General features: G+C 40.2%; 8 protein-coding genes and 2 long non-coding RNA genes across 12 annotated transcripts; 7 read left to right on the forward strand and 3 right to left on the reverse strand.

The window, feature by feature from the left end:
- Nucleotides 1–3,587: 3,587 nt before the first annotated feature.
- Nucleotides 3,588–7,736, forward strand: LOC124280919. The gene is made up of 3 exons (XR_006899796.1): nt 3,588–3,786; nt 6,072–6,169; nt 7,629–7,736. It is a non-coding gene; the product is annotated as an uncharacterized LOC124280919 (long non-coding RNA).
- A 10,777-nt stretch (nt 7,737–18,513) lies between these two features.
- On the forward strand, nt 18,514–20,911 carry LOC124280856. The gene is made up of 3 exons (XR_006899788.1): nt 18,514–18,642; nt 19,848–19,949; nt 20,852–20,911. It is a non-coding gene; the product is annotated as an uncharacterized LOC124280856 (long non-coding RNA).
- Nucleotides 20,912–35,692: 14,781 nt separating this feature from the next.
- LOC124280838 (mucin-5AC-like) lies at nt 35,693–72,559 on the forward strand. 3 transcript variants are annotated; one of them, XM_046716838.1, is made up of 23 exons: nt 35,693–35,754; nt 39,526–39,567; nt 39,930–40,005; nt 40,587–40,775; nt 46,801–46,872; nt 47,315–47,452; nt 48,173–48,510; nt 49,897–50,023; nt 51,896–52,078; nt 52,411–52,569; nt 53,427–53,808; nt 54,893–55,219; nt 56,725–56,858; nt 58,449–58,518; nt 59,816–60,081; nt 61,103–61,330; nt 61,645–61,876; nt 63,306–63,410; nt 65,071–65,201; nt 66,486–66,728; nt 68,483–68,684; nt 69,261–69,368; nt 70,336–72,559. In XM_046716838.1, the coding sequence occupies exons 5-16, from the start codon at nt 46,828–46,830 to the stop codon at nt 61,232–61,234; spliced, it is 2,301 nt and encodes a 766-aa protein (XP_046572794.1). In that variant the 5' UTR covers nt 35,693–35,754; nt 39,526–39,567; nt 39,930–40,005; nt 40,587–40,775; nt 46,801–46,827; the 3' UTR covers nt 61,235–61,330; nt 61,645–61,876; nt 63,306–63,410; nt 65,071–65,201; nt 66,486–66,728; nt 68,483–68,684; nt 69,261–69,368; nt 70,336–72,559. The 3 variants fall into 3 exon arrangements, with proteins under 3 accessions (XP_046572794.1, XP_046572778.1, XP_046572786.1); XM_046716822.1 differs by having other exon boundaries at nt 54,893–55,218; nt 56,721–56,858; XM_046716830.1 differs by having other exon boundaries at nt 54,893–55,218; nt 56,721–56,858; nt 66,486–66,713.
- A 3,884-nt stretch (nt 72,560–76,443) lies between these two features.
- Nucleotides 76,444–84,073, forward strand: LOC124280862 (SNARE-associated protein Snapin-like). The gene is made up of 4 exons (XM_046716856.1): nt 76,444–76,602; nt 79,038–79,084; nt 80,415–80,533; nt 83,076–84,073. Exons 1-4 carry the CDS (start codon nt 76,460–76,462, stop codon nt 83,166–83,168), a joined length of 402 nt encoding a protein of 133 aa, XP_046572812.1. The 5' UTR covers nt 76,444–76,459; the 3' UTR covers nt 83,169–84,073.
- An 8,169-nt stretch (nt 84,074–92,242) lies between these two features.
- LOC124280873 (neural proliferation differentiation and control protein 1-like) lies at nt 92,243–165,436 on the reverse strand. Its single transcript, XM_046716866.1, has 7 exons — nt 165,248–165,436; nt 132,170–132,214; nt 131,078–131,296; nt 129,485–129,551; nt 100,876–101,040; nt 95,773–95,872; nt 92,243–94,839 (listed from the first exon to the last, which is right to left on the reverse strand). Exons 1-7 carry the CDS (start codon nt 165,333–165,335, stop codon nt 94,747–94,749), a joined length of 777 nt encoding a protein of 258 aa, XP_046572822.1. The 5' UTR covers nt 165,336–165,436; the 3' UTR covers nt 92,243–94,746.
- Nucleotides 165,437–170,616: 5,180 nt separating this feature from the next.
- On the forward strand, nt 170,617–203,197 carry LOC124280881. Its single transcript, XM_046716874.1, is given in 9 exon segments — nt 170,617–170,709; nt 171,796–171,955; nt 194,018–194,200; nt 195,455–195,567; nt 196,373–196,474; nt 196,477–196,590; nt 196,945–197,092; nt 197,452–197,533; nt 198,428–203,197. Coding segments are annotated over 9 exon segments (2,547 nt in total). The 5' UTR covers nt 170,617–170,679; the 3' UTR covers nt 200,043–203,197.
- A 6,579-nt stretch (nt 203,198–209,776) lies between these two features.
- LOC124280896 (putative protein TPRXL) lies at nt 209,777–210,971 on the forward strand. The gene is given in 2 exon segments (XM_046716881.1): nt 209,777–209,938; nt 210,855–210,971. Coding segments are annotated over 2 exon segments (279 nt in total).
- A 42,493-nt stretch (nt 210,972–253,464) lies between these two features.
- LOC124280927 (piggyBac transposable element-derived protein 3-like) lies at nt 253,465–255,418 on the reverse strand. The gene is made up of 3 exons (XM_046716923.1): nt 255,052–255,418; nt 254,669–254,850; nt 253,465–254,388 (listed from the first exon to the last, which is right to left on the reverse strand). Exons 1-3 carry the CDS (start codon nt 255,318–255,320, stop codon nt 254,054–254,056), a joined length of 786 nt encoding a protein of 261 aa, XP_046572879.1. The 5' UTR covers nt 255,321–255,418; the 3' UTR covers nt 253,465–254,053.
- Nucleotides 255,419–263,247: 7,829 nt separating this feature from the next.
- LOC124280904 lies at nt 263,248–264,590 on the forward strand. The gene is made up of 3 exons (XM_046716893.1): nt 263,248–263,525; nt 263,868–264,101; nt 264,404–264,590. Exons 1-3 carry the CDS (start codon nt 263,248–263,250, stop codon nt 264,588–264,590), a joined length of 699 nt encoding a protein of 232 aa, XP_046572849.1.
- A 946-nt stretch (nt 264,591–265,536) lies between these two features.
- On the reverse strand, nt 265,537–268,667 carry LOC124280913 (the record flags this gene model as incomplete). The annotated part of the gene is made up of 5 exons (XM_046716905.1): nt 268,565–268,667; nt 268,190–268,476; nt 267,772–267,929; nt 266,696–266,811; nt 265,537–265,637 (listed from the first exon to the last, which is right to left on the reverse strand). Coding segments are annotated over exons 1-5 (729 nt in total), but the record flags the coding sequence as incomplete, so codon positions are not given.
- Nucleotides 268,668–273,645: the final 4,978 nt, after the last annotated feature.

A 273,645-nucleotide genomic window follows, 5' to 3' on the forward strand; every position in this document is an offset into this window, starting at 1 on the left:
TAGATTTGGATTTCTGACTAAGATTTATTTTTACATTTCCATGGCAACAGATTTTACTTTGACTTAAATTGGTGGTAGTGCCCTTTCCGGAGCAGAACTTAAAAACCTTTCAATACTCTAATTCCACTCTGAGGGTATTCAAGAACCTAATAACATAAATGAAGAGTACCACTCTATTTCTGTAGCCGCATTACTGAGGTACATCAACCCGTTGAAGCAGTCTGTTGTTGATACAAGCATGTTAGTATATGCATAGTTTACATATGTATGTTTTCGATATATCAATGTGAAGAACAATGTAACATTTGACATAGTCATAACCTAGTTGACATATATATGAATAATATTTTACCATTACGGGGGATACTGATGACTGTGTCTTCATGTTTAGTTTGTATTGTCACAAAACCAACTGAAGCGTCATACAATCAACGCCCTTGCCCCAGCCACTGAATAAGAAATGATAATATTTGTGGTTTGCGTGTCCGAATCGTGCACGGGCTGAAACCGAAACCTCTCTTTCTTTCACTGTCGTATCAATGTAACGTTTTGGTGAACTACAAATCGGATTTGAGACCCCTGAAGAACCGGGTTAGAATTGATCTTCAGTAACCCATGCTTGTCGTAAGAGGCGATTAACTGGATCGGGTGGTCAGGCTCCCTGACTTAGTTGCCACACGTCATCGGTTCCCAATTGATCGATGCTCCGCGTACACCTGGCTGTCCCTTTCTCTGCACTCCTCCCTCGTACCAAATAGTGAACTGTGTAAATATTTCAATGATAGTTTTATTTTTACGACATAAATTCTGCCCCAAAAAAACTCACAGAGTTGGTCTGATGTTTTGTTATGATCAGCGTTTCATTGAGTATTATATGTTTATCAGTTTTCGAGTTAGATCGCAGTTCATCGGTCCGCTTTTGAGCCAAACGGACCATAGGCAAAACTGTGGATAACAAGCGAACATATAATGTATGAAGGCCTGTATTTTTCTGCTGCAACTTTTGTGTCCTCAGAATGCCATTTTATCTTGTACTTTTAATTTAATGGAAATGTAGTTCAGTTCAGACAAGGAAAAAACAAATTTATTATAATCAGATGTTAGTTCTTGCTGTGGCTAAACATTTAACGGTTTAGAACATCACTTTGATGAGCCTGAGGGAAGACCTATGAGACTTTAACAACACTGCACGATTTCAGTCACCGGAATGTATGGTCTGCACCCTATTGCGAGTCGAAGGAGGCAAGTTGTAAGTCTGTGTTAGACACTGGACCTTGTGAGCCGATCAGATGTCACTTTTTAAGATTCAGACATTTTGATGACTAATGGAGTGGCTCGAGCGTTTGTCGTCACACCAAGACCAAGGATGAAAAGCATGAAGCCCATTTGTGTTGCCTTGCCATGGTGTTTGTGAGTTCTTACATTATCTCACTGTTGGGGGTAGAGGATTTAAAACTTTCAACTCGATCCAGTGGTTTCAAAATGTCCTTTAATCACAAGTTACAAGCTTTTCTTATGACACTTCTTCTAAATTCAATCCACACAATGAAAAAATAACAGTACCTAAACACTAACTTAACAGTGACTAGACAATGACTGGATAGGGGCTGGACAGTGGCTGGACAGGTTGAAAAACTGTATGTCCTCTAAGCCCACAACACACAATCCTATAACACTTTCTTAGAAACTTAAAAACATGTCTTACTTCTTCAGTATCTTAAAGCTCTCTGCCTCTCTCTGGGGCGGTGGGGTAGCCTAGTGGGTAAAGCGTTGGCTCGTCACGCCGAAGACCCGGGTTCGATTCCCCACATGGGTACAATGTGTGAAGCCCATTTCTGGTGTCCCCCGCCGTGATGTTGCTTCAGTCCTGGAATATTGCTAACAGCGGCGTAAAACCAAACTCACTCACTCACTCTGCCTCTTTCTCACACTCTTCCGTTCCACATGTGTCTCTTAAATTCTTTGTCGGTCACTTATCGTTGTTGATCAGGTCAGAACCCATAGGACCCCACAAATACAATTAGTCTATAAGTCTTAGTTACAATGGTATATCACAGCTCGGACATCTGCTGGCAGCAGGGGCTGGCAGATTCTTATGTCTCAACTAATATATATATACTAAGTAATCACATGCAGCCTCTCACACACAAACCCTAACAAAGTTACAAATATAATATTTTGTATGTACAACAAATGCCTAAATTCGGCTCTAACAATGTTGCTCAGTCACTCCCAGGCTAGGCAATATTTCCCCAACAGAATGTAAATTCGCACTATACATCCAACCTGAAGGACAAATGCATCCAACAAGACACGTGGACGTTGGCAGTGGCCAAATTTTGTTTATGACGCAATCTGTGCTTTCCAAACTTATTGGGACAGCCTGTTGATTATCGTGCCTCGGCCAGCCAGGCCCCACGTGGGTACAATGTGTGAAGCCCATTTCTGGTGTCCCCGCCGTGACATTGCTGGAATATTGCTAAAAGCGGCGTAAAACTAAACTCACTCACTCACCCAGCCAGGTCAGTGGAAGAAAGCATAAACTGCGATCCAGGTATATGATTATCACTTATCAAGGGTATCCGATTTTTTTATCTATTGTTGCATGACATATACTACAGTACCATTCCTTACCATAGCTTCGTTTTGGCCCGAAGCGACTGGAATGACCCTAGTAGTTATGTACAGTCATCGTCACAAGAACTAAAATCTCGTTGATTAATTAAGGAAGACAGCTGTATGTGTGATGATATTTATAAAGTGAAAATATGCCATTCCGATGAAAATTAATATTACAGTAACGGTGAAAAATGCAAAGAGTGCTTTCAAGATGCATTTTCTTACCTTAAAACATTATAATCGAGTTTAGATCGCATGGTCTGCCCCGATTGAATTTATGGTGTGAATTCCCGAACTCCTAGCGATATACATGCAGGATTCATTAACCGGGTTTGACTAAGTTATTCTATATATTACTCCCCGTGGCATTTTAGTGGTTCATATCAGAGCGAATATTAATATGAAATATCAGCCCTACTGAGAAACTCCATTGAAAGCGCCCCATTGTTCAGATGAGGTATACAGTAATGTAATAGTTTGTGACGTCATGAACAAATCTCAATGAAGTGCTGACGTCATATGGCATAATTGGACGAATCAGCATTTAGAATCGCCACGTTATTAAAGTGATCGCCTCTCTCAAATTCATGAACGGTACCTTAATGGAACTTTGGTGGACTGGTATGTTTTCACTTCATAAGTATCAGCACACATGCAGCTATGTTCGTTAATCATCTCGATGTTTCCTGGCTGATGTTGCATGGTGTGACGCGAGACTAACGCTTAGTCTGTGAATATACATAATTTTGATGCTAACAAATAAACCCATTTTAATTGAAAAGGAGCCCCAGTGAGATGTGGAATTCCTGAACCTGAGGAAATGTGGACTTGCTTCATCTTGGGCTTTAGCACTGCAGGGAGGGCTAGGCAGTAGGGAAAATAATGTGGTTCAGGGACTGTGAGACAGACTACATTGCAGGGAGGGCTAGGCAGTAGGGAAAATAATGTAGTTCAGGGATTGTGAGACAGATAAAGTGTGACACCACCATACGTGATATTACGAGACGAGCCGAAGGTCTTGTGCAGTTTACAGAAAGGGACGAGTGGGGACGAATGCTAAACGACTTGCACGTGAACTTTAACCTTTGACCCAGATACGCGGAGCCGTGAAAGTCATTGCTCAATCCTGCAGTTTCACTCCTCAAAGATGACAACACGCTTTTCAAGGTAACTATCTTGTATGCAGCAACAAACTATTTGCATGTCGATGTATATACATCAGATTTCACCTATATCATATTATGACTAGCACGATCAACAACGTTGAATGTTGTTGGGGGTGAGCCGGACATTGCCTTACCGTAATATTTCCATTGAAGGTGCGGATTTGTTTTGTGTTGATATTTTTTCTTGTGTCGTGCCGCGGTAGACAAATAATCAAGTCCGGACCACACAATCTAGTGACAGAAATAAACACCCCTTGGAAGCGGGTACGCAGGCGGATTATTAAAAGAAACGACCCGCCTAATAATGCGAAATATGGATATATTTTGTAAAAGGTAGACACCTATTTCCTCACAGGGTTGTGCTCTCAGATTTCCAACGTAATATTTAATGATTACTCGCGTAAAATATATTTTTTCAACTTTTAAAAAAAAATTTGCAAATTGAAGCGAGGGAAGCTTCTCTCTTGAGCAGCTTAATTTGCGCTAGTTTGCCCGTACCTCAATAAACAGGTCCGAGGACTTGGTTGATGCCATTTGATGGATGTTCTTGATATCAATCACTGGATTGCCTGGCCAAGATTATTTACAGGCCGCCGTCACACAGCAGATAAATGTTGCTGAGGGCGGCGTTAAACACAAAACACAAAATCTAAAAAGTCACAAGTCTTTAAAAGTAAAACCCACATAGTGGTTAACTCCAGGGACTGTATTTTTATTGCGGGCGTGGTCACGCTTAGAAACGTAGTTCATGTCTTTCTAACGCTGAGCCACAATAACGTAGTTCATCAACAGCAGCAGCAGCATAGTCGTCGTCATCCTCATCATCATCATTATGATCATCATCATTATCATCTGACAGATGTTTTGAAAGAAGAATTGCAACTGATAGCTGAATTATAAATGACTTTCCTGCCTAGCCAAATGCCCAGGGTACTTAAATATGCTGAAATGTTGCCTAAGGATTTGTGATAACCTTTTCATTTTACAGGATATGAACTTCTTTTCCATATTATTTTATATACAGATTAAATGCTTTCTTTATTGACAAAATTGAACCGGACCTTTCTCAAGGGAAGCGAATACTTGTAATATTCTTTCAAAAGACCACAATATAGGCTCAATGGGGCAGCCCAGTGGTAAAGCGTGGCTCATCACTCATGAGAATCCCCAATACGGGTACAATGTTGAAGCCCATTTCTGGTGTATCATGTCGGCGTAAAACCTTGTCAGAGTATCAATATATGTGGAATATCATGTCGTCTTGTTTAATACAGTCGCCCAAATCCACTTTTTACAGAACTTTAAAATCTTTTTCCATACAGAGCAATACCTCGACGATATTAATCTTAGAAAATTCCACGTTTTATTATCCAGCTTTAGATGCTCTTCACATGATCTTATGATCGAGAAGGGCAGATATTATAATATACCAAGAGAATACAGATTGTGCAAAGTTTGATGAATTCCACTTTTGCTGTTATGTCCTTGAAGACTGATTTAAGGAGTTCCAATATTTACGGCACATTACTATTCATGTCCTTCCATGTTTATACTGATTTTATAATGGACAAAATATACACCTTATATGTATACTTGTATGTATATCCACCATGCTTTTGAACATAGAAAATAACGTTTGCAAACATTGTGATTGTATGCCATTATTGTTCACATACTCCCTACTATAGGCCTGTGGCCTCTTCAGTAATGGAATAAAGAGAGTTGAGTGTAATTGCCTCATTTCAGAGAAAGGACCCATATCCATGTTGCAATGGTGTGTGTGTGTGTGTGTGTATGTGTTTGTGTGTGTGTGTGTGATAAGCGATGACTTTGTTCTGATGGGTTATAGGGTAATTTTGGGCACGGTCCAGGGGAGATTGGTCTTTACCAATTATGATAATGTATCGACGAGAGTTACATCCCTTGAGATGATCGATCCGTTTCGGGGATTTGACAAACATTATTTGTTTCGTGGTATGAAATGTGTACATTTATTATTCAATTCAAATTCTTTATTACAGAAGTGTAGGCCATCGGCCCATAACTTCATAGGTTACATTTATTGGCAAAACATTTTTATGATTCCTGTATTCAATGTAATGTATCATTCATAGGAATTTTTTTCTGGAAGTTATTTTGGCCTAGGCCCATAATGATTGTTGCATGAATGATACCACTTAATAATAATGTTTAGCTGTTTTATCCAGTCACATTTGTTTATCTGATCGAATAACCAAAGTTAATATTGTCGTACAGGGTGTGAGTTAAATATCCTCTATATTTCAGAATCATTAAACAGCTTGGATATGAGAGAATACTACGCGCGCCCAACTCAGGACGAGTTATCGTTCCTGGCTTGCCTTACTCAGCTTTTGACGCGCAATGTGAGTCAGTATGTCTGTCGTATGGACTGGAACGAATATATGAGTGTGAGCAATAGAAGGAAGAATGTGCTTAAAGTAGGATGCACTCTATATAGTACTTGTTAACATTTTACAAACGTAATGAAATGTGAAAAGTTAGCTTGCCTGCATTCAGAATTTCAAACTGACATGCCATGAGGTTACTCTTAAACCATACTCTTAAACCGTACTCAGTGACCCTGGTCAAATATCGAGTAACCACAGTGAGTGAGTGAGTGAGTTGAGTTTTACTCCGCACTCAGCAATATTCCAGCTATATGGTGGCAGTCTGTAAATAATCGAGTCTGGACCAGACAATCCATTGATCAACAGCATGAGCATCGATCTGCGTAATTGAGAAGAGTAACCTAAGACATATAAAATATTAATACATTGTGTTGATAATCTGAGCGTTCGTTCATTGGCTACTGAAGGACGATGGGGTAGCCTAGTGGTTAAAGCGAAGACCCAGGTTCGATTCCCCATATGGGCATAGTGCGTGCCGCTCATTTCTGGTGACCCCCGTCAGGATATTGCTGGAATATTGCTAAAAGCGGCGTAAAATTAAAACCCACTTCCTCATTAGGTAGTGAAGTGGATAGAGCGTTTGCCTGTTTAGGGTTAGGTTGATCGTTCGATCCCCGGCCGCATCATAACAAAATACGTCAAAAGATGGTACTTGTTCTTACCGTGTCTGGCGCTCGGCATCACGGAATAAAACAAGGTCTGGTTGGTTCTAGGTCTAGGTTCTAGGACCGCTTCATGGGGAGGTTTCGTTTATGTAATCGTTTAGTTATGAGGTGCAATCTGAACCTCCTGTGCATCAACTTCTGTAATTCCTAGTGCCTGTACCCATGTAGATCCGGGTTAGAATTGATCTTCAGTAACCCGTGCTTGTCGTAAGAGGCGACTAACGGGATCGGGTAGTCAGGCTCGCTGACTTGGTTGACACATGTCATCGGTTCCCAAATGCACAGGTCGATGCTCATGCTGTTGATCACTGGATTGTTTGGTCCAGACTCGATTATTTACAGACCGCAACCATATAGCTGGAATATTGCTGAGTGCGGCGTAAAACTCACTCACTCACCAAGTGCCTGTTACGTTGTTCCAGAAATACCCGTTAGCAATACTCCCTGGTGCACATTCAAGACGCTTTTTAATGATCCCCTTACCTGTCTGCATAAATCACGCGCGCACGCACACACGTACTTGCATGTCGCCATCATAAGTACAAACACATTGGATTAATCCCATTTTACCATCAACCATCTATCTGGATCGATAGGGTAGCATTAGAATAGCCCGCTTCTTATCACGACCAAAACCTGAGTTCGATTCCCCTTCACGTGAGCATACGCGCGCGCAGCCAGTTTCTGGCATTGAATGTTTGAAGCCAGCATAAACCAGCATGTTCAACTCACACAACCTCTCTGTTTAGCCTACCCGAAGCCTTGCTGATGAGCGTGGTTAATCTAATGGACTCACGCAGATCTGTCTCTTTACGGCTGAAGTTGATGGCGGAGACTCACCTACTGGCTTACAAGATCCTGCAGGCCATCAGTCATTTTTCACTGCGGCGTAAGTACCCTTTCAACGATAAATTGTAATGATAAGTCTGTCGTCAGTTCTCTGTAACCACCCACATCAGCAACGCTCTAGCAGCAGCATACGTCATGGAAACGGAGCTGAAGGCGGGTGAAAATCTGGGTTGACACTGTTAAGAAATCAAATAACCCTAGTGGATACCCACTTCTCGAAAGCCGATTAAGATTCTCCCCCAACAGATGGATAGGATGCTACGCACCGTATGAAGGAGAGACCACAATGAGGTTCCATCGTTTTGAGAAACCATCTGACCAACCGTGTAAGTTGCTGTCAGAAGTACCAAACAGCGATACGTGGACGCAACTTCCATCTTTAATTTTTCAAATTATTTCAGAAATATTGTGATGTGCATTTGGTTAAAGTGGGAGAAACGCCAGACCAACTTGGGCTCCCATTTAACTGACATTGACCGTTATTCCAAATCTGCTTTCTGGTACCGGAAAGAACGTAACGATGGCGGATGACCTTGAACTGGATATATGTAGAACACGAAAAGCACCGGACAGTTTGTGGTATAGACGCCGTTATAATGGGGATATATACCACAGTGTATCGCTGGAGCTATACAAGGCAAAGCATAGCTCTCTGAAGCCTTGCAGTATATAGTTTGATTTATCAGAATCAACTGTTAATAACATTACATGTGTTGTGAATAAGTTTGTATTTCACGTAAAATATACTATGCAATCGAGAAACGGGATCTGAATCTGGCCAGTTGGCTAATGTTTGGGTAACAGAACAGTCCTAGGTACAACATATAGCATTAGCCAGATGCAAACACGAACTTTCACTTTGATCCATTAAGGTTAGAATTGATTCTTTCAGTAACTTATGTTGTCGTAAGAGTGACATACCGGATCGGGTCATCATCAATCATCGCACATAATCGTATGGCAACTGCACAGTGAACGATGCATTCATCTGTTTATCACCGGATTGATCAGTCCAGATTTTGATATTTGCCAACCGCCGCCATAGCTGAATAATATTGTGAAATGCGGCGTTAAACAACAAACAAACACATCTCGACCAGACAGACAACAGATCGGGCGTTTAATATTGCCACGACATCGCGTTGTTGCCGTGTTACGCCTGGCTGATTGTTGGGACTGTCGTCGCCCCAGCAGCAGCATCTTCAAGTATAATCGTGCCGATATAGAACGTACAGCCAATATTCTTAGCAATATATATACATGCTTGCAGTATACAATTTCATATATCAATGAATAACATACCCAAGGTTATCAGCCATTAAGGCGCGTACAGGATGCGTGATACAGCATTTTGATCGATTAAAGTAACAATGTCAAGATACATAAAGAATATGAATATGTATTTAGTATCTGTAAGACTCGCCACAAGTTTGGTAATGTTTCTTTTCATGGAGGTACACCCCGCGAGCAGAGATTCATATATACTTCCTGATTTTGTATTTTCAATAAACCAAATGAAGCGTCATAAAATCAACGTCCTTTGTCCCAGCCACCGAATATAAAAAGTTATAATAATGTTTTTTTCTTTCGTAGAAGGCGTCACGCTGGAACCGCCGAAACCCTATTTCCTTCACACGTATGGGTGTGTAACGTTTTGCAGAAGCCACAAATCGGATCAAAGAGAGACCCTGAAGATAATAGGGTTAGCTATCTCTTCACCTTCACCCATGCGTTGTCGTCAGAGGCGACTAACACTATCGGGTGGTCAGGCTCGCTGAGTAGGTTTTTCGCCGGCTATTACGTCATCGTATCCCAGTTGGCGATCGATGATCAGCGCCGTTGATCACTGGATTGTCTGGTCCACGATCATTTTTTACAGACTGCCGCCATATATTGGACTATTGCTGAGTGCTATGTAAAACAAAACCATTCACTCACTCACTCACACAATGGATCTGAACCCGCACCGCCGGAACGTCACGATCTGAGAGGTGGGTCATTTTAATCAAGCGCGACACTGTTATAAAAAAAAAGAATTAATACAAGAAATCGATGTGGACCGACTGAGTGTGTTGATGTCTCCTGTTAATTTAATTTGAAAATATCCAAGCGATTTTACGAAGAAATTCTCCTCCTCTTATTTCACATTGACACGCAACATGTGCTGTCAGAGTCCATAGCTGTTTAACCGCCATAAACATACACACACAATGCATGAGCCTTGAGTCCAGAATCTTCTGTCCCATCGGTATTGCATCACACAAAAGCGGGTATAACAAAAGCGGGTATATACACGACAAAAAGTTTAGTTTCTGTTGCTGACTTAGATTCTTTGTTCAGACTGTTCATTATAGAAACAAACAAATTGACAACAATAGATCCCATAACCACATACACATAGTAAAACAACGTAACATTATACTTCCCCTTGCATACCGTGATTTACCAATTTACCCGTCGTGTTTACTTCTGCTTGGTTCGCCTTCTTCAGTCGCCTGTCACGATAAACAGGAGATTTCTCTAAAGCGCCTCTTCAGAACATTGAACCATAACCGGTTATTCATATCCTCCGGTACAGGTGATGTATTGATGAGGTTACCATGGCTAATACGATGCTGCGGCACGATACGACAGCACTGTGTCCTTTCCTTCAAGGCAAGGGGCCCGACGCGATATGATACAAAACGCTGGTCATGTTAAGAACCTAAGGGAGAGACCTCATCTGGGGGTACCTGCAGGTAATGAGAATACCTCCTCTTTAATTATACAGTAAAAGTAACATATTCGCATTACCGCTTTTCGACCAGGTAAGTTGCACTGTTTCGTCTATGCCTGTATGTCTAAAAGATAAATAAATAATCTCCCTTCTGAGAGAAGTTTTGATATATGCGGGTAGATATTGCGGAGGAAGGAGAGAAGTTCGATCGCACACAGAGCCGCATTAACATTTCGAGTATGTCCACAAGGCGAGGTCACCAAAATGTAAACAAATATTGGCTTAAATACATATGACGACTAGATAGGGGCGTCTCATCTCATGCGTTGTTGTTTACCTATAAATCGTAAAACTTATGTCGCGGTCAATTGTACAACGCTAAAACCGTGTCCCTACAAGCTGACACGCCATGGGGACGCTCAGAGACGCTTGGGAGACCCTCTTACGCTGGTAAATGAGAGAAGAGAGCATCATGGAGGTTGCTGAGGTAAAACGGATGAAGATAAGACAGATTTGTAATACAGAATTATCATCATCGAGGTTTGACGGGTTCAACTCCACGAGTCGGCATCATCTCGAGCCAGCGACATGAAGGAGGATCCGCGTGGAAAACGGTTCAATACCGAAATACAGGTAGGTTATTGGTTATTGATTAGCACCGATTTGTTATCGATTAGCGCGATATGTTACCATGATTGTGTGGATGTTAGCCCGTCACCGAAAGCCGACAGGGATTAACCAGAGTGTTTGATCATCTTTCAATATAGCATAGAAGGTAGGGCAGCAGCAGCTAACACTGCCGCTGCTACATCACGTACTACCACTACCACTACCACTACTACTACTACGGTACGCACTACTACTACTACTACTACGCACTTTACTAATACGAACACGACACGTACTACTAGACCGCCTCCGTGGTGGTGGAAAGCGTCCGCCCGGAGGAGCGGTACGGCAAGGATCCCCGACCACGTCATACCAAAAGACGTTAGTGGCGGTACTTGTTGGTCCTGGCCTGGCGCTTGCAGCATTAATGGGTACAACAAGGACTGGTTTCCACTCTCGAGCAGTATAATGCGTCTGAGTCGAGGGTATTCGTGCTCGAGGCCGCGGCATGGTATCTCGTGAGGGCGAAGCACCATAAAACCAGCTTCAGTCTGAAGCAGTAAGCACCTACACATACACAGGCACACAGTGAAGTCGCCGTCATATGAAATATTCTCAAGCACGACGTTGGAACCATCAATTTCACCACACAAATTCACTACTGACTATGACCTTGCTCCGAAGACCTCGTCATGAATAAGCCTGCCAGCATCTTAGTTGCTTCTGAATGCACGTACATGGTATAGCTAAGCCCATGCATATCACATGTATAGTATAATTTATCCTTCCAAAGAGGCTAGAATGAATCTAAATGTCGATGTTTATGAAAATGTTGAACAGAAATTATCATTTAAACTATTAATTATTACCTTAGAGACTTGTGCAAGTCTATTACTACCGCACAGCCAATAATACTACTAGTGTGGTCGCTGGAAAGATGGGGACAGGCACACAAATTTGTACGATAACAAGAAATACTTATTTATAAAAGATGGCTATCATGCGAACGAGGTGTTGATCGAGAGACGGTGTTATTCTAGCAATACAAGCCCTGTGCAAGCAGATGTAGCAGAGTGAGTTGTGTTTTACGTGCCGCTTTTGCAATATTCCAGCAATATCAAGTAACAAATCTGTTTGCAGGCAGAAGGCAGGGTAGTAGTAGAAACAGACCAGAAATTGCTGGGATGAAGTATAGAAGCAGCAAAGCAACAGCATTACATCAGCTAAAGCAGTAGTGTGGCTTCCAGCAATTGTATGTGTGTAGCGTTGTAGAAGGCATGCTCAGAAGCTTTGCAGGGGCATACTAGAAGCCTTTGTAGAGCGTTATACTAGAAGCCTTGTAGAAGGGCATACCGAAGCCCTTGCGGTATTGGGTGCATACCAGGAAGCCTTTACATGCATACTACTAGAAGCCTTGTAGAAGGGGCATACTAGAGTCTTTGTAGCAGGGGCATTTTCAGAAGCTTGTAGTAGGGCATACTAGAAGCATACGATGTAGAATGTTCCACAATAAACACACACACACACATTTATAACTGAACAAAACCATGGTATGATAGAACCATCCTCTGAAAACACGACAATCTAAATGAACCCAGTAACGCTGAGCTATGGTGGGATAATCAACGCTTAGTTTCTGAATACCACAAAACATTCACAATAATATAAGGTTAAGAAAATACAAACACATACTTAGTGAGTGAGTATATGATTTTACGCTTTAGCAATATTGCGCAACATCATATGGGGACGCTGCCAGAAATGGATTCACAAGTGTTGGTGTACCCATGTGGAGGAATCGAACTGGTCTTCGACGACGAGAGAGCGAATGCTTTAAATTCACGAGGCTACCCCACCGTCCCAGAGATTTTATATAGGTAGTAGTAGTAGTTGTAGTGGTAGTGCGGTAGTGCGGTAGGTAGTAGCAGTACAGTGGTAGTAGTGGCAGTAGTAGTAGCAGTAGCAGTAGTAGTAGTAGTAGTGAAAAGAACCCTGCGAGCTCAGAGACGCTGCCAAACCAAGGACATCTAGAATGCATCTTCTATATAGCTATTGTTTGCAGAAAGGCTTGTATGAAGGGAAAATAATGTAGCTCAGGGTATGTAAGATGACCACAAATCATTACACTTTCCAAGCTATATGTAAAATAGAACTAAACTCCAAAATGCATCACAACAAACCAAATTTAAACAGGACCGACCAGTGTGAAACGGTAGTAACGATCGTCTATCTTTACCCAAGACTGTCGCGTCAATATATTTCTAAAACGTGGTCCGTTAGAACAAATACTCCCCCATTCACGTGGACGTTATTCAATGAGTCAATACAAGGTATCAACTGACATCGACAAGCAGGCCATTTCTTCTATCACCTGCAACCACAATGCGATTATCGACAGCAAAAATTGAAAACTTAACACGATCATACATCCACACAGTGACACGGCGAACGGAAACATACGCAATCAATCATCAGGTCATCACGACGCTGCCCCGGGGAATATTAGCCCTGAGAGATTAGAGATGTTCATAATGACATTTACTTTTGCATGCATGAGTGGAGTACCAGTTGTTAATGATTGCATTTTCTCCTGACATTATACTGAGTGGTTATCTCTAGGCTGCCTTCAGCAGACTCCAACATATTACGCTGGTTAGGTGGGTATTGCAGAGAATTTTCATATTGTAATATAGTACGATGCCGCGCTATATATTGCGATATGTATTGCAATATATTGCAAGGATTATTTTTTAACAAAAACCATTTATAATCAAGTTATCGCTTTATCGGTACAAAACGAACACACAAAATCACTCATGCTTGATTAGGTCATTTGTAATAGGAAACTTTAATCATGACAAAATAAACAAAATAATGTAAGGCAACAAATGTCACCAGGAACAGGGCAATTAACAATAAAAACGGAAATATCCCAAGATTTTCGAGTGTTACTAAGTTTCGATGCATGTCAAAATATCGTTTTCGATCACAAACATAATGCGTATCGTTTTCATGTCTGAAACCGGTGTAAATACCGGTAAACCGGTTATCATTGGCAGCCCTAACGCTGGTTATATATAAGCAATCTATATCTTTGATTCGAACCTGCGAACCCGGGCTACCCCGCCTGCACAATACACACACATTATGTCAACATGAGTGATCTCGATACAATTCTTGGAACAGGTTACATTTGGAAATCATTCGTCTTTACTCTTCCGATTGTCCTGTGTTCCAGATATCAGTGTATTAATATTGTCTGTCAAAATGGCAGACCCTGAAACAATGTGCAGGCCCCGTGGTTGTTCGCTATCGCTACACCGAAGGTCACTTCACATGGGCAGGATGTGTGAACACCTCTTTCTGGTGTCTTGGATATTGGCTTTTCGAAATTTCCTTCACTCACCGGTAGAAAACAGAGAATGGCGATCAAATTTCCACATGTCATTCAATAGTACCAAGGTACAGTTTCTTCGGTATCTGAAAAACAAATGAAGCGCTAATTCACAGTATGTCTGTTATATTGTAACGTCTAAATACCTTTCAGGCAACACGGCAGCTTAACTTGAGCTGTCCTTCAACTCCGGGCAATTGTTGTGTTATTTCCTCTTAGATGCCCCATGTGCAGTACACTGTACATACAACGTTCAGTACGTAAAATAATAAACATGTTCATAAACATAGGGACCCGCTGTGAGAGATCCAGATATCCGGTATTCAGCAACCCATAAGATCGGTGAGCTCGCGGACATTTGCTGACATTTCATTCGTAAAGGAATCCGTTATAATTTTGAGAGGGGAGGTGGTTAAACCCCTGAACCCTTCATTCGCGCCAACGCAAAAATTACATTTTTCAATGTGGTCTTAAGCTCTTCAGGGTGGGGGTGTTGAACCCCTGAGACCCCCACTTCATAATTCTGGATCCGCCATCATTGTATCCTGTTGCGCAAGGTGATCGATGTTCATGTTGTTGATACTGGATTTCTGGTCCGACTAGAACATATTTACAGATCCATAGCGCCGGAATATTGCTGAGTATTCGGCGTTAAACAAACACACACACAACAACATTCGCATATGACGTTGTTTAACCATCATCACGTACGCAGGTATGCAAGATACCAACCTGTTGGATGAAACGCTTTTAAATATTATTTTCGATTCATCTTTAAATGAATTGTCCTCCCTCGCAGATACGTGCGCGCGTTACAATAAGCCGGAGGCGTGTACCACTTGCGATTGCGGGATAGGCCAGTGCCGTGACGTCACCACAAACTGTAATACGTTTACATGCTGATACAGAAGAGCAGAGCGAATTGCTTCACGCCGCATGAGTACCTTCTTGCAGCCATTCGAGGCGAATAGGGAAAGAAAGAATTGGTTTGACTGTTCAGACCGATCATGTTCTTATCGACATGATATACAGTAGGGGCGATGGGCCTATTAAAGCGCTCACTTACGCCGAAGACCCGTTAGACTTCACATATGTGTAGCCCATTTCTGCGTCCCCACGATATTGCTGGAATATTGCTAAAAGCGGCGTAAACCAAATTCAGTCAGTCAGTCGGCGCGGTGGTTGAGCAAAGTCATAAACGTAGTTTACTGCAGTACTAGTGACTGTGAACATATTACAGCTAACACCGCTCTATAGTAATACCATATAGCGGCAGAAACCATTTCAGAATCGGTGGGTATTCGATTACCCAACCTCGCCACCACTACCCCATCACGAGAGACCCCAAGACCTGAGAGAGAGAGCTAACTGGATCTGCAGCTGAAAGTGGCGACGGGATCTGAACATGTCATCGTGGTCCACAACGCCTTTATCGCGTTCATGATATTATTAATCATCGATTGTATATTCGAGTGAATGATGAGTACGGCGTTAAACAACATACATTGAAGCCCAATAAGAAGGTCTGTAAGGTTTGTTATTATTGCCTGCAGTTGTATCGTCCATTATGGCCACAGAGAAATTGTATACATAAATAACGGGTCAACGCTGTCGAATGTTGAGTGTGGAGAGAGGGGGCTTATTGTCTGGGACATCCATCTCATCACCGTCACAAGTATTACTTTCACTTCGTTAAGGCCACGTGTCTGTAAAATGGTGTGTTCATCAGACAGTTTGATTGCTCGGACACCTGGTGTATACAAACAGTTATAATCTCCATGACGGGATGCTGGGGAATTCACAGTTACCGCGTCGCCACACGCGTAACAAAACGGTGTGAATTACCACGTTCTTCTACAATGACAAACATATTTGTCAATAGAATGGGTTTTACATATTTGGATATGCTATACGACTGTAATTGAGGTGTGAGAGGTGAGGAAAATGGGTTTAACGTCGTGCTTGAGGAATATATCATGACGACGTGGGATGCGTGTGTAGACACGTGCGTATGTTTGTACCAGCGCCCAGACTTAAGCTGGTTTATATGCTAGCTCACCGAGACTACATGCCGAGAAGCACACAGCGAGAATACCCCACTCAGAGACACATTATAACACCGACTCGAGCCAACCAATAGTCCTTGCTATATTAAAAATTCCATTAATACCGAGCGTCAGACATGACCAACAAGTACCATACATTTTAACGCTCCAGAGACAGAGGGTCGGGATTGAACCCGCAAATCAAGGATTTAACCATCACACCACGGAGGCGGTCTGTTTGTATTAGACCATCAAGCCAAATACACAGGAGTCATTAAGAAAGTGGTCAAATGTCAGCACACACATGGGCAAGGTAGCTAGCTTAGCCACACAGCAGCTCTTTCACTCTTTCAGTGAGAGTGAGTGAGCGACGTCAGCTTTAGCAATATTCCAGCAATATGGGGACACCAAAATGGCTATTTCACGCATTTACCTATATTTGGGGAATCGAACCCGACCTTTCGGCGCGTGACGAGAGATGAAGGGTTTAACTACTACTAGGCTAATTCCACCGTCTCCAGTGTTCCATAAGTCGAAGTGGAAACTACAGAGTGGATTAATAGGACTTTGTATGCTGGCAAATAAGTCTCTGGAGTGAGTGTTCGAGTACTAGAATCATTCTGTATATCGCTGAGAAAGTGTCGTTACACAAGACTGCGTACTCTAACTCTGACACTGGTACAGTTTGGTACATCATTGCGATGTTGCTGCAGTGCATTATTGTTGAAAGGAATAAACATATTTACCAGTCTGCGGGACATAAAGGAGACAGACACACAACATCTTTTAGTATAGAGGAATTGATAGTTACCTTTTCATCTATATATCTGGGGCATCAACATTACCTCCTTAGCAGGAATTGATAGTTACCTTTTCATCTATCTGGGGATCAACACTAAGTGGCCATATTTGTTGTCGTAAACGACAGTTGATGCAATACCGACACGCAGACCCATTTAAAGCACGTTTACGCTTCGTAGCGCAACCGCAACCCACCATAAACCAACCAGTCTGCCAGGCTGGGCCAACTGCCATTGATTTTCTTCATGATATCATCACTTGTGAATCTGAATATGCCCCGCCGCATTCAGGACTAAGCGATGATGGCCACCAGAAGTGCGTTCCACACATATGCTAATAGCGCGAGGTAAATGAACCATTCTCAAGTTTGACGAGCCAAGCCCTGATAATGTTTATAGCCTAACTGATGTCTCAACTAAGTTTGTTTATAACCCCATTTACCAATCCAAATCTATTTATTATTCTATTTGCAGAACGATAATACAATCCTATGTCTTCACGGTTTCCATGCGTAATGACGTCCTCTACTTCAACAAGACTGCTGATAAGATTGGATGGTAGGTAGCTTAACCGATAGAAACATCATGTGAGTGTTACCACGAGATCTGCGTGTGAGAGAGTGAATCGAGTTTTACGCCGACGCGCTTCTTTAACAACAACATTTAAATATCGCGGCGTAGACAGCAGTGGGTCCGAAAATTTACGGGGAATCGAACCCGGGTTCGCGTGATGGGCGAAGCTGCAGGACTGATCACCGACTGTTCGGTTCAGACCTCGATTATTTTACAGACCGCCATATTGCTGGAATATTGCTGGAGTGCGGCGTTGGTCAACAAACCAACTGAATAGGTATTCCCATGGGAAGCAGGAAACAACAAGTACTGAATCTACCAATCGTCCTGGTATGACGAAACCGAGATCGAAGTGCCAACATTACCTCTCTCTCTGGCACTAACACGGCCACGGGCTGAGATATCCCGCAAGGAGCTGGAATAGCCAATTGTAAACAAGCCTGTTCTAATTATTGACCAATATTCATGATGAGAAATGCTTGTTATTTGAAAAAACGCTTTTACAGTAAACTACGGTGTTAGAAATGAAACCCAGCATTATGTTTTTGACGTTGTTGATGTCACGCCGTAATCACGCCCTGGTGTTAATTAGGAATACGTGATCTGAACTTGTGAATGATGTGGCACTCATGTTGACGATGTTGCAGGAGTGTGAGGCGACGCTGAAGAAGCAGAGATGTCGTGGGCGCGTCTAACGGCGGGTATCGTCAAGGCCTTGCTGTACAACCGGCGAATCTTACACGTAATTATGCAACATCCCAGGAGTAGACCAACACGGTGCGTGCCACACCATGTAGGCGCAAAATAACGACGGGCGAACAGGAAGAAGTCAGTTCTCAATGTTCTCAAGATTTTAAACTTCAGCAACTACGTTGACAATACATCGCAGCAACTCTTAAACTCCTAAACACTTTTATACACTTCAATATCATACGTTGAAAACACAATAACGGATAATAACATTACATTTTGAAACATAGGTATTTGCTTCAAACATACTTTGTGACTCTTCTTGCAGAATTAATAAACTTTGGAGGCCGTTTAGATTAACCTTCGAAAGAATGCTACATTTCTCAGGCGAAAAACACATAAAACTTCGCAACATCCACATTAAAACTTCGTGCGTTTTAAAGAGTTTTAACGAAATGGTCCCGTAGACCTTCACAGTAGTTACTGTCTTAAGCACAAAACGGTGACACACACACATTACATGCGATTATATGCGTGGGGAATCATATTTCTTTAATGATAGATACCTTTAAGATACAGTTTCAATCGTATAATGATCACAGAAAGGGTTCTGTCGCTTTCATTTCCTGTCAGGAATTCGATTGACAATCCATGCGTACACAAAGAAAAAATTACGAAATTATTGTTTCAAAGGTAAGGAAATCCCAGTACAGTGGGCGACTATTAACTTTTTTGTATAAGAACGTAATGCATCGCTCCTCCTCTTGTGAAAACATCTTCCTGCCAAAAGTTCAGCTTGAACAATCTTCCGATTCGAACAACAACAGCTTAACCCCACAGAGGAACCCGGTTTTTAATGTGTGATTTAAGCCGCCGGACTTGCGTGTTCAGTTGTGAATACGTTTGATTGGTTGTTGATTAAAAGCTCGTTGTGGCGTCAGATCCGAAATAATGCTGTTGAGTGGTGCATATATTATCGCAGTTGGGAGTGATTCATCGAACGGCAAGGAAACCATAGAGAGTAAAACCCGGACTCATACAGGTTTGATGAGAGAGAGACAAGGCTTTGCCACAATCGCACCCGTTTAGTCTTCCATACAGGCCCTGAAACAAATTAATAAACACAGCCCTTGGCAAGTCATTATTATCGCAGTTTCATAGTAGACAGATCAAGGTCTGCCCCTTATTTTAAGATAATTTGTGGGACTGGCTTTTCTGTGTATGTTCATTTCAATAAAACAACAAGTATTAAACACACACAACACATACCCATGACAGTGTACCCAGGTTAGATGCTATGGATGTCTGTACGTGTTTGATCAATAGCCAGGGATTCAAGAGAGAGGCTTCGCTGCAGGAGATCGTCCTCCAACATGCAGGCTGTTGCCAGAAAGGTGTGAGCCCAAGTAATACACAATAAAAATGTGGTATTTATTTGTAGTTATTGCTAAGGCATTAACGCATCTAGTAGGTAGGTGGAATTCCCCTTCAAATTCGAGGCAATTCAAATATCAATTAGAACGCCATCATGGATAAACTTAAGGGTGACCACAAAGTTCTTCAGTAAAACCGGATAAGAGAGGGCAAGGAAAGCAGATCTAGACTATCAGTTGTTCGACAATTGCTTTGGAAGCGCTACTGGTGGCGGAGGGTAGATGGTATTGACGTCATTGTGTTCTGTACCTTACAGAAAAGCGTAACTTCAACATAACGCATGACAAGCAGTCAAAAGCGGTCAACAATAGTTGTGTTTTACGTGTATATTAATTGAGAAGCGTTTTCCTATCTAAGTGTATTTATAAATGAAAGTGACTGTATGTGCACTTTACTCAAACTATTTTTGTGGATTTAACATTGCCATACCATTGCGATTCATCTGGTCGCAACTCCCACCACGCAATCATGTTACAGTTAAATGCTCCAGAGAATGTTTGCATTATATAATTCGCCCTTCCAGAGACCACATGTGTCTTTGATTCGTCGTAGAACAAGAGGCCATGATTCTGTTGGATGGCAAGCCATCATGGAAACTTGTTTAGTCTGACCGACGATCGAGTTTGGTTTTACGCCGCTATTCCAGCAATATCACGGCGGGGGACACCAGAAATGGCTTCACCATTGTACCCACATGTGGGGATTCGAACCTCGGCCGGCGTGCGTGAGAGCTAACGCTTTAACGGTAATCCACTAGACTACCCTTCTGCAACGCCTTCAATTATTTTACTGAATCAACTCTTATATGGGCATTGCGTTACCTTCCAATACACACATATCACCTTGTCCAAATTATTTCCAGATCGATTTAGTAAAGCATTTCAGCGGTCCATCCATGTAAAGTCCCTGGACGAAAACGAAGGCTAGAAAGGACTAGACCTCCGTTATGCTCTTCTGAGAGATGCGGAAGAGCAGAGAGAATTCGAGGAGCAATGCTGTCGCCATTTACACATCATCACCAAGAACGGCACTGTAGAGAATTCAGGCGTGGGTCAACCGGCGAATGAGGATCGAAACACTCCATTCCATATTTCACACTACATCATAGCTTCATTTACCCATATATAGTATTTTTTATACCTCTATTTAGTAATATAGCCTTTGAAAGAAGTTTGAAGTCAGTTCCAGAGGCTTTATTGTCCAGTTAGTTCAGTGTCTAAATCTGACTTCATTCATACACTCAACATTTTACATAAGAATCTTTACCTTTGACCTCGGTGACATTCTTGTCCTCAGTAAATGCTGAATGGCATAGATTAAATATCTTCCAATTTTGGCCATGGACCTTGTTTGTATATTTTTGTTGTCAAATGGATGCCAGACGTGATACAGAATCAAGAAATGATTGGGGCTTACTTTTTACAGTTTCAGGGCGGCTGTGTTACAAGTCAGTCATTCTTACATTTGATTTTGGGATTCCGGGACTCAAAGTGACATATGTATTGGAATTGCAGCACACCCACCGACAATTAATGCCCACTTCATAGATATACACACCCAGATCATCCATAGAGACTAGCTACCTTGAATCAGGGAGCGGGATGGACTGTAGTATGGCCTTCATTAACATAATGAAGCAGTTTACGGTTTGCATACTGTAATATAGCCTGTTGATTGATATTAAAACATGCTAAAACCCATGTTGTTTTGTTTGATGAGGTGAGTTAGTATGGTTTTATGCTGTTTTACTGACTGACTGAGATTGGTTTTACGCCGCTTCGTAGCGCAATATTACAAACTATCACGGTGGGGACACCAGAAATGGGCTTCATACAGCGCGTACCCATGTGATTCGAATCCGGTCTCGGCGTGACGAGCCAACGCTTGCAGGTAACCACACTCTCCCACCGCCCCTTCGGCGTGACGACAATGCTTTAACCACTCAGGCTACCACCTCCCACTGCCCCTTCGGCGTGACGAGCTGTGACCACTAGAAGGTTTCACCGCCTTCGGCGACGACAACGCTTAACCACCAGGCTACCTCCTCATCACCGCCCTCGGTAGCTGGCGTGACGACGAGAGCCAACGCCTAACCACACCAGGCTACCCCACCGCCCCATGCGCGCCTTTCTAGGATTAGTTGGTTGCTTTAATGTGTTTCGTCTGTCAATGATCGGAGTCTGGATCAGACAATCCAGTGATCAACATCATGAACATCATCACCCATAGAGCTACTTGGGATAGGACGATATGTGTCAGCGAGGCCACAACCACCCGATCTCGTTAAGGTCGCCTCTCTACGAGCAGTTATTGCCAAGAAGACCAGATTTCTAACCCGGATCTTTCACGGTAGCCGCTTTACTAATATTCCCACAAACGTAACTGCAGGGAGACAATAGAAATGGGCTCCACTCCATATTGTGTAACTCCATGTGGCAAGAACCGGTTCTGGACAAAAGCTTCCGGTCACATTTATGTTCAAGGACTGGCGCGATAATATTCAATATATGGAATGGACATCGACTTGGTCAACAAGTTAGCAAAACTGCAGCCATCGTGCAACAGAATATCTGTGTTATTAATTAAAATCACAGAAGAGGACAATGATACTAGGTAATCCAATTCACCGAGGGACCCCAAGGATTTATTAGAACTGGGTGTGAGGGTTTGGTAATATTCACCGCTCTGGCAAAATTCACAACAATATGGGGACTAGAATTGGCTTCACATTGAACCCATGAGGGAAATAAACCTGCTGCTTGACAACGCTTTAACCACACAGGGTTCAACGCTTCAAGGACCGAAGGCTACAACCCATGATAATAACGTCTTGTTGAGGTGCTACTTGTTTCACCGCACTCACCAACATTCCAGAAGCTATATATGGTGACGGCGCCACGCGGAAGACCAGGTTCGAATCCCTCTGCTGGGTACAATGTGTGTGAAGCTCCATTTCTGGTGTGTCCCCACCGTGATGTTGGAATATTTAAAAGCGGCATACAAACCTATAACCTGTAGTCAGTCAGTTCATATGGTGACGGTGGTCTGACACAGACCAGACAACTAGCGATCAACATCAATGAGCATCGATATGATGACCTTTTTCATGAAGGGTGTGTGTGGCAGCTCCATAGTAACAAAAATTACTACGTGAAGAGCTTTATTTACTTCCAGTGGCATAGTCAGATGATTATTATTTCTGAATTTGGTAAAGGCTAGAAGATTCTGCACTATAACCTCCTGAGCCTGCAACCAGCACCGATTCCACACACCGTTTAGAGACAACAACAGCCTGTCAACTTCTCCCCAATGGGCCACACAGGGAATAGCTACAGTCATTGAAGGAGAAACCGTAGATGCATGTGTGTGCATTGAAGCCTGCAGAATGATAGTTGCATCTGTTTCAGTGGCCCATAAACCATATCCAACGGTGAGCAGCATGGTTTTACTCCACTTTAGCAATATTCCAGCAATATCATGGTGGTGGTGGGGCATCAGAACTGGGATTCACACATTAAATCCATGTGGGAAATCGAACTCCGGCTCCTCCCATAACAAGTGTGAATGCTTTAACCACTAGGCTATCCCATACCCCATCCAATCTGAACAATAGAGTGGACGTCTACTTCATTTGTAGAGAACTCCCAATCAGGACTTGTTATGAGACACAGTGTGGGAGACAGGTAATTAACAAAGAAAACACACCATACCCCCGTCTGAGAATGGGATTAACTCCAAGCTAATTTCTGATTTCCAACTGAATCTTGTGGAAGTCTTATGAAACTTTATAAGATACAAATTGATTACATTCTCAGGTAAATTTAAAATAGAACCCTTGTGTGTGTGTAACTTCGTGATCATTTGAAAGAGAACACTTACTTACTTCAGATTTCCACCAAACCAAGGCAAGATATAGTTTAAAAAAGAGACTTCTCAAACTTCATAATACACACACAAATGTAATTACATATTCTTCGAATAAAATATTTAATGAACTATTTCTTCAAAAATAGAACCTGATAATTCCATTTCACACACTACTCATCAATGACTCCTGTAATTTCTTCAACCGGGCTGGTCCTACCTTCATTGTAGGGATGTGGAAACACCTATGTGCATCACTGAACTATTAATTAATGTGTCTCACAACTGGGAAAGTTCTCACAAATGGGAGAGACACCGAGGGACACACAAGGCTTCCAGTAATCGTTAACGACACATGCACTTATCAATTTAGTCACCTATATTTTAACCCTAACAGAACAATGCACACTAACAAATTCATGGACTGGCTCCAACCAAATCCAGTCTGAACAGAGTGGGGACAGTTTACATGTAATCAAGTTAACTACGCACTTAACTTGGCTAACGCCTGTTGGGACCTATTAAAATCTTGCAGCCCCAAGCAATCAATGCACACTATCATACCCACCATATATAGTGACCGCCCATAGGAACCAAACTAATCTGAACAATAGAGGGGACAGTTTACGTGTAATCGTTGTCCATATAACTTAATAGTCACCTCTAGTCACCCGTTGGGGACCTAGTTGTTATAACCCTAAGTCTCGCTAACAATAACACCGTACACCCATATATGGACTCAGAACCAACCAACAATAGAGTGGGGATTACCTAATAGTAATCAAGCCACTTGGGTCAATTCGTCACCTGTTGGGGACCTATTGTAACCCTAAGTCTCAACAATGCACACTACCGGTACCTATATATATATATATGGACTGCCCCAGAACCAACCACAATCTGAACACAGTAGAGGGACAGTTTCCGGAATCAAGTTAACCCATTATTATTCTAACTTGGTCAATTCTCCTATCACCTGTTGTGACCTATTATAACCCTGTAAGTCTCACAACAATGCACACTACCGGTACCCATATGGACTGCCTAAACCAACCAATCGAACAATAGAGTGGGACAGTTTCCACATGTGTAATCAAGTTAACGTCCATGCACTTAATCTCTGGTCAATTTAGAATACCTGTTGTGGGACCTACGGGAACCTAAGTTCAATGCACTACACACACTACTGGGTACCACATATGGATCAGCCCAGAACCAACCAATCTGAACAATAGAGTGGGACAGTTTCCATGTAATCGTTTCAATCCATATGCACTTAATCCTAGTCAATTCAGTCACCTGTTAGGGGACCTATATTTAACCCTAAGTCTACAACAAAATGCATGTTCTGTTCGGCACCTATATATGGACTTCCCAGAACCAACTGTAAATCTGAACAATAGAAGTGGGACAGTTTCCATGTAATCAAGTTAACGACATGCACTTAACTTGGTCAATTCCAGTCACCTGTTGGGGACCTATTTTAACCCTAAGTCTCAACAATGCACACTTACCGGTACCCATATGGACTGCCCAGAACCAACCCAGTCAGTTGTTAAACATAAACACAACAAAAACTCAGTTTAATATGAAATGACATGAACATTTATTCCAGGTATTTGGGACAAATGCAAAACAGGTCAACTTCAACCCAACGAAGCAAAGATCTACTTCCGAAATAATAGAGTGTTTTCATTCTTCAATATCATTGATGCATCGTGAAAGGGCAACCTTCACCCAGGTATCCATAACAGTGAATCCACATAAGACATCGCTCTGATATGAACAATTATGGAGGCGCCACGCCAGATTTGTAGTTTACAAAGCCTTTATCCAATTATTATGTACGTCTAAGCTTCTTCCCACTTCATGTCATAAAATAGCAATGCACTATATACACAGTTTGGTAGAAGATTGGAGCTGCAGAAGCTTTCGAAAAAGCTATTATGAAAAACTGAAACTGAAGAGCATTCATCTTTTGGGCCAGCCAAAGGTTTCTTTGTCCTTCCAACGGTTTTCACACCGAAAGATATATTAATTATATTTCATCCTTGTAAACATGGCATATATATGACAAGTTCAAACCTAAAGTATAATTATTTTCACAAGATGAAATATATAACACTATTGTTCAAGATATGACCATGACTTTTCACAGACCATTCCAGGTCCTTCACTGCGTCTCAAACATCATGAGAGAGAGAAATTAAAAAAGAAGTTAATCCATACAAATAATATCTTGGACATCAATGTACAACTTCTAAATGCCACTGACACATTTCATACTCTAGAACATATATATATATATATGACAAAGTTCATAACTAAAATATATAATTATTTTCACAATATGATACAATTATATGGTAAATTAGTTCTTCACATAACGACATATGACTTAATTTCACACACCCAAATGATTCACCCCCAGGGATACAAAACAATATTTATTGGTTCCTATATAACACGTAGCTTCTTCTACTGTACAGACATTGGTTTCAAACCTATTACAAATACCCACAATTATGTTCACACCTGCAAACATATTCAGGCAGTAATTTCACGACATCATGCATACGAAGCATGCCCATCACACATATGCATGAGCAAGCATAGTTTTACCCCACTATTAACTGAAAATCTACCTTCAGGTGAATGAGAGAGATTAGCTACGCATTAACACATTACAACAACATAGCTGGTGTACACACCAAAAATGGGCTAAACACATTGTACCCATGTGGGAATCAATCCCAGGTTCACAGTGCGTGACAAGCAAATGCTCTGCAACCACACGAGGCTACACTGCACCACTCAGAGATTAGACCAAGGCAAACTCATACAGCAGGAAAAGATGCTGACAGTACATGAATGTGTGTTTCCTTTGTTTAGTGTCCACAGGACACTGTTTTGTCTACATATCTCCTTGAAACTGCAATATATACCACCTGGCAAACGAAACCTGCCGATTCACAACTGCACTTTGCAGACCATGCAACGCCACACAATCGGGTTAGAATCCCAATAAGTACAATGTGTGAAGCCCATTTCCGCACTGTCGATATTGCTGGAATATTGCTTAAAGCTGCTGCAAATCAAACTCACTCACCCCCAAGATACAATACTCAACTTGACCCACTTAACAAACCGTAGAAAAATTTTTCATCATCATTTACAGACACAACAGAGTGAGAGCAGGTGACGCTTACACCACTTTTAGCAATATCTAAATGTCGCGCAGGGGACACCACACAGAAATGGGTTTCTCATTAATAATACTGTACTCATGTGGGAATCGAACCCAGGTGTTGATGAAACTTTACCCAATTAGCTACCCAACCGTAATACTCACAAAAATAAAATGTTAACACAGCAACTCTGTTATCATCATCATTGTCGTAGAAAAAATAAAACCGTAATCAGCCTAGAAACAGATTTCTTCTCTGATACTCTTCAGCCATCATCTGCAAACTGAAAATTACATAAAGAAGATATTCATTTTCTTAACACTCCAGCATCTCTCACGTCAAGGTTTTCTGTTGATTCGAATCACTTTCCCAGATTCATATATTCATTGATCACTTGGGTTTCTATATATATATTTATTTTGAAAACATGAATAAACAAAACAATGTCACACTCAAGAGTAGGCAGAATTGGTTTCAACGCGTGTTTTCCAATTTGGCTTGAGTAATCTATGTCTGTCATTACAATATAATTTGCAGCAACCAGATGGGAGACAAAAATATGACATCTTTGCACACACGACATAATATTGATATATCTACCCATAATGAATAAGGGAATATATGAAAGTATATGAACTTATATTATTCCAGGATTTCACCCACAGTGCAATACATATCTTGTGACGGTAAACTCCGAAAGGAAAACTTCTACTTTCATGTGTTCCTTTATATTTGTTTCCATGAGTATAGGTCCATGACAATAACAGAGCCTGTCCTGATGAATTTGCTATTCATTATTGGGTAGAAATTTATGACTTGCAGAAAATGTAAACTACCACACAGAAAGAACATGAAATAAATACTTTACCAATCAATACATTAATATTCACTATTTCATAACCCCAACTTAAAATACTGGCATCTTTGCTGGTAGGTGTATATTTTGAGCAATGGTCAAGCCACCCAGTCAACCAGTTTACAATATGAGTGCGAGTAAAGACAGCCTCCCCAATATCACTGTGGTAATACACAAAAACTGTACCCATGCTGGGGAACGAATCAAACCCAGACCATAGCAGGGAAACACATTAACATGAAGAATCTCCTACTGACACAGTTTTTCCAATAACGACGAGACATACAGAATGTAAACTTCTACAGTACATGTCTTCTGGGTGCAGTGCCTCTTGTTCTATGCAAAAATAGGCGAGCTTGATGCATATCATCAAGAGAGACGTTGTTCATGGTGAAGCTGCCTGTCTCACGAACCAGCTTTACATGTTTGTTAGAGATTTTGCTTGTAGACTCATAGCAGTAACTGCAGCAAACATTTCATACCATATATAGACATTTATATTCACAAGAACGACCCAGCATAAAATCTTTGTATATATATATTTTGTAATTTTCTTTTTATTCATGATTGAAACTTAAAAAAAATATGTGGGAAGGAACCTGAATTAACCGCCTATTATTATTATATACAGTGGTAAATGTTCGTTAATCTAAGACATCAATTAAATGAGGAAGAATAAACAACTGCTATATGTTCTCTTCAAGCAATGTCATTCTGACCTTACATCATCACAAGATTCAAAAGCTGTCAACAACATCATCCAAACAACATCCAGGTGATAGATGTGACATCTTTTATGAACTTGAATTTCAACAATTCCATAGGTAATTGTTAGTAGTTTTACAATTCTTCAGTTCAGTTCTGAACTTTACAAGTCTCTGACCCCACCATGGGGCAACTGCGGATGGTCCAAGTTAAAATTGGTTCCAACAACCTGTGACTGACGAGAGAGGCCATTAGTAAGGGATTGGGTGGTCGCTCGACTTGGTTGATGCATGTCACATATCCCACCAATATGTGTAGATCGATGTTCTCTGCCAAGTATCATCATCACTGAGTGACTACATGGTTATATACAATATTCCAACAATCGCGGGGACACTGTTCGACTTCACACATTGTGTAACGGGAACCTAACCGAAATCTTTGGTGTGACAAGCCGACGCTTTAATCATTAGGCTACCCCAACTTCCTTTCGGGATCACTGATCGTCTGGTCCGGCCACTCATTTATTTTCATAACCCTGTCATACTGCTGAATATGGCTTAAGCATCGTGACATCCCAATACATCATGGTCATGCTGATCTGGTCCAGACTCAATTCATTTACAGACAGCCACCACATATATAGCAGCAGGAATAATAGTGGAGTTGACATTACAACAAACAAACATTGTGTACAAGACACATTTTTTCTCTGTCCTCCAAGGTTCCCCGCGGCAGCATTGACAGCCTGAAACAGAAACAAAGTGAGTAGCCGGACACCAAAGCACTGGCATCAATAATGGAAATCTCCCAAGAAGGCTACAGAAATAAGAAAACACACCAATCAGCCATGAACCGCGGACAGTCATTTTCCGCGTTTCATAGAGATTCTTAGTTGTGATTTCTTTTGTAAGTACTATACAACTGTCATAGTAAAGTATCCCATGATTACTCCCCCATTGTTCATACACATGATCACCAATGCGGTGTGACCCTGTGTGTGCCATCCACCTGTATGATTAACCTGAAGGAGTAAGTAACAAACGCTTCAACATGCCATTCACGCTTTATTAATAGAATAATAACAACCTTTTGTGTTCAGGTCATGACTATACTTTTAACTGACTGAAAGGCCAGTGTACTTCTAGGTCACTCAAGAGTCATGTGCTATCAGAGTAGTCTGGTTAGATTGCACAACATGTTGTAATGATAATAAAAACAATTTCTACTTCATTCTTTGCATGGCCGTGGGATCTAATATTGAAAGTTTGTCGTGGAGACACTCTACAGCAGAGACATCTTTTCTTTCTAATTCTGTTTGATGGACTGACAGAAAAGAGCACATTCAGCATAGCTCTGTGGGAAGTCAAGACCCCATGGCATTTACATGTCGCCTAATCTATCAAAGCATGGGTAACATCAGTCTATTAAGAGCGCCACATATCTGTGTGTAAGATCTCTACGGGCTCAGCATGGGCTCATATTAATTTTAATATTTGAAGAGCTCACATTCGATCTGAAGGTTTTCACAAAAAGAAATGAAAAATTATAACAGTAAAGATTGTTTGAGTAAATCGGGAAATTTTTGAGCTAGTTTATATCGCATTTCATTTTCTGACTGATTTTCATCTAAATGTCCTAAGATGATTTTAATATGATGATGTAAAGAAGAATGTCCTATCAACAACAGTAAAGTCAATGTCCCCAAAACATTTGTCACCAGCAAAATCACCGTATTGGTGTTCATTGTAGGTCATATCAACATAAGAAAATAACTCTTAGAGCCCTACTATGTTCGTGTTCGCTTATGTACACTACATACAAAATGAATTGATGACATCCTTACCATGACAGCGTCCTCACATGGTTAACCTACTTGGCCGGGCAGAAGCGTAACTAGTCATTTCATTCTGAAGAATAGTGAATCTAACTTAGAGCTATTTTTCAAAAACAGACACTGTCCCTCTGTCCATATTGTATTCTCACAAACAGTATTATTCATGTAATTTGGCTAACCATATAATCGAAATATTAGAGAATGAAACACAGGCTTTCTAACGTGTACAGTGAACACTCTCTATAATTGACTTTGTAAATAAAAATGTCTATTACCATTAAAAATTGGATGTTTAACCTTGAACTGAACGCAACACTGTCATATGGTTTGAAACAGAAACAACAAACTGATCAACGTAAACAACAAGACGTAGCTCTTCACCATCATTTTTTTAGGATACATGTTCTTCGTCTTCGTTTCTTCCTAGCTGTCCCTGTGCTTCTTAATGGTTACGACTTCCCTCAAAGTCACACGCTGTGGCCATTCAATAAAATATAATTGAAAAGTGCCTAGATAGGGTAAAGTTTCAGGGAGCTCTTGTTGCTCTGTGCCGCAATATGATGAATGCAATATCTGCCGGAAGTTGATGTGATGAAAGTTACTTGTTCTTTAACAGAATATGTTACTGACTATTATTCAAACCACTAGCTATCCTGCCGATAAATTACCATTCATTATAAAACCTATAATTGTTAACAAATGGTAATAGGTGCGACCGGATATGGGTAGAATTCGTGTATCCACACAGTGTTGTTCTAGAAAGAAGTAGACGCATTCATCGCAGCAATGTGAGAGTTTATATATATATTTCTGCTCTCATACGGCTGTCCATTATTCTACAGAGAAAGAGAAACTACGGAGAAATTCATGATTTGGGGTGTGTTTGGTAATATTATGTAATTTCAACTATATCCATGCTAGAGTTTGTTAGCTGTTCCATGGAAATTGAGATACATGATCCGGAGTTGCTGGTTTTCACCAGACTCAGGCTGGGCACAAAGCAAATTCCAAAATAGAAGGAAACACAGCGGCATGTTGAACTAGTATGTTTGTTATTTAAATCACAAGTACACAACATTGAATTGATATTCCATCGCATGTTGATCCATTTATTGGACAGTCTCAATGTTCATATACTCAAGGTGTTCTAGTGGAGTGCAGAATGAAGGCTTTATGTTTGTCACTTATGTTCTTTCTGATCACCAGTTTTACGTCATGTCCCCAGATCGAAATGCTAGCGGTGTTGGTTTAAAGAGGAGGGTGGGTATTAACCTTCATCTCCCTTTATTATTAACCTAGGTATGTGTGAGTTTATTAGGTCAACAAGGCGTAACACCCCTAGTATCCTCTTCAACTAATTCACCACATTGTGGCACCAGACCATATAAAGGATTTGGTACCTATGACCAATCCAAATAAGATATTTTCATATGTATCATTACAGAAATCACACGGAGAATACAGCACCATAACGCCCTTCCGCGATCTATATCTCTCGTCACGAGGTCATTAAGACGGGCTAAGTAGCCTAATGAGCAAAGCTGCTAATTGCCACGAAGACGGTTCAATCCCCACACACAATGCCCATTTCTGGTGTCCCCACGGATGTTGCTGGAATATTGCTAAAAGCTGCCAGAAATCACCAGTCAGTCATCAACACAATATTATCACAACCTGTCGATGGTAATCTACTGGATTGTTAGGCTCGACAGCTAACCGACTATCCACACTGCTGCAATGTGCAATTTATCGAAGTCATTCCTTAGACGCCACGGAAATGAACGGAAAGAGTCGACACAGACACCATTACGGCGTTACGGATATGACTTGGTGTTCGTGATTTTAATCTTGATAATCACCGTCGAATGGATATAAGCACACACTCACCCCATTTAAAATCTGCAAGATAACGCGGACTCATTTATATGCCTCCAAACTGAAAAGGCTGTTGACGCTGGCAACAGATCGTGATTTCACGGCAGCATGCATGAATGACGCGCTTTATATAAAAAAAATCGGGTGATTTTGTGACAGAAAAGGTGATGTGGGAACATCAAGGATAATGATCGTGACTAACTTAACGAGAGGGACACATGAGCATGTGTAGTGACGGCACGAGGGTGAAGCAATACCAATTATTACTGAACAAAATTATGTTGCAGAAAGAGGCTTGAGGGAAATTCCAGGCCACTTCCATTAGACCAGTGTAAATTTCTACATTAAACCATTTCATATAGTGTACGGGTGGCATTTTCGACGCTTTTTGGTTTCCTCCTCTGCTTTTTGTGTGAAAAAAGGTATTAAAATGCAAAAGGAAAACAACAAATGGTAATTCACGTGATTGCTACAATCGGCCAACTATATTGGATTAGTCCCTAACCTCCTGCCTTCCTCCTAAGCCCTAACCTCCCTTGAAAATAATAACAGAAGGCCGACCAACCGCAGTAAAAAGAAACAACAAATGGTACTCACATATTAACCGACATCACTATTGGATTTAGGTCCTCAACCCTAACGACCTAACCTGAAATTTAATAGATAGAATGCATTGACCGAACTGACACACACAAACATGACTGACGTCCAGGTAATGTATTTTAACAATTTCGCGTAAAAATACCAATAAAAACGCTTCTATGTAATGGCAAATGACTGAACTAAAAATAAATGTATGTCGTCACATTGGGTAAATCAGCAGAATTCACAGTTACGAATTATTATTATTATTACAACCCTTCGTAATACCAATATTAATATGTGACAAACAAATATACTTTGCCCATGTGTCACTGTGGTAATTCCTGCAGTGCTGGGGAGCACCGATTTTAAGTGGTAAACATGGTAAATGAATCATAATACTGATGGTTTGGAAACAGGGTCCCATGCGCACCGCATCGCCACCATAAGTAACGCCATAAATTGGCACATGGGGGATACCAGGTCAGCTCAATACAAGACCAAGCACCATTCTCCTCAGGCACAAAAGCGCAGATACCATATTTCTGCGTAACCTGCAGTGATATTATATGCTGAATTAAAAGCAGCGCAGAAACTGAACACACTATATGGTTCGAACCCACAGATGGAAAGTGGAGAAGAGCTCTGAGACCATTTCATGCATTTAATACGAAAAGCAGCAGCAGGTATCGCTATTGCTGATCACGTTTTGCATTGTAACTACAGCCACTGTGGGGCACACACCATTTCTGTTATAAAGATATAGAGAGATGGGCTGTCTTTCTTCCGCCATAGTGCATATACCATTTTACAGTGTTCAACAGCGCCTGACCCCGACAACCGCAGACGCAGCGTCTGATAGAGTTCAACGCTGGCCAGTGCGTCTGACTTCATATATTTTACCAATGATGACTGGACTGAAGTTAAGAGTATATGTGACAGCGTGGACACTGGTTGCTTGTATAAATCTTATATGTTTGTTAATAACACCAATTAGCAGGCGAAATGTTAACCTGACATGCTTAATTTTATTCAATGAATCTTCAATGGTCAGACACAGTTGAAGCCAGGACCCAATACATACTTTGAAACACCATTCGCGGAACACTGGTTTTAAGAAGTCGTCAACTGGTATGATCATCAAATCATTTCAGAGCATATATCCTTACCCGCGAATGAATGCTATGAGGCTATTATTTCCTGAATTTGTCCTTTTACAATCATTACGTCAATCATTGTTTAGCCCATCTTTGTTGTCTTATTATTACTTCGCTGTTCCCGCATATGCGCCGCCGGCGTTTCATCATATCCGCCAGCGTTACGACATCAACCTTCCTCGGTACTTCTGGAATGCCATCTGACTCCGATAATATACTGAACATCATTGAAAATGCACCAGGTGTAAAATTGTCCATATTATCAAGGTGAAAGGCTCCATGCTCATCCTTATACGCCGACCAATTCGACCGGACAGACACTGTGTGTGTAATGATGCATACGTCGGGCCAGCAGGCATTTTCAGTAAAGGTTACATCATCATATGGTGTGGTGTAAGCTCTACTACGCCTTCATCTAACAATAATGCTGACGCCGACGTGGTGCAAGGTGAAGTATATGCCGATGAGAGTGGTTCAGATATTGCAGACCATTGCAGGTGGAAGTCATGGTCCGGGGTGGAATAAACAAATCACATGTGAGTGCGTTTGTTCGTCACGCGAGTTATCGTCGCGGAGTACCTCTTTCTTCAGAATCACACTTCAATCACCGAGTATTAATACTTTTCAACAGAACAAAGACGTGGCACAATACAAGACTTTCCATGCAGCATTCGCCCAGCAAATCCAGGCATACTGGCCAGTCGCCAGGATGTATCCCCATGGAGCACTTAGGGACAAAATTGGTCAAAGCCCTTGGCGGCGACATGTAAAACATCCGAACTGAGGCTGCACTACGAAGTGGAATGCCATCTCAAGAACTCTATTCGACGCTTTACGACCAATGAGATCGCGAACTGCATTGTGCTGGCAATGAAGTGTACATTTATATTGACTCCTTTTTGATTTGACCTCATCGTTTGATCCTTTCTGATCACTGTGAACATTTCAGAATGAGCCGCTCTTTCTGTTGTTGTTTTGTCAGTCTGTTATTATCCATCAAAAATATCAATTCCTTGCCACATGCTTTTAATAATCTGAACTTCTCTTTATAAGTGGTGCGCTTTCAATGATGTTCGCTTATATATTAAAAGAAAGTGTGTTTTTTCACCTAAAACCAAGTATCATTGCATCTGGACAAAAGAAGTTGTTCATCCATAAAAGTTTGTCCAGCGTTCGATCTTACCAACTTCTAAATATGCCACTAAAGGAGCTCACATGTCCCAGCGCCTGGCCCAGCTGTGAATGGGTACCTCCTCAGAAGATGAGAAAGTCAATAACCGGGTGCAATCGGCTAAGAGTTGTATTCCCGGGAGTTAAGATTGATACGAGTGTGCGCCGTTGAGACATCCGGAAAATAAGGTCACTGAGCATGTATGTACTAGATGATACAGGTGTGCTTTATAAATTTTGGCACACACAATGAATTTGCGCCGCACTTCTATTTTTTTGCACGACTGAATAAAATAGGCTTTCAGATACCATTGTTTTTTTTCCTCGCACCCACAGATATCGTCAGTCTGATAAAGCCTTCCATATGATGGCCTTCTCTCTCTCTGAATATACATTACTGATATGTATATTTATAAAAATATGTAAAGATTGCAAAATCATCTGTTATTTTGTTACTGATTTTCAGACACCAGATACCAAGATGATGATGACAGAGTTTGGACGGCAGTAGAACTACAGTCTCCCGAAACTGTGTAAGTGGGGGACCAAGTGTAAACTGACTTCATTTCTCCACACACAATGAAGATTTCAATCTCATTTGACCAAATGTTTACTCTGGTATTATTTGTCCATTCTTAAGATCTGACTCCATGGGTAAATTTCATCATTAATGTCTATTTTTACTTACTTGACCTACAGACTTTGCTTATCTCTCTTTCCCTTTCGAATGGTAGTGGAACACTTGATGAATTCCTGAAGGCGACATATATATATATACACACTCACCCATGAGTTAACACATTCTCCCTTTACTTCTTCTTTCCGTAAAATACACGGTGATCTGCCTTATTTCTATCACTCTTCTCCTTCTTTTCGCCAAGCTGGTTTCGGGAAGGGAAAGGGAGATAAGGCAAAGATCATGAGAGTCAGATAAGTATAAAATTAAAAATTACATTTTTGTACAAGGTCCCAAGCTCCAGGTCCTAAAAGGTTATGGATCGAATGGTCATACCTGTAGACACTTGGTATTACGTAGGTCTTGAGATTATCGATATTGATTCCTGCTGGAAATTTCAATCATGATCGCTTTTGATTATTATTGTTTACCGCTTCCTCACACAGTGCTGGAATAGAGCCAAGTGTGGCGCTACACTGATGTGACATTTAATAGCTGAAACATGCATGAGTAAGGCATCATGAAATCGCCATCTTATACCCGCTCATATCACTAACCTTTTCTAGCTTAAACTTTATAGACAAGCGTTAACCTTAAAGAACAAATAAACTTTGTTTTGTACCTTTAACTATTACACATGAAAATTTGTGGTTAGTCTTATGCGAACACCAAATTCATTCTGTTAAAAAATCCTTGTAGGTTAATTAATCGAAACATTAAAAAATTGCCAAAGAGTTGCTTCACTTCACCTTGCCAGCCAACGGAAACCACAGACAGGTTACTGCACTCTGTCGCCAGAGCACCCGCAGTGACGCCATATGAGTAAAGGATTTTCAGTTATTTATATATGTGTAGGAAGCTTCCCGGCCATTTTGATGATGACATCAACGAGCTATTATGCCGACCGCTACATTGTCGCCACTGTTCGGCGGGTCGGCAATGGGTACCATGCATTACTTCGCTACAATGGGTTATGGCGTTTCTAAGTGCTAAGCGAGCTGCTTATGGAAGCCTCACACATATCTTACTTGTGTTCTGATCACTCAAGCACGGAAGGTTAAAGAATCAAAACTACTTACTAGTTGTATTAAAATATGCGTATACATTGATAATCATGAAAGATTTTCTTCAAATACAACTTTGTAACATAATCCATTTTTTCCCGGAAGGAAGAATGAAGGCTAAATAAATGATGCTGTAAAATAGCAGCTGCCATTGACTTCCAACTGCTTCCAAGAGAGAAATTGTTATGTTATAAGCCAGAGCTAATAGGCATTCGTTGGAGTGGGATTTTAGGCACCACGGATCAAGTAGGCTTATCGCCATCATTTTCTAATTGCCAATCTTTTGAGCTTTCGGTGGAGAAATTGTTATAACTATAAGCTAAGCAACCGCAAAACTTGGCCATATCAAATACATTTTTACATTATTTGTTTAGTTCTTGATTTTCTAACTCCTCGGTGAAACAAACCTAAAACCCCGCATTTATACTCCAGACTGTGGGATGTGCCACCATTTTTGAAAATCGTGAAGTCACGGGCTAAAAAGTCTGTTTGAATTAATGAGATTATAGTTTGTTTTCATCAAGTTAGAAAATCAAAACTACTTTCTACTCGCAGAGTTAAATATGTATTTAAATCATGACCAAAAGGATTTTGCATGACACAACTTATAACATTAATGATTTCCTCCACGAAGCTTTGGTAGGTGGGATCGGCGACAATACAAAAGCAGATAAATTTCTTTGCTACATTCATTACGGTTATCGCCCACTCACCAGTATGTAGATACCTAGTCAATGTACGTCTTTATATTTGGTCTTATAATCCTAATTAGTTTATTATCATACTTGTATGCATTTTGAAACTAAATAAAACAGCAGACGATCTGTTGATACTCATAGTGAATTTATAACAGGACTGTAATATCTAGACATTTTATAGTTTGCCAATGTGAATGATAATTCGCACACATGCCCTAGTGTATGCTGTCTGTCTCATTACACTTCACGGCGAAAACAATGATTCTGTTGAATGCTACGACAAATGAATAAAAACAAAGTGCAAATATTAAAATTAAAACAGATTAAAGTTGTAGGAACAATTTCAGGCTATTACCTTGTTCGAGGAATGTATCCATCAATATCCACAAAAACAAGTGATATGCCATTCATATGCAGCTGTTCCAAGTGATGTATCTTTTAACAGTCTAATATACGAAAAGTGATATATCGTTTCAGGTATTTCACATTGGTGTATAGTCTCATTGGTCACCCAAGATAGTATACCTGGCAACTACTAATTGCATAATGCCGCCATTCTTTACAAAAAAGTAATTTAGTTAGCCAATAATGAGCAATCAATCAATGTATTGGCGGTTAATCCTTTGAAAGAAGGACGTTGTTTTTACGCAGACACAGACACGACAGAGTGTATTCAGTATAGATTAGTAAATCTACATACATAAACACTAACTTTTGACAAATCCGCTGTGTAAGATAAAAGTAATTAATCAATCAGCGTGTTATCGGTTAATCCTTTGATCGATGTTTATAATGTTGAGTATTTACTCCAGACACAAGAAATGCCAAATGGGAACCTTTGTTGGGTAATCTAAGTGGTGTTACCACTAATTAAACCTGTTATAATTTCATTAACTGACCATCAAGTGAATGATGACAAATAACATGTGCAGGTTTATACCACCTAACACGGGTTACAACAAGGGAGTATTAATTGCTGTATTGCGTGCAATTTTAATTGCATGTGAAAACGATTTAAGTTAATTAAAGATCGACATGAGTAGTTTTAATGATGGGGTTTCATTTATATCAATGCCAGTTAGTGTACTAATGTTGGGAATTGGTTAAAATCTCATAATTGATGATTGGTTCTTACAACTGATCAATCATCGAAAATAATTGGTTAGCGTCATTTATCAAATTTTCCTCCTTGTGTTGTTAATGCACCAAAAAGAAGAAAAACCATGTATTTTTTTGTAAATTGCACAAAATGCATTTGCAACTTTCACATCCTTAAAGGATGACTAGTCTGTTAGGACCATCAATTTCCTATCATGACTAGGAACGAGCATTTAGCACTTATGAAATGTAACAGACAAAACCAACCTTGTGAAATATATTCTTATTACAAACAAGTGTTGTATAACTTCCTAAATTGTTTGTGTTCGATTAAGAGAAACATGATCAATTGCTTGGTCGTTTAGTCATTGCGACCAATCTTCGATTATTTCAATTAATCGGACCACCACTAATTTGAACCCCCTAGAGTATATGTGATCTTCAAGGTAACCTTGGTCAGCCTAACATCGACAGGATACTTCGAGGCAGCACGAACCCTACAAGAACTCAACAATGTTCATTGTAGTTTATTTAAAAATTGTCAGCTGAAATCATGAGAAATAATGCTTGCTGTAAATAATATTTGCAAATTGCAATCCAGAACACCCTGAAGATGGATGTTTGTGACAGTGACTGGACTGTGGAGACTAGGTTCATCTAGTTTTTGACCCATCTGATGTGAACTAGTCACTTTGATACCGTTTCTATGGCCATGAGAGAAATATGTGTTGACATGCTATCATGGTGTATCCTGCTTGCTTTTCAGATTACAGTACGAGAATTCAAAGAAAGGATCGCAAATTCAATTGTAAGCAGAATTATTCAGTTTAGATTGGGATTTAGATTCAGTGTGGGGATTTTCATCATCTCAATTTTGTATGGTGTATTTTTCTCTGTATATTCCAGAAACTATGTATATATTTCACTGAAAATGTTCAAATAACCTCAAGAAATTGTTATAAATGGAAAACATTGATTAGTGACAAGTTGATGATAACTGTATTTATTCACAGATGAAAGGAATGAATTTAATATCAAATAGCATGAACATTGCTCATGATTGCAATCACTTGATGGTCAGGTCCAGACTTGAGCATTCAGATGCTGCTGTTATACAGCTTGGCTACATCAAACAGTGATACAAATATTCAGTGCTTGTTGTCTCTTCAGAACATTCCAGCGGACACACAGAGGCTGATCTTCCATGGGAAAGTTATGCAAGATGACAAGATGCTCAAAGACTACGGTGAGAATTAGCTTCTGTGTACTATCTAATAAACTGACTGACTGAGTTTGGTTTTACGCCGCTTTTAGCAATATTCCAGCAACATCATGGCAGGGGACACCAGAAATGGGCTTCACACATTGTACCCATGTGGGGATTCGAACCCGGGTCTTCGGTGTGACGAGCCAACACTTTAACCATTAGGCTAGCCCACCGCCCTACTATCTACTAAAATCATTTTAGCAATCATCACAGAAAGTGCAGAACTGATATTTCCTGTTATTTGGAAAGACTAGAGCAAAATGGGTCCCAAATACTTTACTTCATTTGCGAATCTTTACTACCTTCAGCGTAAAACAACATTCAGTTACCCTATTGCCTTACCCTTAGTTTTGTTTGTTTAATACAATGACATGTCACAAAGTCAGTAAGCCTGAGAAAACTGATCCCGTCAGTTTCTTCTTCCAATAAGCATGGGTTGGTGAAGACCAATTCTAACCCAGATCTAATGGTGCAAGAATATGGTCAGAATCTTTAGCCATAATGTCACAAGAATAGGAATCAAATCAACTTGGAGTAATCAACATTTTTCAAATTGTCAGATGTACATGGCAAGGTAATCCATGTGGTCCAACGAAAGCTCCCCTCGCAAGAACAACCGCTTCAAGCACTTCAAGCTCCACAACAACTACAGGGGCCACGGGCAGGAGGAACAGGGCCAGGAGGGACGAGTGTACTTGTAGGATCATTCACCTGTGCCCTCTGAGGTCCTTGACCCCAACCAGGTTCAGGGTACAGCAGTTATCAGCAAAGCTTTTGTTAGATGTATCTTGTAGTCTCTGTCTAATCTTTCAGTCAACGAGGTTGAATGTCTGTTAGCATCCTTTTCAGGTTTACGAGTATATGGATATATAAACCTCTATTTTCACATGTCTTGAGTAGTTGTTATGCCTTTTTACATCAGTATGTGTTGACTGAAATCTTTCATAATTGGGGAATACAGTTGATCCAGCAGTCTTAAGTTGCTGCAGTTTGTTGAGCAGATGCTTCCCTTGGGCACACTAGAATCCTGTAATTGGGACTTGTAACTGTAGTTTCTGGGTTTGTCCACTCTACACCTTTGCTCATTTAATCAAAATTGAACTATTAATACCCGCATCACACAGGTGTCCTCGCACATTTAGCTGACACACCTTACTGTAAAATCTCTTGAAGAGTACATGCTGTAATTGATTGTTGTTATTCATTGAAGACCATATTTTCAAACTTTTCCTATCTCACGGTATGCACTTCTCTCTCTTGGTTCGACACTGAGTGGAACGATCTAAACTTTTTTCCCTAGGCCTCTCTTGTCCATCGGCCCAAGCACTCCATGCTACCCTCATTATAAGACAGCTTCCTAGCTCTCATGCAAAGCATGCACCACTAGCTGCCCACGTGACTATCTCCGAATCATCATTCTCTTTCTTGTCGCACACGAGTGTGGACGTATTTTACTTTGCTCAACATTTTCAACTTAGTCTACAACATGGGGAAAGTTGACCAGCCAAAATAAGAGGAAAAAATGCTCCTGGTGTAATAAAGTGTTCTCGGCAAGTAATCCACATGGGTTGACTGTATAGGACTGTGTAAATGGGACTCTTGTTGCGATAAATGCAAGGATCTTACCTTTGAGGCGTTTGGTGACTACACTCAGGCTTGCACTCGTTGTGTTGCTGACAGGGCTCGTTATGCCGCTTCACTTGACAGACCCAGTCCCTCCAAGAAAGGAAAGTTTAAGCGTCCTACTTTGTCTGCTCGGCGGTCACAGTCCCCTCACTCGAATGAAGAGGATTTCATGAGAGCGTCGTCAGATTTTTACTTATCGGAAGACATTCAGCATTTGTTGGACTCTCAACATTCCAGCCCGAGTCCTTCGTCTTCGACCACGTCCTGGTTAGTGGTTGTCGAGACTGCTACCACCCCTCAGGATACCTCTACACAGTGGGACCTTTGAACTATGCTCTCTGTCTCTCGTTCACCGGACCAGTTATCTCGGCAACCTGGCTTATCTGTTTCAGACAAGAATCAGCTGATCTCTACACCTGACTGCGCAAAGCGCATGCGCAGAAGCCGTTCTCGCTCTCATCGTTCATCCAGTAGTGAGAGGAACCATTCTACCTCGCCTCTCAATGCCTGTCAGTGGTTACTTTGCTGTCTCCTTCCCATTTGGTGAAAAGAAGTGTGTCTTGCATCCCTCTACCTTTATCTTCTGCTTCGCCGAAGCCTGCCAGATCGAATCACAGTTCGTCGGATCACGCTTCGCCTGTCCGCTCCCTTCCACCTTGACTTTCGGCGGACTGTCCACCTTCCCCAGAACTAGACCGGCTCTCTACGAAACAACTTTCGCCGAACCGGTCTTCATCGAAACACCAGTCTAAGAGTCAGCTTCTCCGGATCGATCGCCTGCTAAACAGATTTCACCTAATCGGACTTCGTCGAAACAATGTTTGCCGAAACGGAAGACTTCACCAAAACAGCATGTGGTGAATAGACTTTCGCCGAAACGGCCTTGTTCCAAGCGGTATTCAGCGGAATGCATCTCTCCGGATTTTCTGAGTACTTCCCCGAACTCTGTTGGATCCTACAGTCACGCCTCCTCAGCACAGACGCGGCTTTCACCGAGTCGTCTGGATCAGTCTCCTATTATTATTCGGATTTGTTCACCAGATTGACCTGATAGGTCTACTTCACCGCCGAGACGCCACTCTTTGACTTGTTCGCATTCAACTTAGCACACGCCTCCCTCTGCTTCGTTGAGATCGGTTCTTCGTTCCAAGTCACCTCCTCGGAATTCGTCTTCCAACCAGTGACTTGTCGAAACCATGGCACGACTGGGAACTCCCGCCTCCAGCAATCCCCATTAACGACTCTCCAGTGGGCAGGAGACTGGGGAAGTTGGCTCCCAACTGGACCATACTAAATGATCCTTTCGTGACCGACCTCCTCGCCACAGGCTATCACCTTCCTGTCATCGGACGCCCGCCGCTGACAGTGCATCCGGTACACCGCAGCTACCCGGCGGACCAGGTCCAGGTTCTTCACTCCACCATAGGTACACTCATAGAGAAATGTGCAGTCCAGTCTCTCGGTCCGGCGCCCAGCACTCTGGGATTCTATTCCCCCATTTTTCTGGTTCCCAAGAAAAATTCGGCAAAACTAAGACTCATTTTCAACGTGAAACCTTTCAATGCCCACTATATCCAGCGCCCACCTCACTTCTGGATGGTATCTATTGTCTTGCTTCGCACCATCCTTAAGAAAGGGGATTTTCTTGTCAGCCTAGACCTTCAAGATGCTTATCTTCATGTGCCCATTCTTTTGGATTCGTGGAAATTCCTCCGATTTGTATTCCCATTATCAATGGAATTTCCACGGCCTCGTGGCTATTTACCAGAATCACCAAGCCAATCACCAGGTTTCTTCATTTCCACGGGGTCGTGTTCGAAAGTTACAGAGACCACAGCATTCAGGCACAGAGAGACCCAGTCGTTCTTCTACGTCAGTTGGAGTTCAGCACGAAACTACTCTGGCAACTAGGTTGGTTGTTATACGCTGCGAAGTCGGAACTAACACCGACCCAGACCCTTCAATTTATCAGGGCAACTTTCGACACGCACCAGGGCCTGATTTTCGTCCCCCAAGACAGGTGGCTGAAGATTCAACGGCTAGTTCCGTCAGCACTGTCACAGGCCAGGACGTCACAAGAACAGGACAGTGACAGGACAAGACAGGACAGGACAGGAACTTTTGGGCCTCTTGACATTGGCACAGGCATTGGCACGGCGGGGACAACTGCGTCCGTTGCAGCGTTTCCTGCGTCCGTATCTCGTCTCAGAGAATCAGTTGATTCGCCCTCCAACCCTTACGTCCTTTTCTTCAGTGGTGGCTTGTCGAACAGAACGTTTGTGCCGTTCATTCCAACGAACAACTTTTTGTCTCACTCAGAAAGCCGGGCTGTGGTCGTCTGCAGAACGGGACTTGCACATCAATGAACTTGAGTTCTTGGCGGTTCTTCTCACTATTCGACAGAACTTCCGGGGTCCTCCCTGCTGATTCAGACAGACAACTCCACGGTTGTCTTGTACATCAACCATCTCGGGTCGACGGGTTCGGCGAACCTTCTTCAGATGTCGTTTCAGTTCTTCCATCTGATCGACTCCAACGTCATGGATGCTCAAGCCAGACACATTCCCGGAGTCAGGAATGTCATCCCAGATGCGCTGTCCCGCTCCGATCGGCCATCTCCCACGGAGTGGCAATTGAACCCACAGATCTTTCGGGAACTGGTCTTCCCGTTATCAAGGCCCCAAGTCGACCTATTCGCCACACGGTTCAACCATCAACACCCGCAGTTTGTCTCGCCAATACCAGACCAGCTAGTGTGGGATCTCGATGCTCTGGCAATTTTGTGGGAGGGACTCAACGCTAACGCCTTTCCTCCTCCGGCCCTTCTACCCAGAGTCATCCAGAAACTCCGAGCGACCAGGCAGATTCTACTGGTCTACTAGGTCGCGCCTTACTGGCCAGTCAGGAGTTGGTTTGTCGATCGCGCACAGCTCACAGACCTAAATCCAGTTCCTCTTCCCGATCGGGACGACCTGCTGTTACACCCTCACTGAGATCAGCGTCATGTATCCCTTCACACCCTGTCTCTGCACGTTTGCGCGCATCTGCAGAAGTCCTTAATCGCCAAGGGGTATTCACAGAGAGTGGCTATGGCCATCACTTTTGCTCATCGGACTTTCACCCACTCACTTTATGATGAGAAGTGGAAATGTTTTGAGAGATATGCACTTCCAGAGGCATTACATCTCCTGTTTCTACTTCGCCTCAAATCGTCGCTGAGTTTCTTTTTAGCATTTGCAGTCGTCTAAGAAGCTCAAGGGTTCCACTTTGGCCACTTACCTTGCTGCAATCAACTCGGTCCTGGCTAGCACCACAGGCTCTAAGGTCTCCACGGTTCCTGAGCTTCAGTATTTGCTCCGGGTCCTTCAAGTTGACCGATCAGTCTAAGAAGTTTAGACCTCCTGCTTGGGATTTATCTGCGGTGCTGCATCATTTGGCCTCCTCAGACTATGAACCCCTAGCTCAGAAGGACTTTGAGAAGATCTCCTTCAAGACCTACTTCCTTGTGGCCTTGGCTACAGCTGCTCGGATTTCTGAACTCCACGCTTTGGACGTTAACAGAGTCCAGTTTGAATGGAAGAAGCATGGCAAAGTCTTCCTCGGTCTCCATTGGGATTTTGTAGCGAAGAATCAGTTGCCGGGACAACCCGATCATACTTTTACCATCCCACCGATGTCCACGATCCTTGGGTCGCATGACAATGAAGACCTGCAGCTTTGCCCTGTTAGGGCTTTGAAGCTTTTTCTTGCTGCTTCTAAAGATCGCCACCTCTTCATTCAATTGTCCTCAACATCCATGAGACACGGGTGTTAGCGTTTACAATGGCTCTGCATATTAACTGCTCTGTCCATGCCATTATTGAAGGTTGCTTCTGGCGATCCGACTCGGTCTTCTCCTCGCACTACCTTCGAGACCTCTCAGTCAAGGATGTCCAAGGCCTGCACCACTTTGGACCCCTTGTGCTTGCACAACAGCTGTCTACGGCCCACCAACACAGATAGGGAACAGTCCCTCGCGGTTGCTGCTTCCCTGTATTTTCTTGAATATAAGTCTGAACTTGCTGTCTGCCTTATGTTTTGATTGCTTATGGGTTAGAACTACTTCACTTAGTTTGATACTAAGACACGGAGATACTACCACCTCGGTGGTTGGACGAATCTGGAGCTCGATTCTGTTTCCTGACCTCTACTTTTCGAAGCAATTACGTCGGTGAAGTGGGTCACTCCCGAATTCCAGTCGATTTCGTTGCGTTCCGACTCCGAGTTGCCGGGCACATTCTTTGACTAAGCTTATGCAAAGGAGTGAGGATCATTTTGATGCTGTTCCGGAACTGAATGTTAAAACTTGGAGTTCCCGAGTTGTGCTTCACTTTCACCCGCCCCTGGTCGGTGTCTTTTGGGGGTCTTCTCGAAGCAGGGGCTGGCCCGATTATTGTCAACCGACTTTAATTTACCGGGGTACCTTGAAAATCGTGGCAAAGTGACATCCTTTCTCGCTGAGCTGCGTCTTTTCTTCGGAGGTTGCGGCCGAACACCACATCGCTCGGGAGCACCCATCTCCCTGGGAGACGTTGTGCTTAGTAAGCCAAGGAGTTCAAGAGAACTCTTCACAAGCATAGGAGTTGCGCTAGCCATAACAGGCCTCCCTTGTGCATCGCTATCTACGGTCGTTTCCAGTCAACACAGTTCCTGCTGTTCGCACTGTCAAGACACAGGGTATCTGCTGTCCGACCGTGGGATAAGTGCATACCGTGAGATAGGATAAGTTTCAAAATTTGAAAATTTTAATATAAATTGTATCTTTATATACTTATCCTATCTCATGCGACGGATTCCCGCCCATCCTCCCCACTATGCAGATTCTCCACGATGGATATTATCCAGTGGCTCCAAGAATGAGAATGATGATTCGGAGATAGTCACGTGGGCAGCTAGTGGTGCATGTCGCATGCTTTGCATGAGAGCTAGGAAGCTGTCTTATAATGAGGTGTGCATTGAGTGCTTGGGCGGATGGACAAGAGAGGCCTAGGGAAAAAAGTTTACATCGTTCCACTCAGTGTCGAATCAAGAAAGAGAAGTGCATACCGTGAGATAGGATAAGTATATAAATATACAATTTATATTAAAATTTTCATGTTTGCTTTACAGAACATAGTTCAACAAGCCATTTCTGGGATGGGAGACAACTGGAGAAATGCTCGTGTGTCAACAAGAGCTTCGGTGAGTTGGACGTTTTTATGTCTTACAATCAGAGATTAACTTTTGCTGAAGATCTTAATAGTAGGACTGGGGTTACCAAAGTTACCTGAAAATAATTTTCACTACCCGGGTCCTGAATAAACTGTTAGGGATTCTGGATCAAGAGTAGGTACCAAGTACCCTTTGACTGTCTACTCAGACAGTTCTTGCATCTTTGGTAGCCAGATCTCAGGGAACAGTGATGTGTGAAGCCCTTTTTCTGGTGTCACTAGCTGTGATATTGCTGGAATATAGCTAAAAGTGGTGTAAAACCATGCTCACTCACTCACTCTTGGAACAGCGAGAGGTTCACACAAAAACAATGCTAATTGAATCTTATGCTACTTATATCATGACACAAGTAATGTCAAGGCGTATTGTGACACATCTTTAGTTTATGTTACACAAAATGTTTTGGTTTCAGACTGATGGCTCCTCCCTCGATGTCCACATCAACCTTGGACAAGTACCAGCCTCTGCCCTAGCCAATGGGGCCCAGTTGAGGATGACCCAGGCCAGACAGATGCTGGACATCGCTAGAGAGGCAGTCAACAAACTAGAGGTGAGTGGGAACTTAGTCATGATAATAATGATCATAGTGGTGGGTAGTTCTGGATTGATTGATCCAATAATCAATCTAGCTTGCATCAGTAATTATCGATGGGCTTGGGATGTCCTTGATGTATTGATTTACTCAGCTCTGGTTATCGATCTGCATATTGTGACTGATAACCACCACTAGTTATGCAGGGGTGGAAATAACTTTAAAATTGCTATTGTACTCCGGTACAGTGGCACATGTAAAATCACTTGCCCTGATCATTTTTCCACTATCCTGGCCGTTTCTTGTTGATTTTTTAAATAAACAACATTGTTAACATTGGAAAGTCAACTGGACACCGGTACAGCGGGATATACAAATTTGCAATGGGTTATTTCCACCCCTGTTATGGGTATGATACTACTTTGAAACACTGTAACTCCATGCCTTGTGGGCAGTATAAATCACATTTGATGAAATGACTGGGTCTTTAGTTATGATTTAAAGACAATAAATGTCGGGGCTCATCTAAGATGTAGGCTTAGAGAATGACATAACACTGCTGCAGAATGCTGAAAAGATCGGGCACCAAAGACCTTCAACTTTCAGAACTTGGTAAATAGTTCAATAATTGTTTTTTACTGGACACTAAGAACCAGTAATTGTGTAATCAGCAGCTGACTGAGAGAAATGGGCCAACTGTACAAAAGTCAACTGTACAAACCCTTGTATTGATTACAGACTCCCCCTAGCGAACAACAAGCTGAAAACATGGAAGGCCAAGACGAAAATCAAAATCGTGAGCAACCACAAACAACCAGTGATTCCAATGAAGAATCTGATATGGACACATCTTCTCCCAGTGGCGCATCAGCTGACACAGCGAGCCAATCAGAAGCAAAGGAAAAGAGACCAGCAACCAACAGCCAATCACAAGGCAGAGATGATGCAGCAACCAGCAGCCAATCACAAGCCAGGGAAGATACACCAGCAGCCGACAGCCAATCAGAAGCCAGGGCAGGTGCACCAGCAGCTGACAGTTCATCTAATCAAGCCAATGGGCAACAGAGGAGAGATAGGTAAGTTTGGAGTCAGATGATTCTCTGTTCATCCCGAAATAGGACACAACCTGTTTATTTGTGATAATCCTTTAATAAATCCTTATGTGTGATCAGTGTTACGTGGTATTCATACCCATGGAGATCCAGGTTAGAATTGATCTTCAGTAATCCATGCTTGTCGTAAGAGGCGACTACCGGGATCAGGTGGACATGCTCGCTGACTTGGTTGACAAATGTCATCGTATCCTAACTGCATAGATCGATGCTGTTGATCACTGGTTTGTCTGGTCCAGACTCGACTATTTACAGACCACCGTCATGTAGCTGGAATATTGCTGAGTGCGGCCTTAAACAACAAACCAAACCCAAACCAAGTATTCATGAAATGACTTCAAACTTATTATCTGTTGTTTGTTTAAAGGGTCAAGAAATAAATGCACAGTTACACATAACACATTCTTGCAATGAAAAAGTACTTTAATTCATCAATGGTTTAAATCCTGGTTCAAACCGATTGTTTCAAGGTTTGTCAGCACCTTACCCCTCCTCATGTATTTATAGTACCTAAACATATAGAACCTGCATCACTTGAGGCTTTCCTCCACATACAGGGGCTGTGAAATAGCCTAGTGGTTAAGGTGTTCGCTCATAATGCGGAAAACCCAGGTTCAATTCCCCACATGTGTATAATGTTTGAGCCTAATTCTGGTGAAACCGCCTCCGTGGTGTAGTGGTTAGAGCGTCCGCCCGGAGAGCGGAAGGTCGCAGGTTCAATCCCCGACCGCGTCATACCAAAAGACGTTAAAATATGGTACTTGTTGGTCCCTGCCTGGTGCTTGGCATTAATGGGTACAACAAGGACTGGTTGGATCGGAGTCAGTATAATGTGTCTGAGTGGGGTACTCATGTTTCACTGCGGCATGGTATCTCAGTGGGCTAGCACTATAAAACCAGCTTCAGTCTGGTCTAGTACAAGCAGCCACACATACACATACACACGCATGCACGTCGTCATATGAGCGAAATATTCTCAAGCACAACGATAAACCCAATTTCACCTCACCTAATTCTGGTGTCCCTACCCTGATATTACTGGAATACTCACTCACTCACTCACTCACTCACTCACTCACTCACTCACTCACTCACTCACTCACTCACTCACTCACTCACTCACTCACTCACTCACTCACTCACTCACTCACTCACTCACTCACCCACAGACCCACAGACCCACCCATGTAAATGGAATACAGCTCTAAGCATCGTCAGACTCGCTTTCTCACTTTTATTCAAACAAGTATGTTGTCTAAAGCTAACTGGATCTAATTTTGGATTTTGGGAAAACAAACCAATAATCATAATAAAATAAACAAACCTTACTGTAGAGATTTGTCTTTTCAGTGAGGCTCCCAGGTTGACGTCGATGTCGGAGTTGCTGGGTGATGTGATGGAGCTGCACGGCCGCCTCCAGCCCCATGTAGCCCGATCACGCGACATTATGGCTGAGGATATGGAACTACAGAATGATGTAAGTTGTGACATTTCATCCTGTATATCTCAAGGCTTGCATTTCAGTAACCCTACTCTAACCCATGGATCCTTTCATGTGGTTTTTGCAATGACAAATTGCCTGCATTTTGATTTCTGTTTTTTTTTTCTAATTTAAATGGCTACTCTGCAAGGTTATAATGTACCAATCAGAATGCAGGTTACATACCAGCCTCAGTGTTGAGTTGACCTGTGAAGATCCGGGGTAGAATAGGTCTTCAGCAAGCCATGCTTGCCACAAAAGGCGACTATGCTTGTCGTAAGAGGCGACTAACAGGATCGGGTGGTCAGGCTCGCTGACTTTGTTTACACATGTCATCGGTTCCCAGTTGCGCAGATCAATGCTCATGCTGTTGATCACTGGATTGTCTGGTCCAGACTCGATTATTTACAGACCACCGCCATATAGCTGGAATATTGCTGAGTGCGGCGTAAAACTTAACTCACTCACTCAGTGTTGAGTTGGGGTAATACCAACATGACAGCCAGTCCCCTTGATCAAGTTAACAAGAGTGTTGCCGAAAAAACTGTCTATTTGAGGTAAAAGAGGTCCTCATGTCCATTTAAACTGGGGCCACACTCAATTTTTAGTTGCCTCTATTACACTTACTCTTAATTAAGAGTTTGATTGGTTATTAAAATGGTCATAAGAGCCTTGAGCATGTATCAGTGGGTGGAAAATGGCGCACTAAAAATATCCATTATTATTATTATTATTATAAGTATAACAAATATGGCAGTGATATTTTTGGAAATGATAGATATGAATAGATGTCATGTCTGGTGGTGCTGTGACTGTACTGTTGTTTTTGTGGGATTTTATTTGCTTCTGTATGTGTTAAGCATGTACATGTCACATCCTTGATCTTTGTGAAGATCATGGGGGCATGTTATAGGCATATACATGCAGATACTTCTGTGCAGAGTTGCCTCCCTTAAACACTAAGGTCAGCTGACCTTTGGTTTGTATCCATGCCCTGTGATACCATACCCATGATCCTTTGTAGACAGACAGTTGTCTATGACCTGGTTCAAGGCAAGAGAGCATGGAAATACTGTTCAGAGCAGAAGGGCTCGATTTAAAGAAATGAAACCTTCTTGCACCCAGTGTAACCTTGGGTAGAAGCTTGTTGCACCAGACAAAAACAGATTGCTCCTGCTGCTCAATATGGAATTATGTATAATACTTGAGCTTTAGTATTGATCATTCTGAAAATCATTATAACCAAAAAATTCTGGGTCCTTTGAGATCATTTTATCTTATATCATGAAATGTCATGACATGAAGAGTAACATTCATTTAATCACTGTACGTGTAGTTCTCGGAGTCAAGCCAGTCCCTCAACATTTTGTTTCTCACTCTCCGTGGTATAGTGGTTAGAGCATCCGCCCGGAGAGCAGAAGGTCGCAGGTTCGATCCCCGACCGCGTCATACCATGAGACGTTAAAATATGGTACTTTTTGGTCCCTGCCTGGCGCTCGGCATTAATGGGTACAACAAGGACTGGTCGGCTCGGAGTCAGTATAATGTGTCTGAGTGGGGTAGTCATGCTTCGCTGCGGCGTGGTATCTCAGTGGGCTAGCACTATAAAACCAGCTTCAGTCTGGGCTAGTACAAGCAGCCGCACATACACATACACACGCATGCACGTCGTCATATGAGTGTAATATTTTCAAGCACGACATTAAACCCAATTTCACCTCACCTAGTTTCTCAGCTGAAGTGTGTATTCTTTTAACATCAAAATATTAACATGCACCAGGTTCAAGTTGGTATGTGTGCCGGTTCTAAATACTTATATTGGTCCCTGTAGCAGTGTTAAATGGTTGTCTGGTACCATGTGTGTTTCAGCAAGTACAGGAGCCCCAGCGGATGTTCAACCTGGTTTCGGAAGCTCTTCATGCTATCAGCCACACCTATCACAACCTTAGTGACCTGATGGTTGACATGGCAACACCCCCTGCTCGACGTATGTACACAGCGCCCACTCAACCTCTGATGCCAGGAATTCCCCATCAGGGTATTCCAGTCAGGGTAAGTATTTACATCTCACCACCCAATACAGCTGGAGACCCGTGAAGATCTGGGTTAGAATTGATACTCAGTAACCCATGTTTGTCGTAAGAGCTTCGAGTGGTCAGGCTTGGTTGACACATGTCATTGTATCCGAATTGCGTAGATCGATGCTTATGCTGTTGATCACTGGATTGTCTGGTCCAGACTCAATATAGTTGGAATATTGCCGGAATATTGCCGAGTGCGGTGTTAAACAACAAACAAAGCAAATTCCTGAAGTTGTGGTCCATTTGGTGTAATACATGTTCCCAAATATGGGCTTTATTCACATATAATATTTCACTATGTAGGCTCAGTTCAGTGTGGGTTCTCCACGCCTGGTGAGACGAACAGTGACAACAACACAGCCTCGACCAGAGGCATCAGCGCCACAGGACGGAGCTACAACCACGGCAGGAGCAACATCTGCAACAGCAACATCTACAACAACAACAACATCACAACCCAATGTAAGTTGTTTCTTTGTTTTCACCATTGTGCATATGTTGGTAAAGTGGTCTTCAGGAACAGGTAATGATATTGATAATTATCCCCAGCAACAACGAGGTTGTGGGGGATATAGAAACGAGTTCCTTCCATCCATCCGTCAGTGCGTGCGTTCGTCCGTGCGTCCGTCACACTTTCTCCAAAGCTTATCTCCTAAACTATTGGTGACAGCTTAACCAAACTTGGTACACATGTCAACCATAATCCCTAGATGTGCCTTTTGGGGGTTAGACCCAGATGGAAACATGATTTATGCTGTGGTCATGAGGATGTCATCTTGTCCGGAGCAGATATACCAAACTATACATGCTAGCTTCATCAGACCTGGTACATATGTCAAGCATGATCCCTAGATGTGCCTTTTGGGGTTTAGACTCAGATATGAATTTTACTTTTTGCATTTCCATGGAAACATGACTTAGGCTGCGACTATGAGAATGTCATCTTGTTGCATTTCCATGGCAACAAGTTAGGCTTCAACTGAATTTGGTGGTAGTGCTCCCCTCTGGAGCAGATCTTAAAAGCTTTCAATACTCTCCTTCCACTTTGCTGTATACACTCCAAAACATTTCACATAATCATAACTAGTAGACATAGTCATAAAGAGTATTTTGACGTTGAGGGGGATATTGATGACTTTGTCTTCTTGTTAACATGCAAGACTATTGATGATGACACAAACAGATGCATATAGATAAATCCTATTTTTAAAAGAACAGGAATTCCAAATTGAAATAGGTCCACACAAGGCAACCGCATGCTCCCATTTTCAGATAGTTTGTAAATTATAGTGATTGGATTATGACATTGTCTCCTGCAGGTGCCCCCTGGGTCTACTGGGTCCATTGGTCCCCTACCCCCAGGCTTCCTGTCCGGCACAGCCAACAACCCATACGTCTACGTGGAGGTGGGGCCCGACTCGGTCACTGTCAACAGCATCTCCACCCAGATCATTGGCAACGAGAGCAGCAGTAATGGAGACAGACAAAGAGCTAACGGCACCACAGGGACCACTTCTACCAGCTCCTCAAGCTCCTCAAGCTCCTCCAGTAGTGCAACAACAACAACGTCGACGACGTCATCAGGTGGTGCCACACCCTCTGCCCCACCCCCTCCAATCCCTGGTCTGACCGGAATGAACATCCCTGGGCTACCTCCAGACATGATGCAGAACATAATATCATCTGTGCTGCATCAACATGGTAGGGAACCTGTTTGTGTGAAATATTTATGATTTTACTCTAAAATCAACTTCCCTTCTCTAAATCATCAAGACTCAGTATCACTGAAAATGTCTTCTGCTAGCAAGTAAACAAAGAGGGGAAGTAAACAAAGGGGGGTAACTCTTCACAAACTAAGGAAAAAGGATTAACAGAGTTGTCTCTCTTGAATGAAACCAAGCACTTGATAGCTGGTCAAGGTTGTTTATACTAGAAATCCAATTAAACATATTCCTAAAATTCTCAATAATTTCTGGTCATACTATATATACCCTCTCTTTCCTCATATAACCCGTAAAGATCCGGGTTAGAATTGATCTTCAGTAACCCATGCTTGTAAGAGGTGGCTAACAGGATCGGGTGGTCAGGCTCGCTGACTTGTTTGACACACGTCGTTGTATCCCATTTGTGTAGATCGATGCACATGCCATTAAAAACTTCATTGTCTCGTCCCGACGGTTAAAGTGTTCGCTCATCGCGCCGAAGACCCGAGTCCTATTCCCCACATGGGTACAATGTGTGAAGACCATTTCTGGTGTCCTCCGCTGCCATATCTGGAATATTGCTGAGTGCGGCGTAAAACTAAACTCACTCGTGGTTTATCAAACTGACATGGAAGGGTTTATGATATTGATCAGTAAGGGTCATTCTAAATTTGGTTACTGAGTGGCTTCAAACAGGCTAGGTTTAAATTGGTTATTGTGTAGTTTTTAATGAGGATTTTTTTTAAGTAGGATATCGAGTGGCTCTATAATTGGCTAATGAAGGGATTTTTCGGTAAGTGCCTAATTGGCCTTGTTGATATCATTTTTAATATTTTATTCAGCTATTTCTTTGTAATCCAGACCTTAATGGCAGCTTCACTCTTTTACAAGTGGTGTGAGTTGTCATATCATGACCGAGACCTGTTTAATACAGTGATAATTAAACTTCAGACAAGGAGTGCAGAGTTGCCTCCCTAGGCTATGCCAGGTACTGCTGGTATTAGGCTAGTACAAGAAGAGAATAACTATAACTAAAACACTTTGAAATCTGTGTAAAAGACAATCACTCACTCACTCACCAGGTCACCGCCAAGGCCAACCAGTGCAGATTAACGTAGTGCCAGTCCCTATGTCCAGTCTTGGTGGACAGATGCCCGGTGGCATCAACATCACCCGCGTCCTCAACCCCGCTGCTATGTCTGCAACAACAACACCGACAGCTCCCAACCCAGCAGCTCCAGCTTCATCAACATCACAGTCGTCCACAGCAACCACGACTGCTTCTAGTTCTGCAGCTACAAATGCATCCACGTCGGCTACTACTACACCGTCTGGAACTGCTTCAGCTACTTCAGCAGGAGCATCATCAACTGCACAGGCATCAGCTACAGCATCAACGACGACAACAGGTAGGAACTTCCTACGACAGTTGAAACACTATTTTTTAATAAAATATTTATGGAAAATTTATTCATATATAGTGGATGCTGTCTACACCGGCACTTGTCGGGACTCAAGAAATAATCCGGTTTAGACAGCGTGCCGGATTGTAGAGCTGACATGGTTACCTACGACTTGCAACTGAACCAGTCTTGTCTCCCTCATATACATAGAGAATACTACACGAGGTCTCATTACATACAAATTATATGAAACGAGTGTCCTTCCTATGGTATCTGACCGTCGCTTTCGCTCGGTCAGATACCATAGGAAGGTCACGAGTTTCGTATAATTCGTATGTAATGAGACCGAGTGTGGTATTATATTTATTACCCACGTCTTACATGCATTAAATTGACAAAATAGCGTATTTTTGATATTTTTATGGTTTCAAACCGAAACCGGTTTCATAAAGAGGTTGCGGAAGAGTTTTGTACTGTAGTACAATATTTTCATGATGTCACACTGTAATGATGTCACTGCCTTAGTAACCGACGTCACGATGCCTGTCAGTTGTCATCATTGCATTCGTGCAGCCTCCTACAGTAAACTACTACGTAGCACCTCGTTTCTTGGTTTGTAGTTGCTTCATTCGGCTAACATCACTGGTGGAAACATTGCGTTTATGTTTTTCGACGGATATAATGTCTCAGTTCGACTCATAATTAAACAGCGACACGGCAACGTTCGCAATGTTTACATTCCCACAATGCATTTAAGTTGTAGAATGAATGAATTCATGTGTTTTTTTAAGAATGAAAAAATAGCAAGTCAGAATGTGACCTAATTGAGAGGTCATCGGTTATCCAATCAAATCGTTAGAATCTCAGGTCAAGTTGTTACGGCACAGGTCAACGCGATACGACACTCGTGTGACGTACGAGATTAGTATGCAACTACCCATACGTTGACCACGTGGGTAATAAATTGTTGTATCACATGGTTCTCTCAATTACTACACACATTTACAGTAATATGTGTCAACTCACTAATTCCATATACCCATACTGCACTAAGATTAAATTGTCTTTGTGGCAACCATGTAGTTTCAACACAGGATTAATTGGTGACAATACACATTCGTCCGCTACACGCCAGATTGAACAGCGCTGATTACTGTATATACACATATCCGGGTGACTCATTTCATGCTGAGATCCAGAATTGACAGCTGCCGTATTGCAGAGCTTTTAAATGATGAAAATGTACTAGCCACAGACGGGACTGAAATTTTATGCTGGTGTAGACGACTTGCGGATTGGACAGCTGCCGTTTTTCACAGATGTACATATTTATATAGAATTAGGTTTTTAAGTTTGCAAGTGTGAATGTCGAAATGCATATGAATCAGGTGAATACGCCACTTTGTTGTCTGTTGTTTCATGGTCCTTGAGGGTGTGGATAGGACCTCATGCTCTGGCCATTTGGTTAAGAGAAAGAATAGTCAACTTATAATGCTGATATTTGCTTACAGGAGTGCCCGGTCCACGCCTCATCCCTCCTATGATGCTGGATGGTGTCCCCAGGCCGGTTGACCCATACCTTCCCTGTAACTCCCACCATTTCCTGGCCCAGAGAACCCGCAACATGGCAACACAGACCAGCCAGGTGAGCTTCAGCAAGTCTATAACTCCATGTTCAATGTAGACAGCCCTAGTGGATATTCCAGGTTAGATGCAGGGGTGGAAATAACTTTAAAATTGCTAGTGTACTCCCGAACAGTGGCACATGTAAAATCACTTGCCCTGATAATTTTCCCACTATACCGGCCGTTTTCTTGTTGATTTTTTAAAATAAACAACATAATTAACATTGGAAAGTCAACTGGACACCGTACAGTGTGATAAATAAATTTGCTTCCCCGACAGAAAAACACTGGACTCGGACGTCTGGCAATGGGTTATTTCACCCTGTAGCATCAGATCCTGGTCAACACATGAAGATCCGGTTAGAATTGGTCTTCAGCAACCTATTCTTGTCTTTAGAGACGACAAGGGTTATTGGGTGGTCAGACTCACTGACTTGGTTGACACATGTCTTCGTATCCCAGTTGCGTAGATCAATGCTCAAGCTGTTAATCACTGAATTGTGTGGTCTAGACTTTACAGACGGATGGAATATTGCTCAATGCAGCATTTAACAGCAAACAAACAAAACCAGATCCTGGTCTAGAGTTGGCTCTAGTCGTTAGGTGCAGTGTCTTGCTTGATAGCATATCTTCACACCCACAGTTTGGATTGATGCTGACAATATTGACCACTAGTGTTGGGAATTGGTTAAAATCTCATAATTGATGATTGGTTCATTACAACCGATCAATCATCGAAAATACTTGGTTCGCATCATTTATCAGATTTTCCTGGTTATGTTTGTTTGCACAAAAGCATAAAGAAAAAACATGTAGTTCTTTGGGGGTTTTTGCAAATTGCTCAACTTTAAAAGATGACTAGTATGTTAGGAACATAAATCTTTTGGGGGTCTTTAAGATAAATTCAATCATGACTTGGACGAACTTGTAGTGCTCATGAAATGTAACAGACAAAACCAACCGTGTGAAAGCCAACAAGTGTTCCAGAATTGTTTGTGTTCGATCATGAGAAAACATGATCGATTGCTTGGTCGTTTAGTCTCTGCAACCACTCTTCGATTATTTCAATTAATCGGACCACCACTATTGACCACTGCATTGTCTGGTCCAGACCAGATTAATTATGGTTTAAGGTTTAAAGGAACAAATGACGTTGACATGCTAAACAAATGTTGCCCACCACCACCACCACAAACAAAATTATGAAGACAAAAGGTTTTGCCTTTGACTTTTTCAGAATCTTGTGTTCATGTCTTCTTTCCAAAGTGGTGAAAAGAAACTTTGTGATAGGTGTCACTGGATAATGGTTTGGTATTTTTGTTCGTGAATTACTAAGCTTAAATATGAAAAACCTACCTACAGTTTAGAAGCATAACTAGGGTTTAGAAAACCAATAATGTAGAAGATGGTTTTCTGTCACCATTTGCTAGAGTTCTGTGATTGTAGGTTTGAATCTCATAGTCATCCTGATTATAATTCCAGGTTTGTCTGCCCCATAACTTTGTCATAGGTTTAGTTCAGCAGGCCAATCATAGAGAGCTTTTCAGAAATGTTCATGACTGTAGCTGACATTTTAAGTAAAAAAGTCTCTTTTATTTTCTTTGTTTCAGGGCCCAGAGAATGCATTATCTGATATGGTGTCCAACCTAATGAATGGACTTCTAGGAAATGTTCCTCATGGTAAGGGATCATCCTTCCTGCTTTACTCATAATGATGCTGACTAGAGTTGGTCTTCAGTAACCCATGCTTGTCAGAAAAGGCGACTAGTGGGAGGTGGTTAAGCTCATTGTCTTGATAGATGCATGTTAACGTATCCCAGTTGCATAGATCAGTTGCATGATGTTAGCTGCTGTTATGTCTGGTCGAGGCTGTATTACAGACTGCCATCATATAGCTGGAGGGGTGGTGACGTAGCCTAGTGATTCAAGCGTTAGCTCGAATATTACTAAAAGCGACCTTATGTTAAACTCTCACTCACTCACTCACTCACTCACTCACTCACTCACTCACCATCACTCACTCACTCACTCACTCACTCACACATATACTAATAGCTGGACTATTTGCAAGTGCGGCTGATAAATGTCATCATATTTACAGCCTGCCATGATAAAGCTGGATTATTTCTGACTGCAGAGTTAAAAACAAATAGACATTCCTGTTATAACTCTGTGGGAATTACAGGTAAGAATGGTTTCTCAGCAGCCTCTTCTATTTGCAAGTGGCAAGGATGGTCAGACTTGGTCAGGGTAGGTTGACATTTAATACAAGTCACCCTGAGCATGGCAAAGCAGACCACCCAGGTGAGCTCTGGCAGGCCTCAATGCTGACATGGGGCATGGGGTAGCCCGATGTGTACCATGTGTGAAGCCAATTTCTGGTGTTCTCCCGCCATAATATTCCTGGAATATTGCTAAAAGCGATGTAAAACCATACTCACTCACTCATCACTCACTCACTCACTCACTCACTCACTCACTCACTCACTCACTCACTCACTCACTCACTCACTCACTCACTCACTCACTCACTCTCCACTCAAGACAACCCCTCCCAAGTGGTCAGGTTTGTTGACTTGGTTGTTAGCATGTGAGGACATTGATTGCTTCACAGTACCAATCACTAGATTATCTGGTCAAGACTCGGTTATTTACAGGCTAACAACCCGTGAAAGTCCAGTTTAGAAGGAACCTTCAGTAACCCATGCTTGTTGTAAGAGGCGACTAACGGGATCGGGTGGTCAGGCTCACTGGCTTGGTTGACACATGTCATCATATCCCAATTGCGCGTAAATCGATGCTCATGCTGTTGATCACTGGATGGTCTGGTCCACTCGATCATTTCCAGACCGCCGCCATATGGCTGGAATATTGCTAAACTCACTCACTACAGGCTAACATTGTGGCGTTAAGTACTTCATGTGTATAATCTATTAATCCTATTTATTACTTACATTATGTTTCCTTATTGTTGCAGGTCCCCCACGATCAGCCCCAGCCTCAGTCGCCCCTGGGGGTCCCACCTCAACACACCCTGCCCATGGAGCCGCATCAAGCCGAGCCACTACCCACACGACCTTCTCCCAACCTGGCCCCATCCCTGCCAACCCCTTTGCCTCCCTCCTGCAGGGCACTTTTGGCCCCATGCTGGGACCCCGTGCACCAGCGCCCCCTACTGACAATCCAGGGAGTGCACCGGTGCCACCAATGATGCAGATGCTTCGAGACATGCTGCAGTCAGCAGTAAGTTCACTTACAAACTTGTTGCACCACTACAACTAGTGATGGAACTATTAATCAAATAGTTGGTCAATCAATTGATCTTGCTTGCATCAGTGATGAACTTAGGAGACTGATTGATATTCATCAAAAAAATGAAACATCAAATTGAACTTTAGAAAGTATGTCTCTTATTGTTATGTTTTGTTAATCAAAACATAATCAACTGATGCGTCTCCTGACTCGTAAAACTGCAATGTTACCAACATACTTGTGTGTGTCTCAACAGGAAGTATCCTCAGTGTCTTGTTCTTAGAATTTATCAGTGTGTGTTTCTTAGAATTCCCATCTGTGTTTGATGGAAAGAAATGGCCATTTAGCTTCTGCTTGTGATAGGTATGTGGTTAGATTTAAAAACAATGTGCATGGATAGTTTTTTGCGAAAACAGCCCCCTACAAAGAAATTTTTGTGTGTTTATATTATAAGTTATCACATCGTGTCTTGGGAAATATGGGCTTTTATCAGTCCCTCAGGACGATGTGATAACGCATTTATCTAGCCGAATGTTTTTACTAAATCAAAAGAAAACAATACGCATCGAATCAACTTGTTGACAACAGCTGATCGATTGACCTCAATGCAGCGCACGCTACTAAAGGCTTTACGATGCATGCTTTTCTCACTTCGCTATGGTCACCGCAGGCGTGGCGGGATAATATGACTTTTGTACTCCCTGCTCATGGATCGTGACGGGTGTACATGGTATTTTATCAGAGTCACGTGAACCAATCAAAACTCGACATTCTTACATGAGGCTGGATAATCAGTTTTGTTAATATAGATGTGACCAAGTGGTTGAAAATGTTTGTTGACAAGGTTTCTGTTCACCACATTGGTAATAATGTAGACACCCTATTCTTGGTCTGATCTATTGTAGAAATATACTCAATCAGTTTCTCTATGAGTGACCTAAAACATTCTGCAGTGACATAAATGGAAACGCTTTCTCCATTTTGTGAACCCTCCATTTGATCCTTCTTTCAGAATCCACAGAGTCAGCAGCCCCAGCTAGTCAGCCCCCAGCTCGCTGAGGTCCACCTGCCTCCTGTGCCAGGCCCCAGGTGTCAAGTCGGATCGATGCATTCACACGCCTGGTGTCGGGATTGGGTCACATGAGTCGAGCTGCCACAGGCCAGGAGGAGCAGGATACGGCACACTACACTTCCTGTCCACACTTGGCTGTGACACTCCTGCCACCACGCAGTGGTGAAGGTCAGTCTTTCACTTGGCTTAGTTCCTGAGGACAGACTATGTCCCAGGATTTCTAATTGGTTTCAGTGATGGAGTTCCTGGTCAGAGTATATATTCTGGGAATATTGATAAAAGTGGATAAGACCCTTTCATTTTCTTCCTACAGCCTGCTCTTGTCTCAGGCTAGGTGGGTCCAATGGTAAGAGTGTTTGCATGTAATGCCGGTACTGGTTTGATCCCTCATGCATACTTTGCCAAGGCCATTGTATGTGTGATATTGCTTTGAAGTGTGAAAAAAAAGGCTCTCTCTCACTGTATCATTTTTGTTGTTGCAGGGTTTATCAATGAGATATTCCAATGTCTCTCAAGACCACATCACCTTCTCGATTTGTTCCAAATCCTTCTTTGGCCACCCAGAGCCCCTAAACCGGCTCCATAGACACCACCGCGGGAGTTCATCACGACGAGGAGGGTGTTGCAGGGAGCTGAGTACAATGAGAGCCAGGGTCTGCAAGAGGGGCGGAGCATGTCATGCTGGACATGGACAGTGAGATTGAGGAGGCCGTGGTACCTGCGTGCAGGATTTGCTAAATACCGTCCCTGTGTGATCAACTACATACTGTCACTGTGGTGATCAACTAAATACCGTCACTGTGGTGATCAACTAAATACTGTCACTGTGTGATCAATTAAATACTCGTCACTTTGGTGATCAAACTAACCCTGTGTGATCAAACTAAATACCGTCTCTGTTGTGATCAACTAAATACCGTCACTGTGGTGATCAACTAAATACTGTCACCGTTGTGATCAACTAAACACTGTCACTGTGGTGATCAGCTAAACATACTGTGGGTGATCAACTACGTGTGATCAACTAAAATACACTGTCACCGGAGTGATCAACTAAATACTGTCACTGTGGTGATCAACTAAACTGTCACTGTGGTGATCAACTACATACTGTGACTGTGTGATCAACTAAATACTGTCACTGTTGTGATCAACTAAATACTGTCATTGTATGATGATCAACTAAATACTGTCATTGTATGATGATCAACTAAATACTGTCACTGTGGTGATCAACTAAATACTGTCATTGTATGATTATCAACTAAATACTGTCACTGTGGTGATCAACTAAACACTGTTCTGTACAGTGGTGATCAACTAAACATTGTTCTGTACGCGGGTGATGTAACTAAGCACTTCTCTGTAACTGTAGTGAATTGACTGAAATACTGTCTGTAACTATAGTGATGTAGTTGTTGTGTTGTGACTGAAATACGATCTGTAACTATAGTGATGTAATGGTAACCATGGTGATGTGATGGAAATACTGTCTGTAACTTTAGTGATGTAATGGTAACTGTGGTGATGTGATGGAAATACTGTCTGTAACTATAGTGATGTAATGGTAACCATGATGATGTGATGGAAATACTGTCTGTAACTATAGTGATGTAATGGTAACCATGGTGATGTGATGGAAATACTGTCTGTAACTTTAGTGATGTAATGCTAACTGTGGTGATGTGATGGAAATACTGTCTGTAACTATAGTGATGTAATGGTAACCATGATGATGTGATGGAAATACTGTCTGTAACTATAGTGATGTAATGGTAACCATGGTGATGTGATGGAAATACTGTCTGTAACTATAGTTATGTAATGGTAACCATGATGATGTGATGGAAATACTGTCTGTAACCATGAATGTAACCATGTAACCGGAAATGCTGTTTTATCACTATGGTGATGTAACTGACATACTGTTTCATAAGTTTGGTAATGGGAAAAAGTCTCTGTAACAAAGGTGCTGTAACTGAAATACTGGGTCAGAATAGTGGTCAAGTGTAACTTTCATACTGTTTTGTCACTATTTAATTGAAAACGAAATCTTGTTCTGTCACTTTAACTAAAAATACAGCATTGAAATCAAACTCAGTTATTCATTTTCATGCCAAGATGATGTGTTTGTTTGCTGCAGGCCTGTGTGGTGACAGTGAAGGAAGGAATAGACCTCAAGCAGTCTCTAAGGGATCTGTTCACCAGAACCTGGTGAAGATCTGCAGGCAGGTGATGGACTCCCCAGGTAGGTGGCAGTGGCAGACTGCAGATCACCACTGGCCATTCTCATGGTTATTGATGTACAGGCGGTGGGGTAGCCTAATGGTTAAAGCGCCGCTATTCGTCACCGGGGCTAAGGTTCAAATCCCCACATGGGCACAATGTGTGAAGCCCATTTCTGGTGTCCCCATGCGGATGTTACTGAATATTGCTAAAAGCCGCGAAAACCAAACCTTCAGTCAGTATTGTGTACAGAGATATATGGAGGTCTGATATTCCAGACTTTGGCGCCATTAGTTTTATGGACCTGCTTCACCCCAGCTCTTCAGCCATGGGGCGGTGGGGTAGCCCAGTGGTTAAAGCTTTTGCTCATCACGTCCTATACCTGGGTTCGATTCCCCACATGGGTACAATGTGTGAAGCCCATTTCTGGTGTCCCCCACTGTGATATTGCTGGACTATTGCTAAAAGCGGCATAAAACTAAACTCACTCACTCACTCACTCACTCACTCACTCACTCACTCACTCACTCACTCACTCACTCACTCACTCACTCACTCACTCACTCACTCACTCACTCACTCTTCCAGCCACACCCGGATGTAACTAGAATACAGTGCTGTAAAACCCATTTCATTCTCCATTCAGCTGAGTGTGCCTTTATGACAACCCTCAAGTGATGCCATGGTTAAAACCTCAGACTTGAGCGAATGTTATGTAGCAATTTTATCTCATACAATTCACCCGCATGGCACAGGTGACAATGTAAGAGGCAACTTACAGGATTAGGTAGTCAGGCTAGTTAACTTGGTTGACACATGTCATTGTATCCCAATCGATCGATGCTCATGCTGTTGATCACTGTATTGTCTGGTCCAGACTTGACTATTTACAGACCGCCGTCATATAGCTGGAGTGTGTCATCACATAAACAACAAATAAACATAGGTTACAAGATCTAATCCTCTAGTTCCCAAAGTCCTCTCACTGTCAGTGTGAACGTAAAGCGGGTGTGTCTGTCAACAAGGCATCCTATTGTTGGTGTATATCAGACCGGTTACCCTGAGGTGGGTTTCGGGCTTAAGCTGCACCGTATAGAAACTGTATCCTTCCTGCTCGACACCACCAAGGTCTGGCTCGAGTCTCAACAGATACATACATAGGTGTCACCATCATAAATATGGATACATGGGCATCATGATAGTATATATATACACATACAGGTGTCATTATCATAAACATACACATACATCATGCACATCATGATTCCATCATCATTCCATTAACCACCTGTGTCTGATATGACATAACAAAGGCAATACTGTTGGGGTAGCCTAGTGGTTAAAGCGCTATTTTCGCCACAGCGTCCGGAGGAAGCCCGGAAGACCCGGTTCGAATCCCCACATGGGTACAATGTGTGAAGCCCATTTCTGGTGTCCCCCGCCGTGATGTTGCTGGAATATTGCTAAAAGCGGCGTAAAACCAAACTCAGTCAGTCAGTGATATGACATAACAAAGTGCAATACTGTTGAGTAAAACCACTCACTTAAGTCTGGGCTCACAAGCACGCTTCAATACACTACACTGCACGCGTCTCATATGGCGAAATATTTTCAAGCCACTCACTCAATTTCACTCACCTCACTCACTCACTCACTCACTCACCACTTTGTGGTACTTTTAGTGAATGATGCCGACTTCGGACCCAATCTGCACGCCCGTGTGCGGAGGATGCTGGAGGAGTTTGTGGTCCTGACCTCCGACTCTCTGGTAGATGGCGCTCCTGGCTTGGAGAGGATGCTGCACTCGAGATTGGTAATCACTTCATCTAAATATGGACTTTCATAAAACTGTCATCAACTACAGATTGCCAGGGTGGCCCAGTGGTTAAAGCTGGAGACAAGTTGAACATCTGGGATCTATGTCCTAACGAGGATTCATGGCGTCAGGCTTGCTGGACTATTGTTGGCATGGATGTTAAAACATACAAAGATTTTACAATTTGTGTTTTCTTATATGAATTTGTATTACCAAGATAGTACTGTTGGGTTTTGTGTCAAGAAGCCAAAGTTTGTCTTTCAGTAGGACAGAGCTCCAGATAAGATTTAGCTCATGTGGGTACTGTACCCACTGTATTTTTTTGGAGTGGGTATTATGAATGTTGAGTGGGTATTTCATTTTCCGTTACCCACTGCTTTCAAATATGTGCGTATTTCAGTCATTTTACTCACCTAAGTATTATGTCATTGAGTAAGTTTACTAAGCAGGTATGTTCTGCCTTATGTCATACCTAATCAAAACCAACTTAAATATAATGGAAATGATTTCATAAAAAATCACTCATCCTGTACTGACAGTACAACAGTACAACTTGATAGCAATCGATGTCATTTTCATTACGCAAGCGATTTTTATAAATATATTCCGTACGCATTTGCTTTAAACCTTTTGGGTATCTAACATTTTAAATGCGTAATTGGTACGCAACAATTATTTATCAATGCGTGCTTGGAAATTTTCTATGCGTATTTTACCTGGATACGCAGCTTATCTGGGGCTCTGGTAGGATATTAAAAAATCAGCTATTATTTGTAGAGTTTTACAAATGGAAGAAGCTTGTACCTCAGCAGGCAATAAATGTAAGCAATATTTCGAATGAACTGTATAAGATGCACAAAATCATCACATACTGCTGCAAATGGCAGGGGTATAGGTTGGCTTCCTGGGCTCTGTTCTAGAAAATCATCTTAAGCGGCCTTCACATGGCAAACTTAAGTTTGACAACACATTTTGTTGAAATTTTAAAAGTTGTCAAACTCACGCTTTCACATGTCAAACACATATTGTCAAACTTTTGTGTCATGTTGAGCGCCATGTCTCTATCGGTGCGGTCGCGTGACATTTTCATTGACTGCGATTGGTTGTTTCTGTTGTTTGCCATGTGAAGGCCGCTTTAGTGCTACATTGATCGTAAGTCTATGTGTTAGAATGGGAGTTGTGATCACCTTAGCTCTAGAATTGCTTCAAGAAACGGGACCCAGGAATTCTGGGAAAGAAGTTACCTAAAACCTCACTCTGTCGTGATGGGATTTTTTTCAGCGAAACTTGACAGCTGGTATGAATCCCCTGATCCAGCAATGGATGGTTACCATGACGTCACAACAGCTCCACAACTTCAGTGAAGACATCAGTGTGTCGCGATCTGATGTTCAGCGGTACCTCGTCCGGCGGACTGCAGCCGCAGCCAAACCTTCAACCAAAGAGCGTAGTGAGTCTCCAATGGATACGGAAACAGTAGCCGAGGGGGCAAGTGCTGCTCCATCACAGGTAGTACGAAGAAAAGTATGTGAAGTTTATTCAATCAAATTATAGTAGTATAGTAAGTAGTATACTAATTTATCTCTGCCTCAAATGGGTGTTTACCGTGACAAATCTGCCTTTACATAGATACCATATGGATCAATGCCGACAATTTTTATTCTCAAGCAGCCAGGTTTACAGTTACTTTACCATCACCTCCTACTGGGTACCCATTCACTGATGAGTGAAAGGAGAACATATTTGGAACAATGTTTATAAAAAGGCCACTTGTATAGCACTGAAGTCCACACCACACAGGCATGCTCTAAGCACATGCATCATAATGGACATTATTACTGGAGCTGTGAGGGCAGAATGTTAATAGTCATATGACTTGTCCCACTGGGTACCCATTTTCTGCTGGGTGAAAAAACCTACTTAACTATGTCTTGCCTATTGCGTAAGTGTACCTGAGGTGGTGGGCGAGCTGGCTAAAGCGCCAGGCCAGTGATCCAGCGAGGTTGAGGTGACGGGATCGAGCCTACCTGTGACCGGGTGTAAAAACCTTGGAGTCAACTTTGTGTGAAGACTCTTTCAGTGTTGTCACAACCCCTAGTGTACAGAACACAACCCTGTGCACTTAAAAGAACCCACGAATCCGTTGTTATATGACTAGATGGTGGCCACATGAATACGTGCAAACGCCTAGTTGCGGGTACAGCAACGTGCGGTGAATATGGACAAAGTACTGTGACTATGTGTCCCAGTCCACCCAGCTGTGAATGGGTGCCTCGTAAGGATGAGAAAACCGCAATAACTCGGTGCACCTAGTGGCTGCAAGAGTTGTATGCTCCCCGGGGAGTTGAGATTGATAATACGATGTGCCATTGAGTTTGACATCCAGTGATCGAGGGGAAAAAATGTCAGCGCCTTGAGCATGTATTAGATACATGGATATGTGCGCTATATAAATATCCTATAATAATAAATAAGTCTAGTGTTTATGTCTTACTCAGTTTAATCTCATTGTCTCAAATCCCACTTAATTACCTCTAAATCCAAGCCCAGGTATGTCTGCATTGTTTTCATCAAGGTGCTAAACTAGACTACATCATTTTAGGTTGGCAGTGTAAAATTCAATATATTTCCTAAACAAGGTGCTAAACAAGACTACATCATTTTGGGTTGGCAGTGTAAAATTCAATATATTTCCTTATCCTGACTATTTATTATTGCTACTCTCTCCCACCACTCCAGTATGCATGTACACTGGCCCAAGACCAATCCAGTGACTTATCCCTCTCTCCTTTTTTGCCGAACACAATAGTTGTAATCCAAGCCATCCTATCAAAATTATAAAGTATATTTACCCTTTTTTCGCTTGAATCATATTTTAAGCCTTTTATTCACCATATCTACCACTTATTTGGCATGTAAGTATGATTTACCTGGAATATTGTGGAAGGAGGCCTGATCGCCTTCTCCCTCCCTAACTTGGGGCTATTGATGACCCTCTACTTGAAAATTTCCTTGGTTTATATTTTCAATTATTAGCCAGTAACCTTTGATGTTTGGCAAGAGACAACGTGTAATGTATCTGGTGGTTAAAGGCGGTGACTTGGTCCGCTGTATTTGTACCTCAACAGCATGGTGCTCGCAATATCAATCACTAGTATGGGCCAAAAATTCAATTGCTTTGATAATGATGCTGGAATATTGTTCGGTGAAGCAACAACAGCCCAAGCCAAAACTTTCCACTGGAGCTAGTCAACAGCTGTATGTTGTTGCTGTTCCAGAAGCCAGCAATACCCCCCAAGCCAACAGGAAACAGGAAGCCCGCCCTGCCTCCGCACCCCCGGTGTCAGCTCACGTTAGAGCCGAGGCAAGCGGCCATTCATAAACGGAGCTGGGTCGGATGGGGCGTCGCCGTCACACAGCGCATCCCCCTCATCTCCACCCACAGACGAGGATGATTCATGGCAGGCTGTCTTGCCAGCTGTAAGTGTCTGTGTTTAAATCATACACAATGATATCTTTTGTATGGTTTCGTGGTTAAAAGCACAAGTGTGACAATGATCTTTGGGTTATTAGGAACCATTACGTTTTATTGTTAAAAGTAATTTTGAATTGTTCAATGTGTATTTTTCTTTGAAGTTGAAAAGAAGGCACAATTTAGAGATAATAACATGTTTATATTCCATGATATAATTTAGCATGTTAGGGGACAGGGATTACACAATTTGCTATACAGAGTTGCTTCCCTTGAGTGCCAGAAACCTAAGCTCATTTATTAGCAACATCGTTTGTGCTCGTTGTAAACAGCATAAGGCCTGCATTGGGAGATTGTCCCCCTTACATACCTGTACATACTGACAAAGAAAATCAGTAAATTATTATTGAATTGCTCTGTCCTAAAATGTGATTGTGTAACCTTCACTTATGATTTGTTGAAACCTTTACATGCTCCATGGTTATCCCCCTTGTTTGCCTGGCAACCATTCTCTTACAATTCTCTACCAAGCATTTTCCGTCACATTTAAGATAATTTCACTGCTTGAATTATGTCCCTTCCAGGATTGGGTCCCAATCATCAACCGTGATATTAACCGACAACGGGAGAATGGAGCACCACGCCCTCTCAGTGATATCTATATGCAAGGATTACCTGCAAAGCGCAGAAGGGTAAGTTTGTTGGTGACCACCTGCAGCGATTGTGCAGAATTGATCTTCAGTAACCCATGCTTGTCGTAAGAGGCGACAAATGGGATCGGGTGGTCAGGCTCGCTGACTTGGTTGACACATGTTATTGTATCCCAGTTGCATAGATCGATGCTCATGCTATTGATCACTAGATCGTCTGGTCCAGACTCGATTATTTACAGATGCGCCGCCATGTAGCTGGAATATTGCTGAGAGTCTTGACATAGAACTAAACTCACTCACTGACCCTTGTCTTAAAAGATAGGATGCCCTGGTGGGCAAGTGGATAGGAGCATCTGCAAGGACAGCAGATGGTCAGTGGTTCGATCAGGCATCCAAATGATGTTAAAAATGGTACTTCCTGCTGTTACTCTGCCTGGTGCTCAGCATTAAGGGGATTGAACAGGGACTGGGTGCTCAGTCAGTCCAGTGTTTCTGAGAGGGGTATTCATATAAATACTACAGTATGGTATCTAGGTAGGCTAGTTAATCTGGATGAGTACAAGCTGTCACAAGAACCCACTCACACATTACACACTCATAAACTCACTCTCACTGGGGCGGTAGGGTAGCCTAGTGGTTAAAGCATTCGCTCGTCACGCCGAAGGCCTGGGTTCAATTCCCCACATGACTACAATGTGTAAAACCCATTTCTGGTGTCCCCCGCCGTGATATTGCTCGAATATTGCTAACAGTGACATAAAACCCAACTCACTCACCCTCTCACACTCACTCACCCTCTCACTCTCACACTGACACGCAATGTTCAATTTGACGATTGTGTCCAGTTTAACCCGATACCATAGATGCTTGCTATCACCAGACTCAGATTATTGGTGAGGGCTTAATTTATGCACAGAGTTGCTTCCCACTTTAAGCTGACTTGCCATTAAATGAAATATTTTTTTAAACAAGCTAAATACCAAACTGGTTCACATTTCTCCACCAGATGATGGCTCTGGAGAGAGGCTGCAACTGGAACAAACATGGCTGAATACATCCCCGACTCCATCGATCTGAGGCAGCAGCTGCAGCGGTGTCCAGCCAATCAGCAGCCAGGGAAAACCTATCCAATGAAGCATCAGAAGAGAGTGAGCTGCAGCGTACGCGTTGGAAGAAGAAGTCAAAGAGTTTTGACACAAAGACTTCAAAAGCGAGACCGATTACAACTCGGATAAGTTTCCCAGTTCAAGAAGGAGTTCTTTAAGAACGGCTGATCGTGAAGCTAGGCTGTATGTGTATGTGGATGTGCTGTTTTAAGCACACTGTGTGTTGTACATCGTACATACCCGTATCTTCAGCTTTTAAAGCGGTGTTTTATTCAAAACACATATGCTCCCAGTTTTACTCAGTTTCCAAAGGGACAATATTCTTTTTTATTTCATTATTTTATCATGTTGAGAAAGATGGAAAGTGGTTGCCATTGCTAGAACATGGTCTTCGATACTACAACCTCTCTTGGAGGGAAGAGACTTGTGGTGGAACAAGGAAATGGTTTTCAGGTGTTACTGTCAGACTTGCCTTCATAGTTTGGGTAGACAGTACTTAAAGGGTTAATTATGCTTGCAGTCAGAATAACATGGTAGTTCACATTTTGGAAAAGAATTATTCAAGACAATTATATTTATTTAATTTTACTTCTCAGATGCTGTTTTCACAACAACAATAAAGTTTTAACCCTGGGTTCCTGAATGGTCTGCACTGGATATAGGTTATGTCTTATTAATTTTGGCAGTTTAATCAGCGAAAAGTATGCATAGTTTCAACAAGTCTGATCCTTAGAAATGGTACTTTAAAACAAGCAATTTCAAAAATAGCTAAGGTAGTTTCTGTTGGAAATGTTGAAATGACTATTGACACTGGCAGATCCCGTGGGACATAACTCTCTCTACTTATAACAGAGACAGATAAATGGATGTCAGTTATCGGAGTATTATAGTAGTGACCTAATTATCTGGTTTAATGTGCCACGTGATCTGTGTCTGATAAGTGTGTGAGTGATGAAAGTGTCTGATCACTAAACTGTGTTTGTATCGTGTGTCTGATCTCCGTCAACTGTGGACATACACTGGTCTGCAGTATGACTACAGGGCGTATCGATATGTTGTATGGTTTCAGGGCATAGCTTTATGCTACATGATCACAAGGTACTTCATGTGCTATATAAACACAGGGCATATGGATGTGTATGACCATGATCATATGGATATGTATGACCATTGGCATATGGATATGTATGACCATTGGCATATGGATATGTATGACCATTGGCATATGGATGTGTATGACCATGGGCAGATGGATGTGTGTGAGCATACAAATATGTATGACCATGGGCATACAGATATGTATGACCATGAGCATATGGATATGTATGACCATTGGCATATGGATATGTATGACCATTGGCATATGGATATGTATGACCATTGGTATATGGATATGTATGACCATTGGCATATGGATGTGTATGACCATGGGCAGATGGATGTGTGTGAGCATACAAATATGTATGACCATGGGCATACAGATATGTATGACCATGAGCATATGGATATGTATGACCATTGGCATATGGATATGTATGACCATTGGCATATGGATATGTATGACCATTGGCATATGGATATGTATGACCATGGGCATATGGATATATGTTACATTGCCACAGGGCATATCTGTTTCCTGTATGACCACAGGGCATATCGACATCTACTGCTATATATCCACTAGACATGTATTAACTTATATCAGCATGTAATAATAAATCATTACATCTGTGCACCTTTGTCCAATGTACTCAACTAATGTCTCTGACATTTAGCAGAAACATATTGTCATTTGATCTTTTTGAATATCTTAATATGATCAATTATATGGAGATAAATACCCCTGTCTTAACTAAATGTTGATGCTTTGCTGAGGTACAGTAACCTGGGAAATGACTGTACTAGTCTTCCTCCTCTGTAACGGATACATCGTTGTGATATCAAGAGGTACCTCACAGAATTTATTTTAATTTATTGACGTTATTGAGGCTTGCGTAGTACACTGTGGTCTTCATGACTCAACCCCTATGTCTGTAGTTGGGTCAGCCCTTGGAAGCTGAAGTCATGACCGTGCATGTTTCGTTTTTTTGCCTGAGTACAGTTGCACTCCCAGAAATGAGAAAATTAACAAAATTTGATTATCAATCCAAATAATTTATTTGCATCTGTTCATGTTAGCATATGATTGTATCAATATTTCCAGGGGTAGGGCTTGTCCTACTCCGGTAGTCAGCCAGGTGCAATACGTGACCTGTCTGATGGTCTTACATTGTGTCTCAGCATTGATCATACTATCGACCACTAGTTTGGTTTGACCGGCCTAGCAGTAATTCCAGGTTCACATGGCAGTATTGCTGTCAAAATATGAGATGTCCGTTGAAAGTTCAGCTGGGAAACAAACACAAAATGACACATAGACTACAACTGTACAAAGGGAGATAATCCAATCCAGTGTGATTTGACCATGATTTCTCTGCATGTGTGAGTGGAGCAGATATTCATTCAAACGTCCTTAGCTTGAGAAATAAACATTGTTGTATGTGAGGTTCGTCTTTTTTGCGTCTTGTTTTTTGTGGTATCATATACTTCATTGAAATTCATATGTACTTCAAACGCTGATTGCAATTGCTATTTGTGAAAACGAAGGAACGATGATGTAATCTTGATAATCTGCCACCCTGAGTCTTGATGGATCGTCTTCATATTGTTGGGACAACAACTCTAGATCATTCACCAACAAAGCTATGGTTTAGAAGTGATCTTAATATCTCACTAACTTGACAAAGGAAATCGCTCGCTCATGTATGTCATCTCATAGGAATGCTTTTTCTGGTAGCTCATTCGAAGTGACGCCATGTGGTGTATTCATGTACAGTATTTAACGAATTAAAAGGCTCCTTCATTGCAGGAAGAAACACAGCAGACAGGAGATTTTCAAGTAGGCCACTGTTTTGATGAGTTGCATTTGGCTGTGTAGAGTTATGTCCCTTAGTTGTGTGGATCCGCTGGTCAAGGGTTCAAATCCTCAAATCACCCAGATCATGATCCTTGGTGTGTCAGCAGAATACACATGCTCCGACCACAACAAAGTAGAAAATATGACATGATCGAACTGAAATACTGTTAAAGTTAGGGGTGTTGAGTAGACTTGTGGTTAAAGCATTGACTCATCTCACCGAAAACACAGGTTTGATTCCCAACATGGGGCACAATGTGTGAAGCCAATTTCTGGTGTCCCCCTGCGTAATATTGCTGGAATATTGCTAAAAGTGGTGTAAAACTAAATTCACTCAATCACTGTTAGCTGCGATGGAGATTCACAGACACATGTTGATAGGAATTGCTGTTTTTATATAAAGATGAACAAATTGGTGTTTCAGGTACCTTTTGCTAGTATATACTTGGAATTTCTTCAATTTATTCAAGCAAATACAGTCGAAATTGAATGTTTGTGTTCTTATTATATACCTGAGGAATGTCTTGATGCCTACATTCAGTATTGCAGTGGACTCGTGCTTTGGAAGTGTCTACAGTAACAGAAAGGGTCTGCAGTGATGTCTGCATTGTTCTTTTTCAGGGTGATAATTGCATTTAACTTCTTTAAATCTGATATTATACTCAAAAAGTAAAACTAAAGAACAAGATTTTTTTTTTCTTGTGACTGTAGTTAATTCATCATGACATCAGATTAGCCCTAGTCACAGAAAAAAGAATGAATCTGGGTATTCCTAATTATTTGTTTTCAGTGGTATACTAAAGGGCCTAGATTTTCGAAGCTCTCTTAAGCTAAGATAAGTAAGTAAGTTAATGTTAATGTATAGCACTTACGACTATCTTAGCGCTAAGAGAAAAGCATCTAAGCCAAACCCTATAACCTACTCAGTCCCAACTAAAGATTGATAGGACACATGATATTCATTAATAGTATCTACATTAATGTACATTTTTTAATTTTATTATTTAGTTTAAGAGGTTAAATGCAGTTGAGTCGTTAGTATCCAGGAGACTACTATTTATAAATCTTAACTGATTGATGAAAGTTGTTTTGATGGCAAGGGGAGACAACCCAACAAATCTACGGTTATTTGAATGCATGGTTGTTTGGTGTCTGTGCTGTAAATCCTGCACATTTTCTTTACTAATTATTATTATGATGATGACTATTATTCACCAGCAATAGCAGATAGGTTTGTATATAATAAAGAAGCTGTCTTGTGAGTATAGTGCTATGTATGTCTGTGTTTAAATTGAAACAAAAAAAGGAATAAATTTCTTGTAAATATGTGACACATGTAGTTCCTGTTGTCTCATTTTGCCTCCGGATGTGGATTGCATGGACACAATGACTGAGTACTGGATTGTACAACCTTGGAATAGTTCATCCTCAATAATACAATGCGATTTTATAGGCTACATGATGCATTGTCATAAGAGGCGGTCAGGGTCACTGAGTTGGTTGACACATATCATTGTATCCCAATTGCATAGATCGATGCTCATGAAGTGGATCACTGGATTGTCTGGTTCAGACTCGAATATTTACAGACTGATGCCATATAGATAGGATATTGCTGAGTGCAGCATTATACAACAAACCAACCTACTTTTATTTTTGGGTCCAATGTGTGCAGCCCATTTCTGGTGTCATGATATTGTTGGAATATAAAACTAAACTCACTCATTTCCTTTATTGTTCCTACAACATTTCAGAGCTACTGCTGCATCCATCAAGTGAAAACTGAGTAAGCTGAAAGTGTCAACAGGTACATAAAAATATCAGCATGTGGGTACAAATACCAGCATGTGATTGACAAGTTCTAAGCCTCAAGGAATTGTGTAACAGTTAAATCTTCTGTTATAATTACTGAATGACATCATTGAGGTTTAGCCACTTTAATTTGAGCTGAAAAAATCTCTTTGCTGCAACAAGTCCCGTAAATGAGCAGGGGTAAGTGATGTTTGGAAAGTGGTCAAACATGGGGAACGTGCACTTCAAGTTATTGCAGAAAAGGGCTGAACACTAGGAGCCACACATGTGGATGTGATTAAAACTACAGAATGATGACCGTTGCTATGCCACCGGTGGGCAGCAGAGTTTAAGCATCACTAAGAGAACCTTGAATATGGATGCCACTTTATTCTTTGGGTGGTTTGTTGCATGTCAGTCTGCCCCAGTGGCGTGGATTGGTGCTCATAATAGCAACCACTGGATTGTGAAGTCTACCCTCAGATGCTAAAATATGGTACTTGTTGGTCCTGCCTAGCTCAGCATTAATGGGTACAACAAAGGACTGGTCGGACTCGGAGTCAGTATGTCTGAGTGGGGTATTCATGCTTCACTGCGGCATGGTATCTCAGTGGGCTAGCACTATAAAACCAGCTTCAGTCTGGACTAGTACAAGCAGCCACACCTATGCACATACACACGCATGCATGCACGTCATGAATGAGCGAAATATTATCAAGCACAACGTTAAACCCATTTCACCCTCACCTCACCTCTACCCTCAGTTATGAACAGGACTCCCTCATATAGTTGGGGTATTGTTAAAATGAGTGTTAAGCAACAAACACACAATCCTAATATGCCATATACATTTCTCAAGGTTAATAGGGACGGTGGGGTATCCTAATGGTTAAAAGCGTTCACTCGCACGCCAAAGACTCAGGTTTTGATTCCCCACATGGATACAATACTAGTATGTGAAGCCCATTTCTGGTGTCCCACACTGTGATATTGCTTGAATATTGCTAAAAGCGGCGTAAACCCAACTCACTCACTCGAATTTTAGTCTCAAGATTCATATGTCACAATAGTTGTTTTGTCATTTCTTTTTAGACGCACTTACATATAAATCTTGGGTTTATTTCTTAGTTGCACATAGGTGCCCCAGCAGTTTGAACCAAATCTGCCAAAACACCAACAGAATCCAAAACGATAGCCAGTTTGCTGATTTGAACGTGGAAAATCATGATGAAGACAAAGTAGTAAATTAGAGTTACTTCCCCTTACAAAACATCACAATGGCGGAAGTTCAGTCTCCAATTACTTCACCATCGAGTGACAAACCATTAGATACACGAACGCGGGACGCAATCGCAAACGGACTGGTTGATCTTCTGAAACCTGCAGTTGAGGAGATTGACGAGAGGGTGTCGTGCGTCAGGTAAGTGCTGACACTGAAATGTACACGGCGTAATAGTGAGTGACATTTGCCCCTCCCACTCTCGTCACTGAAGAAACGAGTGGACGAGATGGCTAAAGAAAGAGCTGTCGTTAACTGTATAAAATTAACAATAAAGTAAATGCTGTCCATTAACTACTAGTATATGGTCAGTCTTTGAAAAGAATAGAAAGAATATCTTCAAATCGGCATATTGTGATAATGGCTGGTCGCCTGACACACCGTCAGTGTCTGGCAAGAGGGATGGTCATGTGAAGACAGTAGGAATCTCCATTTTGAATTATACATGGTGTACTACAAAACATGACAAAGGGACTTACTTAATCATATTGTGGGATTAATGCAAATTTACTCTGCACACATTTTTCGAATTCAATTAATGCCACATGGAGGATCACACACACTAGTTCGTCACCTTGTTTTTTTAGCCAACACTCCATCACCGGATCATTGGTGCTGTCATACATAATTAGTGCTCATTTACCAAGTCATCAACACCTGTTTGTTTACCTTTCTGCACCATTCATTGTATATGATAAACAAATCTGGGAAAATCTGGTTTATGTCTATTGCCAGATGACACATTGATAATTGCATTTCTTATTCATTATGATAAATATAATAGGGGTACCATGCCGTCATATGATTCCGTGGTACTTACGTTTCCGTGGTATTTGCTAATGACAAAATTTCTCACGCGAAGCCACTCACCAAATGCCGCCACCTATCGATTGTTTTCGTTCATCAGTCGATCATCACGGCTGAGAGCAAAAATGTTCCAACTTTCATCAATTTCGCGTGCGTGCAGTCATCGAGCTATTAAAAACTAATGCAACATTATGTCTGTACGTAATGCACTTTTGGTGTGATCTTTACAAACATTTTCTATAAACTTATTCAGCTTCAAAGTTTTCCAAACATGGCATTTCGTCTGCTAGCTGATGTAATCAATGAAAATAATCACATGACCTAAGGAGGGAATCCCTGCTCTATTTTTAAACTTGGAAGCCCGATAGGGTCATCTCTTAAGTCGTTTTTCACTTTTCATTTCGATAGTATTCCGTTGATCAACTACATATTTTGTGAACTGGAATTTTAGGCTGAAGAAATGTGACTATTCTGTTAATTCTATAAAACCATTGACTGTATTACAGCTTATCAACTTTGTTATTACTGTAAACCTACATTGACACTTCCGGATTGGCTGTTGACAACGTGCGAGGTTGTGACATGTGCTGTGCGCCCGTAAGTTGATCTGTAGGAAATACCACGGAAACATATGACGTCACCAGAGTTTGTGCACAATGGCTGCCTGTCGTCCGATACGGACAACGATGAACTTCAGAATGACAAAAGTGTTTTATTGACATTAAATTATACAAAGGTATGTCGTCTAACTCTAGGTTATGTTTATATGACTTGACAATATCAGCGATCGTATTCATAGTTGTAAATTTCTTAATACCACGGAAACCCATGACGCGAGGGTATATATGTAATGTCAGAGATGACATTAAATGTAGTTTTGCTGAAGAGATGCTGTTTGACAGTTGAAATGTTTGGTGCAGTATGTTGAAGAAAAAGTTCTATTTCCACTGTTTTGATTGACACTCATGTCTGGACACAGAAATAATCTTACACTTTTTCAGCAGACAAAAAATATATGTTCATAGTTTCACAAAGGTGAATGAAGTGATATGGTAAAGTTGAAATGCTGACTATTTCACAAATAACACTAATAAGTAACAGGTTTGAAAACAGGGGTAGTTGTTGGAACTACTGTAAGATATTCAGTTGTATCGTACATGTTAAATATAGATGACATTTCTGTTTTGGAAGGATATTTGTCCAACATGAGACAGATCACAGAGGTGTATGATAGTGTTGGGAATTGGTTAAAATCTCATAATTGATGATTGGTTCATTACCACTGATCAATCATCGAAAATAATTGGTTAGCGTCATTTATGAAATTTGTTAATGCACAAAAAAATAAGGAAAAAAACCATGTAGTTATTTTGTAGGGTTTGGGCAAAATTTCACATCTTTAAAGGATGACTAGTATGTTAGGAACATAAATTTCTTGGAGTCTTTAAGATAAATTCAATCATGACTTGGAACGAGCTTATAATGATTATGAAAGGTAACAGACAAAACCAACCTTGTGAAAAATATTGTTTATGAAAACAAGTGTTCCAGAATTGTTTGTGTTCGATTATAAGAAAACGTGATCGATTGCTTGGTCGTTTAGTCACTGTGACCAATCTTCGATTATTTCAATTAATCGGATCACCACTAGTGTATGATGTTGATTTTGCTAAGCAATGTACTCAGTTGATAGCCATTGCTGCTATACTACACATACAGTGATGTGTCTGGTATGTGGTGGGGAACTAACCAGTATATGCGTGTTGCAGAGATGGTCAAGTGGAACTAAGGCAACAGATAGACTGTCTTGCAGAAGGTGAGTACCAGTACTAGATGACCGCTCCAATTTTGGACTACTGATCTTTCCTTTGGACTCCAGTTAGCACCAAACATGGGATCGAACTCATGTTGCCGGCGATCTTGTAGGCTAACATGATGATCTAATTAGCCAGCTCTCTACCACAGGACCATGATTGTTTACCATGCTGTGAATCTTGGGTATCCATTTTGTTGCATTAAACTTTATTAACATAAGTTGTACAGATTTATGTCAGATTACACTGGACTATTTTATTAAAAACTAAAAGAGTTGAGCTGGTTAACCATAACTCACAACTAAGCCCGTGGATTGTAAAAGAGGACATAACCTTCAGGATTGTTAAAAGGCAGCTTGATGGGCAATATTGGAAAGGGGTCTAAGAGCTATGCTTAGCTGGGGTAACCAGCTATCACCTTATCCCAAAACACTGAAGAGGCCGATGATGGTACACAGTATCTCCTGAAGATCCAGGTTAGAATTGGTCTTCAGTAACCCATGTTTGTTGTAAAAGGCAACTAACGGGATCGAGTGGTCAGGCTCACTGACTTGGTTGACCCATGTCATCGTGTCCCAATTGCGTAGATCGATGCTTGTGATATCAATCACTGGTTTGTCTGGTCCAGACTTGATTATTTACAGACGGCCATCGTATAACTGAAACATTGCTAAGTGGTCACTGACTTGGTTGACCCATGTCATCGTGTCCCAATTGCGTAGATCGATGCTTGTGATATCAATCACTGGTTTGTCTGGTCCAGACTTGATTATTTACAGACGGCCATCGTATAACTGAAACATTGCTAAGTGATGTGTTTAATAACAAACAAGCAAACAAATATGATACCCTGGAAGTTTATCATAAAATTATAGAGGCCTCATCTTTGAATATCCGTGACTGTTTCAAATTCGTGTTGTGTATGTATTGCATAGCTTATTAGTCATATGATTCTGTTTATATATTGCTTATTAGGCTGGTGATACGGATGCATTCCATTCAGTAGGGGTGAAACGGTAGACCATAATGCAATCCAAAAAATCTGTATTTTCGTTTTTCGTACCATCATTTTAACCTTTTTAAACCTTTTCCAAAATGTCTAGAGATTGAATCATTTTGTCAAAATCTATGTGTTTCTTTTCTTTCCTGTATTATGATCATATCGCAAATACCAAACCGAAACAGACCAAACCGAAGGTCTTGTGCCGTGGTAAGAGCCTACCGATTCAGTGCATTTCGGATGTTAATATGAGACCCTTCATGCATGTTTTGTACATATTTGAGTGTATCTTATCACAGACAGTTTATCCTTGTAATGTTTGTGTTTTAAAGAATTGAGGAAGATAACAGAATGTGAGCAGAATCCAGTTGACCTTGAACCCTATGTGAAGAAACTGAACACCTCTCGGCGCAGAGTGACACTCGTCAACAACATCCTGCAAAATGTCCAGGTACAAACCATCGATGATTGTGTGTTCAGTTTCGATGTTTCAGATGGTTTTGTGATCGGTATTCACATTACAGAAGGTCAGACCCGTGAAGATCCGGGTTAGAATTGGTCTTCATTATCCCATGCATTCGTCACCACTCGCCCCTTTCCGTAAACTCCAAGAAGACTCGTCCGCCTCTCGATGCTTGTTATGTGCTTAAAATACGACAAGCGAAAATACGACAAACCAATCCAAAACGATGCGTAAATGACCGTGGTGCTTTGATAAAAATAATCCCGAGTACTTAAATCGTTTATGGCATTATGTCATTGTTTAAATGAAAAATATATATCACCATATTGAAAGTACAAAGAACGTAGCTAACAGGATTTTGCTGCCTATTTTGAAGTTTTAACAGTGGTGGAAATAACTTTAAAATTGATAGTGTACTCCGGTACAGTGGCACATGTAAAGTCACTTGCCCTGATAATTTTTCCACTATACCAACCGTTTTCTTCTTGATTTTTTAAATAAACAACATAATTAACATTGGAAAGTCAACTGGACACCGGTACAGTGTGATATACAAATTTCCTTGCCCGACAGAATAAAACACTGGACTCGGACGTCGGGCAATGGCTTATTTCCACCCCTGTTTTAATAAGAATCATGCGATTGACGGTGAGAGATTCAAATACACGCACGTGCGTTTGTTGACATAACGGCTCTCATGGGTCCAACTGAGTGTATTTCTGATGATCTTGCGGGCTTGTTATGAAGATTGTACGTGCGCTTCCAACAATTTTAGGAAATGTAATTATAAATCGCTACGAGTTTCAAAACAATAATATTATATTTGTATGTAAATTGTAACTAATCAACTTTAGTCTCAAACATTTGGCTTATATTTCACATCTCTGGGGATATTTTAGTCTGACTATTTTTTGGTCATATATATTTTTTTCAGCGAATTCATTTAAAATTCCACCAGGGGTATGACAGCAAGATTACACGAATGTTCAGTTTGAGAAATATTTTAAAGTCATTCTTGAGTATGTGCTTTGGATTTAATGTAGCTGAAATTTTTAAACTGTTATTGGCATATTCAATAAAAAAATTCCCATTTGTGATTAGTAAACCCTAATTGGAATTATAAGGTTAACAGCTGGTAATAATTACATTTGAATATGTCTTTAACAAATATGTTTTGTTCCTTCTTTTAGTTGTATCAAAGAGGTTAATTCTTTAAAATAAATAAGTAAACAAACCCCCAAAACAACAACCTAGCAAAACAATGTACATGTGCTTCGGTGATAATTAAGAAACATTGGAATCAAACAGGGATAGAGTTATCGTTCTTGTTTAAAGTAGTGCTGACGTTCATGCGCCAATATGAAATCCTTCCAGAGGGGCACGAGTCGCTATTCGGCTTGTCCCGGAATAACACGGGTTGGTCACGAATGTAACCCATGCTATTCGTAAGAGGCAACTAATGGGATCCTGCGGCTCACTGACTTGGTTGACACATGTCATCGTATCCCAATTGCTTAGATCGATGCTCATGCTGTTGACCACTGGATTGTCTGATCCAAACTCAATTATTTACACACTGCCACCATAAGCTAGAATATTGCTGAGAGTGCAGCATAAACTAAACTCACTCACTCACTTAAGAGGCAACTAACTGGACTGGATGGTCAGACTCGTTGACTTCATTGATGGATCTCATCTCAGATTGCCGTCATATAGCTGGAATATTTCGGAGTGTGTCATGAAACAACACACAAAAGTATTCATATAACAGACTCAGTCAGACTGTCATTTGCAATGTTTTTACCAGTATTAACATTAGAGACAGTCATGTCAGATTGCGTGTGCAGTATTGGACATTGCAGACGGTCCTGTCCAAATTGTGTTAGGACTGTTGACATTTTACTAGATGCAGCAGGGCGACACACAGATGTCACCCTTACCCAGTCAGCTTGCTGAAAGGGTTTAACCTCTTTGGTCATGTGGACAAGGTGTCCAGCTTCAGATCAGAATATCCGTTGTTCACATCCCTGCACAGTACTCGGAGATTTTATGGCCGCTACATACTCATGTCCGAATGTGCAAGCACTATTGACATTACAGGCATCCATGTCATATGGGTTTTGTGAACTGTAGTTAATGGTGCGGAACATGTTTGTTCTTGTGCAACATTAACATACATTTTAAGGTACAAAGTTTCACACGATTGCCGCCATTCAACAAAGATCTTAAGAATAGGCCATGTAAATTAGGTGTGGGATTTGAGGCTTGCATAACTCTTTTTAGATATGAAATGACACGTAATGTCTTTTGTCTTCACAGGAACAAAAAGTTTCACTGGATATATATTTATCTCATCACTGAGATATTGTTTTAATTATTTCTGGTCATTTTTGTTTTAAATACCTGGGCCTTTTCCAGGACGTTGCTGTCCTTGTATTGCAGAGTCGCTTTTAGGGGCAGATAACTCTAACCACTGACTGATTTCATATAGATCACGCTCAGTCTGATTATTTTTTTTTTCTGTTTCCAGGAGCGACTTAACAAGTTACACAACAGTGTTTCCAAGGAAACAGCTCGGAGAAAGTCCATGCTTGACCCGGTTACTCCTGTGCCACCAAACTGAAACATCTTGTCGTGTCAAAGCGATGTTTAATAAGTTATGAACAATGTACAGCTTGTGTTTGTCTAATGGCCACAGCCATGCCAATTCCAGTGTGATTATTACATTCTGTTGAGGGAGTGAAATCAAGGGGACTGTTATCAACATTACAAACACAGGATTTATGATGGATGGTTTTGCACGAAAAGTGTTTAATGTTCTGGCTTTGTTATTATTTATGAATAGTGAAATTTATGTTTTATCCTTGTGTGTTCAGTGTGCAGTATTAAACAATTCTGCAGCTTCTAGCTCCCTCTTGTGGATTTATTACCACAAAGTGATTTTTGCACAACTTTTGTAGGTTTAATTTTAAAGCATAAAGACAAATTCAATGTTAAGTATTGATGTGAAATCATGTTCATTAATGACTGCTATAAGTTAAAGTTTGGGAGTGATAATTCCTTCAACTACGGAAAGAAATTCTTAATGTTATTGTGTCTTAATTCTAACAGGTCTTGGAAGTGTAAAGTGTTTAATCTTGGTAATGTGTATGTGCCTACATTCCTTTGTCTACTTTAGGTAGTGTTTCCACATTCAAAATTTGAACTATGAGTCTATGAAGAAATCCAAGACACTCTGCAGATCAAGAAGAACAATGGAATCCCGATTCCACTACACATTCCATATTTTGTGTTGTTGTTTTTGTATATACCCTTGTATTGCACATGTTGAAGGGTTAATCGGTTATATCACGTGAGTTAAACTGAGTGGTAACCTGTGTAAGTCTTGTCATACATCTAAAATCTGATAGATTGCAGACAAGTCCGTATGAAACTTACATGACGGTATGAAATGTACATGCGTATGAAGAAAAAATATCACTCAACAGTATTTAAATTATGTATGAAAATGAATGGATGAAATTGTCAGCAGTTATTGTTTTATTTTTGATAACAGTCTATGTATATACCCTCTCTTTCCTCATATAACCCGTGAAGATCCGGGTTAGAATTGGTCTTCAGTAACCCATGCTTGTCAAAAGAAGCGACTAACAGGATCAGGTGGTCAAGCTTGCTGACTTGGTTGACACATGTCATCATATCCCATTTGGGTAGATCGATGCTCATGATGTTGGTCACTGGATTGTCTGGTCTTGATTCGATATTTACAGACCGCAACCATATAGATGGAATATTGCTGAGTGCAGCGTTAAACAACCAACAAAATGTATGTGACAAGGAACCCGCAGATAGAAACAAGATGAAACCAAACTTGTTTATTTTCATGACAGATATATTTTTAACTCTGGAACATCTTAACCAGCAGAAATTCTGAAACAAAATGATATGCCGTTACTCCAGGAAACAATATGATGATGTAATACACCCTGTATTGTGTCAGGATCAGCATCTGTGTAGTTTCAGTCAGAACTTCAGGGGCGGTAGGATAGCCAAGTGGTTAAACCGTTCGCTCATCACGCAGAAGACCCTGGTTCTATTCCCACATGGGTACAATGTGTGAAGCCCTGACACTGTGATAGGGGCTAAAAATGAAATAATAGAAAAATTGGGATAACAGTTGTGTTATGGTGACTGCCTTTAAGCTTTTAAGGTTTGTCATTTTTGTCAAATACAGCTTTCTTGTGTATACTTTCTGTTGTACAGAAGTAGGCAGTTTGTTAAAGAAGACACTTCTCTCATAATGAACAGTTTGAGGGTTTCTAGGAGTTGTAAGTAATAGGAATGACAAGTGTTTATGGATGATCAACTTCTTTATTGAACAATAACGTTTTGGTATGCTTGAAAACGATATTATATAAGTATCTGTACAGAAACTTCTCTATTGTACAATAAAGAAGTTGATCATCCATAAACACTTGTGATTCCTTCTCTCATAATGTCTTCATTGCTGACACAGGCGGTGGGGTAGCCTAGTGGTCAAAGCGTTTGCTCATCACACTGAAGACCCGGGTTCGATTCCCAACATGGGTACAATGTGTGAAGCCCATTTCTGGTGTCCCCTGCCGTGATATTGCAGGAATATTGCTAAAAGCGGCGTAAAATCATACTCACTCACTCACTCATTGCTGACACACGAAGAATCAGACTCAGGAAGAACCAGACTCAGGATGACAACACTTGTCTGTTTTCTTGCAACAGGTGTCACCTGCTAGGGCCAGTAAGGTTCGTTGTTGTGTGTGTTGTTTATGCTTCAGTCAGCATTTTTCCAGGTATTCATGGCAGTGTGTCGATAACTGAGTCAGGGGTCAGACAAAACTGTGCTTGTCCTTGAGCATGTCACACTCTGTCGACATGCGATGACACAGTCAGCTAAGTCACAGGTAAGTGTTGGGCCAGGATCCATATGGGAAGACATGCAAGAGGTACTCCGGATCTATTCTGACTAAGGATCCATGCAGGTAGATGAACATGGGTTTGCTAGACCTATTGTGGCCATGGATCCATATAGGGAGACAAGCATTAGGTTTTGGGAACCTGTCCTGGTTCAGAGATCCCCCCACAGGGGAGACAGGATTGAGGATCAGGTTGTCACACTGCATTCTGTCCAGAAACCAACTTGAAACCAGTGGCGTTGAACAGATGCATTGGCAATAGGATCAATTCATGGAAGAGTGATTGATTGATTGAGTTTAGTTTTATGCTGCACTCAGCAATATTCCAGCTATATTGCGGCGGTATGTAAATAATCCAGTCTGGACCAGACAATCCAGGGATCAACAGCATGAGCATCAATCTACAGACCCGTGCCAGTTATATTCGGACACTTGACGTCATTTCCATAGACTTACATGTTATTTCAGTGTAGCATGAATAATTTTCATGAGGTGAGTTTAGGATAGATCTTTGTAAAATTTGACAGGCAAATTTGAAATCATCTCTGCTCTGTGCACATCAATTTTCCGACCTCTATTTAACTAATGACATCACATTTATCAACTTACGTATAGTTCCACAATGCACAATCCCATAGGCCGCCATGTTAAAGGAGTTCACGGCACTGTACATATGTTGATTAAATCGTTGCCATTCGATAAATAAGCAACAGAAAATTAAACAGAAATTATGTGATCGTAGGTAAGATGATTCCTCATAAATGTGCAAAATTTGACTTGGATCATACGAAAATTGAATTCATGAAAATTATCTATGCTACACTAAATTAACATGTAAGTCAATGAAAGTTACGTCAAGTGGCACGGGTCTGTAAGTAATTGGGATACAATTAGGAGATAAACATCATGTGTTGGCGAATTTCCGGGTGTTATTGAGTTATCGGAAGCACGGGAATATTTAATTTGAAACCGACGGCGTGTAAACACAAAAGTAAACCGAAAGGTCCACACACGTTTTTTGTGCCTGCTCTCATTGACATCGAGTACGGGTACAGCAGTGAAATGTCATCAGCCGGCCGTTTCGGCTGTCTCCCATGGTAGCATATGGAACTGCTCATTTGTGACGTCATTCGGACTTTACGTCACAATATGATCTTAATGACGTCATCACAGCTGACGACGTAACAATACAATGGTGTGAGCGATGTTTGTATGTATTAATACGCAGAGAATTTCCGGGAATCAAATACCATTTGATCACGTTTTTCAACCAATCAGATTAAAGAACACAGTGACTTTGGGTTTACAATGACACGTGTCAACCAAGTCAGTAAGCCTGACCACCCGATCCTGTTAGTCGCCTCTTACAACAAGCATGGGTTACTGAAGACCAATTAAAACCTAGATCTTCACGGGTCGATGGAAGAGGGCCCTGACCCTGGATAATAGAGATTAACAGTAAGATGGTTAGTCCTATCAGAAATGGACCCTAGTTGGTCTAACTTGTGATTATTTAGAGACTGATGGAATATTGCTAAGAGCATTGAACAACACAAACCAAACATCTCTGAAATACGGACCAATCCTAGGAAGATAAATTGTCACTGTCATTGATTTCGCGTATTGCTAAAGGTAAAACGTGTGTCCCACTGATGCCAAAGTTAAGTGAGACACATCCAGTCCCAAGTACATCTACACTTGTTGAAATGATTCATCGACACTGATTGGATTGACTACAGATGAGGCGACACATGTTCGTCTGAGTGTAGTAGACTGTGAGTGTATTATCTACAGTTATGTACCTGAAATTCTACATGAATGCAGTTGTATTGATGTATACTCAGCGACATTATTGAAGGGTCACTTTTGTAAGCTGGCTGTTAAACTTGAATGTGTGCCAATGAGTGTGAAACAGTCTGAGTATGTTGATAAGATTAACAGTTTAGGATCACTGCCATCCTCGATAATCTCTAGGGTATACATTCCGATAAATCTCCACCATACCCTGTATGCATCTACGGCTCGGCCCGATAATTATATTATCTCCCTTTGCTGGCTCCACATTCTCACAGTAGCCAATCAGATAAGCTGCCATTAAAACCGAGCTTGCCAGTGTCAACAAAGATAGCGGTCGCAGCCGCAAAAGTTTGTTTGCAGTGTGACTCAGATTTGGGGGGAAAAACATACAGACAAATTGACAGGTCTGAAACCTTCAAAAATATATATGCAAGAACTCCTTCTACCTCTTTCAGAGTACTTCTGCCAATATATTATTGTGTTGCCAAGTTTAAACGGTTAGATAATTTGAAAGGTGAAAGTGAGTTGTGATTGGTACGTTCAACTTCCCAGCGTAGACACCTGATTGGATAAAAAGACAATAAAGGGAGGTAATAAAATCATCGGCCAAGCCGTAGATGCATCCAGGGTGTAGTGGAGATTTATCGGAATGTATACCCTGGAGATTATCGAGGATGGAACACTGCATGCTCATTTGAACTTTATTTTCACAAAATGTGTAGTATGAACAAGCAATTAGTTTACAAGTTTATATAGCAAATTCTACCTTGACTGTGTGTGAAATACTCGTATTTGCCAAGTCCTTTTAGTATGCAGCTGCTAACCTTTGGAACTCTGCCACTCTTCAAAAGCAGACTCAAAACACACCTCTTTCAGTGCTCTGTTTCATAAATCCGTGTATTTTCTTGTACATATGAACTGACTTGTCAGCGCTTTGAGCATTGCCCTTGTGTGGTGGAAGTCAGCGCTATACAAATACTCGTATTGTTGTCATTACAATTAGACACTATCAGTTTGGATAAAAAGTGCTATGCATTCAATTTCAAATGAAATTTAAAAACTATCAGTTTGGTCTAACATTCATCTAATTTTCAAACACAGTACGTTTAACTCCTTTAGTTTCTAAATAGGTCTTTTACCCCATGCATAAGGCCACCCCCTTTCTAACCTGTCAAATCATAGGTAGAAAAACTTGTCTTAGACAGCAATATACTTATGTTGATGGCGTGATTATCAAATTAGGCATATATTTATGCCTTAGTCGCGCTGACTGGATGCTTTCGTGAAACTGGTAGCATGGACAACGAAATGTGTAGGACAGAAGGTGATGGAACATGCTACCCAAAATACACACCTGAACGCAAACTGTGGTTTAGCTCCTATATGGGCTATCTATGATCTGTAACAACCAGTGTGTGTATCATATGGACACATTCCAGACATAACTGAACTGTACTCTTGGAAGTTGAAAGTGCAACATTTTCTATCACCTCCAGGGCGGTGGGGTAGCCTAGTGGTTTAAGCATTCGCTTGTCACGCCAAAGACCCGGGTTCGATTCTCCACATGGGTACAATGTGTGAAGTCCATTAGGATGTCCCCTGCTGTGATATTGCTGGAACATTGCTAAAACTACTCACTCACTCTATCACTTTTATCCCTTATTTGTGTGTGTGACACTTCATAATGATACTGATTATGTGATGTTATTCACAGCTGTAACACGTCAAACATGATGCTGGGCTACAGCTTATCTCATGTTAAAGATTCGAATCCCCACATGGGTACAATGTGTGAAGCCCATTTCTGGTGTCCCCCGCCGTGATGTTGCTGGAATATTGCTAAAAGCGGCGTAAAACCAAACTCAGTCAGTCAGTCAGTCATGTTAAAGAGGGGCTGTACTGAATGCTAAGCCCATGGATGTATAGTAATTCTATCCTTTGAAGAGGCAAGTCTAGATAAGCGGACAGTCTAAGGACGCCAGTCTGTTATTTGGGTTTATTTTAGAAATTTACATTTAAGCTATTAATTATTACCCTAGAGACTTGTGCAAGTCTAGGTGCTACCTTGTGAGTCTATATGGTGCAGTTAGCGCCTAGTATAATACTGAGTCAATACCACTGTGTTCAGGATCTTTATATCAAGTGATTGTTATGTTGGAGCACTAGGGTGAAAGTGGAAGATTGAACATAGTCTGCAGATCGATGACAAGTGTTAAGTACGTCACTATGGGTTTAATTGAACAGCTCCAGACCTGTGGAATGGTACTATAACTTAATTTAGTCAATTACTAAGCTGATAATCTATGTGACTGGTGATGGACACTGTTTTAATGTATTCACTGACACAGACTTCTCGGTAGTTTGGGGCGGACTTGTGTACTGTTTTGATAACTCTTCTCTAGCAGATGATTTTACAGAGGGAGACGGGTTCTTATGGTAAAGGAGGTGAGGTGAGGTGAGGTGAAATTGGGTTTAACGTCGCGCTGGAGAATATTTCGCTCATATGACGACGTGCATGCGTGTGTATGTGTATGTGCGGCTGCTTGTACTACCCCAGACTTAAGCTGGTTTTATAGTGCTAGCCCACTGAGATACCATGCCGCAGTGAAGCATGAATACCCCACTTAGACTCATTATACTGACTCCGAGCCGACCAGTCCTTGTTGTATCCATTAATGCCTTATGGTAAAGGAAGGACAAAGTTTGTTGTCCGTTAGATGACAAGTGTGTAAGATGGGTGTAAGTATGGGTTACTTAAGACCATACATCGGATATTTGATACTGTGGAGCTTTCCTGACCCCACAGTAGGTGGTTTGTACGACAAATATCGCATATTAGCGTAGATAAGCCAATCTCATAGATAAGCCGACCCCCCTAACTTGAACCTTAAAATCAGTGTCAAAATGGTATGTTTCGTACATAAGCCGACCCCCCCATGATGGGGTCCTAATCTCAGCCAACTCAGACCACAAGACAACTGGTAGTTACCAATAATTATAACTTCGGTCTGCTTTATTCACAGCAATCACACTCCTATTGTGTCTACTCAAGCCTACTCACTCATGCCTTGATGTAACCGTGAAGGTCCCGGTTCGAATGAACCTTCAGTAACCAATGCTTGTCATAAGAGGCGACTACCGGATCGGGTGGTCAGGCTCGCTGGCTTGGTTGGTACGTCATCGGTTCCCAATTGCGCAGATTGATGCTCACGCCGTTGATCACTGGATTGTCTGGTCCAGACTCGATTATTTACAGACCGCCGCCAAATAGCTGGAATATTGCTTGAGTGCAGCATTTAACTAAACCCACTCACTCACTCCTGAAAATGGAAACTATATTTCGCTAAATGTCTTATTTATGTGAACTGCAAACCCATTCTGATTGCTTTTATGACAGGTGAGAGAAAGAGCCGGCCTATTCTGATCCTACGATTTATGTCTCTTATGTCTAGTATGGATACCTGCAGACCAACTATGACCCAATGATTGTTGACTTGTATGACAATACAGTATGAGTAACAGCTGACCCCATCGTTGGATCATACAGGTTATTGTCATCCCGTTGTGACCCCTGAAATTCTGTGTAGAACATACTCTGCCGACATCTATTCACAATGTATAGTAGGAATAGCATCTGCCTCAGTGGTGTCCTACCAAAAGACATTAAAAGAACTTACTTCTCAGTATTAGGGGATAAAGCTAGAACTTGTCAGCTGGGAGTCAGAAAACTGCATCTGAGTAAGGTGTCCATGTTAAATTGCAGTATGGAATCTCAGTAGTATTCTGGACTACTGTATGCGTACAGGCACACTTGCCATTGTATTAATGCAAATATCTTGAAGGTGATGTAGGGTTTCATTTTGATTTTGTACCAACATATAAAGACTTTGGAAGATCTAGCAAATGATCACAGCACAGTAGCAGTGTATGCTATTTTGTATTTGAACCCCAACACCTTACATTTCAGGTTTTCATTGCAGTGACAATCATGGTAGATGGGGGGATTCCTCACTAAAATAGGCACCCAGGAACCAATGCTTGTACGATGGTCATGTCCTGGATTGGGTTCTCTTGCTCTGTGATTTGCTTGATTGTGTGTCAAGATGGTGTGGATCTTTGCTAATAATATCAGTCACAGGGCTGCCTGAAAAGTGTTGAGATAAACAACCAAATCATTGAGGCCACCCTGGTTGATGACATTCTGTTCCAGTAAGCAACATCCTGTGATGCCACCGTTTCTAGAACTTCAGTCCTGACCCCCAAACGAAGCACATATGATACATGTGGTCTCGCCATAGGCAAGTGAGTTTGTTCAAAATTGCCTCTGTTCAAGCAGAAAATGGGTACCCAGTGAAATAAGTCGTGAGACCATTAACCTTCTAGCACTTGGCAGGCAGCTTGGGTTATCCAGGGTAACGATCAAATTGTGCGCTTCGAGCAGGATATCTAGCCTGGAAAAGGCGCGTTATGTATATTCTCATTTCAGACAAAACACATGTTTTTTTCTCAACAAGTTTTATTCCATATTGCTGACAAAGAAGAGAGAAATGCAAAGAAACAGTGGTGACCATCAACATGTCAACAGGCCCACTCCCTCCTGGGAGTCTTTCTCTATCACGGCTTTCACAAGCCTAAAATCACACACTTTACACTTTAAAACTTCAACAAATGTACAGGAAAGTGGTGAATCCATCAGCAAAACAGCCCAAGTTACTAGCTTGCTTCGTCCTTAAGCATGTTGCTGTGAATACCCACAAGGAGTTTGTGACCTTTATTGATCTGCAGGGGACTAGCAGCATTGTGAATGTTGCTGACACAGCAAATTGTCTCTTTACCAGGATGGAATGACCAAAATGGCGATAATTAGTGATTACGTGAATCATCTAAAAGTGCCATTACAAAAGAAAAAATAATTAATCTGTTACATTCCTCAATACCAATTACTAAAAAAATGTTGAGATTTCCAAACAAGTCATTCCATATGAATGTACTTAACGGAACGGATTTACAGTTTGTATTCATCTGCAGACCCAATTATACAGTTTCTTATGATGGCAATATGAAACAAAGCTTTATACAGACTACTAACACAATGTTGCTGTGACACATGCGCGCCACAACGGTAACTATGACAACCAATAAATAAACCTCATCTCCACAATCATGTACTGACAAAATATCAGAGATCAACGTTAAGAGCAATGAACTACGTGATCAACGATTTAAGTTTATTGCACTGCTTGGAAAAAGATCTCTACAGAAAAGAAAGAATTTAGGAATTATGATTTTTGGAATAATTTGACACATGATATCAATTAACTTTCCTCTTCACCCATGGGGAAAGGCAGACAAAATGACCATCACCTTTTGATAGAGTGGTAAAATGGGTTTTTACAATAAAGCATGGGTCGCAGCCATGTCTTTGTCAATGGCTTCTGTGGGCATAACCTTTATTTTTTTAAGTTATTAGTGTATTAAAATGAGAAAGTTTTAGAAAAATATAAATATAATTCCGAAGCAGTATACTTAACTAAGAATTCATAAAATGAACCAGAGATTCTATCTTGTCAGTGTGAAAAAATTCTGACAATACTTCAGACTGTGTATATGGAATGTTGCACAGATGTTGAGTAAAAGAAAAGATATTGCAATAAAACTAAAACAATAAAAGAGGAAATAAATAAAAGAGCTGAGTCAGCAAAACTGTCATGTAAATGACACTCTGGATAGAAAAACCAGAATTCTAATATTTCATTGAAAAAATATATTTATGGTTAAAATCACATATTAACATATTGAAATGGCCTAATAGTTTCAATAATTTTCCACTAAATATGTCAATGATTTCAAACTTTAAAATGCTTAACAATGGAATGTTAATATTGGTCGGCTATTCACAGTTGCCATGTGAATAAGTTAGTCATTTCATTTCTTTTTTTGCATTGAAGGTGACATGAATATCCGTGAACAACTCAGTACAAAGAGAAAAAAGATACACTCATTAACAATGCAGCAACAATGATTGTAGTGTGTGACAAACAATGCCAGATATAGGTAAGAGCAGCCATTACTATTACAAGAACCATGGTATATTGAGGGAAGGCCACGGACCAGAGCTTGCTGTACATGACTAGGAAACATTTGACTAGGAGGTACAGCCACAGTGTGATGATCAACTTAACATTCTGCATCTATACTCTTCAAAATAAGTTAAGGATCAACGATTCTTCCAATACTATTTCACAAGCATTACCTAAGTACTGTGCAGGGATGAGAAGGAAGTTATGAGAAAAGCTCTGAAAACTAGCCGGGTGTTTAGCATCTATCGGGTTTGGACGATTCACAAAATGACTCTTGGCCTTATGAAATTCCCGGATCCGCGGAAAATTCTCATCCCTGACTGTGCCAGAAAATTCTATTCTAAAGAATCACCTTTTCTGTGATAGTTCTATTTACCTTTTCAAATGTAATTGAAATTCAAAGCTGTAGCAGAAGGTTAGGTTGAGGAAAGCTCTGGCCATGGTTCCCTGAGTCGATTGAATATCCCTCAACCTAAGCCTGTGCTTCTATGTTACAAGTCTAGTTTTGATTGTATTAAACCAAATCGAACTTTTCTGCATAGTAAATTTGTTAAGTGCAATAAAATGGTTTTCTGTACCAAAAATCCAAAAAAAGCATATGAACATAATTCGATGTCGGAACCATTTTTTTTTTCTCTACATGTTGTTTGTTTCATGCCAGAGATATGCAGATTTGCTATGCAGAGAAGAAGAAGTACCAACCCATGTCCAAATTATACGATGCTGAACCTACGACCCATAGGGCGACATCAACCCTCATCCCACAAACACTATACTTAGCAGTGAATTACTATACAAGATGGACAGATCACAACCAAACACAATATACACGTACAGAGTCTTGCAGGGGGAACACAATTTTAACACCATTTTTATACCAATTTTATAACCTCAGCCACAACACGCTAATTTGAGAAAGATTTCATTATTCTTGTATTTCCATGCAAAACTGATGTTGATAGAAGGTAATGAGACAAGTAGCACTGATAATGCTAGAAGGATTATCACATCTGATAACATCTGATAGAACAGGAAGAAGGGACAAAACTATATTCAGGACAGCACAAAGATTATCAAACACTGTTGTCATGGCAACCATTTTCTAAATGCTGAATTTGTCCGCAGTCTTCAAATGAAATCATGGCACTTTCTAAAGACCAGGTTGCATTTCCGACAGCTTTCCTGTACATGAGAATTCAGAAAAACAATGGAGCCTGTGGAAAGATCTCTATTTTGATGGCATCACAAATCTGTTGATGACATCTGTAGACTTGCTGTTGACCCTTGACTAGGCAGAAAATGACATCACAACTGCACAAGTGGTTACATCATGGTTGCCATGACAACAGTGTATTTGCTAAGACAGAGTGGTCTAGTTTTCCCCGTCCTTTTCTGCATCACCAGCGCTGGGCGTGACCGGCGTCTCATCGCTGAACAAGGGGTTCTTAACCTCCATCTCCCCTGTCTGAATGAAAGAAAAGTCAAGTGTCAACATAGCAAAAATATTCCTTGTTATTTTAAATGTCCATAATAGTTTAAAATCTTCCTGTCTGACATGATTACGTTTCTAGGTTTGTCAACACCATGTCCAAACTGTAGTTGACAGGAAAGCGGCATACATCAGAGATACACACTATTTCTGGCTTTTCTGACACTTTACGCCGTAATGCTGTAACTGGAATTAAATCCAACTTCCTGACTCGGTCAACATGGCTTAAGAAAATCAACAACAAAATTCTAAATAGTGAGAATATTTATAAGTTTGTGGTTGATTTTCTAAAGCCATTTTGACCATGTGCTGATGAGTTATTACTGTAGAGTAAATCCTATGGTAGTGTAAATCCTATGGCAGTGTAAATCCTATGGTAGTGTAAATCCTATGGCAGTGCAAATCCTATGGCAGTGTAAATCCTATGATAGTGTAAATCCTATGGGAGCGTAAATCCTATGGCAGTGTAAATCCTATGATAGTGTAAATCCTATGGGAGTGTAAATCCTATGGTAGTGTAAATCCTATGGCAGTGTAAATCCTATGATAGTGTAAATCCTATGGGAGCGTAAATCCTATGGCAGTGTAAATCCTATGATAGTGTAAATCTTATGGGAGTGTAAATCCTATGGCAGTGTAAATCCTACGGCAGTGTAAATCCTATGGCAGTGTAAATCCTATGGCCATATTACAGAGCACCTGACATGTATCTATTCAAAGCAGTGTTCTAGTTTGTATTTTTTGGCCTTACAGAAAGATATGTGGTATGCACTACTTATGATTTCTCATTGTATGTTGAACATTCTCAATTTGCTGATCCTGACTCTGAGTCATGGCAGGCATTTTCTTGTTGGGGAGTACAGTACATCTATTTGAAGACATACAGTTCAAAAATAAAGTGAGACCTACCGGCGCGAGTCCAGGGCACTCGTACACTGTGTAATCTCCCTCCTCATTCTCCTCCTCCGACTCCTCATCAGAAGCATCATGCTTCATTTCACCATTGGCTCTGAAGAAAAGTATACACATCATAAGACACTTAAGTATATTGTTAATTTTGTTTAGTTTGGTGTGCTTGTTGTTTCAGGCCTCACTCAGGAATATATCAGCTGTATGATAGAGGTCGGTAGATATTTGAGTCTGGACCAAACAAACCAGTCATCTGTAGCATGTTATATTTGGGATTACACTTTCTTAGTAAAGTACAGATTCTAGTACTTTTTGGGTAGAGTCGTGCCAATTAACACTTATCAGAGGGGTACACAAAGTCCGCAGTCTAGACTACCAGTTGTCTGACTTCCATTTTTGTGGAAGCCGCAGTGGCTGAGCGGTCTAGGCGTCTGACTTTGTGTGCTGGCAATTAGGTGCCTGACGCTGAGGGTGTGGGTTCGAAATTCCGGATAGGACCCAACCCCAAAAGTACTAGAATCTGCACTACTAAGAAAGTGTAATCCCAAATATAACATATGTTACATTTGACCACTTTCTAAATGGCATTGTGTATTTCATAATACAGTCATCATCAGCATCGTTCTACGAAAACATGTGTCAACCGAGTCAGCGAATCTGACCACCAGATCCAAACATACATGGGTTGCTCAAGACCAATTCTAAGCTGCCAGATCTTCACGGTAGTGTAATATAAAGAATAGGGACAAAATTGTACACATGAAAACCAACTCATTCATATTCAGTTTAAAAATGATGTGTAAATACTCATTCACACTTTCAATCATTGATTATCATCAAACAAGTGGTTAACATCATGAGCACCGAATCATGTAACTGGAATATAAATACCACCTGACACATATTTCAATATGTACAACACTGCTCTCAGAACAATTCCTGCTATTGTGTCTGTATATAATCAAGCCTGGACTAGTGACTGTGTACTAAGCAAGTCTGTGAGCATGAACATACGATTCTGTTAGTTGTCTGATACCAAAAACATGGGTTTCAGAAATCCAATTCTAACGTGCAGCTTAATATTTTTTACTTTGCTCTAGGGACTGGTACAAGCACAGGTTACTGGAGAAACTTATCAGTCCAGTTAATTCTTATATGATATGTAAGATCTGAAACCTGAGACGGAAGACATCTACAGCTAATTCCACATGACCACACGTGTTAAATAATATATTATCCATCAAGCTGACACTCTTGCGTAGAAGGTGTCCACAATTCCCACTGCGGTCGTTTCTGGATCTACATCACACAGCATAGAAACAAATTCAGTATATGACATCACCAGAGCCAACAGTGCTGCAGGCACATAACCTGGACCCGTCCTATCTGTGAGATACAGTTAAGTTGCATAAGGCCAACCTATCTGTTGGCACGGTTACAGCAAAATTGCATAAGACCAACTGATGGGAGACACAATGAAGGTAAATATGGCCAACCTACCAACCTATGTGTTACCATGGTAACAGTGATACAGTGAAGTTGCTTATAGTCAACCTATCCATGTGAGTGAGTGAGTTTAGTTTTACGCCGCACTCAGCAATATTCCGGCTATATGGCGGCGTTCTGTAAATAATCGAAGCTTGACATAATCAAGGCTGGACAATCCAGTGATCAACAGCATGAGCATCGATCTGCACAATTGGGAACCGACAAGCATGGGTTACTGAAGGTTCATTCTAACCCGGATCTTCACGGGTCTATCCATGTGTTACAGTAAAGTAGCATAAGTTCAACCTATGTGTTACCATGGTTACAGTAAAGTTGCATAAAACCAATGATAATACTGTGTTTTACAGTAAAGTTGAACGTGTGTTTTACTGTGTATAAGTGAATACATTCTGTTATTCTCACATTTTAAATTACACGTGGGTTTACTTATGGGTATATTTCTACCATTCAAAACACATCGACTTTGTTTTGTTGTCTCAATAAATAATGACATACAGACTTAGAAGTGACCCTTGAACAATCTGGCACTGATGGATATAATCATCTATTAATGTAATTCTCCTTTCCACTTCTGACAGCTGTTAACATGAATTATTTGCCTCACTGAATCTATTTGTGAAACACCATTTGGCAGTCCATGTTACTGATGTCTTCTCACTGCATTCACTGTGGATCATGTTACAGCCCATTACTATTTCTACATACATACATTTGCATTTTCCAGTTGAATTCTGCACTCTCTAACCCCTGTAATTCACAGTTGAACAGGTCCCCAGCAAACAGTGTTTGTTACAAGATGTGACTGACTGAGTTTGGTTTTACGCCGCTTTTAGCAATATTCCAGCAACATCACGGCGGGGGCTTCACACATTGTGCCCATGTGGGGATTCGAACCCGGGTCTTCGGCGTGACAACCAACGCTTTAACCATTAGGCTAACCCACCGCCCCTAAAAGATGTGACAACTGGTCAGGTTCGTTGACAAAACTGACTACAAATTCATCACTGATGTGGATTGTTGCTTATGACATCGATCACTAGTTTCTGTGGTCCAGATCTGCTTCTTTATGTGCGGCCTCAGACATTATAATGGCAAAGCACAAAAACACTGAAAATTTAGCCAGGGGTCTTGGGGGTCTATTCTTGCAGATTTACATCGATCTTTAAAACCTCTAAAAATCCCAGAAATCCGTGGAAAATTCTCATGTCTGAGCCTTCTTATAAATGACATGTTGCTGAGACAGGTGATAATGAAACACAAACCTAACTATGCCCAGAAAGAAAGTAACAGTCAATGTAAGAGAACCAAAGACAACTAAAGGATGTAGACAAATTGCTGAAGGCTTGGAGATTGAGTGAGTTTAATTTTATGCCGCTTTTAGCAATATTCCAGGTTGGGGAGACCACAATGGGCTTCACACATTTTACCATATGGGGAAGTGAACCCAGGTCTTCGACATGAACTTGAACTACTTGGCTACACCACTGCCCCGATTGATGGAGATGTTGCATGTTGTCTGTCTAACTGATAAGCATATTGACACAATGGAGATATAACCAAATCGGGGACAGTCATTTTATATGTTGACTACAGTATTCCTATGTAACATGTTAATGGAGATGTTGCATGTTGTCTGTCTAACTGATAAGCATATTGACACAATGGAGATATAACCAAATCGGGGACAGTCATTTTATATGTTGACTACAGTATTCCTACGTAACATATGTTACATTTGAGATTACACTTTCTCTGTAAAGTAGATTCTAGAACTTTTGGGTGTTGAGTCCCATCCGGGATTCGAACCCACACCATCAGAGTCAGGCACTTAATCGCCTGCACACAAAGTAAGCTGCCTAACCCGCTCACCCACCGTACCTTCCACAAAAATGGAAGTCAGACAACTGGTAGTCTAGACTGCAGACTTTGTATACCCTTCTGATAAGTACATGTGATATTGACCAAAAGGCTTCAGTAATGGTCAGCTGAACACTATCCTGAATAGTTATAGCACATTACACAGACATGCACAAACCAAACTGAAATTCCCCAGCCTAAAGTCTCTAATTCAGGGATTATAAGCTTATCTTATAATGAATGAACCACCTGCTCGTTTCGACTGTTTATGTAACAGCATTTGCAGTCCTTACAATATTATTTATTTATATCATAAGTGGCCGTGACTTAACGAAATACGTAGACTTGATAATCCAGTTTGAACTTCACAGTCCAAAGCACCTGACCTACTTAACCCATCTGGTGGTTATGTCAGTGTACAGCACAATGGCCTATAATTGAGGCAGTGGTACAAGACTTACACTTGAACCCCATCACCCCTCTGTAACCATTGAGATACTATGGGGTTCATACTAGGCACCTGTTACTTGGGATCTGTATTGAGTGAGTTTAGTTTTACGCCGCTTTTAGCAATATTCCAGCTTTTTTACGGCGGGGGACACCAGACATGGGCTTCACATATTGTACCCATGTGGGGAATCGAACCCTGGGTCTTCGGCGTGACGAACGAACGCTTTAACCACTACGCTACCCCACCGCCACGGATCTGTTTTGACATAACTGGTCCACTAACCAGTGTTTGCCATGATGCAGAAAACCTGTGTATTTGCTGCATAAATTATCTCAAATATGCAGTGAATTTAGAAGCTTGCATCATTTTTGATGCAATGCTACTGGGCCCTTAGTTCAGATAATCTAAACTTCTAATGTACTATAATTTTGATGTACTATAGTTTAAGTTTGAGGACATATTGTAATTTGCTGTAATTTGCTACGTAGCTTAATGTTTACCAGTTAACTGCTCAGTGCTGATTAAATACCTGACCTGATTTCAGGTCCTGTCTTGATGAAAGTTCCAAACTGAAGTTGACTCCCCAAAACATATCCATGACTCCCTCTCATGACACCAGGGAGTTAGAATGACTTCTACATTTTAATGCCTAGGGCAAATACTGCACTAACACAAACGCTGGACACCAAATACCCTTTTTGGCCAAATAGTTGACTCCAACAACATCCAACTAACTGGACTAGTTAGTCAGCTATAACAAACAGCATGGGGCACTCAGGGCCTGGATGTCGTTGTACAAAACAACCTTAGCGCTAAGACTACCTTAAGCCTAAGTTAAGATATGGGAGCTAGCACAGGTAAATGAATCAACAGCACACCTGGCTGTTCCTCTCTCTGCACTCCTCCCTCGTAACAAATAGTGAACTGTGTCAATATTTTAATAATAGTTTGTTAAACAAATTTTTTATTATTAAATCATAATTCATGAAATTAAAAATTCACAATGGTAGAACAATTATAATGCATCATGCCAAATTAGAAAACGATTGTACTTGTAGTTTTTGAGTAAAGTGACCAAACACCTTCATGAAAAGTTTTTCTTGTTCTGGAGGCCTGTGGGGGAAATTACTACAAACGTTGGATACCAAAGACCTGTCTGGGGCCAAATAGTTCCTGTTGCAACAGACTAACTGGACTAAATAAGTCAGCTATAACAAACTGCGTGGAACACAAGGAACCTGTCATGACCCCAATCTGAGGTCCGCAAAGGATGAGTGTCTACTCACTTCTCCATGGCGATCATTTGCTGCTTCTGATGCTGGTAGTGATACATCTGTGCACTCTGGGCCAGCTTGCGGTCCCCGGGCGAGGGCAGGCGCTCCTTGTTGGGACCCGTCACCCCATATGCAGGATACTCTGCGTCACTGGCAGCCTTCGCACTGCGATTCAATCTGCAAAATTGCACAAGATAAATTAGTGAGTGAGTGAGTATGGTTTTGCACCGCTTTTTAGCAATATTCCAGCAATATCATGGCAGGGGACATCAGAAATGGGTTTCACACATTGTAGCCATGTGGGGAATCGAACCCGGGCCTTCGGCGTGATGAACGAACACTTTAACCACTAGGCTACCCCACGCTCTCCGTTGTAACTCAAACATCTGCCAGTAGGTGTAAATATTACAGTGGAAACAATACAACGGAAAGAGTAATTGTGATAGAACCAAGGATACTGACAACCTATCATATTTTGGAGATATTTCAATAAATATTGTACAGAAGCCATGATCAACACAAATCCAAGTCACAACCACCCACAACTACAAACCTTGGAGTTACTGCAAAACATCTGAAGAGCTTCATAAGACCTGCCCAAACCATGACTGTCACACTTCCAGATCAAGAACAGAAACTGTTCCTATCTTCATGTGTTACAGCTTTAAGTACTGATCCATGAGATGGAGATGGAGAACTTATCACACCATTGTACAAAGAAATCATCTTAGTTATCAGCTCCAGAGATAGCATAAAACTAGCAACAACATTCTGCTGCAGCAACACTGATGTCTGTATTCACTGGGCGATAAATCTCATATTGCACCCAAAACCAGGAACTATGGGGAGTAATATCTCTGATCCACTATTTGTGGTCATAAGCTATGAAGGGGTTAACGAGGAGATAGGACAACACTTACAGGGATAGCAAATAACAATACCTACTGACTGACAGGAGACTCAACCAACGACAGGAGCTCCATCTCCACAGTGCTGTCAATGCATGTCTATCAAGCATGTGTTCATAGAGAAACGTTGTTGTAGCGGTTCACTGATTCTTGAAACAACACATGACTACAACAACACCTGTGCTCATTTGGTGACAAGAAACACCTTCTCAGTGGTAACTACTTAAAATCTTGGATATATCGGGTTATCAGCTGGGGTATATATGGAACAACTTCATATCTGCAATATGGCTACAGCCAGAAGCCGACGTTAAACCCATAATCATCATCATCAATATGAATACTAAATGGACAGAGGCCAATGTGCAAAATATGCATTATGATGGAAAGCATACAGGCAATCTCCAAATTATCACCGTCTCCAACACTGTCAAACGTGTCAAACTGGCTCCACCTGAAGCACACATAAAATCCCCAATACGCATCACCCTTCTAAAAATGCAACTGTGGCAAAATAAACTGCCTGTGATCAGTGTAGGCCATAGATATCTTAGAACGTTATTTACTTCACTGCCAGGCTGTGAAGGATTTTGCGGATCTTTTTTAATTGAGGATTATTGATTAATGTGGTTTAAAAAAGATTTTATATCTGGAACTGATGCATTTTATATCTGGTCAACATGCATTATGCCAATTTGCCATTTATATATTACCCAACCAGTAACGAATAACTTTTGCTTCTTTAAATGAAATATAGTTATTTGCCAAAAGATACAGATGTGAATTGTTGCTTGTATGAGTCAACTGTAATCATTCTAAACCTCTTGGTCAAAATAAAAGATCACATAGTCTTATTAATGTAATTAAGAAATCCACTGGTTAGAAAGTATTTGACCTTATGGCATGTATATAGTGAGCGAGTTGGGTTTTACGCAATATTCCAGCAATATCACGGCTGGGGACGCCAGAAATGGACTTCACACATTGTACCCATGTGGGGAATCGCCTTCGTTGTGGCAAGCGAACGCTTTAACCACTAGGCTACCCCACCACCCCAGCAAGTGAGTGAGTTTATTTTTACACCACTGTTATCAATATTCAAGCAATATCACGGCGGGGGACACCAGAATCGGGCTTTACACATTGTACTCATGTGGGGAATCGAACCAGGGTCATCGATGTGATGAGCAACCGCTTTGACCACCGTCCCTGTTCCTCTAAAGAAGCAACAAACACAATATGAAAACAACTGACACAACAATAACGAAGACAAAGACAACATTGGAGTTTTTCTTCAGTAACAATTCAACTTGTGATCCCAGCAACACTCTTTATGTACAGGCTGTCCTCAGTGCCTCAGGGCGATATTTTCACAAATCACAAAGACAAAATGGCCCCTGGCCATGTCCTCCACTTGCCTGCCCAGTACTGGGGTATGCCAGAACTAGGGTATGCCAGTAGCTGGATATGTCAATACCTGCATATGCTAGTACCTGGGTATGCCAACACCTGAATATGACAGTACCTGGATATGCTCACACCTACAGTCTATAGGTATGGTAACAAAAGTAATTTCTTTAACCCGATGACGTAGTGTAAGTCCTGAAAGGTTATAAATATCTAAGAAGTTTTATATCCCCATAGTTTTATTCCCCATGTTCTTCAAGCTTGTGAAAGCAAATGAAAGACAACACAAAGCTACTGTCACTTGAACATGGACCGACTTACTAACAGAAAGCTATGCACACAGTCCCTTCCTCCTGAGTCTGTAATTTAGCACAATGAACACCTTTGCTGAACAGGTGTCACATAAAATAGGAACAGAAACTCACTAGTAAACTGAGGTCAGCTTAATGTAAAAGGTATTCTTAGGATTAGCTGAACTCTATCTCAATAGGACGTCCATGACACTATTTCAGATTGTTAGCATCTCAGGTAAAATTCTACCACATTACATATACTAACTCAGCTTTAATTGTCTTTAATTCCATGCTCAGGGGCCACCTAAGTCCGGAGTGGAAAAACTGACTGAAAAGTATTTTAAGAAAACAGAAAAGGCAAACCTTTGAGAGAACCAGTGTTTGATGGCCTCCAACCCCATCCTAGTGTCTGTGTTACTGGACCGTAACATCACAACTTCATGTACAGGGGGCTCCTAGGCTTGTCACTGACCATCACAATGGGTTACCAGTACTTTCAACTGAATGGAGCTGAATGAAATGACTGAGGGCTGAATTCTCTGTGGTCTATGAACCAGATTCAGTCTTGGGGGTAGACGATCTGCTCTAACAAGTCTTTTCTACCGAATGAAGTAACAGGCTTAACAGCAACAGGTAAGCAAGTGAGTATTGTTACATTTATCTGTCTCTTATGGTTATATGACAACCTAATCAACCACAACATTATCAGTCACAACCTAATCAAGCAACACCTGGGTAGTAAGAACCCTGTAACAAGACCCTCGAGCCAGTGACTGGGTTAGGTTTCATGACCAGTTTACAATATTCCAGGGACTTGAATGACAAAAAACCTCAGTACTCACAACTGCTAATCAAAGTGTGTATGGTCTTACACTGTGTTTAGCAATATGCCAGCTTTAACCACTAGGCTACCCCACTGACCCTGCTATTCAAACACGTGATTAAAGGTCTGACACAACAACCTTCTTCCATCTTTCACCAACCAATGAAACCATTAAAAGAAGTTAAGATAAGTCAACAAAAATCCTCTTTCCAATAGTTTCAAAGTGGCAACTTCCATCCACAACTTTGCAATGACATATTTTGAAAAAGTTCTATAAAATCTGGAATGTCTAATAGATTGCCAAGATTGTATGGCAGCATTTCCCAAAGGATATGGATAGTCGCTCCTATTTCAGATGCTTATCTGAAAGAAGTGAAAAACTCACAGATGATATCTGTAAATCAGAATCAACTGCACAGTATGTAACTATCATTCGGAATGCTCCATGCTGACCTTTTCAAGGCCACATGATTAGAAAACGTATAGATTGGTTGGATAAAACATTGTTCATTATTTCTTCACCTGCGGTAACTATACTCAGATAAGCCTTAATATGTATTTTATACTACTAGTTATAACCTGGATACCATTATGAACAGAAACAATGAGCTTACACTCTGTGAAAACCAGAAAATACTTGATACTTGAATCAAATTCACTCAACAACAACCTTTTCATGATTGATTAATATTTTTACAAATGACTTGTTAGACACAAAACCATAACTCTCTATATATGTTTACTTATAGAATATTTTTATTTGATGTTGTATACATATTGTATTTATATTAGTCATAACTGATGACGTCACATCCTCCATTTCATTTTGTATTATATGTTGTATGGGAGCGGTGTTAACGTAAGCTGTAAAGCTTGTTCACCTATCCTAATTCATTATCATGAATAAAAATATGTTTAAACCAAAACATTGTTTTCTTGTGACCTGTAATAGGTGTCCTTTAATCACTGTATAGTGATCTGATGTTTATGAGATTGTATGAATCGGTACAGTTATATCAGATCAGACTACCAGTGAAGATTCCGGTAAGAAATGGCCTCCAGCAACACACGCTTGTCAAAAGTCGACTAACAAGATTCGGTAATTAGGCTCACTGCCACTGTTATCCAACTGCATAGATTGACACTCTTCTGGTCAATCAAGTGAGGACTGTTGTGACCTGACAAGATTATTTACAGACCATTACCAATAGAAATTTTCGGATCCAGAGGGGGATGCAGGGTGCGCCTCTGCAATACTTCCTCCTGAAAGTTTATTAAATGACCATTGAAACTTCGGGTGAAAATGAAGTGTGCACCTCCCTTTTCTCAATAGTGTGCACCCCTTTTCTCAAAAGCTGTAATCCGCCCCTGCCATTACAGACCATTATAAGTTGTTCACTGGTCATGAGGGGGACATGGATTGATGCACTCTTTATGTTTGTTTATGTTCCCTAAACCCTAAAGGGTACATCAACCCATGGGCCCCGAGGGACCAGTGAACAACCCCTAAAGGGTACATCAACCCATGGGCCCCGAGGGACCAGTGAACAACCCCTAAAGGGTACATCAACCCATGGGCCCCGAGGGACCAGTGAACAACCCCTAAAGGGTACATCAACCCATGGGCCCCGAGGGACCAGTGAACAACGTATTTATCTTACCGAACACCTCAATGTTAATTTGGAAATGTTTGAAGCACAGGTATCGGACTATAACAAGGAGAACCAGAGTCCGACAATTAGCCAATGGTAAGAGTTCCGCCCGTAACCCCCGCTTGAAATGTATTCTATGTATTATGATTATTTCATGCAAGGGGTTAGGGTTTAGGTTTAGGGTTTACATTTAGCATTATGTTAGGGTTTAGGGTAGGCTTTCTATAAAAATCATCTATTCTTACTGTAAATCTTAGGCATAGAATGATGGAAAAACGGGGGTTACAGGCGGAACTCTTTCCTAGCCAATACTGACGACAAGAACATTTTGTAGAGTTATCTCCCTTCCACTGATTTTCAATCACAAAACATAGGTACTTTCTGTACATCATACGTGACTCAAATATTCAAGATAAAGAATTACTAACATGAAGTACCAAATGAATTCCCACAGTTAGGTATTCCCAGCAGGTAACATAAAAAATGTTACTCCTTTGTAAACAGGGTGCATAGAAAATAATAGGAGAGCACCCATCTAATCAGAAAATAACATTTATGTGTGAGGTAAGAATGCTATTGTTAGAGCTGGGTTGAACAACCAACTAAACAAACAAAATGTCAGGAGGTACCAGGAAAGGAGCTTCCAAATTGGTCCCATGATCGGAATCAATCTTTCAGCCATTTTAACACAACAGGTGATACAATTTGAGTAAAGGTCAACTTTGACCTACGCGATCTAGACTATCAGTTGTCACGCTTCCATTATTGAGTGGGTTAGATGGCTGGCTTTGTGTACTGGAGATTAGGTGCCTTACTCTGAGAGTGTGGGTTCGAATCCCAAATGGGACTAAACCCCAAAAGTGTACTCGAATCTGTACTTTGCTAAGAAAGTATAATTCAAAATATTACAAATTTACTCATGAGGAACACTCATTAAATCCTGAAAATAAAAAGGTAATAGGATTTTACACATGTTACTCTTACCTGTAATAAAATAATCCAGTTAAAAAACCCTTTCTGTGCATCATGTTTCTCTGTACAGGTCACACTGACCCTCCTGACCATGGTCATTGTATTTCAAGGCTTTCATCCCCCTCAGGCAATTTGTGCCTGCCTGTTCTGACACACAATACATTACCCATAGGCCTTCAATATGCAAGCAATCACAGCCATTAGAAACAATTGGGGGTCATCTCAAACATCCAAACTTATTTTTCATGTGATGATGACATTGATTATAAAATCAGGTAATTTAGATATGGCAGTTTGTATGGAAGTACTTCTACGAGGAAATCATATGTTATTCAACTGCAAAACAACTGGGACCCCACACCTTTATTACTTTGAGTTCCTAGGATTTGAAAAAACATCAACCTGGGTAAATTGGTGCTCTTTATTGCTTCTTCTAACAAGAACACTACAGGATTAGTAAAACTTATACAGGACAAGCGTAGGGCAATAAAAACAACATACCTAGCCTTAAAAATACTCATAATGTATTTAGTAACTACTAAAGTAAATTGTCTGTTCTGAAAATATTTCAAAACATAAATTTGTTTATGTAAGTTTTCACATAAAATATTTCAAAACAATTAAACATTTATGGTCTTTGCAGAAAATAATTCTATACATTGTTATGGGTGATGCTATATGTTTGAAAATATAATGTACACTTTAATATGTTGATGAGCATACATGGTGCAATTAGATTAGCTTGAGGTGAGGGGCATTCACTTGAATGAAATGAATTGTTACATAATTGAATGCACAGCTTGGGATTTGATGGATTCAGAAGGTTGCTTTTGTAAGTTAATTGGAAGTGGCCAGCTTATATAGACAATTTAGCATTAAAAACTAGAATTAGTGACAGAAGCTTAGTGTTACTCTGGTCTTTAATGGGGTAGTAGCTTGGAGACTTGACTTTTGCCATTTGTTTATCCATGATGTGGATGTTCAGAAGTTGCGTGACTGTGACAAATATGGAAAATCGTAAACTATGAAATCATGATGTCCACAGACTTGGAAGTGAGGTGACTATAAAATACAAGCTGCTAATGCCATATTGCTGTGCCCATAATTACTGTAAAGAGAATGCCCTCTACATTTATTATACTTGTAAACCAGTATTGTCTACTAACCCACTATTAGGATAGTATTAACATATGTTACATTTGGGATTACTTAATTTCCTTAAATGGTCATATTGTTGTGTAATCCCATTTAATTGTGTGAGTGAATTTGTGGTATACCCTTTTTTACACATTCACTCGTAACAACATGGATCTGTTTATGTTAGTTTCTACCGAAAATATTTCAAAATATAAACATTTGTGGTCTTTGCAGAAAATAATCCTAAACATAGATCTGTTCATGTCAGTTTCTACAGAAAATATTTCAAAACATAAATATTTGTCTTCTTTGCACAAATCTATTCATGCTGCTCAGATGCCAATCTGTCAGAAACGTCTGTGTAAATTAGTTCTATTGTTCCCCAAATCCCATGAATATGTCAAACAGTTGTTTTATACATTCACAGTGCCACTAATTGGTGTCTGTGGCTAATTATCACAAAAGATCAGTCAGTTCTTAATTAGCAGTGGGTTGACATACAGTCATCTGAGCTTAATGAACTCGGTTGTCTTTGTTCATCAACAATTAAACCTCACTGAATCATCAATCCCTCTAGGAACTGTATGTCTCGTTTGTAAATGTTAATCTACTTAAATCGTGAACAGTCCACCCTGTGACTTTAGCCTCCAGTCCTAAACCCAAGTGTCATAAAAGTCTGTTTTGTCTCGTATTATCTCACAATACCACATGATAACATTAAACTAAAGTGATGAATACAGCCAAGTTGGGGTGTAGTGAAAAGCCCACATAAAATCTCCAAATCATCAAGTTTGGGCCAATAGACACGAAAGGTTTTGGCACACACTGCAGTCCAGTATTGTTCTAGAAACAAACACCTATTAATACATCAGAAGCTGCGCAAATACAACAGTGAGACGTAGAAACATGCTACAAGCCATTAACAAACAGCCTGTAGTGATATACCTTCCATATCTCCCGCTTAGATAAAGCCTGTAGTGATATACCTTCACTGTCTATATACAGCCTGTAGTGATATACCTTCCATATCTCCCGCTTACATAAAGCCTGTAGTGATATACCTTCACTGTCTACATTCAGCCTGTAGTGATATACCTTCAATAACACCCATCTACATTCAGCCTGTAGTGATATACCTTCACTGTCTACATTCAGCCTGTAGTGATATACCTTCAATAACACCCATCTACTTTTAGCCTGTAGTGATATACCTTCAATAACACCCATCTACATTCAGCCTGTAGTGATATACCTTCAATAACACCCATCTACATACAGCCTGTAGTGATATACCTTCAATAACACCCATCTACATTCAGCCTGTAGTGATATACCTTCACTGTCTACATTCAGCCTGTAGTGATATACCTTCAATAACACCCATCTACTTTTAGCCTGTAGTGATATACCTTCAATAACACCCATCTACATTCAGCCTGTAGTTATTGCCCTTCAACAACACCCATCTACACATAGCCTGTAGTGATATACCTTCAATAACACCCATCTACATTCAGCCTGTAGTGATATACCTTCAATAACACCCATCTACATTCAGCCTGTAGTGATATACCTTCAATAACACCCATCTACATTCAGCCTGTAGTGACATACCTTCAATAACACCCATCTACATTCAGCCTGTAGTGATATACCTTCACTGTCTACATTCAGCCTGTAGTGATATACCTTCAATAACACCCATCTACATTCAGCCTGTAGTGATATACCTTCAATAACACCCATCTACATTCAGCCTGTAGTGATATACCTTCAATAACACCCATCTACATACAGCCTGTAGTGATATACCTTCAATAACACCCATCTACATACAGCCAGTAGTGATATACCTTCAATAACACCCATCTACATTCAGCCTGTAGTGATATACCTTCAATAACACCCATCTACATTCAGCCTGTAGTGATATACCTTCACTGTCTACATTCAGCCTGTAGTGATATACCTTCAATTACACCCATCTACATTCAGCCTGTAGTGATATACCTTCAATAACACCCATCTACATTCAGCCTGTAGTGATATACCTTCAATAACACCCATCTACATACAGCCTGTAGTGATATACCTTCAATAACACCCATCTACATTCAGCCTGTAGTGATATACCTTCAATAACACCCATCTACATTCAGCCTGTAGTGATATACCTTCAATAACACCCATCTACATTCAGCCTGTAGTGATATACCTTCAATAACACCCATCTACATTCAGCCTGTAGTGATATACCTTCAATAACACCCATCTACACACAGCCTGTAGTGATATACCTTCAATAACACCCATCTACTTTTAGCCTGTAGTGATATACCTTCAATAACACCCATCTACATTCAGCCTGTAGTTATTGCCCTTCAACAACACCCATCTACACATAGCCTGTAGTGATATACCTTCAATAACACCCATCTACATTCAGCCTGTAGTTATCGCCCTTCAACAACACGTCTACACAAAGGCCATCTATCCTTCAACAACAGGCTGTAGTTATCGCCCTTCAAGAACACCCATCTACACTCAGCCTGTAGTGATATACCTTCAATAACACCCATCTACATTCACCTGTAGTTATCGCCCTTCAACAACACTCGTCTACACAAAGGCTGTAGTTATCGCCCTTCAACAACACATCTACACACAGCCTGTAGTTATCACCCTTCAAGAACACCCATCTACACACAGCCTGTAGTTATCGCCCTTCAACAACACGTCTACACACAGCCTGTGGTTTTGTACTGAAGTGCTACCTTCTAGACCCGATGATCACCACACAAGCTGATTCGATTATGGTTTGTCTTAAAGGTTAATAGATCCTGGACACAAGACTCCATCATACTAGCTAACTGCGTCAGCAGGTGATCAGTGTTCCTCTTTAGTCAGCTTCACACAGCCACCAACCACTAACCAGCTTCATCAACACCCATATACCTGCATGAAGTGTTACAAGATTTACCAACACTGGCCAACAGTATAGCATATTTCAATACTGGATGCTTAGGCAATTCCTCAGCTCTGATTGATGGAATGTTTTGGACCCAATCAATATTTCTGTGAGCTGCCATGTTGTGTTTGTGGAAGCATGACAAATTCAATCAGGAGTTACTGGAAAGGAGGTACCATTATCATGCAGCAAGGTCCTGCTGACATATTCGTGGATTGGATTCATTAGTAATAAGAAGTTAGAGACAGAAATAAAACCTGGGAACAATCAGCACATATTCTCCCATTTCCTTAAAGCTGGGATGTATTACAGGGCTACAGATAAGGGGAGTGCAGGCGTAATGTACGCCTCAAAATCAATTAAGTACGACATAATACAGTCAGCTCTCTCGTTAATCCGACACTCGTTAATCCGACAATCACGTTAATCTGACAACAAATTAGGGAACCATTTAAAACAGTGATAATTACTCTCGTTAATCCGACATTCTCGCATTCCGACTCCGACACACCAATCTAGCAGCTTATTATTGTAAATACATTGTAAAAACATTCGTTAATCCGACAAGCAACACAGCCGGTCGGATGATCCGACCATATACAAACAATCACACGTGAGTGGTAATTAGCGTGTGCCTTAAGATTTCAAACGTATCGTGTACGCACATAAATACCTTTGTACGTCTAACATTTAATTTCCGTGCGTATTGTGCAAATGGAAATCTATTTCAGATAAATACTTGTCAAGTTTCTTTGGCGAAACACGATTTGACACATGAGGAAACCCCGACAGTAGGAATCCCTTGCGTTGCCATGCAACGATATGCGTCACTATTTTTCGATTGGCTAAAAACTACACTGTTCCTATTTATATCCAGTCGGACCTGACATTTCGCATCACACGGTCGCTCAGTTATTTCTCACGCGTCTTCAAATACAAATACATGGTTGGAAATAGGGATCGATGAATCGTCCAGACAAACCACATCACCAACTCGCTCACACAAAAACATGCCAGTACTCCTTCAAAATTCTCAGTACACCTCCACTTGCAATATGATGTGTAAGTACACTCGCAACCCCAAAAGTTATCTGGAGTCCTGTATTAGCACATATATCCTCATTTCCTTCAAACATATTTTTAACACATACACTCCCATCTCCTTAAAACTGTGATCTATTAGCACATATATTCTCATTTCTTTAAAACATATTATCAGCACATATATTTCCATCTTAATAAAACTGGGATTTATTAGCACATCTACTATTAAAGCCCGAAGCTAGTAGAAGCAAACTAGAAAAAAATCAGAAAAATAGAATTATGAGACACCTTTAGCCATAATAAATTAATTTACTGATATTTTCTGTCCTGTCTGTAACCATGGTAACTAACATATTTTTAACATAATAACCTAAAAACAGTCCAACCTGAGCAATATGATTACCTGAAACACAGGTAGTCAGTGGCTGTGTCCAGTAAAAACAAGTTCAGCTTTATACAATAATTTGTATTTGGTGATCTATTACATTGCTACATGCTCTGTAAATAAAATTTCCAATTTCATTTTGAAGTTATTGAGAATTTTTACTCAATAAGTCATCAAAGAATGGTAAATTTTATCTGAAAATCTAAAATGTTGCCCCATTTACATTCACATACTAAATGTCATTCAAGTGGGCAAGGTATTTTTTAACCCTTGAACACTATTTAATGCACTCTTGATACCTACACTGACACATACTACTACATTTGGAAATGAACAGATTGCAATTTATGCCACAAGTCTGAAGCCAAAGTCCATATAATCTCAGCTACGGGTCCATATAATGTCAGCTACCAAGTTCATATAATCTCAGCTACCGGGTCCATATAATCTCAGCTACTGGGTCCATATAATGTCAGCTACCAAGTTCATATAATGTCAGCTCCATATAATCTCAGCTACCGGGTCCATATATTCTCAGCTACCGGGTCCATATGTCAGCTACCAAGTTCATATAATATCAGCTACGGGTCAGCTACACAAAATCTCAGTCCCATATATGTCAGCTACCAAGTTCATATAATGTCAGCTACCGGGTCCATATAATGTCAGCTACCAGGTTCATATAATCTCAGCTACCGGGTCCATATAATCTCAGCTACTGGGTCCATATAATCTCAGCTACCGGGTCCATATAATGTCAGCTACCAAGTTCACATAATATCAGCTGCCGGGTCCATATAATCTCAGCTACCGGGTCCATATAATGTCAGCTACCAAGTTCACATAATATCAGCTGCCGGGTCCATATAATCTCAGCTACCGGGTCCATATAATGTCAGTTACCAAGTTCACATAATATCAGCTACCGGGTCCATATAATATCAGCTACTGGGTCCATATAATATCAGCTGCCAAGTTCATATAATGTCAGCTACCGGGTCCATATAATCTCAGCTGCCGGGTCCATATAATGTCAGCTATGAGGTCCATATAATCTCAGCTGCCAAGTCCATATAATGTCAGCTACGAGGTCCACACAGTCAAAATTCAACTGAAACTGATACTTATACAGCCATGCCTGATTAGCAGCCTGAAAAGGTTTTGGCACATTCCAAAAGACAGGTTTGTGTTACCTCCAATTATTAATCATCTTGTACAGTAATCAAGTGTTGAAGTATACTGTCCAAGAAACTTCACGACCACTTCCATTACATATAATACTTTCAACGGGAACTACACTGATGTGACGGAAAGCACAAGAAAGAGTGAGTGAGTTTGATTTTACGCCGCTTTAGCAATATTCCAGCAATATCACGGCAGGGGACACCAGAAATGGGCTTCACACATTGTGCCCATGTGGGGAATCGAACCCGGGTCTTAGGCGTCATTAGGCTACCCCACCGCCCCACACAAGTAAGAAGATTCAGGACTACACAATATCTAATCATGTAGTTCCAACGCTCACTCAAGTTAATCTTATTTCTAGTCAATATTCAGTCTGAGTTCCAACCACAATAGATTCCTCCACCCCCGCACACACTCCAACCACAAGTTGACAGATCTGCCAGAGCTTGAAACGGCTAGAGCTACTGAGCATGTCAACTTGACAATACTCACGCTTCCAGGAACCTGTCGTAAGACCCATGAGAAACGATCAATGAAATTAATACCAAAACAGCAGAGGAACTGACAGATATTTATTGCTGCCTGTAAGCCACGGGAGATGATTTCCTGTTGGGTAATTCCACAAACTGAGAGTCTTGATGGTAGCCAGCCAATATGAACAAAGCTCAATGCTAATAACGAAATAAAATGTGTTTAAACTGTTAGAATAAAATGTCATAAGAATAACAGAAAAGCACCATTTGAATGAATTTCCATACGTTCTCTGGGGGTAATTAACCGGCGTATCTCATGGTAATACCTTTTCCCATTAGCATCCAGAATAAATAACATTTGAAAGATTGTAAAAGTGGAATGTTAATCAATTATTCCATTGTCGAGGGATGCACCATTCCTTCCCATCCTGATGCTGGGGCCATTCATCCAACTGAACAACTGCAATGCAATTGGCAGAGTTCATGACTGGAAATTATATCTGGCTACCCACTTTATATGCTGTTTGCCCCTGGTCCTAAAACTACAGTCAAAAAACACAATTCTATAGAATGTTGATTGACCTGTCCTGTGCGAACCCTAAATCTGATTAATATTTGCCTCAGGTAATAGCTTTTACATTCAAAACATAATCAACTGAAAATGCCTCAAATAAATCTTTGGGCCATTAGACACAGGATTTCAGGACACTGTCCTTTATGAAGGGGAGATAACCCATCTCATACTACCAGACATACTAACTTGCAGTACCACTAAAAATCATGGGCCAATGAAAGTTAGCCATCTTGTTACACTTTGCAAATTGTGCATATATGAGTGAGACATTGAGTTTTTGTTTTACGACACTTTGAGCACTATTCCAAGAATATCACAGAAGGGGACACCAGAAATGGGCTTCACACATTGTACCCATCTGGGGAATCGAACACTGGTCTTCTGCGTGAAAAGCGAATTCTTTAACCTGCAGTAGGCTACTTCACAGCACATTTGCATGTATGAAGCACAATAAGCTTTTTGCCAATTGCTAATGAATTCATCAACTCAAAGGGAGTCAACCAACTGGAAGGGAGATAACTGTTAGGTAAATAACACAAAAGAACCTGAGTAAATACAGGATATTATATGAGTGCCTATGTCATACTATGTTTACGACACGAGTGCCTAAATGTTGGTATTTCTATATACCGATATTTAAGCACGAGTGTCGTAAACATAGTATGATATGGGCACGAATATAATATTCTGTTTATTACCGAAGTCGTCAAATTGAGGAAAATAACCCAAATCTACTTTGAAATGTAGGCTGTCTAGCTGCCGTCGCCGCATGTAGAACGCATCGTCACAGAAGAAACGTGACGTCAGAGCATTGTTGATAGTGATATTTTGTCCTAGGGCATCGTATGAAAAATATGAACCTCGATATGTTTGCCCTGGTTGGTAATAATAGACCCTATTTCTGGCCCAACTAGCCCTTCAACTATACCACCACCAGTACATAACAGAACATTTTAAGACAGAGCTCAAAATCAAGCAGTTGTTACATTTTCACTTACTAAAAACAGCTGAAAATATATATGGAGAGTGAGTAAGTATGGTTTTACGCAGCAATATTCCAGCAATATCACTGCGGGGATACCAGAAATGGGCTTTACACATTGTACCCATGTGGGAATTGAACCTGGATCTTCGGTGTGAGGAGCAAATGCCTTAACCACTAGGCTACCCTACCACCTCAAAACTGTATGGAGACAATGTGTTAATTAAATACATACACTCTTCCTGATGTTTTACAACACAAGATTCTAAACTGATGCAAATGATGCATGTGGCAGTGTATAAGAATCCAGCAGCCATTTACCATATTAACCTAATTGTACTGCTAATTATGAACACTTTGCACTGAGAGAGAACAATAGCCAGTAACAGCAGATGCTTCAGTTAATAAAGGCGGGAACTGGATACCCTCGCTTCACGGCACACGGCGACAATGACAACCGGCATTTCCACAGATTCGAGGATTGCATGAGTTTCAAAATTCACCTGTTTCTGATACTTTTCTGTATATTTATCAATTAAAGCTTGGTAACAAGAGACACAGAGAACAAAAACATTTGAAACATTTAATCAAGAAATGTAAATGATTTGCTGTGACCAAAAAAAGTCTAAATTGAAAATGGTGGATTCAGATCATATGTCTCCACATTGATAATAACACCTGCTGTGTACATATTGATGTGAACAAAAGAGTCCCAAACAAGACCTTGTACAGAATGTACAGATGTTCCTAGCAAGACCTTGTACAGAATGTACAGTGTTCCTAGCAAGACCTTGTACAGAATGTACAGTGTTCCTAGCAAGACCTTGTACAGAATGTACAGTGTTCCTAGCAAGACCTTGTACAGAATGTAGTGTTCCTAGCAAGACCTTGTACAGAATGTAGTGTTCCTAGCAAGACCTTGTACAGAATGTAGTGTTCCTAGCAAGACCTTGTACAGAATGTACAGTGTTCCTAGCAAGACCTTGCACAGAATGTACAGTGTTCCTAGCAAGACCTTGTACAGAATGTACAGTGTCCCTAGCAAGACCTTGTACAGAACATAGTGTTCAGACCTTGCATGGAATGTACAATGTTCCCAGAAAGACCTTGTACAGAATGTACAGTGTTCAGTGAGTGAGTGAGTTTAGTTTTATGCCGCACTCAGCAATATTCCAGCTATATGGCGACAGTCTGTAAATTATCAAGTCTGGATCAGACAATCCAGTGATCAATAGCATGAGCATCGATCTGCGCAATTGGGAACCGATGACATGTGTCAACACCAGAAATGGGCTTCACACATTGTACCCATGTTGGGATTCGAACCCGGGTCTTCGGCGTGATGAACCAACGCTTTTAACCATTAGGCTACCCCTTGGCCCTCCATGCACTAGCCATCATGACCAGTGATAAGAGCTGTCACTTCAGTGTTCAGCTCGGGAAACACGTCAGCCATCACGCTGATGTCTCAGTTGCAGACACTGAACTCGGACGTTCAATAAATGAACAAAACAGAGGCCATTCCAGTCACGATGTGTCAACTGCATGTTTGCATTTCCCGTGAAGGCTTTGTGGAGGAGTGATATTTGAGATTGTTTTTGTCATGCTTTCTAGAAGACGGGGCTAATGCCCATTGAAGAAGATCATTGATTAATTGATTGTTGGTTTATGCCGCACTCAACAATATTCCAGCTATATGGCGGCGGTCTGTAAATAAGAGTCTGGGCCAGACAATCCAGTGATCAACAGCATGAACATCAATCTACGCAATTAGGATACAATGACACCTGATACTGTTAGTCGCCTCTTACGACAAGCATGGGTTACTGAAGACCAGTTCTGACCCGGATCTTCACACATCATCAACACATCAATACCACATAGCAAGTACTTCCTGTTTTTTAAATGACTGACTGACTGAGTTTGGTTTTACGCCGCTTTTAGCAATATTCCAGCAATATCACGGCGGGGGACACCAGAAATGGGTTTTATAAATGAAATACATACAAATAGACAGTCAGTTTCATAAACCTTGTTCATGTTCTCAATGACCCATTTAGGGTTCAACGTAGACCTTTAAAATTAATGGTCCAGAGGATCAACAATAACATAAATCTATTGTCGTCACAGGAAATGAGTTTTGAGAAATAATAAAATGGATAGTGCCCTGTGCAGTAAGATTTGAGTGAGTGAGTATGGTTTTACGCCGCTTTTAGCAATATTCCAGCAATATCACGGCGGGGGACACCAGAAATGGGCTTCACACATTGTGCCCATGTGGGGATTCAAGCAGTAAGATTTGAAATTACTTTACATGACATGTATTTTTATGAAAAATCCTTGGATGGCAATAGTGTATTTTCTGTGTCTATTGAAACATTTGTATGTGCATGTCTGCATTAGTATAACCCTGGTCATGTACTCCTAATTATTAGACTTCTGGAGAATAGTATTGATCCAGATATCACAATGCAAATTTGTTAGATAATTACATCATATACTGAACAAACTAAGTTAGGGATATTGGTACTTTTATGATGAATATTTTATCAGCGTTTCAATGAATAAATAGATCATTATTCATAATTTCAAAATATACATATATCCCTAACTATTTTTGTCCAGTATAGATAAAGTGTCAATGGAGAACATACAGTTTCCCACACAACCATTTCTCACAGCAATCTACCCCAATCCAATGTCTCTGAACAAATGGCACAGTGGGACCCCAACACACAACCTGACATTTGACTGAACCATGAACACAAACACTCACCCTGATACTTTCATTTTCAAGTTTTTTTCATTCCGTCTAAAAAGCGAAAACATACTCCCACACATATCCAAAAGTGGAAGCGAGTAGAGAGAAAGTACACTTCAGTCACATGAGCACAATCCTCAGAGACCAAAGATCTTGCGATCAGTCAGGTGAAAACATCAAATGACACTACAAGAATTTGACGAGTTTTCACTAGGCAGGATCTGTCAAATCAAATGAGATGGCTAGTGAAGTGAAGAGGAATAAATAAAGGGTATGTCCAACCCCTGTGAATGTGTTCAGTTTTAAAGAGACCTTTCTGATAACAAGGAGCTATTAGGCCGATGTTATTTTCTTGTACTCTTGAAGGAACTGAAGCGTAAACATTTATCACACTTTGCTAAAGATGTGATATGCTGTTATGATGTGTGGTCTGAATATATGGAGCGGTGTCAAAGGTCACACCTGAAATACAATAGCGTCAAAGATAACCTGAAAAACTACAGTGTCAAGGGTTACCTAAAACACTACAGCGTCAACACCACAATGTCAAAGGACACCTGAAACACTACAGCATTAAAGGTCACCTGAAACACTGCGGTGTCAAAGGTTGCCTAAAAAACTACAGCATCAAAGGTCACCTGACTTTACCTGAAACCCTGCAGTGTCAAAGGTCACCTGAAACACTGTTGTCAATGGTTACGTATATCCTGTTGCACTAATAATGATGACATGACCCAGGCTGAACCATAAACTGACACTTGTCACCTCACATGCTGATCTTTCCCATGCCTAGAGTTAGAATTCATGAACAGTTTGACATTTTCTGGTTGTAAATGAGAAAACACATAATAGTGTGGATGATCAGCTCTTGTACTTGATGGTGTTAGAAGCCAAACTAAAACATCTCTGTAAGTAGAACAAGGACAGTTATCGTCATATTATCTTGCCAAGACAGTAAGTCTGACCACTCGATCTGGTAAATATTTCAAGTCGCCTCTTACATCAACAAACAGGTTGTTGGGGGCCAATTCTAAAACAGAATTGCCGGGGGACCCCTTAACAAGGACTTATAAATGAAAATCAGTAAATTCAACAACTGGTGTATTCTGTCGGAACTAAGCTATTCACTGACATGACCACTTGACCTTCACCACGACATAAAGAACTGCAGTAACTGCTCTGTCACACACACAAACCCTCAGGGAAACTGAGGAGCCATGGTTGCATGGATACAGATTAATGCCCAGTTTCCACCTCAAAGACACAAGAGTTCCTTGACTGGATGGAAGGATGGATGCCTCTAAACTAGGACAAAACTCCTTCAACTTCTTGAGAACGTCTGGTCGTGGAAGGAGACCCTTCTGCAGGTTGGAAATATCACGTGTAATTGTAGACACATTCCGTGCTTCATGTAAAGTTCATCCTTTAAACAGTGACAGCGTAATCCTTATGAGGACTGTGAGCGGCACAGATGGAAAGTTTGCACTGCAAGAAGCTGAGAGTGTGATACACTGATTTATAACACCTGAAGTTTTCTACAAAATATAGCACTTTGCAGAAAACCAAAAAGAAAAAGAAAAGAACAAAATGCAAACAGGCATTTACAACCAACAGGACCATATCCACCAATATAATTACTGTCTCATCAGTCGAAAACATTTTTAGACTTTACTCTAATTGTGTTACAATTTCTATAGAGAAGTCACAATTGGAATCAAAATATTTTGTGTGCAAAAATATTTTACTAGCTTTTTTTGTCAGGATGTATACTTTTTACATTCCACCCTCCTATCAGGATAACAGGCGTTATATCCCATCCTTATGTATGAGGATAACAAGTGTTATCATTGTACCTTCCTATTAGGACAATAGGTAATATATAATCCTTGTACCAGGGTAACAAGTGTTTTAATTGTACCCTTGTATCAAGATAATAGGTGGTGTATACTGTTTCATTATGTACCAAGAACTCCTTTCACGAAACAACCTTTACTAAGGTTAGCCTTAACTCCATTCTTTAACAATTTGCACTAAGGATACCTTAGTGACTAAGATCACCTTAGTGCTTTGTGAAAGGAGGCCCAGAATAACAGGCATTACATAGTGCGCCCTTGTATCAGGATAATCATGATAATAGGTACTATATCTCATCTTTTTACCGAGGTGACAAGTGTTATATCATGTTTTTCAGTGGGATAAGTGTTATATCATGTTTTCAAGTGGGATGATAAGTGTTATATCGCAGATAGCAGCAAGACATAAATCACTGCTAGGATAACTGTCATAGTGTTTCTGATTGCCGGATTGCCTGCAAGCCTGAATGAATCATTGATCACAGAAGAAATCTATTAGCAACATGAGTCCCATATGGGCCTACTGCCTTTCCAGTTGACACTGACCACTATCAATGGAATCAATCTTTTTAAAAGAACGAAGCACGTTATAACCGCCTACTCGTCTCTCTAAGTCAGGTCATACACCGATGGCCATCTTAGCTGTATTCCATAGCAGCGGCAGGTTTGTGTAGGTGCACATTTATTTACAGCAGCAAACCCTCTCTCTTTACACGTCCATGTGAATATATGCGTTAAAACTGGTGAGGTGAGGTGAAATTGGGTTTAACGTCTTGCTTGAGAATATTGAGCTCATATGACGACGTGCATGCGTGTGTATGTGTATGTGCGGCTGCTTGCACTAGCTCAGACTGGTTTTATAGTGCTAGCTCACTGAGATACCATGCCGCAGTGAAGCATGAAGACCCCACTCAGACACAGTATACTGACTCCAAGCCGACCAGTCCTTGTTGTACCCATTTATGCCGAGCGCCAGGCATGGACCAACAAGTACCATATTTTAACATCTTTTGGTATGACGCAGTCGGGGATCGAACCCACGACCTTCCGCTCTCCGGGCGGACGCTCTAACCACTACACCACGGAGGCGGTCACTTCACATATTGTACCCATGTGGGGAATCGAACTCAGGCCTTCGGCATGACAAACTAACGCTTCAACCACTAGGTTACCCCACTGCCCTTGGAAACGGATGAAACATATGGAGGCGACTCTGTCCGTAATTCCTGTTGTATTGTGTCTACTTTCATTACACAGTTCTTCAGGGTGTTTTGTCATTGAGCCTCAGAAATGCATTACCATCCACTGTACAGTGTTTTTGAGACTGGACCATCGTTTCCATAGTAATGGTCATTTGTCATAGCATTACTAACACTAGAATGATGTTCATGACATCAATCACTTGCTTGTCTGGTCCAAACCCAATTATTTACAGGCTGCCATACAAGAGCAGGAATACGGGGGTATGACAACAACCAAACTAAATAACCGCGAATTCTGCAAACAACAACCTGACACAAATATGTCAAAAGTGACACGATCCAGAAGGACTGACTGACTGAGTTTGGTTTTACGTCGCTTTTAGCAATATTCCAGCAATATCACGGCGGGGGACACCAGAAATTGGCTTCACTCATTGTACACATGTGGGGATTCGAACCCGGGTCTTCGTCGTGACGAGCCAACACTTTAACCACTAGACGTAACCCCACCGCCCGAATTCTGCAAGTCAAATAACAACCTGACACAAATATGTCAAAAGTGACATGATCCAGAAGGAAGCCAACCAGGAACTGATTGATAAATGTGTAAAAAATATTGTAATTGAGTTAATATCTCAAAGGGGTTGACAAAAAACCTCCAGCTCTTAATGAGGAATCTGCTGATGAGTTCTACCTCAGTCAGGCAGTCACGTGAGTGGTTCGCATCCTTTCCCTCCGTAACCACATTGTTTCTGAAACTGATCAATAATGCCCATATCGCCTCCAGCACTGTTCCTGGACAAACAGCTGTCCATTTTCATATATTATTATTGCAAATTGTATCTGTTTGTTTTATGAGTTTCTGGAGCATACATCGAAGTCGGCCAGCCAGATATGAAGTCATTCATTGTAAAACAAACTTAGTCATCGGATCAACACCTCACATACTCTTATTTTAAGTGTTCATTTTACTGCAATGGTAATATGACAATTTTGTATTCAGATTCAAACGTCAGCAGTGACCTCGTGATCTTCGCTGATAGGCCAGGATTGTTTGAAATAGGTTCAAATATCAGATTCACTTTGATTAAGAACCTTATCATTTAGTACCTCAGGCAATATATATTCCATTTCACTATCGATATATCTGCTTCATGGTAAGATACTTCTTGGTCACTGGTTACCTGGCAAACTGGAAAGATACGCTACGCTTCCATTGCATATGCCCTAAAATATCTATATATATGCTTGCTTGGTTGGTTGGTTGGTTGTTTAACGCCACACTCAGCAATATTCCAGCTATATGGCGAATAATCGAGTCTGGACAGACTTCTTGAACCTGGTGTCAGACTGATTGACCTATGAGAATCTTTACAGGTAAATAGAAAAAGTGTCGCCATGACCTTGAAAATTAAGTGAAGGTCACCAAAATCGACTGGGCCCTGCACCTTCCCTAGATAAAGCTTGGTATTGAATATGAAGAAAATCCAGTGAACAGTTCTTGATATAGCTTAACATGCAGGTAACATGTTAAAGTCCCCTTGTGACCTTGAAATTAAGGTCAAGGTCACCAAACCTGAGTTGGACCTTTCTTATACTGTGATGAAACTAGGTACCAAATATGAAAAGAATCTAGTGATCGGTTCTTAAGATATTCCAATTCGTATTACGTACGCGTGGCGGGGGATAATTAACATAATCCTGAAATGAATATCAGGGTATCATGAATAATCATTCACCAGATGAAGAAGCCAAGAAAAGTCATGAGTGAGAGAGTTTAGTTTTACGTCGCTTTTAGCAATATTCCAGCAATATCACAGCAGGGGACACCAGAAATGGGCTTCACACATTGTACCCATGTGGGGAATCGAACCCTGGTTCGTGATGAGCAAAGGCTTTAACCACTAGGCTACTCCACTGCCCAGAATAACCACAAAACAGTCCTTGTCATTGTGACTGTTAATTTCAAAATCAGGACAATCCTAAAAAAAGCCTGATTGATGAAATTTATCAAGGGACGTATCAAGGAACCTTCTGGACATCAATGAAAGTGAACACTCATTATAAACAATTGTGTCTTAAAATCTGGAGTTTTGCTTTCATCAATAATTTTCAACAATTAGGGGATAACTGTACTGTGTTTGACGAATTGGGGACATATACCGGTAGTTATACTGGCCGCAAATTTAGTTATATCGGCGACACGTAAGCTGAATTAGAATTCACAATATACCATGCATATGACAAATGTTCAAATCCAGCTTCAGGCCCTGTGCAAGAAGGGAATCAAACCCAGGAGTGTCAAACACTTGAACCACTCTGCTACCCCAAGACTTCCATTACTGTTACACCATTCAGACTGATGTACTAGCCATATGACACCTTGTGGGGTTTGAACCCAGGAGTGATGAACAAACACTTGAACCACTCTGCTACCCCAAGACTTCCATTACTGTTACACCATTCAGACTGATATACTAGCCATATGACACCTTGTGGGGTTTGAACCCAGGAGTGATGAACAAACACTTGAACCACTCTGCTACCCCAAGACTTCCATTACTGTTACACCATTCAGACTGATGTACTAGCCATATGACACCTTGTGGGGATTGAACCCAGGAGTGATGAACAAACACTTGAACCACTCTGCTACCCCAAGACTTCCATTACTGTTACACCATTCAGACTGATGTACTAGCCATATGACACCTTGTGGGGATTGAACCCAGGAGTGATGAACAAACACTTGAACCACTCTGCTACCCCAAGACTTCCATTACTGTTACACCATTCAGACTGATGTACTAGCCATATGACACCTTGTGGGGGTTTGAACCCAGGAGTGATGAACAAACACTTGAACCACTCTGCTACCCCAAGACTTCCATTACTGTTACACCATTCAGACTGATGTACTAGCCATATGACACCTTGTGGGGTTTGAACCCAGGAGTGATGAACAAACACTTGAACCACTCTGCTACCCCAAGACTTCCATTACTGTTACACCATTCAGACTGATGTACTAGCCATATGACACCTTGTGGGGATTGAACCCAGGAGTGATGAACAAACACTTGAACCACTCTGCTACCCCAAGACTTCCATTACTGTTACACCATTCAGACTGATGTACTAGCCATATGACACCTTGTGGGGTTTGAACCCAGGAGTGATGAACAAACACTTGAACCACTCTGCTACCCCAAGACTTCCATTACTGTTACACCATTCAGACTGATGTACTAGCCATATGACACCTTGTGGGGTTTGAACCCAGGAGTGATGAACAAACACTTGAACCACTCTGCTACCCCACCTCCTGCCTCTATGAGCAAACAGTGAACGATGCAACAGCTGAAACCAAATTCGCCATCACCTTAATTCTCTAACTATGTATTGATATACGAGCCGACTTCTTCTAGAATCAATGCTCCTTCGCCACAGATTCAGGAAAACATTCTTTATACTATATGCATGAAAAAACCCAGATCAATATTCATTATTTATGGGCTGATGCACTCATTTTCTGCAAGTTACGAGAACATGGTGTTTGATGAATATCATATTGTACAGGATTGCCAAAGTGAAACTGTTACATGAAAAACATATCCTATGAGTGCAAATAGTTCTTACTTCAGTCACAAGCCAGATCTCAAGATAGATTTTTTAACTAGGAGCATGGCTTTTTGCAGAGTTATCTGAAGTTTGTGTCAATCAGTTTGGAAATAAAGAGTAATTTAATTTGAAGAAGAGTAATGCAAACAATATTAAGATACAGGTTTTTGCTCTGACGATTTGTTAGACATTCAATCATGAAAATTATGGTCTCATTGAACTCATTGTGACAATACTGACTGACTGACTGAGTTTAGTTTTACGCCACTTTTAGCAATATTCCAGCAATATCATGGCGGGGGACACCAGAAATGGGCTTAACACATTGTGACAATAAATTTCTTAGGATCTGTTAGAACTGGTCTTCATTAACCTCTGGTTGTAAGAGGCGAAACAGAATCTAGTAGTCAAGCGTGTTCACTCGTTTGACGGATCTCATCACATCCCAATAATGACAGGGATAGAAATACTTTTTTTTCTAAGTGTGCCTTAGGGCACCAGGCAAATATTTTAAATGTGCCTTTCAGAAATCAAGTGTGCCCACATGTTTTTTAGAATAAATGACGGTAGCAAGGATGATGATCTTTTGAACCTGTTTTCTGTTATCACTGATATGTCTTCTGTTTAAGATGGCTTTCTTGAGCTTCATTTGTACTGCTTTCCCAGCACCTTTAATAGCTAAGAATTCTGTGACAGGTTATCAATATGTAAGTTCAATATATCTAACATACACAATTTCCTCTTCAATAACCAAACAATAAGTCTTCCCAAACTACCAGTCATTTGGTTAAGTGTTTTATTTTGGGGATTAAATGACTAAAGGTGAGTTATGTCTCTAAAAAATTAGGCATGCCTTAAGGGCACTGAGAAAATTATTTATCCGTGCCATTTCAATATTTACCATGCCATGGCACCCTAATATATGGAGTATTTCGAACCCTGAATGAAGATCAATGCTATGGTGTCAATAACTGGATTGTCTGGTCCCGACTCGACTATTTATTCATATTACTGAAATACAGTTGAGCGTTGCTTCAAACAAAAATGTCTTCGAAAACAATGTAGTGTTTTGATTCTGGAAGCAATTTTGGAATAAATGAAATTATTTACATATCTGCCCCCACAAAGATTGATCAAGACATAAGTGCGATATATCACAAAAATCAATCAGAGACCTCATATCACAGAGTAATGGATCAGCACTCTCTCACGTCATGTAACCAACACATCAGAAACTTGCTCTCACAATCAGAAACATTTTATTCATGTAAAAATGTGTGAAAAAAATGACAAAATAATACTTTGGGGGAAGACAAGTTCAATAGAGTTATTATAGGCTGGAAATAGTAACTATCTGTTAAAAGGATGATGGCTGACATTTCTGCTTTTGATCTTAAAACAGTCGATATTTTGCTTGAAGCAGGAAGCCGAGTCACTATCTAGCAGACTCTCCCACACACATTGTACATACAACACTGGATATCTATTGGGGTCTTGGAGGATTGTTCCTGTGATGCAGATAAAACAATACGGCTAGGTCAAGATACGAGATACTAATCACGATACATGGCTAATGATACAAAGCGCAATATGCATGTTTAGGTCAAATGAGAAGCTAATTTCTCAAAAATATATTTCAGAGCAGGGTCAAAAGTAAAAGCTAGCAGATGTGTCATTATTTTTAGTAGTATCTTGAAATGCTTCTAGCAACAAATTTTTGCAACATTTGACAAACAAAATCAGCATGGGGTAATGAACAAAATGTAATTCTCCTTTGCAAGTGTATTGTCTTGTATTGATAAAAACATAAATGTATCATATTGTCGATGTGAACTCACAATGCATAGGTACAGCAAAGTATCATGTCACCCCTGTTCTGTAATATTCAAACCTAGAGACCCCTCAAATCTTTAATCTCCACCAACCCTCATTTTAAAAATAGATTGGGTATACATCTGTGAACAAAAACCACGAGGCATTATTATCCAATGTTCTCTCCATTAATTGTGTTGTGAGATATGGCGTGTGGTCCTGTGCATAGAGCTCAGTTCACAAATCAGGTGAAGTTAACCCATTCAACACCGCAGGCCGCTTAAGCGGCCACAACGTTATGAGTCCCCAGACACCGGAGGCCACTTAAGCGGCCAGGCAGTAGTCACGTCAATCAGACATAATTTTAGGAACCTACCTGACTTATGATTCATATATTAAATCTATCACATTTCACAATGTCTGAAAACACTTATTAAATTTCAATTTATCATATATTTTCAGCAGAATTAAAATTATAAACTATTTTTCGCAATGTTATTGAAAACAACGATTCTCGGACACATGCTTCGGCAGCGGGTCCACAATAACGTTGTCAAAGAGCAAAGTAACGATGTTTCGAGGAATTCAGTAAATAAATTGAATAAACTAATGAATAAAATCAACAATAGCATTCATAAAAGTTGTCAAACGTACATATAAAATTACTATTTCCATCTTTTTGTGCGATCATGTCAAGTCACTGACAACTGACATCTCGGCTCTCGCCGCCTCAATCTTCACGCTCGGACACGATGTTTAATGCGAAAATATGTACATGAAGCATTTTTGTCACAGGTCATAACCTAGCACGATACGTCCAATAAGTTCCATAATTTATGTATAGGTAGCAATTTCTTGCTTAATATGTTCAAAATAGCGTTATTTTACCCAAAACTTTCGTCTAAATCTAAAAGTTTTCGTTTACTAGGACGGTATCCATTGCCGTAATATGATTGGCTGCCACATGTCACGTGTCTGATTTTGACCAATCACGACCCTTATAGCAGACTGTAGCGGAAAAGCGTCATTAGAAACCAATTTTTATCCAATAAAATCGCTTCTTACAACTGTGAAAATACTCTCGGCAAGGGTTCAGTGATGTTGTTGATGTTCAGAGCTTTCGAACGATACCCGACATCAAACGATTCGCCTCCCATGTTTTTCATAGAAGCTTCAAACGGAGGTATTTTCAGTTGTTATGTCATGTTACCGAGCGGAAAGCCACAGATATCGGGAAATAGGCGACCATACATATTATTTAAGAAATCTTTTTATAATAATTTTCTGATTACGTAAAAATTAAAATATAAAAGAAAAAGGCACGGACATGTTATGACATGTCACAAATGGAAAATAATCGCCATAGTTTTTGCTTCTTTCGTGGTTTATCTGGAGGTTATAAATGTAAGCTTGCATTTTCATTCAAAAATAATTTTATTTAAGTTGTAGTTGTATTATTTGAATAATATTATAAAAATAAACGTCATATTTATCAACAGTAGGATTAGATCTTTTAAATGGTGTATGGGATGTAGTAGCAATAACGTTTTACAAGCTTATAATTTCCTTCATAAACATAGGCTTCATCTGTGACCTCAGAGTCTCTGGGAACTCGGTGTCATGGCACTAAATGCCTCTGGTTGACTGGTGTTGAAAGAGTTAAGCAACGATGCGCGTGGAGAGTCCTTGGATGGGTGACCGTGTTTGGCAGCTTGACTCCTGAGAGTTTCTAGGACTTCAGTCCTGCTCCATAACGAAGCATATGGGTACCCGGTGGGATAAGTCATGTGACTATAACCTTCTCACACCTAACAGGCAGCTTGGGTTATCCGGGGTAATAATGTGCTGTGCTTTGAGCATACCTGGTGTGGAGTTTGGTGCTATATAAATGGACACATTACTATTATATGTTGAAAGATTAAACTGCTGGCATGAGCAGAAGGGGAATTGTACTGTGACATATCAAGGCTAACATTGCTGTGGTCTTCCAGCCTTGGAGCGTAACTTCGGTAACAAGAGACCCTTTCATGAAGACTTTCAAACACAGTATAAACACAGTAACTAATCAATTGGGCAAAAGATCACATCCCAGCTGTGTCTGATCAGGAGCTTATCAGCCATAGACATCATCTTAAGATCGCTACAATTCAATGACCGAGATTCATCCAGACCGGGATTCATCCATACCAGCTCAGAGGCTGATATTCAGCCCCCAAATCAGCACCAAATGAAACAAAAGTCCCAGTTTAAACTAAAAAATGTCCAATTACTCAGAATTGAAGAAAAACAAAGAACATTAAAACACTTTAAAAGTTTAACAACATATAAGTTTCTACAATACCAACATTCTCAAATTTGTCTGCATAAGACGATAAAATTTCTCGATAAACATCTGATGCTGATGAGCAAAGTGGCTCTGTGTCAATCCATCATGACATCTCCGTGTGTCTACAATGGATGACACAGGGTCTGCCCCTGTCCTCACCTCCTTGTATAATACAACATAATGAATTATTCATGTAATTACTGTGTAATTACAGTCTAATTAAGAATCAAGTGAAGAACTTACTTGTACCAGCACACCCCAGCCATTATGATGCCTATCAAGCCCGCAACACTGCACGCAGCTACAATCACTGAAACCACAAAATGGCTGATCAAAACACAGAATATCGCAAAGGTTTCACTTCACAAAGTAACTAGTTCACATAGTGTACAGTTGCTGACAAAGTCTTGCTTTGTTCCCAATGTTCAACATAACGCTTACCTCCCCTGACTGAATATGGAGCCTATAAATAGCTACTGGTGCTGACAAAGGTGATACATGGTTATACAATGGGTAGACATCTGGGAGATATGGTTCATATCAACTGCTTATATAATACATGCAAACTGATCCTTACATAAGCTTTGTAAACAGGCACTTCACACTAAATGCATGTCCTTTCACTGACTCGATAATAACAAATTGTTACAGTTAGCCTTGAAGAACTGTTATGCAGCCATCATGTTTGCAAGTTTTAGAGCAACGATTCCATAACTTCAGACGCATGGATAGAACAAAATAAGTGGACTTATACAATGAAAAAGTTCTTGTTTTACATGTTTGCAGCCTATGAAATTTGATATTTTAGACCATTCCGAGGACTTGTAAAGACCTTATTTTGCTTGCCGTCAGAGTTTTGCTTCAACATATTTTCTATCAGTCATTTTCAGTTCCGTTGAGCAGCGAAGTTAAATCCTTGAGAAATGACCAGAGTGAATGAGTAAGTTGGGCTTTACGCCGCAATATTCCAGCAATATCATGGCGGGGACACCAGAAATAGAATGGAACCTGTGCCTTTGGCATGATGAGCGAACACTTTAACCACTAGGACTCTTACTTAAAATGTTGTTCAGTAAAAGTCTCACATAAAACAAAACAAGAAAAACTAAATCCACTATAAAAAAACCCTTGTTTAACCTCTATGCCAGCTCAGAGAATGCTTGTTTAAGACTATACTGTTGTATTCTTCTTTAAGCAGCCAGTTCAATAAAGATGGTTTGTTTCAGAGAGTGAGAGATTGGTTTCATGAGAAAAAACAAACCTTATATCCTGTTAACAAGCAATTCAACATAAAACAGGTATATTTCTGAGATTTGGATTATATTATTGCTCGACATGTGCAAAAAAACCCAAATGATATCTCCCTTTAAATATCAGATCAACATAAAACAGGTTTATATCTACTAGGGATGCCATGACACATCGATACATCAATATTTTTTCTCAGACGATACACTCATTGATACATTGCAAACTGTATCGATATTTAGTTTTGAAAGTATCAATTAAATATGTTTATGTATCGTTTACATTTTGCAATTGTATCATGTTTTATGATGCTATGTAAGTCATAAATGATTATTTTTCACGCACAAAGATGGGAAATTAGAAGATCTCTGAGAATCAATAATGTTGATCTTTTCATGGACAGTTATAAAATATGAAATATTAATGTTCAAAATGTAACTAAATTTACACAATAATGCCACGAAAATAGGTATCGTGATACGTATCGAATCGTGACATGGGTATCATGATACGTATCGATTCATGAAACTTATGTATCGTGACATCCCCACATTATACACAACTGAATTACTTCAGCAGTCAACTCACCTAAAAATAGAACATCAGTTCCAGCAAACATGGATGGATGAGGACTGATATTTTTGTGCTTTGATCCAACGACAGGCTGCGGGGTGCCGTGTGGAGCGTGCGTTGTGCCATTTGTGGCTGGCGTTTCCGGGGCTTTGGGATCTGTGCCTGCAGCCGTAGGCGGCTTCACATCTTTTGCCTGACTAGGGACGTCAGCCTTTATATGTTCATTTGCATTTCCTGGATGGAACCAAAGAAACAGTGTTACAGACAATAACTGACATGAGGGTTGTTCTAAAGAAGCAGTGTTTGATGGACAATAGATGGATATTCATTGACATTAGTGAGGTATCACAGTAACACTGTGGTAAAACAGACCATAGACATGCCATTACTGTTGACCCACCGCCCTGTGCCATTACGGTTGTTCTATAGTTTTGTTGTTTGCCAAGGGAAGCAACCCAACACAGAAAACATATGGTTCAATACAAATGAGGTTTGTAGTGCTGGGTCTTGATCCACAAACCATTCGTAGCGCTATGATATTCGTAAGTCTAAGACAAACTATACAGTTACAACAGGTCATAATGTTAAGAACGCTTTGTGGATTTGGATGCTGGTTATTATTCACAATATGCAGATCGATAACCGGAGCTCAGTAAGTGAACATTAATCGATTGTAATTGTAAACCCTGCCACAAAACTCATGTAGGCAATAACAAAACACAATCATAACATTGTGCAACAGAAAACAAGCACCAACTAATACCATGATCGAGACGATCAATGATACTTCCCGTTGAGACACCCACGCGGGTACGTTGTTCACATTAAAGTTTTACGAGTCAGGAAACTGCATCAGTTGTTTACGTCTTGATATAACAAACATTACAATAAGAAACATTCTTTCTAAAGCTTAATTTGATGTCTTGTTTTATTATGAATATCAATTAATCTCCCGAACTCATTGATAATCTGATGCAAGCGAGATTGATCGAGCACTGGTGGTTTGTGACATTTCATGATTCCTGTAAAAGTTTATTGTACTTTGCAATCTCATTTAAACATTTATCTTTACTAAAATGAAGCTATATAGAAAATTTATTAACTTACCTAAATTTCTCTCCTGTGCGTTGTTGATAACATCTTCGAATTGAACTGTAAAATAAAAATGACACATGCAGATAAAACAAAATAGGAAATGTTTCAATAATAAATCATATTCATATATTAAAATCTAAGAGTCTTGGAGAGTATCCCAGTGAGTGATTTGGGTTTTATGCCGCTTCTGGAAATATTCCAGCAATATCACAGCAGGGGACACCAGAAATGGGCTTCACATATTGTACCCATGTGGGGAATTGACATAGAGTAACCAAAGTATTTTGGAGTAAAAGTAGAAAAATTATAAGATAAAATAGCTTTCAAATCATGGCTGTAAGATACTTTATTTTTGCTTTGACTTGTTATAATCTAGCATTATCAAGTGAACCACTGAAAAACAATGGTTGATATTGTGAGCAATAAACAGGGGAGTGAGTGAGTGAGTGAGTTTAGTTTTATGCCCCACTCAGCAATATTCCACCTATATGGCGGCAGTCTGTAAATAATCGAGTCTGAACCAAACAATCCAGTGATCAACAGCATGAGCGTCGATCTGCGCAATTGGGAACCGATGACATGTGTCAACCAAGTCAGCGAGCCTGACCACCTGATCCAGTTAGTGGCCTCTTACGACAAGCATGGGTTACTGAAGATCAATATTGTAACCCGGATCACAGGGAAAAACAAACAAGGGAAGTATGATGGGATGCAGTTAGCAATGTCGTCTCTCTCTTTCTCTCTCAGACACAGACACAGACACAGTCTCTCTCTCTCTCTCTCTCTCTCTCTCTCTCTCTCTCTCTCTCTCTCTCTCTCTCTCTCTCTCTCTCTCCTCTCTCTTTTTACATACACATGCCCAAACACACACCACCTTTAAAACAGCCTTTGATAAGACTAAAACATAATAAAAGGTGACTGCTTAACTCAAACCCCGCAATAGCAATATATGTATCGTGGCATTACAAGAACACATGCTGGTATTCATCTCCACTAAAGCCCATTTCCAGATAGCCATTAACAACCCCTGCTGAATAGCTTCCTTGCTGGAGATGAAGTCGGGCAGCACGGCTTCAACAACATTATTATACATCTACAGTCTCAGAAGTTGATTAGAGTGGTCAATAATCGATACTGGACCCAACTTTATGACTGTGGCTGTGATAATGTGTCAATCACAACATCGCCATTGTTTCAGTTTAAGAAGCCTGACAGAAGTCGGGCCAAGGTGGCTAGCTCCAGTGGGTAACTAACATCTGGGAAGAAGGCACCCTTGACAGAAGTCGGCTCAAGGTGGCTAGCCTCCAGTGGGTAACTAACATTTGGGAAGAGTTAAGCACCCTTGACAGAAGTCTGCTCAAGGTGGCTAGCTCCAGTGGGAAACTAACATCTGGAAAGAAGGCACCCTTGACAGAAGTCGGCTCAAGGTGGCTAGCTCCAGTGGGTAACTAACATCTGGGAAGATTTAGGCACCCTTGACAGAAGTCGGCTCAAGGTGGCTAGCTCCAGTGGGTAACTAACATCTGGGAAGATTTAGGCACCCTTGACAGAAGTCGGCTCAAGGTGGCTAGCTCCAGTGGGTAACTAACATCTGGGAAGATTTAGGCACCCTTGACAGAAGTCGACTCTAGGTGGCTAGCTCCAGTGGGTAACTAACATCTGGGAAGAGTTAGGCACCCTTGACAGAAGTCAGCTCAAGGTGGCTAGCTGCAGTGGGTAACTAACATATAGGAAGAGTTAGGCATCCTTGACAGAAGTCAGTTCAAGGTGGCTAGCTCCAGTGGATAACTAACATCTGGGAAGAAGGCACCCTTGACAGAAGTTAGCTCAAGGTGGCTAGCTGCAGTGGGTAACTAACATCTGGGAAGATTTAGGCACCCTTGACAGAAGTCAGCTCAAGGTGGCTAGCTCCAGTGGGTAACTAACATCTGGGAAGATTTAGGCACCCTTGACAGAAGTCAGCTCAAGGTGGCTAGCTCCAGTGGATAACTAACATCTGGGAAGATTTAGGCACCCTTGACAGAAGTCAGCTCAAGGTGGCTAGCTCCAGTGGGTAACTAACATCTGGGAAGATTTAGGCACCCTTGACAGAAGTCGGCTCAAGGTGGCTAGCTCCAGTGGGTAACTAACATCTGGGAAGATTTAGGCACCCTTGACAGAAGTCAGCTCAAGGTGGCTAGCTCCAGTGGATAACTAACATCTGGGAAGATTTAGGCACCCTTGACAGAAGTCAGCTCAAGGTGGCTAGCTCCAGTGGGTAACTAACATCTGGGAAGATTTAGGCACCCTTGACAGAAGTCAGCTCAAGGTGGCTAGCTGCAGTGGGTAACTAACATCTGGGAAGATTTAGGCACCCTTGACAGAAGTCAGCTCAAGGTGGCTAGCTCCAGTGGATAACTAACATCTGGGAAGAAGGCACCCTTGACAGAAGTCAGCTCAAGGTGGCTAGCTCCAGTGGGTAACTAACATCTGGGAAGATTTAGGCACCCTTGACAGAAGTCAGCTCAAGGTGGCTAGCTCCAGTGGGTAACTAACATCTGGGAAGATTTAGGCACCCTTGACAGAAGTCAGCTCAAGGTGGCTAGCTCCAGTGGGTAACTAACATCTGGGAAGAAGGCACCCTTGACAGAAGTCAGCTCAAGGTGGCTAGCTCCAGTGGGTAACTAACATCTGGGAAGATTTAGGCACCCTTGACAGAAGTCAGCTCAAGGTGGCTAGCTCCAGTGGGTAACTAACATCTGGGAAGATTTAGGCACCCTTGACAGAAGTCAGCTCTAGGTGGCTAGCTCCAGTGGATAACTAACATCTGGGAAGAAGGCACCCTTGACAGAAGTCAGCTCTAGGTGGCTAGCTCCAGTGGATAACTAACATCTGGGAAGAAGATACCCTTGCTGATCATGTCTTGCCTGAACAAGTCCTGCCAGAACATCTAATTCTTGAACATGTTATATCAGGCCATTGTATACTAAAGTGAGTGAGTTTAGTTTTTCGTTGCTTTAAGCAATATTCCAGCAACATTACGGCAGAGGACCCCAGAAATGGGTTTCACATTATACCCATGAGGGGAATCGAACACGGGGCTACAGCGTGACGAGCAAAAATTCTGGAACATGTCATGTGAGAACATGCTGGAACATGCCAAAGTTGAAAATGTCAAGGTGGGACATGTTTTGCTTCAATATGTCATGATAGAACATGCAATGTTGGAACACAGTACTGTGATATACCTCTATTGTGATACGTATTGCAATATATTGGGCGCATGTGTTGCAGTGATTGCACTAATAGTGCATGCAGATCCTGTTTTCTGCGTCAGTTGGACATACTAATGGAAACATCACAAGCAAGGTCAGACACGGCCATTTTGTAGCCATGAATACAACAGTGTGAGAGAAAAAATCAATTCCGTGTCTCATCAATCAACTTCACCTGTGAATGAAATTCTTTGTAGATTTTCTGTTAAACGATACAGAATTCATATGTATTTAACCAATATACCGGAACAGAAAACAGATGTTGCAAAGCATATCGTTGGAAAAGCGTTACGCAGTATACCTTAGACGAGAAACACCACACACAGTCCTACAGTAACATAAACCAGTCCCACATCATAGGCTTATGTTCCTCTGCATTAAGAACATCAGTAAAATAAAAAAATTTAAAACACAACTTTTTAACTTCAATACTTATCAAACAATTGCTAATAAACTGCCAACATGACAGCATATATTCCATTACAAGGAGTGAGTGATTGAGTTTAGTTTTACGCCGCATTTTCCAGCTATATGGCGGCGGTCTGTAAATAATCGAGCCTGGAACAGACAATCCAGTGATCAACAGCATGAGCATCAATTGACATTTTTCAGCAAAGTCATCAAGTCTGACCTACCGATCCTCTTATGACAAGCATGGGTTACTGAAGATCAATTCTAACCTGGCGCTTCACGGGTCCCCATTATAAGGAAATGATAATGGACCTTGTAGCTTCGTATCTCTTCGGTCTGCATATAAGGCATTTCTCATCAGTTCTATTCCAGCTGTTCTGTTTATACTAGTCTAAACCTCAAACTATCAAACATGTTCCAATCTGTGCCCAAATGTCTTGGGTCGACTAGCCCACACGTCACACTAAAACATAATTTTTCTTGTTTCCGTGTTACGATATGCTTTTTATATATTATTCACCGACCTCATTATACCAAACTAAATTTCACCAGACATGGTCTTCCGACAGGTGGTGAGAGTCACAAATTGATGTTTGGTAATTCCCGTATGTAATTCATATCAGGCAGAACTATTGATTCTCTCATGGCTTATTAACCTCCATGTTGAACAGTAGGGCAGCCCAGCCATTAACTGGCCACAGAAACCTTGGAGGAATTACGCCCCGAATGGTTGCTTCCATTAGAGTCTACACTGTTTACAACACCATTAGATCACTCCTCCTTAAAAGCTTATAAGCCACTCTGATGTCCGTCTAGCTAATGATCTGCTGCTGGAGATGGTCAAGGTGACCGGTAGGTTCTGGGAGCACATAGTTCCCAGAGCGCCACATTGAACGTCTTGACAGCAGACCTGAAGATGGATGGTCAAAACAGCTCATGACAATCGGTACTTGTCATGGATGGATGGGTGGATGGATGGATGGGTCAATGGATGGGTGGATGTGTGTGTGTGTGTATTGGATGGATGGATGGATGGATGGATGAAGGGATGGATGGATAGATGGGTGGATGTGTGTGCATGTGTATTGGATGGATGGATGGATGGAGACTGTTTCCCAAACCCCAGAGAATAAATCTTAAAAATTGTGCAAACTCCAGTCTTGTATGAATATGCAGGTGTAGACTGCTTAAGCATTGATTGTTCAGGCTCCATAATTATTTCCTAAGATCTATATTTTCACATAAGACAACTTTATTTCTGAGCAAAATAAAATTCCTCAGATTTTTTAATACAAATATACATGTATTTGATGCAAAACTTGACACTTGGTCTCGTCCTTGGTAATCTATAACAGTATATAATTAATAAGTCACGTCCATAGACAATAACAGAGGTTACTCATAACAATAATGAGTGAGTGAGTGAGTGAGTGCGTTGGGTTTTATGCCGCTTTTAGCAATATTCCAGCAATATCATGGCAGGGGACACCATAAATGGGCTTGACACATTGTGCCCATGTTGGGATTCGACGCTTTAACCATTAGGCTATAACATAACATTACGCCCCCATAACGATAATGAATCTAATTTGATTTGATTTAGCATCAGACTATTGGTCCTGTTAAAAGTCATAGGTCACCTGTATACACAATAACAGCATATATATAACAAAATGAATCTAATTTGACTTAATATAGGCCTCAGGGAAATCTGAATAATTACCCAAAATCAATAATGACAGCTCACTCCCTGGAGAGAGAGAGAGAGAGAGAGAGAGAGAGAGAGAGAGAGAGAGAGAGAGAGAGAGAGAGAGAGAGAGAGAGAGAGAGAGAGAGAGAGAGAGAGAGAGAGAGAGAGAGAGAGAGAGAGAGAGAGAGAGAGAGAGAGAGAGAGAGAGAGAGAGAGAGAGAGAGAGAGAGAGAGAGAGAGAGAGAGAGAGTGAGTGAGTGAGTGAGTGAGTGAGTGGTGTCTAACCTGCTTTGAGGTCTAGTTCAATTATAATCATGACTACCCAGGTGAGTCAGATAGTATATTCAGCAGATCATTGAAGGGCATAACTCTGGGTAAAACTTGTGGGGTCAGAGTTGGCAGAAAGCCATACAAAACTCAGGGTCTGAGTATCCAAATGTTGTACAGCATGGAACAGCGAAATAAGCTTTGATTTAGTCGCATGTAAGAGATTGAGACGCATTAGTTGCCTTCTCTCATTAATATCTCATGTCAGCATACTTAGCTACATGTTTACCTGAGAGCATGTGACAGTCTCATTAGCAACGACAAACCCTCATAACTGAGGTCATGAACCCCAGTTGTATGACATCACACTGGTGATTATAGAAACTTTAATTACACTGATAAAGTCACAAACAGATTTTCATCAGTACTCAGCATGACCAGACTAATGAAACATTGCTTTCATGGTATAGCTTGATGAAAACCTAACAAGAAGAAATATAAATAGTTCTCAAAGCAGTGGCTTATTTGATTATATGACATGTTACAGCAGATGTCTGTGCAGTTACTTTATTTTCTTATCAATCGGGGTGGTGGGGTAGCCTAGTGGTTAAAGCGTTTGCTCGTCATGCCGAAGACCCGGGTTCGATTCCCCGCATGGGTACGATGTGTGAAGCCCATTAATGGTGTTCCCAGATGGGATATTGCTGGAATATTGCTAAAAGCGGTGTAACACTAAACTCACTCATTCTTATAAACTGTGTAGATCGATGCTCATGATGTTGATCACTGGATTGTCTGGTCCAGTCTGGTCGATTATTTACAGACCACCACCACAGAGCAGGAATATTGCTGAGTGCGGCGTAAAACAATAATCAATCAATCAAACCTCAAGTCTGGACCAGGCAATCCAGTGATCAACAGCATGAGCATCGATCTACGCAGTTAGGTTACGATGTCATGTGTAAACCAAGCCAGAGCACCTATTCCCGTTAGTAGTCTCTTACAACAAGCATGGGTTGCTGAAGACCAATTCTAACCCGGATCTTCACAGGACTGGCTACTCCATGGTGACATCTCCTGATTGTCATTTAATCATAAGTAACACTGTGTGGTCAATCTATGTTAGGGTAATAAATACTTTAGTGTATTGATAAACCTGCACTATATGTTCTCCAGTCCTACCTTGTTTCTGGTCTCATCTTCAAATTGACAATCAACAGTATAATGGAAACAATTCTCTGGAAGGTTGCACAAAGTAGGACTACTTAGCGAAAGGCCAGGTGATGTCAGAAGTGAGTGAGTGAGTGAGTTATTATTTAACGTCACATCGGCAATATTTCAGCCATATCCTGACGAGAACATATGTGACATTGAAATGGAATAGATGTTTATTATAAAAACCTGTCAACGAAGGACAGTAAAACAACTAGAATATCACAATAACAACTAAAACTGGTGTGGAAAATTAAAACTAATAGCACTATTTGGACAATACAATATAAAAACTGGCTATAGATCACCAACAACTGAAGGTAGATCACCAAACTAGGGACCATGGGGACTTACAGTACTTTTGCTACCTGCATGGACCCTAGTTGGATTTATATCACCCCTTCAGCCGCTGGCGATTGAAGTCAAATTTAGCCAAAATTAAAATGACAAGAATACTACATTTAAAACAGCAGGTTATATTTAAATTTCCTTGGAATGTTTCAGGGCCTTACGTACCCTCTGTCAGAAGTGAAAATTGTGTGATGTATTAAGTGCCATTGGGATAATAAGAATAGACAAAATATAGGTTGACTAGAAATAAAATACTTGTTTTTTTCCAAAACTGAACCCGGTTTCGCTCATTAGATAGTTATAGAATTTGTAAGATATTAGTATTTGGCAGACACACGTATTAATCTCTATGTTCTCATTTTTCTATGTTTAACCTTTTATTAATAACAGAAAGTTTTGATGAAATCTGTTATTCAATCATGCAGTAATATGTCAATACCTTCATATGTATCGTGTTAAATAATTAACATATTATCAGCATGCCATAATGTTAATTTTCCTCATATTACAACCACTTAATTTACCGGATTACTAACTTGTATCAATTTTTAATATGTTGAATACAGTAACTAGGATACATTGACATCTCATCCATCATCAGAATGTGACATGTTCTGTGTATCCCCCCACGGGTATTCCCTGTTAGAACTATAACCAGCAAATGTATGCATGTTGGACAGTTTGAACATTTGGACGGGTTGTGACACCTGTGCACTGAGTGATACATATCAACGCAGCTTAGTCGCGACGATTGATGCTTACAATATCTATCACTGGTTTGTGTGGCCCCGACTTGGTGATTTACAGACCAATCATACAGATGGAAAGTTGCTGAATGCACTGAGTGATTAGCAAATGAGCAAACAAGCAAACATAATATAGAACAAACTATATGAATAACAACTTCTTTTATTAGTGAGTGCGACGTTTCGATACAGATTCTTGTACTGAAACGTCGCACTCACGAAAAAAAGAAGTTGTTATCCATATAGTTTGTTCTATATTGTACTTCCCAACTTCTAAAATGCCACTCAAAGAAGCAAACATAAATAAAGATAGGGATAATACCCGATGAGGACATCATTTACATGCATGGTAAAAAGATTAAGAAATGAACGACAATTTGTCATGACTTGAAATTTGTGTCCAGGATGTTTATGCAGGTGCAGGTAACATCAGATACTAGGCATCTGATTGACTTGAGACCTTGTCCAATGAGCCCTAACCTGGGGAAATTAAGGTTTCGGCAACAGACAGATATTGCTCAGAGTTTCTAATGACAAAGAGAACAAAAATGTTACAATAAATTCATAGCAAATGGGCATTGCACAAAAACTATTTGATAGAAACTTTTCCCAGTTTGTGTTGCGTGAGTGAGTGAGTGAGTTGGACGAGTATGATTTTATGCCGCTTTTCTAGCAAATCCCACAGTTTGTGTTGAAACAAAGGGTATGACTGTATGTGTCAATGAATCAAACATATAAAATCCCAGAATAAGGTATCTATTTTATCTTACCCTGTACCCTGTTCAGTCAGTACCCTGCTGGCAGTAAAGAACAAACAATATATCAACCACCCCCTCACAACAATCAAATGCAAACACTACACGAGCAAGACACGTTTTTTAGTTTTCCATTCTTGATGAAATAGACTACAATGTACAGCCTGCACTGATTGCAGCAATTTTTCTTGCACAAACACAGGGAGACAGGCCTAATTCACCACAAACTGTCCTGAATAATTATTGCATGGCAACAGCCAATCAAGGCAAAACTTTTCCACTCACAGGAGCGATTTTGTAAACACTAGGTCGACGGCTTTGGGTGGGTGGTGTTTGTCTACAGTCTTTACACAATAACTCTACAGTGGCGCACAGAATTGCATGTGTGGTATATGTGTCGGTTTAATGATGGAGTAAAGTTGGCAACTATACAGGTATCAAGGTGTGCATGCTGCTGACAATATAATGATCAGAATTAGGGAGAATCATGATTATCGGATCATGACATGAATTGTGAAAGGCTGTTAATCGACTCCCTTGTCCTCCTACAATCAACACAGGCACTTGCACCTGAATATTGTACTGCAGGTACATAGAAGTAATGTATTTACGATAGTTACAAGTAAAATTAAAATAGCAAGTAATATATATCAGTGGTATCAACTGAATGAGTGAGTGAGTGAGTGAGTGAGTGAGTGAGTGAGTGAGAGAGAGTGAGAGAGAATGATATTTACAGGAGAGTGAGTGAGTGAGAAATTTACAAGAAAAAATAGGAAGAATGGAGGAGAGGTGGGCATGGGGGGAAGAGGTTTACTCCCTCTTCTATCCCCTTAACGACTAGCATGACCAACAACATTTAAGTGCGTGCCGTCATACTTGCATGGTTTTTGCTCATAACAATAACAATTGTTTTTCAATGACCCGCTTGACGATGCTAAAGTGAGTTGGGTTTTACGCCGCTTTTAGCAATATTCCAACAATATCATGGTGGGGGGACACCGGAAATGGCTTCACATATTGTACCAATGTGTAGAATAGAACTTGTGTCTTTGGCGTGATGAGCGAACGCTTTGACCACTGGGCTACCCCATCGCCCCTGATGATGCTAGAATATATAAAATATAATGTATATGTGCCTGTATTTACTCTATTGTCACATTATTTTCCCTCCGCCAGCCCCTTCTGTAAAAAAAGACATAAAAAAAAAAAAATCTAAATTTTCCCTTCTCACCCTGTTCCCTCTGTCTCCTTTTCAATTTAAATGGAATTACATGTTCATGTCATAATCATATATTTTCAGAGACAACGCGTCTGTCGAGGTCTCCAAATCTCAATATAATTTTTTTTCCCGATTCTTTAATCCCTGAAAAAAAGCTTACAAAACACAGTGTGTTAACCAAACAAGTGGATCAATATCTAGTTCCAGCAAGTCTGTCACTTGTTAATGAAACATAACAGATATAGAGAAAAAGCTATCAGTGTCTACCTTGTACTCAATATATTCCATTTTCAACTAAGGCCCAAAGGGCTCCTATCGTCACGCAAACATGGCAAGTTCCTCCCTCTCGCCAAGCTGAATTCACAAGCTAATTTGTCAGCATGATAACATTTCCAAAGCCTTATTGATTTCTAATTTATCTTACCATTCTCTGACATCAGGTCAGATGAACTTCTAGATGATCTAGATTCACCCAAAATAAATCTTAAGCTGTGGTTTGATGGACGAGATAAACCCGTTGGGACATTCGCCTAAAGAGTTGACACAGAACAGACACCCACGGCCATGTCTGTTGGCAACATGGATTGACAATTGTTTGAAGTCTTTCAGAAAGTTTTTCATAAAAAAAATTCAAGAAGATTAGTATTAAGCCTACAAAATGATAGACTTTAGGAAAAGTTGTTAAAGTATTAACAATGGGAACATGATAAACTGGGTCTGTTCTTTGTCTACTACAAGATCAGTGTTACACACTAGCAGAGCTCAATTTATGGGATTTTACTATGCCTGTGCCACGTGCACCCTGAAAATGTAGTTGAAACAGATTAAACAAGGTTGTATCCGAGTCTGATGAATTTATCAAAGCTGAAACATAAATGGATCAACTCATCTCAAGGAAAATCTTAGATGACTGAAGGCTGTTTCATGAATAACATAAGTGAACATTATTGATGTAGTATGAAAGTGAGTGAGTGAGTTTAGTTTTCGCCGCACTCAGCAATATTCCAGCTATATGGCGGCATTCTGTAAATAATCAAGACTGGACCAGACAATCCAGTGATCAACAGCATGAGCATTGATCTGCACAATTGGGAACCGATGACATGTGTCAACCAAGTCAGTGAGCCTGACCACCTGATCCTGTTAGTCGCCTCTTACGACAAGCATGGGTTACTGAAGGTTCATTCTAACCCGGACCTTCACGGGTTTGATGTAGTATGGTATATAAAGCTTCAGTATTGATTTTGTTCAACGACATTGTTACTAACATAGGGGTGAGACCAAAAAATACTCTAATATGCACTTGGTACATGTGTACACAATAAACATATGGTTGCATTTTTCAAAAATAGGTTTTGCTCGTACTTCTTTCATATTGCCTGATTGGTCTGTCAGTAAATCAGCAACATCTTCCTGCTTTAAGAAAAAACGGTAATACAACCCTAAACAGTCAGCATGAAGCAGACACCCACCCACACGTCTGTTTGCACATAGATTAATAATTGTTTGAAATGTTTCTGTACACTATATATATTTCATGAACACCCACCCACACACGTCTGTTCGCACCACATATCGATAATTGCTTGCAATGTTCCTGAATGGTTTAATTTTTTTTGAAGGACATTAGAACATTAAAACCTACGGACTGATTTACTTAAGAATTAATCAATTCACCAAACAAGGTTGATATACAATCAAGATCCTTTAAATATTTAATGATCAGTCTTTAATGGCTGTGTTGAACCTTCTGAGAAAGACATGTCCATCCTTCTTGTCAAATACACATGCTCACAAATGTACACTGACAGCGTCACAAGAAGTGCTACTGCAACTTCAGGTCAACACATTCTGTGAGGTGGTGAGGTGAAATTGGGATTAATGTCGTGCTTGAGAATATTTCGCTCATATGACGACGTGCATGCGTGTGTATGTGTATGTGTGGCTGCTTGTACTAGCCCAGACTTAAGCTGGTTTTATAGTGCTAGCCCACTGAGATACCATGCCGCAGTGAAGCATGAATACCCCACTCAGACCCATTATACTGACTCCGAGCCGACCAGTCCTTGTTGTACCCATTAATGCCAAGCGCCAGGCAGAGACCAACAAGTACCATATTTTAACGTCTTTTGGTATGGCGCGGTCTGGGATCAAACCCGCGACCTGGACGCTCTAACCATTACACCACAGAGGCGGTCAACAACACATTCTGTACTCAGTATTATGTAGTCTTGTAGCCTATGTACTACAGTACTCTACAACTACAAGACATCATCTGTATACAACCAGTGTATGAAATAAGCCCAAAGTCCAGCCAGACATCAGGGCCAGTAACTTCAAAATATTACCTGCCCAAAATGGATTTAACCAGACCAAATATGGTGAATATACTCAGATGTATGGAACATCTAAAAATATTACCAGACCATCGGGCTGGCTAGCTGTAAAACTAGACCGTCCGTCAGAAATCTAGACTGTCTCGGGCGGTCGGACGGGCCTTATTTCATACACTGATACAACACTGTTCAGATCTACCGGACAAGGCGGCTAATTGTCTACATCCATTATGTTCTGTCCTGCAACAGTACTGTTATTGCGTTGCGATCATCCTTGACCCAGACATCATCTCTACCCTATATACCTACATGACCACAGACTACCATTCCTGTGTTGCTGGAAAACTGCCAAGTCCTGTTCTTGTGTTGCCATCATCCTCAACCAAGACATCATCTCTACCCAACATACCTACATGACCACAGACTACCATTCCTGTGTTGCTGGAAAACTACCAAGTCCTGTTCTTGTGTTGCCATCATCTTCAACCAAGACATCATCTCTACCCAATATACCTACATGACCACAGACTACCATTCCTGTGTTGCTGGAAAACTACCAAGTCCTGTTCTTGTGTTGCCATCATCCTTGACCCAGACATCATCTCTACCCAACATACCTACATGACCACAGACTACCATTCCTGTGTTGCTGGAAAACTACCAAGTCCTGTTCTTGTGTTGCCATCATCCTTGACCCAGACATCATCTCTACCCAACATACCTACATGACCACAGACTACCATTCCTGTGTTGCTGGAAAACTACCAAGTCCTGTTCTTGTGTTGCCATCATCCTCAACCAAGACATCATCTCTACCCAACATACCTACATGACCACAGACTACCATTCCTGTGTTGCTGGAAAACTACCAAGTCCTGTTCTTGTGTTGCCATCATCCTTGACCCAGACATCATCTCTACCCAACATACCTACATGACCACAGACTACCATTCCTGTGTTGCTGGAAAACTACCAAGTCCTGTTCTTGTGTTGCCATCATCCTTGACCCAGACATCATCTCTACCCAACATACCTACATGACCACAGACTACCATTCCTGTGTTGCTGGAAAACTACCAAGTCCTGTTCTTGTGTTGCCATCATCCTCAACCAAGACATCATCTCTACCCAACATACCTACATGACCACAGACTACCATTCCTGTGTTGCTGGAAAACTACCAAGTCCTGTTCTTGTGTTGCCATCATCCTCAACCAAGACATCATCTCTACCCAATATACCTACATGACCACAGACTACCATTCCTGTGTTGCTGGAAAACTACCAAGTCCTGTTCTTGTGTTGCCATCATCCTTGACCCAGACATCATCTCTACCCAATATACCGACATGACCATAGACCAGAGCTCCAGATAAGATATAGCTCATGTGGGTACTGTACCCACTGTAATTTTTGGGAGTGGGTATTATGAATGTTGAGTGGGTATTTCATTTTCCGTTACCCACTGCTTTCAAATATGTGCGTATTTCAGTCATTTTACTCACCTAAGTATTACGTCATTGAGTAAGTTTACTAAGCAGGTATGTTCTGTCTCATGTCATACCTAATCAAAACCAACTTTAATATAATGGAAATGATTTCATAAAAAATCACTCATCCTATACTGACTGACTGACTGACTGACTGAGTTTGGTTTTACGCCGCTTTTAGCAATATTCCAGCAACATCACGGCGGGGACACCAGAAATGGGCTTCACACATTGTGCCCATGTAGGGATTCGAACCCGGGTCTTCGGCGTGACGAGCCAACGCTTTAACCATTAGGCTACCCCGAGGCCCTCCTATACTGACAGTACAACACTTGTCCTATACTAACAATACAACTTGATAGCAATCGATGTCTTTTTCATTACATAAACGATTTTAATAAATATATTCCCTACGCATTTGTTTTAAACTTTTTGCTTATCTAACATTTTCAATGCGTAATTGGTACGCAACAATTATTTTTCAATGCATAATTGGAAATTTTCTATGCGTATTTTACCCGGATACGCAGCGTATCTGGGCCTCTGCATAGACTACCATTCCTGTGTTGCTGGAAAACTACCAAGACATCAATAGTAACCAACAAACCTACAACCATACTGTTTTTTGTTGCCGCCATCCTTGATGTCAATATTGTCATCGCTATCAAAATAGCTTCATGAACAGAGACTACTGTTGTTTGTGTTTTGCTGGAAAACTCTACCATTGTTTTATTAGACACCAAATACACAGAACAAAGCTACAAACAGAACTGTTCTTGTTTTGCCGTCATCCTTCACGAAGAAAATGTCTCTATCCAATATAGCTACATGACCACAGGCTACCATTCCTGTGTTGCTGGAACATGACGAAGACCTATCGATCTGATGTCATTTAGGTATCGAGCCTGAAGGGTATAATTACAGTAGTAAGGTGATCAAATCCATTGATCACACATTTTGTTATATGCATTAGAAGCCATGGCGATACAGAGATGTGCGGAAGCCATCAACACTTGAACCTCGGCAGCAACTCCACACAGAATCATATTCATCCTCCAGGCCCATTCTTCCCATTTATGAAAATCTGATTGTATACATGCGTGAGAAATTGACTTGGGTTCCCTGGTAGTGGTACTAGGCATCTGATTGATCCGAGACCTCGTCCAATGGGCCATAACCTGCTGAAATTAAGGCTTCAGCAAGACAGATATTGCTCGTAAATGGAAGGTCAAATGGGTTTTTTCATGGCCCTTTACCAAACAAGGTTGACATACAAAGACGATGGTATTTTATTACAATGCATCTGCATATAAAGTACAGAGGATGCAGACTGACTGACTGACTGAGTTTTATGCCACTTTTAGCAATATTCCAGTAACATCACGGCGGGGACACCAGAAATGGGCTTCACACATTGTACCCATGTGGGGATTCGAACCCGGGTCTTCGGCGTGATGGAGGATGCAGACAGTTGGGGATGGGGCAGTATAGCATAATTCAAAAAGAGTACTTCTGATGGCAACTCTGTAACAGATCAGTTTCACGGAACAGTGAAAATACAACTTAACTTCTCTCCCAGTGAGGGACGGTGGGGTAGCCTTGTGGTTAAAGCGTTCAAATCCCCACATGGGTACGATGTGTGAAGCCCATTTCTGGTGTCTCCCGCCGTGATATTGCTGGAATATTGCTAGAAGTGGCGTAAAAACTAAACTCACTAGCTCTCTCTCAGCAGCTGAGAGGAGAGGTGTGGTCAATCTTCAGCACTGGTTCCCAGCATCCAACATTGTCACAAATACAGGGATCAGGTGGCTACAATGTGTGTATTTACTGTAAGCTAACTGTCTGGGTCAATGTGTTTAACAACTACCCTACATCAGACAGGATGTGCAAGGACTGCCAGAATGTTGTAATACATCATGTACTCACAAAGTACCATAATTGGATAGATATTATTTTGCCCATTTATTTGAATAACACATGATGCTGCACAGGCATACCTTCATTTCTCATACTGCCACAGATACGTTTACAATGCATGAGGAACATTTACATTAATATTGGTCTTCTTGTATTGCAGCTTATCCATGAATATATCCATTCCTTTGTAGCAGGGAAACAGGTAGGGAAGTAGTATCACTCTGTAAACCTACTTTCAGTCACATAAATCTCTGACTTAGCTCCACCTCCGTTTCATTCTGAGAGGGTCCTTATTAATGGATCCTTTTATCAGTTAAATCATTGCCTCAACCTGATACTGTTTGGGCAATAATGCCAGCTTTCCTAATTACAATTAATATTCAAAGATCAGGGATTGCTTAGTTTCTGTTTCCACCTCAGCAACTTCCAATAATTAGGTGAGTGTCTCGCTTGAACAACCAATCAAGCAACCAATGAATTTAGTCAGTATTCAGCAAAAAAAGCCTTAGGCCGACGTACATAAATGTTAAAGTTTAACAAAATTGTGAGTTGCAACAACAGTTCACAGCAATTGTAAGAAGAGTTGTGAACGTTTATGGCTTCGTTAATCATGTAATGTAGAATAAAATGACTGACTGAGTTTGTTTTTTTACGCCGCTTTTAGCAATATTCCAGCAACATCACGGCGGGGGACACCAGAAATGGGCTTCACACATTGTACCCATGTGGGGATTCGAACCCGGGTCTTCGGCGTGACGAGCCAACGGTTTAACCACTAGGCTACCCAACCGCCCAGAATAAAATGAATGACTGCACGGGTTCTACCCTTCAGACATCATACCCGGTGAGTTCATAAACAATATGATCTCATATTCATCGCAGAAAGAGTAAGGCAATTACAACCTTATATTTACCTGTGTCCTAAGCGTAGCCATTGTGAATGAATTTTTAGCACATTGGCATATTATTCGAATGAATTCAGAAAGAAGTTGTGCTTTTGAATTTATATGCAAAATTGTAAAATACGAAAGATTCGTGACAGTTGGCTGATAAGTTACGAGAGTGTTTCAGAACTTAAGGTGATCGTAACTCCCATACGTTAACACATTTGTACGACCCTCGAAGCTCTACGATGGCTTCATGTAACGTGGTCCAGGTCATGATTTCCAGGCAACAACTATCATGAGGACCAATGATCATGCTACATTTTCAGATGGATTACAGCAGAGCAAAATTGCTCCCAGCAGTAGACACTTATATAGAAAGGCAATGCAGGAGCAGAGTGTGTGGGTGTTGCATGACTGCAGTTATCCTCCACCATCAATTACTGGAATCTCCCAGGGGGCGCCACAGCAATGTTCTTCGTTCGGCTATTCCACAATTACTTGGTTGCTTCTGTTTGACAATATTTTCCTGGTATTTTTCAGGAAGAGATGATTTTTTCAGGAAAAATCTCAGAGCCCCTGCCCCGATTATCAAATGGTTGCTCTGTTATACAAATATTGATCTGTTTAATCCAAGGAATAAGATTCTTGTATCAATGCTTATTACCTTCTGTCTCAGCGTGTGTGTGGTTAGCTTTAGTCTGCTGCTCAGTTTTTCTGTATTATTAATGTCCAAAACAAGATCAAAATCATGCTCCTTAATTCTTGCCACATCAAGAATCTGTCCCTGTAAGAAGCCTAACCATCCCTTATGTCTTGTCAAATTTACAATATGCATTGACAAGCTGTCTGTTCCTCCTGTTCATCAGTCACACATAATTACAAAAAAGAAATAGCAGCAACTTCAGAACCCTGAAACCCCTTTACAAACACTGGAAGCTCTTCATATCCCACCCAATGTTGAATCAATTCAATATTCAATTCTCTATCAATGGCCGAGGCATCCCTCCAAGAAAAACATTCATCATTACATTCAGTTTCCATTTTGTCAGCGCTTTAGGGTATTGGAAGGTTTCATTGCAAGAGGCATTCAGTTCTTTACGTTCCCTCAACACCACTAAAAGAGGAATCAAGGGGTAAAGAAAAACTGGCTTTCACCAATACATGTGTGCTGGAAGCCCTTGTTCTTGTCCCACACCCAAATAGCTTCAAGCAGCTTATGCCGTGTATAGAACAAAAATCTGTGTCCCCTGCTCAAGCATTGATCCATTGACCAAACTGTCGCCGACGAAACCTAGTCCTTCCGAAGAGGACCATATGACGTCAATGCCGACCCTGTTCGCTGACAACGCTCCGTTACTATGGCTATTTAATTGGGTCGCCTGAAATCAATCCATTTGCTGTAGGCTTAAGGTGCTCCATTTGAAGAAAAATCAACACAACTCACCCAACACAAATGCAAGCAAAGTGCGAATAATGGTTCATGTGCCACGTAGCGCCACACTGTGAATGAATGGTAAGCAGTGACAAAACAGGTTCCTGTTTTTGCGGACATGTCCAACAGAATCGCATCCAGTGGTAGTCGTGATGCTGTATCACTTACCGCCGAGGTTATCAATCTTATAATTCATATAAATAGGTTGGAAAATCAATGGGGTCCTGATGAAACGCTGGTTAGTCAAATCAAGCTGCTTTAAATGCCATGTATACTGTAATCAGTTTCTGTACGTCACTCTGACAGATCGCCTATGTAAAGAGCATGATAATGACAGAATCTGGCGAGGACTGATTGGTAGCTTTTTACATATTTCAGGAAATGGCATTGGTAATTTACAACAATTACAAAGGTTTTGTTGGATTGTATATTGAAAGGTTGGTTTGATAGAGTAATTGATGACCAATGAAGACACTGATAGAAAAAGCTTTGATTCTTACAGAAACATCCAAAGAGTCCAGTCCAAAACCTGAATGTAGTGTAATGAGCTGACAACAGTGAGCTGACAACAGTGAGTGAGTGAGTGAGTGAGTGAGTGAGTGAGTGAGAGAGTGTTTTACGCCACGTTTAGCAATATTCCAGCAATATCATGGCGGGGACACTAGAAATGGACTTCATACACTGCACACATTTAGGAAATCGAACCTGGGTCCTCCGCGTGATGAGTGAAAACTTAAACAACTAGGCTACCCTGCTCCCCGAGCTGACAACAATCCAAAAAATAACAATATACTGTACACAGAATTGTGCTAAGAGCCATTATTAGGATAGTGGACTTTTAACGTGTGTGACTACACCATACAAAATGAGTGAGTGAGTGAGTTTGGTTTTACGCCGCTTTTAGCAATATTCCAGCCATATCACGGCAGGGAATATCCGAATGAGCTTCAAACATTGTACCCATGTGGGGAATCGAACCTGGGTCTTCGGCGTGACGAGCGAACGGTTTAACCATCAGGCTACCCCACCGCCCCCATACAAAATGACATTCACTCTTTAGATGGACCCAATATTATACTTCAGTCTTGGGTAAAGATCATGACAGGTCTAATTTTATTGAAATATATTTCCTAATTATGTACCAAGGCATACCAATGCAATAACATTCGAGGAAAACTCCCTGCATGACCCTGGAACAGGTACATTGTGATATGGTTTAGATCACATTCATAGCTTTCTGTTGTCTAGCATCCTCAGCTAACAACTACCTGTACTGGATCAATTATGGATCAAGGAACTGCTTCAATGTGATCGACTGGCCTGACGTATTGACGGAGTGGCTTTCTATCACGATCAAACATCGATTTTCCCTGACAGTCTCTACCAGCCTAAAATAGTAAACTAACGAGACAAAATCTGTCATACATTTTGTGACACTAACGACAACTACCACAGTCTCTCCTGTACAAACAGAATGATTCATGGATGCCGATCGATCTCCTGGAAGAAATATATGGTCTGCAGCTTGTATTTCACCCAATTAACCAAAACATACAAGTAAATTTGATTCTTTTTGGTTATTTATAGAAATTATCTTGTCTCAGTCGAAAGTGCCTAATGATGTGTTAGGGGAAATCTTTTTGCTTTGGGCTATTGAACCAGTCAGTGGCTACAAGGTGATACTGGAAGATACAGGAGGATACAGGGAAATACAAGGGAGATACAAGGTGATACAGAGGGCAGGAGGATACAAAGGAGATACAAGGGGATACAGAGGGCAGGAGGATACAAGGGAGATACAAGGTGATGCACAGGGATACAGGGAGATACAAGGTGATACACAGGGCAGGGAGATACAAAGGATACAAGGCAGATACAAGGTGATACAGGGAGATACAAGGTGATACAGAGTGAGTTAAGTGAGTTAATATTTAACGTCACATCAGCAATAAGGTGATACAGAAGGCAGGGGGATAAAAAGGGATACAGGAGATACAAGGGCGATACAAAGGGATACAGGAGATACAAGGGGATACAGGAGATACATACAGGGAGATAAAAGGTGATACAAGGCAGAAGGATACAGGGAGATACAAGGATACAAAAGGATACAAGAGGATACAAGGATACAGATACAAGGTGATACAGGGAGATACAAGATGATACAAAGTGAAAGGGATACAGTGAGTTAATGATTTAGCGTCACATGATACAGAGCAATAAGGTGATACAGAAGGCAGGGAGATACAAAGGGGTACTAGAGATACAAGGGAGATACAAGGTGATACAGGAGGATACAAGGGAGATACAAAGGGATACACGGGAGATACAAGGTGATACAGGAGGATACAGGGAGATACAAGGTGATACAGGAGGATACAAGGAAGATACAAGGTGATACAGGAGGATACAAGGGAGATACAAGGTGATACAAGGAGGAGGATACAAGGGGAGATAAAAAGGTGATACAGGAGGATACAGGGAGATGGTGAAAGGTGATACAGGAGGAGGTGATACAGGGAGATACAAGGTGATACAGGAGGTGATACAAGGTGACACAGAGGGCAGGGGAGATATGAAAAGGGATACAGGAGGATACAAGGAAGATACAAGGTGATACAGGAGGATACAAGGGAGATACAAGGTGATACAGATGAATACAGGGGAGATATTAGGTGATACAGAGGGATACAGGAGGATACAAGAGATACAGGTTGATACAAGAGAGATACAGGGGAGATACAAGGTGATAGAGGGATACAGGAGGATACAGGAGGACACAAGAGCGATACAGGGGAGATACAAGGTGATACAGGAGGATACAGAGGGATACAGGAGGATACAAGAGAGATACAAGGTGATACACAGGGATACAGGGGATACAAGGTGATACACATGGATACAGGGGAGATGGTCATGTACTCATTCACTCACTAACTCACTCCACTACTTGACATGGGCTAATGGTCATGAAATCACTCACTCACTCCACTACTTGACATAGGCTAATGGTCATGCACTCACTCACTTACTCCACTACTTGACATGGGCTAATGGTCATGTACTCACTAACTCACTCAACTACTTGACATGGGCTAATGGTCATGCACTCACTCACTTACTCCACTACTTGACATGGGCTAATGGTCATGTACTCATTCACTCACTCCACTACTTGACATGGGCTAATGGTCATGTACTCATTCACTCACTCCACTACTTGACATGGGCTAATGGTCATGTACTCACTAACTCACTCAACTACTTGACATGGGCTAATGGTCATGCACTCACTCACTTACTCCACTACTTGACATGGGCTAATGGTCATGTACTCATTCACTCACTCCACTACTTGACATGGGCTAATGGTCATGTACTCACTCACTCACTCACTCAACTACTTGACATGGGCTAATGGTCATGTACTCATTCACTTACTCCACTACTTGACATGGGCTAATGGTCATGTACTCACTCACTCACTCCACTACTTGACATGGGCTAATGGTCATGTACTCACTCACTCACTCACACAACTACTTGACATGGGCTAATGGTCATGTACTCACTCACTCAATCACTCACTACACTACTTGACATGGGCTAATGGTCATGTACTCACTCACACACTACTTGACATAGGCTAATGGTCATGCACTCACTCACTCCACTACTTGACATGGGCTAATGGTCATGTACTCACTAACTCACTCAATTACTTGACATGGGCTAATGGTCATGCACTCACTCACTTACTCCACTACTTGACATGGGCTAATGGTCATGTACTCATTCACTCACTCCACTCATTGACATGGGCTAATGGTCATGTACTCTCACTCACTCCACTACTTGACATGGGCTAATGGTCATGTACTCACTCACTCCACTACTTGACATGGGCTAATGGTCATGTACTCACTCACTCCACTACTTGACATGGGCTAATGGTCATGTACTCACTCACTCCACTACTTGACATGGGCTAATGGTCATGTACTCACTCACTCAGTCCTCCACTACTTGACATGGGCTAATGGTCATGTACTCATTCACTTACTCCTCTACTTGACATGGGCTAATGGTCATGCTCACTCACTCACACTCCACTACTTGACATGGGCTAATGGTCATGCACTCACTCACTCCACTACTTGACATGGGCTAATGGTCATGTACTCACTCACTCACTCACTCCACTACTTGACATGGGCTAATGGTCATGTACTCATTCACTCACTCCACTACTTGACATGGGCTAATGGTCATGTACTCACTCACTCCACTACTTGACATGGGCTAATGGTCATGTACTCACTCCTCACTCCACTACTTGACATGGGCTAATGGTCATGTACTCACTCCTCACTCCACTACTTGACATGGGCTAATGGTCATGTACTCACTCACTCACTCCACTACTTGACATGGGCTAATGGTCATGTACTCACTTCACTCACTCCACTACTTGACATGGGCTAATGGTCATGTGCACTCACTCACTCACCCACCCTCCACTACTTGACATGGGCTAATGGTCATGTACTCACTCACTCACTCCACTACTTGACATGGGCTAATGGTCATGTACTCACTCACTTCACTCCACTACTTGACATGGGCTAATGGTCATGTACTCACTCACTCACTCACTCACTCCACTACTTGACATGGGCTAATGGTCATGTACTCACTCACTCACTCACTCCACTACTTGACATGGGCTAATGGTCATGTACTCACTCCACTCACTCCACTACTTGACATGGGCTAATGGTCATGTACTCACTCACTCACTCCACTACTTGACATGGGCTAATGGTCATGTACTCACGCACTCACTCACTCCACTACTTGACATGGGCTAATGGTCATGTACTCACTCACTCCACTACTTGACATGGGCTAATGGTCATGTACTCACTCACTCACTCACACACTACTTGACCATGCTCTAACTCCCAGACTGTGAAACCCGACTATATTCTGTGAGAATAAAGTGGAGATGGACACAAGTACTGGACTGATGTTTCTTAGCTCAGCTCCAATCCCACAAGACCATCTGGGAAGGAAGCAATTACTTAGCTGGGGGAATCATTACAGAACGACAACACCAATGTCAGCCATAATTCTTTTGATCCTTTTGCTTGATATATTGTTGGGGAAGGTTCTGTGCATCAAACAGATGAGGCCACATCATCAGGCAGTATCTTTAAGGAATAATTAAGTATGTGATCAGTCTTCAATAGAAACATTGTATTCTGAGTGAGTGAGTTAATGAGTGAAAGTGACACAGACTTTGTGCTGTAGTTGATCATTGATTAAACCTGAACCCAAGGTTCAGGCAAGAGTCAGTGAGTATGGTTTTATATTCAATATATTGCAATATTCCAGCAACATCACAGCGGGGACACCAGGAATGGGCTTCACACATTGTACCCATGTGGGGAATCGAACCCGGGGCTTCGGCATGACGAGTGAATGCCTTAACCACTAGGCTACCCCACCACCCAGGTTCTGGCAAGAGTCAGACTTGAAACACAGGGCTAGCAAAACCCATGATAATATACTGGACAAAAATAGTTAGGGATATACGTAAATTTTGAAATTATGAATAATGATCTATTTATTCATTGTCACACCGTTAAAATATCAATCATAAAATACCAATATCCTTAACTTATTTTGTCCAGTATACAATAAAGGTTAGACTCAGTCATGTTGATAAAAACAAACTCAGGCAACAAGTTAAGAAACCAAATTCACATTTCTTTTCTTATACAGAAATGTCATCAAGAATTACGAAAATTTCAATCCCTTTTCCCAAATTTTTAAAACATATTATTTTTTATCTAACTGCTCAATACCGTTCAGACTCATGGTATATACTGTAGTAAAAAAGTTGGGGATCATGACCATTTTTAGGCATTTTTGGGTGGGTAAAATTATGTGCTCAGCTGTCCTCAGAAAGAATATCCCCCAAAATATTCATGATCAATTATTTTTTTGCAGTGCATATTCCACAACATTGCTGGGGAAACCATTAACTTCACAGGCCAAAGCATCACTTTTCCAAGTACAGAACATTTGGCTTTTATTTCAGTAGGTCTCAGCATGATCAGTAAATACTTTGTTTCTACCTCCTGGACGTTATCATTATGTGTAGTATGTACATGTGATTAGTAAATGTCATAAATCAGCGTGGTTGTTAATTAATCCTAATTTTTCAGATAATTACTTTAGTTTTTGCTGAAACAATTAGGACGGCTGTGTGTCAAGTTAATTCATAATAAACTTGCCAATAAGCAAACGATGCTTCCACATAAAAGAATATTTTTTTAGGCTGATGAAGAGAATACTTGAATACTACAGTTAACTGGTTATCGTCTTCATAATTATATATTTATAAACAGAAAATATCTGATTATCAGCTGAGATATATGTATAATAGGTGTGGAATTTCTGTATCTGAATGTCATGGCCAACATGAACAATTCCATTGTCACCATGGGTACAAGACAAAGTAATGCTGACTTTACCTAATCTAAGATGGATTCAAAATAAAGTTCCCTTGGAAGGCTTCAAAACTTCTCATCATGACGATAAGAAGAAGAAACAAGAAAGGGTATTTGGTTTTTTTAGTGTTGCAGGAGCAAGGTGAGCTAAATACTCAAAAACTGCACACAGTATTTCCTTAATGACATTAATGCATGGATATTGCTGCATTCTGAACAACAACACTGAGTTTATTTCTAAATCACACAGAATATTCATTATCTTAACTTTGGAGCTGAATGCCTCTAACTCGACATACGCGATCACCTCTGCTAATGGTGTTTATGTGTTACCCTACAAAACTGTATCTACTTAACCTACAGTCCAACAAAGCACTTTATCCCACACCTGGAGAGGATATATTGATTGATGCTGGCAATAACCTATATCTCCCGTGGGGTAGGTATATAATGCCCTACCCTAAGAATCAGGTCACCAAGTCCAGTGCCACGTGGTTACTGTCGTTCATAGATAGGATAGATTATAGGATTACAGTCAGTTGGTTATTACTGTACAGAAAATGGGTCATAAAATATTTATAAATAGTACTGGACATTGCAAGACAAAATATTATGAAGTTTTTGTTGTGGGGTGACTGTGAGACATTTCCATCTGTTAACCAGGGCACCAGATAAGGGCCGTATCGGCATATGTAACGGATATAAAATGTGCACGATACGGTAGGAAATAATTTAGAAAACGTAGCAGATAGGAACTACAGCAATGGTGTATGGTCTTAGAATCATATTTATCTGAAAAAAGTACTGTTTTATTGTTTATTGACCTGTTTACACAAGAGTACCAATGTTGTGGTGCATATATGAAACGAAACACAAGATTAGTGATACTCCATTAAATTCCATTAGTACTCTAAATTCACTCTTAAGATTTTCCAGTACTCCTGCATTGAAACAGTAAGGAGTACGTACCCCTGATGTTGAAAATTTATCTGGAGCCCTGGTTAACATCATAAGCGGCTAAACTGTTAATGCTAAAGAACCATCAACATTTTTTCCCTCATTTACAAAAGTGTTTGCAATCTCTATATTTTTAAATTATTTCAATACTGGTGAGATTAACATTTTTAGAGGAAGATTTTCTTGTTGGAACTATTTTTTCAAAAAAAACCCTGGTAACATTTACATACACTCTGACAACATCTTTAATATAAAACCATTTAAATAACTGGCAACATTTACACGCGTGTCTGGAATCTCTTCAAAGTTAAACAATTTTTAAAACTTAAAACCTTTCCATGTGGCCTGTCAGCAATCTCTGCAAGAACTGATGGATCATCAAATTGAGTCACTCCTCTGATGATCAACGAACATGACTAATGAAAGATCATGGTTTTACTTTTCCCTGCTGTTTTAAGTTTTCCCGTAAAGTTATCGGATGCTGTTCCCAACAAGGAAAAAACAACCTCTTAATGTCCACATAAATCACGGAAACCAGTTCATTCCTTAGAAATCCTCAACAAATATAATAATGGATGTGTAACAACATGTCCTCAATTAAATCGATAAAACACACAATCTATTTACACAATGCTGTAAAGGTAATCAATTTTTGGATCATTTGAACTATATGTAGACAATAAGCTAACAGCTTCTTTCATCCGTACAAGATTCTTTTGTTCAAGCATCGTTTCTTTGAACAATGAAACACACTTTTAAATACTTGAGGACAGAGCGATCAAATATATGTGAAACTCAGGTCGGTGGAGGTCCGTGGATGAAAGAAAGACAAAGAGATGGAGGGGTGGGGGTAGATGGGGGAAGAGAAGAAGAAACAAGAAGGGTAAAAGGGTATTTTGGGTTTTCTTAAGCTAGAAGAGCTAAACACTCAAAAACCTGCACACAGTATTTCCTTAATGACATTAATGCATGGATATTGCTGAATTCTCTTATAGATAATTCTGCAGATTGATGCTCATGCTGTTGATCACTGGACTGTTTGGTCCAGACTCGATTATTTACAGACCGCCGCCATATAGCAAGAATATTGCTGAGTGCGGCGTAAAACTAAACTCATTCACTCACTCACTCACTCAGCCCCTGAGCCATATTACCCCTTTCCAGGCAAACCTTTCTGTAACGCAAAAGTCCCAATGGGGCAGGTTTAAATTGTCCTAGACCCTGAAGGGTGGTGGGGTAGACTAGTGGTTAAAGCGTTCACTTATTACAAAGACCCTGGTTCGATCCCCTACATGGGTTCAATGTGTGGACCTTACTTCTGGTGTCCCAAAGCGTGATATTGCTGGAATATTGCTAAAGTGGCATAAGACCAGGGCTCGAAAAAATCAAAACTCTGTACTCGCCCTGCAGGGCGAGTAATATGAACTTTCCACTCGTCCTTCTAAAATTGTACTTGCCCTATAGATCATGCAACACAATGAATGTAAATTAAAATTATTTAATTTCAAAACGTTTGCTTGGAATCAAACTACACTAAACATTACTTACTTTGTCATCTGTACAAAATCTTTCCTTAATCTAATTTTCAGTGTACATGGTAAAATATATCAAGTATTTTATCTAACCTGGAAATTACCTATGTATAATCATAAAAACAAATCATCACCCAAAAGAAAAGTTGACTACGATAAATGATCGGTAATAACAAGCAGGCAATTCCCTATTATAAAGCTTATTCTGATTTGACAGCAGTAACATTCATGTTGTGATGATTTTTCTCATTGGTCAGTTTATTAATAGCAGCCAATCACGAAATTCGAAGCATTTAGGTTACAAAATCAGGCTGCATGATATCTGTTAAAAATAGATACCAAACGCACATCAAGACATAAACTTTGCGGGTTAGTTTTCGGGGAATTTGAAAATACTGCTAATCGGGAATGACGTAAAACTGAAACTTTTTGTTTTGAAAAATAGTTGGGTTAGAAAGCGTAACCGTCGTCTAGGACGAGCAAATTATGTTTTTCACTTGGCCGAAACAAATTTTACTAGTTAATACGAGCAGACGAGTGGAATTTTCAAGCCCTGAAGACTATACTCACTCGATTTGCATCGGCTTTCTTGAGTATAATTGTCCTAGGTCTGTATGACAGACTAGCACGACTGTTGATAACAGAACCAACAGATGGGTACCCCAGCATCTAATTGTAACTCATTACACTGATCAGTTAGGCTGACATTTATCTAAATGTCACTTTCACACTCCAAATGTATCTCATGGTGTTTTTGTTGGTTGAAAAACATTTTTTTTCAAATCAAAATACATTTCAATTACCAAGGATAACAGTAATTAACAAAATGTCAAGTCAGGCGTGTTGAAATACCACAATGTTCCGCTTGCTCAAGGGCATTTGAAAATATAATTCTACTTGACCAGCCTGATTTTCAAAGTGCCATGATACATCAGATAAAAAAACAGAGTGAGTGAGTTTAGTTTTACGTTGCATTGAGTAATGTTCCAGCAATATCACGACAGGGGACACTAGAAATAGGCTTCACACATTGTACCCATGTAGGGAATCGAACCCGAGTCTTCGTGTGACGAGCGAATGCTTTAACCACTAGGCTACCCCAACGCCTTGATAAAAGAACAGAACTTCAATTACATCATCAATACCAATTAAAACTAATTCACACCATCTCAGTGTTTTGCTTGTAGTCACACTGTCACATACGTGTGTCAACCACCTTTATACTTAATGTCAGTCCCAGTTACTTGACAGCCATGCCATGTTGTTACCCATGGCAACAAGAAGAGGTTCACACTTTTGTCATTTGCATGCAGTTTTTACAAATCCAAACTTAAAAATAGTAAACAAACTGCATGTTTCTAATTCCCTTGAAAAGGTGGACAAATATTTTAAGACAGTTAAATCTCAACTACAGAAAACATAGGTGTGTGAGGGGTTCATTCAGGACTAATTTGAGATCGATATTTGGTCTTAAGGTTGTAGCAAATGTCCATTAAAATTTCCAGTTTGGATTGAAACATTTCCCAATTCTTGCTGTTCCATACACAAACTTAATAGCTTTGTTAGGCGTTTTGTATTTCGCTGAAAAGAGGACCAATTTTGACCAAAAAACACCTAATGCTTAGTGTGGCAAATATTGCATCAAGTTCAATAATCATACAAACAGTGTCTGCGTGCCCCATCGAAGAACCACAAATTTACTGAACTTTGAAAAAATATTGAATTTTGTTTATCATTAGCAGGAAAAATATTTTGTCTTGTTCCCCAAAAAAAAAAAACAAACAACAACACCAACAAAAAAAAACAAACAACCAAACAACAACAAATAATTCCAATTGCCTGCAACTATTACATGTGACAATATTAAGCCCCAGTTGGAGGACAATCACCAATGGAGCAGGTGCTTGCCCTTGATTACGACTGACGCACAACTTATCTGACGGATCTCAACAACAGGTGCTTGCTCACACAACCAACAACATAATCATAACAGCATCAAGCCAAGTGCCACAAGAAATAGTCTGATCACACCAAAATAGGGAACTTGCTATGAATAAATATTTGTGCTGTTGGCTTTTCAAACAACACCACTACCTATAAAACATATATTTAAATCAACATTTTCTGTAGATCTATATGCATTTACATAAGGGATGATTGTTAGCTGATCTAACAAGACACAAGTCTGGGTGAGGGAGGGAATGTTTTATGCCACTTTTAGCTTTAATCCAGCAATATCATGTCAGGGATACCAGAAATAGGCTCACACATTGCTTCTTAGTCTGTTTCAGTCCCTGAACCAAATTATTTTCCCTACTGCCAAGCCCTCTCTGCAGTGCTGAAGCCCTAAATAAAGCAAGTCTAGATTTCCTCAGGCTCATCATGCACATTAAGTTATTACCTTGCTCCAATTAAACTGCTCCACACAAATACCAGTGTACAGACTCAAGCAGACAGGTCTGAAGAAAAGCAGGCTCTGTCTGATGGGCATCTTGAGGGAAATACAGGGACATATCACTCATTTTGAGCCACGTCCTGAACCAACATTTCAGGGCTCGATTTAAGAGATGTTAACCTACTTGCACCAGGTGCAACCTGAGATAAAAACATAGTTGCACCAGCCAAATTCCAAGTCTGTCTCACAGTCCTTGAACCACATTATTTTCCCTACTGCCTCGCCCTTTCTGCATTGCTAAAGCCCTAAATGAAGCAAGTCTAGATTTCCTCAGGTTCTGATTCTCTGGTCTCCCTGGGGCTCCTTTTCAATTTAAATGGGCTTGTTTGTTACTATCAACTGATATATATATTCAGAGACTATGCATTAGTCTACCTACTGCCTAGCACTCCCTGCAATGATAAAGCCCTAAATGAAGCAAGCCTAGATTCCCTCAGGTTCTGAATTTCCCACCTGAATGGGGCTCCTTTTCAATTTAAATGGGTTTATTTGTTACTATCAAAATTAGATATATTCAGAGACTAAGCGTTAGTCTAATTACTTCTGTTTGAGAAGTTAACCCAGGTCTTCGATGAGACGAACAAATGCTTCAGTAGAAGCCACCTCTACACTCAGCTACACTACCCCTCAGGGAAAACTTGCTATGTCAGCCTCTAGTTAATGATGCCAAATTATTACATATACTAACTTATTACATATACTAAGTCCTTCCAACATAACTATAAGAGTATTAAGAAGAATTAACATCAAGTCAATGTTTGGAAACAAACCGAAAATCAAGGGATCATAACGCTTCTGTTAAAGATTGTGGGTTCCCCAGATTTAAAGTACATGATATAGTATCAAACAAACAAGCAGCTTTTATTTCTGTAACAGTACCCTGTCCCAACAATGCTAATCACTTCTATCTCGGACAATAAGACTAAGTCTGATCAGCAGGACTTCTGACACTCTAACTGCTGTGACACTGCTGTCCAGTAGGTGTTGTCCACAAGGGATTAGCCTGCATCTGGCCTTGCTTGCTGAATACCAGCTGGTCAACAACAATAGTTCATGCTGAGGACTGCCCACAGGGCAAGGTGCATCATAAAACACTGCAGATCAAATACAATCAGTGTTAACTCGAAATGTGGATCCCAGGGTCTTTGAGATTTGCTTCTTTAGATCTATTACCACTGTGATAATCTCATGATTAACATTGGGAGGTTGGGACAAGGATCCTTGCTTTTGATATCATTTTGCTTATTAATGATGACAAATGCTTAGAATTTGTCGACATGAAATTGCATGCCACCCAACAATCTGCAGTACAGTCTCAGAGTCCCTGAAGTGCATTATTTTCCGTTCCGCCCAGCCTTTTCTGCAATGCTATGGCAATAAATGAAGCAAATTTAGTTTTACACCACACTCCAGCTATATGGCGGGGGTCTGTAAATAATCGACTTTTATCGAGTCTGGACCAGACAATCCAGTGATCAACACCACGAACATCGATCTGCGTAACTGGGAACCGATGACATGTGTCAACCAAGTCCGCGAGCCTGACCACCTGATCCCATTAGTCGTCCCTTACGACAATCATGGGTTACTGAAGGCCAATATTCTAACCCGGACCTTCACGGGTCTAAGAAGTTGGAAGTGCATGTATGAAACCTTTATGAATAACAACTTCCTTACTGTTTCTATCAGGTTGTTCTTGCTCCTATATTCACCTGATGAATCTTTTAATGAATTATTCACAGCAGCTGGGTTCATGTATATGCAATGCCTGCATTTGATCAGTATATAAGATCCACGAGGAAATGGTATACCGATACATATGCTGAATATTGATGTGCACATATGTTGATACAAGGAGTAATGCTGCAAAGAGCTGCTATTTAATTGCGTTTTCAAAATCTATATTGCATGCTTGAATGTAAACAACTCAAAATACCAAATGCACCTTTTAGATGCTGAGCATGTAAATGAAAACAGAACATGAAAGGTAGCCTTGCTCCAAGGCTACCGAATGCTAAGCCCATGGATGTATAGTAATTCTATCCTTTAAAGAGGCAAGTCTACATAAGCAGACATAGACTAACAACTAGTCTCTGAAATGAACATATTTTACTGAAAAAAGTTCATAGTAAAAATATAATATAATGAAAAGGAGCCCTGAGACTTTCTTCATTTTCAGAAGCTGAGGAAATCTAGACTTGTGTGGGCTTTCTTGGATATATTTGCTTCAGGGTCTGTACGACAGACTAAAGCAGACAGTACAAGGATGTCAGTCTGTTCTTTGTATTTTTTGGAAATTTTCATTTCAAGTGTTCATTATTACCATAGAAACGTGTGCATGACTACATGAAAAGTAATTGGCAGCATTATTATTGCATTATTATTGCAACTTTATAATATATTAAGATGCTAAGGAACTCATTTGACATGCACATGGTGGAAGTAAAACAAAACCTTCACTGTATGTTATCTAAGTAAGTCAGCAATTCCACAATCATCTAACATCATGAAAATAGATGATATGATTAACATTATGTACATATCATTGTACATACAATGCATGTTGAAGACCCACAGATTTATGTAACTACTGCTTCACCATTAATATGTCATTACTAATACAAAACACCATCATAATTGTCTTGGGCTAAAGTCACACACCAGACTGTTTAACAAGTTATTGCAGTAAATGATGTTCTGGTATTGAATTTCATTGATTTTTATGCCAGATAAAAGGTTATATCCCCTTGTGGGCAGAACTGCGAACAAGTGAGTTAGTGGCTTACAAAACAACCCTATGCGTTAAATAACAGTCATAATGGCTTTGACTAAAAGATGTTCAACAACTATGCATATGAAACTCATTTGTCATTATAAATGAGTTACGTAGTCATAATATTTTACAACACAAACTCAAATTATTTCACAAAATAGGTGAAATCACATAGCTCTTTACGTGTATCAATGAACAGAAGAATATCTTTCATGTTGGAAAGGAAAAATGTTTCACAAGTTCGATATATGTAAATAATTAATCTCCAACATGTCAATACAGGAAAAATAAACATGTCCCTGTTATCTTAACATACTTGAAGTATCTAGACATATCTACAAAAATATATTGGAATTTCTCTCTGTATTTGAAAATATGATATCGTGATAAGTGTACACCTGAATGATTTCACGCCTGGCAGCCATGACTGGGATCCCTCATCATTCATAATAAAGTCACAGTCTTATCTTGACCTATCTGCATATTTAGTAAGTGATTTTGGATAGAATTTGAAATAAAGGATCCAGAATTAGTAGGGTGTATACAACGTTGTAAAAACTTGGAATGCTACCAAAGACAATGTAGACACAATACGGTATAGGTCTACATGATAACAGTTCTTATTGGCAGGTGATTGCACTTAGAGCCGTTTGGTACACATATTTCGGGATAGTCTTTGACCATTTGCATTTATCTGTTTCTTCTTTGATGACTAGCATTAATAAAACAAAAGATGTAAGTCTGGGGAAATGATAAACAAGTGAATATATTTACGGCAGCACTCGCCTAACAGTGGTCTTCTCGCGATGTCAGAACTGTCAAAACAAATCTAGAGGTTACCTTATGTTATGTTCAACAGAAGGCGAGGTCTAATAAACATATACTTACATGGCTCATGCTCTAGGCTTGCCTGAACTCCTCTTGAGATATCAGACAAGGTGATCAGCAGACAGATGACAAAAACCTGCCGCCACATGGTAAAGCCTTCCACTCTGTCCTCGACCAAAGTACTCCAACCTACATCATTTTGGCTGCCATACTGACACAAACCATCCTCGCGGGATCTCGTAGCAATCGAGGTTTGACGTCATCATGGATAATACCATAATATATTCGTGACGACTATTTGAATACCTCGAACAATTTTAGGAAGCTTCAGTCGAATTCAGGAAATAGGTCGTTTATTTCTTCTCAACGATCATTTTGCGTGCTGGTCATTGAGTAAAACGTTTGTCAGTCTTGAACATTTTTTGAAAACCGACAAATTAATAGTGTGTCTACCCGTATATGGTTTGATTTAACGATCAAGTGTATTCTTAACCACGCAAATTACCATTGTTTAAAATATGTGAAACTTGTAAGTAAACATAATTCACATGATACCGTTCTAAACGCTAAACCTCAGCATCATTTGCGTAATGAATATCTTTAAAATTATGATTATCCTTTTAAATTATGATAATTGATAAAGAGTCATACAGCTATTAATCATGTAAAGGTTAATTGTTTATCGGCTGGCTAAAGCCAGCGGATAAAAGCTGTATTCGTTAGGGTCATTTACAGATGAATATGCACATTAAAAGGCCAACATGAACTACTTCAGTATTTACAAATAAACAAGTCTCGGTGAACAAATTTGTAACTTTCAAAGCATCGTATTTATTAACAAAATAAAAAAAGAAGGAAAAAAGAATTTGCACGGACACCTCATACTTTTCATCCGAAGATTATAAAGTATTTCATCCAAGTTTTACGATTTTAAGTAACTTGGAAATATTACGTTGATTGAATAGGATGATCTGAAAGAAGTTATTTTCTTCTATGTTGTGGTATGGGCGTTTCCGGAAACTGATCGAGATTATCTAGCGGTGAGACATGTTGTTTCCGCATATCATTTCCCGGCGATGCCCAGCACAGAGCAGGCTGTGCACAAAATATATATTTCAAAGAAATCAATGCCGTGTAAAGTTATTTTAAATACGTGGAGAATTTTCGCCTATATAGTTCCTCCACTTATTATGTTATCTATATATCTGTTGCGCAGAAATGAATCCTGCCTATAGTTAATATATATGTCGTTTGTTGTTTAACGCCACACTCAGCAATATTCCAGTTAAATGGCGTCGGTCTGTAAATAATCGAGTCAGGACCAGACAATCCAGTGATCAACAGCATGAGCATCGACATACGGACTTATGATACGATGACATGTGTCAACCAAGTCAGCTAGCCTGACCACCCGTTCCCTTAGTCGCCTCTTACGACAAGCATGGCCCTGGATTACTGAAGACCAATTCTAACCCGGTTTTTCACGGGTAGCCATGGGAGATAAATGTTACAGTCAATGTGTAGTACAATACACCTAAATATTTTCGTCAGTACACAAAATTGACTGAAAAATCTCTTTGTTATATATCAATTATTCGAGCCTGGACCAGACAATCAAGTGATTGACATAATCAGCATCAATCCACGCGCTTGCATCAACCACGTCAGAGAGCCTGACAACCGGATCCTGTGAGCTGTTGTTATGAAAACCATTGCTTCCTGAAGATTCTCACCCGGATGTTCACATTGTTACTAATAGAGTCATATTCTTCCTATTCTCTTGGGTGATTCCGACTCGTGTTGTTTTTCCATATTGACTGTATATGAAAAAAACCCCACACATTAGGAAACCTGTTTATAAGGTAATTGTATTCACCCAGGTGCTGATACATTGGCAAGTAATCTCCCTGAAGACAAAGGGATATCAGCACTATGTATGTACATGTAGATATATACCTGTTGCTAGGCGATAGAGATTTATCTCTTTACTAATATCGATTATATGCAGGTCAGGCCTATATTTTCCTTTAACAGATATTCTAGTATTACATGCATAGATAGAGGATAGGCCCAATGATGTCTGGTCCGAGTACTTGCCAGTATTGTGCTCAACAATATTCTAAACATTGGTGCCTAAGATTAGACTAACGCTTAGTCTCTGAACAAATATAACTTTGAAGATCCCCAATACAATGGGAAGATTCATTCAGTACCTAGGTAACATCTAGACTTGCCTCATTGAACAGTACGGGTTGAACGGTAAGTATTGTACACAAAGGGTTGAACGGTAAGTATTGTACAGTATTGAACGGTAAGTTATTAAAGTATTGTACACAAAGGGTTGAACGGTAAGAGTTGTACACCAAAGGGTTGATCGGTAAGTATTGTACAGTAAGGGATGAACGGTAAGTATTGTACACCTGCGGGTTGATCGGTAAGTATTGTACAGTAAGGGTTGAACGGTAAGTATTGTACAGTAAGGGTTGATCGGTAAGTATTGTACTGTAAGGGTTGAACGGTAAGTATTGTACACAAAGAGTTGAACGGTAAGTATTGTACACAAAGGGTTGATCGGTAAGTATTGTACTGTAAGGGTTGAACGGTAAGTATTGTACTGTAAGGGTTGAACGGTAAGTATTGTACACAAAGGGTTGAACGGTAAGTATTGTACATCTGCGGGTTTATCGGTAAGTATTGTACAGTAAGGGTTGATCGGTAAGTATTATACTGTAAGGGTTGAACGGTAAGTATTGTACACAAAGGGCTGAACGGTAAGTATTGTACAGTAAGGGTTGAACGGTAAGTATTTTACAGTAAGGGATGATCGGTAAGTATTGTACAGTAAGGGTTGATCAGCAAGTATTATACTGTAAGGGTTGAACGGTAAGTATTGTACACAAAGGGATGAACGGTAAGTATTGTACAGTAAGGGATGAACGGTAAGTATTGTACAGTAAGGGATGAACGGTAAGTATTGTACAGTAAGGGTTGAACGGTAAGTATTGTACACAAAGGGCTGAACGGTAAGTATTGTACAGTAAGGGTTGATCGGTAAGTATTATACTGTAAGGGTTGAACGGTAAGTATTGTACACAAAGGGATGAACGGTAAGTATTGTACAGTAAGGGATGAACGGTAAGTATTGTACAGTAAGGGATGAACGGTAAGTATTGTACACAAAGGGCTGAACGGTAAGTATTGTACAGTAAGGGATGAACGGTAAGTATTGTACACAAAGGGATGAACGGTAAGTATTGTACAGTAAGGGATGAACGGTAAGTATTGTACAGTAAGGGATGAACGGTAAGTATTGTACAGTAAGGGTTGAACGGTAAGTATTGTACACAAAGGGCTGAACGGTAAGTATTGTACAGTAAGGGTTGATCGGTAAGTATTATACTGTAAGGGTTGAACGGTAAGTATTGTACACAAAGGGATGAACGGTAAGTATTGTACAGTAAGGGATGAACGGTAAGTATTGTACAGTAAGGGATGAACGGTAAGTATTGTACACAAAGGGCTGAACGGTAAGTATTGTACAGTAAGGAATGAACGGTAAGTATTGTACAGTAAGGGATGATCGGTAAGTATTGTACAGTAAGGGCTGAACGGTAAGTATTGTACAGTAAGGAATGAACGGTAAGTATTGTACAGTAAGGGATGAACGGTAAGTATTGTACAGTAAGGGATGAACGGTAAGTATTGTACAGTAAGGGATGAACGGTAAGTATTGTACAGTAAGGGTTGATCGGTAAGTATTATACTGTAAGGGTTGAACGGTAAGTATTGTACACAAAGGGATGAACGGTAAGTATTGTACAGTAAGGGATGAACGGTAAGTATTGTACAGTAAGGGATGAACGGTAAGTATTGTACACAAAGGGCTGAACGGTAAGTATTGTACAGTAAGGGATGAACGGTAAGTATTGTACAGTAAGGGATGAACGGTAAGTATTGTACAGTAAGGAATGAAGACACATTGTAATAGTCTTACGCTTAGTCTCCGAAAATGTGTACTTGTAATAGAAACGTAACTCTATTTAAATTGAAAATGATTGAGCTCCAGTAAGATGAGGGGGTTCAGAAACTGAGGTGTGAATGGGTGAGATGGGTTTTACGAGATCCAGCAATTTACGCCTCTTACCAGCCATCACAAGCCTATATCACAAGCCGGGGTCACCAGAAATGGGCTTCACACATTGTCAGGGTTCCCACAATTTGGGGAAAAAAATCTGTGATTTTTCCAGACAAAAAATGCCATTTCCAGACACAACAATATATGTCCTAGGGTATTTTGATACATTTAAACATATATTAGGCTACTGTGTTTGAAATAAAACAATATCTTAAATACGTCCTCCCATCTCCCCTTACAGCTGTCCATTCACACCTCCTTAATGATAAGATGACATAATAAAAATGAAACATCAAGTGTAACAAGTTTTTTCTTTTACTTTTTAACTATCTTTATTGACATATATCAAATATGTTGATGGCTGCCATAGCCCATGTAGTGCTGTTAAGATATACAGTTTTGTTAGATAAAAAACAACAATGGTGCGTGCGTGCGAGTGAAATTTCCAGGTCTTGTGGGAACCCTGATTGTACTCATATTGGGAATCAAACCCGGGTCTTCGGCGAGACGAGCGAACGCTTCAACCACTAGGCTACCTCACCGCCCCTCAGCAGCTGAAGAAAATTTAGACCTGCTCCATTGGGACTTTTGCGTTACAGAAAGGTTTTCCGGAAAAGAAAATATGGCTGAGGGGCTGAGAGACGGAATAAACGTCCGAATGATGGGACAAAGTGAAGCGCTGATTCACACAGCAGTATCACAAGTGCACCTGTCAGTTTCTCAGAGACCGTCGGATAATTACAGCATGTGCCATATGCAGGCTGCAGGCTAACGGAAGGACCTGTTGGCTTTGATCATCAAGCGCCGGACCTCGGGGAATAATGCTAGTTACCTTACGTAACATTGTGACACCTAGGTCAAACGTTCACCAGTAAACCATCGCCTAGTGGTATATACTGTCCCCCATGACGTATATTCACGCCTCGCTGACTTTATTGGTCATCAATCAACAATTAACACTGACCATTAGGAGCTCCTAAGTCATAAATTTGTTTATTGTCAACCTGGGAAAGCCCGTGAAGCGTGATTTTGTTGTTTGCAGCTGCTCTCATAGATAAACATATTAGTAATATTAATTTCAAAATGTGTTTATATTAATATATTAAATTCTTTTAATTTAATTCATTCAGAAGATAATAAAAACATTATTTTAAAATTGTATTTGGATGATTTAATAAGCATAAATATGATCAAAATAATTATCACGATGTGGGAATGAAATTTTAAAGAATAAAGTATGCATGGGTTTTGTGTCTGTTTTGTTCGGTAGAGTACTGTTCAGGACTGAGAGTACCCATGACGGATATAGTATCGGGCACCTGTTGACGTCACATATCCGGAAACAACACTATTGAGCATGGATTCTAACGAAGAGGTGATATTTGAGGTCAGTGTGATTATCTTTACAGTTTCTTTGACAGTTGCCTAAATCCAGTTATCTTGGACGTGTCACTTTGTTATATTATGATAAATATGTTTATTAACTTGGATCGCATGGTTTTTTAATTAGCAGAAGTTAGGATGACTTTTGATTCTGCTGTCTTCACTGGGGGCAAGCCGTTGCCTGAAGCGATGTTGTTTACTTTCTGCTTCTAGTTTATGACAGGTCATTTTCAGTATCTATTCAAACACATTACGAAGGATGGAAATTTTCTGGATTTGAAAGGGATAATAAAATTGGTAATCACTCTAGCGGGTTTTAGTCGTAGTAAGAATGTTAGTAGCGATGACTTAACCGCAAGAGCTCGTCAAGCGATTGGTCATCCTCTGAACTGCTGCCAACTTCATCACAACTGAATCACCCACCCCCAACCCCCAACCTCTCACCTCTCACCCTTCAACATACATACAATTTGAGGTTTCTAAAACGTATTCACTGAATCCGGATATATATTTGCGAATGTCAGTTTCATTTTCCAGAGTTAAATACATTCATTATTATCACATTAGCTTCGTTTTCATGTTTGCAATTTATGATCATATGGTTTACATTTGTTGTGGTATACTTCATAACAGAGACAGTATATTCTGTATATGTTATTAGTTAGGAATAACAATGAAATTTAATTAGCTTGTGAATAAAGAATTTGCTTTTATTGTCCCTTTACTAGGAAGAAATTGTCAGGTGGTGGACTTAGTGTATTTTTTGGCAGTTAATGGACTGATCACAGCAAAAATTGGTTGGTGAAACATTCGAACGCTATGGAATCATGTCCAATTTATTTATGACCTGATTAAGTATTTCCTCTGTATTTGGTCACAAGCTAAAGAGTCCCCATTGCAAATGATGGTTCAACATTCATGTTTCTTATGTTTCTTCATAGTCATTAATTACATCAGTCAGTTTATGATATCTATTCAAAAACTATAGGTCATTAGAGCATATTAATTATTAAGTATGTCTTCTGAAATTCCTTTGAAACAACTTGGGATAATCTGCAACAAAATATAACTGTGACATTCTCTTTTCCAGGATTACCTGTACAAGTTAAGTGAACCCAAAACTGGAAAATTACATTTGTTGGGTAAATCAAAATGGAAACAAAAATATTTCCAAGTTAAGAGAGTTGGAGAAAAACCTGCATTGGATTATTTTAACAAGAAACCGAAGACAACCAGCACAACCCCCAAAGGTAAGGTTTAGTAATACATAGTGATCAACATAATTAAATCACGTGTCTGAAGCATATTTATTCCAGTAGCCAATGATAGTCTGATTCCCAGAGGCCCAGATAAGCTGCGTATCCGGGGTAAAATACGCCTATAAAATTTCCAATTACGCATTGAAAAATAATTGTTGCATACCAATTACGCATTTAAAATGTTAGATATGCAAAAAGTTTAAAACAAATGCGTACGGAATATATTTTTAAAAATCGCTTGCGTAATGAAAAAGACATCGATTGCTATCAAGTTGTACTGTTAGTATAGGACAAGAGTTGTACTGTCAGTATAGGATGAGTGATTTTAATGAAATCATTTCCATTATATTAAGGTTGGTTTTGATTAGGTATGACATAAGGTAGAACATACCTGCTTAGTAAACATACTCAATGACATAATACTTAGGTGAGTAAAATGACTGAAATACGCACATATTTGAAAGCAGTGGGTAACGGAAAATGAAATACCCACTCAACATTCATAATACCCACTCCCAAAAAATACAGTGGGTACAGTACCCACATGAGCTCAATCTTATCTGGAGCTCTGGATTCCAGTTTGATTCTGATGATGAGGGGCAGTGGGGTAGCTGAGTGATCTAAGCATTCGTTCATCACACCGATGACCCGGGTTCGATTCCCCACATGGTACAATGTGTAAAGCCCATTTCTGATGTCCCCCGCCACTATATTGCTGGAATATTGCTAAAAGTGGCATAAAACAAAACTCATTCACTCTATCTAGACAAATCAAAAGTTTCTGAAAATACATCATTTTGATAGAAACAAGCAGCTCCATTAAAATTGAAAAGGAATCCTTGAGAGTTGGTAGTTTCAGACCTGAACCTGTGGAAACTCTACGCTTACTTCATATAGGGCTATCACATTACAACAAGACTGGCGGAAGGGGTAATGATATGGTTCATGGACTGTGAGACAGATTAGCATCTGGTACCTGTGCTCCTCGTCTTCACCAAAGTTGCCACACATCTACGTTCTCTCACGAAGGAGTGACGAGCCATTATATACTGAAACAAAAAAAGTTATTATCAAGAATTGTTAGAGAACTGAAAAGTGAATTAGTTTGGATAATGATTACATGACTTAACGGTGAGTGAGTATGGTTTACACCACTTTTAGCAATATTCCAGCAATATCATGGCGGGGGACATCAGGAATGGGCTTCATGCATTGTACCCATGTGGGGAATAAAACTCAGGTCTTTAGTGTGAAGAGCAAACGTTTTAACCACTAGGCTACCCCACCGCCCCCATCTTAACAGACTGGTCATTATTCAGCTGTGTATAGCCCAAACAGTTGTCAAGTCAGATCAGGGAAGCTTCACTTGCTTTAATGCATATTTGTGTCTTGCAACGACACACCCCAATTATGTCACCATTTTAGACTGCTGTCTATCTCTAATAGGAATGAAAACAAACATTTCACCACAGGTTGTGTAGACTGCCAAATTTGCTAAGCTGAATTTTAATTGGTTTATATTCTAATTTATTTCTTCAAAAATGTTTTAATGGGCCCATTGTATACATGATCTGTTTACATATAAGAGAGGACATGTAGTTTTATGTTCCTTGTAAACAAATCTTGTCATACGCAAGAACATAAACATAGTGGGTGGATGAGTTTAGTTTTACGCCACATTCAGCTATATGGCAGCGGTCTGTAAATATTTGAGTCTGGACAGGACAATCCAGTGATCAACAGCATGAGCATTGATCTACACATTTGGGATACGATGACATGTGACATGAACAAAGAATGTTTGACTGCATAACTGAGATACAGGTCATTGTGGCTTTACTAGACTAATGCTTACTCCCTGAAGTTATGGACCGCCTCCGTGATGTAGTGGTTAGAGCGTCCGCCCGGAGAGCGGAAGGTCGGGGTTCGATCCCCGACTGCGTCATACCAAAAGACGTTAAAATATGGTACTTGTTGGTCCCTGCCTGGTGCTCCGCATTAATGGGTACAACAAGGACTGGTCGGCTCGGAGTCAGTATAATGTGTCTGAGTGGGGTGTTCATGCTTCACTGCGGCATGGTATCTCAGTGGGCTAGCACTATAAAACCAGCTTCAGTCTGGGCTAGTGCAAGCAGCCGCACATACACACGCATTCACGTCATCATATGAGCGAAATATTCTCAAGCACGACGTTAAACCCAATTTCACCTCACCTCACCCAGAAGTTATAACATTTTGATATAAACAAATTATTCTATTTCACTTGACAAGGAGCCCCAGTGAGATAGGAGATTAAGAACCTGAGGAAACTCTAGACTTGCTCCATTTAGTGATTTTGCTCTACATAAAGGACTGGGCGGAAGAATAAATAATGTGTTCCAGGGACTGTGAGTGAGACGGACTATAACGTTAAACCAAAGCATTTCAGAAAACAGACCAGTATTCTTGAAGAATGTACTTGTCACCTATCCTCTCTCCGTCTTAATGAGTGCACCTGTCAACAATATGAACAGATTTGTTGTTGTTTGTTTATCGAATGTATTTACTACCATTTGACCTCATCACAGAGGTTGTCATACGTTTGTTATTTTCGTGGGTGCGTCTTCACAGGTCTCCATCATTTTGTTCCCACGCTTCCCATTGGTTGTTTGTTACAAAACTTAACTTCCTTTACGTTATACCCCTAGACTAACAACTAGTCTCTGAAATGAACATATTTTACAGAAAAAAAAGTTCATAGTAACAAAAATATAATATAATGAAAAGGAGCCCTGAGACTTTCTTTATTTTCCTGAAGCTGTGGAAATCTAGACTTGGCACATTTTCTAGATTGGATGGGCTTTCTTGGATATATTTGCTTCAGGGTCTGTATGACGGACGTGATGTTAATGGTTACCGATTTGAAACGAACAACCTTATTTCAATTTACAAGATAGAAATCTCTTGTGGAAATTCTTCAGAAGTTTTGTACTTCATAGAAGTAGTGATGAAATCAGAGATGAAATCTCTTATTATGGGTAGTGACAAATAGAATATATGAATTAAACGATGGGACCAACACTGAAATGGGATATCTGATTTCAATGCATGATGATTATAATTTATAAACAGGACTCTTTTCAGAAAGTAATGAGCGGCATTTTGCTGTGTAAATGATATTTCATATAGCACTATGTCAGGGCTCCAGATAATTTTTCAACATCAGGAGTACGTATTCCTTATGTTTTCAATATAGGAGTACTGGAAAAAAACTTAAGAGTACATTTAGAATACTGAATGGAATTTAAAGGTGTATCAGTAATCTTGTGTTTCATTTCATAAGCATCACAACATTGCTACTCTTGTGTAAACAGGTCAATAAACAATAAAACAATACTTTTTCAGATAAATACATCTGTAAATGATTTTAAGACCGTACACCATTGCTGTGGTGCGTATCTGCTAAGTTTTCTAAATTATTTCCTCCCGTATTGTGCATATTTTCTATCCCTACATACGCCGATACGGCCGTTATCTGGAGCCCTGCTATGAAAAAACCTTCTTGGATAGTAACAACATCTTCTGGGACATTTTCAACATCACCAGTTTCACCATTTTTTAAGAGATTCCTAATTAGAAGAGGCCGCTTTGGAGAAACCTGTGTTTATTGTTTGTTATACGAGCTATCAATTGAAGGATTGCGAAGTCCAAACTCGATTGTTTACAGGCTAACGCCTTATTATATTAAAGTGGTATTCCAATTAATTGAAATAATCGACAATTGGTTGCAGTGATCAAATGACCAAGCAATCGATCACATTTTCTCATTATCGAACACAAACGATTTTGGAACTACTGTTTTAGTGTTTGAAACACTTGACGATGGAACATCCTAGAAGTTGTCAGGGCCTGGAAACGTGTTTAACTCTTAGAAAACTCACTTCATTTACTGAAAGGTCATGACTGAATATTTCTTGAAGACTCCAGGATGTTTATGTTCAAGATATATTAGTCATCACTTTAAAGTAGCAAGTTACAACATTTTAAATTGGATCTGAAATTTGCAAAAGCAATTTGCGCAGTTTCTAAATAAAACAAAAAACAGCACAGAACCATGTTATACTTATCTGCAATATCAACTGAATAGGAAAATCTGAGAAATGACACTAACAATTTTTTTTTGATGATTGCTCGCTGGTAGTGAACAAATTATCAATTGTGAGATTGCAACCAATTCCCAACAGTATTATATTAGCTGGAATATTGTTAAGTGCTGCTTTGAAGTGCAAATATACAAAACATTCATGACATTGTTGACTGAAGTTATTTGGTTTAGCACTATTTAAGAAATTCAAATATGATTTATGATTTATACTTTTTGTAAAGAGTTGGTTCATATCGTCTTTGAAATTTGATTTTTTAAATACCAACTGTATAAGTGGTCTATGTATACAAGAGCTGGACATTAGCAGAAATATTTGTTTACTCAGTTTCTTAGCACAATGACACACGCTACAAGCATGTTAACAGGATATGGCTTGAAACACATTTAGAATATACATTATCATAAAGCTGCTTAGGAAAAATCATTTAGAACTGTTTGCATATGAGATATGTCACGTGATAAGATGGCGTCATATTAACGTGAAATAACTTTGAGTCAACAGGGCTTTGTCTTTTTCTACGAAGTGGGATCACATGATTGCTCACTTTGACAAATCACTTGTTGCTGGAAGTGACCATGTTAGGGGATATATCATAACTTTCAGTAGAATGGAATTATATCTTAAAACATTATCTACTTTTGAGAACATATCTAAAATGTCAAAGTTTATTTTTCTTATCTCTACAATTCTCAGAATAAGGTTTTAGTGAATATATGATGAGAACAGTCATACATTGTTGAGAAAAGAAAGGTTTTAATGTATTATGATACGGTCCCTACATGTATTCAAGCACAATGGCACTTGACCATGTATGAACAGTTCAACAATACAAAGTATTGCCACTGATTCCAGAATGCATGGAATTGCTGAATGAGGATGAAGACAATCAAACATAAACAATGGATTCCAGAATGGGAATGCCGGTCCTTTTGAATGAGGTGCAGAGCATGGGTTAAATGCCTTGAGATTTGGTGGACAATTTACAATGCAAGTGGTTTTTAACCCTATTTATTCTGATTTAGGATAGTCCTGTATCAGATCTTGTCTGAATTTTTTAAACCTGGAGGTCATGTTTTTAAAATATTGCATTTTATGCTATTATGTTTTTTTTAATTTCGTAACTCAAAAGTCATTTTGTAAATCAGAAATCATCAATAAAGATTAATTCATATTCACAAATTATGTCAAAACACATTTTCACAAATAAGAAATACAGTATGTTAGATATGTGCTAGCAGAATACGTAGCAAGCATATAATATATTTCTGTGAGTTCATGAATGCCCTGGATTTGGCATTGTGAAATGTCTTGAAACAGGCATAAGGCATCATAGACATTTTTGTGTTTTCCCTCACACAGCTGTCACCATTTGACCCAGATTTTAATACTTGGGCCCCTAAATTGTATAACACAAGACTTGGAAATATAGGTGAATCCCCAGTCACATGCTGGCCTTGGGTTTCAGGGATAGAAATACTTTTTTTTCTAAGTGTGCCTTAGGGCACCAGACAAATATTTTAGGTGTGCCTTTCAGAAATCGAGTATGGCCACATGTTTTTAGAATAAATGACAATGATGATGATCATTTGAAATTTATTGTTAAATAAAGAAATGGGTTTATGAGCATTCAAATATGTATGGTATTATTCAATTTGGAAAAAAATATTTGTTTTGAGGATTAAATGACTAAATGTGAGTTATGTCTCATAAAAAATTAGGAGTGTCAAGAGGGCACCGAGAACATTTTTTAGTCGTGCCATTTCTGTATTTACCGTGCCATGGCACACTAATATATGGGGTATTTCGAACCCTGGGTTTGAATCCCAGACTTGCTGTAATCGTGATTCTTGGATTCTTGGCACCATACATATTCTCAGGAATTTCTCCAAAGTGACGAATGTCCCAAACCTGTATCACCGTGGGCTGTTTCCTCCCACATCAAGCAGACATGACGTAGCATGAATACTAAACACCTTTTGATGTTGTTAATAAATCTCATTTTATGTACATATGAACTATAAGGTATTATAAAGTTCTTTGAAGCATCAAATATTTGGAGACATGAACAACCTGAAATTATGTAAATGGATGTCTCAATAAGAAGACCGGGCCATAAAGGGTTAATTAGGGAGGTGATAAGAAGAGCCCTGATGTCAGGATTGGTCTGTGAGGGTGTTTAACCCCAGACAGTAACCTCTGCTCTGCTGCCATTGTATGCTGATTTGTATTTGTGTAAATATTTGTAGAATCTGAAACACTTGGACCTCCTCAGTCCGAAAGATACTCACTCTTTGTCAAATGTCTGTTTTAAAAATGCTATGAGCAGATGCCTCATGAGTTATCACTATTTAGAAAGAATTACTTGATGTCTTACTTTGTCATGGTAAAATGGAGATAAACATACTGCATTGTCAATTAAAGGTTTTTGAAATCTGGTCATAAAGTATATTAAGTTTGATTCTGAGTGAAATGTACAGGTTTTGTGTCGACGTTTGAAAACCTCTAAATTGAATGTTTTATCACCTAATTGCTTACAATTCGTTTTGCCCTTGATTATCAACAGTTAAGCATGATTTATTATGGCGGACAACATCTTTATACTATAATAATGCCAATTTGACAGTTCATAATTAAATTCATTGGTCTGTTGCAGTGTGCGAAATAGTTCCAACATTTTCTTAGCCTGTTGGACTAGCGATGTCTGAAAGTTACTAGCCCACACAATAATTCACTAGCCCCAAATTTGAATGTAGAAACTAAGCAAAATATTTCAAGAATAGAAAGTGTCAGCATGATACAGGTTTCATCAGTAAGCTGCTAATACGATGAACATTTTTATCAGGCCATAATTTTCCCCGGTTTAAAAGTGTATCACAACTTTACAAGTCGGAGAGAGTTATATATTTGCAAAATGACCTCATGAATATTCACTAGCCAGTCGGGCCAGTGACTGTGGATATTTACTAGCCCGACTGGATTTTTACTAGCCACGGGCTAGCAGGCCTGTGGCTATTCCGCACACTGGTCTGTTGGTAGATGCGGAGATGAGGAAGGATGGCAATAAATGGACCAACAACTTCTTTACTACAGTAAGAGCGATTTTTCGTTGTAGGGATCACTTGCTTGATAGGAGCGGTAGCCTAGTGGTTAAAGTGTTTGCTCATCATGCCGTAGGCCCAGGTTCTATTGCCCACATGGGTAGAATATGTGAAGCCCATTTTGGGTGTCCCCCACTGTGATATCGCTGGAACATTGCTAAAAGCGGCGTAAGACCAAACTCACTCACTCACGTGCTTGATAACAGTGTTAGAAGCTACAACAAAACGTCACTCTCACTGTAATCAAGAATTTGTTCATCCATATATTGTTGTCCTTCCTTACTGCTCCAACTTCTAAATGCCTCTCAAAGAAGAATACAGAGATGGTCAGATGCAACTCAGTATGATAACTCACAGGATGTGGATGTTTCATATGCTTGAATGGTAAAGGCTCTTAAGTGATGACACACAAATATGGCATCCATTATAAAATTGTGAACAGATCTTCCTGTTACTTGACCTCGTGCCCTGTATATCGTGGAGGCTGGGTGGTAGACTAACGCTTAGTCTCTGAATATATATTATTTTGATAGAAACAAATAATTCCTTTTAAACTGAAAAGGAAGATTCTGAAATTGGTGAAATCTAGACTTGCTTCATTTAGGACATGATCATTGCCTAGCTGGGCAGACCATGTGCTTTGTATATGGAGGGGTGGACTTTGTTCGATGTTGGAGGACTTTGTTTGGTGTTGTACACTAAGGGGGTATTCTTTGGTGATGGAAGGGAAAAGAGCTTGTGAAACCATTAGGGGAATGTATTGATCTGAAATACTTTGACACTGTGAGCTGTTGTAAAGTGTAGAAAGTTTAGTGAAGGATTGATCTAGACCTGCCCAAACGCTAATATTTGACCTCTGTGGCAAATGTCTGTAAAATTCCCAGTTTGAATTTCAACATTCCCAATTTTCATGCGAATTTACGAAATTAGGAATAATCCAGTTTTGAATGATATCACAATTATTTTGCCAATGTGGCCTCACACTTTGGAATGCAGACAAATTGCGCTCTGTGAGGTGAGGTGAATTTGGGTCTGACGTCTTCGAGGTGATTGCACTTTCATTGCAATGTGTCCCTTGCATATGCGTGCCTGCGTACACGTGCTAGACTGGTTTTATGCTGGTTGCATAGTGCTGCTTTGCTCAGATAACATGCCATTGTTTGGATACCTATAATTAAGACACAATCTACTGACTCCAAGCAGTCCCTGTAACACATTATATTCCCTTCCATCGATCACATTCTCAATGCAAAGGACCTAAAGGCAGCAAGTCTTGATTTTCTTCATGTACAACTAACTGGGGCTCCTTTTCAATGTATATATGGAGCCAGTTTTTTTTTTTACAAATTTATATTCTGAGACTTAGCGTTGGTCTACACAGACACGCCGAAGACCCATGTTCGATTCCCCACATGGGCATAATGTGTGAAGCCCATTTCTATATCAAATCATTATTAATGTTATTTATTTGCAGGTTTTGTCAGTGAGAGCCCATTATGCCAATTGAATGCAATCCATTTTGGCCCTACGTACACTGAAAAACATGAAAATATCATACTCAATTTGGATGAAAATGATGAGTTGAAATGCACTCCAATCATGATTTTGACTTGGTTTAAAAATATTTTAGGGTCGGGGGTGGTTAGGATAGGGTCGGTCGGGTAACTGGAAACGGACAAAAAAAATTTTGCCTTGACAACAAACAAACAAACAAACAAAACAACATCTCTTAATCTGAAGGGATCTGGATTATGTTTTTAAACAATGACCTGCTGTCATAGCAGACCTCATAGGTTGCTGTAGTTGGACCTTAAGAATGTTTGACGAGGAATGCTGGAATTGATCTTTGCTTGGAACGTGGGAGGGGGATTTGAACCATAACAAATACTTTAAGCCCATCGAACATAACAGGGTAATGTTATGTTCGATGTGTAAATATGACACAAATTGATAATGATGGGTGTATTAAAAGGAAAAAAGTAATAATACTTTATTAATAGTTTGTGTATGTTGTGCAAATGATCAAATCAAGTAGTTATCTATAGGAGAGATGACAAATGGGAGTCAGTCAACAGGTTTCCGTTTTCAACATTGTATGGATGTTTGCGTAACGTGCCATGAATAAATGCATATTTGAAATTTCTTTTCAATGTATGAGAGGCGTGTGTACAATACCACATACAAATAACCCCAGACTGCAGGTAGAGTTAGGGGAGGGTGCCTGGTGAGGGGGTTAGTGGTAGGGGCAGGGGTTGCGTTGGGCTGTGGCAAGGAGTCTGTAGGTGTTGCTGCCACCCCTCCTATTGAAAAATAATGTGAGCACGGAGTATATCGAGATCCCCCTATTGAAAAATAATGTAAGGTGTGGAGTATAGCATGCCTCGTCATTGTGTGAAGCGTGACATCGTTCGCAGTCACTCTGCCTGTGTGGATCTGGGTCAAGTGCCGGAGACAGTTAACAGTGTAATTTGTCATGTAACCTTTGATAGATTACACACTCGTCATACGGTTCTGTTGTCTTTATTACATTGTTAGAACATAAACACATTATATTGATATTTTCAAGCAATTTTGTCACTAGGAAAATGTTTTTGTTTCATTGATTATAATTTGGATTTGTCAATGCAAGACAAATAAAAGACAATTCCAAGGTTGTTTTGATTTCAGCGAAGTAAATTGATGATGTATAGATAATGTCATCAGGTGTAAACATATTTGATCAAAGGTCAAATTGTTGTTTATCAGTTCTGATGGTATGGAAACTGAAGAGTGAGTGAGTGAGTTACAGTTACACGCTTTTAGCAATATTCCAGCAGTATCATGTCAGGGACACCAAAAATGGGCTTCACATATTGTGAGGTGAGGTGAAATTGGGTTTTACGTTGTACTTGAGAATATTTCGCTCATATGACGACGTGCATGCATGTGTATGTGTATGTGTGGCTGCTTGTACTAGCCCAGACGTAAGCTGGTTTTATAGTGCTAGCCCACTGAGATACCATGCCGCAGTGAAGCATGAATACCCCACTCAGACACATTATACTGACTCCAAGCCGACCATTCCTTGTTGTACCCATTAATGCCCAAGCGCCAGGCAGGGACCAACAAGTACCATATTTTAACGTCTTTTGGTTTGACGCGGTCGGGGATCGAACCCACGACCTTCCGCTCTCCAGGCGTATGCTCTAACCACTACACCACGGAGGCGGTCACTTCACTTATTGTACTCAAACTCAGGCCTTCGGCATGACGAGCTAACGCTTTAACCACTAGGTTACCCCACCGCCCTTGGAAACAGAGGAAACATATGGATCCTTTTGCAAAGGCGACTCTGTCCGTAATTCCTGTTGTATTATGTCTACTTTCATTACACAGAGTTCTTCAGGGTGCTTTGTCATTGAGCCTCAGAAATGCATTACCATCCACTGTACAGTGTTTTTTGAGACTGGACCATCGTTTCCATAGTAATGGTTCACTTAACCCATATGTATAGAACAATTGGTGTTTAACTCTGAACACACCACACAATCCAACTCCTATAAACAGCAGGACCATTAATCATTGTCCTGTCAGAATTAAACAATGAATTACATGCAGAAACCTAAAGTTAACATCATGGTTGGCGATCAAAGGTTATTGAAAAGTTGACTGCTATAATAACTATGTACTCCCTGACATGGGGTTTACAAATCCCGGGACAAATTGTTACATTGTGAGTGCAGGGAACGTGACTGATGTTGAACTCGGGGCTAAGTGTGTTGGTAATTTAACGTTTGTCTAGTTTATTGACAAAGACGTACATGGGCCTCCCTTTTAACATCTCAGCTATGTAAAACATCGTCAGCTACAGCACAGGGAGCAGTCATTATCTGTCAAGTGACTGTGGAGCCGTGAAGCTTGAGATGCGGAATGACTGCATGATTAGGAGATACATGGTCTGTTTTCAGTTTAGACGTTTCAAACTTAAATTTCATTCCTGTAAAAGTAAGTAGAAACGGGGTACATGTGCAAGAGGTTTCAAATTTGAGAAAATACAGTTTTCATAATGGTAGTTGGAATTATGACATGGTTGTGTTTATAAAAGAAGTAATTTGAATTATAATTTAATATTTTCTGGAAATTGGTCAGCGGATTGACACAACCATTGCAAGGTAAAGTGTCTTGCAGAAAATGTCAAAGGCAGTGTAAAAATGGAATAGAAGGGTTCAGACAAGTCACCTTTACGGGCAGCTGTGACAGTGGTTGTTATTTCAGGTATACATTTGCTCAAATAACCTGAAAAAATGTTTCTGAAGATTGAAGATATGAACTGGAATAAATTAAATAACCTTGAGGCAAAGATTAATAACAGTTCATCAGTCTCAATGTACTTGTGGTCAGACAACTGGTTATTATCTGTGTCATCTTGAAATACCATTCCCCAGGCTCCACTTGATGTGTCACAGCCAGTTACTTCAGTACAGCCACCCAGGGGTTAATGTCGGGTTGATTGCCTAAGTCGTTTGGTATCACAGGCTGAACATGGAAGCTGTTTAAGGGATGGGAGGTCTTGTTGACCATCGTTGTTTATGCTTGTATTTGTTTGTTAGTTGTTTAATGTTGCACACAGCAATATTCCAGCCATATGGCATTGGTCTGTGAATATTCAAGTCTGGACCAGACAATCCAGTGATCAACAGCATGAGCATTGATCTACACAACAGGAATATGATGATGTGTTTCAACCAAGTCAGCGAGCCTGACCACCCGATCTTGTCAGTCGCCTCTTAGTATAATGCTTAAGGCCAATTCTAGCCCGGATTTCCAAGAAGCATTTTGGTTTGTAAATGTTTTTGGTGAAGTTACTTTTCATGAGTGAGTAAGTGAGTTTGCTTTTACGCCGCAATATCATGGGACACCAGATATGGGCATCACATATTCTACCCTTGTGGGGAATCGAACCTGGGCCTTCAGCATGACGAGCGACCACTTTAACCACTAGGCTACCCCACCGCCCCCAGTTTTATTGAACTTAGAAGCAAAGCTGATAAAAGGCTTAGTCAGATCTTTTTAATCTACAAGGCATTTGAGTTCTGATTTATGATTTGAAAGATATATGGTGTGCCTCAGAACTAAAAATACTTAAACCCAGGTTGGTGTTGAAGTAGCTCAGTGTGGGAATGACACCTTGGGATGGGAGAAGTGGATTGGTGTGTGTGTCGGGGGGGTGTTGTGGGTGACTGGGCATGTCCATGTGTGGATGAGTGAGTTAGTGAGCTTTGGGTAGTCTGTGGAAACTTGTCTGAGGATGTGTTTCTGAAGGTATGGGTGGGTGAGTGAGTGAGCGTCTGTGGGTGGATGCATCTGTTGTAGGGTGTTTCTGTACATGGGCATGTCTGAGGGTTGGTGAGTTTAGGGAATGTCTGTGGATGGGTGTATCAGAGGATGGGTGAGTTTAGGGAATGTCTGTAGGTGGGTGTGTCTGAGGATGCGTGAGTTTAAGGAATGTCTGTAGGTAGGTGTGTCTGAAGGTGGGTGAGCTTAGGGAATGTCTGTAGGTGGGTGTGTCTGAAGATGGGTGAGTTTAAGGAATGTCCGTAGGTGGGTGTGTCTGAAGGTGGGTGAGTTTAGGGAATGTCTGTAGGTGGGTGTCTCTGAGGATGCTTTGTTGAGTTAAAAAGTGAGTGGGTGAGCAGGTGGACGTTTGTGGGTGAGTTAGTGGGTGTGTAGGGATGACTGAATTAGTGAGTGTGGCTGAGTTAATGTCATTAATGTGATTTAAGATCGGTGTAATTGTGTGAGCAAATGCAAGGTTCGATGTAGTGCTTTGTTACTTGCACTGGTGCAGCCCAATATTACAAAGTGCAACCTAGTTATTAGTCTTACTTGCACCAGGTGCAAGGTAATTTTTGTGATATAAATCAACTGTAAATTATATTCGCAGCATATAACTATACCAGCTTATTTTCCTTCTAAACTTTGAATAATTCAATTGCATATTTCTTTCTTTCCATATTGCAAAAAAATCAGTGCAACTGGAATTTTAGACTAATGCTTAGTTTCTGACTATATATAATTTTGATAGTAAGAAACACTACCCATGTAAATTGAAAAGGAGCCCCAGGGAGACCAGAGATTCAGAACCTGAGGAAATCTAGACTTGCTTCATTTAGGGCTTTAGCATTGCAGAAAGAGCTATGGAGTAGGGAAAATAATGTGGGTGAGCAGGTGGACGTTTGTGGGTGAGTTAGTGGGTGTGTAGGGATGACTGAATTAGTGAGTGTGGCTGAGTTAATGTCATTAATGTGATTTAAGATCGGTGTAATTGTGTGAGCAAATGCAAGGTTCGATGTAGTGCTTTGTTACTTGCACTGGTGCAGCCCAATATTACAAAGTGCAACCTAGTTATTAGTCTTACTTGCACCAGGTGCAAGGTAATTTTTGTGATATAAATCAACTGTAAATCTAACATTATATATGCAGCATATAACTATACCAGCTTATTTTCCTTCTAAACTTTGAATAATTCAATTGCATATTTCTTTCTTTCCATATTGCAAAAAAATCAGTGCAACTGGAATTTTAGACTAATGCTTAGTTTCTGACTATATATAATTTTGATAGTAAGAAACACTACCCATGTAAATTGAAAAGGAGCCCCAGGGAGACCAGAGATTCAGAACCTGAGGAAATCTAGACTTGCTTCATTTAGGGCTTTAGCATTGCAGAAAGAGCTATGGAGTAGGGAAAATAATGTGGTTCAGGGACTGTGAGACAGACTATTGGAATTTGGCTGGTGCATCTATGTTTTTATCTCAGGTTGCACCTTGTGCAAGTAGGTTCACATCTCTTAAATGGAGCCCTGAAATGTTGGTTCAGGACGTGGCTCAAAATGAGTGATATGTCTCTGGATTTCCCTCAAGATTTCCATCAGACAGAGCCTGTTTTTCTTCAGACCTGCCTGCTTGAGTCTGTACATTTGTATTTTTGTGGAGCAGTTTAATTGGAGCAAGGTAATAACTTAATGTGCATGATGAGCATGCGTGTTGAGCGGAGCTAATCCTGTCTATGTTGGTGATTATGAAGCGTGTTGATGTGTTCACCAGATCTAAAACAGGTAATTACCTGTGTTGGGCATTGTGTTACTCTGCACTGGGTCACCTGTAACACTGGTGGCTGCATGGGCCTTAGCTTGTAAGAGGGTATGAATACACAATGCCATTTAAAACCTGGTCAGATGTAACATATGTAATATTTTGGATCACACTTTCTCAGTAAAGTACCGATTCTAGTACTTTTGTTGGGTTGAGTCCCATCAGGGATTCGAACCCACACTCTCAGAGCCAGGCACCCAATCACCAGCAAGCCCCGTCGAACCTGTTCAGCCACCACAAAAATCTCCTTCCCTCCCTCTCTTTCTCTCTCTCTCTCTCTCTTTCTCTCTCTCTCTCTCTCTCTCTCTCTCTCTCTCTCTCTCTCAAAGGTAGGGTCCTCTACTCTCTCTGGTACCTCTCTCCCTCCCTCCCCTCCCTCTCTCTCTTTCTGCTTCTCTCTCTAGGGTTTCTGGTATCATCCTTTTAGGGATCTCTTCACAGGTCATACTACTGGTATCACACCTTTCCCTCCCCACCCCGCTGTCCTTTCTTCTTCCCTTCTGTCTTCTCCGGTAGGATTTTCACAGGCTTTTCACCCCGAAATATCTTACACTGTTACGCTGGACAGTTTTCTTACTTTCAAGGTCTCTTCATCATGCATTAGTGTATGTGCTGGTATCGAAATGCAGTCAACCATGTCCTTCAGCATACACTTACGATGACAACAGACAAGTACACAAGCAGTGTTGACAGCGGACCAGTGTCAACAGAAGACTAGTGTCGACAGCCGAGTAGTGTCGATGTTATTTCTTGCTGTCTGGTTCCGCTAGAATGACCACAGCCAGTCACGCAGAAACATCTTTTTATAGCTTGGTCCATAAATATTGTTTTCCCTTCATCATTGTTCATGTCTTATCATTTATGCATTCATGGGTGGATAAAAGCCGTATTTACCCCTGAGCGTTGACCTTTCACTTTCTTGAAGTACATAAACAACTGACTTGACTCCTCGCAATTAGCCGGTTGGCATTGCATTGAGGGTGTGTTGGCCTTTCAGATTTACTTACCTGTGTGAGGTGGGTTAGTTTGAGAGTTTGCTGTTGGTCATTGTGACCTGATGCCTGAAGAGTGTGTTGTTTGTAGACAGGGGAGTTGGGGACTGACGGCTCTCTCCCGGTCACTTATATCACTTTCAGACAGGAATTATAGACTGAATGAAGCAAAGTCACGAAACCACTTTCCTTAATGAATATTTAGTGTAATGAAAGAATATCTTTCGTTACAGTAGGAATTTTAGCATATGAACCCCATATGACAACCCATTCCTTGACTAATTTTTAGCCTCTGAAATGAAGTTTTGTTTTTCTGGGGCTGTTGGGTAGCATCATGCTGAAGACCCAGGTTCGATTCCCAATGTGGGTACAATGCGTGGAGCCCATTTCTGGTGTTCCCCAGAACTGGAATATTGCTAAAAGCGGCATAAAACTAAACTCACCCCTTTTCAGTCTTCTTTCAAAATATATTACGAAACATTGCAAAGAATTTCTGAAACTGTAGAAATGTATATTTGCCAAGGAACTGTAGCCTCGTGTTGTTCAGGTTCAGTTATTTCTGTGTCAGGATCGTTATGTGAGACGAACCCTTCCCAACACAAGAGAGCAGGAAATACAGGGAGCAGGTTTTCACCTTGTAGGCTTGCCCAACGAAGGGTCAGCCAGCAGTAACTAAATTGTTATAATTTATTATTTATGGATTGAGATGACTTGCTGAGTGATGATCGGCTCACTGGTCCAGAAATAGGACATCTGACGTGGATTGGAAGGGCTGGGTGGGGTAACTGGGTGTTGAAAGGACTGGGTTCAAGGTTCATCCTGAAAAATATATCTTCATAATGAAAGTACATAATGCAATACATTTTCTCATTTAGCAGTAATGATATACTCTCTCATTTAGCAGTAATGATATACTCTCTCATTTAGCAGTAATGATATACTCTCTCATTTAGCAGTAATGATATACTCTCTCATTTAGCAGTAATGATATACTCTCTCATTTAGCAGTAATGATATACTCTCTCATTTAGCAGTAATGATATACTCTCTCATTTAGCAGTAATGATATACTCTCTCATATTCTTTCACATATTACACTTAATCTGTCACATATTACACTTAATCTGTCTCTGAGTGTTCTTTGAGTAGTGTATGACAATAAACCATTTATTTCAAGTATGAAATACAGATTTCTGCACTCTCTGGGATTACAATGGTTTATCATTGTTATAATGCTAAAATATATTTTCTCTTGCCAATAAACTGTATTTTGCTTGGTTTTATGAACATGTTTTGACATTTTTATTTTTCAACAAATCCTTGAAATAACAAATATTACTTTTTATAAAAAAATTGATTCTCTTTGTCTAACATTAGCATTAATTTTGACCCAGAGATTTGAAAACTTCTCTGTCGCCTACTAACAGGTAATCTACAACATGTCACCTGAGGTATTGCAACACCTGATTGACAAGTTCTGGTGTTGAATTATCAGCACGTTTTTGAGAGGAGTGGGTGAACAGTGAACAGCGTTTGTCATTTCCTTGTGAGGGGGTGCACATAGTATACATAGTTGTCAAGGAATCGTGATCGCAACATTTACATATTGTATTGCAGATATCAAGTTAGCTTCTCGTTGCTGGTCACTAGACACAGATTACAGGCTAATGATGTAATGTAGGACTTGGCTGAGATAAAAATTAGCATGGTTGTCTGTTAGTCTGTGGGGGAGGTTGGGCTTAGCTTACATGGTAAAGTGTTTGGTTGTCTTGCTGAATCCCTGGGTTCAGTTCCTTTCATGGATACACCCGTAAATATCCGGGTTAGATTTGGTCTTCAGTGACCCATGCTTGTCGTAAGAGGCGACTAACAGGATCGGGTGGTCAGGCTCGCTGACCTGGTTGACACGTCATCATATCCTAATTGTGTAGATCGATGCTAATGCTGTTGATCACTGGATTGTCAGGCCCAGACTATATTATTTACAGACTGCCGCCATATAGCTGGAATATTGCTGCAAACAACAAAACAAAACCTTTTCGTGGGTACAATGAGTCCATTCTTGTGTGCATGGCTGTGATATATCTGGCTTCTCTTTAGTGGTTATTTAACTATTGTCTATTGTCAAGTTGCCACTTGTTATCATATGGGGAGAACTAAGTGAAATGTCAAACATTGCATCAGATATGACAAGCTTGATCACTGTCATTGGGATTCTTGAAAGGTCATTGTTCTGAATACTAGGACTGCGCAATATAACCGGTTTACCAGTATTTACTGGTTCAGACATGAAAACGATACGTATTACTATACGCTGATCGAAAACCAGTATTTTGACTTGCAATCGGAAAACTTCGTAACACTTGGAAATCTTTGTATATTTCCTTTTATCATTTGTGCCAAATATTATTCACATTTTTATTTTATCATGATTAAAAGTTATTAAAGCTTAATCAAACATGGTAATTTGGTTTTGTTTTTGCACTATAAATCAAGCATTAACTCGATTATAAGTATTTTTTTGTTTAAAAATACTTCATGCAATATATTGCAATACATACCACAATACATGCTTTCGCATCGCAAGATATTGCAATATGAAAATTCCCTGCAATACCCACCCCTACTGAATACTCAACAAAACAAATTCAACAAACTGCAAATAGTTATACACTCAAATATTTACATTTACTGTTATTGTACCCATTAAGGACTATTTGTGCTGTTAAATTCTTTGCAGTTCATTAAAGATATATTTGTATGTTAAATACCCTTTTTATAGAAACTGTTGACTAAACAGGCTGTGAATATTCAGTTACTTGCAATCTGCCGTCTGTTCAATGGGTACAATTTGTGAAGCCCCTTTCTGGTGTCCCCAGCCGTGATATTGCACTCACTAACTCACCTACTCACTCAGGTTACCCAAGGGGATCAGCTCTGCACAGTAGGACCTTAGACAAAAGAGACAGAAGAAAGAGAATTAAGGCTTGATGTCTTCAATAACAGTTCTGTAATGTATAGGTATTGCTTGCTTACAAACAAACAGGCAGTCTGATTTTACAGTGGTGTTACATAGAGGGTTTATTGACGTTGAATTGCAAAATGTAAACTAAAGCTGACAAGCCTTAACTTGCAGCAACAAGCTGTAAGTCACATGACACCGACAAGTTTTCATGTGTTTGTAGTCCTGAATGTATTGAGATATTGCTTAACAGAAGTGACGACATTTATGAACTTTTTATGTAATAAAAGAATATCATAGTCTTGTGAATGAGAATAATCCTGTCACAATCTCAAGGCACACAAGTTATATGACTTATGGAGTTTGTACAGGATCAAATTAAACTGGTGTAGTCATCTGTTTCTTTTTCCTGCTTCCAATGACCTTGAAAAGTCTTCCTTCATAGGACAATACCTCTCGTTGTGGAGAACAGCACATTACTGGGTCACAATGAACAATAGTTCCCAAGTAACAGAGGTACCCATGATGTCTACAGTTAGTGGAAGTACTTAGTTTGGTGTATTTCTGTTGTCATGTACTCTGTAAGAAATGAAATCATCAAATGATGATGATGATGATGATGATGATGATAAATCATCAATAGGCATGACTGACTGACTGACTGAGTATGGTTTTACGCCGCTTTTAGCAATATTCCAGCAATATCACGGCGGAGGACACCAGAAATGGGCTTAACACATTGTGCCCATGTGGGGAATCGAATGTTAACCATTAGGCTACCCCACACGCCCCAATAGGCATGACAATATTTGACTTTTGATTTGACTGTGATGATGATGATGTATGACTGATGGTGGTGGTGGTGATGATGATGATAATGATGATGATGATGATGATGATAAATCATCCATAGACATGACAATATTATGATTTGATTGTGATGATGATGATGATGATGATGATGATGATGATGTGATGATGATGATGGTGATGATGATGGTGATGGTGATGATGATGATGATGATGATGATGGTGATGATGATGATGATGATGATGATGATGATTTTGAAATGACATGATGAAGTCGTTGACTTGTGCAGATTGTTATTTGATGGTATATTTTTAAAGTTAAAGTTCTGGAACTGTTTAAATTAGGATATTTACATCTACAAAACTTGAAGTGACTTGAATCGACTTTGAGTATTTATTTCACTGTTATAAAAGGAATAAATTTAAAAGAAGGTGTAGCACACGACATCCTATAAATATATGTGTCAACAATAATAATTTCACAGACAGCTTAATTAATTATCAGTGACACTGATTACTAAACAATGCAGCACAAGCCCCGCCCAGTTAATCTGTGAGGAAACAATGGCTGTGTTAGTGGGTGTGGCCAGTTTTTGTTTTAATTTTAAGCAAGCAAAAATGTTGCCTGGTTAGCTTATCAAATGCCACAGAATGACATCCAGTTTAATTGTTTAAAGTTAGAATTTAAAGTTAGAACAACAAGTAATCCTGAGTTACTATAGTGCGTTATTTATAAGTCTCTGTAAATTGATATACCTTGGACAGAAATATCATAGGCTTTAAATATGCATGAGTTGTTGTTTTTAAAATGCTTAATGTTTAAAACTGTAATAACTGTTAGAAATAGTTAGTTTTCATTAAGTATACATTAATACATGAAGTGTTAAAATGTAAACTCATGTTCATAATTGAAGCCATTATAGAAACTAAACAACTAAATTTAAATTAAAAGGAACCCCAGTGAGACAGAACCTGTCGATAATCTAATTCTGCCTGAATAAGCCTATAACGTCACAGTAACGGAAGGTTCAAGGAGAAAAATGATGAAATTACAAAATCTAAATTTTCTGCTGGGAGCTTTACATTATTTCACTGCCATGACTAAGAATGCATTTTTACGTAGGAACAAGTAATTTCCATAATACTGGTAAGGGCTGAGCATGGTAATTACATTGTGTCAATTACTGACTTCACATTCGTTAGTAGAACGTAGTAATTCCGAGAATGTATAATGTATTCTGAGCCGCTAATAAAGAGTACATGAACTGCTGTGAGACTGGTGCACATACTGAGTGTATGTACAGGTAGGAGACTAGTGTTGCTGGCTGTGGAGGTAAGTGGAGGTATGCTGGGAATGTACAGCCAGAGGGAGGCAGGTAGCGGCAGGGAGGGGCTGACAGCCTGATGGAGACAAGCACCTGTTTTGTGTTATGTTTTTTTTGCTGAACAATTACTTTCATGTCTAGTAATTTGTGATCACTGCAGAGTGTGAATCATCAGAGATGAGAGGGAAGAGAGCATTGATGGGATGGCTGCTTAAAATTAAGGGGGTTAGAGGGGAGAGGGAATGGTGGAGGGGCAGGGGGGAAGAGAAGTGTGTTGTGGACCGGGTGTGAAGGGAGGCACTGGTGGATAGTCTCAGATGAGATGTGGCATGGTTCTGGGTGTAGTGTCAGAAGAGTGGTGGGTGTTGATATTGATGACCACGATTAAAAGTAAGGGGTTAGAAGGAAGGGGAGTGTGTAAGGGGAGAGGGAACTGGTGATGTCGATGGAGTTTGAGGGGAGGTACTAGTGGGAAGTCTCAGGTGGGAGATCTTGAGGTTCTGGGTATAGTGTCAGAAGAGTGGTGGGTGTTGATGATGATGATGATAATGATGATTAAAATAGAGGGGGTGGCTACTGATGTCTCAGGTGGGATGTGGCAAAGTTCTGGGTATAGTGTCAGAAGAGTGGTTGGTGTTGGTGTTGGTGTTGGTGTTGATGATGATGATGATGATGATGATGATGGTGATGATGATTGATGATTAAATTGGGGTGGGGGTTGTGGCTACTGGTGGGAAGGAAAGTGGTGGTGTTGATGGGGGAGGGAAGGTACTGGTGGAAATGCTCAGGAGTGAGTGTATAGTGTCAGGAGAGTGGTGGATGATGATTGGAGGTGCTGGGGTGCTTGCAGTTAACTGCTATAGCAGTTTGAAAGGAGAAGGTGTAAGACATCCTGAATCTTCAAATCAAAATATTCTGCTTATGACAGGGCGCCATTGACGTTCATGCTTTACTTCCAATCCTGAGCATGGTCATGCTTCTCTTGAAGACAAGGTTATTCTCATCAGCGTGACTTACCATTCCACGTCACTTTAAATGATGAATGTTGTTTTAGTTAAACATAAGGCCATGAACAAATTATTATACCAAAATAAATTGACATGAAAGCCAAGAACAATATTCAGACACAAATGCTACATTTTCAAGCAAACCGAGCTGATTAATAATTTATCAATGATGAAGTACCATAAAATGTAGTCTGTCTCACAGTCCTTGAACCACATTATATTTCCCTATAGCCTAGCCCTCCCTGCAATGCTAAATGAAGCAAGTCTAGATTTCCTCAGGTTCATGAATCTGAGGTCTCACTGGGACTCCTTTTCAATTTAAATGGGTTTATTTGTTACAGAGTTATATATATATACTCAGAGACTAAACATTAGTCTACATGGAATGAGTGGCTGCGTTTTGTTTTATGCTGCTTTTAGCAATATTCCAGCAATATTACCGTGGAGGACACCAGAAATGGGCTCCACACATTGTACCCATGTGACATAGAATGAAATAAAGCATGGTATAACATGTAGATTATTCAAATCATCTGAAACTGTTGCATATCTATAATATGTGTGTCTCCATTCTCTTTCAGGGCGGATATGGCTGCATCCATCGTTCAGGATCGAGAAACTTCCGAATACCAAAAATCGAGCTTTTGTGTTTGAATTGACAACACCAGAAAATCAAGTATGTTTGTCGGCAGAGGAACAGAAAGCTATGGACATGTTTGTCTTCATTCTCCAGATACAAGCCCGTTTGCTGGAAAACATCAAAGGTATGGCGTGGGTGGGAAATTCAAAAAGTGTTGAGGCATAAAAAGTGAAATGAGGTATTCAAATAAAATGTTCAAGAAATTTCAATCTCATGAATAGCCACTTGTTGTCTGTGCTTTTGTCAAAATATGCATGATTTTCCTATTGTAGCGAAGGCTATCAGTGGGAAATGTTTTGTTCAGTTGATTGATTTTTGTGTGGGGTATTTGTGGGATATTGTAGGGACAGGAGTCAACGTGTGGCCACTCATGCTTATACTGGTTAACAAAGAGGACATTATTGATTTTTGTTGTCAAATGTCTTTTCTTTCCTTGAGTTTGAAAGTGGGTCTGTTCCTGCTGTATGAACAAACTTTCAGTAGTTAAGGGTGTGTGAGTGAGTGAGTTTTAGCTTTACGTCGCTTTTAGCAATATTCCAGCAATATCATGGCGGGGACACCAGGAATAGGCTTCACACATTGTACATGTGGGGATTTGAACCTGTGTCTTAGGCGTGATGAGCTGAATGGTTTAACCACTAGGCTACCCCACTGCCCAGAAGTTAAGGAAACCATTTACTAAAACGTTGACTATGTTTGTTTCATCCTCAAAACAGTTGCCATAGTAACCTATTTAGTTTTTACAGCTTGACAGTATTGATACAGATTGATAAAGATATACATACATAAAGAATCAGAGCAGCTCTTGCGTGACAGAAGAATTGCAGGGAGTTTCCTTGTTCTATATTTGAGGGTCCTTGGGACTCATACTCCTAATTTTCTGGGTCCTGGACTACAAAGTGGGGGTCCCAGACGCTTAAATATTATTATGAATACTATGTTGTAATATTGTTGTAATTCAGTTACTGTTATTGTATTGTGTATCATGATCATCACATTGTTACAGCAATTAAACTGCAAATGATACCATAACCCGCCTGTAGCAGACTCAGTGATGACTTGTTGTTACTTGATTGAAATGTTATGAAAAGTATTTGGACTTTTCCTGCATCCCCTTGTACGCGCTGTTAAATTTTGTTGCGTCCATTGTCAATTTTTATGAGTATAGGACGCAGGAATTCATCGTCCTGTAAATCCCTGGAATTGATAAATCATCGATAAAAAGTATAGCATGTTAAAAAGAAAAATCATGCAATTTACCAAAATTTATCTGTTTTGAAAATGATTAAAGCTTCTTTTGAATGAATATTCTGTGTGTTAAGCTTTGTTTGTGTACCGTTAGTGAAGCAGTTGATGAAGTTTTCCATGTGGTTTTCAGACGATATGATCTTGGTCCAGCCAGAAAACTCAGAGGCGATGCGGCGGATGGGAGCGGTCAGCACAACCTGCATCTTACATGCCTCTCCCTGGGGCATGACACTAGCATTAAAGGTGGGATACATGATATACACACTCCCAGTACAGGATGGATACATGATATATACCCTTGCAGTACATTTGAGATACTAGTCTCACAGTCCCTGAACCACAATTTTCCCTCATGCCCAGCCCTTTCAGAAATGTCAGTGGCCTAAATGAAGCAAGTCTAGATTTCCGAATCTGAATCTCCCATCTCCCCGGCTCCTTTTCAATTTAAAAGGAATTATTTGTTCCTATCAAAATTCTATATATTCAGAGACTAAGCAGTAGTGTAATGGGATACATGATATATACACTGGTAGTACAGGTGTTATTTATGCATATTTGTTATGTGATGAAATTGCATAATATACAAAATAATGTGGTTTATATGCATAGAATGTGAGAAAAAATTTTTTTATTGTACCAAGCGGATTGATTGTGTAAGTAAGTTGATACCTCTTATTATATCAAATGTACTGATAGAACAAAAAATGAGGTGGGGTGAGGTGAAATTGGGTTTAACGTCGTGCTTGAGAATATTCCGCTCATATGATGATGTGCATGTATGTGTATGTGCGGCTGCTTGTACTAGCCCAGACTGAAGCTTAGTGCTAGCCCACTGAGATACCATGCCGCAGTGAAGCAGTCCTTGTTGTACCCATTAATGCCAAGCACCAGGCAGGGACCAACAAGTACCATATTTTAACGTCTTTTGGTATGACGCAGTCGGGGATCGAACCCGCGACCTTCCGCTCTCCGGGCGGACGCTCTAACCACTACACCAGGGAGACCAAAAAATGAAAAGATATTTGCATCTTGACATTCATCCTTTCAGCAATCACGATGTATCGTAGCACAGTGGCCGATCAAGAGCATCCGTTGTTACGAGTCATCTGGGCGGGGCCTCCTCACCCTGGAGACAGCGCATGGATCTCCTTTGCAGATGGCTCCATGGGGGAGGGGATCTATCTGTTCCAGACCCAGCCAGGGGATGACAGCAGCATGTATGATCTCCTCGACAGATACATCATGGAGACACTCGATAGGTCAAAGGTCAGGAGCTGTCTTGTTGTCATTCTAACCTCTAACTGTTTTTACATGAAATGTCTCGAACAAAGGAAGATCTGTTTTACAGGAAACTGCCTCAAATGGTCCACTGGTCATGCTGAAGACAACAATTTAGTCCCTTAGTTCTAGGGATATGAATACAAATTTGCCAAGAGCGTTTTGCATGAAATCATCCTTTTTTTTTTTGCATGAAATCTTCATTAATGATACTTACAAAATCTCAACTCCTGTTTCCCTTGTAATCTGTGACGAAGACCTCATTCATGTTGGTCTTCTCGCCTTGGGATATAGTTCAGATTGTTTGACGTTTATTAACAGAACTATTTTGTGCGTATTCAGATAACACGGCGAGGCACTGACCAGGAAATAGAGGACTACTTACAGGAGTTTGATCGTATGCATACGCTGACCACAATCAAGCCCTGCAAGCTGACCATCCCTGGGGTCCCTCTGATACTGCAGGATAATTGGAATTATACCATGACAGGTGGGGAATATCAGGAGAGACACCTGAATAGACGAAACTATCTGAATAGTGTTCTTGATTCTCATTTTTGTAATTCTGATTACAGTTTCTCTCGCTCCCAAGGGACATAACTGTGATTTTGTGTGTGTGTATGCTGCGGCAGTGTGGCGTGCGCGTGTGTGTGCGTGCGAGTGTGGTAATATTTTATGTGACGATTCGGTACGTTATAGGTTCGAGTCATTGTTGGAGTGTTTTGGTCAGCAATGAAATATGAAATTAGGGTCGGTCGGGCGATGAGAAACACAGAAAATAAAAATGCTGCCTTCACTACTGGGCAAGTCTATTATTAGTGTTTCATCACATATTTCTTCTCAATCCAGGAGTGAGGATCGAGCCCAACAACAACCCTGTCATGAATGGTGGCATCTCTCACCGTGCTCAAGACTCCAGTATTTCATTATCGTAAGTTCTCACTCATTTCACTTTCCAGTTTTGTTAGAAATGCATTAGTCAAAAGTGAAAGAAATGTTGGGTTAAATTCAAGGTTAGGTAAATTCCAAATGATGGAACGTCACGTAAATTCAAGCTGTTGTGAAAATCAGGTAAATTCAAGGTGTCAGAAAACAGTAGATAAAATGACTTATTCATTCCACTCGGAAATTCTGCATCAGCGATTGTTTCCATCATTTATGATAGCGTCACAGTGACCATCACAAGGAACGTTGACTAAGGGAGATAACTGCGTCGACAGTATACTTGCATGGATATTGTACAAGAAGGAGCATGTTCCTACTAACTTGACTGTAGCAAATGATACAGAACAAGAATGTTTAGTTGTAGCATTCTGATGAATTTGCAGTGATGAAGTTAATATGTTAATCTGTTTTTGTTCCTGCTACTGATTTAGTTATGAAGAGACCGTGACAGTTATCAATATGTCCAACTGATTTTAGCTCATGTCACAGTTCACATTTTTGTTTTAGTTACAATTGCGCATATGAGGCCAGACCAATTTTATTTCTTGTTTTACGGATCCGCTGGTCATATTTTTTTAGAATAAGAAAAAATATTTAAAAACTTTCACCGCTCATAAAATAAAATCCTAATGTTTTTATTGGACAAAAATGTAATCTTACAAGATTTTTTTTTTTTTTTTTTTCGCCCCATATACACTTCATAAATTGCCAAAAGTAAAATACTTTTAGTATTTAAAAGGAATATTACTTTGGTGATTTTTTAAAAAACAAAATTTACCACCTGCCTTTAGGTTTCCTGAGGACAAAAATCCATAAAACAAGAAATAAAATTGGTCTGGCCTGATAGCATATTTCCAATGCTTCCCTCTGTTTGTTGAAGGTCTCTAGCTTCACGACAATCAACCGGCTCAACATCGAAACACTCACCACCATTGAGCTCACAGATGAGACAAGACACGCCAATATCTGCTGTCTCTGGAGAACCTCGACTGACGGGACGGCCCCCGGCCCCTCCCCCCAGACCTGTGAAGATCCCTCACACAAACGGAGCTCTGGGACGACCTGTTCCCAGACCTAGGGTCACCAACTCCAACTCGCATACAGACGGATATATGGGTATGACGTCCCCCAGTCCTTCCAAATCGTTCGGCTCAAATCCTCTTTCTCCAAAGTCCCCTGGAATCCAGGAGTGGGATCCTCCACCTTCGTTCAATGATGTGATGAACTTCTCCAGCCCAAGGTTAATGGGTTCCGATTATTTGAGCCCGGTTGCTAATGACTCTCTGAATGCGGAAACCATTTTCAGATCTGAAATTAGTCCAAGGGTCAGTGGATTGAGTACGGCTGGATCTGAAACCAGTTACCGGAATTCTGATACCAGTTTCAAAGATTCCTCCTATACCAGCAGTCGGTCATACTATCTGTCTGCAGTGGCAGGCGACAGTTATAACTCATCTCCGGTGTCTGGATTCGACCAGTCGCAGTATGACAACGATAATGTTGACTCCAAAATGACGAGCCAGGAGGTAAAAGACATGAAGCAAGCGTCAGCAAGCTGTGAAGACCTCAGCGATCACATGAAGATGCAGCTGTATTACAATGATGGGTCGGACAATGAGAACGAGAACGATGAGGTCGACGAAAACATGAATCACGACAAACCACCGATGCCATTCACCAGACTGCAGGCATTTCGCAACAGTGCAGACTGGGATGCTAGAGACCGCAGCAAGTCTGTCGACTATTATAATGTTCTTCGACCAGGGGCTCTGGTCGACCGGAGTCCAAGCCCAAGTGTTCGTCGGATTCGGCGATTAATGGGAAAGGGCAACCATGAGACTCTTCGCAAGTCTGTGTCCAATCCAAATTTTCTGAACGTGGCCAGCAAGGAAGTGCACAATTATATGAAGTCAAATGGTTATAAACCATCATCTAGTCACAATTCGCCCAAACTTGAAAGACAGTCTCGTTGTAAAAGTCGTTCTTTGGTTGATCTTCTTCCAGGCGTAATCAGACGACATTTTAGTCACGAAAACATTCATCGCTCACGTAACGCAACACCTGTGCATAGTCGGAGTACAACTCCAGAACGCAATAACACCAAACATGTTCGAGGAAATAGTTTTGAAAATACTGGTAAACCAGTGCTAAATCGTCAAGAGAGTGCCAAGTCTTTTGAAGCCTCAGTCAAAAATATTAAAGTGACAGACAGAACAAGGTCGTTTAGGAAAGTGAAAAGTATTGAAAATGAGGTTGCTGGGAATAAAGACAGTACTTCAGACAAATTACCCCGTCGTGAGTTTTCTCGTAGAAAACCAGCACATGTGCCTCTGACGGACAGACCGACATCCCAGAATCCCCAGCATCGCCATAGCGACAATGGTCCCACCATACAGACTGTGTCAGCTTCTTCTAGGAGAAATCAAAACATGGCGTATGTGCCTGTTCACCAACTTAACCCTGTTTTCAGACATGGCAGTCAATCGAGTGCGTAACCATGACAACCATTTTGTATTCAGACTGATCTGTACAAACCACTTAATAATTATGATCTGTGCTAAATGTCTACATCTCTGTATATTTATGTTCGTAAATTTTGGTGACAATTTCAGTATTGGACAAATCTGCTGACAATTTTGTACACAATATGGCACAATATTTTTTATGCAACTTTTATATTGTATATTTTCATAATCACAATGAAAGGTTTTCTAATCAATCTGTCTAACCTGTATTTACATTTATTCTGTTGAAAGGTTTTCTGATCTAGGATCTCAACTGTAATGCATGTTATATGTGCTACATTTTTGCGAGTTATATTTATAGTTGTGAACTTCAGCCAACATTGTATTTAACTGCATCTGTAGATATTAATTTTTTGACCGAGAATATTCAATAATCTTTTGTGGTTGTCACTAATGAGTGTTTTGAGACATTAGAAATTAAGGGTTATAAAGTGGTCTCAATTATGAATTCAGCAATGGATAAATGCTTTCAGCCAGTGGTTGCAAATGTGGACCTGTTGTTGAATAATATTTCATAATATTTAGCTTCTGTTATTCAAATGCAGATGATGTCAATATAGGTCTTTTTCATGTGTGAATGTTTAATATTATTTTCCTATTGTCCCATCCGAGTCTAAATGTTTATTATACAGATTTTTATGAAGAAATGGATGAGTTTGGGTGCCTCCTGAACACTTACTTGCCAATATCGTTTGGTCAGCATAATATAAATATGATTGTTATTTCTACATTTAGAGTGCATGTGTACTCTATGATCCTCCTCGGTTGTGTGAATACTGCTCAGGCCTTCGGGGACCATCTCAAAAGTTCTTGTGCATTTATTTGTGAAAGTGGTGTTAGTTCTTTTGAGATGTGACCTCAGCATCAGATGTCTTCCATGGTGACCAGTCTTCAAGGCAGCCTTGTGTTATTGTGCTTGAGATGTTGTTACTTGTGTTCAGACATCTAGACTAGAATAGTCAGAGTTATCTGAAGAGGATATTTCCACATTACAAGGGAGTTGAAAGTGCATGCAAATTATATTCTTATAAATGTCCCTAAACCAATCAGATGTATGACAAAGACAATAATTGACCAATCAGCAGATCTTCTGTTCTCAGTTTCTGATTGGTTGATCTGCAGACAGTGTCACAGTACATTAAACTCCAGGTACATAGATTGGAAAGGTAATGCTTGTCTAAATAACTGTCAAGGATAATTATCACAAACTTTGTAAATATAACTTTTTTCAATCCATATAGAATTGTATGAGAATCTTTACATTGTGTACATCAGCTTTTAATTTCCGCATTTAAAAATCTGTAAAATGGTACACCTTATGTATACATGTGTACATGTCAGCGTTGGAAACCTTTCTCAATTTTATGCCATTTGCTGTCCAGGTGTAGATGAGTTGATAAAAAGGTTTTTGGTGCAAATATTTTACCACAGAAACTATCTCCTGTTTGAATAGTATTTGATTCTTCAATAGGACATTCTGTTAATAACGACATCCCAAAAATTTGTTTTGAAAGATTTAATGATCCAAAAGTAACAGTTACTTTTAGTCAAACATTGATGACCTTGACCTTTTCAAATAAATTTGTTACATTTAGGATCTATTGATTTATGACAAATTCCGTTATATTTTGTAACCATTTATATGAAACAGATCATCATGAATGCTGAACATTTGAAAACAATAAAGAGTACATTTCATATCACCGTAATCAGCAGTCACTTCATTCCAGAGTTACTTCCCTTTAACTACATCAAAGTCGTGCATGCTATGGTTACTCAGATACACTGAAATTTTAAGTAGGAATTATTATGTCATAGAAAATGAAGCTTTATGGATTATTTTTTGCAAGTGAATTATTTTTGTTAGTTCCATGACTTTAGAATATGCAGAAAAATGTAGGTTTCTTGATGTCAGTTTGAAACTACTACGTTAATCTGTGTTTGGATTGATCACTAATCATTTGATGACAGGATGATGAAATAAATGACTACGCATTCATGTGACATTCTCAAGGCAGTGGAAACTTTGGAACAGATGTATTTACAAGCCAATCACCATCAAACGAATAATCATGTTCAGGGAGAATTATTTACAATGTTTCAACCAAAGTGTGTGGGTAGTACAGGGTTTTACCTGATGCTGATGATGAGGATCTGCTCAATAAAGTCTCGATCAGTAAAGTCTGGACTCGATAAAGTCTGGACTCAGTAAAAGTCTGGACTCGATAAAGTCTGGACTCAGTAAAATATGGACTCGATAAAGTATGGACTCAGTAAAATATGGACTCGATAAAGTATGGACTCGATAAAGTCTGGACTCGATAAAGTCTGGACTCGATAAAGTCTGTGTATACATGGTAGATTTAACTAACATTTTATTTTTGCTGTAAATGCTGTTTCCATATCTGTGTTCTCCATTGAATCACAAAGTATTATTTCAACATCAGTAGACTAATGCATCCAGTGACATCATGCTATGATGACATTAAACCTGCTGAAAGTCAACTGTGCCCTAAATCATTGTGTACATTGTCAGACTGTTGCTGAAGACAAACATATGTTTATGATAGAAAATGCAAGCCACAATCACTATTTCTGTAGAAATAGTTTATTGAAACCAAACTCAGCAATATTCCACTTCCGTGACAATGACTTGTAAACAATCCAGTCATTATCAGCAATGTTTGGTTATGATGGGTGTCAGTTTCTGTGTCTATGTTCCAGCATTATGCTTAACGTTTTTTGGCATCCAGTTTAAGAACTTGAATCAGATCTTTGTTAATCGCTGGTAAACGTGACTTGTGACTAGAATTTTCATAAAGAATGCAAAACCAGGTATTGCTCATAAGCTTAGGGCCAGATATTTTGCAATTTTATCCCCTTTGAAGGAAAAACGCTTAAATATATTTCAAAACATGGCATATGCATACCACCAACTTTTTGTGGCATCCAGAATACCATTTTGTAAGGCAACAGCAACCACGATACAAGATTGACACGTCAGTCAGTCCAGGGACGTAGACATCACCGAAAGAAATTATAATTTTTACTCCCCTTTTCTGACTGACTTTGACAATTTGAAACAGATGAGTTTCTAACTCAGTTGCATTTCTATGATGAAAAAGCCCAAACCTATCTACCAAACTCCAATTGTCCACCAAGTTCAAGTTCAATATCAATTGAGGTTTATCTGGGTAATGCGTGTTCCTGTGTTGCTCAAATTTGTGGAAAAACACGTAATTTAAGTCAAAATTCGGACTTGAGTATGTTTTTGGAGAAATCAAGGCCTGATCTTAAATCCACACATCAAACTCCAATCAAAACGACTGAAAAAATGGGGAAAACATCTTAGCAGAACACATTTTTATGTGTTGGGGGAATATATAAACAGCATTCTTGTAATTTCTTTAGGAAAATATGTGAGATTTAAGAAATGGCATTCCATGTTTATACACAGGCATTAAGAGTTGCCATTCCTAAGATGAGGAATTAACTCATGAACACAATGTTCAGAGGTTGCTTGTACCTCATTGGCAGGTAGGGACAGTGGGGTAGCCTAGTGGTTAAAGCGTTGGCTCGTCACGCCGAAGACCCAGGTTCGAATCCCCACATGGGTACAATGTGTGAAGCCCATTTCTGGTGTTCCCCGCCGTGATGTTGCTGGAATATTGCTAAAAGCGGCGTAAACCAAACTCAGTCAGTCAGTCATTGGCAGGTAGGTAGTGTACAAGACTTGAAATATCCTACCTCTCAGTGGCATTGTCGTTTCATGCAAACATGAAATGATCAAAGCAGTTATAACTACAGATGGGAGTTCATGTAATCAGAAGAATAGCAATTTGTGTATTTTATGAATTTAGGTTTAAAAATGGAGATGAATATTTTGGAAAGTTGTATTTGTTGATTTTATTGTGTTTATTTTGTATTATAGTTCTATATCTGTTACAATCTTGCCACAATTGTACATAGGTTATATTTTTGTGTATTGTATATGTATATTGTATTATAACTGGTATGAAAACTGCCTTTAACTCCCTTCTTCAGAACCATTCTTTGAATGTAACATTTCAGCAGGGGTGGTAGGGTGGCCTAGTGATTAAAGCATTTTCGCTCATCATGCTGAAGGCCGGGTTCGATTCCCCACATGGGCACAATGTGTGAAGCCCATTTCTGGTGTTCCTTGTGATATTGATGGAATATTGCTAAAAGTGGCATAAAAACTCACTCACTCACTCACCCACTAACTCCATGTCAGCAGTTGTTTCAGGGCAAGGGTGGCCCACAAGTTTAAGACATTGTAATTGACTTTTCAGAGTTGTGTCCCTTAGGTGCACCAGGAACCCCTAAGGCTCAAAGGCGCTTTGTTTTTCCCTCAATCATAGGATGTCAATCTCAAGGGCACATTGTATATTTCAATCTCAGCTCCCGGGATCATACAACTCTTGCAGCTTTGTATTCAGCCAATCAATGTCAAAGTTTCTAGATTCTGGGTAAGATCTGAGCTCATCTCCATAGGTTGTTGATCCAGGTGAACTATGTATTCAGCCAATCAGTGTCAAGGTTTCTGGATTGTAGGTATGAATGAGCAAACCATTCAAACCAACCTATGAGTGAGTGAGTTTAGTTTTACGCCACACTCAGCAATATTCCAGCTATATGGCAGCGGTCTGAAAATAACCGAGTCTGGACCAGACAATTTAGTGATCAGCAACATGAGCATCGATCTACGCAACTGGGATACGATGACGGGTCAACCAAGTCAGCGAGCCTGATCACCGGATCCCGTTAGTCAGCCTCCTATGACAAGCATGGGTTACTCATGATCATTTCTAAGCCGGACCTTCGGGTGTCAGCGGGTGTCAGCGCTTGGCTGTATGGAATCACATATGATCTCACGCCAGTGTACAAGCTATAACTTAAATGAGTTCGATTTTTTTGTGTTCCCCGGCCGTGTGATATTGCTGGATTTAAAAGCGTAAAACTAAAAGATGTTTCTACCACTGTGAGTTAGGGTGGGATGGATATCATGTGATGTTTTAGTAATTGTGTCATTATTTTTTAATTTTTAATATTAAGAAATGTGAAGCTTGTTTCATATATAACTCACCCATCAATTTAAAATAGACAAACTTTATGGATAACAACTTCTTTAATTCGTGAATGCGATGTTTTGACACAGATTCTTGTATGAAACTGTATCGAAACGAAGCACTCATGAAATAGGTTATATTCATAAAATTTGTCTTTATTGTACTTTCAAACTTCTAAAATGCCACTCAGAGAAGTGAACCATCAGTCTTTATCAATAATATTAACATATATCATGCTTGTTTCGTAAAAACAACCATCACTTTGTGCAGGAATATCATCGTGACTGACAGAAGTTACGCCAAGGGTTTATCCTAGAGTTGGCCTGCAAGGTGCTGTCTTGTGCCCTAGCCTGTCTGGTGAAGAACACCAAGCATCTGTTGACGTCATCCTTCTGTATAGCAATGCTGAGCATGAGGAGAACCTTGTTTTTGTTGTGAGGAACACTGTCAGCCATTTTGTTATAAGGGATATCAATAAAGTTCTGTTTCTTCTGAAGACAACTTGTTATTGTGGTTGGACCAATTCATATTCAGGGAGTGTCCTGAATAAATGTGTTAGATATGAAGGTTTGGTGGGTTTGTTGTTTAACGCCACACTCAGCAATATCCCAGCGATGTCGCGGCTGTCTATAAATGATCGAGTCTGGACCAGACAATCCAGTGATAAACATCTTGAGCATCGATCTACGTATTTGAGATACAATGACATGTGTCAACCAAGTCAGCAAGCCTGACCACCCGATCCCGTTAGGTGAGGTGAGGTGAAATTGGGTTTTACGTCGTGCTTGAGAATATTTCGCTCATATGACGACGTGCATGCGTGTGTAAGTGTATGTGCGGCTGCTGGTACTAGCCCAGACTTAAGCTGGTTTTATAGTGCTAACCCACTGAGATACCATGCTGCAGTGAAGCATGAATAACCCACTCAGACACATTCTACGGACTCCGAGCCGACCAGTCCTTGTACCCATTAATGCCGAGCGCCAGGCAGGGATCAACAAGTGCCATATTTTAACGTCTTTTGGTATGACGCGGTCGGGGATCGAACCTGCGACCTTCCTCTCTCCGGGTGGACGCTCTAACCACTACACCACGGAGGCGGTCTGATCCCTTTAGTTGCCTTTTACCACAAGCATAGGTTACTGAAGATCAATTCATCACAGGTAGATAAATTGATAAATGAAGAGAGTTTGTTCAGGGTCCAAATACAGTAATACAGTAAAACCATATACCATAGTATATTCAACGTGAACAGTAATATAGTACAACCTCCGATACCATAGTATATTCTACGTAAACAACACCAATACAGTACAACCATATACCACAGTATATTGTACACATACAACAGTAATACTGTGCAACCATATTCCATAGTATATTCCACGAAACCAGTAATATACTTCAACCATATTATACCACAGTGTAGTGTACACATACAACAGTAATACTGTGCAACCATATTCCATAGTATATTCCACGAAACCAGTAATATACTTCAACCATATACCACAGTGTACTGTACATACACAGCAGTAATACTGTACAACCATATTCCATAGTATATTCCACGAAACCGGTAATATACTTCAACCATATACCACAGTCTATTGTACATACACAGCAGTAATACTGTGCAACCATATTCCATAGTATATTCCACGAAACCAGTAATATACTTCAACCATATACCACAGTATACTGTACATACACAGCAGTAATACTGTACAACCATATTCCATAGTATATTCCACGAAAACAGTAATATACTTCAACCATATACCACAGTCTACTGTACATACACAGCAGTAATACTGTACAACCATATTCCATAGTATATTCCACGAAAACAGTAATATAGTAATATGCTTCAACCATATGATACCACAGTCTATTGTACATACACAGCAGTAATACTGTACAACCATATTCCATAGTATATTCCACGAAAACAGTAATATACTTCAACCATATGATACCACAGTCTATTGTACATACACAGCAGTAATACTGTACAACCATATTCCATAGTATATTCCACGAAAACAGTAATATACTTCAACCATATACCACAGTGTATTGTACATACACAGCAGTAATACTGTACAACCATATTCCATAGTATATTCCACGAAAACAGTAATATACTTCAACCATATTATACCACAGTATACTGTACATACACAGCAGTAATACTGTACAACAATATTCCATAGTATATTCCACGAAAACAGTAATATACTTCAACCACATTATACCACAGTATACTGTACATACACAGCAGTAATACTGTACAACCATATTCCATAGTATATTCCACGAAAACAGTAATATACTTCAACCATATGATACCACAGTCTATTGTACATACACAGCAGTAATACTGTACAACCATATTCCATAGTATATTCCACGAAACCAGTAATATACTTCAACCATATACCACAGTGTATTGTACATACACAGCAGTAATACTGTACAACCATATTCCATAGTATATTCCACGAAAACAGTAATATACTTCAACCATATTATACCACAGTATACTGTACATACACAGCAGTAATACTGTACAACAATATTCCATAGTATATTCCACGAAAACAGTAATATACTTCAACCATATACCACAGTGTAGTGTACATACACAGCAGTAATACTGTACAACCATATTCCATAGTATATTCCACGAAAACAGTAATATACTTCAACCATATGATACCACAGTCTATTGTACATACACAGCAGTAATACTGTACAACCATATTCCATAGTATATTCCACGAAAACAGTAATATACTTCAACCATATGATACCACAGTCTATTGTACATACACAGCAGTAATACTGTACAACCATATTCCATAGTATATTCCACGAAAACAGTAATATACTTCAACCATATACCACAGTGTATTGTACATACACAGCAGTAATACTGTACAACCATATTCCATAGTATATTCCACGAAAACAGTAATATACTTCAACCATATTATACCACAGTATACTGTACATACACAGCAGTAATACTGTACAACAATATTCCATAGTATATTCCACGAAAACAGTAATATACTACAACCATATTATACCACAGTATATTGTACACATACAACAGTAATACTGTACAACCATATTCCATAGTATATTCCACGAAACCAGTAATATACTTCAACCATATACCACAGTATATTGTACATACACAACAGTAATACTGTACAACAATATTCCATAGTATATTCCACGAAAACAGTAATATACTACAACCATATTATACCACAGTATATTGTACACATACAACAGTAATACTGTACAACCATATTCCATAGTATATTCCACGAAACCAGTAATATACTTCAACCATATACCACAGTATATTGTACATACACAACAGTAATACTGTACAACAATATTCCATAGTATATTCCACGAAAACAGTAATATACTACAACCATATTATACCACAGTATATTGTACACATACAACAGTAATACTGTACAACCATATTCCATAGTATATTCCACGAAACCAGTAATATACTTCAACCATATTATACCACAGTCTATTGGAGACATACAACAGTAGTGCAGTACAACCACAACATAAGACGGATAAAAGATAAGATTTTTATTTTATTGTCCCGAAGGAAATTTGTTTCCTAAGAGGTTGATACGTGTAGCAGGTAATATGTATCGTAGATATCACGAAACATTCATGCATAAACCGATAACATGGTGAGTGAGTGTGGTTTTACCCCGTTTAATCCAGCAATATCACGACGGGACGCATAGAAAATTGGCTTAGCACACTGTAACCAAGTGCGGAACGAACCCGTGTCTTCGACATGACGAGCGAACGCTTTACCCACTAGGCTACCTCAGTATCCCTCAGACTGAGGAGGGCGGTGGGGTAGCCTAATGGTTAAAAGCGTTGGCTTGTCACGCCGAAGACCCGGGTTCAAATCCCCATATGGGTACAATGTGTGAAGCCCATTTCTGGTGTCCCCCGCCGTGATGTTGCTGGAATATTGCTAAAAGCGGCGTAAAACCAAACTCAGTCAGTCAGTCAGTCAGACTGTGGAATGAAACCAGAAATCGATGTGTCAAACGAACGCAGTAACCACTAAGCTACTATACCGCACTAGAATCGCTTGATTCTTTTGGTGGAGGAATACCTGAGTGTGGCAGTGTCATTGTTCATAATTACAAAATACTTTAAGGGGGCGTCTCTGGAAACTTGAATTCTGCTACAGTTTCTTTCCCGATCATTTCGCCATAGCCGACCTTGAAGGTGAACACATCGCCCTGAATCCATTTAACCCAAAAGGGAGATAACTCGTTGCACACGGGCATGGTCAAGTTGGAGCGGACATTCTTCTTTTGGCATTGCTGCATGGTTCCGTACAGTTTAATAACGTGATTGACCTGTTTCCGGGTTCAGGTAATGTGACGGAGACGGCGTTGAACAACATCACACTGTGGCTGTAGGCATGACGAGGTAAGAAAGCGAATCTTACCCCACGGCAGTTCTGAATAGATAGGAATATAGTCAGCTTACGTAAATCCTGACCACTAATATGAAGAGTTGTTAACGCTTGTGGTTTAAGTCGGAATGCATGTCCTCTTAGGTGACCACAAGGTCTCTGATCTGAAAGAAGATATGTTATACTCATTGAAAATATTCTACCTCCTACTATTATCATCATCATCATCATCATCATCATCATCATCATCATCATCATCATCATCATCATCGACATCATCATCGACACCATCATCACCATCATCATCAGTATCATTTCCCGGGCACCTACCTCGCACCCCTCTCGTTACGACCATCCCCCAATGACATCTACCTCTCCCATTGTCCTTACCACCATCGCCCAAATGACACCACCTCCCACCTCTCTCCCATCACCTAATTGGCACCTACCTCCCAGCCCTCTCGTAACCACCATCACCCAAATGACTCCTACCTCCCACCTCTCTCCCATCACCTAATTGGCACCTACCTCCCAGCCCTCGCGTTACCCCCCATCACCCAAATGACTCCTACCTCCCACCTCTCTCCCATCACCTAATTGGCACCTACCTCCCAGCCCTCTCGTAACCACCATCCCCCAAATGAAACCTACCTCCCACCCCTCGCGTTACCACCATCACTCAAATGACAACTACCTCCCAAACCCTCGCGTTACCACCATCACTCAAATGAAACCTACCTCCCAAACCCTCGCGTTACCACCATCACTTAAAATGACACCCCATTCTCCCACCACCTTCGCGTTACCATCATCACTCAAATGACACCTACCTCCCAAACCTCGCGTTAGTTACTACCATCACTCAAATGTCACCTACTTCCCACCTCTCTCGTTACCACCATCACTCAAATGACACCTACTTCCCACCCCTCTCGTTAGCACCATCACCCAAATGATTCCTACCTCCCACCTCTCTCTTTACCACCATCACCCAAATGACACCCCTCTCGTTACCACCATCCCCCAAATGACACCTACCTCCCACCTCTCTCGTTACCACCATCACTCAAATAACACCTTCTTCCCACCCCTCTCGTTACCACCATCACACAAATGACACCTACCTCCCACCTCTCTCGTTACCACCATCACTCAAATGACACCTACTTCCCACCCCTCTCGTTACCACCATCACCCAAATGACACCTACCTCCCACCTCTCGTTACCACACCATCACCCAAATGACTCCTACCTCCCTCCCTCTCTCGTTACCACCATCACCCTTATGACATCCCTCCTCGTTACCACCATCCCCCAAATGACACCTACCTCCCACCTCTCTCGTTACCACCATCACCCAAATGACATCCCTCTCGTTACCACCATCCCCCAAATGACACCTACCTCCCACCTCTCTCGTTACCACCATCACCCAAATGACTCCTACCTCCCACCTGTCTCGTTACCACCATCACCCAAATGACTCCTACCTCCCACCTCTCTCGTTACGACCATCACCCAAATGACACCTACCTCCCACCTCTCTCGTTACCACCATCCCCCAAATGACACCTACCTCCCACCTCTCTCGTTACCACCATCACCCAAATGACATCACTCTCGTTACCACCATCCCCCAAATGACACCTACCTCCCACCTCTCTCGTTACCACCATCACCCAAATGACATCCCTCTCGTTACCACCATCACCCAAATGACACCTACCTCCCACCTCTCTCGTTACCACCATCACCCAAATGACTCCTACCTCCCACCTGTCTCGTTACCACCATCACCCCAAATTACACGCCTCTCGTTACCACCATCACCCAAATGACACCTACCTCCCACCTCTCTCGTTACCACCATCCCCCAAATGACACCTACCTCCCACCTCTCTCGTTACCACCATCACCCAAATGACATCCCTCTCGTTACCACCATCCCCAAATGACACCTACCTCCCACCTCTCTCGTTACCACCATCACCCAAATGACACCTACCTCCCACCTCTCTCGTTACCACCATCACCCAAATGACTCCTACCTCCCACCTGTCTCGTTACCACCATCACCCAAATGACTCCTACTCCTCCCACCTCTCGTCACATGACCATCACCCAAATGACACCTACCTCCCACCTGTCTCGTTACCACCATCACCCAAATGACTCCTACCTCCCACCTCTCTCGTTGCCACCATCCCCCAAATGACACCTACTCCCTCCCACCTCTCGTTACCACCATCCCCCAAATGACACCTACCTCCCACCTCTCTCGTTACCACCATCACCCAAATGACTCCTACCTCCCACCTGTCTCGTTACCACCATCACCCAAATGACTCCTACCTCCCACCTCTCTCGTTACCACCATCCCCCAAATGACACCTACCTCCCACCTCTCTCGTTACCACCATCACCCAAATGACTCCTACCTCCCACCTCTCTCGTTACCACCATCACCCAAATGACACCTACCTCCCACCTCTCTCGTTGCCACCACCATCCCCAAATGACACCTACCTCCCACCTCTCTCGTTACCACCATCACCCAAATGACTCCTACCTCCCACCTGTCTCGTTACCACCATCACCCAAATGACTCCTACCTCCCACCTCTCTCGTTACGACCATCACCCAAATGATTCCTACCTCCCACCTCTCTCTTTACCACCATCACCCAAATGACACCCCTCTCGTTACCACCATCCCCCAAATCACACCTACCTCCCACCTCTCTCGTTACCACCATCACCCAAATGACATCCCTCTCGTTACCACCATCACCCAAATGACACCCCTCTCGTTACCACCATCACCCAAATGACACCCACCTCTCCCCCTGTCGCTACCACCATCACCCAAATGACACCTACCTCCCTCCCCTCTCGTACATGACACTCGCCCACGTGACTATATACCTTACCTGTACATGACACTCGCCCACGTGACTATATGCTACACATGAATGACATGCGATCACGTTACTATTTGCCTTACCTTTACATGGTATCAAAACCCACTTCTCAGCTCTCGTCGTTCTAATTGTATCTTTGCCAAACATGTCGCCAGTGACGTTTAGACAAAGTCCTGTAACATTGTCGTAAACGAAAGAGTGACATTTCCCTTTCTTGGAACCTGCAAAGAACTGAGCACAGTCAAGTCTAGATCCATTCCAAACTTTAACTGCTGACTCTGAAACAGAGACTCGTCTCTTTTTGTAGCAGTAGTTCTTAACTGTCTGTCTCCCATCCACTGAGAGTAGAGCCAGGCAAACGAGACAGATTGCCGCAGCTGCCGTCATCCTGTCCTACTTCAGATGAAGGTCCGGATTCAAATGTTCATACCCGTCAAATGTTCAAAGGTGGCGGCAAAAAGCATTTGATTGATTTCCTAAAATATTTTTTATTTATGTCGTGACATGTCTGCCAGTTGCATGATTGAGGACAATATACCTGATATCTGTGGACTTAATTACACTTTGTCAGTCAGTCCTCCTCCATCAAGTAAAATGACTATTTACCCTCTCACGCCTCACAATCAGCTTGACTTATCCAGCAGTAAAAAATGACTATTTAACCTCTCAAGCCTCACAATCAGCTTGGGTTATCCAGCCGTAAAAAATGACTATTAAACCTCTAACGCCTCACAATCAGCTTGGGTTATCCAGCAGTAAAATGACTATTTAACCTCTAACGCCTCACAATCAGCTTGGGTTATCCAGCAGTAAAATGACTATTTAACCTCTAACGCCTCACAATCAGCTTGGCTTATCCAGCAGTAAAAATGTCTATTTAACCTCTAATGCCTCACAATCAGCTTGGGTTATCCAGCAGTAAAAATGTCTATTTAACCTCTCACGCCTCACAATCAGCTTGCGTTATCCGGGGTTATAATGTCCATCATATTGTATGCGCTTATAATGTATGCTGTTGTGTTGTGTCTATGTGGGTGTGTGTGGTGCAGTTTTGACGACAACATTGGATTCAAAATGTGTTCCGGGGAGGGCTTTCTTCATGTTTGGTAACAGATGAAAGTTTGACGAAGTCAGATCAGGAGAAGGTGGATTTTGAAGAAATCCAAAGTCATATTCGTGGATTATATCCAGGGCAATGATCGATTTGTGCCCTGATCTGAGACCACGAATTTTCTCAAGCATCAAAGTTGCCTCAAAGGTGCAGTATGACAAGCCTTGTTTATTTTCTGGCCTTTAGGAAGAAAGTCAACCAAGGTGACACCCTTGCAATCCTCGAACATGGATGTCATAACCGGACAAGGGAACATATTTGCTGGTGATGTCGTATACCTGTACTAATTTGATCCACAGTCAAATCACTTTGCAAGAACCTTTCTGGATAATCTTCGAACAGAAAGAAGATTTTCATGAGGTATTGGAGTATTGGAGATACCATCATTGCGAGAGGATGTTATTGATGTGTCAATACAATATGTGTTCCACCAGTGAGCGTGAGATATTACAGCGTTAAAAATGTAAGAAATGGAAGACTTTCACGTCGTATCAACGAGTGGGACGAACAGGAAGATTAAATGTCATCCACAATTGCTTTGTTTAATTGACAAACAATAAATACATGTTTCATTGATACTGATATACCGAGATTTGGCATGATAACCAAATCTAAACTGGAGCTTATTTGATCTTTTAGTGTGATTGATGTTCGTTCTCTTGTAATTCAAGCCAGATGATACTTCAAGACAACCGACAGACATCACGCCAAGACGTGCTGTCGAGACATTAAGTTTGTTTTAAACTTTCCAGTGGTTGATTTATTTGTACTGAGATGAAATATTTTGTTTCCGTCAGTAACGATGCCAGTATATCAATACAAATGGTGCTGTGGCCACAGGCCCCTGCTTATATCACAATCAACAAGAAAAATATGTTCGTACAATTCGCAGGGACCCGTGAACTTTGGAAAATGGGGGAAGTACATTGATGATATACTTTCAGAAAAGGGCTTAACACTAAAACCGTCTTTGAAGATATATAGACAACACTACGGACGTATGACCTGTCCTATGCCATTGTAAAGAAGTGGACAGCGGAGTTGAAGCTTAATAGTGATGGTTTCAAAGACGACCTCTTTCAGGGAAGTCCTGTGACGTCAGCAGCACTAGCAATGATGCAGAGGGATTTATTTTCTGTGATGATTCACTGTCACAGTACATTTCGTCACGGCACATGTCGTTATCACAGAAACTTTTGTAATGATAAAAGTGCCAGCTTGGTTCTGTCTCCTGATACAAAACATATATGTCTCGTGGTGATCTCGATCTGTTTGAAGATGGCCCAGAAAGGTTTTTGCAACGAGTTTTGATTATGGATCAAACCCAGGCTCACCAGCTTCAACTGGATTCCAAACAGTAAAATCAATGGGTGTATTTGACATCACGTATATCCTTCCATCATCGGGTGTTCCCGGATGCCAAGGGTGCCATCATGGTGGACAATCTTCCAAACGAACAGACAATAAACAAGGCATGTGATGAAATGCGTGTGAAACTTAGAAGAGGTGTGCATTACAAGGCGTTGAAGGTCATTGTCAAATCATTTGTCGCCATGACATTAATTCAAATGGCATCACAAATCCGTCTGTCACTTAAAGCGCTACCGAAAACTACTGTTTTCAAAGTTGGAAGAATGATTTTGCAGGATACATATCAAAATCACCCAGTGTCTTTTGATATGAAAAGTGACGGTACTCCCCAATAACATTTACAACCACATGTCAAGGACCACTGCAGCAGGAAGTGAATGAGCGAGTGCGTACAGCAATATTTATTTATTTATTTATTTATTTATTTATTTATTTATTTATTTATTTATTTATTTATTTATTTATTTATTTATTTATTTATTTATTTATTTATTTATTTATTTATTTATTTATTTATTTATTTATTTATTTATTTATTTGTTCTGGGTTGGGTTTGGGATCTTCTTTAATGTCTAATTGATTTTGCTTTGCTCTTTGTATGCTTTTTGTGTTTTTTGTGGAGTGGGTCGCGGGTGGATTGGTTAATTGGCGTCTTCTTAAGGGAGAGGGGGACATACGTGGGGGGGGAGATGCATAACATGTGCTTTATACAATATCTTAAAATCTGTGTCGAAAGTTACAGGATGCGGTAAAATTAGGGGTAAAATATAATATATCTATTATATGTTTTTCTTGACATCGCAAGACTTCACAAAATGCACGACGGCAAGTCATTGGCTTGCATGACGCAGGTATGTCTTGTCACAACATCGGTGGTAACTTGAACATTAACCACGCCGTTACTGGTGCAAATGGGAGGAAGCACGTGGTCACCGGCAAAGTAAACGATCTTTCAAGACTTGGACGACCGAAGAGGATCTAGATGACTGAGCCGAGTGTACAAGGGGGCAGACTACGCAAGACAAGCGACAACAAACGAGACAGAGAGCGAAACAACAGAGACCAGGATCATCGAGCAGCAGACGATACCTACACACGTGGTGCTGTTGACAAAACAAAGATCACGTGACCCCAGGGGCCAGCCAATCACCGCCAGTCACCTGATGGATATCAACGGGGTTCAACCAATCAGCGTTGGACAAGGGAACGAAGGACCAATCAACACGCAATGAATACTCACTAGGTAAAAGGCGGGTGTTTGAATGTTAAAGGGTGGATGTCGGACGCTTATTCTCAAAACGCCATCTTACGACAACGATGTGTTGAGTTTTCTAATTGTGAGATCATTGGAATAACTGAAACTCATTTACTCGGCAACGATGTGATAGACATTCCAGGCTATAAATGGTATGGACAAAATAGGACACATACGCACACATTCGTGCACGTCGAGGGTCTGGCGGAGTGGGCTTCCTTGTCAAGGATGAACTTTTTAATTCCTACAATATTCAAATAAAGGACGATACTTTTGAGGGTATTTTATGGCTATCGTTGTCTAGTAAGACTGATAATTCATGTAGTTATGCATGTGTGTGCTATTTACCCCCTGAGAACACGACACGAGATGTAAGTGCCGAGACCTTTTTTGATACATTATTAACACAAGTATATGAGAATATGTTAACAGGAGGAAACTTTTCGATAAGAGTGTTCAGAGGGCGAAGAGGGAGCCCAGGAGGGATATGCATAAGGAATTGGAAACTATATGCTAGGAAAGCCCGGGCGAGTTATGGAAAAGCATAGCAAAGGTGGGAGTTGGTTGTGAACGAAGAAAGAAGATACCGCTGGAGATAGTGAATAAAGAGGGCAGTGTGTGTTGGGACCAAAAGACTGTTCTGGAGAAATGGAAGTCTGAGTATCGAGCTCTACTGAACTGTAGTGATGAAGACTGGAGAACAAACAACGATTGATGCAAGAACACAATCCGATGAGGTAGAACATTCATTCAATGACGTCATAACTACGTTGGAGGTGAAGCAAGCCCTGCAGAGAGCCAAGGCAGGAACAGCTCCGGGGGTGGATGGTATCCCAAACAGCCTCCTGAAGGTGGACAAGATAATACAACCACTAACTAGACTGTTCAACGTGTGTTTTACGACATCCAGTATTCCGACAATGTGGACTATAGGACGTATCGCGCCTATCCCAAAATGCTCGACCTTTGACCCTAGAGAGAGTTACAGGGGTATTACGTTAACTTCCAACGTCTAGAAGTTGTACTGCAGTGTTCTGAATGAACGGTTATATAGATGGGCAGAACGAGATGACACTCTCCAGGATGAACAAAATGGATTCCGTGGTGGAAGATCTACTATTGACCATATCGGATCTATCACAAGTGTTATAGAGACCAGGAAACTATCCAGAAAACCTACTTTCACACCTTTCATTGACTTCAAAAAGGCTTACGACGGAATTGACAGGACTCTGCTTTGGAGACGCCTACAGGAGTGTGGAGTCGGGGAGAATGTTTTTAGCAGTAAAATCTCTGTATGAACAGGTTCAGTGTGCGGTGCGCGTCAACCATTTACAGACGTCTTGGTTTAGCGTTAGCCGGGGATTAAAGCAAGGCTGTATTTTATCACCTTTATTGTTTAACCTCTATATAAATGATTTAGTGAAGACTGTTAACGCGGTGGGAATCGGTATAAGCATAGATAATGAGCGTCTGAGTATACTAGCTTACGCTGATGACGTCGTACTCCTGGCAGACGCAGCAGAAGATCTCAACACACTTCTTGGCTGTCTGGACGTGTGGAGCAAACGCTACAAGATGAACATCAATAGAGATAAGGCCAAAGTGATGCATTTCAGAGGACAATCCGTGGCCAGGACCGATGTTGTGTTTACATGTGGCGATGTGAAGATTGATGTGACAGACTCATATCAGTATCTAGGAGTGTTCCTCACAGAACACCTCAACTACACTCAAATGGCAAAGGCAGCAGTGAAGTCAGCTAGTGGAGACTTGGGACTTTTAATTGCGAAATATAAGGGACTTGGTGGCCTTCCTTTCTTTTTGTACACTAAACTGTACGACAAGATGGTATGGCCAGTTATTGGATACGGAGCTGCTATTTGGGGAACTTCTAATCACTCCTGTGTGAACGCTGTCCACCATAGAGCGATACGGTTCCATCTTGGACTTGGGAGGTATGCACCCAATCTTGCGGTGAATGGTGACTCTGGATGGATCCCCCATGTGTGAGACAGTGGTCAAGCGTTGCAGGATACTGGGCGAGAATGTGGAACAGAAGCACAAGACGAATAAACAAAAGGATATTTCTGTGGGCAGAATCATCCACCAAAAAGAACTGGAATCTTCGTATTAAGTCCTATCTACAGAACAGCAACTTTAATATCCCAAGCCCAGATACTCCCATTGACAAAAAACTGTTACTAAAACTTGTACATAAAGTCTTCTTTGAAAGTTACGTGTCAGAGTGGAAGAAGAAATTACAAGCAGATACAGCACGCTGAGCGTGGAAACAAACGTCGATCATACAAAACCTTTAAGACTACTTACGCCCCAGAACCGTATGTTCGAATCCCGATATCAAAAGCACAAAGAAGTTCACTAGCAAAATTCAGATGCGGAGTTGCGCCCCTTAGAATCGAGACAGGAAGATATGAAAACATCCCAGTGGAGAGGAGAGTTTGTTTTAACTGTGCAGACTGTGTCGAGGATGAAGCACACGTTCTTTTAAACTGTCCACTTTATAACGAAGAGCGCAAAACTCTCATCACTGCTAGCAGGGATAAGTGGCCTAATTTAGACACTTTAAATAGGGACCAGATGTTTAGTCGTATTTGATCATGTCCGCATGTCACTTTTTACACTTCCAAAACCTGCCATGACATTTTAACAAAACGAAGAAGCATTCTTTATGTGTAAATATCATCCTCGATAATCTCCAGGGTATACATTCCGATAAATCTCCACTATACCCTGGATACATCTACGGCTTGGCCCGATAATTATATTACCTCCCTTTGCTGGCTCCACATTCTCACAGTAGCCAATCAGATAAGCTGCCATTACAACCGAGCTTGCCAGTGTCAGCAAGATAGCGGTCGCAGCCGCAAAAGTTTGTTCGCAGTGCGACTCAGGTTTGGGGGGAATAACATACAGACAAATTGACAGGTCTGAAACCTTCAAAAATATATATGCAAGAACTCCTTGATTGGATAAAAAGCCAACCAAGGGAGGTAATAAAATCATCGGGCCAAGCCGTAGATGCATCCAGGGTATAGTGGAGATTTATCGGAATGTATACCCTGGAGATTATCGAGGATGGTGTAAATATATACGTATCTTCTTTATTTAAATGTACATATTGTTCATACCGCAACTATACACATTTTACTATTTCTTACTGTATTTTATATTGTACTTTTATTGTACGTCTCTCATAAATCGCTGCGCGGTTGGTTGTTACTACATGCTTTCATGTGTACATTGTTAACGGCTGAAAAAAGATTTTTAAAAAGTGAGACTGTAATAAAATAATCTGTCTGTCTGTCTGTCTGCCGAAATTCGTCTGGCAACATGCTGTCCCATGGCATGATTGAGTGAGTTTAGTTTTACGCCTCTTTTAGCAATATTCCAGCAATATCACGGCGAGGGACACACACATTGAACCTATGTGGGGGATCGAACCCGGGTCTTCGGCGTGACCAGCGAACACTTTAACCACTAGGCTACCCCACCGCCCCAAATACCGAAGAACTTCTCCGGCAGTGGATAATGGGAGTCCGACTCTCCATCAGACGGAGACGTCCCTACCTCACAGATAGGCAGACAGGAACGTTTGGCGTGGGCAGGATCCGCAATTTGAGGACATGAAACAGGGTCCATTGGTCTGTGGAGACGTCGTAACGAGGCATATCTAAAGGAGATGATCTATGCAGCAGGACACTTTGGTGGTGGCTCAGTGATCACGTGGGCTTACATGTCTTAGTAACTGTAATTTGGATTCTATTACAGTGCGTGCCACTCAGTCAACAATAGGAAGTACTGGGTACCGCCGTCGTGCCACGTTTCGATAACCATCCAGTCGTCAGTGAGTGAGTATGGTTTTACGCGCGATTTCAGCAATATTCCAGCACTATCACGACGGGAGACACCAGAAATGGGCTTCATTGTACCAATGTGGGGAATCGAACCTGGGTGTTCGGCATGACGAGCGAATGTTTTAACCACTAGGCTACCCAACCGCTCCATAATTTATGATGAGAGTGGTGGGTGCTGCTAGTGGAGAAAACATGTGCTGAACCTTTGCGTAAACACTTCAATCTTCTCATTACCACAGTTCAGAGACGCTGTTATTTCAGTATATGTTATAATTCTCTTAGCTCCATTAGCGTCCGCCCGGAGAGCGGAAGGTCGTGGGTTCGATCCCCGACCGCGTCATACCAAAAGACGTTAAAAAATGGTACTTGTTGGTCCCTGCCGGGCGCTCGGCATTAATGGGTACAACAAGGACTGGTCGGCTCGGAGTCAGTATAATGTGTCTGAGTGGGGTATTCATGCTTCACTGCGGCATGGTATCTCAGTGGGCTAGCACTATAAAACCAGCTTAAGTCTGGGCTAGTACAAGCAGCCGCACGTACACATACACACGCATGCACGTCGTCATATGAGCGAACTATTCTCAAGTACGACGTTTAACCCAATTTCACCTCACCTCACCTCACCTCAGCTCACCTCAGCTCCATTAGTATTCTGCCCCATTCTCTCGTGAACAGAATTTAGTTGAGTTGAGTTCAACAGAATTTAACCCAGTTACGATGTTATGCAGCTGGTGCTGCAACTACTACTACTACTACCACTACTACTACTACTACTGCTGCTGCTGCTGCTACTGCTACTACTTACTACAACCACTACTACTACTACAACTGCTACTACTGCTTTTGCTACTGCTACTACTACTACTACTACTACTACTACTGCTACTACTACTACTACTACTACTACTACTACTACCTCTTCTAAGTTTCACACGCATTTCATCACATGCCTTGTTTATTGTCTGTTCGTTTGGAAGATTGTCCACCATGATGGCACCCTGGGCACCCGGGAACACCCGATGATGGAAGGATATACGTGATGTCAAATAAACCCATTGATTTTACTGTTTGAAATCCAGTTGAAGCTGGTGAGCCTGGGTTTGATCCATAATCAAAACTCGTTGCAAAAACGACAACAGAGCGAGATTACTACGAGGCAGGTGTTTTGTATCAGGAGACAGAACCAAGCAGGCACTTTTATCTTTACAAATGTTTCTGTGATAACGACATGTGCCGTGACGAAATGTACTGTGACAGTGAATCATCACAGTAAATAAATCACTCTGCATCGTTGTTAGTGCTGCTGACGTCACAGGAATTCCGGGAAAGAGGTCGTCTTTGAGACCTTCACCGCATCATCGAACATGGGAAAGAACCACCATTTCTTCCGTTTTCCAAGTGAAATGACAGATTTCGGCAGGAGAAATGCGCCGATCATTCCGAGTCGGACGTATATGAAAGAGACATGCACGCATGGGGTATGGAAATCCCCAAGCTAGGCTGAAGAAGGAAAAAGTACCCACGAGATTCATTAATTATACTCCATCATTCCCTGTAACAACTTACTGTCAGTGGTATTTTAAACATACATTAAATCAAGTCCGATTTCCAGTCGAATTGCCCCCGTTACAAAATGCCCCAGCAAATTTGGTCAAATTGCCCCAGTGGGGTGGTCAAAATGCCCCAATTTATTTAAAATGAATAAATATAGGCCATAACTGCATAGTTTTGCCAACTTTGATATTATGTTCTTCATATATAAGTTTATACATAGTTATGAAACATTTATCAGAAATATTACTTCCTAATAACTTTTATATGAAGAACATAATATCATAATAAGTTGACAAAAACTATGCATTTACGGCATATATTCAATCATCATAAATAAATTTGAACAAATTAGAATGAATGACCAAATTTGCTGGGGCATTTTGTAGCTGGGGCAGTTCGACTGGTACACATGAGATATATATTATCAAAATCAGTAAGAGATTTCACATGAACTTGAAAATGTTTCGCTATAACGTTCTTTTCGGTTTGTAGCCCTAAATGCAGCAGTCTACCCGAAACATTGCCGAATACAACGGCAAATCATGAAGTACTTGTTGCTTTCATTTTTTTCCATTTTGTCAAATTACGCACGTCGGCATCAGACTCGCTATTTGTCAGTAGTGTGTGCCGTGAAAGTTGTTCTGTATTCTCATTGGCTGACAGGATGTCATTCTAAGGCTATGACCGAGTACCATAACTATTAAAAAAACCAAACAATGGGGAAACATACGTTGTCCTGACTAGTATTTTATAATTCACCAGTTTTCGGGGAATAACTTATCTGCGTCGCGAATATTATCTCTGCTCGACCAGGCTGGGATCTTGTATCGAGACTTGATACGTTATTAATGAGAACTAGGATCCTATTTTTTTTCAACAAAATAATTCCAGTGTAATTTTTGAAGCAGATAATTTTTATTTTCCCTCGTCTGAAGCATAATTATTTTGTTTTTATATCCCAGACACCCTACAGTCACCCATTTGACACAAAATGAACTGTAATCACATTTTAAAAAAATAATTCTTAGTGACTGGTCATATATTTATAGGGATGAGTTTGCTGGCTGGAACTGTATGACATTTTGCTGACAAATAGTATTCTTGTTAAATGATATGATCTATTTTTAAATTTATTTTGACCTCAAGCGGTGCCTCCGTTTCGCTTGATTCTTCTTCTTCATCTTCAGTGGAAGATTGTCTTGCAAGATGTAAAATCGGATCGTATTGATACGGTCTAACATCCATTTCAGAAATGACATCAGGAACATCTTTTACTGCTTCAGAATCCACAGACACTGTTAAGTTGTGAGGTAAAATCAAAGAGGAAGCCATCAGCAACAGGCACTTATGACGTCATGTCACGTGATACCCCCTCTGCTCATTAACTGTCGGGTGTTTCCGTAAGAGGCGGAAATACGAGTACGTTTTTGTGTTTTTATTGCTATTTTACAAACTTGTTGTTCAATTTTAATCACGGAATGTGACTTTTAGAATATCCTTTACAATATATCAAAAGTTTTGTTTTCGTTCGTATTCTCCTTTAAGCTTCAACTTCGCTGTCGCCACCACTGTCTCACGTGATGAGATATGGCAGACACTGACTGACAAAGTGTAATTAAGTCCACAGAATTCAGGTATATTGTCCTCAATCATGCAACTGGCAGATTTTACATATCAATACATAAATACAAAACTAATTTAGGAAATCGATCAAATGCTTTTTGCCGCCACCTTTGAACATTTGACGGGTATGAACATTTGCATCCTCAGCTTCATCTGGGGTAGGACAAGATGACGGCAGCTGCGGCAATCTGTCTCGTTTGCCTGGCTCTGCTCTCAGTGGACGGGAGACAGACAGTTAAGAACTATTGCTACGAAAAGAGACGAGTCTCTGTTTCAGAGTCAGCAGTTAAAGTTTGGAATGGATCTAGACTTGACTGTGCTCAGCTCTTTGCTGATTCCAAGAAAGGGAAATGTCACTCTTTCGTTTACGACAATGTTACAGGACTTTGTCTAAACGTGACTGGCGACGTGACTGGCGACATGTTTGGCAAAGATACAATTAGAAAGACCAGAGCTGAGAAGTGGCTTTTGATACCATGTAAAGGTAAGGCAAATAGTAATGTGTTCGATTGTCAAGCATGTGTATTATTTAGTCACGTGGACGAGTGTCATGTACAGGTAAGTTATATAGTCACGTGGGCGAGCGCCATGTACAGGTAAGTTATATAGTCACGTGGACGAGTGTCATGTACAAGTACGTTATATAGTCACGTGGGCGAGCGCCATGTACAGGTAAGTTATATAGTCACGTGGGCGAGCGTCATGTACAGATTAGGCATATAGTCACATGGGCGAGTGTCATGAACAGGTAAGTTATATAGTCACGTGGGCGAGTGTCATGTACAGGTAATGTATATAGTCACGTGAACGAGTGTCATGTACAGGTAAGGTATATAGTCATGTGGGCGAGCGCCATGTACAGGTAATGTATATAGTCACGTGAGCGAGTGTCATGTACAGGTAATGTATATAGTCACATGGGCGAGTGTCATGTACAGGTAATGTATATAGTCACATGGGCGAGTGTCATGTACAGGTAAGATATATAGTCACGTGGGCGAGTGTCATGTACAGGTAAGGTATATAGTCACGTGAGCGAGTGTCATGTACAGGTAATGTATATAGTCACGTTGGCGAGTGTCATGTACAGGTAATGTATATAGTCACATGGGCGAGTGTCATGTACAGGTAAGGTATATAGTCACGTGGGCGAGTGTAATGTACAGGTAAGGTATATAGTCATGTGGGCTAGTGTCATGAACAGGTAATGTATATAGTCATGTGGGCGAGTGTCGTGTACAGGTAAGGTATATAGTCACGTGGGCGAGTGTCATGAACAGGTAAGGTATATAGTCACGTGGGCGAGTGTCATGTACAGGTAAGGTATATAGTCATGTAGGCGAGTGTCATGTACAGGTAATGTATATAGTCACGTGGGCGAGTGTCATGTACAGGTAATGTATATAGTCACATGGGCGAGTGTCATGAATAGGTAATGTATATAGTCACGTGAGCGAGCGTCATGTACAGGTAAGTTATATAGTCACGTTGGCGAGTGTCATGTACAGGTAATGTATATAGTCACATGGGCGAGTGTCATGAATAGGTAATGTATATAGTCACGTGAGCGAGTGTCATGTACAGGTAAGGTATATAGTCACGTGGGCGAGTGTCATGTACAGGTAAGGTATATAGTCATGTAGGCGAGTGTCATGTACAGGTAAGGTATATAGTCACGTGGGAGAGTGTCATGTACAGGTAATGTATATAGTCATGTGGCCGAGTGTCATGTACAGGTAAGATATATAGTCACGTGAGCGAGTGTCATGTACAGGTAAGGTATATAGTCACGTGGGCGAGTGTCATGTACAGGTAATGTATATAGTCACATGGGCGAGTGTCATGTACAGGTAAGGTATATAGTCACGTGGGCGAGTGTCATGTAGAGATTAGGTATATAGTCACGTGGGCGAGTGTCATGAACAGGTAAGATATATAGTCACGTAGGCGGGCGTCATGTACAGGTTAGGTATATAGTCATGTAGGCGAGTGTCATGAACAGGTAATGTATATAGTCATGTGGCCGAGTGTCGTGTACAGGTAAGGTATATAGTCACGTGGGCGAGTGTCATGAACAGGTAATGTATATAGTCATGTGGCCGAGTGTCGTGTACAGGTAAGGTATATAGTCACGTGGGCGAGTGTCATGAACAGGTAAGGTATATAGTCACGTAGGGAAGCGTACTGTATATTTAAGGTATATAGTCACGTGGTGGCGGGTCCTGTAAGTGAGTGAGTGAAAATCTAAGAAAAAAATTGACATAAAGATATTTATAAATGTTAAAAAATCCTGTGGCCAAAGAGCATTAAAAAAACTAGATTGTCATATAATTGTTAAAACTAGCTCTAGGACAACTGAAATAACAAGCCCAGAGTAAACGATGTGAGATAGAAATTGGCAAGAGATAGCTAGCAACGGATAGTAAGAGTAGTAGTAGTAGCAGCGGAAGTAGTAGTAGTAGCAGTGGTAGTAGCAGTATTATAATTGTGTAGCAGGATGGGCAGAGGTAGGTGTTATTGGGGCCATGGTGCTAGCGTGCTGAGTGAGACTGGTCTCCATGGGATGATGGTGTGGGTATGGCGGGTATGACGATGGCGTTGAGAGGGTGAAAAGTTGGTGTCGGTAGGAGGTGAGAAGGTTGTAGGTGTCGGTATAGGGTGAGGTAGGTGTTGTCGGAGGATGGTGGTGAGAAGGGGTGAAGTTGGGGTCGGTAGGAGTGAGTGAGTTTAGTTTTACGCCGCATTTAGCAATATTACAGCGATATCACATCGGTGGACATCAGAAAGGATCGGTAGGAAGAGAGGGGGATGGTAGGTGTCGGTGGGGTGATGATGGTAGATAGAGGAAGGGGTGTGTAGGGATTGTGGTAGTGTCGTTGAGTGGTGCAATGATGGTAGATAGAGGAAGGGGTGTGTAGGGATTGTGGTAGGTGTCGGTTGGGTGATGATGGTAGATAGAGGAAGGGGTGTGTAGGGATTGTGGTAGGTGTCGGTGGGGTGATGATGTTAGATAGAGGAAGGGGCGTGTAGGGATTGTGGTAGGTGTCGGTGGGGTGATGATGGTAGAGTGAGAGGAAGGGGCGTGTAGGGATTGTGGTAGGTGTCGGTGGGGTGATGATGGTAGATAGAGGAAGGGGCGTGTAGGGATTGTGGTAGGTGTCGGTGGGGTGATGATGGTAGATAGAGGAAGGGGTGTGTAGGGATTGTGGTAGGTGTCGGTGGGGTGATGATGGTAGATAGAGGAAGGGGTGTGTAGGGATTGTGGTAGGTGTCGGTGGGGTGATGATGGTAGATAGAGGAAGGGCGTGAAGGGATTGTGGTAGGTGTCGGTGGGGTGAAGATGTGTAGATGGTGGAGTGTGTCGGTGGGGATCATGGTGGTAGGGAATTGTGGGATTGTGTAGGTAGGTGATGATGAGAGAGGAAGGGCGTGTTAGGGATTGTGGTAGGTGTCGGTGGGGTGATGATGGTAGATGGAGGAAGGGGTGTGTAGGGATTGTGGTAGGTGTCGGTGGGTGATGATGGTAGATAGAGGAAGGGGTGTGTAGGGATTGTGGTAGGTGTCGGTGGGTGATGATGGTAGATAGAGGAAGGGGTGTGTAGGGATTGTGGTAGGTGTCGGTGGGGTGATGATGTTAGATAGAGGAAGGAGTGTGTAAAGGATTGTAAAGATTATAGTAGAGTATCCCCGTTAGAGCAGTAATTAGTAAGAAATGAATAGAATTATGAAAAGAAATTATAAGTAGAATATTCATTAATGATAAACCGTCGAAAAAAGTGTATAAAGTTATGGTAAATGCGGCGAATTATCAAAGTAATGTTAATAATAGATAAAATAGAGATATCAAAGTTATAGTAAATTATCGATTAAGGTAATGTCGTAAAGTAGAAGAAGAAAGAGATCATCTAAAGAGATATAATAGCATTATCAATCAAAAGTGTCTTTTCTCATCGAAAAGAAAGTGTAAAGAGAGCGTAATAAATGCAGTATCACGAAGTGCGATAGCAAATAAATGCGTCGAGAAAAGTGTAAGAGATTATAAGTAGAGTATCAAAGTAAAGAAGTAATAAATAAAACATCTCGATCAAATGTCAAAAGGATGTAAGTAAGACATCTCAAGATATAAGGTCAATGATAAATGCTGTCGAAGAGTGTAGAAAAAGTTATAGATGTGGCCGAATTATCAATTAGAGGTATTGATGAAATGGAAATAAAAACGTCTCAGGAAATTATAAATAGAAGTATCAGTAAAAGTAATGTCATCATCCGAAAAAGAACCTAAAATTATGAATTGAAATGTCAATTAAGAGGTAATGTCGTAAATAAAAGAACTTGTCTCAGAATTATAAGTAGAAATTATCAATTAAGAATTAATAAAAGTAAAATGGAAAGAAAACATAAAGATATGAAAGTAGAAGTATCAGTAGAGTAATAGTAAAATAAAGAAAAACGATATAAGAGATAAAAATTATCAATTAAAAGTATAAAGAAATGGAAGAAAAGCGTGTAAGGATATAAGTAAATGTCAGTAAAAGTAATTAATGTAAAGTAAAGAATAGGTGTAAAGTTAAGTAAATTATCAGTGAAGTAATTAAGTCACAAAGAGAATTAAAGGATTATGGTAGGTATCAGTAGAAATTGTCGTCGAAAATTAAAGGATATGAAATGCAAATTATCCAGTGGAAGGTAATGATAGTAAAATGGAGAACTTGTCTCGAGATTATGAAGTAAAATTATCAATTAGGGTAATGGTCGTCGAAAGTGTAATATTTATGAAGCCACAATATCGAGTGGAGGTAATAATGTGTCGAAAGTGTCTCTAAAATTGGTAAATCAGTGTAAGTAATGTCAAACCGTCGAAAAGTGTCATAAATGGTATTACAGTAGAGTCATCAATAGGAAATAATCATAAATAAAGAAAGTAAAGAGATTATAGTAAAGTATCGAATTAGAAACTTAATAATATTAAATAAAGAAAGTGTAAAGATTAAGTAGAGTGTCGAAGTGAAGTAATGATAATGCAAATCGGTGTAAAGAGATTATAGTAGAATTATCAGTAGGTAATGTCGTGTCGAAAACGTCTCAAAGAGATGTAAATGCATCAGTAAAGAATGTCGTAAAGTAAAAGTCGTCAATAAAGTTCATAAATGGAAGTATCAATCGGCAATAAACAATAAATAAAGTATCTCGAGAACTAATAGAAGTCTCCAGTAAAACAATAAATAAATCAAAGAAAAGTGAATAAATAGAAATCAAGTAGGGCAATAATCGTAAATAAAGTATAAAGATGTAAATGAAAGTATCAAATTAAAATAATGTCGTAAATAAAAAAAGTCGTAGAAAGTATCGAATAAATAATGCAAAAGAATGCTCAAAGATTCGTAAATCGATAAAGTATCCATAAATGCAAAAGTATAAAGATGTCGTCTCAATTAAAAGTAATAAAGAAAAAACGTCTCACAAGATGCATAAATAGAAATGTCAATTAAATAAACCGATAAAGTCTCGTATCAATAAAGTATCATCGTCGAACATCTCCGAGATATCGTCGAAGTATCAAATTAAAATCGCGTAAATCGGCGCGATAAAGGATTAAATGAAGTGTCAATTAAAGTAATAGTAAGTAAAGTGTCTCAAAGATGTAAATAGAATTAAGTAAAGGTAATGTCGTCGAAAACTGTAGTAGAATTATCCAGTGAAAGGTAATGATAAAGGAAAGAATTAATATAGGATTATGAAATAGAGTGTATCTGTAAAGGTGATAAAGTAAAATAAAGGACTATGAAGTAAAGTTCAATTAAGAACGATAGTAAGTAAGTGAAATTAGAAAGGATGTAAGTAGGTATCAATTAGGTTAATTCGTCGAAGAATTAAAGGATTAAGTAGAAGTGTCGAATTAAAGTGTCGTCATCGAATAGGTTATAGGACTGTTAGGTGTCGTTAAGTCCTGATGGTGCGTCGAGGGCGATAACCAAAGGATTATGGTAGAAGTGTCGGTGAATTGATGATAAAATGGAAATAAAGTAAGGGCGATATAAAGGACTGTTGGGTGTCGATTAGGTGATGATGAAACCGTCGAAATTAATGCAAAGGATGGTAAAGTGTCGATTAGGTGATGACCGTAAAATAAAGAGACATGTAAGGGATTGAGTGGAGTGTCGGTGGGGAATTGATAAAGTAAAATGGAAGAAGACGTCTCAAAGGATATATGGTAAAATCAGTAAAGGTATTAATGATAGTAGATAAAGTCGTCGTCTTAAGGATGAAGTGGAATTGTCGATTAAGGGCGATGGGCAATGAAGTGAAAAGGAAGGTTTTAAGTGTCAGTGGGGCGACGATAAGTACGTCGGCACAAAGTGTCGCCAGGGGACAAAGTAGAATGTCGAATTAACGATAAATAAATAAAGGATTATGAAGTGATGTCGGTGGAACGATAAACGTAAAATGAAGTCAAAGTGTCGGTGGAACGATATTGATGCGATAGAAGGACTAAGTAGGTGTCGATAGAACGATAATGCGTCGAAGAATTAAGGACTGGTAGAATTATGGAAGCGATAATCGTCCAGGATTATGGTAGGTGGAATTGATGATGGAAATTAATTAAGGATTATGGTAAAGTGTCAGGTGGTGATAATTACGTCGAAAGGTGTAAAGGATTTAAGTAGGTCGGTGATAAAATTAACACAAGGAAGGATATAGTAGTTATCGATGGAATTGATATCGTCGAAAGGCAATCTCGAGATCGCCAAATGAAATCAGTAAAGGTAATAATGCGTCGAAATCTCGAAGATGAAGCAAATCGATAAAGATATCGTAAATCGAAAGTATCTCCGGATATCAATTAAAATTATCATGGAAAATAAAGAAAGAGCAATCTCAAGATGCTCGTCGATATCAATTAAAGTGTCATAAAATGAAAACTGTCATAAAGATGCGTAAAATCAAATAAATGTCGTAAATAAAAGAAACAGTCTCAGATGCATAGAAATATTAAGTAAAATAATAAAATAAAGAGTAAAGATGTAAATAAGTAATCAATTAAAAGTAATTATTAAATAAAGAAAAGTATATAAGTTAATAAATTGTAAAGGTAATAATAGTAAAATCTGGAAAAGTGTCTCATAGAGACATAAATAGAGTATCAATTAGAGCAATAAGTAGTAAAGAAAAGTGAAATTGTAAATAGAATGTCAGTGGAATTGTGGAAATAAAGAGAATTAAAGAATTATGAAGTAGAGTATCAGTAATTAATAATATCGAAAGAATCGAGATAATAAAGGACTATGAAGCCAAATTATCGATTAGGAGTGTAAAATAAAGAAACGTCTCATACAATGCGTCAATTAGAGTAATGATAAATGGGAAATAAAATGCAGGCTGTCTCAGAGACTATAAAGTAGAGTGTCAGTAGGTAATGATAAGTAAAATAAAGAAAAAGGAGTGTGAGACTGTAGGTGTCAGTGGGAACGATAGTAAAATGCGTCGAGAAAAGAATTAATGTAAAAGGATTATGGTATCAAGTCAGGTAATGATAGTAGAATGGAAAGAGAGTGTAATGTAAAAGATTAGTAGAATTATCAATTAGAGGTGATAATTTTATAAAAGAAGTGTGTAAAGGGATTTTAGTAGGTCTCAGTGGAGGTGATGAAGTGGAATGGAAGGGCGTGTAAAGTTAATGAAGTATTAGAATTATCAGTGAAGGTGGTAAGTAGTAAAGAGAATAGTCGATGCTTAAAGGACTGTAAATTAAGTGTCAGTAGAACGATAGGCTGTGAGAGACAAGTAGAGTGTCAGTGGCAATGTCCGAAAGTGTCTCGAGAGACATAAATAGAATTATCAGTCGAGGCAATGATAAATGCGTCAAAGAGAAAAGGATGTAAATAGAGTATCAGTGAGGTAATGGTAAAATGTAAAGTTAAAGTAAAATATCAGTGTAAGTAATGTCAAATAAAAGAAAAGAAAAGATAAAGTTAATAAGTCATTAGGTAATCATAAATGGAATGGAAGAGTATAGGATGTAATGCAGTGTCAGTGGAGGCCACAAAGTGTGTAAGAATTGTGGAGTCTCAGTAGGAGTGTGTTAAACAGAAAAGGTTGTCTTAAAGGATGGTAGGTGTCAGTAGAGGTAATGTGTCGTCGACGATAAAGGATGTAAACCGGCTAAAGTAAAGTGCAAAGGACATAGTAGAAGTAAAGACAATGTTTCTCGTAAAGAAAAAGTGCTCTCGCCGAGTATCAAATCGAGCAAACCGTCGAAAGTCTCGGTTTCTCAATGAAATCAATGGGGCAATGGTAAAATAAAGTCTCGGGTCTCGTAAATGTCAGTAAAGGTAATGTCGTCGTCGGCGTGTCGTCATGCAGATGTAAATGTCGTCTCCGGGTAATAGAAGTCTCAAATAAAGTAATGTCGCCGCTTTCGAAAAGATATCTCAGGTAAAGTAATCTCCGGGTCGCCAGGTAAAGTAATAAATAAATATTAAAATCGAAGGCTTGTCTCACAAGAGATGTAAATAAAGTGTCGAATAGAATGTCGTAAATCAAAAGGCGTCTCAAAGATGCAAACCGTCAGATGATGAAGATGATAATGCGTCGGCGATATGGAATTATGGTAGTGTCGACCGTGATGAAGTAAATGGAAAAGGGCGATATAGGATTATGAAGTGGGGAATGTCAATTAAGGTGATGATGTGAAGTAAGATAAAGGATTATGAAGTAAAGTGTTAGTGAAGTGATAATTCGTCGAAGAATTAAAGGATGTGTCAGTGAAAGTGATTATATTAGATAAAGAGAATTAAAGGATTAATGGAATGTCGGTGATAGTAAAATGGAAGGACTGTAGTAGGTGTCAGTGGAACGATGATGGTATTAAAGTGAAGAAAAGGTGTGAAAAAGGATGTGGTATTAGGTGTCGGTGGGTTAATGATGGAAGTGGATGTGAAGTAGGGTGTCAGTGGGGTGATGATAAATGCATCGAAGTCGAGATAAAGGACTATGGTGGAATTATCGTTAGAATTGTCGTGGAAGCAAGAACGATAGGATTACGATGGAAGTGTCAGTAAATTGATAGTAAAATCGAAGTAAAGACGATATCGCGGACTAAATGCGGAATTAAATGATAAATCGTCGAAAGTGATAAAGGACTATTAAAGTGTCGAATGAACGATAAACCGTCGAAGATATAATGAAAGTCAAATTAATGCGTCGGCGTCTCGGGTCATCGTAAAAGTATCGAGTAAAGATAAATTACAAAAGAGTTCGTAAAGTCAAATAAAATTAATGATAAATCGAAATCTCGGGTCATAAACAAATTATCAAATTAAAGTAATGTCGTAAAGTAAAGTCGATAGAACAATTTCTCGTCGTATCTCCGTTAATCAGTCGAACAATGTCGAAATTATCTCCGTTTCTCATCAATTAAATCGTCATCGTCGTAAATTCAAATTAAAGATAATAAATAAATCGGCGTCATAAAGATATAAATCGTCGTAATCGTCGCGTCTCGTCGATCGTCGAGTAATCGTCGTCGGCGCGATCTCTCGAAGATGTCGTATCAATAAAGATAAATTATCGAAAGTCATAAAATTCAATAGAATCAATTAAATTAATCGTCGACAAAGATTATAGTAAAGTCTCGAAGTCAAAGGTAATGTCGTCGTCGACGTCTCCGGGTCGTCGATCAGTAAAGTGTCGTAAGTAAGATCGGTCGGTTTCATCGTGGTCATCAGTCGATAAATGAAAGTGTCTCGGGAACTATTAGTAGGTGTCGGTCGGCGATGATGGAATGGAATCGAATTAATGGGACAATGAAGTCGGTCGGACGATGATAAGTGGAATAGAAGATTAATGAAAGGATATGATGGAATTGTCGATTAAGGGTGATGATGGTGGATGGAAGGTGTAGGGATTAATGAAGTAGGTGTCGGTGTGGTGATTTTGGTTAGTAGGGATTTTGGTGGAGTGTCCGATTAGGATTGATCATGGTAAGGCAGAGGAAAGGGTGTATTAGGGATTGTGGTAGTTATCGGTGGAATTGATGATATTGGGTCGAAGGGCGATATTACGGATTATGAAGTGGAGTGTCGGTGGGATGATGATGGTGGAATGGAAGGGGCGATAAGGATGGAAGTCGGTAAGGTGATGATGGTAGATAAGTCGGTCGCCGGGGACTATGAAGGTAGGTAATCAGTGGAGACGATGAACATGTGAAGGAGAAGAAGTGTGTAAAGGACTGTGGTAGGTAATCAGTGCAAAATTTGCTGATGATGGTAGATAGGAAAAGGTTATTATGGAGACTGTGAAGTAGAGTATCAGTGGGGAGCGATAATCGTGGAAATAGAAGAGTGTGTAAAGGATTGTGGTAGGAAGTGTCAATTGGGGTGATGATGGTAAATGGAAGGAGAAAAGAGTGTGTAAGGATTGAAGTAGAATGTCAGTGTAGTGATATGGAAATTGACAAAGAAGAATTGTAAAGGATTTAATAAGTCTCAGTAGAGGTGATCATATTAGATGGAAAAATTAAAGAGATTATGAAGTAGAGTATCAGTAGGAGTGATAAATTTTATAGAAAAGAGAATTAATATAAAGTTAGTAAGTCTTTCAGATAGGAAGTAATGAATAAACAAAGAGAGGCAAAGATGCATGAAATAGAATTAAGAGTAATGATAAAATGCAAATAGAAAAGAAGGCTTGTCAAGAGATTAAGTAGAAATTATCAGTAAAGGAAGTAATAGTAAAGGGAAGTGTCTTAAAGGACTATAGTAGAGTGTCAGTAGAAGCGTGAGCATGAAGTAAGAAGGAAAAATTAATAGGACATGAGTAGAATGTCAGTGAAGCGATGGTAAAATAAAGGACATGAAGTAGAGTGTCAATTAGAATTTGTGTGAAGTAAAATAAAAAGAAGAGGATTATAAATAGAAGGTGCAGTGTGTGGAGAATGGAAGAAAGAGTGTAAAGATGTAGAAGTGTGAGGTAAGTGATTGAAGTAGAAGAGTGGTAAAGTTTAAATGGGGTGTCAGTAGGAGTGATAAGTAGAAGCAAGGAGTGTCATAAAGGATGAAGTAGTTATCAATTAAGTGTGTGAATAAAGGCAATTGTAGGAGTGTCAGTGGGAGTGTGTGAAGTAGGTGAAGGAAGAGGCAAAGATGTAGAATGTCAGTAGAATGGTAGAGTAGGTCGTGCAGGACATGAAGTAGGGGAGAGTAGGGCAGTGGGGCTGTAAATGAAGAAGGTGTAAAGGACAAATGGGAAGTGTCAGTGGGGCAATGGGAAGGCAGGATTGTAGTAGAATATCAGTGGTGAAGTGATGAGGTAGATGGAGGGAAGGATTGTGGTGGGAGTGTCGGATGTGGTGATGATGGTGGAGGTGGTGTAGGGATTGGTGGGGTGTCAGGATGTGGTGATGATGGAGTAGGTAGAAGGTGTGGGATTTTGAGTAGGTCTCAGTGGGGTGATGATGGTGAGGCAGGAAAGGGCGTGTAAGGGATTGTGGTGATTGTCGGTGGGTGATAGATAGGGAAAAGGAGCTGCGATGTAGGGATTGTGGTGGGTGTCGGTGGGGTGATGATGGTAGATAGAGGAAGGGGCGTATGGGGATTGTGGAGGTAGGTGTCGGTGGGGTGATGATGGTGAATGGGGAAGGGCGTGTAGGGATTGTAGTGCAGGTTGTCAGGTGGGGTGATGAAAGGGTAGATGGAGGAAGGGCGTGTAGTGATTATGGTAGGTGTCGGTGGGGTGATGAAAGGTAGATGGAGGAAGGGGGCGTGTAGGGATTGTATGAGTGGGTGTCGGTGAGGTGATGATGGTAGTGAGGGAATGGGTGTGAAAGGATTGGTGGTAGGTGTTGGTAGAATTGATGATGTTAGATAGAGGGAAAGGGGTGTATGGGATTATGAGTAGGTATCGGTGAAGTGGTAATTAGAAATAGAGGTGTGTAAAGGGATTAGTAAGTGTCTGTGGGGTGATGATGGTAGATGGAGGAAAGAGGGGTGTGTAAAGGACTGTGGTAGAGTGTCAGATAGAACGATAGTAAATGAGAGAAAGGAAAAAGGTGTAGAAGGATTGTAAATGGAAGTATCAGTGATTGTGTTCCGATAAAGAAATTAAAGTTATGGTAGAGTGTCAATTAAGTGAAGTAGGTATAAAGGATGCAGTAAGTGTCAGTAGGGTAATGGAATAAAGGCAATAAGAACTATGAAGTAAGTATCCTAATAAAATTAATGATAAAGAAAAAAGGTATCTCCTCACGGTTTTAAACAAAGTATCAATGAAAGCGATAAATGCGTCGAAAGGTGTAAAGATGTAAATGGGAATGCTCCAGTGGAGTAATGATAAACAAATGAAAGTGTAAAGAGATTATGGTAGAATATCTATAGGAATTAATAAATTCCGAAGGTAGTAAAATCTGATAAAGGGAGTAAACAAAGAAAAAGGATTATGGTAGTTATCGTAAGGTAATAATGTCGAAAGGCTTGTCAAGGAACATGAAGTACGTATCAGTGGGGCGTAAATGCGTCGAAGAGCGTCTGCCGATTAATAGTAGAATGTCGAATGTTTCATGCGTCGAAAACAAGGATATGAAGTATCAGTGGAAAATGCGTCGAAAAGTAGTGTATGAAATGCGGTATCCAGTAATGGAAAGGCGCAAAGATTTATTAAGTCGGTAAGTGTCGTCGCAAAGGCTTGTCAAAGATTAAGTAGTTATCAATTAGGTATTAATGTAGAAGTGTCGGTAGGGGTAATGGTAAAATGGAAAGGATGTGGTAGAAGTATCCTTCAAAGGTGATGGTAAGGATTTTAAAGTAGGTCGATTGGGGTGAAACAGAAGGTGTCGTGGTTGTGGTAGTTGTCTGTGGGGTGATGATGGGCGTTAACGGGACTGTGGTGGGTGTCGGTGGGGTGGTAGATGGAAGGGCGTTAACGGTGGGTGTCGGTGGGTGACCGTAGATAGGGGGGCATCAGGGATTGTGGTAGGTGTCGGTGGGGTGATGATGGTGGATAAATTGGTGTAGGTTAATGGTAGGTGTCGGTGTGGTGATGATGGTGTTAGATGGAAAAGGTTTTAGGTGGGTCTCGGTGGGGTGATGATGGTAGGCAGAGGCGTGTAGGGATTGGTGGTTGTCGGTGGGGTGATGATGATGCGATAAAGGAAAGGGCGATAAGGATTGTAGTAGAATTAATCGGTGGAGGTGATAGTAGATAAGGAAAAGGCGTGAAGTTGTGGTAGGTGTCGGTGGGATTGATGATGGTAGATAGAAGGGGCGTGTGGGGATTGTGGTAGGTGTCCGGTGGGGGTGATGAAAGGTAGATGGAGGAAGGGCGTGTAGGGATTATGGTGGGGTGTCGGTGGGATGAAGATGGATGGAGGAAAGGGGCGATGGATGTGGTAGATTGTCGGTGAAGGTGATGATGGTAGTGAAATAGATTATTAAGGATTATGGTAAAATTGGTGAGGTGATGGAATAGGAAAGGTGTAAAGTTATGGTAGGTGTCAATTGAAGTGATATTGAATAAAGGAGTGTAAAGGATTATGAAATGGAATTGTCGGTGAGGTGATGATGGTAGTAGGGATTAGGTGTAAAGGACTGGTAAAGTGTCAGTGGGGAACGGTGGTAAAGTGAAGGAAAAGTGTTAAAGGACTGGTAGGTATCAGTGGAAATTGTCGTCGAAAGAGATGGTATCGCTGAAATTAATGATAGAACTATGAAGTAGGTATCGGTAGAACGATAATGAAGTAAAATCGTTAAGGATGTAGAGTATCAGATTAAGTAATGGTAAGATAGAGGAAAGGGCGTGTAGGGATTGTGGTAGGTGTCGGTGGAGTGACGATGGTAGATAGAGGAAGGGGTGTGTAGGGATTTTGGTAGGTGTCGGTTGGGTGATGATGGTAGATAGAGGAAAGGGCGTGTAGGGATTGTGGTAGGTGTCGGTGGAGTGATGATGGTAGATAGAGGAAGGGGTGTGTAGGAGTTTTGGTAAAGGTGTTTGTGTGGTGATGATGGAAGCGACAGGGGGCAGATGTAGGGTTGTAGGTGTTCGGCTGTAGGTGTCAGTGGGTTGAATGTGGTAGCGACAAGGGGAGAGGAGGTAGGTGTCAGTGGATCGATGGGTGGTACTGTGTGGTGGGTGGGAGGTAGGTGTCTGGGAGATGAAAATGATGCTGATGATGATGGTGATGATGATGGCCACGATATTTTATAGATTTGAGCTTGTTTGTTCTTTCCAAACAGTACAGGCTTGTTAAAATTTCTTCTTCCAGATCAGAGACCTTGTGCTCACCTGACAAGAAGGACTTTCCGACTTGTGCCACAACAGTATAGAAAGCTTCAGGTTCATGGTGGGATGTTACGAGAGCTGACTGTATTCCTATCCATTCAAAACTGCCGTGGGGTACAGTTCGCTTTCCTACCACGTCTTGAATACAGCCACAGCGGGGACCTGTTCTCCGTCTCATTACCTGAACCCGGAAACAGGTCAATCACGCTATTAAACTGTTCTGTAACCATGCAGCAATGCCAAAAGAAGAAGGTCCTTTCCAACTTGACCATGCCCGTGTGCATCAAGTTATCTCCCTTTTGGGTTAAATGGATTCAGGGCGATGTGTTCACCTTCAAGCTCGGCTATGGCGACACAATCGGGAAAGAAACCTTAGCAGAACTCAAGTTTCCAGAGACGCCCCCTTTAAAATATTTTGGAATAAGGAACAATGACACTGCCGCACTCAGGTTTTCCTCTACCAAAAGAATCAAACGCCGACCACGATTTCGAGGTAGAAGAAGTGCGGTAGCCTAGTGGTTACTGAGTTCGTTTGTCACATCGACTTCTGGTTTCACTCTTCTAGCCTAGTTCCTTCATATTCCTCCATGATGTTGGACTATCGCTAAAGGCGACATTAAATACCATCTGACTCTCTGGGTAGAATAAACAAAACCAACTCAGGTTGGATAGTACGGGTATACGTAGGGTCGCCTGTCAAGTTCAGTTGTATTACAAAACCACAGATACAGATATACACGTGATGGTCCAATGCGGCGTGTGTTTTTTCAGTAAGAGCGGAATACATGATAGAAGGATTTCTCCACTCGACTTGTCCAGTTTCGCTTTAGTAGGATTTTGTACTGTTTGTTTGTCGCTTTTAACGCCGCGCTCAGCAATATTATTTAGTATTTTCAACTAACTTTATGGAACTCAAAAATAAAACATACGGAGGAAATCTGTCACATTCGCCATATACCACTGCATTGTTCCAAATATTAAGTTTTTCTTTCTATAACGACCTCTTATTGTATAAAAGGCTGCCAAAGATTCAGCATAGTTTCATTTTCCAAATCTTTTCAAACATTTACAAGTTTCTTCTTTCAGCAACTGACAATCGTTATCAAACGATTATTTCCATTTTCCCGTAATAACATCAGATGCGCGCAGCAAATTACAACATTAGTCATATATCCTCCATGACAACAAATACGTCACCAACAACCGTCTCCAGTGCCCCGTTTCACAATGCTCTCGTAGCACTACGACTATCGTAAGTCAGTGTTACAGTATAGGAGGTAGGATTACTACGAGGAAAGTTACGAGATCTTAGGCTTACGAGAGCTTTGTGAAAAGGGGCCCTGGAACGCATATGCAGTGCCACATATATAGAGAATACTACATGAGGTTCACATACGAATTATACGAACGAGTGTCCTTCCTATGGTATCTGACCGAGCGAAAGCGAGGTCAGATTATAGGAAGGTCACGAGTTTCGTATAATTCGTATGTAATGAGACCGAGGTGGTATTTGATTATTACCCACGTCTTACATGCATTAAATTGACAAAATAGCGTATTTTGTTAACATTTTGGTTTTCAAACCGAAACCGGTTTCATAAAGAGGTTGCGGAAGAGTTTTGTACTGTAGTACACATTTGCATGACGTCACACTGTAATGACGTCACTGCCTTGGTAACCGACATCACGATTCATGTCAGTTGTCATCGCCTCGTACAGCCTTCCTACAGTAAACTACCCTAGCACCGTTTCTTGGTTTGCAGTTGCTACATTCGGCTAACATCACTGGTGGAAACATTGCGTTTACGTTTTTCGACGGATATAATGTCTCAGTTCGACTCCACAATTAAACAGCGACACGGCAACGTTCGCGATGTTTACATTCCACAATGCATTTAAGTTGTAGAATGAATGAATTCACGTGTTTGTTATGAATGAAAAATAGTTACGTCAGAATGTGACCTAATTCAGAGGTCATCGGTTATCCAATCAAATCGTTAGAATCTCAGGTCAAGTCCTTACGACACAGGTCAACGCGATACGACACTCGTGTGACGTACGAGATTAGTATGCAACTACCCATACGTTTATTTTATTACTTGGCATATATGGATCAATAATGAGATACATAAACCATTCAGTTTTACACGGTTAACAGCTGTTCTTAATCGATTCGCGAACAGTTCATACATCATTAAGCTAAACGATTACCAGTGTGACGTTGTTGTCCAATAGAAGCGACAAAACCCTTTTCTCATCCGTAAGAAATGTAACGATATTCAATAACTATTTAACACCGACAATTGTCAAGTCATTAGGCGAGTTATTGTCAACCATTGAGCTATTTTTTTCAGGAAAGAGAAAAACTGTTTAAAAGTTTATTAATCTGCAACAGGTTGAATGCATAGAAAATTAAAAAGTTGTAAATAAGCAATTAATATAATTTGACAAAAATAGTTAGGGATATACGATGTAAATCTTGAAATTATAAATAATGATCTATTTAATCATTGATACACTGATAAAATATAAATCATAAAAATACCAATATCCTTAACTTATTTTTGTCCAGAATATAACATTCCGATAATTGTGATATGAACGTCACACTTTATCGAATCGACGTATATGTTGACATGTCATGACAGAAATGTTTTACAATGACGCGCTTACAGGTGACTCACATCGCTAATACACCCGGTGTTATTGAATAGTGTGAACGTACCTGGAATTGATTATAATCTTGGACAGGGCTTGTCGTTTTTGATGTCGCACATTGTATTTTGTTTTCTAATACCCACATACATGGATGTGACTGAGTCAAAATGGAGAATTACCTATTGGAGAATGAATATTTAATGTCTTTGTTTGTTGTGTCATGACGTAGGTCCTATCCAAATAATCTCGCCGGTTTCTCCAATGACCCGATCCGGTTGATCAGCGGCATTTGAAAACAAATTTTTAATCCTATGTTCACGGTGATGAAGTGTTCAGTGACAGACACCAGATATACCAACAACGTCATCCGGCCGAAATGGACGTTTCCACAAACTTTGTGAGAAGCAATGCCAGGAAAACAATTATATTCGTAAATTAATAGTTGCCCTGAAGGTTCGAATGAAACAATACCACGGTCGCTCTCAGGTTATAATCTTACCCGTGAAGATCCGGGTTAGAATTGATCTCTTCAGTAACCCATGCGTGTCGTAAGAGCATCCTGACGGGCGAAAGTTTTACAGGATTAAAGCTGGGTCCAGTAGCATTATTGCATGTATAGCCGACCACGTACATCGCCACATTGCCCCGTGAAGATCCGGGTTAGAATTGATCTTCAGTAAACCACGTTCATCGACACATTGACCCGTGAAGATTAGGCTTGATCTTCAGCCATGCTTGTCGTAAGAGGCGACTAACCGGATCAGGTGGTCAGGCTCGCTGACGTGGTTGACACGTGATCGTATCCCAATTGCGTAGATCGATGCTCATGCTGTTGATTACTGGATTGTCTGGTCCAGACTCGACTTTTTACAGACCACCGCCATATAGGCTGGAATGAATATTGTTGAGTGCGGCGTAAAACTAAACTCACCTCCACCACTCAGGTTATAATTAATATTCTGACACCATGTTTATTTTTTCGTTTTTCGCAATATTTTAAGAAGATCTAGCATTTCCTTTGAACGGATTGTCTGTAGTTATAAAGACGAACATAACATAAAGACAAAATATCTTTTCCCAGTATTTGGGGGAAATGAATCACTACGTATATAATACACTACTTACTATGATATATACCTGTAGAGATACGGGTTAGAATTGGTCTTCAGTATCCCATGATGTTCGTAAGAGGTGACTAACGGGATCTGATGGTCAGACTCGCTGACTTGGTTGACACATGTCATTGTTTCCCAATTGCGTAGCTTGCTGTTTATGCCGTTGATCACTGGATAGTCTGGTCCAGATTCGGTTATTTACAGACCGGTGCCAAATAGCTGTAAAATTGCTGAGTGCAGCGTTAAAGAACAAAGAAACAATAATATACTAGTATGTGAAATACATACATGTACATGAAGGTTTGCGTACTTTGCGAGCCTTGATGATTTGGTCGTGGATTTTTCAATATCAGGCCCTTCGCAACATCCCATAAACCCACCCTAGAATAATAAACGGTTGTCCCTAACCCCACACGCACCCCGAAGGATGGCGCTCGCTTCCTAAACCCGGTTGACCATCATTCTCTTAAACAAAGAAGGACACAGACAGGGTTACTTGATGTTTATCAGATGCAGGAGTACATTACTCTTGAACGTTTAGCTCTGGTGGCGACAGTCCTTCAATTCATCCCGCGCATCCACCATCCTATTCTGACAGGCATCATTGACAACCTTGCAGCCCACAGGTGCCCCAATTACCCCTCCTTTATAGCCAAATCTACAAATAAAATGTTGCTGCATGTCTTGAAACTGGAAACACTTCCAACACCAATACGGTATTGTCCATCTTACGTCTTGCCGCTGTAATCTGTTTTTGCTTAACACTGATATAAACATTCAAGGTCAGAATCGTTGACATAATAATTGTATCCATGTCGCATCTGTCATCAAACTGTTGTTTTTAACTCAGCTATCATTTTATGTAATATCGCTTGATATGATTGTTATTCATTCATTCTGATATAAAACACACACAAAACACACATTAACATCCCCACGCATGTCCCCTAAAAGTACCCTAGAGACGCTTAGATGTCCTTTCTTTTAAAATTCAATTTTCCAGTAAGTATTCGATATTTAAATTTATAGCCGTGATTTAATGTCAGGAGTGGCGAGATGTACCAGCTTTTCAATATTGGTTCATGTCCTACAATGGCAGTGGATGATATAAATGCCTCAAAGAATTCACAACTGCAAAGTGCGTTTGTGTACGTGATGTATTTTGAAGAAGAGGGAGAAGCATGTCCAGGGGCTAAAGCAGGATGCACATAGACGTGTTATTCACCTATCCCCACAGTGATATCCACCTACCTCTGACAAAGCAGTCCCAACAGTGATATCTATATACCTCTGACAAAACAGTCCCAACAGTGTTATCTACCTAGCCCTGACAGAAGTGTCCACACAGTGTTATCCACCTACCCCTGACAGAAGAGTCCACACAGTGGTATCTACCTACCCCTGACAAAAGAGTCCACACAGTGTTATGTACATACCCCTGACAGAAGAGTCCACACAGTGATATCTACCTACCACTGACAGAAGTGTCCCAACAGTGTTATCCACCTACCCCTGACAGAAGAATCCCAACAGTGGTATCTGCCTACCCCTGACAGAAGAGTCCACTCAGTGGTATCTACCTACCCCTGACAGAAGAGTTCCGACAGTGTTATCTACCTACTCCTGACAGAAGAGTCCACTCAGTGGTATCTATATACCCCTGACGGAAGAGTTTCGACAGTGTTATCTACCTACTCCTGACAGAAAGAGTCCACTCAGTGGTATCTACCTACCCCTGACAGAAGAGTTCCGACAGTGTTATCGACCTACTCCTGACAGAAGAGTCCATTCAGTGGTATCTACCTACCCCTGACAGAAGAGTTTTGACAGTGTTATCTACCTACTCCTGATGGAAGAGTCCACTCAGTGGTATCTATATACCCCTGACAGAAGAGTCCCAACAGTGTTTTTCACCTACCCCTGACAGAAGAGTTCCGACAGTGTTATCTACCTACTCCTGACAGAAGAGTCCACTCAGTGGTATCTATATACCCCTGACAGAAGAGTCCCAACAGTGTTATTCACCTACCCCTGACAGAAGAGCTCCGACAGTGTTATCTACCTACTCCTGACAGAAGAGTCCACTCAGTGTTATCTATATACCCCTGACAGAAGAGTCCCAACAGTGTTATTCACCTACCCCTGACAGAAGAGTTCCGACAGTGTTATCTACCTACTCCTGACGGAAGAGTCCACTCAGTGTTATCTACATACCCCTGACAGAAGAGTCCCAACAGTGTTATTCACCTACCCCTGACAGAAGAGTTCCGACAGTGTTATCTACCTACTCCTGACAGAAGAGTCGCAGCAGTGTTATCTATATACCCCTGACGGTAGAGTCCAAGGAGTGTTATCTACATACCCCTGACAGAAGAGCCCCAGCAGTGTTATCTACATACCCCTGACGGTAGAGTCCAAGGAGTGTTATCTATATACCTCTGACAGATGAGTCCCAGCAGTGTCATCTATATACCTCTGACAGAAGAGTCCCGACAGTGGTATCTACATACCCGACAGAAGAGCCCCAACAGTGATACCCCTGACAGAACAACAGTGTTATCTACATACCCCTGACAGAAGAGCCCCAACAGTGTCATCTACATACCCCTGACAGAAGAGTCCCGACAGTGTTATCTACATACCCCTGACAGAAGAGCCCCAACAGTGTTATCTACATACCCCTGACAGAAGAGTCCCGACAGTGTCATCTACATACCTCTGACAGAAGAGTCCACACAGTTGTATCTACATACCCCTGACAGAAGAGCCCCAACAGTGTTATCTACATACCCCTGACAGAAGAGTCCCGACAGTGTTATCTACATACCCTGACAGAAGAGTCCAAGGTGTGTTATCTACATACCCCTGACAGAAGAGCCCCAACAGTGTTATCTATATACCCCTGACTACAGAATCCCCACGGTATTTAATACCTACCTCTACAGTCGAGTCCTGACTCTGAGCACGAACAGTACATGCATTTCGTTGTTCTCCACTTCGATCCGGGCAGGAACTTAATACCTTCGTAGGTACAAAGGAAATCTCTGTTCCCCATTCTGAAAGGAAAACATCAAGCATTACACGATTCCTTTCACCTGTTTATCTCAACGTAAACTTCAGTATGACCTAACTCTCACACGAAACACGGGTTATTAATTTAGTGAGTTACAATGAATCTAAAACTTCCATTGCTTTTGGGAGCTCGGCATGGAAGCAATAAGATTTGACTGCGAAGCATCAGCATTCAACAACAACTCTTGAAGAAGTCAAAACTGTTTTGGATGTAGAGCGGCATTGGCGGACTGCTAAGTTGTTGGGACGTGATGGTTGTTTTGGATGTTAAGAAAGGGGGGTTAATGAAAGATCCCCATGAATCGGTTTCCCTCTTTGTAAATGATACTGAAAACCAACTGCCACTCATTTCCAAACACAGATTCTGTTGGACGGCTTGGAAGAAACAGTTCAGTGGATCACTCTCTGGCTGTGTCTTCCAATGTCCTGATGGCTTTGCTCTTGTATTGTAAGGGCGTTCTCATGGCGCGATTTGTAGTAACAATTTGTAGTATGCAACACAGTTGAAATCGAACACCCAAATTGTAATCGCAAGCTCTCGACCAATCAAATCGCTTAGATCTGTGTCCGTCCCAGAGTGACGTGTATGTTGATATCATGTCAGTGGACCTTCTCAATCTGCTTCCTCTGACCTTGTGTTTGCCAAAGGTTACCAGAATTGCAATAACATGAATGCCCTCATGCAACCTAAGAAATCTGACTCAACAGCTCTATACATAGTTCGTTTTGGACTATCAAATGCTTTTGAATCACTTTTAGACAGCAATGATAGCAGGTATTCACGAAAGGTGGATGTATCTGCACCCAGTGTGTGAAATAGCCACTGGCCCGTTAGCCGTGGCTAGTAAAACTCCAGTCGGGCCACTTCACAGTCACTGGCCCGTCTGGCTAGTGAATTTTCATGGCGTCATTTTGTGAATATATCACTGTTTCCGACTTGTTAAGTTATAATACACTTTTAAATCATGCAAGATTATGGCCTGATAAAAATCATATCCTTCTCATAAAAACATTAGACTCACTAGTGTAAATATATCTACTTACTTCAGGCAACTGTTCTAGACTAGATTTTGCTAAATATTCCATAATGTTTAAAGGTACTGTTTACACATGAACTGATGTATTGTAAAACAAATTCATGACGTTGAAAAGATTATTGTCATGAGTGCAATAAATAATAAAAATCAGTGAAAATTGATGAATTCTTTACAAAACTTTACACCAAAACGCAGCTGTTCATATGCCCGATATTGGCACATGCTTTTCAGCAATTTGATGCATGATCCTCGTGCAATTCATCTGCATAAGGTTTGTAGTTGGTTCCCCCAAGTTAGTGGACAAATCTATCTTCGATGTAACCATATATATGCATAACATATAGTGAGTATTTTAAGTGAGTCTAAACTTTTGATGGGAAGTATATTAGCAGCTTAATGATGAAACCCCTGTCATCCCTGCAATGTCTTATTCTCATCTATCTTTTGATGAGTTCCTACATTCAAATGTCGGACTAGTGAATTATTTTGTGGGCTAATAACCTTCAGGCATATCTAGCCCGCCTGGCTAGCAAAGTTTGGAAACTATTTCGCACACTGTCTGCTCCACCCGTTCATTCCATCCGATTTGTTTTAGAAAGATTTACTCAGGGCCTGCATTATCCTGATGTGAGAGACTCGTCGTGACACTATGTAGCCACAACTGTTTATAGTACAAGTAACATGCAGTTGCCTTTATTTGTCAATGCTTGACATGGGCCACTTGATTATACAACTGCTTGAAAAGAGATCAGTAATCGGGAAATCAGTTGTATGAACGTCAAAGTCGTTGGTTGGTTTGTTGTTTAACGCCGCACTTAGCAATATTACAGCTGTATGGCGGCGGTCTGTAAATAATCGAGTCTGGACCAGACAAACCAGTGATCAACAGCATGAGCATAGATATAAGCAATTGGGATACGATGACATGTGTCAACCAAGTCACCAAGCCTGACCACCCGATCCCGTTAGTCGCCTTTTACGACAAGCATGGGTTGCTGAAGATTAATTCTGACCCGGATCTTCACGGGTAAAATATGAACGTCAAATCGTGGGGTGTAATAATGCAGGCTATACTACGAAAAAGAAAAGACACTACAGGAAGTACCTCATTCGCTATTCGCAGTGTCTGGCGCCCACGTTTTGGTTTATTATTCTGAAAACGCACAAGTGTGGAAGTTCTATGTACCTAGTAACTCTTAATGAAAGGGTTGTTGATTTTTTCCACCGCTCGATGTCTGACAGCAATTTTACCTTGTGTATGAATTCCAAGAGCCTAGTTTTTATTTGGCTTCTGAAGCCGAAGTATCAGGTTCAGATACTCATTTGGGTAATGTAGAGAAGAACAATGCTGGCGCTCCCCGAAATTAAAAAATACTCTAAATGTCGAATAAGTAATTAAAATATCGAGAAATTTATGAAAAACAATTAAAATTTCCAGTTTTTGAAATAATGACCAAACAAAATCGAAATTTCGATCATATAATTAAGTAAAGATGAAATACCCGAAATTTCGAACATATACTCTTTAAAAAATAGAATGTAAACAGATTTTTTTTGGACAGAAACCAATCCATGCTGAATCCCAACATGTGGGGGAATGGATGTCGACGACAAAACGTTTGCAAACAGAAACATTTAAGAAAAACGTAGCGTTACACTCACGTCTGTAGTGAATCGCTAAAACGCACCCTACATGAAATGCACGTTCATAATCAAATTGTGTATCACCTTGAGCTGGAGCCTATGACTGTAGACTTTGCAGCATGAGATGGTAAGGCTCTTCAGCGTGTCCAGACAGACCATCTCAAACCTACGGACCCGATACAACTATACTGGGAGTGTTAATGACAGACCCAGGTCAGGTCGACCTAGAGTTACCACCGCCGCCCAGGATCGCTACATCCAGTTGAGACAACTTCGTTGAAACACCACGGCCGCATCATCCACAACAATCCGACTCCCTGGACTGCGCCGAATCTCCGACCCGACAGTGCGCAATTGGTTATGGGAAACGCGACTTTTTGCCAGAAGACGAGTTCAACGTCACGCCGTTCCCTTCATCAAAGATCAACGGTTGATGTGTGGGGCATAACAATGCTCGACCTCACGTTGCACGCGTTTGACAGGACTTCCTCCAGCAAAACAATGTTCAGGTGTTACCTAGGCTTTTTCAGGTGTTACCTTGTTCCCCATTGAACATCTATGTGATACTCTTGATCTATGCTTGCGCCAGCGTGATCCGCCACCTCAGACACTACAAGAACTGCACACAGCACTTCAGCAAGAGTATCAAAACATTCCTCAAGACAGCATTCGGCATCTCCTTTCTTCTATGGGTCACCGCTGCCAAGCTGTTATCGATGCTAATGGTGGTCACACCAGATACTGACATTTTACTCTGACTCTGTGGTTTTACCAAACACTTTCTGAGTAATCATGTTTTGGAAATTTGTAAAGTGACGATTTTGCTGTAATTGAGCAATGATGAATCACTTATATGCAATCAGTAAGTAAACTCCAAAACAGCATGTATAGTTTCTTTTTTGAAGAGTATATATACACATAATTTGATAAACGAGAAACTGAATTTTCCAGAAAGATAATTTATGCTAAATAGTTTTAAAATTGAGCTCTCGTGTACTCGTTCACTCAAAAAGCGTCGCGTTTTTTTCAGTTTCTATGGCAACTATATTCTGGGCTACATGAATATGAAGGATGCAGTGAGAAGTTCAGGCTGTACACTCACTGTTTGTTTCCGTTTCAACCTCACCACGGGCAACAGCTCCCAGGAACAGGTGACCAGGAGAAGAAGAGTGAATACTTGCAGATACATGACGTATTGGTGAGTAGATCTTTCTGAAACAACGGTAACATCAAATGCAAGTAGAACCAATCGAACCTCGTCCACCACTGCAGTGTTTGGTCATTGCAGTGAGTGATTGACTTTAGCTTTACGCCGCACTCAGCAATGTTGCAGCTATATGGCGGCGCAATTGGGACACGATGACATATGTCAATCAAGTCAACGAGCTTGAGGCCCATTAGTCGCCTCTTACGACAAGCATGGGCTTCTGAAGACCAATTCTAACCGGGATCGTCACGGGTCTGTGGTCATTGAAGGACTCAGATTATAATTATAATAATAAATGCATATTTATAATGCGCCCCTTCCACATCCTAAGGCATGCTCAAAGAGCTACAGAATATTTACACAGGAGTATTTACAGCTGAAATTATACGTAATATACTGAGAAAAGATGGGTTTTAAGTCTGGACTTAAACATGTTAGTTGTGTCAGAGCTTATAATGGCACAAGGGAGAGAGTTCCAAAGCACAGGTGCAGAGTAAGAGAACGATCGGTGTCCAAAGGATTTCAGTTTGTAGGATGGGATGACCAGTCGAAGTTGCGTGCAGGGACAAGACAAGAAGGAGGGAACAAAACCACGGAGGCACTTGTATGTCAGACAGAGGATCTTAAAGTCACTCTGGCCCTAACTGGTACCCAATGCAGTTCTTTCAACACCAGTGTTATATGGGAACGTTTAGAAGTCTTGCTGATGATGCGGGCGGAAGTGTTTGGGATCGTTCCAGGGTATATTAGCTTCACTTGTTATCAGTTGTCAGGGGAACATGAGGGGCAGGGTTAGTATCTGGTTGAAGTACAGAGCTAAAATTCATCGGCAGAATTTCAAACATATCGTGTCGAGGAGTGTATAATAACGATAAGTCTGTATAGACTGGAAGCTGGCTATTGAGGGGGATACTTTGAGGCACCCATGCATATTGTTCCAGAGGATAGCTGACAAGTAGGAAAAACGTCGATGTCCGTATGTCTTCAGACGTGCATTTGGGACGATGAGCAGCGACTGATTGGCTGATCTAAGAGTCCTGGGTGCCGTTGTACAAAGCAACCTTAGCGCTACGTCAGTCGTAAGTCTGTGTTAGGGTATGGGAGTTACGATCACCTTAGCGCTACGATCGCTTTGTACAACGGCACCCTGGCTGGAACGTACTCTTTGACAAGACTAGGGAGATAGGATGGAGCATTGTTAAGACATCTATAAGCCATGCTAAATATCTTGTATTCTATCCTGGCTGGGAGCGGTAACCAGTGAAATGTAGGACTATGAATGTATTTACCATGCACTTTCTAGTCCATCTTGTTATTCCAAGACAAGACCAAATATGATTGTAACGACTTCCTGGACACACAAACAAAGTGATGCCATTGTACGTCAAGCCAACATGTCAAATGGTGACTGCAACAATTTTGGTCAGGTTAGATCCAGACTCAATTATTCAAAGACCACCGCCACACAGCTGTAATATTGCTGTGTGCAGCGTTAAACAACAAACACAATAATTAGTTACACTGTTTTATAGCTAAAATACATGAAATTATCATGAAACGGCCCTCCCATTATCAGAAATTTGCGGGCCGCTGCAAATGATATTGGACCGCTCAACCTTACCCCCTGGCTGCCACATAGAAATAACCGTGTGTTGTCGCTGTGCCGAGTTTATTTGAGCGAGACGTTATGAAAACTGCATACATTCGTCTAAAATGTACGTCAAACAGCATCGGCGTTACTCACAATGTTCAAAATCCACACTGTAAAGGTTCATTCATTTCCCGTTATGTCTATGTAAATATTTTATGGCATTGGCTTCATTATGCGTAAGAAATAGCTCGTCAAAAATGTAGAATATGTATTTTTTCCAGAATTTCCACGGCAGCCATTTTTTGTGCATTGCGCATCGGATCATTCGTGCGTCTCGTTAGCTTGTAAATTTGCAGTAATAAACAAAACGAAAACATATTATGGAAGCTCGTTTGATTCACAATTACCATGTTGAAAATGAAATATGTAGCGGAAATAAAGCCAGCGAAATCGTCGATTACAAATTCGTTGAAGTTTGTATGACGCCATTTGGCGCGTAAATTGGTTACACTGCAACGTTTTCCCATGGATGTCTTGTCGGAAAACGCTTATGAACGGAAAAAACTTTTCGTGATATATGAATGAAATCTTATACCTGAAATCTGCAGTTAATTGCCACCGTTCTCATATAAAATTTGACGTAAAACATAGTCTGTAAGATCAGTATTGACGTTTTTCAAGAAAGAGGGAAACGAATCAACAACTCAGAATCTAAACTGAACACACTGCTGGATTTTTTTCGGTGCAGTAAATCTATATTATTAGCGGCCATTATTCACTTGAATGTTTAAAAAGGGTATTTCAGAAAATGTTGAAACAATCATGCCCCCATGAATAGTTTTTCTTTTACTACTTTGGCACCCAAAAGCATTTATTACGGTCCCTGTCAAGTCGTTGCTCAAAATACTCCTACCGTGCGATGGCGGACACGTCGACGAAATTTGCATACAGACGAATGAAAGAGTTAGTCTCGTATCTGTATGATTAGTGAAAGACGTGTTTATATTTTCATTTTCATTTAAAACCATTATGGTAAATACAAGTAGAAATGTCACAACAAATAGAAAAATACTTGAAGCAGAAATACTTCGAAAGAGCTATTGTCTTGTCGACAGCTTTGCATATTTAAAAATGTCGCCGACAATGTTCAGCGGTGTGTCGGAATTCGGATTTACTTTATTTGGTCCTGTAGTGTTTTATTCAGTTCGACAGCAACCGAGAAGGTAAGTGCCAGAACCTTATGTCGTAATCGTGGGGTAAATGTGAGGGATTTGGCTGGGTAATGCATGGAATCTGCTATACTGTAGTAATTTGTACACGATAAACGCATTGACCTCAACGTTCTAGACGTTATGCTTAGGTTATGTTTCCAGTTTTCAATTCCCGTCACTTTGTGTTGCTATCATGCAGTAAGAAAGGCATACATCGCAATGTTATTGTATTACCTGATATGTGCACAGTAAATTTGATTTAATTGCGATTTTGTATTTCGTGAATGTTGAAAATTTGGTCGAAATGAAGATCTGAGTCTGAACAGTGTGAAACATTTTGTTGATATATTTCTTTCAAGCCATGGTCGTGTTGTGACCTGTTTATGTCCATCTTACATTTACATGGTGACATCATTTCAGCGGGTAATATAAATTTAAATTATTGTTTAACTATGCATACGTGTTAATGTTTGAATGATTTGATAGGCTGAAAAAACGGGCGTGAAAATAGTTCGCCGCGAACTAGATGTCTTCTCTTAGGTCCGCGCCTGCTCGTGACATTTACCGCACAAATGGATTTGGGTTACGTTATTCCAGTTTCAAAAGTGAACTTTAGATAAGTTATGGTAAAACTGATGAAAACCAATAACTATTACTGAGTATTTGTTATTAAAAAATTCACAAATACGAATGCGTATATCAGTGAGTAAAGATTTATACAAAACTTCACCTTTATTAATCCCACAACAAGCGATGTGTATTAGTTGTTATGTATTATGGAAATAAATATAAGGCAATTAAACAACATTTCAGTCATAACAAGAAATTGGTATCAAAGGTTACAAGTGCTAAAATCTTAGACACTCCATGAAATAAGACTAAAATCTGTGAAATTGTTTTAAGAAATTGTATTAATCCACTATATATAAATAAACCTGTCATCACCTATATTAAAACAAAATAAAGGTAATACAGTACTTTCATTTACACTTGTTAATATTTACTGTATATTGAAACATCACAATCTCCTTCCAAGCATCCAGTGAATGTTTCAACATTAGTGTCAGTTAAATCAGGTTATGGTTTTGTTATGATTATCTGTGACCACCTTTACTGTATTTATTCCTATTCCTGTATATAAATTATGTTATATTCTTGTGCACTTTTGAACCATAATACAAACATGAATAATCAGATAAATTGGAATATACTGATATCATTGACTTGTTTTACTTCATATAAGCAGTGTAGGAAAGATAGCCCGTCCCAACGTCCGAGACGGGTGAATTTTGTGGAGGACGGGTTAAAAAAATATCTAGTCCGTCCTCATGTCGGGTCAATTTTAGCAAACCAATGACATATATATAATGATTATAACCTTTTTGAATATTTACTGCCGAAGGTGTTTTATTTATATTTGGAGGACAGGCTAGATTTTGGCAGGACTGGTAAAAGACTTGACCTGCCAGTCCTGTGGACAGGCTAGATTTTCTACATCTTTCCTACACTGATATAAGTATATGTTTCAAACATGAAATTTAATTAGGGTAGTTATATTACTTGTTAAATTACAGATAAAAACAACATAGTGAACAAGGAATTAGTAATTGAGGGTGTTCCAGACTCCTGGTTTTTGAGTATTTTGAAACTTTGCATTAGGTTGTTATTCAAATGTAAGTAAAAATATAAAAAAATTGTGTGTTAAGTACAATTTTCAAAGTATATTTAAAAAAAATACAAGTTACATGTATTGTCACAAAGTATCCATTACAATAAGTATTTTCCAATAATGACTAATTTTAAAAGTATGTCTATTGTTATTATTTGTTGTTTTATGCCGCACTCAGCAATATTCCAGCTATATGGTGACAGTTTGTAAATGATCGAGTCTGGACCAGACAATCCAGTGATCAACAGCATGAGCATTGATCTACGCAATTGGGCTACGATGACATGTGCCAACCAAGCCAGCGAGCCTGACCACCCGATCCTGTTAGTTGCCTCTTACATCAAGCATAGGTTTCTGAAGGCTCATTCTATCCCGGACCATCAGGGGTTAAAAGTATGTTTTAGTAACAGTTGAGATTGGCATGTGTTTTCTGGTTCATTCAAAAGTAAAGTTCTCACAACTTGTAACTTTAGTTCTAATCAGATGTATAAGACAATGAAAAGAAATCTCTCATTATATGCATATTTATTTACATGAAAGACATTTGGTATAATTAGATATTATACAATAATTCGCCGTGATTTTGCTTCAATATTGCAAATACGGCGTAACTCATATTCTCACAATCAGATAATATTAAGGATATTTACAGGCACTACATTTGTATACAATAATTCGCCGTGATTTTGCGTTAATATTGCAATTACGGCGTAACTCGTACTCTCACAATCAAATAATATTGGGGATATTTACAGAGAAAAAATGTATATACAAAAATTCGCTGTGACTTTGCTTTAGTATTGCAATTACGGCGTAAGTCATACTCTCACACTAAAATCACATCAAGAATATTTACAATCAATATATTTATATACAATAATTCGCCATGATTTTGCTCTAATATTGCAAATATGGCGTAAGTCATACACTCGCAATCAAATAATATGAAGGATATTTACAGACAATAAATTTATATACAATAATTCGCCGTGATTTTGCTTTAATATTGCAAATACGGCGTAAGTCATACTCTCAAAATCAAATAATATTAAGGATATTTACAGATAATAAATGTATATACAATAATTCGACGTGATTTTGCTGTAATATTGCAAGTACGGCGCAAGTAATGCTCTCACAAAATTTATGTACAGTGGACTTAAGCACACAGATGGGGAAACTGCCTGAAGGGATGATATGCCAGTACATACAGCCATTCACTCTTCAATGTGAGCGGCTGTGTGATACTGGCTGAAACAGCGGGCACAGAGGCCTACAGTGCAATCAGGACACCAAGTCCTGACCTTCCCTGCAGAGCCATCTGTGGTCCTCTGTCGTTTTCTACAGAGGACACACTGTTTCCTCTTCCTTCCAGGCAGCACTTCGATGAAGTGGCGCCCGGTCAGTCGTCGGGAAGGAGGCTGGGTCCTTGGTCTGCCAGTCCTCCTAGTCACATGAGTGTTCCCGACGAGTGAGTGGAGAAGGGACATGTGGAAGTCCAGACGGGGGGTCGTCCTACCATGGGTGTTCATGAAGGTCTGATAGGCATTAACTGTAACGTAAAGATAAGAAACATTGAAGAATTATAGCGAATAATCACCAGAAAAGCTCATTCTTGATGAATCACTATAATCAAAATATATCGGAAGTGGTACCAATTAATATTCAATAACTCTATTTTTTTTAAATTGTGTCATCAGCAAGTACACTTTGAGAGCAATAGCAATAATTATATGAACAGATCCATTACTTTACCTTATTGATGATAAGCAGACACTACAGTATAATACCAATGAGTGATGATTATGAGTTCTATGGGGAAAAAATCTTACCTGAAGCTGTGAGAAGAAAGTTGATTAAAATGTTCTTCCACAGCTTGACGGAGCGGACTTGGGGATCATATACAGCAATAAGTTGATCCCCAAGGTCAACTCCCCCCATCAGGGTGTTGTATAGTCTTACGACTGAGGGGAGAGTGACAGACCGGCCCCGTGAGTTAAGCCCATCTTCCATTCTGTAAAGAAAACATTACATGTTAAGAATTCAATAATCATGTCAGTAAATTCAAAACATCTTCAAAAGAAAATTGAGGTATTTCATACTCATAAAACTGTATCATGATATCATGTGCTTGAAAGATGATAACCACAAGTAATAGAAATCATACTGACTAAACTGCCAAACAGGATAATGAAAAGTTTAAAATAGTATATACCTTGGACTACCCATGGTAGATAAAATTGTGAAGACCCTCCTGTCTGAAAAGAACACTGCCAGCAGTGGACCCTGTCTTCTCACAATTGTCGAGCCCCTGGGTGATCTTTTCCCAACAAAGGAGCTCGGCATTCCCTTCCTCCGGACGGCGACAACTCCTGTGCAGAACGTCTTCCTGTCAAAGAGATCATGGCAGAGAGACGGACTGCTGAAGAAGTTGTCACAGATGATGTGGTGTCCCTTGTCGAGATGCGGTTCCATCAAGTCCATGACCACACTGTGCCCAAGGCCTGCCTTGGGTGGTGGTCCTCCAAGGTTCCTGCCCTTGTAGATCCGGACTTGATGGGTGTATCCAGTACCTGCCTCGGCAAGGATCCACAACTTCACTCTCCATCTGTGTGCTTTCTTGTTGGCCATGTATTGAACAAGATGATGTCGTCCCTTAAAGCCAACCATCCTTTCATCCACGCAAACACTCTGGGCCAGCCTGAATAATGTGAAAGATCTTGATGCAAACATTTCAATATTTATGCAATATTAGGTTCATGTCATCATTAAATTTCATTTAGTCATTTACTTAGATGGGCTTTAATTGATATATTGACTATGTCTAGATACCATGTCATACATTTCATCCTAAAAATTGTTAAATTTAAACTGGAAAATTTAAAATAGCTTACCGGTGAGTGTTTGCGAAGGATCCATTCACAAGATCAAGGACCGGCCTGATCTTGTGGAGGGGGTTGTGACCTGGCTGCCCTCGGGGCACTGCAGCAGAATTGTCATTGCAGTGGAGGAACCGCATGATGATTTGGAAGCGGTTCCTCGACATGGTTGCCCCGAAGGAAGGTGTTGGTGCCAGCCAGTTCTTGTCCCCCTCATTCCAGTAGGATGAAATGGTTGGCTTCCTGACGACACCCATGCCCAACAAGAGTCCAAGAAATGCCAAGCCCGAGCCCTGCTCTGCGGCGATAGAGTGCGGCCCTGCAGGTACTGCTCTGCATACCTGTTTGTCTCCCTGACCAGCAGGTCGAACAAGTCAACACCTCCATCCCCTCCTCCCAGTTGCTGATCAAAATATTGGATAGGAGGGGCATCTTCACCTGAAAAATTTATCATTGTTTGTATCTAAACCTGTATCATTATTACAAACCAAGATTGATCATATCTTCGCATTTTGCCTACAATCAAAATCTTTCATAAACATTCATACATACCTACCTATATCTTTGATAGATACAAGCATAATGTCAATAGTATTCAATTGATATCCACATTTATACCTGAACATGTGTAACTTTGCCACGTACCAAATTGAAGAATATAACAATTAAGTTATTTCTTATGAATTGTATTGCCTATGTTCATTAATGAATACATTCATTTTATGATAAATCATGTATCTTAGTATGTCATTTACTAGTATTTGTTTAATGTACTGTTGACATGACTACCTGGAGGGTTGACAGGGCCGCAGTCCCCCGGCAAAGTCAATGTCATTGCCGAGGTCAAAGCTGTCTGTGTCCAGCACAGGCAGCCAGGGGCCACGAACCATTGGTTGGGCCCCTCTTTCTTCTCCATCTTCTTCATCTGAAAGTTGTGATAATTTTTTGCATCAGTGGGGTACAAAAAAATGTAATATGTACCAGTGTTCTCAATTAAATATTTAAGGAAAGATTTATTTTCATTTAGAGAGTGTTTTCATGCAAGTAACACAGGAAAATATATTAATGGGCATATGACACATGCTCATATAAAGCATTTCCCAGATTGTTCACAATATTTTCTTAATGGGGCAGGTAATACACCCTATATATAATGTGACACCATTTTGATTTTTCAGATTACATATTCTAATATCATTGGGAAAAATATTATCATTCTTTGCTCACCCTAGTCATTCCTCGTTGAAAAAATAATTTGACTGTACTGAATACTTATTTCTGCAGCATTTATTTCTCAGTGCTTCATACAGTGAGAATTAAAGCTCAACAAGTGTTGGATGATGGATTTTCATATTGTTAGAGGGGAGATAATGCAATTCTTTGTGTACTGTATTACCTCCCTTAGATATACAAATTATATTGGCAGATTATCTGAAAGATGTATCATGATGCTACTGTATGGCACCAGTGTGGTTTCTAATGATTTTCTAATATGATGTTGTGATGGTCATAGTGGAGAATTAGCTCAGCAAAGAGTCTGAATTCACCAGAAGTATATTGTCTTAAATATTTACAAAAAATAAAAAAGGGTATGACCACATAGTTATTAAAACCCTCTGGGCTGTGGCCTACAGCTATTCTGTTTTAGGTAGTTTCAGGGTTCCCACAGGCATGGCAGGTCAAAATTCCTTGACTTTACCCTGACAAGTATAAAAAAATGTTCCTGACCATGTAAGTGTAAAAACTGGCCTCCTCCCTCCCTTTTCAGTCAGTCCTAACCACTGTGTTTGCGTGTTAAGATATTTCCTTCACACATATCATAAATACACATAGTATTTGTTAATTTATTACATTAACCAAAACATTGATATTTGGGATGAAGAAATTTTTCCTTGACTCTCCTGCCATAATGTAACATAATGCTATTAGATACATTTGACCGTGAACATGAAATATATATTCTCACTTGATGTCAGTAATATATCATCTGAAAACTTTGTATTTTATATCAAAGGCATTTGACAAAGAGCATAAATGTGAAACTAATGATTTAATTGAATTGTTTCTTTCAAAGTCAGGAACACATTTCTTCATTATCACAAAATGTTGTAATTATCAAAGGCGTATTTGGAAAGAATAAACATGCAAGATGTCACTTTACATTCAGTACAACCATGACAACTAGAGTATGAACACCATTCAACCACTTTCAACTTTGTGAATAAACAGCAAATGTCAGAACATAGGGCACATTATAAACCAGGGATAGAAATACTTTTTTTTCTAAGTGTGCCTTAGGGCACCAGACAAATATTTTAGGTGTGCCTTTCAGAAATCGAGTATGCCAACATGTTTTTAGAATAAATGACAATCATGATGATCATTTGAAATTTATTGTTAAATAAAGAAATGGGTTTATGGGCATTCAAATATGTATGGTATTATTTATTGTGGAAAAAAATATTTGTTTTGAGGATTAAATGACTAAATGAGAGTTATGTCTCTAAAACATTAGGCGTGTCAAAAGGGCACCGAGAGCATTTTTCAGCCGTGCCATTTCAATATTTACTTTGCCATGGCACACTAATATATGGGGTATTTCGAACCCTGTAAACCTAGACTGTACTTTAACAAAGAAACTTATATGGGTATTTTTGGCCAAAATGGGCTTTCACAATTTGCAAGAAACCACCATAGCCATCATACTATTTATAATATTTTTGAACAGTATACAAATGAATGGAAAATTATCAGTTAACATAGTTATCTTTAGACGAGGTGGATCTGTTGCCTATAAAGAAAAATGTTTTGAATGGCAAACAATTATCTATTGTTAATCACTATGCCTATCTCGGACTAGTGTTTTTCCATGCTAAACAAGAGTCATCAGAAGATGACAAATCCCCCCGGCCCATACAAATATGAAAGAGCAAATCATCTGACAGTTACTTAAAGTTGAACTTCATTTTTTTAGACAAAGTCTAAAACGTTTCCATGGCAACCAAGAAAAATTAAAATGACAACAATCTGTACATAGTCAAAGGCACCACTTTATTTTCTGTTTGATATATCTGCAAAATTTTGTTGAAAAAATTTTGAACCGCTTTTCGAGTTATGCTCGGAAACAATATGTTTACGTCATCGGACGGACAGACGGACAAGACGTCGACTATATCCCCATTACATCTGAAATCACATGCTAAGAAGGCTCTTGTCAAATTTATGTCAGTTTCCAAGAATTATTTTTATATTAACCCGGAAAATATGTTTAATACTGTTTAATTCACAAATCGAACCGATTGTGCTTCATAGAAATATCAAAATTCCCTGAATTTTCCCTGACTTTCAGAGAAATGCCAGATTTCCCTGACTTTTCCCTGACCTGTGGGAGCCCTGAGTTTATACCCCACTTTATAACACTTTCATTTTCTAAGTATTCATTTTAAATAATTAATGAAACGATAAAAAAATTATGTTTGGTTCATTATACTTTATTGGTTGTGCCCTACAATAACATAAATTACAAGGCAGAGTGGAGTAATAAATCCTGCTAACCCTACTTGACTCAAGGCATTATATTGCACAGTAAACAGTGTAAACATAGGTTTTTGAATATCAAGCAATGTTCGCTTCATATATTATGTACATAAAGCTATTCCATATCTCTATGTAGGAAGTATGTATGAAAATTGCGAATGAGCTCCCATAACTTCGCAGTAGAAAATGGCAAATACCAAAACATAACTTTTGTTAATCGAAAGGGTTTAATGTGTAAAGATGATATTTAAGATGAATTGCATTTCATGTTATATTGTCCATCATATCATAGATATAGATACTGTTTTTATTATTATTACTATTATTATTAGGTCTTCAGACGAAAGTCTGGAAGACCTACTGTTATTATCCGAATATTCTTCTTCTTCTTCTTATTATTATTTGTACAAATTTTGTGACAGCTCTCCTGACCTAACCACTTGGTCGATGTTCGTGAAACTTTCAGGAGTGATAGCCTGTATGCTGAAATTGATACATAGTCGAAAAAATCCCGAATTCCGGCTTCCGCTAAGGGCAGATAACCCAAAATGTCGAAATCTTTGAACCTCAATATCTCAAAAACTATAAGGGATAAATGGACCAAACTTTCACTCAATGTAGACAACACCATTCCCCGTCGATTCAATACATACCTAAAGTTGGCCGACAGGTCAAATTTTGCGCTATTTTGAAAAAACTGATTTTTTTTGCCGATTTTCACGTTTTGACGGTGCCTGTGTTTGAAAATCTTCTTCTCCAGAACGGCATATAGTACAATCGTGTTCGATATATCATTTTAAAGCCCACACTCTGGACTACTTAAACCCTTCAAGGCATATCGATATCTTGAATAGTTTAAGAGTTATCACCCTTTTGAATTTGGTCAATTTTTCTAAGACGCATTTTCATAGGGTTAAAAAAAAGGTCACAACTCTGCGAAAAATCAATGGATTCCATTTTCCTAAGTACCATCCTGTAGGTAATTGAATGGGAAACACTTTTGCTTCACATCATGAGTATGTAAAAATCAATAATTACGTCACCATTACGACACAAAGACAACCTTCGCGATTTTGCACATTTCCGAACTTTTTTTTACGGTGCCTTTGTTTAACCTTCTTTTGCTCCTGAACAGTAAATAGTACAATAGTGTTCTATATATCGTTTTAAAGCCCACACTCCGGACTACTTAGGTTGTTCAATGCATGTCGATATCTTGAATAGTGTCAGAGTTATTGCCCTTGGAAGTTGGTCAATTTTTGGCAAACGCATTTTTTATAGGGGTCACAGCTCTCTGAAAACACAATGGATTTCATGTTTTGAAGGTACCAAACCTTAGATAATGTAGATAATGAAATGGGGAACATCTTTGCTTCACATTATTATTATGTAAAAGTCGATAATTACGCCACAATTACGCCACAAACAGGGACGGACATTAGGATTTTCAGATTTTTCAGTTTTGAGATAACTAACTGAAGGAAGCCAGTAAAATATAGCAACATTAAGCACGCTTCCTGGCTTTCCAATGCCCAAGGAAACAGTTCCCTCTTTAACAGGTCAGAGTCTCCGTTCTCTTTTAGGTCTACAGTCAAAAGAGTTGGTGTTCTGGAATTTGAAGGATCTAATCTCTCCAGCAGCCTGTCCTTTGCTGATCTTGGCTGTATGCCTTCTGTTTGTTTTTCTGCAGTTTGTGTCAGCTGCATTGAATCAGCCAAATTAGAGCCAGCATTTCACATTAACTAACATTTACTTTCTTGGTAATTCTATCTCAGAAACACTGTAATGGGCGATCCAGTTGGCGTCCAAAGAAACAGGATAAGTAAAGGTAGCCACGGGGTGTATATGGGGAAGTCTGAAGACCGCCAGTATTGCCCAGGAGACAATCCTAGTTATTCTTCTTCTTCTTATTATTATTATTATTTGTACAATTTTTGTGACAGCTCTCCTGACCTAACCACTTGGCCGATTTTCATGAAACTTTCAGGGGTGATAGCCTGTGTGCTGAAATTGATACATAGTCGAAAAAATCCAGACTTCCGGCTTCCAGTAAGGGCAGAGAACCCAAAATGTCAAAATATTTCAAACTTTTTCAACCTCTATATCTCCAATACTGTTAGAGATAAATTGACCAAATTGTCACTCAATGTAGACAACATCATTCCCCATCGATTCAACCCATAGCGGAAGTTTCGCGGCAGAATAAATTTTCCGCAATTTTGAAAAAAACTGAAATTTTTGCCGATTTCCTCGTTTTGACGGTGCCTGTATTTAAAAATCTTCTTCTTCAGAACGGCATATAGTACAATCGCGTTCGATATATCATTTTAAAACCCATACTCCGGACTACTTAAACCCTTCAAGGCATATGGATATCTTGAATAGTTTAAGAGTTATCGCCCTTGGAAGTCAGTGAATTTTTTAAGACGCATTTTCATAGGGTTAAGAACAAGAGTCATCAGAAGATGACATATCCCCCCGGCCCCAACATCTTTGAAAGAACAAAATCTGACAGTTACTTAAAGTCCAGCTTGATTTTAGACTAAGTGCAAATCGTTTCCATGGAAATCATGAAAAAAATAAATGACAAAAATCTGCAAATAGCAAAAGGCACCACTTTGGGATCTGCCTCACATATCTGCCAAGTTTTGCTGAAAGATATTAAGAAGTTTTCGCGTTGTGCTCCGGAAACAAAACCCATCCCTTCCTTTTTGAGACTAAGTTCGAATCATTTCCACGGAAACTGAGAAAATAATAAATCACAAATACCTGCAAATAGCAAAAGGCATCACTTCAATATCTGCCTCACATATCTGCCAAGTTTTGCTGAAAGATATAGAGAGGTTTTTGAGTTGTGCTCCGGAAACGAAAGCCCACCCTCACTTTTGGGATTAAGTCCGAATCGTTTCCATGGAAACGGGAAAAATAAAATGCCAAAATCTGCAAATAGCAAAGGCACAACTTTAGGATCTGTTTGATATATCTACCAAGTTTTGTTGAAAAAAATATTATATGGCACCACTTAAGGTTTTTTGAGTTGTGCTCCTCGAAACTAAAGCAATCCCTTACTTTTGAGACTAAGTTACCAAAATGTTTCCATGGAAACCGGGAAAAATAAAAATGCCAAAAATCGGCAAATAGCAAAAGGCACCACTTAAGGTTCTGTTTCATACATCTACCAAGTTTTGTTGAAAAATATTGAACGGTTCTTGAGTTATGCTCCGGAAACGAAGCCCACCCCTCACTTTTGGGACTAAGTCCGAATCGTTTCCATGGAAACCGGGAAAAATAAAAATGCCAAAAATCTGTGAAATGCAAAAGGCACCACTTTAGGATCTGTTTGATATATCTACCAAGTTTTGTTGAAAAATATTGAACAGTTCTTGAGTTATGCTCCGGAAACGAAGCCCACCCTTCTTTAAGACTAAGTTATTGCCCCTGGAAGTTGGTCAATTTTTGGCAAAACGCATTTTTATAGGGGTCACAGCTCTGCGAAAACACAATGGATTTCCTTTTTGAAGACACCAAACTGTAGATAATGAAATGTGGAACATTTTTGCTTCACATTATTATTATGTGAAAGTCATTACATTAGGATTTTCGCATTTTGACGGTGCTGTGATTTTGTCAGTTGTGAGAAATCTAACTGAAGGAAGCGGCGATTGTTGCTAGATTTTACTGTCGCTTCCTTCAGTTAGTTATCTCATCTCACAAGGAAGCGACAGTAAAATCTAGCCACAATCGCCGCTTCCTGGTTTTCAAGTGTCCACAGAAATAGTTCCCTCTTTAACAGGTCGTTACTCCGTTGCGAGATAGAGTTCAGCTATATAAGTGAGTGAGTGAGTTTAGCCTTAACGACGGGCCACTATCAGTTCTGTTGTCAAGTGACGTCATTAATTAACGGATCGCCAGTGAAGAGTTAACCACGCCCCCAAAAGAAAGGGAGATAACTCTCAAAAGGTCCGACAACATCGCTGTCAAAACCAACTGTCAAAATGGCAGTCGTGATATCGTTTAGAGACATTCCCAATGATATTGGCCCGAAATATTTGCCTTATGAACCTACTTTGCGGCAAAAACAACGTCGAGTGGCTTTTAGTTCGGCCTCATACCTTCATTCCGTTAGTTTCCATTCATGTTGTGATAATATCGTGTCGATTTGCGGGAGGATTTATAGAAGTCAACGGAAAACCGAAGCTCCTCATGTAATCAACTTGTCCCTTGACAAAATTCACAAATCGTTCACTGACGCCCATTGTAGCTGCAAATGTGGGTGAGTAGTACACGAAATAACTTCGGGTGCCTTTCCAATTTATGGCATAAATCTGTTGGGGTTTTATAAGCGGCATATATAGATATCAAATCAATTACACGTCTGTGTGCTGGCCGTTTCAGTTGTTGACAATGAAACCCATGTTATCCCATATAATTACGTTAAATTTCTATCATCGTGAAAGAAACAGATTCTGTAATAAATGTAAGAGGTAAATGTAATATCTGTTGTAAGGCATTGCGGGAATAAAACCATGTAAATGTATTTTCTTCTCAAATATATTATATATTCCTGCTGTCAATCACAGTTCTGTAACAGATTTATTCACCCTATTCTCTTCAGTGCAAGTGGAAAGTGTTCCCATGTACTGGCACTTGTCCTGATACTGGAAGGCTGGAAGATATCAGGCTATCAAGCCATTCCTTCACAGCCCTCTTCCACTAGCCTGCCTCAGCAGTGGGATAAACCAAGGGGACCAAAGATTGAATCTGAAGCAGTGTCACAGATAATTATTGCCAGGCCTGGAAATCTCAATAGGAAAAGGAGACCTGTGATGGCCACATTCAATGACAACAGGTGATGTTATTATATACTTAAAGTTTTATTTCAGATTCTGAACTTGTTTTATGAAAATGATGTATCATAATGCAAGCATTACCTATATGACATTTTTACTCCATGATCATCAGATATTTCCAAGGTAGAAAATACTCATCACAGTTTAGAAAGCAATATCAGATGACTATTGAGCAGTTGTTTGCATAAATATTACAGTTCAGTTAAGTTAACAAGGAACAAGAGCACGTACAAAATATTCATTGACATTTCAAGTTATACACAAATACAATATTTGTGACTAATACTTTTTGTACTTGCAGGAAAGTTCAAATACAGGAGTCGGACATGTCTCTGCTGCACCATATGAAGAGATTCCCTATTTCATACCTGACAGATACATGTTCCAGCACCAGTCAGACAGTTGACACACCAATAGGTCCTCAGATTGTTGGATCAACTCTTGGACATCAAGTAATTAATCTTTATCTTGAATTAAATATGGCATAAAATTGGTCAAGAAACAGCACACAAACCAAATTTGATTTACTGAGGAAAACAAACTTAAATGCAATTTTTTACCAACAATTTTGATTTTTTTTACCCTTCCAATGGCATTTTCGACCACCACTGTGTGTTGCAATTTTCACTGTTTCTGCCACATCAGACACACACATCTGACCTATACCTGGTGCAAAAGGGGGAATGTTGAGGCGTAATCCAGTGGCCCTTATTTCCTTTTCAATATTAAAGCCCTTGTCTGCCATCAGACCATCTCCCACTTTAAGTTTCCCACACTTAACCATTTCTCTGAGGAGGGACAGATAACCACTTTTTCAGTTAATTCTTTTGTCTGATATCGCCCCCAGAAAACAGCATTGATATGAATGTAATTGAACCTCTTGGGTCCACACCAATGAGACCTTTCAGGGTAGTACTTGATTTGTAATCTGAATATGCTTGACTTTGCCTTGTCAGTGAAGAGGGTCTCTGAATTTTTATTTCTGTTCCATCAATGATACTGAAAGTGTTTGGAAATTCCTGGCGAAATTTTGAAGGCATATGTTGCTGCAAAACATCATGGTGAGGCCAAATTGACACAGATCCAAACCTGTAATATAAGTAATTTATCCAATTTGAAAACGCAGTACTGCAATCTTGGGGTGATATCAGAAACAACTTTGAGAGATGTTTTAAATCAAAATTCTGTCTAAGTTTAATCAGAACAAGCAAAAAGCTGGTCTTCAAGACCCATACACTTCAAACTGCTAACTGTTCTGGTAAATTCAAAAGGTTCATCATCAGCATTGCCAGGGACAACAAATTTAAATATTTTCGGAAACTGTTCGTAGGGAAATCCTGTGTAATACTTGTAATCTTTTTTCTCTGTATTTTTACAAAAAGAATACACATCATGCTTAACATTTTTAGCACTAATTTTGGTGTTGATCTGCTCGGCACGCATGAGCTCCTCCTTTTCTAGGATCAGTTTGGCCATATCTTCTTTGAGTTGCTTGTTCTCTGCAGCTAGAGCCAGCATATCAAGTGGCAGAGGACCTGTAAAAGCAATTACAACTGTTTCAAGCAATAATACATTCTACAGAGAAGAAATGATCTGGCTAGTTTAGGGCACCAAACTCATTATTAGACCTGAAACAGACTTACCTATTATCAATCTGACTTGTTGTAATGTTTAAAAAATGCTTTGCACACAAAAAAAATAAGTTAAGAATGAACACATAGCACCCACAACATACTTGTTTCAATTTGAGATTTAAGAAGAAAAACAGCCTTATTACCTCCCTTGTATAAAACTAAGTGTGAATAAACTGGCTTCTTCTCTTTACAGGCACCCTTAATTAGACCAATAGTGGTTCCAAAGATGGAGGACAGGTGCGGAGATGTCACATTTCCAAAAGATGACAACTTGCCCGAACTGGATTCAATTGCAACTTTAAAACATCAGTGGAAAGATTTAGAACTTTCAGTTGCCGAGTCCCATAATTTAGAAAAAAATACAAGATCTCAAAGCAAGTCTGATTTGTGGTACAAAGCAAGGAAAGGGCTTATAAAAAACAAATCAATGACACATTTATCAGAAACACCTTTGACAAAGAGAAATTTTCCTCCAATCCAACAACTTATGGGAATTCTAATGAGAAAATAGCTAAACAAATGTACATGAAAAAAACTCAAAATCATCTTCATGACATTGGCTTTGTTGTAAACCCATCTATTCCATTTATAGGAGCCACCCCTGATGCTATAGTGTGTGACACTTCTGTTTCTGGTATTGTGGAAATTAAGTGTCCTTATGCTGTAAGGGACTTGACCATTAATGAAGCCTCCTGTATGACTGGTTTCTTTTTGAAAAAAGAAGGAAAATATTACAACTTGAAGAGAGGTGATAGGCATTGGTATCAGGTACAGGGCCAACTACTTGTAACTGGGGCACCATTTTGTGACTTTGTAACCTACACCAGACAAGACTTTAACATTGAACGGATATATCCAGACAGGAATACCTTCAGGACTCTGCTTGAAACTCTGTCACAAACACATGTCAATCACTTCAAACCATACTTTGCAAGGAAACAAACTTCATAAAAAAATACCCATGGTGTCACTTTGTTGGACAAGAATATCAGATTCCTGCTGCATGGTTGTAGGCTCTGGATGTTCCATATCCATCTGATTTGGTGAATCAGAAATATCTGTATCATGATTACATCTGAAAAAGAAGATGAAGACCAAATTATCTTATACCTGAACCTCAAATGTATTACAGCCTTTAAATGGTTACCATCTTTGTCTATTTCCTATAACTTCTTGATTACCTATCAGGACTATTTATGCCTGGATTAACTTTTCTAATATATGTGTTTATTGCTATTACAATTGAGCGATAAATAACTTTTGGCTTCACTTGTTAAGTGCCCACAGTTGACATCATATGACTGTTGTTCTTTCACATGTAATATTGCCATCTGCTTCCTAGTTTTATTCGTCTCCCAGCTGATGAAGGAGTAAGAATATATTCTGAAACACTGTGCCCGTCAGAGAAATGACAAGTATGAATGGACTAGTTGTATGTGGATATTGGACCATCTGATTCATACATTATCTCTATATTTGAGAAGTCATCTTTTCTGTATGAAATATTAGCAATCTCTGGATAGGGGACTAATGGCTGTGTCTGGCCATGCCATGTAAAAACATCTATAAATATGTAAATTAATGTTGTATTTAAACATATTTAAAAGAACCACTGTCGTGGCTGATCTCAGTGGTTACAGCAAATGTCCATGTTGATGTATTAATATTTATGATGGATTGTAATGAATACTTTGGATCCTTCAGAGTTATTGTGTCTTATCACTCAATATTATGGGACCTGGGTGAAACACAGTTTTGTCTGGAGCAATTAGATTTTTATGTCAATATGCACCTGTTGCAGGTGATATCAGTGCCTTCATCATGCTTATATGAATAGAACTTGAGTATGATTGTGATCTTGTGATGCATGTGATACTTCTGTCTTTTCGTAACTACAAAGGATCTAAATGTGTGACATTACCTTTACTAACTTTTCTGTGATACTCTCAGAATAAACAAGGATTTGTTTGATTATTATGTTTCAATGTTTTGTTGTGTTTTGTGAGCAGTAAGTATAAAAGCAGCAATGTTTTACCTGTGTGTTTCAAGAAGAACTTTCCTTTTTCTGTCGCCCATAAATGGCAAGCGTGGTTTGGGTCGTGGTCTTACTGTCTTTGGATTTTCATTTTGTTCATGAGGTAGTGCAGACGCAGGGTCCGGAAATGTCTTGGAGGGTTTTCCATCAACAAAGTGCTGTAAAAAAGCTCGCATTTATTAGTCGATAGAAACGACGAAAAACAACATGGATGTATCTGAAATCGTATGCTCAAACACAGACATCGTCTGTCCTTGACATACCACGCGGTGAAACATTAGTAACTTAATCAGTGAAAATCGGTGTAAACTGGTTATATAACAACTAAAAAGCACTGAAAGTCTACCAATTCAAAGATTTCTAAATTTACATTAACTTCAACACTGGTTAAGATGTTATTCAATTTTAGTTTCCACACCTTTGTACATACGAAGAAATGTTTTCCTCGGCTGTGGTCACGAAGTATCTCCATGTTCAGTTGATACTTGGGGCGACCACACAAACGTATCCATCGTTGACATTTGTCAAAATTTCTGGCAGGCTTGGGAAATGGAATAAAGGTGATACCACCAGCAAGTCGTTCCGGGTACCGCGTGTCCGAGTTGCAGGTACCCCAGCTACACCTTTTCACCATGATCAAAACGTTGACTGTAAACGTCGATTTATTTTTAAAAAGTCCGCCAGACCGCTGATGTCGGACAAAATGTAAGCTGGGCCCCGTCTCGCATATCGCAATAGCTTTGTCGAACGTTAGCGCGCGCAAAGGGAGCCGGGAACCAGCTTAGGACAAAATGGTGGTCAGCTGTCAGCTGACGGCAACGCGATGCGGATTGAATAATTTGACGTTTCTCATTGGTCATGTCATTTGTTTGATTGACAGGTGGCGATACGTTAATTGGCTTTCGACTGGCAGATATTCTGGGTCAAACAAGTCAAGGCAACCCGAATTCCCGCTTTAAATAGCGGTAATATTGGCTTTCTTGTTGATGCTAACCTTAACAATTGCACTATTAAGGCTGTTGATGGACCAAAACCGAACACTGACATAGTTTGACGTGTTGCAGGCTATGGTCTTGTCAAAGGCCAAGGTCGAATATTGTCACTTTCTGATGTGACGTCACTTGAATTGTTCGATGACGGAATTGCATGCGGGCAGTCAACCCCGTCAGAAGTTGATTTGGGTAAACTTACAGTCAAATTCCTTCATTCTACCATGAATCAAGAAAATACTAGATTCTTATTGGTTGTTCAGAAAAATCAGACGGCATCAATTGTGGATTGACGCTCATCTGATTGTAAGGCCGCTTCACCGCGCTATTAACGAATCTTATTGTGTTTGGATTAAAAATGATTTTGATTTCATTGCGCTTCACTGCGCTTTTGCATAGAACGCTGCCGCACTACTTCAGCTTTGACCACCAAAATGACTAATATCAACACAACAGTCGTGATGGAAATGCTGATAAAACATTTATTTAAACTCGAAAATACAATTATATGATTTCACTACAATTATGAGGGAACCTCACTATCATATTACCTTCTATTATAAAAATATTCAAACTCAATTACAATACACAGCCCCAAAGATAAACAAAACAATATCTAACATATAAATCAGAAAGCCTTGTAAAAATACATCCCTATCTATGCAAAAATATGCAGCAAAAACATTAGTAAACATTTACCTACCTGGTAAATGGTATATTTAATTCCGTTTAGAATGGGAAATTTCCAAGATAGATCTAACGGTCTGGCGAAACACCACATTTATGCCACGCCATAGATCATAATTCATCATATCCCGTTGGCGTTGCATCGTTCACAAAATAATTCTGCTCTCTGCCAGCTTCCCCTGCAAGGTTGTCACTGTAATGTTCATCTACTTTGGAAATCGCTTGGACACAGTCCAGTCCCAAACGACGAAAACAAAGTTCCAAGGAATCGCTACAAGTTAGTCGCATGTACACTAAGCAGCAGCACTGTCACCTGTTGTCGTACGCCGGGGTGGAGGCAGTACGTGAAATCATGATCGGCCGGTCATAAAAATCAACAGTCTTTGATGAGTAACAGGTCGTAGGTTGATCAGGAAAGGATTCTATTCTTCGATTCTGCAGGGTTCAGATTCGACAGTCAGTCAAGTATTGTCCACTGTCACTTCAAATTTCAACCTTCGCAAAATGTAAACACTGGCTTGTCCGCCATTTCAAACTGTTGCGTAACTGTCTACTTCGAAGAAAAATAAGTAGGTCAGACGATTCCATTATAGTGTGGGGCTACAGTTTCACGGCACACAAAACAATTAGGCTGATTTTAGTCGTGTGGAGATGGGATGAAAAAACACAAGATCTTGGGTATTACATAATTGCATTGAATAAACAGTAGTTTGATTTTTTGGACAGAATATTGTTATGTTGTAATGTTAAAAAATACGAACGGCACCTACCGCCCCCTTCACAGACGAGTTCAATTCTGCCTCTCGTCCCATGCCGGATTACGCAGTGTCTTCCCGCAGAGCGAGGAAGTTCGATTTTAAATGGGTCATGAGGTTTCAATTCCAATTGAAATTTAGTCGCCATCAATTCAGTAAAACATGTCTCTGATTTTCAAACACACTAGGGTTATCTCCCTAATTGTTTCCTTTTCAATTCAACACAAATTCCATGTATTTTAGCAATAATGGTAATGCTATTTTGAGGGCATTACCATTACCATTACCATTTAACCTCGGTCTTTTTCCTTCGTCGGGCAGTTAATGGAAGACCTCGGGCTTCTGCAAATGATAATGCCCCTCAAAATAGCATTACCCTTATAATATTTACCGGATTAGAACATTAGTCAGTGAGTGAGTGAGTAAGTTAATATTTAGCGTCATATCGGCAATAATTCAGCCGTATCGTGATGATATAGAACGTAAAAATCTGTTAGGACAGTAAAAATACTAGAGTATCGCAGATATATATTTAAAACTGGTACGCTATCGTAAAATTAAATCACTATAGACAGAACACATATAAACACGTGATATAGATCACCTACACTTGAAGGTAGATCACCATACTAGGGACATGGGGACTTACAGTACATTTGCTACCTGCATGGACCCTAGCTGGATTTACACCATCCCTTCAGTCGCTGGCGATTGTGCTGAGTTTTAGCCATGTTTGAAAATAATAAATATTCTATGATTAAAAGTTTGGTAGAGCTAAAGTGACCTTAAAGTTTTGGGACTTACGTACCCTCCTCAGGGGACAATAATTTTACGCTACTTTAACCCTCACTATCAATCGCAGTTGCTAATTTATACTACCATGTTTAAAGTACCAATTATCTATTTGCAAAACATATTCAAAATTTATATAATAATTCTATTTCCTTTAAAAATTCAATTATTATATGATAATAAACATTATAAGAAAGATCCGTTACTGTTTGACATTGAAATATTTATCCCTTTGTGATGGCAAAATCCATACAGTCATTAGTTAAAGTATAAAGTTAAATGATAATGTCAAACCCTAAGAAAATAGATCCTCCCAAACCCATGTTTATGGTTAGAGGAGACTAAATGGAAGATCTCGCCACTCAAGGTAACGTGGTTGACGATAGATCACCGTTTCCTAATTTCGTGGATCGAAGTTCATAACAAGACCATATGAAGACTTCAATACAACAGAGATTGTTGAACCCCTTGAGACACTGCGCCACATCAAATACTACTATTAAACGTACATAATGTGAAAGTCAAGGAATTAATCTCAATAAGACGATTATTATTAACTTGATTATTTACATAATTGTTTGAATAATGCTGAATGGGGCGTTATCAAGCAACAACACAAATATTGTACAGCCTTAGCCCCAAGTATCTACAATTGTTTGATGACCAATCTGTAGTGAAAACTTACCTGTTCACTGAAGAGACTTCTAAATGCGTGTGTTCGCAATGGGCAGTTAACAGTAAATGCCCCTTAACATACATGGACATAAACGTGTATTGTGACAGTATTGACGTATATATTCATGGTAAGTAGCAGGTGACACACGAATAATTGATGATGACTACGACACGTTTTGTTTTCTTCACGCATGTGACGTTCAGAGTTTATTCTTGCTCCTTCACCAGGTGAATATGAAGGAGAAAGAATTACCTCTGAAAAGTCGTATAAAGAATAATAAGAAGCTATCCATGTTACGTGTCATGTATATATTTTCGTCCAATTGCTATATGCCCTTCAAGAACTTCAGTTATGCTGATATTGTGTAAGCTCTCGGTCACGGTGCTCCTTCCTCTACTACTATATAGCCTGGCAGAGAAGTACCCCTTGGGAATCGAACCCGGGTCTTCGGCGAGACAAGAGAACGCTTTAACCACTAGGCTACCCTATCGCCCCGATTAAGGAAGATAGACAAGTGACCACCACACATGACCAATACAGTTGATATCACTCATGAAAGATGAGCCGTGAACATCCATGTTAGAAATGATCTCCAGTAATCCATGCTTGTCGCGAGAGGCGACTCACGGGTTTCGGTGGTCAGGCTAGCTGATTTGGTTGACACATGTCATCGTATCCCAATTGCGTAGATCGACGCTCATGATGTCGATCACTGGATTATCTGGTCGAGACTCGATTATTTACAGACCGCCGCCATATGGCTGGAATATTGCTGAGTGCGGCGTAAAACTAAGCTCACTCTCTCCATGTGTTTCCCAGTATGCAACGACGCTGCAAGTTGCTCCATCCACAGATTGCCGGGTTAGAATTGATCTTCAGCAACCCATATACTTGTAAGAGGCTATTAACGGGATCCGGCTATGCTTGTTGTTTATTTACATACCGCCGCAGGCATTAAAGGACCAACCAGCCTTCCAACTATTTTAATCGCGATGAACATACTTCACTACACTGGATACAATAACATCAACGCTGCATGTTTTAAATGGTTTTCTCACACAAAACAACACACATATTGTTATTATTTCAGCAGAGCTACAGCTCACTTAAAATGTTAATATCGTGTGAATAATTACAATCGTCAGAAATATACTACATGTTCATAAAAAACAATGTACAATTTCTGCCTTAAAAACACCTTTAAGTTGGTGTTTCTAAACAGTACCCGCTGCATAGAATGCACAATGCTACACAAGCACAAAGCAGGCTATCTGTTCCCCGTCGTTTATCAACAGATTATTTCCGAACCAAATCTCAGGAAACAATCCGATGACCAGTATCAGTTTACTGGCGTTTACTATACATATACATGTACGTCGTATGTTATATTGTCTGTTATTCACAATAGGTGAATTTCGGTCACTTTATCTATGATCACATTTTCCACTAATGTAATATAATCAATTCATTTCCAATAATCTTTCAATCATGATTTGTATGTGTGCAGATTATTTAATAAACACTCTTTTCTGCATTCCCCCAGAGACCGGAGTATTTATATCAACAGCATTTCTTAAACATACTTGCACTATTTATATCTTATAAACATCCTTCTAACAGCCTTATGGGACTATTTGGGTCTATTTCTAAGCCTTTTCTGAAATATATCTTTCCAAGATGTAGTGAGTTTGTGTATTTTGACACATCAACAAACGCATGTTCCATAAAATACAGCGTATGTTTGTGTCGCTTTCTGTCTCTTTGTTCATGAGGAGGAACGATACTTACACAGTATTTGGCAAAATAAATAGTCCTCGGTAAGAAGCATAATCTATTTTCTAAATGTTCCTGAACCGCTGGTCTGTGCCCACGCCTCTTATCATTAAAGGTTTAATGTACCAGGTACAGTGGAACAGCAAACGGTAATTATGTGGCGTGACTACTGCGCGTCCACTGCATGGTCATTGGTTGGTTG

This window comes from Haliotis rubra, unplaced genomic scaffold (assembly GCF_003918875.1).
Source record: "Haliotis rubra isolate DU_JTF1 unplaced genomic scaffold, ASM391887v1 Scf1079, whole genome shotgun sequence".
Classification (NCBI taxonomy): domain Eukaryota; kingdom Metazoa; phylum Mollusca; class Gastropoda; order Lepetellida; family Haliotidae; genus Haliotis; species Haliotis rubra.

Excerpts from the sequence above, each read along its gene's own strand:
- LOC124280927 (XM_046716923.1), bottom strand. The coding sequence starts at position 255,320 with ATGGACTTGATGGAACCGCATCTCGACAAGGGACACCACATCATCTGT. Across the intron at positions 254,851-255,051 it reads TCTACCATGGGTAGTCCAAG|AATGGAAGATGGGCTTAACT; the intron begins GTATATACTATT and ends TTTTCTTTACAG. Across the intron at positions 254,389-254,668 it reads CTTTCTTCTCACAGCTTCAG|TTAATGCCTATCAGACCTTC; the intron begins GTAAGATTTTTT and ends TTTACGTTACAG.
- LOC124280862 (XM_046716856.1), top strand. The coding sequence starts at position 76,460 with ATGGCGGAAGTTCAGTCTCCAATTACTTCACCATCGAGTGACAAACCA. Across the intron at positions 76,603-79,037 it reads GAGAGGGTGTCGTGCGTCAG|AGATGGTCAAGTGGAACTAA; the intron begins GTAAGTGCTGAC and ends TGCGTGTTGCAG. Across the intron at positions 79,085-80,414 it reads GATAGACTGTCTTGCAGAAG|AATTGAGGAAGATAACAGAA; the intron begins GTGAGTACCAGT and ends TGTGTTTTAAAG.
- LOC124280904 (XM_046716893.1), top strand. The coding sequence starts at position 263,248 with ATGGCAGTCGTGATATCGTTTAGAGACATTCCCAATGATATTGGCCCG. Across the intron at positions 263,526-263,867 it reads CATTGTAGCTGCAAATGTGG|TGCAAGTGGAAAGTGTTCCC; the intron begins GTGAGTAGTACA and ends TATTCTCTTCAG. Across the intron at positions 264,102-264,403 it reads GCCACATTCAATGACAACAG|GAAAGTTCAAATACAGGAGT; the intron begins GTGATGTTATTA and ends TTGTACTTGCAG.
- LOC124280838 (XM_046716822.1), top strand. The coding sequence starts at position 46,828 with ATGGGAGACAACTGGAGAAATGCTCGTGTGTCAACAAGAGCTTCG. Across the intron at positions 46,873-47,314 it reads GTGTGTCAACAAGAGCTTCG|ACTGATGGCTCCTCCCTCGA; the intron begins GTGAGTTGGACG and ends TTTTGGTTTCAG. Across the intron at positions 53,809-54,892 it reads ATCTGTGCTGCATCAACATG|GTCACCGCCAAGGCCAACCA; the intron begins GTAGGGAACCTG and ends CTCACTCACCAG.
- LOC124280873 (XM_046716866.1), bottom strand. The coding sequence starts at position 165,335 with ATGTGGCGGCAGGTTTTTGTCATCTGTCTGCTGATCACCTTGTCTGAT. Across the intron at positions 132,215-165,247 it reads AAGCCTAGAGCATGAGCCAT|TTCAATTCGAAGATGTTATC; the intron begins GTAAGTATATGT and ends TTTATTTTACAG. Across the intron at positions 95,873-100,875 it reads CAAATGATCGCCATGGAGAA|AGCCAATGGTGAAATGAAGC; the intron begins GTGAGTAGACAC and ends ACTTTTCTTCAG.